At 37.6% G+C, this 288,358-nt stretch overlaps 7 protein-coding genes across 27 annotated transcripts; 3 read left to right on the top strand and 4 right to left on the bottom strand.

Moving 5' to 3' along the window:
• Positions 1 to 20,386: 20,386 nt before the first annotated feature.
• nrip2 (nuclear receptor interacting protein 2) lies at positions 20,387 to 75,394 on the bottom strand. Its single transcript, XM_088646881.1, has 6 exons — positions 75,056 to 75,394; positions 48,931 to 49,251; positions 27,786 to 27,868; positions 24,782 to 24,927; positions 24,000 to 24,052; positions 20,387 to 21,919 (listed from the first exon to the last, which is right to left on the bottom strand). The coding sequence occupies exons 1-6, from the start codon at positions 75,209 to 75,211 to the stop codon at positions 21,818 to 21,820; spliced, it is 861 nt and encodes a 286-aa protein (XP_088503007.1). The 5' UTR covers positions 75,212 to 75,394; the 3' UTR covers positions 20,387 to 21,817.
• Positions 75,395 to 86,816: 11,422 nt separating this feature from the next.
• Positions 86,817 to 93,193, top strand: LOC148654534 (uncharacterized). The gene is made up of 2 exons (XM_088646882.1): positions 86,817 to 86,954; positions 89,271 to 93,193. The coding sequence occupies exon 2, from the start codon at positions 89,360 to 89,362 to the stop codon at positions 91,433 to 91,435; it is 2,076 nt and encodes a 691-aa protein (XP_088503008.1). The 5' UTR covers positions 86,817 to 86,954; positions 89,271 to 89,359; the 3' UTR covers positions 91,436 to 93,193.
• Positions 93,194 to 93,573: 380 nt separating this feature from the next.
• On the bottom strand, positions 93,574 to 110,688 carry LOC148654535 (uncharacterized). 3 transcript variants are annotated; one of them, XM_088646888.1, is made up of 4 exons: positions 110,484 to 110,688; positions 104,178 to 104,235; positions 101,490 to 101,972; positions 93,574 to 93,869 (listed from the first exon to the last, which is right to left on the bottom strand). In XM_088646888.1, the coding sequence occupies exons 3-4, from the start codon at positions 101,969 to 101,971 to the stop codon at positions 93,707 to 93,709; spliced, it is 645 nt and encodes a 214-aa protein (XP_088503014.1). In that variant the 5' UTR covers position 101,972; positions 104,178 to 104,235; positions 110,484 to 110,688; the 3' UTR covers positions 93,574 to 93,706. The 3 variants fall into 3 exon arrangements, with proteins under 3 accessions (XP_088503014.1, XP_088503016.1, XP_088503017.1); XM_088646890.1 differs by lacking the exon at positions 110,484 to 110,688 and adding an exon at positions 104,348 to 104,440; XM_088646891.1 differs by lacking the exon at positions 104,178 to 104,235.
• Positions 110,689 to 115,257: 4,569 nt separating this feature from the next.
• Positions 115,258 to 129,456, bottom strand: foxm1 (forkhead box M1). 4 transcript variants are annotated; one of them, XM_088646885.1, is made up of 9 exons: positions 129,279 to 129,456; positions 126,837 to 127,361; positions 125,605 to 125,747; positions 124,578 to 124,772; positions 123,466 to 123,594; positions 121,958 to 122,017; positions 121,592 to 121,664; positions 116,985 to 117,163; positions 115,258 to 116,497 (listed from the first exon to the last, which is right to left on the bottom strand). In XM_088646885.1, the coding sequence occupies exons 2-9, from the start codon at positions 127,309 to 127,311 to the stop codon at positions 115,724 to 115,726; spliced, it is 2,028 nt and encodes a 675-aa protein (XP_088503011.1). In that variant the 5' UTR covers positions 127,312 to 127,361; positions 129,279 to 129,456; the 3' UTR covers positions 115,258 to 115,723. The 4 variants fall into 4 exon arrangements, with proteins under 4 accessions (XP_088503011.1, XP_088503009.1, XP_088503010.1 ...); XM_088646883.1 differs by having other exon boundaries at positions 115,258 to 116,539; positions 129,279 to 129,455; XM_088646884.1 differs by lacking the exon at positions 129,279 to 129,456 and adding an exon at positions 127,958 to 128,406 and having other exon boundaries at positions 115,258 to 116,539.
• Positions 129,457 to 129,523: 67 nt separating this feature from the next.
• rhno1 (RAD9-HUS1-RAD1 interacting nuclear orphan 1) lies at positions 129,524 to 136,922 on the top strand. The gene is made up of 3 exons (XM_088646887.1): positions 129,524 to 129,664; positions 130,267 to 130,461; positions 133,095 to 136,922. The coding sequence occupies exons 2-3, from the start codon at positions 130,288 to 130,290 to the stop codon at positions 133,797 to 133,799; spliced, it is 879 nt and encodes a 292-aa protein (XP_088503013.1). The 5' UTR covers positions 129,524 to 129,664; positions 130,267 to 130,287; the 3' UTR covers positions 133,800 to 136,922.
• A 7,628-nt stretch (positions 136,923 to 144,550) lies between these two features.
• On the top strand, positions 144,551 to 225,184 carry tulp3 (TUB like protein 3). Of its 14 annotated transcripts, XM_088646903.1 has the most exons (16): positions 172,294 to 172,335; positions 177,571 to 177,622; positions 182,606 to 182,739; positions 185,836 to 185,888; positions 198,784 to 198,946; positions 199,403 to 199,576; positions 200,460 to 200,600; positions 203,516 to 203,692; positions 207,538 to 207,726; positions 209,620 to 209,750; positions 210,287 to 210,478; positions 214,240 to 214,352; positions 215,480 to 215,594; positions 219,355 to 219,453; positions 219,776 to 219,947; positions 220,660 to 225,184. In XM_088646903.1, exons 5-16 carry the CDS (start codon positions 198,832 to 198,834, stop codon positions 220,791 to 220,793), a joined length of 1,752 nt encoding a protein of 583 aa, XP_088503029.1. In that variant the 5' UTR covers positions 172,294 to 172,335; positions 177,571 to 177,622; positions 182,606 to 182,739; positions 185,836 to 185,888; positions 198,784 to 198,831; the 3' UTR covers positions 220,794 to 225,184. The 14 variants fall into 14 exon arrangements, with proteins under 14 accessions (XP_088503023.1, XP_088503022.1, XP_088503019.1 ...); XM_088646897.1 differs by lacking the exons at positions 182,606 to 182,739; positions 185,836 to 185,888 and adding an exon at positions 144,551 to 144,689; XM_088646896.1 differs by lacking the exons at positions 182,606 to 182,739; positions 185,836 to 185,888 and adding an exon at positions 145,376 to 145,620.
• Positions 225,185 to 228,672: 3,488 nt separating this feature from the next.
• Positions 228,673 to 243,407, bottom strand: LOC148654539 (protein mono-ADP-ribosyltransferase TIPARP-like). Of its 3 annotated transcripts, none has more exons than XM_088646909.1 (7): positions 243,261 to 243,325; positions 242,716 to 242,870; positions 241,098 to 241,861; positions 240,147 to 240,315; positions 235,272 to 235,459; positions 234,493 to 234,762; positions 228,673 to 229,961 (listed from the first exon to the last, which is right to left on the bottom strand). In XM_088646909.1, exons 3-7 carry the CDS (start codon positions 241,715 to 241,717, stop codon positions 229,514 to 229,516), a joined length of 1,695 nt encoding a protein of 564 aa, XP_088503035.1. In that variant the 5' UTR covers positions 241,718 to 241,861; positions 242,716 to 242,870; positions 243,261 to 243,325; the 3' UTR covers positions 228,673 to 229,513. The 3 variants fall into 3 exon arrangements, with proteins under 3 accessions (XP_088503035.1, XP_088503034.1, XP_088503033.1); XM_088646908.1 differs by having other exon boundaries at positions 242,716 to 242,915; positions 243,261 to 243,324; XM_088646907.1 differs by lacking the exon at positions 242,716 to 242,870 and having other exon boundaries at positions 243,261 to 243,407.
• Positions 243,408 to 288,358: the final 44,951 nt, after the last annotated feature.

Raw genomic sequence — 288,358 nt, forward strand, 5'->3', positions numbered from 1 at the left:
GTGACATACTGTAACAACATTCCTGCAGGGCAATGCGTGTCCTCTTGTTTTTGGTGTAATGACAGCTTTCCTGAGAGATGAACTATGCTATGGATGCCTTATTCTCAGATTCAAGCCCTGGTGAATGGGGGATGAGCTAGGATGGTGCATGGAATCTAGGGTTCAGAGGCATGTGAACAGGTGCGAGCTTCTCTATTTCTGTGTTGAAAAATCTCCTTTTGAGATCATAAAAAACACTACTGCAAGTAATGTTCAAGAAAGACCAAAGGTGGTTTAGTAACTGAACTTTGGAGGAGACATGTCCATGTCAAACTAAAACTGTGACATCATCAAAGAGGTGCACTATGATTGGACAGAGGTAGAGGACCACAGGGAGTGCGTTGGCAAGTGATACAGTTCCATCACTAAGGGCACCTGTTTACTGTGTGGGCTATAAGGAATCGGACAACACATATATTGAATTCTGGCCCACAGCTCGGACAACAACTGCCACACAAGCTGAACAATGGTACTGATGAGATGGACCTGCAGGCCATATTCTTGACATCCCTGATCTTGTCGTGTGTGGGGATTTCCCATCTCCTGCCACATTGTATAGTGAATGGTCTCTTAAGTTGTTGTTTACAGACAATAATCATTTTTATGACTCTAAACTATGCATTTTGTTTGTAAAATGATTAAAATGTTTGGTGCATTCTGAAACTCACCTGAGAATAATTGTATGCAACAGCAAGAAAAACTGCTTAAGGACCTGTATGTGTCACTGTATACAGTACAGGTATGTGTGTATCTATAGCTGTATCTGTATTTGTACAGTACATATTGATACACAATATCTGTGCTTGTCCCAATCCCAGTATGTGTACCTACTGTATAGTTGTTTCACACTAATAACATCTTCCTATAATTTTCACAAAAGTCCTTGGATCTTTGTTTCATTCCTGAAAATGATGTCATCCATTGTGTCAGTACCATTGTCAAAACCTTTCAGGATTCTGTGTTATTGTCACCAACTGTACCAAAACCAAACTAATTAATCTCATTGTCTTGTTTAATATGTTTGTCTTTTTCTGTTAAAGTGTTACTTATATGTAAATCACCCATTAGCTTCACTGTTCGAGGCTGAAGAGATTGTGAATGACATTAGTCCTCAAATTATTTTGGTCCCTTACTAACAATACAATACTTTAGTGTCCCCATTGTATTTTGCCTAAGTTAAGTAATGCAGAAAGGTGTGTACAGGAAAACATAACTGATGGAATACATATAGTCACAGAATATCATGACATATCACATTCCATTTAAGAATTGATGTACAGTACAGAGTCATCATCCCACCATCTCCAGCAAGAGGAAACCACATTCTCCATTGCTCCTTTATCATCTTTTAGGAACATATTCCCAAGAGTTTCCTGAAGCCCTTATAAGGAAAAAAACATCTTTAATATTTTTTTTAGGTAGTCAATACTAAATTTCTTAATTTGGATTATTCCGTAGATATTATATTCTCCTTTTAACATAAAACAAAATAAAAGCAACCCCTATACAGGCAGGGTCTGAAACAAAAATAAAATAGGTCAGAAATCATATATGATGAAAGGGATGTCGGGGAGTTTTAGGGAGTTGTGTTTAAAATGGTGCTAATTAGCAATAGCAGGTGTTTAAGAAGTATTTCTTCCACCAGGGAATAAGAGATTATATATAAAGAAGTGTGAATCATGGCTCAGGTGCATCATCACCAGAAATAAGCAGCTTTTCACACTGACCTGCTCTGGAGCCTTCTGTACAGTTTCTGTCTGCATTTGGAACAAAGCCAAAGCCTGTATCCTTTTATCACATGAGTGAAAGCCCAAAACTACAACTCTGCTGAAGCGAGTTGATCGAGCTATATTAAAATCCTTTTGAGTGTTATACATTTTGTAGAAATATTTTAAAAATCTCCATGTTATATTATGCATTAACGATTTGGATATTTATTCGTGTCCATTAACTTTGGTTTTGTGGTGGATTGATTTTCCTGGGACCTTGCCCAGGTTGTACTATGTAAGTCTTTTGAGAGACGGCCTATTCATAACATAACTTAGGCAGTAATATCGCCAGACCTGTCACCAGTAGAAGAGTTTTAGGATATCTGTTGCAAACATCTCCAGCAGCCCTGACCATCCCTCACAGGGTTTGCAGCAACTGCATACATGTATAAATCTTCAAGAGTTGTTTTTTTTTACACCAAATTCCACAGATGTAGCTAGTTCACTTCATTCGGGGCATGAAGCAGAAATGCCCTGCCTACTTTGTTGCAAATTGTGGACCCACTTGTTAGTGGCAATGTCATGGTTTATTGTCTTATATTAATATTATAATATGAATGAGAACTTAAAGTGTGCATTGGGTTGTTTTTCAGAAATAAAGGTGCAGTACCTCATCATGATCTTTGAAGAAAGTGTCTCCATCTACTGCGCACATCATATACTCAGAAATGTTAACACACTGTGCCTTGCAAAAGTATTAACTCCTTTCTGATGATGTTCCATTTTGTTGAATTACAAATGTATTATTTTTTTAAAGTTAGTGTTTGTAGTTAAAACTAGAATGCTCAAATTGACCTCTTTTAAGGGAAAACAGGCATTATGTTTCAGGTTTTTATTGAAAATCCTCGCTTTGAAGAAATGTATACATCATTTGCATTTAAACAAAATGGGACATCTGGAGGGGAGAGTACTGGTCCTGTATGTCAAGGTCCTGTATCTGGATATTGTATGTACCATAAGGTCTGCACAGAACAAAAGTAACATTCCATTCTAACCAGCAATTAGAGTAATTAGGACTATATAAGTGTACAACAACATAATAACGTCAATAACTTCATAGTAATGCCATTCTTGACCTCTGCATCTCCTTAGCAGTTCACAGTCTCCCACAGCTATTTGTCAAAGCTGTGCTGGACTGTGGATAATCTGCACAAATCACCATCACTATCACATTTAATAAATGCTTATACAATTCAGGGTCATGGTGGCCCGGAGCCACTTCAGGGAAGCACTGGGTACAAGGTGGAATACACCCTGGATGAGACACCAGTCCTTCATAGGACACGCATGGGCACAAACACACATTCACTCACATCAGGGTGAATTTTTACAGCAGCCAATTAAGCTACCAGCATGTCTTTTGACTAGTGCACCCAGAGGAAACCCACTTGAACACTGAGAGAACATACAATCTTGGCACTGATAGCACCCCAGAAATTGAACCCTGGACCTGAGCCCTGCAAGGCAGTAGTGCTAACCACTACCCTGGAGCTGCATGAATCTGTGATGAAATACTGTAGCTGGATAATGTCACAGTCTTTCAATTTACATCTGTGCAATACTGCCTGTGACAGATTTTTGTTGCAAGAATGCACATGAACTGGACGCATGGTTAAGTGATTCTAGAATTACCATGGTGTTGCCACAATAACCCACTGAATTGGGTTCTATCAATCCCAACGAAGAGTAGCACATGGCATACTAATTAAGTTACTTAATCCTGCTATATAAAAGATTAGATTAAATGGCAATTTTAACATATGACAAGAAGACTGAGGACTGTATAGATAAAGTCTGTTTGTATAATCCTTTTCATGTCGTTGTACTTGATTCTGCCTGAACTGAAGCTTGACTAGGCATGCGATTCAGACAAATGAGAGCTCTTAGGTCACTCCGTGCTATTTAAGCCAGGATGAACTGTAGCTTTATAAGCTACTTAGATTCATGAAGGCCTTTGATTAATCTAGTTTATATATATGCATTTCAATATTAAAGTGGTTAAAAAAGTATTGAAATCCATCTGCACATGCACTGACCTTTGAAATCACATTTGAAATAACCTTTTAAGTTATAGCAGCATGTAATTATATTGGGCATATGCTGTTGTTTCAAAATGAAAAAGGACACAAAAAATGTTTTATTGGAATAGTACTGAAATTTAGCTATATTTATTGTTTAAAGTCTATTTTAATTATTTATGAGCTTACAGTGCATTCAAACAAATACAGGTATCTAGACAAATACTGTAGACTGTACATCGACAACTATTGTTCTTGAGTCTTCCTTATCTATAGCAGAACTGAGAAAGGATTCACAGCCAAAAGTTTGTCTTTGTGCTCCTTCTTCCTCCTTTCCAGTGTGAAATTAACCTTAACTTGTCCCTTTGCAGCTCCCCGCTGTGACCTCTACAGTATATTCAGTTAATCTTTCAGCATCTGTCTTAATAACATTGACAGCCCTTGTGAAAGTTTGTCATGGTTTATTTATTTGCCATCATTTGTCATTATTTTTTATTTGTATTATTTGAATTCACAGTGCTTTACTGATGGTCAATACTGCAATATACTCCACATAAGTAATGTTTATAAAGTTTTCTATACTACAGCATGAGTTACTATTGGTTCTGTGCAATATGTTACATGCTGCTCTGGGCTGAATAGTCAATGAGCTCAGCAAACAACAAACTAAGCAGACGTTTTAGCAAGTTACACAGAGAATATAACGCATCATTACTGTCTTTTGGTCCCATTTTGTTAGACATGAGAAGCTAATCAAAGCTGGGCCTGGTCATTTCTGGAATTGGAGACAGCTAAGGAAAATAAGACTACTGCTGATGGTGGACTAGTAGGTTATTAAAGATCCCATGGCACTGGTCTTATGAGTAGGGGATTTCTGTCTGTTTCATCGTCTTGAATCAGAACTACCTGAAGCCCCCCCCTTAATTCAGCTGATGGCATACAGTACTTTCTCATTTTTTTTATGGCATTTTACTGCATAATGGCTGCATCACCCAGGTTTGTGGGGCCATTGAGATGAAATGTCCTTTATAAATGCAGTTGAAAAGCCATAATACTGGCATGTGATTATAGTGTCATGATATAACAAACTGTGAAATTAATAGAAATGGAAACAGAATTTACCTCGCTAGCTTTAAAAAGTAAATTGATTATTTATCTGGATCTTGTAGAACAGTAGCCTTTATCAGTTTTTAATTTGACAGGCTGTTTCTATATTCTAAATATGCAATATTCAGGATTAATATCTTTAAAACTGAACTTTGCTGATAATGTGTTTCACTACTTATTGTCTTCTCTGTCTCTTGGGTATTCCAGTTCTCATACTGTTTTTATATACACAGAACCTTGCCTTATCAAAAGTGCTGTGTTCAGATCAGTAGAGATTAGTCAGAATAATAATTTTATTGTCAAGAGGACAAGTGCTTTATAAACAACATTTATGTCAAGAATCTCACTCCCCAGGCCAGAAGATAAAATAATAAAACAAACCCCACTTAATTTTTTCTCAGTTTTCTATAGAACCTGATCTGCTGTGACAGGGCTGAAGGGTGCCATGTCTGAAGGAGGGTTATGTCAATCAAGGAATAAAGAAGCAGAACCCAGACCGAGATTCAATTTCCTTTCAGATGTCATACTGTAGCTCACTGGAATCTCTGTGTCACCTGGACTGTAATATTTACATAATAATAGACTATAGTAACAATGGTGGGTAGCTGCGACAGCATGCGTAGGCTACAAAGGAACAAGTTGTATAGTAACAAGACCCATTCCTGATTTTGGAGTACTAACATATCGGCGAAGTCTCCATAGGTTAGCAATTCTCGCACTCTCAATGATCTCAAATAATTCTTAATTTTCTGCATTCAGGTCTTAGTCTGACAAATGCCTGCTTCGAACGTATTGTTTTCAAACACAACTCTGTTCCGTCTGTCCACAGCTTGCTTAATGGCTTATTCTTCCATTCTTGCTGCCCAAAGGCCTGTCTGTCCTGTAGATAGACTGAACATAGCATCCCCAGGGCTTCATTTTCACCCTGCACAGCCTTCCTCAGCCAGGAATGTCATTTGGGCAGTGCAATTAAAGACAAGCCTTATACACATTAGGCCCAAACATCTGAAGGCTTTCAGGGAGGAACAGCCAGTCAGAAGGTTAAACTGCATGATGTGGTACAAATTAAAGCTTTTATGAGAAAGTCAGAGAACTGAGGTCAAAGAAGCAAGGACATTACTGTGAATGTACCTCTTCCCCTTACCTACCCTGAGAAATGTAACTCTACTTGTATATAATCTGCAGAAAGCTTGTACTCTGTAGTGTCTCCATCAGTGGCTCCAACACGTAAAATAGTATTTGTGTATTTCAAAAATAAGAATTAGTCTGGGTAGTACTGTATTCTCTCCAAGCAAACCCTGGAGGGTGAAAGCAAGTTGCACTGTCTGTGAAACAGCTGCAGTAAATAAACTGTCCTATATCCTTGTAAAACAAATGTCGGGTTACACAGCATCACAGTGTTTCTTTAAGGAAATGTGCTTTATGCAGTACATTCAAGTCACGTAAAACGTTTAATAAAAATGATAAAAACCTGTCACTATATCGGTTAATGGTAAAACATCTCAGATACTCATAGAAAGCGACAGCAACCTGTCCTTAGAGTGAATCTGGTAGAAGGTGAATCCATATTAGGAGAAATAATCCTTTCACTGTGTGCATGGAGAAGAGTGTTCATTTAAAACTGAGAATGGTTTGTTTTATGTTTTGAACCAAGTGTCTAAAATAACTGTTAGCCTACTTAATATGCCATACAAAGTTGTATTCAGATAGTATTTCCCTGCATGTGTCACAGCTTGTATATAAAAAGATATTTAATTTTATCACTTGTGAAAAAGTATAGAGTGAGTGAGTATCTTGCTGCAAAGTTTGTTGTTTGCAAACATCAGGTTCCACAAGCATCAACACATTTCTCACCCTTCCATTTCCTTTGTGGCAGAAAACTAGGAGCCCACTGGCTATTGTGAAGGATATCCATTCTGAGGATATTGTGGAGTCCTTTTCTGTGCAAACCAGCACAGTCAATCAGAAAATCAGTGACTGCATTCCCCAGAGTCTCTGGCAATACAGAACCCCAGAGGAGACCAAAACAAACTACTGTATATAATCTCTATTCTGGAAAACGATCATGGAAGCCTGAACAGAAAGTCATGTTGCTGTTGCCTATAGTAAATCTTGGCAAAATGGCAGGGTCTGTACAGTGTGTTGAGGAGAATGGTCCCATTGATCCATTCTGATGGATATTGTTCTAATTAATACCTCTGTGAGAGGAACTAAGCTATGGACTGTGCAGAATTCTCCAAAAGGGGTACACTAATACAACACAGAAGCCCAGTTGGGTTCTATGCTCCAGACATACAGTAGTGATAAACCATCCAAATGTGCATGTGTAATCTGGTGACATACTGACTCAGAGCTATAAATGTAGTTCATGGGTTGGATTGTGCCACAAAGGGAGAAAAGGTATCAAGTGCCACACCATAGGAGGACAATGGTTAAAGCTGAATTGAACAACATATTCCCATTTGAAAGCCATTTGACAATACACAGTACAAGCCCTTACAACACAAGAAATCGATAGGATGCATAGACCTCTGTGTACTTTGGCTCAGATTTATACCTTGTATTGATGATTTTCTTTACAGGACAGGAAGACTAAATACAGTATCTTCCCACAATTGGTTTCAGCAAAGAATGTAGGCAGGTTCCACTTACCAACCATGCAACAGTGCCCACTCCCTTCAGAACCCCTTTCTAACTTCTTCAATTCAACGTCATGCCTATCTAGATAACATCATTCATTACTGCACTTTCTTGGCAAGCCCATTTTTATCATATGCAAAATACTTCCAAAGAATCATTATGTGGTGGGCTGAACAATCAACTGCACTAAATGTTATTTGGTTCACACTATGTTCCAATATCACAAATATATAGTGAGCAATGGCACAGACTGGCCTCAAGTAGACAAAGCCAAGGTTATGCTTGCATGGTCATCCCTACCACTCTCAAGGCATGAGGTCATTTCTTGGTCTAGTCAGCTTGTATCAACGTTTTGTTTCCCAGTTCACTGACATCACTGTCATAACCTCAGTGAGGACAAAATCTTATAAGAAATTTACTTGGACAAATGAATAATTATCTTCCACAAACTGAACAAAAACTATATCAATGCATCTGTCGTTAAAATCCCAGTTTTTACATCTCACTTCAGGAGAAAGATTGCAAGAGTACCTACATTGCAAATACCTTTGATGCCACCAACACAAGTGTGCCTAGCTGTCAAGTGGGCTCTGGTCAGTTACTCCACAATATTATTTGGACAATTACTCAAACTGTAAACATATTATAGTGCTCTCCAGTGGTTTAACACTATGAAGGACAACAGTAATTGATGCATGTGTTGGGTTTTGTCATTACACCTTTTTACTTCATTGTGCTCCAGTACATTACCCTGGGTTACAGAATAAGGTTGGAGATTTCTTCTCCTGAAATCTTACTTACTATACCTGACTAAGAACAATGCCACCCAAAAAACAAAACAAACCCCTGTGACATGAACACTTCTTACTATTGATTTAATTATGATTGAACTATGCCAACACCCTGAAGAACACAGCTGTCTCGAGTTTCCTTTTGCAGGGGGTGGGAGAGTAATATGAGTCATGGAAACATCACAGACAGGACACAAACACAAAAAAACATTTCGGAATGCCAGCCCACATTGTCATTACATGATTCATTCTCGACAGATGAGGTGTACTGATAAAATCAGGAGCAGATACATACAATCAAAACTGACATATAGTACATTATAAACTAACACTTGTAGATATCGTAATTAGAATTTCAATTTTTGATTGTTTCCCTATGATACGGTGATAAGGAATATTTGTGAATTTTGTTAGACTTTGTTGTTGACCTCATCTTTCTTTAGGTTTAAATAATAACAAGTGTGTAATTGGCTAGACCTGAACAAGTCTATGGAAACTTTTTGTTAAGACGTGAGATGTGTGCCATCCTTTTTTAATTTGGGGGGAATAGTTTGGTAGTCTTCTTTAGAAAGGGTTTAGAAGGAGCTTGACTATTTGGCGTTAACCACATTAGCAAACTGATCTTAAATGCTTCACCATGTTTTAAGAGTGATAATATTGTTTATTAACCAACAATTCAATCCTAAGCTTTTAAAAAGAGCCACAAGATTTATGTTGATGAAGTACTAAACCTTGGTTTGATATCTCATCTGAATAACACCTATAATACTGCAACACAGTGTACCTGGTTCTGGCTCTTTGATTTGCAAATTGTGGTCCAAAGGTAAGTATGCCATCTACTGGTCTGTAAGCACGGCTAGCAGCTAAAATCTGCTTCTGCTTTGAAGTACTTCCAGTACTGTTTGTGCCCAACCTTGTTCAGTCAACATAAATCCACACTAATGACAAGCCATACTACTGTTTTCCTTTGTATTAGCCTGTTTAGGAATGAATGTAGTGAGTTAAATTTATTATTTTTCATGATTGCTATGGCTTTGGTGCAATATTCACTGCACTTGAACATCATGTTTGCAAACCCAGGTGTATTTCTACTATTGTATCATTCCACACCCCCAGGAGTGGTCTGTTCCAGTAACCTCTGCCCTTTTCCCTCTAAGGCTTACCTTTCCTCTTTATAAAAACAACAACCCTTTTCTCCCTCTTTCACTTCTGTTTAGCCAAAGCCTCTTTCTCTCTCTCTTTTCCTCTCTCATGCCCTTAGCTACCTCCGTAGTGACTGGCATGCCTCTTCTGTAAATAAAAAGGGCAATAAACCTGATTGAGAGCCTGACCAGCCCTTTCCAGCCTGCTCCTTCCCCGCACCTCCTACACCAGCAGCCGGTTCACAACACTTTGGTTTTCCGATAATTTTGCTAAATTACAGTTTTCTCCACTACTGGAAATGTTAAAAACTACAGTATACTTAAAGTAGTATTAGCCTTCAGAATGATATTTTAGCATACAAGAAGAATATTGTTGGTCATTTTCTGTATGGAGCAGCTGACGACTGTTCTTCGTCTACTCAGACAGGGCAATGTCTCATTGTCCTGAGAACTGTGTGTCTCCACAGGCCTGTGAAATAAAAGTATTATAACTACTCATGCAGCTCAACTCATAGAAACAGGAAGGAACTATTAACAGGTTAACACTCTCACAATAAACACCGTTAGATCTGCATGTGCCAAGTTGCTAAAAGGCACAACATACCGAAATTAAAAAAAAATATTTTGTAGAATGTGATCCTATAAAATATATCCATCCATTTTTAAAATGCTTTATCAAGTGATGTTCCATACAAGCCAAATAGCAATGCATTTAGACATTTCTGACTTATAATCTATTGATATTTATTCACATACCACTAATTGAGAGCTAATTGGCTCTTAGGACAGGGGCTGTGCCGAAAATCGTTAATTCAATACCCATTTATTACAAAACCATGCAAGGCAATTACAGCTGCATAATTTACACTGATTACATGTAAAGCTGAAACATTTGATGAACATCTAATGGAAAACAAATTCTGGGACAAGGCATGAATTTAGAAAGGGCCTATTAGAGCTACAGTATCTCCAAAACATCGATCTCCAATACACTTCACCTGGTGAGGTCATTAATTTATTTATTGTTAATAAATAAATTAATATAGGTTGGCATGTACCTACAGTACAACAGTAAAAAATAAAAAAATAGGACAAAGTGTACAGCATTTTTATTTTTAAAAAGGCTTTGATTAAGTTCCACGTAACAGACTAATGCTCAAACTTAAAACAGCAGGAATCCAGGATAATGTACTGTATGCTCATGGATTAAGAACTGGCTAATCCACAGGTACGGAAGTGCATTGTTGCCACCAAGGAAAAAAAAATCCTTGCCCTTATCTTGTAATTAAGAGAGAGTAATTCTCGCTTACTTTGTGATCATGTGATAGCACAATTGTCATATAAAAGTACCTATATTGCTACGTGTGGACTTACAGTTTTAAGCAGTGGAACTGATTGCGTGTATAACTGTTCATAATCATTAAGCCGAAAGTGCCAGCCCAGTTCACGGTAGCTTCTAGATGCGTTCAGTGCACAACATAACAGGTCGTACATACACTGAAGTAATCATTGCTATCTTGTCATTACGAGATACTTTTCTTGTAATTACGAGATAATGGGGCAAATTTGTTTTCCCTTGGTGGCAGCAATGCACTTCTGTACATAGGAAACACAGGTTACTGATAAAGGGAGTTACTGTACAGTACTTCAGACTGCAGCCAATTCATTGAAGGTTATCATATGGATAACAATTAGGATGCTGCTCTTCCTGGTTTTCATCAATGATAAGTGCTCTTTCCATTTACGCACTAGATTGCTTTTTATAACATTAATAGAAATACAGTAAAATAGCTTATTAAATCCTTTTCAATATGCTTTCAATCATTTGATGGTTTAGGTATGTATTCATTTAAAAGATTGCTCTTAATTGGAGCACGAAACAGAAGATACAGGTATCCTTCAGGACCAAGATTGGTAGAGACCCTAATATACTGTAAGCAATAAAGCTGTCAAGTTTGTATATGTGACTGAAGTAAGAGGAGTTTCAAATAGTGTGTTGATAATGCAGACAGTGCATGAGGATGTAGACACTATTCAGAACAATAGCAAATACTGAGCAACTGAGCAAACACTTGGCAAGTTAATTTAATGTGGATAATATGGATTTTAATTTAAGTAGAAAGCATTACATGCATAGTTACATTACAAATATATATTTACCAAAAGGATTGTATGAATAAGGAAGAAACAAAGTATAAGTAAGATGCTGGAGCTTATGTAGTCTCATTGTCTCATTATGTAGTCTAAACACTGTGGAAAAGGAATGTATTGAAAATGGCCAACAGAATACTTGGGTATATTTTTAACAGTTTAGAATTATTCTCTATATCAGATATATTAAGTATTTCTAACATATTTTTCCACAGTTAATTACTAAAAAACACACCAGGAAAAGTACTAATATGGACAATTACTGTACTTGTACAGTCTGGTTAGAAAAATTAACAATTACACTGTTAATTACAATAAATAGTTAGACCAGCTATGGAGCAGACAGCTTGTGCAGAACACAAAAAATACTAGTCCCTCCAGGACCTGAGGCTGACATCCCTGTTCTATGCATTGTGGCAACCATAAAGAATCACTGGTGCTAAGCACAGATAGTAGCCTCACCAAAGTCTATATGTTAAATCCTTTTTTTCTTAAGGAAAATGTTCCTCATGTTACTGTAGTACTGCATTAGTAATAACATTTCTGATCCTATCTTAAAATATTATAATGTATTACTTCCTAACACATAATAAATATGTTTATTATAAAGCATAATAAATAACTGTTAGTCGTGTGCATATCACAGATGACCTCACTTCGATCATCAACACCACCTCTCTAGCTAAAAAAACATCTCCACTTCCTGCGGCGACTGAGAAGGGCAAACCTCCCCCCCCCCATACCATCCACATTCTATAGAGGTACCATCGAGAGTATCTTAACAAACTGCATCATTGTTTGGTTTGGGAATTGCAAGGTCTCAGTCCGCAAGTCCCTGCAATGAATTATCAATACGGCAGGAAACATCATTGGAGCCTCCCTTCCGTCCATTCAGGACATCTACAGTACCACAAACGCTGCACTCACAAAGTCTCCAGTATTGTGGACGATCCCTCCCACCCCTACTACCATCTGGTAAAAGGTATCGCAGTATATGGGCCAGCTCCACCAGACTCCATTACAGCTTTTTTCCACAGGCTGTCAGGCTCCTCAACAACCTGGTACCTACTGCGCCTACTCCAAATTTGGAAACTTAGTTCTTTTTTGCCTAATGTCAGGCAAACTGTCTGATGTATTCTTTGCACAATCCTGTAAATTAAATTGCACTATGCACATTGCACTTTATGTACCCTGTCTGAAATGTCTATGTTTTCATTGTCTATAGCATTGCCTTGTCAGTGTCTTGTCTGTATTCGCACCGTAGACTTGGAGAATGATATTATATATATATTGCTTAATACCCTCTTCAAAATTGAAAACAAAATTGGTAACAAAAAAGTATGTAAATACAGTAGCTGTATTCTTTATGACTTTTTATTGTGTGCTACTTTGGAAAGCTCTTTGTGAATAATATAAAGTTTATAACTATTATTATTACTGTCATTGTTGTTATTATGACTGCATATGGAAACAGAAATATGAAAAATCTTCCTGTTCACAAATGACAGATGAAAACAACATACAAAAATCATCTGAAACATGTACTGACAGGCCATCTGATTTTATTTTCACAGAGCCAGTGAGAAAGACAGGAATGATGCAGCTACCTCTGATAACACTACAAGATGAAAGATGCAGAGGGGTCACAATTGGATATCCTGCTATGAATCCACCCAGCTCTTAGACAAGTGTTTACAACACTGAGCTGGCCAATTACTGGTTGAATGGGACCACCATTCTGCTGCACAGGGCACAAACTGTAACAAAGCCATTCTTTCCAGACCTTATGCAGATGACACAATCCGGGGTAGAGTGAGGAAAACACAGGGGGGAAAAGCATGCGGGAGTCGGGAATGAAAACTGGGGGCGTGTCCAAGGTGCGCAGGTGTATTGGGTGGGTGAGTCTGGGGCAAACAATCCAAAACAGAGTCCAATGGGAAATCCAAGATGAGGCAAAAGTCCAAGGCCGGGCGGTCCATCAGAGACGAAGACAAACAGGATTAAAAACTGGAACGGGATCAGGTGGAGGGTCAGGGGGAACGGAACCAGACGCTACCGGTCCAGGACTCGCCTGGTACAGGAACCAATACAGAGCCCAGAACAGAGTCAGCATCTGGCTTTTAAGGGGGGCTGGATAGGAGGCTGAAACAGGGGGCAGGTGCACAAAATCAAGTCAGAAGTGAAAGAGCCAGAGCGCCCTTAAGGAGGAGGGACTACAATCGTGACACAAACTGTGATCCTAATGGACATCGTTCATGTTTGAGTCACTTGGGAGCAACAGTTTTTGTAATAGAACTAACAGATTAGACTGGAAAGCTACAGTATAGTGTGCAAATACTGTATTTATTGTCATTTTTAATTTTCTAGAATTCACTGTTCATTTCTCCTCAATGAGGATAAAATGTTTCACACAGCTACAGTATACTACTGTTTGTGTTGCAGTACATTTATATACTGTAATTATATCGTTATTAATTCCATATTATATTCCCTATTAATCAAATTCTAAAAGTATGCTTTTTTACTCCGGTATTGAGCGTATTCGCAGAAGAGCTTAAAACTACCACTTTTCTCACAGAGTACTGTATACTGTATAAACGTCCAGTAAGGTGATCAGAGGGAGCAACAAGCACATAAAAACTTTCTGAAATAACCACATGTCATTTCATATGTTAGTTAAAGACTTTGATGCTTAAAATGTTTAGGGAGAAATGGAATACTGGTGTGTATTTTTTCTTTAAAGTACTGAGACCAGTCATACAGTTAACATAATACATAATTCACATGCGTTATGCTCCTATTCTTTTTGCTACTAAAATTTCCCTTCAGTGGTAAAATTCCATATAAATATTCAATTCTAAAACGTGCACAGTAAAGACATTAAATATACATATACATATACATATACATATACATATACATATACAGTACAGTTTACATACAGTAATATGTTTATGTTCCTAAATCAATATCTTTTATGAGCATGTGAAAGGCATGGTGAATCGGAGATTCTCAAGAATTGCTTTGCATGATTGGAAACAAATGCGTGATTGGATCAACGAAATGCTGTGGTGCTACTTTTTGTTAATGAAAAAATAAAGTCTTTTAATTTACAAAGATAGTCAATGAAAAAATAAAATATTTCCATTTACAAAGACGGTTGCAAAGAATGTGGACCAGGGTAATACTTTGAGTTTACAGCTTGTCCAAGGTCATTCATTATTAATACCATTAGTAATATCTTCGGTAAAGACTTTGATGGCGACAGCTCAAACGCTGTATATGAGAGGTTGAGCTTTATTAGCTCCACCTGGCAGAAATTCCAGATTCTATTATTTTACTTGCGGTATCCTGCGGTATTATGGGAAATTGAGTTATACTGCGACAAGCGCACCGCGTTTTAACGCGGTATCGCCTGCTTGTTTTGAATGGCTGCATCTGTATAACACCTCAGGGGACTGGAACAGCATGTGTCATACCACCTTTCAGTGCTGCAAAAGCATTTCTATATGCTTTTATTCTTATTGACAGAAAAGGGAACTTTGGATATTGATAGCTGGACATTTTTAATTTGCACACATACTGTAGATACAGCCAGTAAAATAAATCAAGACTCTTCTCCGGCATTCCCACAGCCTACTCTCATAACATCTCCTCTTCAGGCCTTGAACAATAAAAAGACAGCAGAACCAAGAGTCAAGGCTTTCCTAAAATAAATACTAGATATTTTAAATTGATGGTGATGTGTCCAGAGGAAAGGGAAATATGTTCTTCTGCTGAAATCAAGGTGGTAAAAGGAGATCCCACTAACTGTCAAATTATCAGGTTCACAATTTTCATGGTGAAGACCTTTGGTTTAATCAAAAGGGAGGAAAAAATTGGTTTGTAAAGTACTGTGTAATAAAGGTTAATCTCTCAGACAGGAACCAGTTAATACAGGAAAAGGCTATAAAGTAATTTCTACCTCCTTTCATCATGTTCAAAGTGCAGAGACCAAAACAAAATGTGGTGCAGCTGAATAATTAAGATTTCCTTGTGCAAACTACAGGTACAGTAAGTTATAGCCTATAGTAAGAAGTTGTAATGCCACGTTTCAAGTGTGATTTTATTTATTCAAATGGAATATAAAATGACCTGTGACACAGCAGGAAGCATTTTCAATGTAATTTTCCATTATAATGACACCCAGGAGATGTCAAATGTTGAATACTGCATATTTTGAAGCAATTAATACAGATTCTTCCATTTAATTTAATCTGTTTTATCTTATACTGTATGTATCTATATCTTATCTGTATCCATATCTTATATTGATATATCTAGAGTGTACAAAAATAAACTTGCACTATATTTTCCTATGGCTTTAAATGTATTTAATTCACTGTGTCTTGTATTCCCAGTCTGTATAACACATTATAATATCCTTATGTTGTTTCTCCTTTCTTTTGCAATAGAACAGAACAAAACAACATTCTCAGAAAGGGGGCATTTCTTTTGCAAATCTGTGTGTTTGCGAGGCAAGTATGTGACTTGATGTGTGCCTGTGAGCTTGCAGTCTGTAACTCGGTGATCTATCCCTGCTGTAGGTTCAACAGGGCTTGCAGTGTGATAAATTACATTTGGCCCTGAAGGAGTATGAGAATATGTGTACTTGTAAAAAAATACAATTCATTAATTTTTAGAATGACAAAAAACCAAAGGCAGAATACAATTAATGAATATTTTTATCTTTGTAATGCTGAGGCTTTTGACTTCCTGTCCAGACAAAATAAAATTCATATCGTGAGATAAAGCTATAAAAAGGTCACAAATCTAATAATATTTCTAGTATGTTGGCACTGGGCCATAGCTAGTATATTTGGAGGCAGACCTAATGTGTTTAGATTCCTTCCTGAGGGTCCATAATTTGTGTAAACCATCTGTGTCTGAGATGCTCTTATTTCCATCTGGCAGCGTGAATGGGCACCAAAGGGGGCATGGGATATGAACCACGCAATGAGCTACAGGCCAGCTTAGGTCAGCCACTTCTTTGTGGGAACATCGGCATCCACATCTGCTAAAGAAATCTTGTGTTTTTTTACTTTTTCATAAGACATTTAGTCATCAACAAAAGATAGATAAAATATGTCCTGCTTCGAAAATGTTACATGATCACTGTCTTTGGGTGAATAGTGCATATGATTATTTTTCCAGTAGTGTCACAAGAATCAAACCTGGTAAAAACCTACAGTACTGTCGTGAAATATTTATTAAGAAGAAAATGTCAGACTTCAAAAATCCAAGATGACTTTCATTTTTTTATTATAACTATCAGTTTTTCCCCACCTATATCCATTTGTGACACAGATATTGATTGCAATTTTGATAATCTTAATGTCTAATATGATGTTTGGTCAGACTGAGACTACTCTTTTCATTATGGAAGGACAAAGCAATTTGTGTTGAATAATCCATGTCATTTGTAGTAGATTACTATTATGGCAAACCTCTGGATTTGTGGCTACAAATGACATTATCATTTTTTAACCTTGAATATGTTCACAGATTATTAAAACTGTGTCCTGACAGTATGTGAGTTCAATAGCAATGTGATTGTTTAAAAGTAATTTAAAAAAACAATGTACTGTATAGGCAGAAATGTAATTTAAAAAAATTGAAATACTCCTCATAACAGCATATACAGTATAAAAGCCAATGAGGAGGAGGTGTTTTTTAAGGGTGAGAGAGGACTTTAAGTCATACAAGAATGAATCTTTAAACATTCAGTATTCATTCAGTCTCATTATTCAAAATTTACCACAGTCTGCATCAACTTAACATTCGCACGGTTCTTACATGTGAGAAAAACTTAAAGACACATCTGTCAAACTGACATACCCAAAACTAGTTAAAAAGTGGAATGATTAAATTTGAAGTGGTGAAAAAGGTCACTATAATGATAAGATAACAAAAAATGTACAACAATCATTGACTTATTTTAAAGATTAATTAAACAACTTAACATGAATGTTAAATTGAAGGTACTGTATGGCAAAGCTTTACAGTACAGAATTACGTATTAAACAAACTTACCACGAGTCGACCTGACTTAGAGACAACTATTAATTAATTAAACAATTGATTGGCTGATCAGAGCCTTAATACTGCATTAATATTTTTGAAGTTTACAAGAAAATGAATTGTAACAAATATACTGTACAGCAGTATTAATTTTATAAATGCATGCTTCCCTCACTCAAATGCAGAAGTAAGCTACCCCACAAATTCATGCTCAGCTTCAGGAATGCACTGCAAGACCTCTGTTAAGGGGCACAGAGTGACAGGCCATTGCTTTCCCCAGGCAGGCCCAAGAAGTTAATACTCAAGTGCCAATATGTGTTGTTGTCTTTCGTAGACATTTTACAGTATGTAGTCCGAAATGTAAAATAATAATGTAGTGTAACTTAAATACATGTAAGAAATTTTACTTGTTTTGTTTTTGGAGAGTTTATTGAACTTTTTGTTTAACTTTTCTGTGGTGGGTACTTGGTCCTTTGGCTCATAATGACAGAGCTGCTGATTCTTACCTTGTGCTGTAAATGTTTTGATTATATTCAATTTAAACTTATTAACACTTTTATAATTAAAAGCCCCAAAATTGATGTACTGTAATACCTTAATTAGTAACCAGATTTAACTAGACAGGTAATATATTTACCACTTTTTAATCATAGGCTTTTGCCACTAGTCTTAATTAGTCTTCTCAGTGCTTACCTATGACACCAGTCATTTTTTCATTCGTGTTTCACTGGTACCCTAATTATAATGTAGCTGAATATTAATGTTTGCAATTCACTGCAAATTTGTTTTCTTTCATGTTTCATCACCAGTAATATGAAAGCAAAAACACATGTGGTAGCAGGAAAAGCAGACTGTAACCATACTAACATGCCCATTAACCATACTAACATGCTTCAGGTCTCAATAGAGAAAACTGTGTCAACCTGAAAATAACATGGCCATTCAAGTTAGTTACACGTTTAATCTTTTAATCAGTATTTTCGGAGTTTGCCTCCTTGTCTGACAGTATATAGACTCAAATGTCTTTTACACATTGAAAAAATGAATGAAGAAAAAAATTAGCATGAAACAAAAAAGGGTCAGACGGCAACAAAATAAAATCACATTTCCAGAGAAATACTTAGCTTAAGATGAAGGCAGAGAATGTGTATTAAGGTCTTTATCTCATCTGATGCTCAGTTGCTGTTCATCAAAGATATTTATATTCTACATTTATACTAGTTCAGGTGGGTAGGTGCATCAGCATGCATTGGCTGCAAAGGAACAAATAATAGGTTTATTCCATGCTGAAAAGAGAAGAAATAAAACACAACCTCAAGACCTTCAGACACCTAAAGAAGGCTCCATGGCCGAAACGTGTTTTCTTTCTTCTCTTTTCAGCATGGAATAAACCTATTACTTGTTCTTCTACATTTATATTCTTCACTCATATATGGATATTATTAATTTGGTCACTACATACTGTAATTGCATAACCCCCATTGTAGTGAGACCCTGTAGATGTTTGTGAAGTTATACATGTTACTGAGGAAATGGATTAATTCCAACTCCATCTCTGGTTCTCCTGAGACAATAATGTGTCACTGCTTGGAAAATGCTGGACAAAGTTAACTAATTTTTCTCAGCTAAGACACCAGACATGTAGCTTAGGCCAGTTTTTACCCTTGTTATAAGGAAATGTTTATTGGTTGCATTTTTCTAGAGATTGCTTGGTAAATCTGGTATGTTTTCATAGTGGTGGAAAGGGTGATAACACTTCAGTTTATGTACTGTATTTGTCTGTTAGAAACTGTCTACAAATAATAAATTAACATATACTAAAGCTGTTAACAATGGTTCTAAAATATTACACACCTCTAACCCTAGGGCAGTGCTGGACAGCTGCAGTCCTGGAGAGCCACAGTGTCTGCCGATGTTTACTCCACCTCTGTTCTCAATGACATAATTGAGCTGATCATTAGCTTAATTGTGCCAGTATAATAGGTTTTAAAGGTCTGTTATCTGTTAAAGAGACCTAGCAAACCTTTTGGATTCTGGCTCTTAGGGCTGGGGGACTTATGTCAGACTATGTCTGAAAGGTATGCTTCAGACTATAGTCAGAATAAGGGTTTTCTTAATTTACAGTTCACTAAGAATGACAACAGCCGGGAATTAGGCATATTTATTCAGGTTTATTCAATGTTTAAAGTTACAGTAGTTTGTCTTTACCCACTTGGCTGAGGGTTAACCACCTGGCCACTGGACGAGGAGGCTAGAGCTCCCAGCATGAAGAGAGACCAAGGGGAAGCTGCAGAGGTGGAGATGGGGTGGAGGAGAGATGTAAAAGACTAATGTGAAGGAGATAATAATAATTAATAATTAATAATTGCTTACACTTACTTAGCGCTTTTCTGGACACCCCACTCAAGAACTTGGCTGATATCATCCTTGCGTTTTCACACTTTCAAACTTGCGTTTTCACTATAAACTCCAAGATGGATAGTGTTTTGCAATACATAACGCATTTACTTTTACCTCTAGGGGTGTTAACCCTTTATTTGCCTTTTATAAAGATTGTTAATGCCCACACAAACGCCCAAACTAAACAAAATATCACTTTCTCTGCATGTAGTGTTTTCCTTTATGCATCAGTCAGCCATTCATTCTCTTATGTGCAATAAAATAAGACATTTATAGCCAGAATACATATTTTATTAGGCAGATAAAATACTGTTCCATAAACACAAAAAATAAATTTCTTTCAAGCACCAGTCTCTTCGTTCCAGACACTTATTTTACAGAACTTCAGAAAGAGTACATCAACTTTTTAATATGACAAAAGAGGAAGTATGCAAAGGCTAATTCAACTAACACTCTGTAGACTACCTACCATGAAAACAAACCAGGATGTGGAGCGCATACAGCTACAAAACTGCGATTGAACACAGACCAGATTATTTCCATGTCATCTCAAGGCAGAAAAAAAGACCGACATGGCTGATGGAGCTTGATAACATAAAACTGCCGAATAGAAACATACGGTATACATGCCAAAAATACCTATGGAGCGCACAGTCACAGACAGACATATTGACTCTTCACAGGTGCTCTGCAACAGTAGAAAGAATTTATAAATGAGTTGATTTAAGGATAGAATGGGCAAGGATCCTATCCAAGGCAAGGATAAAAAAATGAAGCTGGCCAAATACAAACAACAGTTTCCCAGAATGAAACCCTGCCAGTGCCTTGGTACAAAATGGAGCATCCGCTCAGCTTGATTAATATCCCCTGAAGGACAGCAAGGAAAACACATGAGGCCATTGCCTGGCAGCCAAGCTAGATTGATTCTGGAATGCACAGATGTGGAATAAACACAGCAACATTTTTTTTCCCGTGTGAAATGATTATAACAAAACGGGAGCATAAGTCACACACCCATAAGCACACCCACATGTAGACATACCCAGATTCAAAAGCAGGAAGCTTAAAATGATCCTCAGAAAGCATAGTTGTCTTTCAGGCCACCATTTAGTGGGACAGGGCATTATAAACAAACTATACATAACTTTCTTGGCTAAATAGGAAATCTGTCATTGGTCATTGCTTGCATTTTAGAAAACTTTTCCCTGGGAATATTACTATCATCCTTATTCGTAACCTGCAGCTCTAGCTGGCTGTCATACTCTCTTACAAGGCTGTATTGCAAGACTGTAAAACAGAGGTATTGTAGAAGTACAATTCAGAAAGACTGACAGCACATCCACTAACTGCCCAAGAGTGGATGAGATTATTTTCCACGGTCAGGTTGCTAGAGAGGAGATAACTTGAACAACTGTCACGCTGCTCTGTTTTTTCTTTTGTGTGTGCCTATGTGTGTGCACGGTACAGATGTATTTGAGTAATAGCTTCATCCACCCAGATCTTTATGGCCTTCCATAAAAAAGCTAAAACAAGAAAGTTGTATCCTGCCACATTCAACATTTAGAAGACAATTAGACAGATGTGGCCTGGTGGTCATGTCGTGGGATGGACTGCAACTCTGCTATGGAAAGTAAGGCCCTTTTTCATTGTTTTGATGCCACCGACTCAGAATGAAAGAGGAAGCTAACAGCTCTGCCGGGTCAGATGATGTCATTGTGATCTTCTCTGGGGCTCTCAAGGAAAGGTAACTCCACATCGGACTCACTCAGCTTCAGGACTCCCATGTGCAAGTCCAGACAGCACTGCAACATAAGGAAGAAAAGAAAAAACATACTCTTCTTAGCAAAATGACAGCTGTCTTCCTTCCTTCCAGTCAAGTACATTACAGTACATGAGTGTCAGTGTTTCTGAACCAAGCACAATGACATTGTTAATACCTGAATCCAATATACAGGTCTGTGCAAAAGTATTCAGATTTTCTGAATTTTTGCATATTTTGCCTCTGAATGGTATCAGAGCTTAAATGTGGGTCCTAGTGATATATAAAGGGATTCTAAGTGAACAAATAACACCAAAGTTTGGTGCTTGGTTCATTTATTTTAATCAAGCACATCCAACATCCCTGTGTGAAAAGGCTAGCACCCACCCTGTACTTTATTTATTTCTGTGCCTCATCAGTGAAAAATGGTACTGTATATGTAAACTATAAAATGAAACAAGTTGAATTCAAGACTCCTTCTGTCCTTCCTTACTGAGAAACTACTTTGGCTGAAATTAATTGAACCGAATAGTCTAAATAAATGAAAGTTTTGCTGCTGTAGTACTGGTAAGCCTGGTATTGTCTGTGTTCAGCTGCACTGGAATGTCCAGAAGTATTGTCACAGGCACTGTCCAACCTTGCATTCTATTACAGGGCTGGCAAACTGGAGCCTATTCCAGAGGCATTTGGTAAAATTTGGGAATGAGAACACATGATATTGGGCAGTGTCTTTTTGAATTATTTTATAAAATATCAACTGAAACCTCAGTATAAAGGTGAAATCCATGTAAGTAAAATATTTAATAAAAGTTTCAATATTCCAAAGAGATTCTCACAAAAAAAGTTATTTCCCTTTCCTGTTTCCTGCTTTTATGGTCTACCTACTTTGTGTCTTGGTAGAATAGAATGACTAATGCTTTGAGATCCCAAGCTTTCAGTAAACATGAATGTAACATTTTTGTGTGTAGAAAATGTTGTATTCATAATTAATGATAACTCTAACAAAAAGTGTATGATAAGCCTATATTTGTAAAGACTTTGTTATTTACAATACTAACAAGGTCTGGTAAACTTTCCAATACAGTAAATACAGTCATGTCTTTGCAGTAATTCTGATTTTGTTTTAGCAATAACAAATCTGCAACTTTACTATCCTCACTCATTGTGTTCTTGACTGCCCTTGTTAACAATTTAAATTCTTCTGCGGAAAGTTTGCTTAATGTCCATGAAAGAAGAAAAATATTTTACTATACCATTACACACTACAGTATGATTTGTCACTGCAGGCCTGGCATTGCCTTGATCTTGCTGGAATGCTGTAAAAAGCAGCAAAAAATCTAAAAAAACATTACCAGTCGAAGTCTGCAAACAACAATATGAAGTGCTTTTCAGCTTATTGGACCATAGGTAGTGAAAAAATATACTACTGAAAAAAGGGAGAAGCACACTGGGGAATATTTAGAGCCCAGATAATCAGATATTCAATTACTGTATTTCTATCAAGGTTTCTGGATACAAAATGGTTGATTAGAGCAATGAAGCACTTCAAATTATGGAAAGACTGCTTAGGCTTGCCCCAGTTACACTGGTTGAGAGAAGGTGTATCTCAGGGGAACTTCTACATATAAAGCAATATTTTCAGATTGCTCTCTATTTTTGAGGTTGTGAGGCTTACTGAAGAGATCTGGGATCTGAAGAGATTTTTTAAATTAAAATTAATGTTCTTTTTTGATTAAAATATTTTCAAAATATTTTTTCTTTAAAAATTAAAGGTTCTTGAATATGAAAAATATTTAAGGACTGCTGAGAACTTCAATGTTGGCCACTGTGAAATTCCTGTTCTTCAGCTGAAGAGCTTTTAGCATCCATAACTTTTCCTTATGTGACCCCACCCAGGAAGCCAAGTATAAATATTCAAGTACTGTACTCAAATACTTGGTCTTTTTTTAAGACAGACCTCCTCATTCAGTTCCTGTATGGACTGTACTCTTTTTAATCCAGTGAACATTTATCAGATCACGTTGCCAAGCTAATGAACTCAGAAGATTACAGAGTACTTTGAAGTGCTTTCATTAAAGGAAGAAGAAACAGGTTTTGAACAAAAAGAAGACCTCTTCATTTACTTTGAGGTTTAACAGAGTCTGCAATCCCAGGCACAGCTCAAACGTGTCGTCCTCTAAAAAAGAGAAAAAAAACCGAAGAATAAAGTTAATTCTTTAAAGAACAATAGCCATTAGAAACCCACTAAAATGTTTTCTAATGGCTTTTTAAACACTTGACAGATCAGGAGCCAATTTAGACCACAGCAGTTGGTTATTATTTTGTGACAGAGGGCTTAAATTAAATAATTCACTGTGGTTTGCTACATTATGTTTACAGAAAACTATTTTAAAAAGCAACATTTTTATCAGTTTTGTATTTTAGAAATCCAGTGGAGATTAACTTCATGTAACACCTTACTGGTTAGGGCTGATGTACTGAGGAAGCCCATAAAGTTTTAATGTTAAAGAATAAATTCTTTTGTATGCTGCTTTTATTGAATGTGACCTATTTTTGGTGCCATGGCAATCCTAGCTTTTACCTTAAATACCTTCACTTTATCGTTATTGCCTGGAGTGTCTCTAAAACTGATTTTAACAAAAGCATTTCCTTGTGACTTTGAATCTCCAGTCTATTATGGTTGTCTTGTTCTTCCTACAAACACACATCATACAGTATATAACAGGATATCATGCATAACAGTACTGTCTTTTTGCTGCTATAACTGAAAGGGGCTATAAAATAGTAGCAGTTAAATTGAATTTTAACACAGTAAAATTGATTAACATGGATTAAAGTGGCAACATTGGAGAAGCCACAGTACTGTCATTTGAATATGTGTTGCCATTTGCTTTCTCTTTCTTACCCACGACATGTGCTGAACACTCCACTTTCTCCTTGCCCAGCTGGAGCTCAAGATTCTCCACCACTCCAGCAAGTGTCATCCCAGAAGACAGGCCGAGACCTGAGTCTGATCGGTCATGGCTGCCACTCTCCTGGGTGCTCCTCAGCCTGTAAACAGAAAGAACTAGCCTTCAGTGCTAGACAAAAAGATGTTTTAGATGTTTTATTTGTTCTGGAGACGTTTTCCCTCCTGATGACTATATTTTATAGTGCTGGGTTTACATCTGCACCAATCAAAAATAACATACAGTACAGTATCAACATTTCTATCAGGAATTTCCAATATTTCCTCACTAATATCCAATTTTAAGCACACAAATAATTATTTGAAAATAAAATGAAGTTTATTACCTGACATTTGGGAGGAATAACAGTGTCAAATCAATTACACCCAGCTGTATCACCATCATTATGAAATCACCATCATTACTAAATTAGCTATATACCGTACAGTATATCGAACACAAACACTTCCCTTCTCATTCATGTGAGGCATCCCGTCATCACCCCATCTGCACCTTGCAGCTGCCCCTTGGTTCAGTCCTTCTAAATGGGGTTCGAGCCTCCTTAACCTATGGCTAGTAGGCTAACCATTAACCAAGCAGGTTAAACCCAACCTTACCAAGTATTCCAGACATTCTCAAAGCAATCTGATAAAGCCACAAATGTGCAGTAATCAAAACCATTAAGCAGGACACAGGTGGAACAGACAATTAGAGAGCTTTTTTGGTTCCATGTTCATGAGAGATTCTGTAGTTTGGTTTCATCCCCATAGTTTGGCTTTAGACTACATGACGTCCTCCTCCAATGTTCTCAGTGCTGTTTTATAATCTTCCTTTTTGTTAATGACAGTGTCATAAATATATGCAATTTTCTGACTGAATAAAAGGGTTTTTACTAGAAAAACCAAGGCCAGACAGTAACCAAGATACACTCCCCATAGTAATATGATAAACAATAAATTACCATTCTCCTCTTTGGGGAAACTAATTTATGTGAAAGTGAAGGAATGAACTGGCAGCTGAGGAAGATAAACATGATTTTGGGGTGACAATATGTGTGTGGACAATAGGCATCTGGAATCTTGTGAAAAATACAAGATAAGTTAACTTGTTCAATCTTTTAATTTTAACTATTCATGCTAGTTTCTCAGACATGATGGACAGAAAGGAATCAGCCCCTTGCTGCACTGAAGAACCAATTTCTTACATTCCTGATTAAGGAGTGCCCTTCACACAATATTCATTCATTTTCTTTCCCAGTTTTTACTTCATTTGTCATCAGAATCACTTAGACCATTAGGGTACTGTATTTCTTTCTCTCCTGTCCTTGTTCATAAGGACATCGAGGAGATAGTTTTTAGCTCTGAAACAAGTTATACAAATTCAGCTTGTACCAGATAAAAATGAAAAAAACAAACCTTTGCCTATTTAAAGTCCAATCTAAATATAATATATATCATAATGGTTACAGTACCTGTTTGAGTTCATATTAAACACCACATTTTCCCAAATGTGTTATTATCCCATCCCAAAAACTGCAAGACCAAGTTAAACTTAACAACTACAGGTCAATGGTTCTCACATTTATACCTATGCAGAGTCTGGAGAGAATAATGAAGCAATATGTTATTAAGGACACACAGGACCTTACTGATCCCCAGCAGTCTACACACAGGGAAAGGGAGGAGTAGACAATACAATACTCACTTTGTCAAACATACCTGTATATAAACACCTATTCAAATGATTCAAACACTCAAAAAATGTCATATTGAATGGCAACTTGAAGAGATGTATTTGAGATTTTTTAACAAACAGTTTAAAAGTGGTAAAATAATCTCATGTACAAGGACTATCCAATAGAAGTGAACATTCTGTACACTGTTTTCTACATTTTGTATACTTATGATTGTAAGGACAAACACACAGACAGATTTCTTATGTAAAATAATACATTTTTAAATTTTAAATTTTAATATTTAATTATTTTATTAAATGGTGCAATGAGTTCTCTTTGGAGTTAAATGTTTTGGATACCAAAAAAATTATATAATCGGTTTTAAGAGAAATGTAATTCCCGCTTCATTGTTCTAAATGATCAGACTGCAGAGATTGTCAATGATTACAAATTTTAGGTATAGGTCATAGATACAACAGATGCAAAACAGGATAGATCCTGAATGGTACACCAGTCAAACACACACACACACTCACTCTCTCATACAATTTTCCCAGAAGTCAATTAACCTACCAGTGAAACTGGAACACCCACAGCAAAGCCACGCAAACATGGGGAGAAAATACAATTTCTACACAGGTCCATTTCTGAACCCAGTGCTCCAGTGCTGTGATCACTGCTTCAATATGCAGCCTAATATGTTTATTTTAACATAGCTTTCATATGATATGTTCCTCATATCGCTTGTTGTAACCTCTCTGTTGGTGGTGGTTGTTATGTTGTGTTGTTGTTGTTTTGGACTGACATATCTCACACCAAATCATATTATACCCCCTATTAATCATCAATTAGTCATAAACACACACTTATATTAAATATATCATTACTATTAAAACAAAAAAAGAAAACTAAAAAAACACACCTTTCACTTTCCTGACCTGTTACAGTATTTCTGTGACTTCATGCTAGCCATTCTTTACACCACAGTAAACACCATGGTGTGAAGCTGTGTGGGTTGAATTGCTATCATTCAGAATTTGGTAGGAAGGTGGGGTTCAATGAAGCCCGAGATGAATACATCATGAATACATTTGAGAGAACTTTTTGTGGCAGAAGCCAAATTGAAACATGCATTTTTGTACATATTTTCAAACCCTAACTTTTAAACTCCCAGCTTAAGGTCAAGTGCTGCACATTGAGACCATGTGAACTGAAATTAGTTAATTCTGTTCCCAGGACACTACAGTGTTCAAGCACCTCATTGCTGAAGAGGAGCCCAAACTCACCCCAGCTGTCTGCAGCAGCTCTGGGATATAAAGTTGTGCTGGTGGCCTGTGTTGATTGTTGCCTTCAGCTCCTTGTCACAGCACTATAGGGAAACAGAGACAATGGTAGAGTGAGTAAAAGGCCTACATGTGGCCTGCTTTACTGACACAGACAGTAGTTGGGTTGAATTTAGTATGATGAGGAAGGTTGGGGTGTTAACAAAAAACATGTTTGTAAGGGGTCTCAAACTCCAGTCATCAAGGGTCAAACTGTCTCCTTTATTTCAGTCTGGAAATGAGGAATTATCTGATCACTCAGCACTGCTGTTCTTGATAAAAAATGTCATTTTAAATTGTATTAAGTTTATAATTAGCAAATGACAGATACTTAATGCTGAAGCTCAGTTTTTTTTTTCTCAACATGTATCTTGGCTTGCTGTCTTTTGGTAGGCTTTCACTTTCCAGTGATTTTCAGACAGGCATTTATTTTCATCTCCTCCATGCATCTCAGCTGCTTTGCTTTAGGCTTTGTTTATGTGTGCAGGGGGAGGGGTGGGGTCCTGGACTCACCGTGACAATCAGTTGTACAGCAGCTCAAGAAAATGCAGTAGCTGAGTGGTTTTTCTAAAGCAATGGAAAAGACCTTACAGGCACGCTGCACCGCAGCAGGGACTCCATCACGACATGATCAAGCTCTGATAAACAGTTCTTCTAAAGACTCAGCCTTCTTCCTGTCACACAACCCATTCTGCAGTGCGGATCAGTAGCACACAGAGCCATTTTTTAAACACTATTCTATTTTGTATACGAACAGTCATGTATATAGAAATGGGGCCATTACCAATGTTTAATAGTGGTTATAAAGGGAGTGAAGACCTCCGTTTTCAGTGTGTGTCAAGTTTGTACAAACAGCTTTTCCTGGAGAAGTACTTTTTCTCTAATCTAAAAAAATATGTGAAGCCATATGTAAAATCATTTTTATTATTTTTTTATAGACTGCAATGCCTAAAGTAAGAAAATGTGAATACATATTAAATATGGGTGTGGGGTACGCATAGGTAAGGAAACTACTTTGTGAATCGTGCAATATAAATATAAATCTGCATTGGAATGGTAAATAAATTATTGCTGAGCAAAACGCTTGTAATTTATCATTTGTGTTTCTTATACTGCCGAGTTGAAAAACAGTAAAGCGAAAGTTGCACAATGCTTCACTCCAGTTATAGACCCTGCCCTACCATAATAATAAGCCAAAGGTACAGGAATAGGGTGGAGCAGTGGCTCTGTGGCTAAGGATCTGTGCCTGTGGGTGGAAGGTTACTGGTTCAAATCCTATGGCTGGCAGAGGAGTACTCTGTTGAACCCCTGAGCAAGGCAATGTGAAAAGATGAGTTCTGAATACAAGAAATTGTATATGGCTAATAAAGTGATCTTATCTGATAGAAATGGCTCAGAATTTGATAACATGATTATAAGATGCAGGCAGACTAGGCCTCAAAAGAGCCATGATTAGGGGTGGCTCTCATGCATAGCTGATGCAACAACAAACCTGGCTAATTTAAAAACTTGCAAGGGTATACAGCCAAAGTTGACCATTTCTTGAGTGGTCCCATATATCTACTGTACATCTGTTTTACCATTAAATTGGAATTGAAACCTTTAAGTGGCATTTGCAATCATACAGTATACAGTATACAGTATATATCATAACGATATGAAGAGGGTTATTATGGAATATTTTTGCTGGGCAGTATATGGCACATATTTATAAAATACATTTATAAATAAATACTTAGATAAAGTTACTATGCTGCAAACACAAGTTAAAGTAATCCCAGAGGTTAGAGTAACTTGTCTGGGCCCTAACATTGGAAAAATTTCATTGACATGCTTAAAAATTCCTTCTATTTACTGAGAAGCACCAGAGGGCACGAGCAACTGCTAAGAAAAAGCAATACGCTGACATGATGTGAAAAATACTTTGCACTTTGAGAATAATAAAATGTGTGAAACGTGCAGCTGGTGGCAGTTGTATCATTTTAAACTCAATTTTGTTTCAGTAAAGAATGAGGCAGGTTTCTGCCTGGGGCTAGCAGAGCTTTACAATATAATTCACACTTTCACCTCTCAGCATGTTGTGTGCAGAGTATTTTATGAAAAGGGAAAGGTAAAGATTTTTGAGAGTTGGATGGGGTTGCCTTCTCAAATGGCTCAGTCAGTTAAGGATGGGGTTGAGAGTGCATATTCCAGAGGCCAGTCTGAACAGTTCTCATCTCTCTTGTGAAGGTTCAGTTGATGGACACTTTAAATTCCTGAATGGATAAAATGATTTTTTTTAATTCATGTATTTTTCTCATGATTGTCTTTTTTATACAGTACTTTTACTGAACCTTGCTAGAAATTTAGAGAAATTCTGCTGTGGAGCAAAAAACTCTGAACCCCTCCCCTTATACATTTCACACAATACATTGAACCCGGATGTACTGTAAATGTTACAGGGCTTTATAATCTCAAATAACTTTGCTCGTTATCCACCCTGAATTTGAACATTTCTCACTTTTCAATCTGATTCACTGCTGAATACTGACAATGTTCAATTCCAGTTGTTATTTTAAAAGTGCTTGAGGCTCAAGATTAGCCTGGGGATGGCCAAGTTGTAACAGACAAAAATATGTAAGAGGGGAATTGGTTTTGTTGAGATGCTCTAAATATCCGTAAATTAATGGCTGTGACTTCTCTGTTGTGTTGTAAAGCACTGGTGTCTTGGGTTTTAGGCAGCTGATCAATTTCAAATGCCCTCCAGAAATGATCCAACTGGAGAATCCAACTGTTCATCAAAGGTCAGTTTTAATTGTGGTTCCCTCCAGTTCAGTGCTGATATATCTCTTCCAGCTGCCAGTGTTGCTGTTGTCAGAATGCAGATGCAAACTGATGGGGCAGAAAATCCCTTGTAAACTTTCATAAGAAATATCCTCATGCATCATATAAAGAACCAATGAAAGAAATACATTCTAGGAACATTGTGACAAGATATATTAATCAGAGTTGCTCAACAATGCAGTTTTCCTGCATCTTTTTAAGTGTTGTGAAAAAACAGCATTCATTATCATTGTCTGTGAAATTATCAGGAGTTACTAGTGTATTAGAATAATCTGTAAAAAGATAGGTGCTTACATGTACCAATATGTGTATACATGCATCTGTATATTCTCTAGCCATCTCAAAAGCACACAAACATGGCCTAGCAGTACTCACACAGTAGATGAATGGTAAGGTACAGTGTACACCCTGTTATTCATTGAGGTCACTTGCAGTGGAATTATGCATTTAAGCAATTTTTCCCTTAAGCATTAATGTAAGATTTGATTGAAGGATTTTGCAATAAATATTACAGTATTTTATATATTAATGTACACTCTTGTGGTAAATTTATTCTTTTTTGATAAGGATATATTAAAATAAACAATAAATAAAATACAGCAAGCAATATACATAATTAGCCTAATGTTTGTGTTTTTTAATTTTACCTTTTATTTAGATTATGTTTTAGTAACTGGTTGTTTTTTTTATTATTTTCATATTTTCTGAGTTAAGAAGAGTGGTGTGGGACACAAGTTTTCAGTTTTGTAATAACGAGATGAGTTTTATTGAAATTTGAAAGTTATCATATTGTAAACAGGTAGGTGTTAACTGTACATTACAGTATCTGATAGTGCTTTATTAATTCTGTACAATTTGTAGCGTTCTGTTCCCTGGAGATGAACTGCCAGGACTATTTCTTCAAACTTAGATACACAAGTGCTATCTCTTATTCAGACCAAGCCAGTCTGTCAAAGGCACACACAAACACCACAGCCAATTTTCACAGAAGCCAATTAACCTATGAGTACAGTACATGTATGTATGCGGATTGTGAGACGAAACCAAACCACCTGAAGGAAACCTACGCAAACATAGGGAGGAAATAAAAACTTCACACAGATAGCACACCAGGTCAGGAATTGAACCCTGGGTCCCAGAACTGCAAGGCAGCTATACCAACCACTTCGCCACCCCCATGTAGGTGATATGCCAGTTCTAACAGTTTTTCTCCATAACCATATGTGACAAATGCCCTAGCTAAAAGATAATCCCAATCATTCACTCCAAACATGCACAGGGCAACTCCCTGTACTCCACCATGCCAAAGGCATAGATAGATGGCATCACTTCTGTAACTCACTCAGCACACTAAACCCTGTAACATTTGCATGTAACAGAAGTCAGACTTATTAGTCTATAATTATGTGTGTCAGCTTTGTCAGCATTCTTATGAATCGGCACTAGTTTAGCTGTTCTACAGTCCATGGGTACTACACCTATCTTCACAGGTGGAGCAGTGGCTCTGTGGCTAAGGATCTGCACCTGTGGCTAGAAGGTTGCAGTTCAAATCCTGTAGCTGGCAGAAGAATCCTACTCCATGGGGCTCCTGAGCAAGGCCCTTAACCCCAGCTGCTCCAGTGGTGCCATACAATGGCAGACCCTGTGCTCTGACCCCAGGCTCTGTCCCTGTCTGTGTGTCTCATGGAGAGCAAGCTGGGATATGTGAAAAGATAATTCCTAATGCAAGAAATTGTAAAGGGTTAATAAAGTGATGTTATTATTATTATTAAGCAACAGTTGGAAGGAAAACTTATTTTAATAAAAAAACTACCTTCTGCTGCTTGAGGCATACTGTTGACTTTTTCAAAGTCAGCTTCTGAGTGAAATAGTGGTTTAGTACATCCGTCATTTCCTTTTCATCATCTAGAACAGTGGTTCTCAAACGTTTTCGATGACGGAACCCTTTTTCTGTTGAAGCTAATGCCGCTGATCCCCAGCAACCTTTTTTCTTACTTTTCAGGATTAGCTATGACGGTGTTCTGCAAAAAGCATTCAAGGACTGCTATTCAGAGTCAATTTAGCCAATTATTACGGAAGAAACTATCGATTGCTTTTGTTTTAATTGTAAGCACTGTATGAGCCCATTGAGTATATTTTAGTCATTTATTAATCACGTTAGGCTAGCAGCCTTATCACCCCGCAACTCGCAACTGGCAACCCACTGAAGCTAAGCAGGGCTGAGTCTGGACAGTACCTAGTTGTGAGACCTCCTGGGACCAGTATTAGTGGGACCAGTGGGGGTTACCCACCATGTGGTCTGTGTGGGTCCTAATGCCCCAGTATAGTAGCGGGGACACTATACTGTAGTGGGTGCTGTCTTTCCGATGAGACATTAAACCGATGATCCTCAGACCTTTCTTGAGAACAGTAGGGAGTTATCCCAGCCCTTACTGTGGCCTCCAAATTGTCCCCATGTATAGTATGATTGTTTTGCAGTTGCCCTGCGATGGAGTGGTGCCCTGTCCAGGGTGTACCCTGCCTTGCGCTTGTTGCTTGCCGGTTATGCTCCGTCTTCACCGCGACCATCACCAGGAAAACCGGAAGTGAACATGGATGGATTAATCACATGATAACTTGTCTACGATTCAATAAAGCTCTACAGTTCAATAAAGCTTAATCACTGAAATACTCTTTAAGAATAAAAGAATCAAAGTTCTAACCACTGGTTTGACCAAGTTAGAAAAAAACCAGAAGGGTTTCCTTCTGGTTTGAAAACCGTTTAATTGTTTACATTGTTAACGAAGGAAAAAAAAACTAATAGATTTATAAAACCAGACGACATACGAAACGTTTGTAGCAAAATGACTAAGTAAAACACAGTGAGACAACAATACATGGTTTTTTTAAAAAAGAGTACTGATAATTTTTAAGCAACATTTACTTCGAACCAGCAGGACTAGAACAATCTCAGTGTGATGAGTGAGTTTGCCTCTTCTACGTTTTTTTTTAATAGCTGGAGTTGTGGATATAAGTTGCAGTCTCATGTTCGACTCTGCATCCGATCAGTTGCGATACTTTGTGTTTGTGGACACGTACTGTACGACGAAAATCCAGTTTCACACAGATCGGTAGTCACATACGGGAGAAGAACAGCTTTCTCTGATAGTACTGGATATTCGTTTTCGGTGCTGCACCAAAACTCTTCATTAAAAGCTGTTTGTAAGAAAGAATCTGCATTTAGGTCAATGAACTTCTCATATTCTTGTGACGTGAAGTCTCTTAAGTTTTTTGTCACATTTTTCTTTCGTGGTTGCAGCAATTTCTAAGCGATCCTTCTACCTAGTAACATGCTATTTTCTCTCATTGCGAGAGTTTTTGAGATTTGCCGGATGGCGAAATGGCAAACATTTGTACAGTATCTCCAAACAAGATCGAAGACGTGGAAATGGAAGAGGAAATTTCATCCGACACCTTTGAGGTACCCCCTGGCTCTAGGAGTGAAAGCACAGAAATTTATTCAGAGAGTGAATTTGAAGATGACGTTTCAGAAGATACTGTATGTCGAATTTTTCTGACTTCTTGGAGCCATGAAAAGCCATCGTAACTCAATTTTTTGTTTTCATTGATAGCAAATTTTTGTTTTTCTTATAGCCTATTTGAGAGCTTACGGAACCCCTGCGGTTTGAGAACCACTGATCTAGAACATTGCATCTGCAAACAGAATTCTAACTAAAAATATACTCTTCCTTTTACACAAATACCCCTGATTCTGACATAATTAAAGCACTTTCTCTTTAGATGACAGATTTTTCATCCTCCTGCTGATTTTAATTAGCAATTATAAGAATTATTTTTCTTTCTTTGACAATGATTATTATTTACAGATACAAGCAATGACAATGGGACCCCCATTAGCACCCAATTATGCAAATATATGCATGTTAATTTGAAGACGATTATCTTGATAACAGTAATCTTTATGAAGGTTGTAAAATACTGAACTTGTTAGAGCAAGATGATTTTGCCTGTCATTGACACTAATTTGGAAACTTTGTGAATTCCATTTATACAAAGGTTAACAATGAACAGGTTAACACTGTTGTGAAAAATGAATTATATTAATTTACTATATGTGAGTCTTTGTGATAATCATTTTAGTACCACTGTACTGTATGTTGCAAAACAGCAGATAAAATAACTTTATCAGTCGGTTATCATCCAATTATTAAAGAAATATCTCATTCAAATATATACTATAGATTGTGTAGAAACTTAGTAAGAGGAATACTTTGAAGACCAATAATACCAATTTATAATATGTTTATTATATGTTTATTTATAAAATATGTTATGTGATTTCACATAATCCTTAGGGTTATTCAACTAAGTCTATATTTGCCAATAATAATTCCTTACACTTGTACAGTATACAGTATAGTGCTTTTCTGGACACTCCAATCAAAGTGCTTTACAGATAACGGGGACTTCCCTCCACCACCACCAATGTGCAGCATCCACCTGGATGATGCGATGGCAGCCAAAGTGCACCAGTACTCTTTCCACACATCAGATAGTATTTTGCCTTCGGATAAATCAATTCACTTTTGACACATCTACTTGTCACTTAATTTTAGAGTACATAATTTTAATAGTGAGCACGCAAAGAACTTATTAAAATATACTAGTGAAAGCTTATTAACTCAAATCTTGCCAAGAAAAATAAAATGGGATGTTTTTTCAGTTGCACGTTTTGGAAAAATCCTATTAAAGCATTTTAAATTTTGTACTCTGGTCATACAAAGCTAAATTGAATTTTGTATATAACAATATAATTCTATTATTAATACTAAAACAATAATATTATAACACTAATATAATAACAATTAAATTGATTGACAACTTTAAAAATGATGGTACTTCTTGCTGAGTTCTGATTTGAAGTGTATTGGTGTCAAAAAGCTAATAAAAATAAGAGTCATGTGGTGAAGAGTCACTTTGGAGGTGTAAATTAAAGATGTCATCCCAAATCAGATGAAAAAAAGAATTAGATTTTATACTCTGGCTATGAAATGATTTAGATGAATGTCCTTCTCCATACAGATGCAGCCATTCAAAATGCTCGGGCGATACCGCATTATTTTGCAGTACGCTGTACGCAGTCTACCGCAAGCTACCGGTAAATATCGGAAAACATACATGAAACATGGTTTCATTATGACCAGAATCGGTCTTGAGATATTTTTAACTTGATTTACAGTATTTGAGAGGTATGTCTTAACACCGATACTACAGTGCTTAAGTACTGCTCACGTATATGTTTCTAGGTTTATATTATGCATTTCATACGGTCAAATTACTTTTGAGCAACTAATAAGAAGCGCGAAACGGTATGCGTTTTAGTTTCGTTTTGTGCTGGGACCCGTGGATTGATTAGAGATATCAAGTACATACAAGTCATTTTTTAAATGTTGTAGTTCGTCTTGAAAAAATGTTACGAGTACATCATCTATCAACAATTACACAGGTTATGTTTCCATATTGCGGATTTTGGTTAAGTAATATTATTTTCTAGATTTCACATTGTGAATATATGATTTGGGCAAACAGAGCCGCAAAGAAGTACATTATGGGTTGTTGTTTTGTTTTTTGCAGTTTTATCTAGAACAAGCGATGCTTAAACCTTTGATTCTTGTGAAACTATCCACACGACAGTTACAGTACCTAGGAGTTGACTTCAGTGATGTCACTGATGGGATGTTTCTAAAAATCCATCCTCTGTAAAACGTCTTCTCTAGTTGTCCTGCATATGTATTCGCTAATGAAGCTGTGTGTTCTGAGCCTGGATCTCTACATTTCTGTATGAACCAGCTTAGAGGGCTAAAGACAGCTTGTGTTTAAATTGAGTGTAAGGCAATTTATGCTTCTAAAGTCATGGTCAGCATTTATTATTGTACTGTGCTGTAAACTTGTTCTGTGCCTAGTCACATTATTTTATAGCGTTTTTATGGCGTTATCAAATCCGGTGGCGCTGTGTGTTAGTTTCCTGACTCCCATGTCACATGGTCTGTGATTGAAACCTGTGAAACCGGTTTAATTCGTCACAGCCAGCACTCCAGCAGAGAGTGGGTTGTACTCGTAAAGTAGAAGCAAGCGAGATTTCCAGCGAAAGACACCTCCCCCTTCTTCAGGTGTGAGGGTCTTCTGCTCAGAATGAAACGCTAAAATGTAATGTAGGCTCTGAATGGGTTCAATTATGATTTGGGCTTGATTAAGGTCGCTGCCTTTCATCTAAAACCCTACTTGAATCCTTCTAAACTAAAAATCAGTGTTAGTGAGTTCTAAATAAAGAGGTATCCAGGTAACAGTGAAACGGGCGGACAGTCTGGGGAGATCGCCCGTTTTCCATGTAAATAGTTCCCTGGTTCCGCACCCCTTGGTGTTTCTCTCGCTCTCTCTTGGGTCACCTGATCATTAGCTCGAAAGATTTGAGTGCTTTGTGTATATTCTAATGGTAGTGGGGGCAGGGTGTGTGGGAACAGGTTTGGTTGAAATTGCATTGAAGATCTATATTCTTCACACCTGAAACATTTTCTCTGAAAGCATTTTCTTCGCAGTTTAACCGATCTTGTTACAGCATGTTACAGTTTACTATTATTAACCATATTAATTTTAAGTGCTTAATGTAAAATCTTGTAAAAATATATTTTCATTGTTCAAATATACATTAAGTCTGACTATCATATAATGAGTTAAATACAAAACTAAAGAAAAAATAGGGTTAAATATAATTCAAAATATTTTGCTAACAATGTTAACTGTTTATGAATAATAAAATGTATTAACTAAGGAGTAGGATGGCACAGTTGTTAGTATGTTTTTTGTTTTGTTTCTTTTTCATAAATACAACAGTAGTACCTGATGTCTCAGTGGCTTTCAAAATTAAATTATGCATGCAAACCTGTGAACTAGAAAGATTAAGATATCCATCCATTTATAATGGTGGCGAAGTGGTTAGCATTGCTATCTTGCAGCACTGGGGTCCTAGGTTCAATTCCTGCCATCCTGTGTGTGTGGGGTTTACATGTTCTCTCTGGGTTACATGGTTTTTCTCCATATGTGTGATATGACTCCCTCTCGCACTCCAAAACATACTGGTCAGTTAATTGGTTTATGGGAAAACTGGCCCTGGTGTGTGTGTGTTTGTGTCTGTCTGTCCTGTGATGGACTGGCGCTATGTCCAGGGTGTATTCTGCCTTGTGTCCGTCGCTTACTGGGATAGGCTCCAAATCCTCTGTACTGGATAAAGAGATTAGAAATGGATGGAAGTAAAGGCACTGTGTGGATGGAACTATACACAGTGTTAGAAACCCACTATGAAATGGCAGCATCTCACTGAGAATAAAACATTTTATAGTGCTGGCTTAAGGAAACAGCCTTTCCACCTCTCTTGCACATCAGTATCCATACCTAGTTATTTAAACAAATTGCCTCTAATTATAAACATCTTAATATGCTGGCTCTGTGGATCCGCATCAGCTATGTTTGCCCATTCCTTCAATTCATGTGCATCCAACACACAGTTCAACGCTAGCAACTACACAAAATCTAAAATATGAGCTCTACTTGCCACTTACAATACCAAAGTACCAGCTAACTTTAGTAGTGACATTTTCATGGATCTTTTTAACAATAAAATTTACAACATCAGACTTCAGACACAATTAAACAGGCCTCAAAAAAGTCTGGTACAAACATTTTCAGCATGGAATAAACCGTTACTTTAATGGTATAAACCTTAAATGGATTCATATTCTCAATAAGATTTGGTGCTCAGTAACATGACTTAGAAAATGACAGAAGACATACGTATCATGCTTATCCTTCTATTTTTCATAATCGTAAACTCCTTAAGGCAGTTACATTTTCTCTGTTCTGACCTGGAGTTACAGAGAAATTTAAATTCTAATAAGAGATTTGTAATGAGGAAAGTCATACCAATCACTCATACAGTACCAGGATTTGCAATTACAATACAAATACTTTCTTTCTGTATGTGTTTATTTTGCAGTTTGAGTCTATGGCATTCCTTTGGGGGTCTATACTCCAAGGCATGACGTAATAAAGTATAGTTTGGATGTTTATACATTCATGTTAATCGTATTCTTGATTTATTTCAATAAGTGTTCATGTTTCATTTGCTAACTTAGAGCATATTGTGCAATGAAGAATAAAATAGCTGCATGACAAGTGACTTCCTTCTCTCAGTGGAAATTAAAAGGTAGCCTGATAAATTATAAGACAGTAAGAAAGGTTCCAATCAGGAGGAGACAATTCTTTCCATTTTTTTTGTTTGATTGCTGGTAGCAAACTGATCTGAGGATCTACTCCAGCTCTTTCTCTTTTTATCATACAGTAGATTTTATTTTCTTGCTTTCTGAAACACAATATAACAAAAATAACCTCACAAACTCAAAGAAAAAATCCTTGCTCCCTCCCCTCCCCTTGGCAGTACTTCCTCCCATGCTTTTAACTAAGGGCATCTAAAATACTGTCAAACAGCTACAATGGTATCTCTGTACAAGGCTTTGACTGTGTCAATCACAGCACCTACCGTTCCCTTACCAGCAACAACATGGATTCTAACACTCAGACATTAAAAAAAGTCAGGCCAAGAGAGAAAATACCGAGCGTTACAACATGCGGTACCAGTAACATTTTACCCACAGTAAATGTGGGTACCCACTGTGATAAGCGAAACAGCCCTACACAGCCCTGTCGCAGTACACAGATATAATCATACCGTTATTAAATTCTTTAGATACGCGATTCCATATTATATTCCCTTTTAATCAAATTCTAAAAGTATGCTTGTTGACTCCGGTATCGCGTTAGTTAAAGACTTCGATGCTTAAAATGTTTAGGGAGAAATGGAATACTGGTGTGTATGTTTTCTTTAAAGTACCGAGACCAGCCATATACTGTATGTTTAAGTTCCAAAATTAATATCGTTTATGGACTTCACACGCGTTGCAGTATGCTCCTCTTCTTTTTATGCTCAGGCACTAAGATCTCCCTTCTGCTTTGTGTAAGGATGGTATCAAAAGCAATCTTAAGTGGTGAGAAAGCTGTGCTCAATGTATTTAAGGGACTTAAAAGTAAAAGGAGATGCTTCATATTGCTTGACTAATTTTAAAAACTAAGTTATAAATGCAGACGCTCCCTCGGTGCGCTGCTCTGGTGCGCCGGCTCTTACACAGTGCCTGTCTGCCGTAAGCGTTACAATATACATACCCAACACTGCTTGTACCCATCTGTCATGCAAATAAAACACCTTGAATTGAATTGAATTGAGGGGAGAGGGGGGGAATACTAAAGCCAATACTGGCTCAATACCCTCAATGGGCTTTGACGTGCGAATGCATTGGTTTAACAGTCCGGGTGTGGCAGGCTTCCAATGTCAACTCGACTCGATTGGAAGACAATGAACGTATTTTGTGATATTTAGAAATATAAATTTGTTTGGTGCGAGTGAGGTTTTATTTAATCTCTGACCAAGGGAAACATTTCATTTTTTCAAAGAAATGTTTGTTAAAAAATAAAGTCATAGTTCCATGGGATTCAATCACAGACCATGTGACATGGGAGTCAGGAAACTAACACACAGCGCCACCGGATTTAAAAACGCAATAAAAACGCTATAAAATAATGTGACTAGGCACAGAAAAAGTTTACAGCACAGTACAATAATAAATGCTGACCATGACTTTAGAAGCATAAATTACCTTACACTCAATTTAAACACAAGCTGTCTTTCTGTATGAACCTCTAAGCTGGTTCATACAGAAAATGTAGAAATGCATTAGCCTGATTATGATTAAAAAACACATAATTGAACACGCGTTTGCGATTTAAATCAGAACATGATTTAAATCAATATAAATGTTTATATTGTAACGCATACTGTCCAGCCTCCATTTCTCTATAAAAATTTACTCTGTTGCACACACACACACAATAGAAGCAGGAACCGCTGTCAGAAGGGAAGATATGTTCAAAATATCGCAAATATCGATCATGTTGCGATATTTTGAAATATAAAAGTCAATTGATTGTCCATAATATCGCTATTCTATTTTTTCGAAGAAATGTTTGTTAAAAGAAAAGTCCAGCACCAGCTGGATTTAAACACACAACCTGCCAGTTGGTAGTCACGCACCTAGACCAGTAGGCTACAAGAAAGTTCGCATGAACAGGCAGGCGAAGCAGCCCTACACAGCCCTGTCGCAGTACACGGATATAATCATACCGTTATTAAATTCTTTAGATACGCTATTCCATATTATATTCCCTTTTAATCAAATTCTAAAAGTATGCTTGTTGACTCCGGTATCACGTTAGTTAAAGACTTCGAAGCTTAAAATGTTTAGGGAGAAATGGAATACTGGTGTGTATTTTTTTCTTTAAAGTACCAAGACCAGCTATATACTGTATGTTTATGTTCCAAAATTAATATCGTTTATGACCTTCAGATGCGTTATGCTCCTCTTCTTTTTATGCTCAGCTACTAAAATTTCCCTTTAGTGGTAAAATTCCATATAAATATTCAAAACTAAGCGGATTGAAATGTGCACAGTAAAGACATTAAATGATTAAATCTTTACACTACCAACCAATGCACCACGAGTGCCCCTGTCGGTCATTTTGGCCAGCCAATCACTTGCCCTGCGGTGCCCTACAGTGCCCTGCGGGTTGGTTACTGTACCGCGGGTTTTTACCTCTCATTTTGAATGGCTGCATCTGTATGTATAAAACTCACTTTCAGCTGCGTCTTGAAGGAAGGTGGAACATTAGCTTCAGTTGAACAGTTGAAATTAGAGACGTAATGTTGATTAATGATGGATATCAGTGTATTCTAAAAACTGTTGCAGTTTCATTCTTTGTATGACTGGCTATGCTGTTTAAATTAGTTGTATTTATTAGAGACTGCATTTTAAAATTATTTTTTTAATTGTCTAAAGTAAGTAATGGATATTATTGTAATTCTGAAAAATTGAGATACATTGTTTTTTAATGAGGTGTCTTGTATCTTTATAAAAAAATGTCAATATTTAAACTGCCACTGTTGACGTTTGTAAGGGTGAAATATGTTTGCTGTGATTTTTCATTGTAGTGACAAAAGAAAACCTTTGAGAAACATAAACATATGGAATATAATTCAATAAATATGGAATAAAAAAATGTTTTTTTCTCCCAGAAAAGCTCAATGAGATGTCTTGAATGAGTCTAGACCACTGGTGAGACCTCTGGACTCATTTACAATTTTTAAAGGTTGGTTAGTCTTCAAAAAAGAAAATTTTCCAGATAAGCTAACCACCACTTGTTCCAAACAGCACTGTGGTGTTTTGATTTTTTTTTCTTTGCCACTTCACACCCCAGCTTGGATGTCTGTCTGGGTGGAGTTTGCATGGTCTCCTTGTATTTATATAGCTTCTGGCCAGGTGCTGCAATTACCCCACCTCTCCGGTTTGATTGGCTACTCTAAATCACCCCTTTCCTTGGCTCTATGATAGATTGAAATCCCAACCAGGTGGGAGTCCCCACATTGTGTCCTGTGTCTCTTTATAAGGCTCAAGACTGCTGCACCCCTTACCAGTATAAGTGATGTTCTGATAATGGATGGACCATTTATTTACATCTTCAGCCATGGGTAACACATCACATGCTGGAGTCCAGAACAAACCTCCCTGGCTTCTTTAAAGAAATGGCTGGATGAAATCCTTAGCTACTAGCAATAAAATGGGCTAGATACGTTGAATGACATCCTGTCCTTTATATCATTTTTATGTTCTTACAGTATGTCTTATGCAGAAAACGAATGAGTATGATTATTGATTAAAACCTGAGCTATACTCATGTATTGATGTATACTGATGTATACTCGCACCCTGATACACCAGCTCCTCTAGATTCTTGAGGGAGAGACAGTTTTATTCTGCCATGGACAGTAATGGACACAAGCATTTAGAAAAATGGACTCAGATTTATGGTTTCTTTAACTTTTGCTCCAGGAATAGTTCTCCTAAAATAACAAAAACAATGATAGTCATATCAGAGAAAGTTGCTGTTTCTCCAGCCAGCTAGTTTATAAACATCAAAGCTTCAAAGCTTATTTTCATAAAGATGTCATCCATTGACTTTGTTGCATGAATATACGTATCTCCCTTGATTCTGTAGTTTTAATTTATTGTGTACTGTAGATCAAAATACTTGCTACCCTATTGTAATTATTTATGTTCTACATGCCCTAACATCCTATTCAATCCTATTCAGAATGGTGATGACTTCAGACACACTTCTAAAAATGGCAAGCAGTTCTTATTATTCTGTTTTCACAGGCATGTTTGAAACCCCTACCAACATTTCATTTACAAACCAATATCACTTGTATAATTAACAAATCAATATCACCAGGCTAAATAAATTATTAACGTATTCAGATTTTTACATAATCATGTATACAATTTAAATAATTATTAATGTTGTTATTAATCTCTAGGAGGCATCTGCATATACTGTATGCAAATCTTCAAATCGCAAGTGTCCCATTTTCTTGTTATAATGCATGGAATTTCCAAAAAAATTTCCTTCAGAAACATGCCGTTACTGTATTGTATGTCCTACTTTTTAAAGTTCCTTTTATGGACATGATTCTTGATAAATACTGAGACTGAGATATTGTGGAATACATTTGCCATACACAAGGGGATATTAGACACAGACATATTAAATTATTGTTCATGACCTTCCAGTGACTGGCATTCCCTTGGGTAAGTGCAGTATACAGTACTTGGATCCTGCATAAAAAAGGCTTATATGTAGTGACATGGAGTAAGTGATACAGTCACCTCCAAAGTTATTGGCACCCTTGAGAAAAGATGAGCAAAACAGGCTGTATAAAATAAACAAGTAATTAAACATATTGTAATTTTCCAACATGTTGATTATGCAGTATTTTACTTTATTCATGATTCAATTAAAATTACACATTTCTCAAATTATAAATTTATTTCTAAAAAGATAGATTAAGTGGTACAATTATTTGCACACAACTGTTTACAGTGCACTTTCCTCTCGCAAGGATAACAGCACGGAGCTTTTTTCTATGTTTTATGAGATTGGAGAACACATTAGGAGGGATCTTTCAACATTCCTCCCTACAGGATCTTTCCAGGTCCTTAATATTCTTCAGTCTTCACTTATGGACTGCCTTCTTCTATTCATACCATAGGTTTCAGTGAGGTTCAAGACCTGGAGGTCATTGCAAAATGTTGACTTTGTCGATTAACCGTTTCTTTTGGATTTAGATGTGTGCTAGGTGTCACTATTTTCGCCAAAAGATCCACCTGTGACCAAGCTTAAGCCTCCTGCCAGAGGCAACCAGGTTTTGGGCTATTTGGTAGCCGATGACCTTAACATATCCCCATAGCATAAAAAAATCCACCACCATACTATTTTACATTCAGTATGATGTTCATTTCTACATACCTGTACACATCCTTTTTTCGACACCACACTGACAACTGGAGTGCATGCCAAAGAGCTCTATTTTCATCTCATATGACCATAGAACCTGGTTCCAACGCAAGTGCCAGTGATATTTAGCAAACCCCAGATGCTCACTTTTGTGGGTTGCTAATAAAGGTCAATAAAGTTTTTTTTTTCTGTCAACAACAGACAATTGGCATGGAGGTGGTGTCCAATTGTAGATTTGGAAACTTGGTGACCCCAAGATGCAAATAGACCTTGCCTCCCAAGCCATCCTCCTCACTGTTTGAGGGGAACTTGCATCCTCTACCAGGCAAGTTTACCACCATTACAGTGACTTTAAAGTTCTTAATTATTGCCTTGGTATACAGTACTTAGTTTGCATTTATTCTTTGTACCCATTGCCAAATTTATAAAGGTTCGAGGTCTCTGTTCATTTTTTAGTTCTTTGCCTTTCCCCATGGTGGTGGCTGATGGATGAAAAGATGTTATTTGCATGTTACTTCATTTTTATAACCCAATGAAAAAGGAATCCATAGAACTCCATCATATACAGTAGTTCCTTAAGACTCAGATGAACATAAAAAGTAGAATATGAATGCGGATGTAATTTTATTTGATTTAATTTATAAGAATCTTTAGAGGTGCCAGTAATTTTGACATCTATTTGAGAGGTAAAATTATTACTTTTTAATAACAAAAAACTAGAATACAAGAATATAGCTTCCCTATATTTTCTATATGATCATACAGTTTTTATTTTTTGCTCATCTTTATCAAGGGTGCCAATAATCTTTGGAGGTGACTGTACTGTACATCATCAATGAAAATAAATATTGGTACAAAATGAAAAAGGTGACACAAAAAATGAAAAATACTGAATATTTTCAGGAAAAGTCTGAGGTATAATTATAATTATAATAATTGCTTACACTTATATAGCACTTTTCTGGACAGTCCACTCAAAGCGCTTTACAGGTAATGGGGACTCCCCTCCACCACCACCAATGTGCAGCATCCACCTGGATGATACAACGGCAGCCATAGTGCGCCAGAACGCTCACCACACATCAGCAATCAGTGGGGAGGAGAGCAGAGTAATGAAGCCAATTTATAGAGGGGGATTGTTAGGATGCCATGATTGATAAAGGCCAATGGGAAGTTTGGCCAGGACGCCGGGGTACACCCCTACTCTTTTCAAGAAACACCCTGGGATTTTTAATGACCACAGAGAGTCAGGACATTAGGACCCACATGAGCCACAGGGTGAGCGCCCCCTGCTGGCCCCACTAACACCTCTTCCAGCAGCAACCTTAGTTTTTCCCAGGAGGTCTCACACCTGCTTAGCTTCAGTGGGTTGCCAGTTGTGAGCTGCAGGGTGATATGGCTGCTGGCGTGTGAATATGAGGTAAGAAGTTCCTTGCACTGAACATGTTTTAAATATTTAAAAAATATTTAAAAAAGAAAATGTGAAAAGCTATGTTCCATATACAGAAAGTGGTGGAGCACAGGCTCATTTAGGGAAGTGGTGGGGTCCCCTTCACCAGGTTTTGAAGATGAGCAAAAGGGTCTGATCATAGTATCACAGTTTGTACTAACGTAACAAGGAGATCTCTCTCCTGAGACCCTTAATAGGCTGAATTGACATGAATCAATAAAGCTATAAATTCGAAATTATTAAACAAATTATTGTTTGCAAGAGACGGCTAGTTTCTGCCTGGTTCAAATCCACTACCGATTACCCAGGGCTGATTTTTTGCACCCATGTTGTTGAATTAGAATATCTAACAATATTAGAAATATCTTGGATGAAATTCTGAAATTGGTCTGCTACTAATCTGCTTTCATTTGAACCCTTTCCTGTGATTGGTTCATGTTTTTATATAACAAACATTTTATCATTATACAGTACTATTTTTTCAGGAATTAACTAATTAAGCTTCACTATTCCAAAACAACAAGATCTTCATGGACTTTTTCGAATAAATTGCCCGTTGATGTAATTTACTTGTTTATAAACAAATACAGTAGCTCATTCTGTACCTTAGCTAATATAATAAGCCTTCCCTAAATGTTTCTGCAAATGGGCCATTTGGAAAGGGGAACAGTTTTCATCTACACACCTCTATTCCTTATTAAAATTCACAAAACAGACACACAGAGGGTGGAACTGGGCCCAAATTTACAGTACACACAATCTGCCAGTCTAGACTAATACATAACAGGAATTATCTGATTTTCAATTTAGTATTGTTAAGTTGTTGATTTAGTTTTTAGGAAAGATGCAATCCTACTCAATAAATGTGATGTTTCATGTACTGTAGATGGATATATAGGTGGATGCTGCACATTGGTGGTGGTGGAGGGGAGTACCCATTACCTGTAAAGCGCTTTGAGTGGATTGTCCAGAAAAACGCTATATAAGTGTAAGCAATTATTATTAATTATTATTATTATTATATAGTTTAACACAGCCAATCTTTCTGAGGTTCTTTTTAATTATTAAGCTGTGTTCCTAAGAAAAGCTAACCAAAGGTTTGGCCACAGCTCAATGCCTCTTGCGAGATGGAAGTGAAAGCCAAAATAATATTTTATTTTTATTTGATTACATTTCTTTCCATTTGGTAGACGTTTTTATTCAAAGCCACTTACTGTCACATCTGGTCAAGATACAAAGGGTGCGTACTGTATAACAGTAGCTAAACGGAGCATTTCAGATATACTGTATATCAGATATATTCAGTGCACATCATAAAGATCAATGTTAGTATAAAAGAACCAGTACTCGCTGTACTGTATCACATGCTAAATGAGTCCCAAGTTAAAATTATGCCCCAAAGGCATAAAAGTCATAAGACAAAATAAGGAATATGCAAGGCTTTATAGGAAAGAAGAAAATATTTTTAACATAAGGAAGGTCTGTGGCAACTATTGAGCCTATTGAATAGAAGCATAAGGAAGAAGGCAGAACTGTACCCTGGATGGGACACTAGTCTATAGTCAGATACACAGGGACATGTCTTTGAAAGGTCAGAGGAAGCTCCACACACAGAAGGAACCCCTGTCCAGAATCTGAGGACACGTGAACTCCGAGGAAACAGTCCTGTCACATCACCAGGCCACCCAATTGCAGTTTATTTTGAAATGACAATTCTTCCACAATGTACAGCGATAAGAGCGATAAATGCACATGTAAATGCTGAATTCTCTTTGGATTTGTAAAGTCAATGAAAATTGCATAATCAAATAAACTAGTCAGTAATCTTCTAGGTCAGAATTAATGTGTGTGCAGCCCAACACACTTGGGGTATGGATTACCTAAACTGTATTTTCTGTAGAACAATTACCAAAGGCCTCATAAATAAGCAATATTTGTCTGTGAATTCAGCTTATGAAACAGAGCCTCATCGCACTGCAGGTCCATTTCAGCCCAGCAGAGACTATGGATTGAGTCTGTGCATATTTATCATCTCTGTGATAATGAGGTTGAGATGCATGTGAGTGGAATGGAAATGTCAGACCAATAGAACCACAGCCTCTGACTTTTTATTATCACAAGACCTTTAGAATCAATAAAATGAAATTATAGGACTATTTCAGAATCTTCTCCCCAAGCATGTTTTAAGGGGTATTTTTTTTAACAGCTCTCTCACTCCCACAGTACCTGCAGGCGAGAAGCCATTAAATTATCTGATGGCCTCCATTACTAAGAATGTGGGGATAGGAGGAAGCAATTGAAGAGCTGCCTAATACCTTGTCCTACAATATTTTCAGTGACTGACAAAGCTAACTGCTACTGTGACAGTAGCTAAATAGTGAAATAACATTGCATGAGTAAGTAAACATACAAAGTTAGCACAATATTATAATATCTTAGTGGTTCTCTTTTACTAACATTGATCTTTATGATCTTTATGATGTGCACTAAATCGTAATACAGTATATCTGAAATGTTCCGTTTAGCTCATGTTATATGCACCCTTTGTATCTTGACCACATGTGATTGTAAGTGGCTTTGGATAAAATGTCTGCCAAATGAATAAATGCGCTAATTAATATTAAACTCACCTTTGTTTATGTTTCAGTACTCCTATTGGCATAAAACTGTGAATGTCACTAAATAACATTATTTAAACCGACGTGATTTTATAGACATTGGCCTGTATCCAGTATCCAATAGACCCACAAGACTTTGGCGTCTTTGATCTTGGATAGTCACTTTAACGTATTCAGAAACGGAGAGATACAGTAAATAGAAAACATGGAGCAAAAGATCTACCTGGCAATAATAATCATCTGGCTTCAGAAGTAGCCCTTTCACTTGTTGAAATCAAGTGAAACTACTGTATCTAATCAAACCATCTAATTTAATTAATCAAATTAGAAAAAAATAGCTACAATAATTCTTATGAATTGTTTTCCTAAAATAAATTATTGTGTATAACTATAAATATAACAATATAATCTTGGAGAAAATCCACCGGAAAAGTGACAAAAGTACATTCCATTAAGAAATAATATAGAGAAAGTAACATTGTTTTTCAATAATTTTCAATGTATTGTCTATGAAATTCTGCTCCGTACAATCTATTGATTTAAATCTGCTCACTACAAGGGCAGTGACTCCGTACAATCTATTGATTTATTTCAATAGCAACACGCCTGATTGTAATAGTTTTAAAACATCATAGGTGAGTATTTATACTTCGTTATAAAAAGTTTTGCTGCCCCAAAACTTGAGAGCCTCCTAGTTTTGTACCTTGCAGCAGACAACCAGTGCCTCTAAGGATTTGGATTTATCTTCTGTCGTCTGTCCCTCCTCCTTCCTTGTGTTTTCCAACATTTCTCTCTCCCGTTTCTCCTCTTTTGTGCCTGTCTCCTCTGCTGCGTCTACCTCCTTTATCTCTCCCTCCTCTGGAGACTCTTTCTCCACTGTGGATGTTCTTGTTTCTGCTGCTTCCCTGTCCTCCTTCTCCTCTGCCAGTGGGGAGCGCACCCTGGTGGACAAGTCTCTGCTCTCCCCCCTCAGCCTCGTCACGTTTCCCTCTAAGAGGCGCCGCTGTACAATGCTGTGAGGTTGCTGTAGAAATGAAGGGAGAGGTGAACAGAAATTAAAGAGGTCATCGTGGACAGAGAAAATATATTTCCTTTTATTTTGTGCAGTCATACATACACATTGTTAAAACAGAATATTTGATTCAAAGCCTAAAAGCTTAAACTGAGGACTACTAAGGGTAAGATAAGTTACAAAAAATTATCAGCAAAAGCTAAAAGGAAGCAAATACTGCAATATGTTGATTGTACTGTATAAATATCCAGTCCCAATATTTGGTGAAAGCAGGTTTGTTGGTGTTTACAGCCACAAATCTTTCTGAATAAGTCTCTATCAACTTTTTCACACAGGCTTTGTGCAATTTTTGTCCTTTCTTCTTGTGAAATTTTATTAAGTTATCTCAATTTGCTAGAGGATTACTTATGGACAGCAGTATTGAAATGTTTACACAGATTTGCGATAAGATTTAAGTCAGTAATTTGACTGGGCCACTCAACGACATGCAGTTTTGTAATTTTAAGGCACTCCAGTTTAGCTTTGGCCTTGTGTTTTGTCTCATTCTCCAAATGAAAGATGAATTTATGTCCTAGGTTTAGCACTTTAGCAGACTGAACCAGGTCTCCTCTTAGATGTGCCTGTAATTTGCTCTATCCATTTCCAAATACATCTACACCTTTTTACACTTCTTAATATTTGATTTGACCATACTCAAAAGGTTATTCACTGTCCTTAAGTTTTAATACCCTTTTCTTGGTTTGGACAGCTCAAGGTTAGTTTTCGTAGTTAAATCCTTGCTTGAAATTCACTACTTGACTGAAGGACTTTACAGAGATATATGACTTTATTCTGAAATCATTTGATCCAATATTATTGCGCACAGGCAAAGACTGCTCAGCTAATTAAGAGCCTTGTTGCGTTAATTTTGTGCACCTAAATAAATGTAGGTTTTTGCACAAATCAAAGGATTTGAGTACTTTTGCAATCATGACCTCTCCAGTTTTCTTTTAGAATTTCAGTGGAGCAGGTTGATTATACAACAAATATTACTGTACTTGCTACATCAAAGTGTCATGACTGCTAGCTTTAGTGAAAACTGAACAAGGGTCTGAATACATTTCAAGGCACTATGTATGAATTCAATCATAAAAATATGCACTAATACAGTTACTTGAAACACATGCAAATTTGTCATACAGCAATTATTCTATATGACCATCAAATAATGTCTCCAGCAGGCCAGACATGCAGAGCTCCCTTTCAATGAACCAGTCCATCAGAGCTTCAGTGCAATGCTGTAGTTTTGATCTTAGCTCAGGTCAGACACTTTAAAACAGTTTAGCTGATTACAATCACCTAATGGATGGTTTAATACTGCAGCCTAGAAGATCAAAACTGTCAGTCAAATTGTCCTACTCATTCAGCTCTATCTCTCTTGCTTGATGCTAAGATCCTAAGAATGTAAATGACTAGTTCCACAATTACTGACCTTTTTAGACGTTTTTGTCTGTTGATATATGCAGACCATTTCTTTCCATAATATGCTAAAATGTTACTTGAGAAAGTAATACCATTCTGTGTCTTTTGGATGGAAGATTAGTCACCTGCTGTGAGATTTCTTTTTATTTGTGATGTGCAGGTCTTTTCCTCCTGAAGAAGTCAAAGGAGTGGGCTTAATGATTGAAAAAAAAGAGGTACAGTACAATTTCAGTAAATAACGAGCACCAGCTGAGGATTATTTTGGTTTTAAAAGATCGGGAAAAATACACCTCCATAAGTAGTGCTCAGCTTTTTCTCCTGCAAAAGCCAAACTCATTGTGTTCTGGGTAAGGTGGTATTTTTTTTTCCTTTTTCAATTTCTTAAAGAAATAAAAGAGCAACGACAACAGGAAAAAAAAAGTTCTGGCCACCCTGAAGGGAACAAACTGTTTTCAGTAATACTGTAAGTCATGTAGCATCCTACTGCATCAGAGGCAGTTAGCTTCAAATCTCTGCGCTCCTTTGAAACATATTCGCATTGCATTTTGAAATCCATTGAGCTGCCACTTAATGATGCTAAAGCAAAAGACCCTTGCTTTGCCCATCATTCACTTAAGCTTCAAGTGTTCTTTATTGCTCCATTAAAGCCTTAATCTCCAAACCAATGCTGATTATCTCTTTACTGGATCTTCTGTATGCTCCTCTTTATTATCTTTCATTAAGCCCCACTCCACTCAGGGGAAAAAAAACTGCCCATAAAAAAGAAAATATAATTGTTTTGGTATTTTACACTCTGTGGTAAGCAAGCAATTATTGTACATTTGTGGAATATGGGAGTGTTTAGAATTGTTTTGCAAAGAGAATTAAGGTTGGCTAGGGGTATGTTTTATTTAATATGTGTCATTAAATATGATCTCTGCATTTAGCAACTGTTAGATTGACAGTATGTTTGTAAAGAGCACTACCTCGGAATACCACAATGAACTCTTATTCTTACAAAAATACAATGAAGTATTTTTCCACTGTTCATGTTGAAAGATAAGCTGAATCAATACATTACAGTACTTTATAAAATATAAGTAAAACATAGTATGTAAGAAAAGTTACAAATGTGAGGTCATTAGCAGACTTATCTTGCTTGGTTGCTAGCAGCCAATCATTTCCACAAAGAAACAGGGTATGAGTTTTGACAATAAGGCTGAGTAGCTTGTACCATAATCCCACAACACTTTTTTTTGTAAAATAGTGCTACTGTAGATATTCTCCTTTTAAAAGAATGTTAGCCATTATTAACATTACATTAATAATAAATTAATGTTAGCACCTGTGTGCTTTGGCTCACACATTACTTTTGACCCTGAAGATGTAAACTGTGTTGACTTTTTCAATGCCTTTTATGATTTTGGAACTTGAATTAGGTGATTACCACATGCCAGCCCTTGAACACTTTTAATTATGACAGATACTACTTCAAAGTAATATTTGACAATGATGTGTTAAGTGCTTAACAAGATTGTTCTGCTTTTGTTTTATTTTCTGTATGGTGTCTGCTTTCAATACTTATCCAATGTCTGGTGAATAGTATGTGCTAAAGGTTTGTTAACTTTGTATTGATATTATAAATATAACAGCAATTTTATACAGGGCATGCACAGAGACAACAAAAGAACCAAATATGACACTGGACAACCTAAGCAGTTTTTGCCCTATAGACAACCTACCTTTTATTGCTAATATTTTAGAATGTGCTGTTGCAGTTTAATTAAATAACAATTTATTTGCAAATAACCTCTTTGAACCCTTCTTTAGCTGGTTTCAGTCACTTACAGAACACAGAAACTGGTTAAAGTCACTAACAATCTTCAAATGGCTTCTGATTCCAGTCCCCCATCTATCCTTATTCTCCTAGATCTCAGTGCTGTTTTTGACACTGTTAACCATGACATCTTACTTTCCAGTTTTGAAACTGTGTTTGGAGCTTCTTGTTGCTCTTGAGTGGTCCACCTTTTACCTTATCAACACTTACTTTACTAACCCCCATTTCTCTGTTGAAGATTTCAGTTCTGAAGTTAGGGACTGTAAGTCTTCCTCTAATATACACTATTAATAGGGCTTGACATGTGAACCTCTTACAATTCAGCATTTACATGTTCCTACTTGGTCTGCTATTGAGATCGCATGGTCTGATTTGTCATTTCTATGCTGATAATAATAATAATAATAATAATAATAATAATAATAATAATAATAATAATTGCTTACACTTATATAGCGCTTTTCTGGACACTCCACTCAAAGCGCTTTACAGGTAATGGGGACTCCCCTCTACCACCACCAATGTGCAGCATCAACCTGGATGATGCGACGGGAGTCATAGTGCGCCAGAACACTCACCACACATCAGCTATCAGTGGGGAGGAGAGCAGAGTAATGAAGCTAATTCATAGATGGGGATTATTAGGAGGTGATGATACTGATACTGATGATACTCGCGTGTCCAAATATTGTAAAAATATCACTCTTTCATCTCAGAAATCTAACACACTACATCCCATTTTGGGTCTGATTATAGCTGAAAAGGTGATCAATAAGATCATCTTCTCTAGAACTGATTGCTGCAATGCTCTATTTGCTGTGGTATCTACGTTGACTCTGAACCAAATTCAGAACTTTGACAAGGACACGTGCAAGTGATCCTGTACTGGAGTCCTTGAACTGGCTTTCTATTTGGTTTCATGTCTACTTCAAAACTCTCATCTACTGTACTGTATAAGACTATATGTCTTGGTAACTCATTCGTTGTCTGACATCTGACCTGTGATAATCTTCCTACTCCCCACCTTGCAACCTTCGTTCTGGTCTCCTATCTGGAATTCTATCCCTAAGGATATTAGAAAGTCAGATTTCCCTGTGTGCTTTCAAACACAGAATCAAAACCTTCTTCTTCAGGAAGGCTTTTATTTAATTGATGTCTGTGCCTGCCCCCTTGAACCTCTACCTCATTTTATTCCTTCTGTTTCTTTGAGTTAATTTTGTTACTGTTTTCATAATTTTAACTGTTTTTTTACTTTTCCTGTAGACTGTTATGAAATTATATTTTTAAAGGTGCTTTTAAACTTATTATTACATCAAGGCAATTTTGAAACAAGTGCCGGCTGCCTATTGAAAGAGGTGACAGTGAATAATGTTGTTAGAAAAGTGAGATGGATTTAAAACTGTGTTATAGGCAATTTGCTTGATCCAAATCACATTTCAGATAAGACATATCTATTATAAGCTTTTAAGTCACTTAAAATTCATTGAAAAGGTCTATATTTCAGATTTTAAAGAAATACATTTCCCATTTAACCGTCCTTAAATCTATCCACCTGTGCAGTGCAGTTTAGGAGAAGGTAGGAAATCTTGGTTTATAATTTAGATGTTGTTGACAACTCCCACCTCTTTTGTTAAATAGATTCTTGTGTGCCTCTTGCTGATGTTTTAATATTACACTACTGCATAATGAGGGAATGTGAATGCTGTTTCAAGCTAAATTTGAAAAGTTCCTTGACTTTAACCATGGCCTGGGTGACAATTCTTGCATTCTGTAGAACACAAAGGTTTCAATAAAGATAGCTTTCTGCCTTTGGAATTGCACTGGAATACTTGGTTGTATTGGAATTATTATATATTGGAAATAGAGGATACTCTATCATTTTGGAACTTTTTTAAATTGAAAAGCACTTTTCCAGAGCATGCTTAAAAACATTTTGTTTTCTGAGACTTGTCAGATGACTTTATCAAAAATAAATTAATTTACTTCAAAGTATTAAATCTTAAGCTATTAAATCTTATGGCCAGCAGTCATATCACCCTGCAACTCACAACTGACAGCCCCCTGAAGCTAAGCAGGTCAGTACCTGGATGAGAGACCTCCTGGGAAAAACTTGGTTGCTGCTGGAAGAGATGTTAGTGAGGCCAGCAGGGGGAACTCATCCTGTAGTTTATGTGGGTCCTAATGCCCCAGTACAGTGACGGGGACACTATACTGTAAAAAGGCACAGTCCGTCGGATGAGACATAAAACCGAGGTCCTGACTCTCTGTGGTCATTAAAAATCCCAGGGTGTTTCTCGCAAAGAGTAGGGGTGTAACCCTGGCGCCCTGGCCAAGTTTCCCATTGACCCTTACCAATCATGGCCTCCTAATAATCCTCATCTATGAACTGGCTTCATTACTCTGCTCTCCTCCCCACTGATAGCTGATGTGTGGTGAGCATTCTGGTGCACTGAGGCTGCCGTCGCATCATCCAGGTGGATGCTGCACATTGGTGGTGGTGGAGGGGAGTCCCTATTACCTGCAAAGTGCTTTGAGTGGAGTGTCCAGAAAAGTGCTATAAAAGTGTAAGCAATTATTATTATTATTAATTCTTATTATCTTCAGTACGTCATTCAAGAAAAAAATATTTTGAAGCCACCCACTTTGTTAGTTTGCAGACTCTGCAGTCTCATGCAGATAAATGCTACATTTTGCTTGTTTTATTCTAAATTGCAATATAAATTCAGTATTATCAGGCAAAGAGAATGAGGTTTCTCCAATGCCTTCATTTATATACAGTAGTCATTCTCCTTCAGAAGCTACTATATTGGGGGGGGTCTCTATTTGAGGGATGCTAACACTGCTCTATTATTGGAAAAAGTACTTTGCGGAAGTTGTTGTCCCATCTCACCGCTCAGAACTCTGGCATTTTCATGTCAGCTGGAGGTTATATGAACAAATTAGTTCAATGTGAGCAGACATGCTTCATTAAAAGGTGTCTGGCCTCTAATAGGCCCTGCTGCCCTCAGTTGGCTCCTCTCCTTCAAAGAGCCCACAGGGTAGTGGAATACACTAGGGAGTGGGCCTGCCCCTGCGAGGCTGTCTGGTTGCTCCACCAGGACCAGATGGCCTCCTACCAAGGAACTGTAGCATCTCCTGGCAACCACTCCTGCTCCACCATCCCGAGGCCCACTGAGAAGGAAGACACCCTGGAGCTCAAGGGCTCCACAGCCACAGAGAATCACGGCAATTTAATTAATCTATTATTGCCTTTGAAAGAGTCTTATTAATGATATTATGTATGTATCACTCTTGGAAGAATGCCAAAAGGCCTTGAACATTGATCTTTTATGATACTTTATGTGTATTGTTACAATCTAGGTTTGGGACATACAATCTTTATTAGCGATTTACATTTCTAAAGTTAGCATCTCTGAAAACCTAAGAATAATGAATTTCATTTGAGGTGTTTGCCTAGGTGTAGGTGGGTTGAAGTGTGTATAGGGCTTCATACAAAGACTAGCATTCTGGGTTTCTAGGTCTGTAGTACATGTACTGTAGTACATAGGCCTCTAAGAGGCATAGTTTTGTTTACAAGTGTTTTTGTTTAAGGTTTTCTGTTGAATATTTATGTGGTATTTGATGCTTAAAAAATATATGTCCAAGTTTGACTTTTATTTCTCTCTCATTACCGACTCTCATTACTCTTCTGCCAGAGCTGTGCAAGAGAATATAAAGAACCCATTTGCCAGGATTCATGTGTCTCAGTTAGTACCTACAGTAGTGCTCAGGTCCTTCTTATTTAACTGCTCTATTTTCCTGATCTGATATTTTCCTGATAATTTGTAACAATATAATAGCGCTGCATCCTGAAGCTCAATGATATAGCAGCCCACACTCTTCCAGCTATGGGTCCAAAGCCCTAACTATTACTACAGTATGTTTAAAATCAACTATTTCTGAAATTCTTTACAATGTTCTGTCTCTACACTATTTATTTTATTGGATTTGTTCTTTTTAATCTTTTTGTAAAGTGCTTTCTTTCTTCCTGAATTCCTGATTTCTGGTTTCTCAAAAACATATGTTTTTTAACACTCTTAAGTGTACCAAAATACTTTTTTTATTTGTCTAGTTAACTACTGTAGATGATATTGATGTAACTTAATGCATGAACTGTAGTATTCTATATATCATGTCATGTCAACTCACTTCACACTAGGTAAGCATTACATATACTTATAATATAATTATAAAAAGTATTTTTACCATTCCTGGGTGTTTAGGAGGTAACCTGCTTTAGATAAAAGCATCATCTAGAGTACAATGCATTAATTATTACTCTATGTATTCTGCTAACAGAACTGCCAGGTGACTCTGCTGATTGACGTATAACATTAGACATACTCTTATTAGGCAATATCAAATGATGTATTGTGAAACAGAAAGCATCCTTTTAAATTGCTGTGCATTTTTATTTGCGGAAGAATCCTGTATTTTTATGAAAAGTGGTTATGGATGCTGAAAACAGCAAAGTATGTTAAACTTAATCTGCACTTCTCTAGATAAATGACACGGTCAATCCTGATAATACCACTGGCATAAAGTTATGGGACACATTTAAAATTCATAGAAACTGACTGTTTTGTGTGTAATTATGCATTGGATATTTAATACCACACACAAATTTTTAAATGCAATAACTTAAAAAAGAAGAAAATAATGCTAAGAATTCCCACCAAGTCAAGGTTTTCATTTTTTTGGGTTCCTCATATGCCCTGCAGATTCAGCCCCTGACTATAAACATACTGTACAATTGTCTTACTGCTTAATTGCTTCCCCTCATGAGTCCTATAGGCAGCACATTGTAGAGCTTAACAAAGAAGCATGTCTCATTGAGGTCTTGCTGACAGATGCGCACAGCCACAGACTGATATCATCACTTCCCCATACAACCCCTCTGGTTGTCAAGCAATTTTTCTATCTTTCTTTTTCTCTCCCCCCCCCCCCCCCCCCCCCGTCTCAAACGTGCCCTCTTGTTATCATTAGGAGGGGTTTTATTAAATCTGTAAAATCGTTCACTTGAAGGCCCTGCCTTGGTGTTATCTATCAAAGTGGCACATGTGCCGTCTCCTTGCCTTCTATTGTTAGCCTTTCCCAGCTGACAGATATTTGTGTTTTCATGTGTTTGAATGTAATGTGTGGCTGGCACAACACAATGAGGACTGACAGCTGCAAAAGCAGAGAAGAGTCTCAGAGTCTGAATAAGCCATGATGGAACAAGCACCTGTGCTCAGCATGACATATCCAATTTACTGTTCCTCTCTACTGTATGATTAGGAGGTGTGTTGGAAATTCACCCATTTAGATCATTTCAGTTCAGCAATTCCTCACAAGCCTTACATTGTTACCAAAACAGCTACCACTGCTTACCTTTGCAAACAAGTCCTCAGCACCCTTACTGAATTCCAATGCGAGCTTATGTATAAGCAAGCTAACAAAAATAATGTAGTTTTTGCTGTCAGTGGCATCGCAGTGACATTTGTTGACACAAATCAATTAATGTGGTGAAGAAATGTGATGTTTTGTTATGAGTAATGAAATACAATCAATGTGACTTTAGATCTGCATCTATTAGTGCTGAATTAAATATTTATTTTCTTAATCAAGTGCATTTCAAAGGCATGTTGTACTTTAGTAATAGCCCATAGATCATTTGCATCATGTTTATTTATTCTGCGCCTTCTAATCGCTACTAATGAAACAAAAGAATGTGTGAACTGAACTTTAAGCCTTTGCTTACTGCTACTGTATTACAGTAAGGCATCATTTCAATTAAATAATAAAATTAATTAGTTCAAGTTTCCACCCAAAGAAGGCTCCACAGCCAAAATGTTGTGTTTCTTTTTGTCTCTTTTCAGCATGGAATAAACTTTTAATTGTACCTTTGCATAAAATTAATTAATTGACCTAATTTACCTGGACTTTTGCTGATTAATTAAAAACTATTTAACAAACCCACACATACTGTGATAGGTGGAGGGGAAATCTGATGCAGCACTTTGTTGTTCCTCAGAACTTACTTCAGACACAAAGTCTGTAGTACTCATATCATGCTTAGCAAAGTACTGTATTTCTATTTTAAAATTGTACATTTTGCCATGAAGTGTTTTTTGAAATACACCAAATCTATTTAATTATAAAATTCCAACCATTACTTTTAGTAAAAATGGAATGAAAAATTACCTTTCAGTGGGACAATGACTTAAAAGCTACAATGTTGTGACTTTACTAGAAGAAAGTGAATGTCTTCAAGTCGACTAATCAAAGTCCTGGCTTGAATCTGAAAATCTCTGGTACAGTTTAGTTTCTTTAGTTTGTCAGTTTAGAATATTGAATTAATCCCCCTGAATGTTTCCAGTTGCTTTTCTCTAGACATGATATTCCAAATGAGGCCTTACTACAGGTAGTGCATAATACAGTTCAAACATAGAAATAAATTCTACTTTTTTCTCTACAGTATATATCCTAGCATTTTGTTTTTAATTTCTTCCCCACATTGTCTGGAATATGTAAATAACATATCAAGATAAACACTTTTGTCAGTATAATATAACATTTAATTTGTTTTTTATATTGCTTCCATATAGTCTGCAAAATGTAAATTACACGTCAACATACTTTAAAAAAAGGCATTTGCATTCTTTAAGTAGTCACTTCTAGCTCATTGTTTCATTTTTTTTATTCATAATTTGCTTTTAATATTTGCATGCAATACCCAGCATTTGTCCACTTCATCAGCTATGTGTTAGCAGTCTTGATTTTTATGTAGTTCAGGTAGCTGCGTCAGGATCAAGTAAAAGTTTATTTTAAAAAGTTTATTTTCCCCTGAAGAAGGCCTCACAGCCGAAACATTGTGTCTCTTTTCTTCTCTTTTCAACATAGAATAAACCTTTACTTGGATTTTATGAATATCATTTTTAGTTTAATTTGCAGATTCTACAGTGTTTGTTCATCCTAAATTGGAATCATCTGCATGTATCTAGTTTACTAAATATTCTGGAATTCTAGATCATTGATATAAATTAAGAAGAGCATTGGGCCTAGTACAGATCCATCCAGAACTCCACTAATTACACCATCCCAATCTGAGTATTTATCCCTTATCCATATCCTCTGTTTTGAATGAAAGTCCACCAGAATCAGAAAGTCAAACAGAAAGTCAGAGTTATTCACAAAGAGCATTACAAGAAAAATATATTTCTATATGTATGCAGCGTATATAAACAACAACAAAATAGACATTAATTGAGAGGATGCATGCGATGAGGTGCTTCTAATGCGTCAAAAATCAAAACAGAAAAAAGGAACAATGTTCCTGGTTTTATCAAGAGATGATAAAGCACCTTTGTGTCTTTGGTACTGGAAGTTGGTGGGTTTACGTAGTCAGGACACTGTCATTCCATGCATGAAGCATTAAAAGTCACCTATTTCTAACCTGGCAAGACTTTATGTCCAAGTACAGTTCATGGTAATATGCCACGATCTGGGAGACCTCACCAAGATGGACACATTATTATAATCCATCTGCGTGATCATGTCTGCACTGCCTGTTCCACTGCATCAGGAACTCCAGATGGCAACAACCCACGCGTCAGCAGTAGCTTCAGAGACAAGTTAGTGAACAGTCACATGTTTGTCCAGCTTCTTTGAAAGGAAAGGAACAGAATCCCAAGAATTCGGGCTGTAGCGAATTTGTATTGTTTCTAGCGGTTGCCACACATTCTGCAAGTTGGTGATGGTTAAACCCCAGGGGAGGTCAGCCCTGTTTTCAAATGTCTATCAGCATAATGAACGAACCCATGTCATGTCTTTTCAATAGCATGTGAGTGCACATGTTGCAAGAAAGATTTAGGTTGGTTTCATGATACTAACTTTATGATCATATTTACATTTATCAAATTTACAAATATCACTTTGTGAATTGGAATAATAAAAAAAACTGTATATTGCAGCTCTGGAATCAATCCAGAGGGGAACAACCTGTAAAATACTTTGTTTTAAAACAATGTCCTTACAAACATTTTTAGTCAAGCCTTTTAACAGAGAACTAAGTGGGGATCTGATACAAGTATTTAAAACCCTCAAAGACACTGACATAGTCAACCAAGTAATCTTCTTCATTATCAACAGTGAAACCAGAGGACACAATTAGAAACAAATTCAAATTGAGAACAGGAATCAATTTGTTACACAAAGGATTGTGGGGGTATGGAACAAGCTACTAAGCCATGCTTCCACAGCTGATATCCCTACTTCTTTCAAGATCTACCTAGAAGACTTTACCATATGTTGTGTATTAGGTACAGACTGCCAAATGGGTTAGATGGGTTGAATGGCCTCATCTAATTTTTAATATTCCCAATGTTCTTAGGTTCTTGTTGCAGTTACAAGTGATTAAGTTCCTTTGATGCTAAGTATTTGATTATTATTTAAATCTGTTAAATCATTTCTTAACATTAACACTGTAGGGGTTTGGTTGTGTAAAGGATTTAATTAGGCATTAATACTAATGAGCACAGAATTTTTGTGTTATTACAATCATGTCTCAAACAAAGTAGGCTATAAGGTCATTGTGAAATACTGTATTTTGCTTCTTAAAATTTACCTTCCTCTGCATTTTAAATGCATGTTGTGTTACCAAACAGCCAGTAGCAATAAAACACGTAGGTTGATGTTGCCAGCTCTCAAAGGTTAAGCAGGGTCTACTATGGTCAGTATTGGGAGACCTTAGACTAATGTTGTGAGTCTCCATACAAATGTTTAATGATTATAAGCAAAGTTATAAGTGATTTGCTCCAGTTGTGTATTGTATGTACTCGAGTTTACATATTGACCATCCAACGAATATAAAAAGTTAATAATATTTTGTAACAGTTAAATCCAACACAATAAAAGTGCAAACGGCAAAATATTTGTAAGAAAAATATTATGCACATGAAACAATAGCCAGTCATGCTTTGCAGCTTGGGAGACAAGTGTAGCCCAATGTTTTTGCAATTTGTCATCTGTTTCCGATAACTCTACTTTTAGTAAATAGGCCTGTTATAATTTAGCCATTTTTTTCACATTCACAAAACAGGAGAGAAAGTAGATTAGGATTTAAATAATTGTGAATGATCTAAGACTGCAGTGATAGTTATAGTAAAAGCCCTAATACACTACACTGTGTTTTTTTAAATATACCAATGGGTTGAGGGGAATGTTATACCATACTTAATTGATTAATTAATTAATTAAATAAATAAATAATTAGACCTATTAGACAATACAGCACAGGGTTGGAACAAGAGCTAGGGGCCACAGCTCTTCTGAGAATTCAGTTCCTGCCACAGTTCAGTCCAAAGTCTTTAGTACAAAGAGTCTATTACGAATAATAAGTGCCATCGAATGGCATGATTATGAAAGGATATGATAGGATTTTCTTTGGATGTTTTCCTGTGATGTCTCTTGCTGTAAAATAAGCATTTTTCTGTCCCTTTTACATGTGCCTGGATTCAGCAAAATGTGCTTTCCTTCATGAGCTGCCACACTAATCCAAGACGACAGCATACAAGAGCATAAATGTATGCGCCACTGATTTGGTTACTCAGCTGCACTCAGCCTTCATAGAAAACCCTGACAGGGTGCAGTCACACATACATTTCCTCCCTGGAAAAATGTCCAGCTGTATTCAAATGTTAGCTGTATTCATGCACCTAAACAAGGAGTTCACTGCATCCATTGGAAAACAATTATTTATCGAGTTTGGAAAACTGAATTTAAGAAAAGCTTGTGGTATAAATCCAAAAGTGAGGAGCTCCAAGGGTGAGTGATTTTTGATCAACTTGTTAATTATAGGCACCCAAGATTGGTCACTGGAGACCACTAAACAAACAGTGTGACAAAATATTTGGTCAATGGTTTGACAACGTGATAGGTTCACAGCTACCAAGCAGAAGCAAATACTGCAGCTAGAGGCATCCAAATTTACCAGTGAGGATGAATATCTGATAGAAAAAGTCATTATAACAAAATTGTCAAACTAAAAATTTCTTCTGTGCAGGAAATGATGGGACAAATTTATTTGAATGCAGTGGGGATTCCAAAGAGGCACATTCATTGGGTACATCAACAATAACTGTATTAACTTTATATTCACAAAGTAACAAAGTACCTGCCACATTCTATACACTGTTCACAAAGAAACTGACATGCAAAGCACAGCAGAAAATATCAATAATAATATAAGATCATGGACTGATCCAATGTAGCTTGTTTATGCAGCCTTAGGTTATAGATTGCAAAATAATACAACAAGATTGATAACAACTTTGGCAGCTAGACCAAGAGAAAACAGGAAATGAAGAAATGCAGGGGGAAAACAAACTCTGAATCCATTCATTAAACTCTTACCCCAGCACAGGCCTTGGAGTGTTGAATTCTAAGGTTTCCAAGGTTACCAGAGATTGTACCAGAGATACAAAAAACTCTTAGAAACAAATGAAAAATTACAAATTAAACCATTTTACTGTGGTAAGAGCTTACTAAGAGACAGAATAAATTGCAAAGGTGACATGCTTTTGATGAGAAAAAGATATAGTGATTCATGAATGATTAATTTACAATTCCTTCAATAAATTTAGCTGTTGACAACTAAGTAGTGTGACTGCTGATACTTAAGAAAACAAATTAAGAAAGAAGGCATCCTGATGGTTATATCATAATTTATATATTCTATAGGCTGTAATAAAGTGTAAATGTTGCATGTGTCATATTGCAGTGATGTATAAAACAAACTTTTTTTTTAATGGAACTTATTTTTAGTGTGGTGAATATGAAAAGGAGACAATGTGTTTTTTGTTTCACATGCATATTCCTTGAGAACTTCACTACCTCCTGAGCTGCTTCTATCATGTAGAGTGGAATAATTACCAAAGAGGTTAATGCTTTGATCACAGATAGATCCAATTACAATTAATAACTATGTAACAAGCTAATGTATCGATTATTTTGAAAGCTGTTAGCATAAACCACCCATCCGTTTTCTAACCCTTTTATCCAATACTGGGTTGCTGGGGGCTGGAGGCTATCCCAGCAACCAGTAGGTACTAGGAAAGATAAACCCTGGATGGCATGCCAGTCCATCACACTGACAAGCACACAATTACACCAGGGCTAATTTTCCCAGAATCCAGTTAACCTACCTGAATGTTTTTGTACTGTAGGAGGAAATGAGAGTACCCAGACGAAACACACAAACATGGGGAGAGCATACAAACTCCACACAGGCCTAGAATTGAACCCAGGGCCCCAGTGCTGCTATGAAGCAATACTAACTCTGCTGACCTCTCAGAATCCACTGAGGTCTATATCTGAACTAATATCCTTGGGACTGAAGAAGCAAATCAACAGACTCATATGCTAATAATTTACCCTAATTCAACAAAGTTTTTCTCACAAAAAGCATCATCTGTGCACATTAAGATTTAATAAAATAAAAGCAAAATACACAAACATTATGCCTGGGTTTTTGGAAAATACTTTAATACAAGCCGAACAAATGCTGCATGCTGAAATAAATACATGACATGAAGCTAAAATCTTGCATAACCTGTACCTTTCAAGACTGAAGTACTCTATTTTATAAAAGGATCTGAATAGCCTACATATTTATAGACCATTTTTAACACCTATCCATGACAGGGGTGAATGTAGGTCACAGAATGTCCTGATCACAGGCTGTCTGTCAGACCTCACTCTGTGGTAATGGAGAACAGTACCTTGCAACCAAGCTTGCTAATGTGTTATGTATGTGACCTGAGGGAAATGTAGCATCTCAATTAAAGGTGCATTTCTGCTTTAAACTGGAAAGACAGCATTAAAAAAACAGACCAAAGGTTGCCTGATAGTGACATTTGGATAGACAAAATGAAGCTTTGGATCAGGTACCCTTTCATTGGGTGAGCAGCTGGTATTTGAATGTCTTAAATTCCACAATTCACCCACTCTTAGACAACAAAACTGAGTCCAGGAGACTGATTTAAATGAACTCTGGAAGAGACTGAGTATGAAGGATGAATAAATTGTTTAATGAAAGGCCTTTTTAAAAAGTTTAGATGGATGCAGGGGCACTGTGAATCATCTGTTCCAGTTGATTCTTACAATCTGTTCTGATTTGAGCCTACACTGAATCATCAGTCTGTTCCAGTTACTGAATTTCCAATTATTAGCATAGCTCAAATTGTTTCTTCTGCCACTCCAAGTAAGCATAGCATAACCCTTTTCATTTTGGCTTGGGATACTGAAGGATAAGTTAAAAATGACTGATGCTTGAGACATTCTAACTGTATTCTAATGGCTATGTACTGTACATGAAAAGAGTGTACATGCTTTAGTGCAGGACTGCCCCCACTTGATAATGGAGCACAACTCTTTAAAATGTGAGTGGGAAGAAAAACAAATGATTAACGAAATAAATGCTCATGTCCTGAACTGGTCATCAATGGCCTAGCTAAACACCATGAGAATGTGCTAACTGAACCCTTAATTATTTGGTCCTCAAGAGCCAGAAGTTTTGAGTTTTTGCCTCATTGTACTCTTGTAGGTCAATAATAATAATGTTTCTTTATTAGCCCTATACAATTCCTTGCATTAGGAATTCATCTTTTCACATACCCCAGCTTTTCTCCATGGAGACACAGACAGGGAGAGAAGCTTGGGGTCAGAGCACAGGGTCTGCCATTGTACAGCACCCCTGGAGCAGTTGGGGTTAAGGACCTTGCTCAGGGGCCTAACAGAGTAGGATTCCTCTGCCAGCCACAGGATTTGAACCAGCAACCTTCCAGTCACAGGGGTAGATCCTTAGCCACAGAGCCACCGCTCCACCCTAATGTGTTTTTGCCTCACACCAATTACTTGACCAACCTGCTATGTTCTTGCAAAGTATTTTAACAATTAAGGAATTTGTGACAACTACAAACAAGGGTGGAGCTCAGACCCAGTCCTTGAAATACTACAAATCTAAAACCCAATAACTATCTTTTACAAACGGAATAATTAAAGCACTAAAAGATTAGAAACCATACTTTTTTTGTAAAATATATTTACGTTAAAAATCTGTTACTTGATACTACCTGACTCAGTGTTTTTATCTTAAAATCATCAATATTGCACAAAGTACTTCTAGGGTAGATTCATGTTCATAAGCAATGGGTTCTAAAGAACACCAGAAGTGAAGACCCCAAGAATGAGGTAAGTCAACAGAAGACTGCCCTTCTTCCTCATTTCAGTCCAGTAAAACCCTATAATTCTTCAGCTAACATACATTTAGATTATCACTGGAAAAGGTTTGATTCAAAAGCTTTGAATGTCCAGAAGCTGCCCAGAAGTGTGTTAATACAGTGATATAAATGCACATATAAATTATATTTCTTGTTGCTACTGGACACAGAACAGTGAATTTTGAAACCCTCTCTGCAGACAACAAGTACTTTGTTGGTAATTTGCCATTTAGTAAACATTATGGCAAGAGCTGATAGAGGGTAATAAAAATTAAACAAGAGCATCAGTACAGTCTAATTGGCAATCTGTCCAGGGATCTCAGCAGGGATGTATCAGCCACATGGAGACTATGGAGCTGTTGCTTGAAAATAAAGCACCTCACAGAAGTGTGAATGCTGAAGAATTGTGAATTGCACTTGGGGGATGGCTGGTGTTCTTGAAAGTAGTTTTGCTCTGTTTTCAATTATCAAAAAGAATGGCACATTTGTCTGGGATAGCTGTGAGTCTTGTGGTCCTTAGCTCCTGGAGCATGTTTGTCATAACCATCATGTGAATTCGAAAAGACCACCTGACGTTTCTGCACGCTGCTCAGGTTTGTCTCAGGTTTGTGCTTTTGGCAAACACATTTCGCCATGCCCCTTGGACCACATCTATACCATCTACCTCATTATGATTTCTTATTTATTGCACATCTCCAGTCATTGTTTACATGTCTGCATAGTTTACATTCAAACTGTTTACTTGTTTACTTGTACATTGTCTACTGTTTGTTTGTATATTGTCTTGATGCACTGTCTGCACTTTGTGTTTTTACTTTCTGTAAGTAAGAATTCCATTGTACCAGTACATGTACCAGTTACATATGGCAATAAAGTTCAAGTTCAAGTTCAATTCTGAAAGGTGATTTGCCAATCTCCAGGCAAGCTGGTATAGGAGAAATGCCACTCTCCTTCGTTCTCTTCACTCTCCTTCAACTCATTTATTTGGTAGATCAATTTTTCCTGACACCTGTTTCTGCAAATAAATGCATAATTCACCTCAAAGAGCCTTTGCCCCTTGTTAACAGTTTGGAAGAAGAGATGTGGTGTAATATCCACACTCTCTTACTTGGAGCAAACGTTCAGAGCCAGGCTCACCTGTACAGTACAAAACATTCCTAGATCTTTCAAAGATTTTCCTGAGAAATACATGCTATTGTGCTTGGCCATCTCTTTATATCAAGGATGTGTGTACTGTGGACTGGCATTCATTTGGTTATTATCATATCTTTATTTTAATAAATTGAGGACCCACATATTCTGTAATACATTGTGAGATGAGAAAACCCAGTATTAATTTGTCCAGGGTGCAGTTCCAGCTGTCAGTGCTCACAAACTTGCAAATTAAAGTTCTCAAATCTGTTTGAACAGCTCAACTAAACCATCAATCTGAGGTCCCAAGGTCTTAGACATTTAATATCTGACAGAGTTCCTGCATCACTGAGGATATGAGTCCCTTGATCTGTGAGGATTTCATCAGGAACCACTACCCTAGAGAAAATGTTAAAGAACTCCTCCACAGTCCAATAGACATCTTTAAAAGAAGGATTGCTTAAGGATACTGTGTTGTGAAGTCCTCAACAAGCAACACAAAACAGTGTCCTGATTCACTATCTTCCAGTGGACCAATCAGGTCCATACATATATGCTGAAATAGAGTATCCATTAGAGATAATGGTATGAGTGGGGCTCTGACATGGTCCTGCTGCTGTTGTTATGATTGTAGTCCCTCCCCCTTAAGGACGCGCTGGCTCTTTCACTTCTGACTTGATTTTGTGCACCTGCCCCCTGTTCCAGCCTCCTATTCAGCCCACCTTAAAAGCCAGACCCTCACTCTGTTCTGGGCTCTGCATTGGTTCCTGTACCAGGCAAGTCCGGGACTGGTAGCGTCTGGTCCCGTTCCCCCCGACCCTCCACTGGATCCCACTCCGGTTTTTAATCCCGTTTGTCTTTGTCTCTGATGGCTCTACACAGAGTACATCAGCTCTGTACTAATCCTTGTGCCATGACCCCCACGCCTCTTAGGAACATGAACTAGGGTCTGACTGCAACCCGAGTCTAGGAGAGCATTGATTTTGTCTTCTCCAAATGAAGTCCTTTTCCAGAACGAGAGATATGCTAGCACATGTCCAAGCAGCCCTGTTCACTCTACATCCATTTGCAGACAGTGTGGTATTCTATGCCCTGGGACCCCACAGTGCAGACTTGCTACTTCTGCCTTTCCAGGGACACACATCCTGCCAAAAGTGAAAGTGGGTACCAGAAACATCACGCTGGTCTTGCACAGGAATTTAGGTGAGGCACAGGCTGTAGAATGCAACTTTCAGGCAACTGAAATGTGTCTGCAGCCCTGGACTGTCTTTGCTGTGGAATCTGTCCTCAGAGGACAGCTAGTGGTTGTGAGTTTTTATCTTCCCTGTAGTGCAGGTAATCTTCAGCAAGCTTCTCTATGTCTCTAAGGGTTCTGAGTCAGTGGGTCTTCACTCAATGACACAGCTCAGAATAGCATCTCAAAGCACAATTGCTCCAGGACAACTCTCTCCAGATTTTGTTTTTCTGGACCAACTGTCTTGGACACAACCAGGATTAGCTGGCATTTACCAGGTGCTAAGCAAAGGTACACACTCTAGGGATGCCATCAATGTCAAGTCCCCTTAACTTCCAGTGTGGTCCTGTGCAGTCCAATCCCTCCCAGAACTGGATTCTTTAGTTTGGTGAAATGTTTTATGTCTGGCACTGCCATAGCCAGGATCACTGGCCATCCACACATCATCTATAATAAATCCATCAGGCTTCACACTGGGTGCAGTCTACTTAGTATGTTCAAATTTTACCAGGATCAGTTAGCAATACTTTAACTACTTCTTTCTGCCAGTTTTAATTTCTACATGTCTTCAGAAAGACGAAAGCACCAGTATCAATTTCCATTTCCATTGGTTTGCCATTTACATCAGAGGGTTTACATTCCTGTGATCTTATAGCGTTCACTTCCAGAATTCCCTTCCAGAAAATGCTGTGCCTCATCCTGTGCCTGGTGCATTAAGCTCTGTGCCACCACTCTGGAGCAGAAATGTTGTAGCTTCTTTCTTGTGTTTTTCAGATTGAAATATTTTCCCCAAAGAATTACAAATCACAAACAAAACAGTGGCTCATTTTATCTTGCCTTAACTTATCTCTCTTTGCTTTGCAATCTTTTCACTTTCAAAGATTTACTATGCTGTGCTGCATGTTAAACTGATTTTACCAGGTACTGTATACCAGAGTAAACCTTTACAAGAATGGCTGCAGAGTGCTTGACCTATAATGTATTAGATATCTCCCATACAGTCTCCTGATGTCATCAATCAGTCATAATTAAGTCCTTCAAACACACAGAAAACAAAGCTGACAAAACACAGGGGAATCGCTTGTAGCATGAACATCTGCAGAATTACCCCTCTTTTACTTCTGCAATGAATCTACCTCTGGTCAATATGGCTCATATTATCCTTGGACATAATTCTTATTATTTTCAGGAGATTTAATTTAATAGAGAATCATATGCTTAATAAAAATTAAGTATTGCAATGCTTTATTTAAACTCAGACTCGCAATCAGTTATGTGAGGTATTCCCTCAAGGGATTGATCGGGGAGCTCTTTTTTAGAAATTGTGATCTTCAAAACAACATTGAGAGCACTGTTTTTGTATCCCTCTGCAATGATCTGTCAGCCTGCCAAAGTGCTTCTTATTTTAGAGCTGGCAGTAGGACTACTATATTCATAAACACAAAAGCACTCTCTGAAACCTATAGCATTGATCTTCTGAGAAAACAATTTAATGTGCAAGTTCACTGTCATTGAAAGATATTTAGGATTTAGAATGCAAATGCGATGTACTTAGGCTTCCCCTGTAGCTACAAGTAGTAATTAGATAATTACAGTATGTGCCACTAAGCTACATCAAGTCTTAAATGCCTGAAGTATATACATTTTATATGACTATATACTGAGATGTTGCACCTATGTAAACATGTCATATTATCTCATCAATGTCTAATATTGTCTTAATTTTATTACTCATAGACATGTAATAAAAACAGCAATATTATGAGCAATCAGGCTCATTTGCAATTATGCTCCCAGATCTGTAATTATGCAGTCACAGAGTGTGACTAAAAACTACAGTACATAGAATGGAGTGGGGAGCTGTGTCAGCATGCGAGCCACAAAGCAGCAAGAAAAGATTCATTCCTCACTGAAAAGTGAACAGAAAGATGTGAACTGTGTGCAGTAGAGAGGGTGAGAGAAAAAACATGAAGCAAAGATGGGTTGGTGTGGAAAAGAGTAATATACAAAATAATTAGTCCATTGTTAAATTGTGCACAAACTGCATTCTTTCAGTGTGCAACAAATGACTAATGCCTTTCTAATCTCTACACTTATTTGTAGAATCTTACCCTGCAGGTTAGATTCGGATTCAGTTTCCTTTGGGATTTCACAACCAGATTTCCATCTTACATTATCTTTTCAACTTCTACCTTTGTCTACTACTAAAACATTTATTTTTGCTTTTCGGCAATAAACTAGCCTCAACGTTTTTGTCACGCCCTCTGCAGCCAGGGGGCGCTCCTTCTCTGTCCTGTCCCTAGTTTCCGGTCTGCTGTCCTTCCTGTCCCTCTCTTTCCCTTGGGCTATATATTTCCGGGTCTTGCACTCTGTCCTCGCTCAGCATTGACGTTCGGATGTCCTGAGACCCGCCTAGCACCAGGGCGCCCCACGTCCGCTCCCTGAGGGCATAGGTTTCTATACGGCATTCCTGAACTCTTTGCACTATGAGCCCGGGCCTTTTTCCCGTCTCGCTGCTACGCATATGGGTCTTTTTCCGCTCTCCTGCTCCCCACGGTTTGTCCCTTTGGACGTCCGAGACAGACTGCTGAGCCACCTACTGACCCCGCGAGCGGCTTTTTTTTTTGTCTTGCCGCAGTTTTTTTTTTCTTGTTCTCTGGGCTGTTTTTTTTTCAGTTCCTCTATTCTAATCACTGGATATCACTCCGATCTTCCGTGCCTGTGAGCGGGTCCTGTACCTGGCTTTCCTCGGGTAGATCACTCCGATATCAGTGATTGAATGTTGAGCTGGCTTGCCTATTCTTATTACTGGATATCACTCCGAGCTTCTGTGTCTGGAGCGGGTTCTCGTGCCTGGCTCTTCCTGGTCTTGCTCTCTCCGATATCAGTGATAGAATGGTAAGCTTTCTGCCGTTCCTCCATGCTTTTCGCTGGATATCACTCCGGGCATCTGTGTCTGTGAGCGGGCTTCGGTCTGGCTTTCCTCAGGTTGTCCACTCCGATATCAGCGTTAGTATGCGAACGTGCCCATTTGCCGTTCCTCCATTCTTTTGCTGGATATCATTCCGGGCATCTGTGTCTGTGAGCGGACTTCGGTCTGGCTTTCCTCAGGTTGTCCACTCCGATATCAGCGTTAGAATGTGAACGTGCCATTTGCCCAGTCTGCGGTATTTTTCCCCGGGATTTTTGTGGGTTTTTTTTTCTTGTTTTTTGCCTTTTGTTTTGATTTTTTTTCTTCCTGGTTCCCCCTCCTTTTTGGTCCCCCCTGCTCTCTGTGTCTCGGAACTTTGGTTCCTACCTGTTTTTGGTTCCTATCTGTCTTGTGTGGTTTGTCTCCCTGGTCTTTCCCAGGTTTTTGTCTGTTGGGTTTGTGCTTGTGTACTTTTTTGTTTTTAGTCTCTGGAGCTCTTCTCTACCCCCCCTTCCTCCACCCAATAAAGGTTAATACCCCGGAGGAAGGGGTAGCTCTCAGCCGTGGATTCCCGGAGGTTTCCTTTCAGTTAAATGAGGTTTTTCCTCCCCCCAGTGCTGTGCAGCTTATTTTTTTGTATGGGCGTCAGGAGCCGCCCATGAAGGGGGGGGTACTGTCACGCCCTCTGCAGCCAGGGGGCGCTCCTTCTCTGTCCTGTCCCTAGTTTCCGGTCTGCTGTCCTTCCTGTCCCTCTCTTTCCCTTGGGCTATATATTTCCGGGTCTTGCACTCTGTCCTCGCTCAGCATTGACGTTCGGATGTCCTGAGACCCGCCTAGCACCAGGGCGCCCCACGTCCGCTCCCTGAGGGCATAGGTTTCTATACGGCATTCCTGAACTCTTTGCACTATGAGCCCGGGCCTTTTTCCCGTCTCGCCGCTACGCATATGGGTCTTTTTCCGCTCTCCTGCTCCCCACGGTTAGTCCCTTTGGACGTCCGTGACAGTTTTATTGGCTTATAATAAATGTCTGATATATGCACTTTTTCTTAGATAGCTACTGTGCAGCAACCTTGTATTTAATGAAAGTACATTTTTTTAGAAAAACAGACAAAAATCAGAATACAGCAGTCTAACATTATAACTATCTCCCATTCTCCCATTGTCAATGGCAATGTCTGTCAAAGGAAACGAACCTTTTTGAATCTTTTCACCAAACACCAAGTTGGAATGATGTCGCCACAGTTTATCTACAATATGTAACAGGAATAGATTTTTTTCAAGTGGATGCCAAGAATGTGAGAAGTGAACCAACAAAACAATTTTGGATTTTGAGAATGGAATCAAATCTTATTCATTAAAGGGGGAGAAAGAGGAAGCATGTTCATTTTTAGATATTATTTCAAAGATGCAAGCTTGAAAAGAATTGGTCAAATTAGCTCATCTGGTCAAGTGCACTTCAGCCTGATTAAGAATGTTATTAAGATTGTTACTGTGATAGTATATGAAGAGGAGTAAGAGGTAAGCTGACTTTCACCAGCTGCAAAATTCAAAGGGAATGATTCTTTAAATAAAGAATTCAGGACATCAACTTAACACCTCCTCTGGAAGGCCAGAACCTCCTATTGCACAGTGTTCTCTGTCACCATTTTGTAGCACTAGCTGGAAATTCTGGTTCTCTGTGGAAAGCTGGAACAAGCTCCCCAGCCAGAGGTGCCTTGAAGATCCTAGTGTCTTCCAAGAAAGAACATTAAATACTCAGATTAATTAGTTTGTATCAAACAAATGAGCATAATGGGCCAATGTCCTGTTAGTTTTTAGCCATTATTATGTTCTTATGAAGAAGCGCCATTTACTGGTCCACCATCACCAGTTACAGAAGTAACTTGACTTTTCTTTGAGGTACTGATTACTGAGTACTGACATAATGAGATCAAGCTACAAGGTGGTAATACTGCTACTGTATATAATCTAGAATCCAGATATTCTTATTCAAGTCTGTTGTGGGCTTTTTCAGTTTCCTAAAATGGGATCAGTGATGTTGTACTGATGGTATATTTGAAAACTCATATTTTTGTCAATGGCCTCTATAATGATTGAACCAGATTATTTGACCTCCTGACACAATCTCTGCAAGAACTTGTGGAATGTGATTATTACACAATGTTCTGTTTTTTGTTTTGTTTTTTGGTTTTAAACATGGTTTGGTCATAGACACATATGCATTCTATGGGACATAGCTATAGATGTTATTGAACATAGTGTTACTGTATTTGCCTTACAGCTGCATTAATCTCATTTTAGTAAAATTAGTGACTAGGTACCACATGGGTGTTTTAGAACATGCTTAAGAGCTCACTTTTTCAATTCTACTGCATTTGAAATTAGCCTTGTTAAAATAATTAAATTAGTTGTACAGATATTATTTAAATTTATTACACATACTGTATATCTAGGTAGAATTATTACTTCAATAGTAGTCAGTCAGGTTTACTAGCCTCAAGACTCCTCCTCAATGAATGCTTTGCAGATATCCTTGCAGTTGCACCAGACCAGGGGTTACTGCTGTGAGATTCCCCATTGACGTAAATGATTTCTGAAGTGAATTCTTATTGTTGATATTCAAACACAGAACTAAGGACTCTTCAATTGGGCAGCCTGACATTCTTTCAACAGCTGTTTTTGCTGAAGGAAAAAAAACAATGTCTTTAACAAAACAAAAGCTCTTCTTTGAAGAAAGCGTTGTGGGTGTCTGGTATGATCTACCAGACAGATTGACGAAATAGCTTCCTACAGTCTTTTAAGAAACAGGTCTTAGATCTGAGAAATTACTAAGAAGCATGGGCCAGCTGGGCCAAATGGCTTTCACTAGTTTGTAGCCTTTAATGTGTCCTACTATAGTAAAACTAAGGCCATTCTATTTGTCATTCTATTTTAACAGAAATTAGGCAATAATAAAAGTCTAATTAACTGAAATAAATGTGTAGGAAATTTCCACAGGAAATCTATTTTTATCAGTCTAGTAGTATTAGAGTCTAAGAAACTAAGGTTTTGGAATTGACCAGGCTGCTCATCTTTGGGCATCATTATTTTACAACAAACAGGCCTTCTTAGCTAATTTAGTTATTTAGGTAATTTAGTAAGAGTAAGTGCTTAAGTAAAACTGAATATTTAAAATATAAAGAATGCTTTATAACCAACTATGATGAAAAATATGATACTGAGTAAGTGATGTTTTTTTTCCTATATATTTTTGATCTTATAGCACAATTACTATTTCATAATGGTGGAGTTGAGAATATTTTTAGCTATTAGATTAGATAAATATTTTCATTTTACATTATTCCGAGTTTTCAGTCACAGTGAAAAGCTCTTTGATGCGCATAAACGATTGCTTTTCTAAAGATGCAAATAACAAAGAAAGGAATTTATAACACTCAGAAAAAAGCAGCGACCATTAAAGGAACTGTTCCTTGCACAGTAACATTATGACACAAACTCTTCTGCAAGACACACAGAGTATATACAGTAGATCAAGAGTTAAACACAGATAAATAGTTATATAGATACTTTAGCTACAATTTCCATTAAAGACTACCATGCATAGTCACTTAAATGAAACATGAAACACATTACCAAATTCCATATGATTATAATTTACTTTTCAGAGTGCCTCAAAGGTCTGAAAGATGCCTTTAGAAATTCATACCTGTAACTTACTCTATGTCAACTAATTCAAAACTGCAGCTGAACAATAGGAATTAGGAGTGACTTCAAATTAGGTTCTTTCATGCTGCTCTTCAGGATTCTTTTCTGTTTTTACATACGCACATCTCCTACAGCAGTTATGAGTGCAGGGCTCTCTGCTGGGGCAGAGGGAGAGAGCTGCAATACAGTGTCTCAATCCTGCAGCTCTCTCTCTCTCTCTGATACCCTCAGCTCAAGGGGGAGGGGGTGACGGTGCTCACCAGGTCTTTAGTAGTGCCCAGTCTCTTTAGTCCATCCAGGGGAAGGAGGTCAGCTGAATCCTTGTGCATGAACTGGGTTGCCTGCTTAAGTCGGCGTTGCTGGTGCAGAATAGCTTTATCCCGGATCTCCATCTCACTCTTCTTGGAGTCTGTCATGATATTTCTTGCCTGCACAGCCTGTTCCTCTAAAACAGGGCTTGATTTTATGTGTTATCTTCCTTGAGCTCTCTTTCAGGTTGGCAGTGCTGATCTCAGTCTCTCTGCCTCTCTGCCTCTCTCTCTTTGTAACTTGTCCTTGCTGTGCTGCAGATGCAAACAGTGCTCTCTCTCACTGCAGCTCTGAAGATGTGCTTTTTTGCAACCCCCTCCCCTACAAAACACACCTCCCCTCCCATCATTTTACGTCATGAACACATTTCCATATATTATCCAACACCGGGAGGGGAATAAAATTCACTGGTTTGGAAAGCAATGCCTAACCACTGTTCTTTAACACTTAGACTGCCACTGGAATACATTCAAGAGTGTTGAACCAGTGAACCATACTGCCATAAGGACAAATCAAACAAAAACAGATAAAATGAAAACCACATTAAGGTTGTCAATTAAGACATTTGTGTCAGTGATATGTCTCATAGATGTGATCACTTTCGACTCATAATTTTCACATTTATATAATAAATGGTAACAAATTACATGATTATGCTGAAAAGCCATTTATCAAAAAATATTAAATTCCCTTCCAAATTTAGAAGGTTTTCTAGAATGTAAAACACCTGTCCCTTCTACCAGTTTTTTTAAAACGAATTCAGAATTGCTCATTTTATTACCCTCCTGGTTTTAAATTGTCATCAGCAATATGCTGCCTCCCTGGAACTGAAATGGCTGACAAAGAGTAAAGGCTTCTAGCAAGTCTAGGAAAACACCCAGTGATTGTTGTTCTAGTCAGGATAAATTACATTGGCTTAAGGCAGCAGACCACCTTGTAAGATGATCCTAGTAGGTCCAAGTTGATATCGATGGACCAATAGGTAGCACTCTTTCTTCTAGACTAGAAATTCCAAACAAATGCTTTAGTATGGTGAACAGAGATACTGTGCTGTTCTTCAGATGACAAGTTAAAACAAGGTGTTAAATATTTGTAACTTTTTGAAAGTGTAGGTGATAACTGCATTATCCTGACTAAATCCAACCTGCTATTTTCCTCCTTAATTCAATTGGTAGAGAAATATCTTATGTCTGTTGTACTGTGTAGCAGGGCTACTGTTGTTATAATGACTATAATACTGTATGTCAACCCATGTGGGTACTGTACTTCAAAGGTGGATGAAATGAGTCCCATTTTAAATGTAAAGCACTGTGGATGCTTTGGGATTAATTGTTCTATATAAATGTAGATAATTATTAATCAAGCAATAATTCTATCTGTAAAATAAATTGAAAGATGTTGGAAATAAACAGAAGAGTAGGACCAAACCACTAGGGTCTTTGAGGATCTCGTCTGTATCTTGCAAAACAGAACAACTACATGCACTACTTTGCAAATACATTCAATGAAATGTCAGCAAAGACTTCTGCTTTTTAGTTCACTGAAAACCAGTCTGTAAAAAGTGTTATTTGAAACCAACATAATGGCAAGCTCTTTTGGAGAGCAAGCTACCAATTCTTGATCTAGCTTTCTCTTGGTACAGAGAAATTTGAGAAAAGTTGAAGTACAGTAGAATAGAATTCCAAGAAGCATTAGCAAGTAAAAGAGGGGAAAAAAGTTGACATATTAATATGTGACTATGGCGGAAAAGGAATCAAGGAAACATGGTGAACAGAAAAGGTGGTGACAAATACAGCATTAAAAAGAGTCAGGGAAGATGAAAGAGGTGGAACTTTAACACTATCAGTCAAAAATAGCATCTAGAGAATTACCATACATTAATCAAATGTTTCAAAATCTTGACAGTTCACGTTCATAAAAAAATCAAAAGCATAAGGTTAGGAGTATGCTGCAGAACACCAAATATTTAGATATTTTTTAATCAAGACTTTTATAATGAAATCAGATGTATTCGTAAAAGGAAGAAGTGGCTATCACAGAATATTTTAATTTTCCTCTTGAAGACTGGACAAAACCCTCAACGATGTGAGAACTGAAATGATACACCTATCTTATTCAGTTGCTTGGGATAACCTCTGAAAGGAATACTTTATTGATGCAGTATTTTTAAATAATCATGACAGTAAGGAAAAGAAGGGCAAGGGAATCATTAGGACACTGATCATGGCTTGAAGTACAATTCTAAATTATTCTGTCCAAAGGTTAAATCCAAAACAAAGGTTTACATTGTGAGGAAAGCAAATTGTGTGGATTAAAACTGTGCTTAAGAGAAGAGGAATGGGATAGAATATACAGTATGTGCAATTAGCAGATAATGTATGCAGGACACATTCATCCAAAAAGCAAGTACTGTAAATCAAAATTCAGAAAGCACTAACACAAGTGGTTTATTTTTGTTTTTAAAATAAGCAAAATGAAAGGTTAAAAAAGGAGTGCAATGATTTACATACACAGATTAAAATAAATATTAGAATGTTCAACAGAGAGAAAACAGTATTGCAAAGGAGGCTAAACTTATATTTTTACAGTACTGTAATAGCAAAAGAAAATAAATGAAATGAAGTAAAATGTATCAGAGGTACATTTAGAAGATTAAAAGGAAATGGTTATTCTGTTAAAATAATATTTCTTCAGGCTGATAAAAGAAAATGTTATATGTTTGTATTAGCATAGCGGAAGAAGTGTTACAGGCAATGGAAGGAATTAGCTAATTGTACTAAAGCAAACTTCTTTGAAGATACAAGAACCGTAATGCACACAAGCAAAGCATAGAATACAGAATATTTCGATACTCTCAATGCTTTTGAGAAAGTTGTACATGAAATAAATTCAAGGCTGTAAGCATCTCAGGTAACACAGCCAATGCTGGACAGCAGTGTGGAGACGTTGTTAGGATGGAGGAATGTGGATTCCTCTCCTCCGTTGTCTTCTGGCTTTTTCTCTTTCTTTATTGTAATGTCAAGTTTTGTCACACAGCTTTGTTAAGTGCCTTGGGGCAGCCTTGTTGTGAAAGGCGCTATATAAAAATAAATTGATTCAAATCCTAGGTGTGTCACTGCTGTTGTACCCTTCAGCAAGGTTCTTCAGTAAGAGTGTTTTACTAAAAATGCTGCATGGATGGGTGCAAATGTAAACAGAATTAAGATTCAAATATCTGCCAATTTAATCATATGTAATTATGAATGCATATGAATCATTGGATCTAGAATTGGTTAAACAAAAAAAGTATAAAAGATGACTGCTCACATTGAGGCAATGTAATTTGGTGTACTGCATGGGTCTGTATCAGAACTCACCGCTCCACCAGCTTTATATACTGTAACTGATCTAGACTCAGGTATATCTAGGACACCAGAGAAGATGATACTTAACAGGATTTGCAAATTGTTTGAAAGCATTACAGGAATTTCAAAAAGAAGTTGACCAAATTCAAGACTGGGCAAGCTCCTCTGTTTTACGCATGGAGTTTCAGGAATCAGAAAATGCAAGCACATGCTACAGTATATGAAGGTAGTTAAACATAACTTTTAAATATAAGGTGGGAAATGCTACTTTTGAAGTAGCTACCCTAGGAAAAAACATTGTAGGAAAATTGCTTTTGTAGAATCAATCAGTTTTGGAATGTTAGGATGTATCATTACAATTCTGGCCCTTCAATTAAGAGATGTTATATGTCTGTTGGAGTGGCACCCTATTCTTCCTGGAAAGGCTCCAGATTGTAGAGATCATTATCAGGAGTAAGTGTCTTTTTCTGATAACAGTTATACAGATGAATATTTTGTTGTAATTGTAATATTACAAAATATATATAGCTGTTCTGGAATCCACTCAGTGAAGATCCATCAGGTACATTCTCTCTTTCAAAGAAATGCCCTACCCTGGCAGGCTTAGATAATTACAATAAATCCTTTTAGTCTTAAGCACATACATTTACAGGGGTACCTGACTCTGAGTATTCAAAATCCTCAAGTCAGGACTAAGTTAACCCAATGGACGTCTTCTATTTCAGATTAATTAAAATACACAAATTGGTGCTATGGGGGTGTTCAATTAAAACTGAGAACAGGAGGAGTGTTTTAACACAGTGGGTTGTGAGAGTCTGCAGTAAGCAGGGTCAAGATGGTTATGTATATAATGTTGAAGCTGATTGCCTGGAACTTTCAATAAAGAGATGGAAGGGCTCATTAAGCAAATTAGTTACTAACAAACAGTCTATAAGGATGTTTTTTCCTCTTAGTTCTCAAATTACTTCTATAACTTTTTCAATCCAACTCACTGCTGTGATCTCTTTATGTATCAGTATTGGGGAGGTGAACTTTTTGGGACGAAAACACAATATGTTACACACAGGTAAGACCTGCGGAAATGTTCCCTTGAACACCGTAGCTGAAGCAGTCTGTTGCTAAAAGTGCTCCACTGCCCAGTAACAGCCCCATGAAGCGGATGAGAGGTGTTGTTCATGGTGGCTGTGAGCTTGGTCAGCATTCTCCTCTCAGCCACCACCTCCATGGAGTCAAGGCTCATCCCCAACACAGAGCCAGCCTTCTTGATAAGTTTATTGAGCCTATTTGCATCTCTTGTCATGATGCTGCTGCCCCAGCACACAACAGCATAGAAGATGGCCACTGCCACCACTGATTCATAAAAAATGTGTAGCTGTGTTCCACACACACCAAAGGACCTGAACCTCCTAAGAAAATAGAGTTGGCTCTGGCCTTTCTTGTACAGGGCGTCAGTGTTACCAGACCACTCCAGCTTATCATCCAGGTGTACCCCTAAGTACTTGTAGGAATGTATGCCCTCTATGTCCTCACCATGGATGGAAACAGGGTTCAGCGGAGACTTATTCCTTTGAAAGTCCAAGATCATTTCTTTGGTCTTTCTGGTGTTAAGATGGAGATGGTTAAGATGACACCACTCCACAAAGTTGGCAATCAATCTCCTATATTCCTCCTCCCTCCCCTCTCTAATACTCCCCACAATTGCAGAGTCATCTGAAAACTTCTGCAGATGACATGTCTCAGAGTTGTACCTGAAGTCAGAGGTGTAAAAGGTGTACAGGAATGGAGCAAGATCGGTCCCCTGTGGAGCCCCAGTACTGCTAACAACCTGTTCAGACACACAGCTCTGTAGCCGTACATACTAGTGCCTGCAGGTCAGATAGTCTATAATCCAGGACACCAGGGGAGTGTCCACCTGCGCTGCCCTTATCTTATCTCTCAGTAAAGGTGGATGGATGATGTTAAAGGCACTGGAGAAGTCAAAGAACATAACTCTCACAATGCTCCCGTCTTCTCCAGGCGAGAGTTATCTCTGTGTAGCAGATAGATGACTGCATCCTCCACTCCCAAGTGTGACCGGTAGGTGAACTGCAGGGGGTCCAGTGCTGTACTCACCAGGGTTCTGAGGAGGTCCAGTACAAGCCTTTCCAGAGTTTTCATTAGGTGTGATGTAAGTGCCACTGGTCTGTAGTCATTCAAGACTTTAGGGTGCCCCTTTTTGGGTACTGGCACCAGGCAAGATGTCTTCCAGAGCATCGAAACCTTTTCTAATCTCAGGCTGAGGTTGAAGATGTACTGCAGCACTGAACCCAGTTGGTCCGTGCAGATCTTTAGCACCCTGGAACTGACACCGTCAGGACCCGCTCTCCTCAACTACCTTCTGACCTGGTCAGCTGTGATGAATAGGCTGTGGAGGGGAGGGGAAGATGGAGTAGGAGTAGGAGGGATCTCATTATGGGGTGACTGAGGACATGAAGAGGGTGTCTGGGGTGAAGGCCTGTGAGATGAATGGACAGTGGACCCTGTATCGAATCTGTTAAAGAAAAGATTCAGCTCATTGGCCCTCTCCAGGCCTCCCTCACTCTGTTGGCCGCCGGACAACTTGTATCCGGAGATCTTCCTCATGCCATTCCACACTTCTCTCACATTACTCTCCCTCAGCCTGTCCTCCATTTTCCTCCCATAAGCCACCTTGCTCTCCCTAACTCTCACCTTTAATCTCCTTTATGATTAAGGGAGATTAATCTCCCTTACGAATAATCTCCCTTAAAAAAGTGTACATCTGTACTCCATGGTTGAATCAGAATAAAGAATACTGAAGTACAGTGAAATGATGATAAATCCATTGCTTCCCAGATTTCCCAATGATAATCCAAATGTGCAAAATGTCTGGCTCATAGGGTTCAGCCAGTGCTCCGTATAAACGCTATCGCTTTGGAGTCCCATCGAAACAGTTAAATTAATTCTCCTACCTGATGCAATTTGTACTGGTTAAACAAATTCAAACCCCCCAAAAAAGCAAAACGTTCATTGTAGAGCTGAATGTGTTTGGAGAATTAGGTTATTAAGTTCAATACTGTTTTCCAAACTTCATGTACTGCTTTGTAAATGTAAAAGCAGGGAAACACAATATGGTGACTGGCTCAATGATTCCCATTGATTTCTGGGGCCAAGCACAAGTGCTACTGGAGAGAGTAATCAATGGGCAGCATGAATTGACACCCTGTATGGCCTGAGTCACTTTTTCTGCCTGGCAGGCTCGGAGATTGATTCAGCAGCCCCTGCCCTTTTCAAACTCAAGCCCCTCTCATGAGACTGGTAGACCAGACACACAAGAGTAGAGGCCCTGCTATGAGATAAATAATCACTCTGTCATTGTCACCATGAGTCCCTTATTCCCAGAGCTGCCTTCTCTCTCTGTGTCTCCATGCTGAACAATCTCAGATTTTCTATGTTTGGCAAACCCACAGAGAACTATGTGATTTTCTCAAATAACAAGAATCAACCAGCAGCTTTTACATATTTTCCAAAACTTTGTTTAAGGTGCTGGAAACATATTTATGTGTATCCAAAATTTATGTGATTTTTAAAATAGCAGATCATATTTTATTTTAACCCTATTTCATTAAAATGCACCAGAAAACATACAGTAGTAATGGCCTACGTATGTAAAGGGCATTGTTGAAAGACTAGCTGAACTTTGGTCTGTAACAGTACAACAGTATTTAGTATGATCGTACAGCACAGGACTGTAGATCTGGAAATGTTTCCAGTATAATTGCTGAAAAGGAGGTGATGTACAGTATGCTAACTGAGGGAATGGAGAGAGTAGAGAAATACCTGCAGTTTAGCTAAAAAATACAGAAAGCTATCTGGGAATCAGTATATTAATAATTTAATATAGTTGGGGTTACTGAAACATGACATGTTTATTTTTTTTTGTTTTTAATGAGGAATACTGGAATATTATAACCTTTATGTTTCAGGATTGGCTTGAAAGAAAGGAAGGGAATGTGAGGTTTTGCTTGTATTTATTTTGGTTGGACATTGTAATCCAAGTAAAGAAAGCATCAGAAGCACTTTAAAATAAAGGTATAATTGTGAACTTTTTGTTAAAATGATCAAGAAAGCAACTTTTGACAAACTTGTGTTGGTTTCTTGAATTAAACCTTCTCATAAAGCCTTTGATGATTTTATTTCTTCATGTTGGTTACAAAATGCAAATGTTCCTAAATACATTCAATGTAATCAATGTAATCTTCAGTGTGAATAGCTAAACTTTAATGACTAGTAATCTATTCATCCATTTTCCAATCACTTTATCCTATAAAGGGTCTTTTCCAGGCAAACAACAAGTATAGTACAAGGCAGAATACAACCTGGGCAGACACCACTCACACCAGAGCCATTTTTGTCCTGGAAGCCAATTAACCTACCAGTATGTCTTTGGACCAGATCACCTGGAAGAAACCCACACAAACACAGGAAGAACATACAAACTCCACACAGATAGCATCCCAGGATCAAACTCAGGTGCCCCAGTATTGCAAGGCAGAGATGCTACCCACTGCGCCACCATGTCCCCCATAACTAGCAATTAAAATCATTATTATCAATGAACTCTTTTTTCCTTAATATCCAATGTACTTTTTTTTGGTACTGTATATTACAACCGTTTAAATTTCTAACACCATGAATAATAATTGCTTACATTATATAGTGCTTTTCTGAACACTCCACTCAAAGCACTTTACAGGTAATGGGGACTCCCCTCCACCAATGTGCAGCGCCACCTGGATAATGTGACGGCAGCCACAGTGCACCAGTACGCTCACCACACAATATCAGTGGGGAGGAGAACAGAGTGATGAAGCCAATATATAGATAGGGTTTATTAGGAGGCCGTGATTGGTAAGGGACAATGGGTAATTTGGCCAGGACGCCGGGGTTACACCCCTACTCTTTTCAAGAAACGCCCTGGGATTTTTGATGACCACAGAAAGTCAGGACATCGGTTTTACGTCTCATCCGAAGGACAGCACCTTTTTACAGTATTGTGTCCCTATCACTATACTGGGGCATTACGACCCACATGGACCACAGGGTGAGCAACACGTACTGGCCCCACTAACACCTCTTCCAGCAGCAACCTTAGTTTTTCCCAGGAGGTCTCTCATCCAGGTACTGCCCAGGCTCACACCTGCTTAGTGTCAGTGGGTTGCCAGTTGTGAGTTGGGGGTGATATGGCTGCTTGCCTCAACTAAAGTTAATTTATTATGCCATGGTTTTCCATTTTCTTTCTCTGTTTTAGTATTGGGTAATTGTAGTGTATTACTGTACACCTAACATATACCTCAGTAGAAATTTACAGTAAATAGGCTTTTGTAGCATTATGTTAAAATCTTTTACAAGCAGAGGGGCTTAGCCACAAATTATCAATCCACAGTACTTTCCTTACCCAAGGCTTTTAAATGCTTTTAAATTAACACAGTTTTTAATCCCTAACTCTTACATGCTTTCATATCTTGAAACCCATGTAACCCATTGTTTACAGCACTGGTTTTGCATTATGCTCTAAAGCTTAACTACAACTAATACTTGTGAACTGCAGGAGCAGAAATAGCTTGCCATCTACATGAAAATGATCTGTATGTTTGGAAACCATTCATACTGTAGATAATGTAGAAAGCTGGCTGACCCAGTCGTCTGTGGGCCAGAGAACATCTGGAGTGTTGCCAAGAGAGTGGTAGAGTGCTCTATTCACCAAATCATAGCTGGTACTGAATTTGTATTGTTGTGTTCTTGACAGTGTTACAGTACATTTCATACTGAAAACATATTATGATTATTTTATCTACATTTTTGCACATATTCAGGAGTTGGATGCATGTGACGAGAATCCACAACTCACTCCAAGCCTCCACTCTTCTTTTCTACTTTCACGACAAATTATTAATAGAAATTAGCTAAATGAAATTAGTTAGATGAAATAGATTAAATTAGAGTTGTCATTTAGTAATCTTTTAATTGACTTTGATCAGAATCTTCAAAAACTCAGTTGCAACAGTTCAAAGTAAACAACACATGAGCAGCATATATCATGTAGCTTATCTACCATGTTTTTCAACCAAATTTCTCTCAGGTGTTCCTCTTCATTAATAATGGGTGTTTCTCTCTACACATCCATAAACCTAAAAGACTTCTTTTGTAGCACATGACAGATATCTATTAGGATTTCTATTATATAACTGTTAATGACTAGAATTTTGGAGAGTAGAAGTTATTAAAGGAATTGTGTTTCTGCATAAAGAAGAAAAAAACACTGAGAGAAAAGAGCACAAAAATCATACAGTACATGTCTCAGATGTTTGCATAGTAACAAATTAGATTTAATTGAATCCGTTCCATCCATATTTATAACTGCTTCATCCAATGCAGGGTCACAGGGGAGCCAGTGTCTACTCCCAGCAAGCAACGGGTGCAAAGCAGGATATACTCTGGGTGGGACACCAGTCCATTGCAGGACTGGTGCAGTCCATACAGTCCATGCAGGCACAGACATGCACACACTCACACCAGGCCCAATTTTCCCAGAAGCCAGTTAACCTACCAGTATGTCTCTGGCCTGTGGGAGGAAACAGAAGCATCTGGAGCAAACCCATTTGCACACTGGGAGAACATACAAACTCCACACGCATAGCATCACAGGTCCTGAATTGAACTCTGGGCGGCATCACTGCAAAGCAGGAATGCTTACATCTGCACCACCATGCCACCCTTGATTTAAACCATTATTGTTGCATTTCATTTGTGCATTAGTATATGTTACAGACTACTTTGTGATGGAAAAGAACTGTTCAAGATTGGTGAATATGACTATGACATATTGAACAAAACAGTGCCAACCACGTAAATGAGTAAATACTTTTTACTTCTTTACATGTAATTTCTTATTAGTTAGTGACTAATGACACTGTTGTAGGAAGTGTTGTCCTTTGGGTGAAATAACTTGAAATTCTAATACTTCTCACTTCACTGTTTTGTGTTTCCTCTCCTTTACACAGTACAAAATGCTTGAAATGGATGAAGGACACTATAGTAATGCACTTATAGTGCTAGTATAGAGACTGATTCATAAGCATTAATCTCTGAGACTCCCTGTGCATGTAATAACGGTATGTATAAATAAAAACAAATCTAGAAAACCTATGAATATGGGTTTCCTTTCTGTATTGTATGATGCGCTTACAGAGAGTTAGCAAATTGTCTGCACTTTTTTCCCAAATATGGGAAATTTTATATAGTACATTTTATATTAATTATTTTTTAACAGTAATATCTTTAGCACTCACGTCTCAAGTTCTATTTTAGTGTTTATGCACATTAATTAATTGTTGATGTAGGAAGCCTTTGTTAAATATTTAATAGTGTTAAAGTTCTGCAGCTATTCACAAGTGTGTTGCAAACTACAGAAGACATCTTCTGTAAAGAAAAAAAAACGTGTGGTCTGGTTGCACTCCAAGCTACACTATAATCTAAACCAAAAGGTATTTTCTTCAGGTTCCGATGCTAGAATTGCAATTATTTTAGCACAGGGGTGTGGATTAAACAACCCAAAAGTATAGAAAAGAGTAACTGGGGGTGTCAATGTTATCAGCTAACACGGATAAGCAGTTTTATGCAGTTGCAGACGCAATGTGCTCATTTCGTCACGTTGGAGCAATAACGCCATCTCCTGGTAATTAACTTCTTTAATTTCCAAAATTAAGCATACAGTACAACAACACATTTTTTAACTTGTCCATTTCTAGCGACTTCGACCAACCCATTTTTTTACCGCTTCATTAAATTCGGGGTTGCAGGGGAGCCTAAGCCTATTCCGGCAAGCAACAGGCACAAGACGGGATACACAGCGAACTGGACTCCAGTCCATCGCAAGACGGACACAACCAGCACACGTTCTCACCAGGTCTAATCTCCCCAGAAGCCAATTTACTTACACTTTGATTTTAGACTGTGGGAGGAAAGTGGAGCACCTGGAGGACACCCATGCGAACGCAGAGAGAACATACATACTCCACACAGATAGCAACCCAGATGCGGAATTGAATCAAAGCCCCGTGCGCTCCGAGGCAGCAAAGCTAATTTGAATAATTTATTTTTGGTTTGGTTTTAGGACTGTGAAGTATTGTTTATTTTTTCTTTATTGTAAAGTCACGATACTTTATTTTCTGCTGTTCTTTTTGATCACTTTATTATGGGCTCTTTAATACCATTCGTAACGTTACCATTCTATCACTTAACTTAATTAACTTAAGTTCTAAAACTGGATTTATATCGCAATTTTAAATGCATGGATAGGTCACTAAACTAAAATCAACTAGCCCTTTAAAAACGTGAGGTTTAAGTCCTATTGTTTTGTATGGTTGCTAAGTGCAAGCATTAGACACCAAATGAACAGAGATGAGATTATAAAATTCGCACACGAATCTTGTGAACTCCATTTATTGTAAGTATTCATGTGTATTGGGGAAGGGCGTTAAAATAACAGAAGAAGAAACATTTTTGAACAATTTATGATTTTTGAAACCAAACAGTAGATTTAATAGCACAACCATGTCCAGTATGGAGTAGACCTCGAAAATAATTTGATTGGTTGAAAGGTACTATTCAATAGTGCTTTTCAACGCCGGCATTTCAGAATCTAGCTGAATGTTAAAACGTACAATTTATGAAGACTTTTTTTACAGTGCATTCATAATCTACATTTTTTAGGTAACAAATTGTGGATCTGCGCGCTGCAAGTGTCACGCGTTTTACTTTTACAGTACGGAAGGTGTTAACAAAACTGAATATACTGTAAAAAGTTGCAGACAACAAATACAGTAATGGATATTTGTGATACTCAGCATAATGAGAATGCCTAATCTAATTAATGATACCATAGAAATGTACCATACGTATATGTGTGTAAGGTCTGAACCTATACTTTGTTTGACATTTGAAGAATATTTTTTTTCTGAAAACAATGTAAAAACTGCCAGCTCAGGAACTCCTGTAGACTATCCTTTGTCTTACTATTATTGCTTAGTTCTTCTACGTCCACACTTTAGTGGACAGCTGTATTGCTGACCTCATATGGATTATCATTATTATCTTTCATTGACTAGATATGAACTTCTGCTAAATTAATTTCACCGCGAGTCAGACAAAATATAATTATGACGTAATAATGGGTAGTATTTACTGTATCACTACATAAATGTAACATAAAGAAGATGCTCTTGGTTGTGAATCTGAATTGTGCTTCTTCATCTTACCACCTTTTGTTCATTTGTCTTAATGTTTTACTTTAAAATGTAACATGTACTGTAGGATTAAAAGGCTTTGCAGACCACATTTCTGGACATGGGGTAGATTTAGTAGACTCTGTTCAGATGAAAGAAAAAAATAACTTTTACATTATATATTGGGTGTCCTTTACATGCATCTTTTTCCCCATGCAATTTTCAACAAAGCTCACAGTCTCTAAACTAAAACATTTGTTGGTTAAATGTTTTAAAAGAACAATAAACAACAGATACAGTAATTGACCATCATTAGCTATTGGTGAGATGCACAAACTTAATTAAAATTCTTCTTTTAGATATTCATATGCAGATAGGAAGAAGTTATTAGAACCCCCAAGTTGCTAGTCTGTTTCTTATTAAACTATATAATATTTTTTAAATGGAGTTCTTAACTGAAGTTTGAAGGGAAGAGAAGATCACTTTATTGGCCATATACAATTTCTTGTATTAGGAATTTGTCTTTTTGCATGCCCCAACTTGCTCTCCATGAGACACACAGACAGGGAGAGAAGCTTGGGGTCAGAGCGTAGGGTCAGCCATTTATACAGCACCCATGGAGCTTGGGGGCCCAAGGGAGTAGGATTCTTCTGCCGGCCACGGGATACTGTCACGGATGTCGGAAAGGACAAACCGTGGAGAGGCAGGAGAGCGAAAAAGACCCTATGCAAGGCGGCAGAACGGGGAGTTAGCCCAGGCTCGTCAGTGCAAAGAGTTCTGGAGTACCGAATAGAAACCTATGCCCTCAGGTAGCAGATATGGGGCGACCTGGTGCTAGGCGGGTCTCAGGACATCCAAACGTCAATGCCAAGCGAGGCAGAATAAGTGACCTGGAAATATATAGCCCAAGGAAAGAGGGAAACCGGAAGGACAGCAAAGCAGGAAACTAGGGACAGGACAGAGTAGGAGCGCCTTCTGGCTGCAGAGGGCATGACAGATACAAACCAGCAACCTTCCAGCCACAGGCGCAGATCATTGGCCACAGAACCACTGCACCGCATTGCACCACCCATTTGAGAGGGATGACTACACAACCAAACCATTTTTGTCTCAAAAGGGAAACAAAACATTTTTGCAAGTCAGCAAAAATGCCATAACTTAAATTTGTATAGCTGGCAAACTGCGAGTCTCGGGATATGAGTGACCGGTGAAAGGCTTGCTATGGTGCTTATGCTGTTGACAAGAGGGGACGTGGCTACACTGAGGCTATATATACTGTACACCTCATGTTAATCCTTTAGAATTTGTATTTTCCTGTTTAACCTATAGTCCTGCTAATATTTTCTGCTTTCTTAATCAGAGCATTTAAAATGTTCAATGCAAATAAACTTTATCCTGTTATCCTTCAATTCAATGTACTACATTTTTAAATGTTAGTGTGTTTTAATAATGACAGTATTATTAGTGAGACAGCAGTAAGTTAATCAATTTTCCACAAACATTTCAAAATATTTTTTCCATGATTTGTTTTTGAACAGATGAAATGTGGAGGACAGCACTTTACAGACTACATAAAAGAATCCAAGAAAGTTAAAACAGAGACTTCTTGGTGGTCTCTGGGAAAAGTATGAGATCATACCAAGAGACCAAGACAAGATCTTCTCAACAAGCTATAAAAGAGGTTTTTTCAGCAGCAGAGCAAAGGGGAGATCATGAGGAAGCCCAGAAGAAGAGGAATGTGAAGAAGAAGACAATAGTTGTCAATCTGCAGAACATGTATGAGAGAGAGAAAAATGAACAGTGTTTTTCTCATAATAAGACATCCAGGACCAGTGAAGACAAGCAAGGGTGTGACATTTTAAGGAAAAATGCCAGTAGCAGAATCAGGTGGTCTTCACATCCTAACTCCAAAATACCGTCTCTGGGAGAGATAGAAAAGGAAATCTCCAGCATTACAATAAACAATTCTGAAGGAACTGGAGTATCCAAAGACAGAAATCACCAAAGACTGGTCATTGCGGTTATGAAGCCTTTTGGAATACGGATTCTACGGTGTCATTCAGCACCTACAAAAAATGTGTCTGTGGAGTACCTGAAGAAAGCCAAACTGCAAATGAAAGCTAACAACGTTTTAACAGAGGAAAAGAAGGAAGCAGAAGTGGGAACCCTCCCTCTAAAGGCAGCTACAGTATGCAGGCTGGACACCTCTGAGAACAGGCAGCTCAAGGAGTGGCTTCATCAGAAGAACCTGCTGAGGAGAAAAAAAAGAGCAGCCAGGAGGAACCAAAAGAGGCAGGAAAGGGAGGAGAAGAAAAGGAGAGAGCAACAGAAGCAGGAGAGAGCAAAGAACTCAGAGCAGCAGGTGAGAGCCTGGATGGAAAGGAAGAGAAGGGAGGCTTCTGAGCAGCAGAGTGCTAATCATTTGAAAACTGACAGGAGGTTAAAAAATCATGGCTCTGGTGAAGTATCCCAACAATCAAAGAGCCATGATAGAGAGACACATCTACATTGTGGTACTCATGCTCGTCAAAGTCAATGTTCACAAGCAATGAAACAGCTAAACAGACCAAAAATGGATAAATTGGCGATCCACACTAGTGCAGACCTTTTGCCCCAAAAGACAAGTCTGATTGGTGAGGGACAAACAGATTCGAGGAAAGACGGGAACACAGCTTCAGAGAATCTTTCATTAGAATATGACATGCTTTCTAGTAAAGTAGAGCAAGAGGGCATTGCTGCTTCACAGCCAGTTGGTCAGATATCAAGCACAGTGACTGGTCTTACAGAGGAAACTTTGAGTAAGACAGCTACTCCCAAGCCTCTGGCATCCCAGAACAAAAGAAAGGGGAAGCCTACAGACACAAGTAAAGTTCAAGTGATGAGAACTCCTGAAGAAGTATCCAAAAATGAGACTCTTTCACTAAAATCTTCCAAAACCATCAGAAGAACTTTAACAGATATTAAAGTAGTACCACACGAAAAGTCCTTGCTTACAACCAGTGTTGACACTTTACAAGATGCCAAAGATGATAAAAAAGGAGAAAGCTGGAAGCCCAAAAAGAGCTTAGCCATCATACCAATGAAGGCCCTCAAACCACATAGATCAGAAAACAGGCCTCTGTGCTCTAAAGGCCCAGACAGTGGAAATAAACTACCAACAAGTCTTAGGCTATCTCATAGTGAGTGGCTTCAAAGGAAGACAGAAGAGAAGAAGAATGAGGAGAAACATAAGAAAAAGGTGGCCCAGTTGGACCCTGATCTCCAGGACATTATCCCAAAACTGGCCAGGAGGAGAATAGAAACAATCCGAGAGGGGAAGAAGAAGGTGGATACAGGGATCCATTTTAATAGGTCTTCTGACATGGAGTCAATTCTGAATCCAGTGACCAGACCAAAGTGGGTTAAAGATGCAAAGTTGAATTCGGCAGTGGAGCAGCAGTTCCTGCGAGTGCTGGCCCAGAATGCAGTGAAAACAGGATGTAGTGACATTTCAGAGCAGAACCTGAATGCCGATGAGTCTGAGCCTGTCTGCTTAAAATCTGTCAAACCTTCAGACAAATGTAAAGCCAGCTCCCTTAAAATTAAAATCAGAGGGAAAAGAGGAAATAGAACAGATGCAACTGGAAACCAGGTTAATGTGAACTTACCTGAGCGCCCTGAGCCTCAGGGAAGTGAAGGAGAGGCAGTTTTCAAAATTCAGTGAAGTTAAAGAATATCAAACTTGTTCTGAAAATTTTGTTTGCTCTCTATATCTGGATATATATTGGGTATATACAAATAAAATCTCCTTTTAATGATTTAAGTATGGAAAAATTAAAAACATTATGTAACGTAATATTTGCTGGCTAGACTTTTGTTTTTCAAAAGAAGTGCTGTATTAGGAAAATCATTTCATCTTAAATGGCAGTGGTTACTCTTTGTCACAAAAGGTAAAGAGTATATCTCAGTTTTTAACATATTTCACCTTATGTGACATGGAATAATACCTTCATTACTGTGTTGCTGGTCACTAAAGTCTACTGACAATGGAAGCAAACAAATGTATAATTACTGTATGCTGATATTTAATATTGTGTGACTGATGTGGTGCACTATTAAAAAATAACAATTTAAGCCAGTTTATTAAGAACATTATGTATTGGTTATTTAGTTTGGAAAAGGGGTTTAAATTAAAATTATATAATTTTATCACTTCAATTTCAACACAATACACTTTCACAAACACAAATACAAATACAAAATCACAGGTCCTGCGAAAAAAATTCGAACATTAAAAATGCATTACTGTACATCCATTATGGCTTTGCAATGATAAAATCATACACATGCCATTCTGTGAAAACATTTGTTTTATTTTTTTTTTAGAATTTAAGAGTGATTATTGTGCATTTGATTTTACTTCTGCCTTCTGCTACCTATAATTTACCTATAAATACCACCATTAGTTGTGGATTGCAGCTTTATAGCTTGAAGAGGATTCCACAGTTAAAAACAAACCTTTATAAAGCAAAGTCAAGTTTTTATTACAGACAGAGAAAAATTGTAGTTCTGATCCAATAAGTTCTGTTAATAATAATTTTATCACCATATGCAGATTACATTTCACCAAGCACTTTATTAAAACATAAACAAGTATTTCACGCAATTCCAGTTATATATTATCACAGCAAGAGTATAATTGTATCACGGTGAGAGTATAATTTCTTGAAATACCTTTTTAAATTTTCCATTAACAATTTTCCATTAACAATTTTCCATTTAAATATTCCATTTACATTTCCATACATTTTTCATATTAGATCTCTCAGATTTCCCCCGCTTCATAATTTCCATTTAATGGAATTTTGTCGTTTGTAATTGCCCATGGCCACACCCAGCTTTACTGCCTGCAGTGAATGAAAATATGAAAAATATCCTGAATTTGTATTTTAAATAGTGTACTGGAATTTGAAAAATGGAATGGAAATCATTTCTATTTTTAGTGCAATTTAAATGATTTTCTTTTGTTTTTTTAGTATTGAAACATATACAGAGAATAAGAAACAATTCATAATAAAAATGTATATCCAAAGACTCAGACACAAGAGCATAGATTTTAAAATCTATTTTACTATGTTTTCAAAACCTTTTCTATGTATTTTCAAAGATTTTTCGATATTATATACAGTACATACTCTTAGAAAGGCATGGTGGTGCAGTTGTTAGCATTCATGTCTCATATAAAGACCTAGGTGCTATCTGTGTGGAGTTTGTATGTTCTCCCAATGTCCATGATAGTTTCCTCCATGTACTCCAGTTTCCACACAGTCTAAAGACATACTGGTACTATATTCAGATCATTTGGTAAAATAGAGCATTTCAGTCTTGACAGATACTGTACAGGTTATGCAAGATTTTAGCTGCTTGTCCTGTATTTATTTCAGCATGCAGTATTTATTCTGCTTGTATTAAAGTGTTTTCCTAAAACATAGGCATAATTCTTGTGTATTTTGCTTGTGTCCTATGAAATTTTATGTGTACAGAATGTCCTTTTTGGAAGAAAAGCTTTGTTGAAGTAGAGTAAATTATTAGCAAATGATTCTATTGATTTTCTTCTCCAATACCAAGGATGCCAGTTCAGGTATAGACCTCAGTGGATTCTCAGACAGCAGCACAGTTAGCATTGCTAACTTGAAAACTGGCCCTGGTGTAATTGTGTGCTTATTTGTGTCTGTGTGTGCCCTATGGTATACTGCTGTCCCTTGCTTGCATCTGGTGCTTGCAGAGATAGGCCCCGGCTTCCACTACAATGCTATATTGGATGAAACGGTTAGAAAATTGGATGAATATACTTGCACGATGTAATTAACAGACTTTTTATACTGTAGATACAGCAGGATATCTCAATGTAAGTCTGAATGTTTTACGTTTATGAGAGACTGTAAAAATGACAAGTATGAGCTAGCAATTGGAGATCTCAGCTTTGTGCTATTGGTCAGTCTTTTTTCATCAGCTTCTCAAAGACAGGGCAGTTCTTTTGGAAAGACAGCTTTCCCAGTCGGGGTCTGAACCCATCTGCAGAGGGGGAAGGGGGGTCTGGGACAGATGGCACTGTCCTGTCCTTCTTGACAGCCGGAGTCAACCTGTAGCCAGTGTGTCTGGAGGACCGCAGAGAGAAACTTATCAAAGGTTTGTGATTTTCAATAAACAGAGGAAAAATTACAGTTACAATTTGGTAATGTTTTCTTTTTTTAATAGTGTACCTCTTCCTATTTTAAATATATTTAATTATTTTATATTAGACAAGGATCTAATCAGTTCAAGGATCCACTAAACTGTTTATGAGATTTTTTACAGGAAATGTAATGTAATGTATTGCAGTAACATGGTGTTAACAGAGTGTAAATAATATGGTAAAAATAATTGCCACTATTAGATAATTGCCTGATTGTCTACCAGTCAGACATACGTCATATTTCATGTATCAGTGGTGCTCAGAAGTGAACACTGTACTGGATCCATATCAGTTTGCATATAAACACCGGCGGCACACCGATGATGCACTCAACAACATAATGCATCTTGTTCTAAAACACCTAGAGGACCCCAATGCCTATGCTCGGATGCTGTTTGTGGACTTTAGCTCTGCATTTAATATGCTGCAGCTCCATCTATTGATAAGTAAGTTGAAGCAAATGTCCGTTAACCATAACTTTATAAGATGGTACCATTCATTTTTAACACATCACAGTATGTCAGGGTCAACAAGCTGTTCTTGGCTTAATGCATAGTATATATAGATAGTAGCAGCTCATCTGTATACATGTCAGAAATCCACAGATTTGTGCAATGGTGTGACAACAATAGCCTAATTTTGAACGCTAAAAAAACAAAAGAAATAGTTTTCGATCCCAGAACAGTTGGTGATCACTCACAGGTAGTATAATATATATAATATCGTATAATATGCAATGTTTTTCTTTGTGTGTGTGCCAGGAGTGCTGGCCGCCATAAGAAATTTCCTCAGGGGATAATAAAATCTTATCTTATTATATGCTTGAGTGTTCAGTTTGTTTTGCATTTATAAATTGTCATTCACATCCCTTAAACTGTTGTGTTATTAATGAAAGTAAAAACTCATATCACTGAGTTTAGATATTCTCTCTGATATCCCTGCAGATATTGACCAATTTAACATGATGTTAAAAGTGATATTGTGATTTTTGTTTTGGGTGTTTTTGTAAGGTCTTTAACCTTGTATTTTAAAGCAGATAGTTGTTATACAGAATGTTGAAATATTTGGATAGTAATACAATTTATTTTGATAATGAGATTTATTTTTCTCTTTATGGAGTTTTTTTTTCTTTACTTCCATATCTAATGGTTACACTACTACTCTATGATCCACTGAAGTACTTTGCATCCACACGCCCTAATTCTGTTTTGATTTATTGTATTGTATAACCTTGTCTGTAAAGTACAGTATGTGTAAATAACTGTGTAAGCTCTCTATGGCAACATGTTGTAAAGGGTGCTATACAAAAAATCTAATTTATTTGAATGTTATTATATTTGTTTTACTACTAGCCTATTGTCCTTGTTTGAGACAATTATTGAAAAATGAGATATCTGGTGATGAGGATTTTTCTTAGTAAATTTATTTAAAGTTTCCATTGCTTTGGAAAGCTCTTCTATTCCTTACATATGGAGATAGGAAAACCTGAGAATAAGGGGATAGTCTGGTCCATAAAAAGGATCGCCATTTTGCATATTGTAACCTTGCTACGAAGAAATTGTAGTTCTTGCAGTCGCAACATTGGTATCTGGAACTACACTTCCCACAAGGGGGTGGAAGTGGCAGTGTTTTAAGACGGCTGAATATGATGGCCCTGAATTTAACAAGCACCTGTAAGGTGACCTTGAGGAGTAGTGGATGTACTGTAGAGCTGTGGCTGCCACAAATCTAAAATGACTGAGAGGAAAGCATTTTTCTTTTAATTTGGTAAAGAACCCGATTTAAAGGTAAACCCTTTTGATTCAAGGAACCAAGTAAAGAAAGAAAACATTTAAACATTTAAAGAACAGATTAAATTAATCATAGATTTAAGTCCTTAATGGCTTGAGACCCTCCTCTTAAAAACACCTTGTATAAATAGGGCACACTAACTTAAAATATGCTAAATAAAACTAATCAATTATGCTAGTGATATGTGACCCAATAAAAATAAAAGCATTTTCAATGTATGTTATCAGTTAAATCAATATTTTTTCAGTTGTGTGTGAACAAACTAGTATTTTAAGGCATTTTGTAAAATGCAAATAATTATTCTGACAGTGTGTTTATACAGTATGTATTTTTACATATGGTTGGGATGGGTTAGTAAAGGTTAATTTTCATCCATGATTTAATCCATGGTAATGAAAATCCACTGCATTTTCATAATTCAAGTTGCACGATGATAAACCACAGCAAATTATCATTAGTGTTATGAGAATAAACAACACAACATATTTTTAAAAGTATTTAAAACTTTAACTGTTTGTGAAAGAGTAACTCTACTGTTACTAAAAGTTATTTACAGTAGTATAGTGAACTGAAAAATTAGTTAAACCAGGTTGTAGTAATAGTTAAAAATATAAGTTTATACAGAAAAACCTAACACACGGCAAACTAACCCTTTACTAAGAAAGGCATACAGACATGAGGACAGTAACATGAATTATTCAGGCAAATTTTACTCGTTTTTAAGGATCACAGTTACTGTATACTCAAAACTATTCTAAAAATAGAATAATAACAGATGGCTTGTAAGGAAATGAAGAAACAGGTACCAAGGATGAAATATCTGAAAACTAGTGGAAGAGATGCTTCAACAAGTCTGTCCCCAGGGGCTTGGGATAAATGTTCCCCTTTTTTTGGAGATCAGCTTCCTTCTAATGAAAGCACAGCTAAAGGAGTAAAGATACCCTGTGTGGATTCATCTAGAAATAGCAAAACCTTGATTACTGTAATTTGCTCTGAGACATTCAAGGCAAGGAAGGATGACTGCGAAACACAAGAAGCTGCTGAAAATTCAACTCATTATAATTCAAAGCCTACATCTCCTTCTCAGATGAAAGAATCAACGAAATTTGAACATTCAGGAAGCATTAAGGAAGCAAACTGGGATTTTCGGCTGTGAAAAATGAAATCCTGGGATTTGCAGAATGCAGGCGATTCAGATCTTAAAGGAGCAAATGTGTTTTCTCAGAATATGTGCATGTTATGAAGACTGCAGAGATTTCAGTTCTCACTTTAAAATTGAAACTGCAAATGTATCACTCATTTCTGAGCTTTGCAATCAAAATAAACACAATTTTAGATGGGTTTAAGAATAAAAGGAGCTCCTCCAGACCAGATATTTAAAAGTCCACTATGTATACTTTTGTTATTCAAGGTCTCATGGACAACAACATGAAACACAATAGTAAAAACCAAAGGTCATATATTATATGCTATATAATGCTTGTTCTCTTTTCTATATTCTGGGACCTTACTTGGAAATATTAGGAATTTTATTATGATAAATGTGCAAAGGAACAACTCTTAATCACAATAAAATGATCAGTTTATTTAAGATCAGTACTGATAAGCAGAAATTTTATAGTGAAACAGTTGAGACTGATAGATGCTTTTGTATATTTTGAAATGTTGTGTTCTAAAATCTTGCAAATGCTGTATTGTTATACATGACTATAGGAGTTAAGAAAAAACATATTGCATCAGCCAATTTCAAGCTTTCAATCAAACCTGTACTTAAATTACTTTTAATTTCCTAGTCCTTCCTCTTGCTGAAGATGTCTTGAATATAAAAAAAAAAATAGATTGAGGATTGAGGTTGACATTTTCTAATATTTAATGTTTAACATTTTCTTTTCAAGAGGTGAAGTAAGTTCCCCATTGCTAGTCCTCAGAACCTGTATATTCCTAACGTCAATATATTGTACTAAATTACTCAAGTGTACTGAACCCTTTAGGAGAGCTTTATTTTCTTTGTTTGATTAGATGCCTTTAACTGTATTTAGGTGTTAAACAGCACAGAGCATTGGAATTCACATTTGCCCTAGTACTGGGTTTCAGTTTGATCGTCTAGAAAAACTTTGTATATTTCTTCTAAACAGGAACTAATTAAACAATCAGACCCACAGGCTAGTTCAGTAGATCCTCAGTGTCAAGTAGGTTACAACAACGAGGTCTTTCTGTATCACAGGGTGTATTACTGATATTATCTACTGCAAAAACGACTACATGAAATATTTAGAATGTTTTCTATTTATTTTTATGTTTTATTATAAATCATCTGTTATCCCATGAATGATTCATTCAACATTTTACAGTTCTTTCATTGTTGTGTTATTGAAAACATACCTTGTATATGTTATTTTATGACTCCACTTCTCACTTGACAATTCTATTTTTTTTCACTTGTGCATGCAGTTCTGTGTACTCTTTTATTGTGGAATATTAGGCCCTTTTGTACAGTATGTGTAACATTCTCTCCAGATGTTTTCTCTTCAGTTCTCTGTTAAAGTATTTTAAACTGTATTTTCCTAGACTAATTGTTTTATGGATTGAATTGTTTTCAGTATTTGTATTTAACATTCAGTATTTTCTTTAACATTCTTTGGGACACCACAAAATAATTTCCTGCCTCGAGCTCTGGGAGTCCAGGAGTTGGATACATGCTATTGCTGAGACTACCTATAGTATCTCTTTAATTGCTGTAAATTAGATATCACACTCGAGAGTCTATTGCAAAGGTTCTAGCCTCTCATTCCTGTGAACAGTGTTGCGAAAATATCAGTTACAGCAAATTACAATGAATCCAAAGAAACAGTGAATACAAGTAGAAATAAAGTTGCCGAGTGATAATTGATCAATAATGTCCTGGTAACAAGCAGTCAATGCTTGGGTTGTTATGTCTCACCTATCTGGCTGAATCGAGACCTGTTGATAACTATGATCTCACTGTAAACAATGTGGGCTCACAGGATATCAGCAAATCAGAGGGCTCAATAAGGACACCCTGGAAGAAATAAGTGCGTTTAACATCATCACCTGAGAACTGTCACTAGTCACAAAAAGTTAATGGCACAGCCCAGACTTGATTTGATGATTTCTGAGCTTTAGGATTCATTCTGCCCCTGAAAAAGCACTGGGTGAGCCTCACACTGAGACCACAGAGTGTGTTCTAATTTACCAAAGAGCATGAACATACTGGAATATAACACATTTATCATACTGCTTGGAGTAGAGAAAAAATGCTGAGAAAAGCCCAACAACCTTGACCACAGTCCATTCATATTGTTAATTATATTATACAACTGCTATACAGCTCTGGTTAATAAATCACAATCAGAACAATTGAGAAACCTAGAGGTACAGTAAGTGAAACTGTCTATACTACACACAGACTCCATACATAAAACACATCTCAGATAAAGCTGTATGTCTATACTCATTCCTTTGACCAGGCTTTAGTCTTTTTCTCAACTAGTGTTCTCTAACGCTCATCCAAAACAATGACTGCAGTATTCTTAGATGCTTTAACCATACTGAAATGTGTAATTCAGTCTTACTTAATTCTTCCTCCTATATCCCTTCTGCTAGCTGTTTCATGCCTCACTACTGTAATTAATTCAAAGCTGCTCACATTATCTGAGACTCAATTATCTCAACATGCAGTTTGTGCGGTTTTGTTTCTCTCAGGCTATAAATAACTTGTAACATCCTGAACCAAAAATGAGAAGAATGACATAAGGAGCATTGTTTATGGAAAAATCCCACTGCCTCTACAGTGGAGTAGTGAAGAATACAGCCTATTTTTCAATTGGATTTCAAAGAGTATCAGGATCAAGTACTACAATTACATTGAATAGGAGGACCTCTGTTTTTAAAATATTCAAGTTTGTTTTGTTTTACCACATAAAACTTTGTTATGTGAACTAGACTAGTAAAATACTACTGCTATTAAATGCACTACTGTAAATTTAAACTGTAAAAATAGCAAAAACAGATACAGTATGCTTAATGACTGTGCTGGTTTCCCCTTGATTTCCAGATTTTTACTGGCTTGGATTGTGTATCAAATTACATCTTTTACTCATAAGCATTTGAAAACATGCTTATCCAAGCAGGTGGCATGTTGATTTTAGTCAGACACTTTTCAGAATTAACATGTCACTATTGGACACAAGTTCTAGGTAGAATAATCCTGTGTTTAGCCTCTTAATTTTGTTTTCCTTTAACCTTTCTTGCTTCTTTTCTTTCATCTCATATAAGCAATGTGTCTCAAAATGAGACCTCATACTTCATTTATATACTCATACAGTGCAAAAGAGAATGTTCCAACTAAGTGTTTTTCTGATGGAACACTTCCAAATGTCATTCCATAAAACCTAGACGCAGGGCAGAATGCATGGTGCGCTGAACGCCTTGTTATAGTGTAGTGATTCATAGCCGTTCAGGGACGCCAAATATGTAAGAAAACTGGCTCTCTGAAGGCACCAGTTCTGTAGGGTTTGGGCATTTACTGAGACAATTATTAATTGTAGCAGTAAATCACAAAGTTGATTCTTTTGATGGCTTTAGAATCCAACCATGCGACATAACTCAAACAACGCACACACACAGGTACTAATACACGAGGATACATTTATTAATACATAGAATATGCCTTAAACTAACAGATCTTATCGAGAGGGTTATCAGAATATCTGAAGGAAATTAACCTGCTACAAGTATTCAAAATCCTCAGGTACTAAGTCAACACAGTGGATTTCCTTCGAGAAACAGCTGGATGAGATCCTTGAATCAATTAACTATTAACTACCAAATGGGCTTTATGGACTGACCGACCTGTAGTTTGTAACAATTCTTTTGTAAGGTTCCAACCATATGTTCTTATTTTTGATATATTAAGTATACTAGTCAGTTTCATCGATGATATCAAATAGGAAGATAAGAAAACACTGAAAAACCATCAAGGAAAATTATAAAAAGACTAGACAAAAGTAAAGGAAACTATACTCCTATTAGAGTAAGATTTGCTAATTTAACTAGCATATGATGTATTCCAAAATCTAGATCAGTGATATGAATTTGTAAGAATTTGTAGTAATTGATAATCAAATCATCATATTCAACATTAAGCATAGTTACCCTTGCAGTACTTGAATGGGAGACCTATTATCATGTTAATAGATCTAACATCATGTTTAGTAGTGCTGGTGGACCACAAATATTTATCACTCTTCTTCCTTGGATACGAAATTCCAAACTAATGCTCCTAATATAATAACAATGACTATTGATTTATAGGAGTACTGCTGTTTTAAACTACTTGTGGTCATTAAAACTCAGTTTAGATAAAATCAGCAATAAAAAGGCATCAGAGTAAGAATGCTAAGCTGTGATATCCTGAATTTAATTGTTCAGTTCAGGTTATCTAACTTTCACCTTCAGTTTTAAAAAAAGGCTTAACTAAGTAGCTCTCCAAATAGTAAGGGAAAGGCTATAATTACAACACCCAGAAGGAACCCATGCATTGAGGAACACATAATTTAAAGGGATGTGTTGATTTATGGATGTTAGCAAGCAGCATCTTTCCTAACTCCCAAGTAACCAAATGTAATCGAAGGTACTTTAATTAGGGATGTATTATTCACCCCGTTTTTCGAAAGCATGCGAATGATGAAGTTATGCAAGTCTGCATGGTGCAAGCCTGTTTTTTGGATACCTTTTGAAGTTTTCAGGAGGAAGTATGTTTCCATGACTCTCCAGAGTAGGTGTTCTGATCTGGCTGAGAAAACTGATCCTATCTTGCTCTCTCCTTGCTAGGTTTGATTGTACCGATGCCTTTTTCCTGGACCAGGAAGATGTTTGTCCCTTTTGTGACAAGAAATGCGTGTAGGTATTGGGGCCCATTCTGGAAGGTTTGGGTAGGGAGAGGGGATACAGAGAGGCTATCATGTCCGTGATGTTCTGGGCCCGGCTGTGATAAGCAGTGTCTCTCCACCCTTGTTCCTGCCAATTAGGGTCCTCCCCAGCCTTCAACCACTGAATGTACTCCAAGCATGGCTTGTCAAGAGGGAGCTGCTCCGTGGATCGGCTAAGCCAATGCTGGAGTCTCATCTTGGTGTCAGAGCTTCTTGATGGGCTTGTGAGGATAAGCCTCTGCGTGGATCGTGGACAGAAGCTTGTAAATTTGACCATGTCCATTCTGCAGAAGTCAGATAAAAGCAGTGTTAAACTCTTGCCAGAAACACACATTGTTGTGCCCTCCAAAGTTTAGTTGGCAATCAACTAGACAAATCCCGCGCCAAGTCTCTGTACAATGAAAATAAACAGTGTGCTAAGTGACAGTGTTGAGGAGCATTTCAAGAAAAAATACAATTGAACATGGTATAAATCACAAAGACAATTAATCCCAGTGTTATGCTCAGGTCCCTGACATACAGGGACTGTGACGATCGGCAAGCCAAGCTCTACGGGTGTTCAGAGAGACTCTGAGGAGTTCTGGGGGGACCAAAGGTCTGCCCGAGTTTCAGAGGCGGACTAGTTGGTGTGGAGAAAAAAATTAGCTACTGTAAATCTAAGGCGGTGTGGAAAAAACATTCCCTTACTTGTCAGTGCCATTAGCGGCAATCATTGTGATAAAATGAGAAAAGCACTAGAGTTCTGGTAAGTGGAACTGAGCGTCAGATCAACGTTGGAGCACAGAGCAAGCAGGGAATCAACCTTAAATAAAGAGCTCAACTGATGATTGGGGTGTGCCTGATTAATAAATTAATGGGGGCTGGGAGATGTGGACTGAGTGAGTCTGCACAGGGTTAGACAAGTCCCAGTGCGAATGTGCTGGTTGTTAGGGGCAACACTGGGATAAGAGCCACTCTCAGCCTGTGTGTAAAACCCAGGACCAATTAACCTGTTAAAAACACCATATATTTATAATAATAATAATAATTGCTTACACTTATATAGCGCTTTTCTGGACATTCCACTCAAAGCGCTTTACAGGTAATGGGGACTCCCCTCCACCACCACCAATGTGCAGCATCCACCTGGATGATGTGACGGCAGCCATAGCGCGCCAGAACGCTCACCACACATCAGCTATCAGTGGGGAGGAGAGCAAAGTAATGTAGCCAATTCATAGATGGGGATTATTAGGAGGCCATGATTGGTGAGGGCCAATGGGAAATTTGGCCAGGACGCCGGGGTTACACCCCTACTCTTTTCAAGAAACAGCCTGGGATTTTTAATGACCACGGAGAGTCAGGACCTCGGTTTTACGTCTCATCCGAAGGACGGCGCCTGTTTACAGTATAGTGTCCCCATCACTATACTGGGGCATTAGGACCCACATGGACCGCAGGGTGAGCGCCCCCTGCTGGCCCCACTAACACCTCTTCCAGCAGCAACCTTAGTTTTTCCCAGGAGGTCTCCCATCCAGGTACTGACCAGGCTCACACCTGCTTAGCTTCAGTGGGTTACCAGTTGTGAGTTTTATATTTAAAAACTCCCCAGGGCACTGATCCTCTGGATCAATTGATTGTAGGTTCTACATGCCTGAACAATGAAATTCACTCTTTTTGCTCCAGTCATTTGCTCTGCGGTATAAGTAGGAACTCTCTGAGGGTGTGGTTGCAAACACTAATTAGTTATAGTCTAGTTTACTACAGGATTAAATTAAAAATCTAAATATTAAAAAATATCAATCTAAATATAAAACAGAGTCATTCTTTCTTTCTCTGAGTTGTTTTCAATCAAAAACACTTTCTTCAACTAACTTTAAATAACTAACTTTATCCTCAAAAGCTAAAAAGTACATACAGTATATGCACACTGCTAATTTATATTTATGGAATAATGTATAAATATGTTTGCCACATTTTAACAGATAATTGTGTAAAGCTTATTTAAGAAGATACCTGACAATTAGTGTTAGAGCCTTACTCTACTCTTATAAGAAAATAATTGAATAACAACATTGTAATCTTATATGGGCTGACATACTGTATAATTCTTTAAATTTTTATCATTTTCATTCATCAACGTTTAAATAGTAAAATACAACTTGTAGATTTTTTTCCTGTCAAAGAAAACTTGTAAGCAAAAAACGCTTAGGCAGGTCTAATAATTAAACTCAACATCTTGTCCACGTCTATTTTTCTTTTCCCAAAATGGTTAAACTAAATTTACAATTATGTATTGACATTCTCCACCAGGACAGTGCATACTGTTGTAAATACACATTTTGATGAGGAACAGTAAACATGCCATAATTTTCACATACTATACGCTGTTGTAGGTTGTAGTTAGTTTAAATCTGCTTTTTAAGAACTGTTGAATAGATAATCTTTAGTCCTAACAAAATAAAACATGACATATTTTCAACTATTAAGACATTTTCAAAATGCTGTACCTTTTCTGTACTTCAGAGTCATTGAAATGTTGTCCTTTATGCTGATGCTGATATCATCCTGAATAAAAAATCAAAGTATCAGGAACAGAGTACCTATATAGATAGATTATTATGTGATTATAGATTATTATGATACATTATGCATACAATTTAAAATCACAGACTCTTACATTTACAACCCCTCTATTGGCAGTGGAAGCACTCTCTATGAAAAGCCACGGCAGTTTCAGAGACAGCAACTTTTTTTGCAGACTACCTTGACCTCATATAAAAAGCCGTGATGTCAGAGAAGTGGCTGAGTGCCAGGTGATACTGTTATTGTGACCTCATTGTGGGTAATGTGGTGGTTACGTCTGCTGGCTCACAGCACTCGGGTCCTGGCTTTGATTTTGTATTGTATCTTCTGGAGTTTTCTCCAGCTGTTCTAAATCCTTTTGGCCTCCCCAAAGACATGTCTAAGTTAACCGGTGTCTCTGAATTATCCCTTTGTATGTGTGCCTTGCAATGAACTGGTGACTCATTCATTCAGGACTCACTTCATTGTACCCTGTGATTCTGGAACAAGTTGTGAACTGTCACAGAATAAGCAATTTTCAGATAGATTCATTACTTTATTGCCATAACAACTAGTTATACTGTGTGTTGGTTTGGTAACCCCATACAATTAAAGAAATACCATAGAAATATACAACATAAAGACAATGTCAGAATGCATTCACTCAACACATTCACAAATGCATTAACAAACCTTCCTAATATGACCAATACTTATTATGTAAATATGCGTAGTTGAAGCATAAGAGGTACTGTAATTGAAGACATTGGTCCATGCATAACCTAAGTTGAATGAAAAACGACAGTCTTCCAGTAGCAGTTTCACTTAGAAAATAACTCACTTAAACTTATTACTATTTAGCATCCATTAATAAAGTATATATTATAAAAATTTGATCAAGAGGTGTCATTTTCTACAAGATTATTAACACTGCTTAAGTTCTGTTATAGGTTATAAAGAATTTTAAAAATGGAATCTTTGGGAAAAAAAGTTACAATTCTTCATTAAACAGGCCAAACATGATAAGTTGTGCTTGTTTATGATTAAATTATGGGGAATAAGGGAAATCATCATCAGTTTCTGATAATACTGTTAAGAATGGTTGCATATACCTAGTGCATTCTGTTTAAATGGCCAAAAAATGAATAGACTACACCGCTTCCCAATTCAACATATTAATTAACAAATTCACCTTCTAAGACCCTACATTGGCATTTGATCACTATCCCAATATATCGAACTTTTCCATGGTTTCCATGTTAATTTACATCATCAGCTTCAACCACAGTCCAGTCGACAACCTGCACATTTAGTTAAAGACAGATTAATCAGCGATTAGGTGAACATCTGTTTAAATCATCAGAATTATCAGATGCTCCCTGTTGTCTTGAAGCACTCAGTTTCTCCAGCCATTCTCAGAGCTGGATGTTGGGCTGGGAGTGGGAGGAATGCCACCGCACATTGAATTAGACTCTGCTGATTCTTGTTCACACATGTGTACGTGGTCATTATAGTCAGACAATATTTTGAATCTGCTTTTGATCGCTCTTTCTTGCCACCTGGAACCTGCTTTACTTTATACAGTACATCAATATAGTAGCAGTAAACCTCTCAGGACAAACACATTCTTTCTGGTTTGAACTACCATTGCCACAGTGGCTATGCCGGTGATGAATGGCTGCGCAGTTACATAAATATACATCAGTAAATAATGATCGCAATGAGTATGTGGTTGCTCAGAAAGTGTTTCATTTGTCGTTTTACTTCCTCTCTTCAAATGTCTTAATTAAAGCACAGACATTAGCTTAGATACAGAAGATCGAGGGCAGATGCTTTAAATCAGGTATACTGTATATTTTTTAGGGTTAGGGTTCTTTTTCCTATTGTAACCTACAATATTCCAGATATAGACTACTTTCAGAATCATGTTTCTTACACATAATGCACAGTTGCTCAGTCAGAGCAGTCAGAGACACCTACCGTACTAGTTGTCACTTTCAAATGAACTCCAAATGCTGGTGGTTTCACACCACATTTTTACAAATAACAATACCAGACTGAGTTCAATTAACTTATCAGCTTCAATAGTGGTGTAGCAGACAATCCATAAATTATATAGGATTTAAGAAATGTATTAAAAATAAATTTACTATTTGCCTCATAGTGAAAAAAAATATCAACTCAAAATTACTGAATTAGAAACTCTTTTCAGGAGTGTGCTCAGCAAAGCACTCCTTTGGAAGTTATACAAGATGAACTGAATATCATTAGCTCAGAAATTAATCTTCTATTTAAGAAGCATGAAGACTCACTGATCCACTGAGCCAGAAAAAAATATTTAAACAGCAGAAGACCCAGTTATTTGCTGGTTCTTTGACTTCATAATAATGAAAACTATGTAGACATTGTATAAGTTAAATCTTTCCATTAGGATATTTTAGCCAGCAGCCATATCACCATGCAACCCACTGAAGCTAAGCAGGTGTGAGCCTGGCCAGTACCTGGATGTAGACCTCATGGGAAAAACTGCTTGGTTGCTACTGGAAGAGGTGCTAGTGGGGCCAGCGGGGGCACTCACCCCGTGGTTCGTGTGGGTCCTAATGGCCCAGTATAGTGACAGGGACACTATACTGTAAAAAGGCGCCGTCCTTAGAATGAGACGTAAAACCGAGGTCCTGAGTCTCTGTGATCATTAAAAATCCCAGGGCGTTTCTCAAAAAGAATAGAGGTGTTACCCTGGCATCCTGGCCAAATTTCCCATTATGGCCTCATAATAATCCCCATCTATGGATTGTCTTTATCACTTTACTCCACTGATAGCAAGTGTGTGATGAGTGTACTGGCACACTATGGCTACCATCGCATCATCCAGGTGGATGTTGCACATTGGTGGTGGTGGTGGAAGGGAGTCCTTATTACCTGTAAAGCGCTTTGAGTGGAGTGTCCAGAAAAGCGCTGTATAAGTGTAAGGAATTATTACTATTTTAATGTATCTAACCCGGATAAATAATGCATTCTGTTTCTATTGGACTTCACTATATACAGTAGCTCTGATACCCATCTTGCTAAGGAAATCTGCACGTTTCCTTCAAAGCTTTGTTAAACCATTGATATTCGCAGAGCTAAAGGATGTACTGCAGGGCATAAAAGATCTCCCATTTTACCAGAATTGATGGTATCCCATCTGAATTCTGTCTAGCTTTGTGGATTTAGTTGGCCTTCCTTTTGTTACTGTAGATATTAGTCAAACTGCTATTAAGCAAGTCTCATCTCCTAGAGATGTAAAAAACAGCTACTATTGTATGTCCTTACTACTAGAAAAGAACATTATCACCGTCTTTCATTAAAAGATCAAATAGATGCCAGGCTCTGTCTTATATTATCACATCAGCATGAAGCTTTTATAACTAAAATAGTCCATATTGATTGAGCAAGGCTTCTCAGAAGATGTTCTCCAACTGATGAAAAACACCATCTTCTACACATCACATACATAATGCAGGAATTGACAACGGTCCTTGTGCTGTTCAATCAATAGGTGCCAAAGAGCGTTTTACCAAATAAGAATGGCATCATCTCTGGTTGGCGTTGGATCTGATGGGGCCGGGCCCACAGTTTATTAATATAGTATTACTGCATATGTTAAGCCTTCAGTGGCTCTGCCCACATGCAATACCCAGTTTATTATTTCGAGAGGCGCTCATCAAGGCTCTCCACTTTTCCACTATTTTTGCCTTGTCATTGGAACTCCTCATTCTTGCTGTTTGGCAACCTTTCTGCTCCTATCACTGTCAACTCAGCTCAGCATCAGCTCCCTTTACACAGATGATGTGCACTTCTTAATGTCTCTAAATCAAAGCCGTGTCTGTTCAGTGACAGGATGTATGATTAACTGATTAAAGACAGTGTTGATGTCCTTGAACACTGAGATGGAAGGTGCTGCCCTGCCATTGAAAATACTGCTGATTATGCATGTAAACTACTGTATTTAGGTGTAGATATTCAGCTCTTATTACATTCTATCATAACTGACATTTTTAATGATTTTATGACAGCTGAAGGCAAACATGAATAGATGGGTGTGTTTACAAGCTTCATTACAAACTGGCTGTGTTATGATAAAAATTAATAGTCTTTCTGCATTAAGATTTTCAGTCCTTTGCCTCCAAAATGAGATGGCCCAGGGGATTACCGAGAAAAATCACGTGCTATGAATTCTGAATTTTTAAGGAGGGAGAAGTGGCTTTGGATTAAATTTTACAATTTAAATGTAAGAGATATTTAGGAGGCTTTGCTGTACAACATTAATATCTTTATTTGGGGCATTTATTACATGCGTACATAGTATTCCCTAATACAGTGGATATAAAAAGTCTATACACCCTTATTGAAATTGCAGACATTTTGTACATCTTTTGTATTTTTTACAATTACAGTGCCTTTAGAAAGTATTCCTCCCTCCTGCACAAATCCAAATATTATTTTATTACAACATTTTCAATTAATTTTTTACCTTGATTCACACAACAGACGTAACAATTTAAAGAGTCAAAAATATTTTTGAGACATTTTGAGAAGAACCATATCATCTTTCCACATCTGGATTAAGGGATTTTTTCCCATTCTTCCTTAAACATTTGCTCAAACTCTGTCAAACTGGATGGGGTAAATTAGTGAACAAAAACTTTAAGTCCTTCTACAGATTCTCAGTGCGATTGACTAATGCTGGCATCGTAGACTCTACTTTCTCTTTGCTGTGGAACATGCTGATCTGTGGTGACTACCTTACTTAAAAAACTTGGCTTTGTTATGTGAATTAGCTGTTGTGAGTGTTTTTACTGGCTTTCACACATAACAAAGGTAGGTGAAAGCTTAACAATACAAGTCATTTCAGGGTTTTACTTTAAATTACACATAAAAAATGCCAGTACTTTTGTTACACTGTAACATTATATAGCACTTTGTTTGTATCAGTGACAAAAATCTGTTATAAATGAGTGAAATTAATGATACATTATTTTTTATTTGAGTATAACTCAATTTAACAAATTGTGGAAAAAATCTAAGGCAGTGAACACTTCCTGTCTTAGGATTTAAAATCATAGTGAATCTTATTAGCCATTCCTTTATTTTTCTACATCTGCTTTTATGTCCCCAAACATTCGATTTAATTAAATATATAATACCTCAAATAATTATTGAAATAAGTAAAGCATACCAGTTAATTTTTATCTACAAATGAAAAGCAAGATTTATGTCTAAAACAGAAGTCCAATTTTAACACGCACTATGGCTGCCATCGCATCATCCAGGTGGATGCTGCACATTGGTGGTGGTGGAGGGGAGTCCCCATTACCTGTAAAGCGCTTTGAGTGGAGTGTCCAGAAAAGCGCTATATAAGTGTAAGCAATTATTATTATTATTATTATTATTATTATTATTAATTAATTCAAATGTGTATGTAATGTTGTCCTATCATTTGCGTAAGGGCTTAAATATTCTATATGAAAGCTTTGCATAGGCAACTTAAATTAAATTATGATTAACTCCAATAAAATTGATAAAGGAAAGGAAAAAGGTTTTTTTATTTGTTAAATGCTACATCAGGAACAAGGGATGTCACAGAAAGCAAATGTATTAAGGGGCATCACAAATTCAAATTCAATTCAAAACTTCAGTCCTTGAGGTGTTAAGCCTGAAAAAAAGTCCTTATGGTTTTTAAGTGCTAATTTATTAACATACATTAGGAAACAAAGCATGTGGCTGAAAGGATGCTATCCTTGGCTCCAGGCAAAACTACTACATACTTTAATTTTATTAAAGGATTATGTAAATCCATTTTTAGACAAACATATCTCTCCAAGAACACTGTGCATAATAATACAAATATTCCACCCAATAGATACGTGTACATTAGAAGGGTGTTGATTAAACAGATTTCTATAATGCCACTTTAGATGTCAAGCAGACCCATGATTTTATAGAAACCAGTACAGTATTCTGAGTTTTACACCTTGGGAGTCCTGACACCTATGTCTTACAATAATAATCCTTAAAAAATAAATTTGCACATTTCTGCTTATCACATACAGTACAAGCACAGCTCAAAAAAGTTATTTACTTCTACTATTTGTGTAATTCCTGCTTATCCTGGTGCACGTCTAAAAAATACATGCAATTTTCATCAGCAAATCTTTTTAAGGCCTGAAAAGATTCAAATGGCAGTGAAGGGAAATCTAAACATACTGTACCTTATCAGTTTATGTTAGTTCTCCAAGTTTTGTTTGTAGGCATTTTGTGAACATGGTGAACGCCAGACATGCAATTTAATTTTTCTTGAATGCTATTTAAAGAAATTCTTGTTTAATAAAGAAATTAATTTGTTCAGTCCTTATGTATTAACAAACTACGCTGGGTGCAGCCTGTTTGCAAACTAGACTGGTTCCTATAGCAACCAAGGTAGTCTTTAGTGTATGCTGATTCCATATCACCAAGAAAGTGCAGCAGTGTAATATTGCTTTGAAAATCTTGTCTATTTCATAGAACTGGAATGCTGAAAAATTGCAGATTTTTTATTTAGTAAACAAGACTAGGTAAAAGGATGAAATGTAAAATTGAAAATTAAAAATGTGAAATTGAGAATTAAAGTATGTAAAAACGTATTTACTGGAACAGTAAAGTGCTGTACAAAGTTTTTCTGAAATCAGTATTATCCTCTGCTCCAAACTAGTTATGAAAATCATTTCCACTTCTAGAGTTTGTACATTTCCAGTGTCAGAAAGTAGATATGGTTATTGTAAATGAGGTCAAGCAATTACTGGCATCAGATGCAGTACATATCATATAACATGAAAATTGTACCTAAATCCATCACAATTTGAAGTTAATGCTGTAAATTTAATGAGTTTTTGTTAGATCCAGCTTGGTGTAAGGAATTACAGTCTTACTCATCATCAGAAACATCCATTTACAAATTATTATTAAAAATACCATGCTTTGGAACTACACAAATGTAAATCAGGCCTGTTTTGTTGTGAAGCATCACTCACTATACAGAGAGAGGTGTTGAGATTTGATTGTTGATGTTGATAATGTACATAATACTGTAAACTTTAAATTGCTCATCTTTTTTGTTTATTGTATCATTGGAATGTACACAAAAATGTGTTTCTGCAATATGCTTTAATAAAACACAAGCTAACTAGAGCCCACAGTAATGCTTCTCATAATCAAGACTGGCATTTGGGATTAGAGACAATGCTTTAGGACCATGTTGTCTTCGAAGTAGATAAATGAAAATATAAACCTAAGATTAATTGAAATGGATAGACAGACTTGTAGAGCTGATATCCAGGTTTTATAGGTCCTCCTCGAATTATCGATTTCTGCAAGAGCTTGGAACAACTTTAAAGTTAAGTACATAACCACTCAGTGTTTTGCAGTCTCTGGAGATCTGGTCGTGATACATTGAATGCAGACCTTTTAAAATTAAGATCAAACATCTGTTCCATTAAAAAAAAAACAATAATTGTGGCTGGCCATCCCTACTTCAAGACAGACATACATACAGTACACATGCATTTGAAAAAACAATGATGTGGACAGAAGTGAACATTAGAGAAAAAAAATTCTACATAAATGATTCTTTGGGATAAATGAAAAAGTGCTGAAGGTTTCACGGTTGTCTTCAGGTTGTAATAAACAAAACTGCTTCTGAAGCTAAGTTATGGTTTACTGCCATCTTGTGCAGCTTCAGTACAAATGCAGTGCCTTACAGCAGTGATTCTTTAAAGGGTTCCTCTTAAGTCATGATGGTGAACATATTAATCATATATCTATGCAGCTGGGATCACTGGACTGATTTAGGCAGTGATCAGAGACCATGCCAATGTTTTTTTTCTGCTTCGCAGGACATAAGAGGGTACCAACCTGTTAATACAGTCAAATATCTTTCTCCGTTTTCAAAAATATTATTCACAAGTGAATTCAGTTTAGTAAATATTGTTAAACTATAATTGTTAAAGATATTTAAAAAAGGCATTCATGCTTGAAGTTTTAAATTAGATGAGATGTTCTATGTGCAAAACATTCACACCTGGTAATGCATGATGTTCAAGTCAAGGCCAATATAAAAGACAACAGAATACCACACAGGGATGAGACGCAATATGAATCAGATGAATCATGCTTCATCATGTCCATCAACATACAGGTACAAGCAAGTGCACATGTGGTGCTAACCTAAAGAACTATACAGCCCTGAATGCTTGGTTCAAACAGCACATATTTCTAGTAATTCTATAATTTTGTATTGTATGGACTGTGTGCATTCATTCTCTTAGAAGACAAGATCAATGCTAATTGCTACTTAATGGTACTAAGTGATTATTGTCACATCACGTTCCAGCATTTCTTTCTGGCCAGGACTGGCTAGGGGTAACACATGTGGTCGCCCAATGGTTTGATGAGCACAACATTGATGTTTCCCATAGGTCATAGCCTTCTCAGTCACCAGATCTGAACAAAATCAAGCATTTATAGGACATTCTAGAGCAACGTTTGAAACAGCAGAATTCCAGATGCTGGTGACCTCTATGCCACATTGCATACAGCCTGTACAAGCTGTGTGGTAACCCAACTCCCTATTAAAAAGGAACAGCAGCCCTACTTTTATATTTTGGATTTAAAAATAGTTGTCATTGATGAATCCATTTCAAACCATAACAGCCATAAAATGTACACAGTATTGTGCAAAACCTCTTATTTACATAATAAAATAGACAAAATGTCCAGGTATACAGAGCCATGTTCTGCAATTTAGAATGAGGCAACTGAACATCTGGTGAGACGAAGCAGCCCTATTATATTATAAAAAAACAGGCTTCTTAATATATATCTCTTAGATGAAAAGAAATATTAAGCTTGACTTTGAGACAGTTTTGATGGCAAATACAACTTACTTGTTAGCTCTACATGCAGATCACGTTGAAATTTCCGCGGTGAAATGTCTGCTGTACAACCTGTTCTTACTCGCCTATATATCACATTACATTAGTCATTACAGCGACTCTCATGCGTTGCAAACCCTTGTTCTCGCCACAAGGTGTATACTGTACATTACTTTCACAAAATTCATGATTTTGTGCTGAATTCTGAATTTGTAAAATTTCGATACCTTGTCAATTTATTTTGTTGCCGTTTTAATAACCAGTCTGAGAAATTGGGACTGAATTTCCCTTTAAGTGACTTTACATTGGTGTTTTCATTGGTGTGTCAACTTGATATAGCTCTAATGTTCAAAGAAATGTATAATTTGACAAACTTCTTTAATTCTCAGATTATATCTTTGGCGATCCTGAAGGGTGCCAATGAATATGTCTGTGACTGTACTAGTGTAAAACAAACCTCACAGAATCCTGCAGGGATTCTTCTAGAGCAGATATTTTCCCAATAATCTTTACCACACACTCCATTTCTGTTTTTTTTAAAAAACAACAAAATGAAGTAAAAAAAAAGCTTTGCAAAACATTTTTAGCAATTGTAGTCCCCATTTGACAGCTTTAATCTGCTGCTAGACAAAGCATCAGTCTTTCCTTCAGATTTTCATTTTTATAAACCTCTGAAATTGCATTTTTTTAATTTAGCAGAAAACAGAAGTGAAATTTACATTATATGTATTTGCTTTTTGCTTATAAATTATATATCAACAATAACACAAATGTGACAAAAGACTCTAAAACCCATTGCTCTATATTTGGCAATTCGGATGAGACGTAAAACCGAGGTCCTGACTCTCTGTGGTCATTAAAAATCCCAGGGCATTTCTTGAAAAGAGTAGGGGTGTAACCCCGGTGTCCTGGCCAAATTTCCCATTGGCCCTTACCAATCATGGCCTCGTAATAATCCCCATCTATGAATTGACTACATTACTCTGCTCTCCTCCCTACTGATAGCTGATGTGTGGTGAGTGTTCTGGCGCACTATGGCTGCCGTCGCATCATCCAGGTGGATGCTGCACATTGGTGGTGGTGGAGGGGAGTCCCCATTACCTGTAAAGCGCTTTGAGTGGAGTGTCCAGAACAGCGCTATATAAGTGTAAGCAATTATTATTATTAATTAATTCAAATGTGTATGTAATGTTGTCCTATCATTTGCGTAAGGGCTTAAATATTCTATATGAAAGCTTTGCATAGGCAACTTAAATTAAATTATGATTAACTCCAAAAAAATAGATAAAGGAAAGGAAAAAGGTTTTCCTTTGTTAAATGCTACATCAGGAACAAGGGATGTCACAGAAAGCAAATGTATTAAGGGGCATCACAAATTCAATTCAATTCAAAACTTCAGTCCTTGAGGTGTTAAAAACCATAAGGACTTTTTTTCAGGCTTAAGTGCTAATTTATTAACATACATTAGGAAAACGAGCATGTGGCTGAAAGGATGCTATCCTTGGCTCCAGGCAAAGCTACTACATTTAGGATGTGAATATTAAACAGGATTAAGACAAATACAGCTAGTGAATTAAAAAGAATTAATTGGAATCTGTTGCCAGGTTTAATGTTTTCTTCAGGCTGCAATGATGATGATGAAAAAATACTATTACAATACTTTGGAAAGCAAATTATCAAACTGTTATACGCTTAAAAAAATATCACCCCGTTTTTTCTTTTGTGCACTTAGTCAGAAAGGTTTCTTTGCATGCAGAAAATGATCAGCATCCAATAAACCTTTACAGACCCCTGAATGTATGAAGACAGACTTCAAGTACCTGTCTGGATGCATTAAAGGGGGCAGCCATGGAAGCCACACAAATGCATCTTCTTACCTTGTTTCAAGGTAAGAACTTAAAAAAACTCCTCTAGTTTTTTCCCTGCTGTTGTTAATTAATATTACTCAGAATACAGGCTATATGAAAATAAAACCTAAAAAACCCTCTGGTTTTATGCTGCTAAAAGTAAAGTGAATACTTCCATGAACGGACACTTAATCTTGACACACAGAAACAGCAGGCTTAAGCAGCAGTAATATTTTGCATGGTAGTGTATTACTGGAAGATAAGGTAATATTTTAATTTACAATTTAATATCTAAATAAAAATGTACAGTGTGCAAATCAAAGCTAAAAGATTCTATTTACATTCATTAATCACAAATGATAAATACAGAAAGTGGCTTGTTTTACTGACTTGTCATATCCATCATGGAGAACATGAAGAAATCCACATAAAATTGTGAGCTGATATTTGAAGACAATGGCATAGCAGTAAGTTCCCAGTGAACTGGAAAGCAGCCTTGCAAAGCTCATCAGACAAAATATCAGTCATACAGAAAGGGCAAAAGGATCAAATGAAGGCAAAATTCCATAAGAGAGGAAGATTTTGAGCAACGCCTTAACAATAAAATGCAATCTACAGGCACAGTTCCTTGTTTTCACAATCTTAAATCAAATTATTGGAAAGCTTTCCATTGACGATGTTTATTTAAAGTGGAAGTTACTTCAGCTCAGGGATCAGCTGAGACCAGCTAATGTTCCCCATGCCAAAATCTTCTTCCTCCAGCCCAGTAAAGCTGATGTCCACTAGAATCTTACTGAGACTGTCGTTCATGGTGTCCAGAACCAAACCCTCTGTGAGGGAGCGGTTGGTACCTAGGGTCTCCACTTGCAGCTCCCGGGAACACCGCCTCAGTTTGCCACTCTCAGGGACAGGGGAGCTGGAGTGAGGCTGGGCCAGAGACACAGGCGAGAGAGTGTTCAGTAACTCTCGTGGGGAGTTGAAGAGAGGCAGCTCCTTGAATGGAGTACTGTTGAAGCTGAAGTGGGTCTGGTCCTCCTGCTGGGGGGTGAGGGTGACTCCACGAGGGGTGTGGATGGGGCTGAAGTCCAGCACGCCATGGCTTCCTTTATTGAGTGGCGTTGTTCTCCAAGGTTCCTGAGTGGTCAGTGGCTCTCCAACGACGGTCTTGCTGGGAGTGGAAGAGGCAGGCAGACCACCTTTGATTGGTGTTTTGAAGGTGTACTTCTTCACAGGGCTGTCCAGGTCAGGCTCTTGGGATTCATGGAAGGTGGAAAGGTCTGAGGCCAGCCCAGAGTCAAAGAAGCTGGTCTCTGGAAAGAGGATGACAGGTTCCTCTGAACCAGGCAATACTAGACGCTGCTTTCTCCTGGAGCTACTGGTCTCCTTTCTCTCTCTGGGTGGGCAGTCCAACTGGGCCTCTGGGGTCTGAGTTTCACTAATGCAGAGCTCTTTGTCCTTTCTTGGCTCTACCTGGGGAAGTGTGAAAACAGGGACACTGGAAAGATCAGGGGCCTGCAAAAGAGAGATTCTTTGAAAACAACATAATAGAAACAAATACAGACCAATGTTTAATTTCTATGGATCAAGAACGAATGGGCCAGAGAAAAAAAAAATAACCCACTAAATTCTTTCAAATTGAGGTATCATGTTAGATATCAGAACTTGAACAGTCAGTACTGCTTATGTGATCTTCCACTTTATTCTTTCCAGTAAAAATGGAAAAAAAAGGTAGAAGATTTAACAGTTTCAGAAAACAAAAAAAGCAAAAAAAAAACATTTTCATCCTATGAAATCAAAGTACTTGACACTTTAAGACTGATAACACTTTCTTTGGCAAATACCACTTTTGAAAGTATCATACAACTAGACTGTTTACTATTGGATAACACAAAGAGATTCTTTTGGCACGCTTTCATCTTTCTTACTGGATAAGGGAGCAGCATCAGCTGATATTTACCTTGGGAGCAATGCGAACCTTCTTGCCACTTCTGTTGACAGATGTGGAGCTGCTATTCTCCATGGGAAGTGAAAGGGGAAGCTGTGGAGTTGCAGGCAGGATGAGTGGCGAGGTGAGTGGAAGTTGAATTGGTACTAGGTAGGAGTCTGTGCGAGGTAAAAGAGGCTTCATCTTTCTCTCTGTTTGGAGAAAAAGACATTTGTTTAAATCGGTTCATATGTTCATAACACAGACGTGTTCCACAACTATTCAGGTGTAACAGAATGGGGGAAAATCGGATGAAAACAGATGGGAAAAAGTATGATAAAAGAAAAAAACATTTAAATAAGTATACACTTCAAAGCTTGTATCTCCGTGATAAATAGAGGTGAATTCACAAGAAGGTCTTAAAAGGAGCTACTGAAAATCGACTAAATTGATAGTAGTGGCATAGAACTGTATATCAAAAATCTATCGTGATCTATAGGCATACTTAAAGGGAACGTTTACTCCCACATCAGAATTAAAGAAGATCGTCACATTGTTATTTTATTATATTTATTTACAACATTCCAGGTTAAGAAATAATAATAGTGAGAGCACAGTTGAGTCTGGACTACATTCCCCAGATTCTCTGGGGGAATGAGCTCCTGCTCTCAGTCACCTGACCATCTACTGGAAGACAACTGGTCACTTGACTGTTTAAAAACCAGGAAGCAGAGGCTTCTTGTATCAATTAGCTGGAATGATGTCAGGACAGAAGACAGTTCTCTTGCGTACTCCACTTACCAGAGAGAGGACTAACTGAAGACTGAAAGATTTAGTGAGATTTTGTGAAATTGAACCACGTGTTTTGGGGTTTTTGGAAAATTTGTGAAAAGTCTCAGTGGACACAAAAGTTTTGTTGAGTTTTTGTTTTAAAGGTGCTCACCAGTTTTCTTAGCCGCCTGGTATGATAGTTCCGAACTTTATGGAGAGGTTTAGCCAGGAGCTCAAAAAAGGAGCTTTGTCTTTTTTGTTTGTGGTATATTTGGATTCCCCTCAATATAGATAAAGGAGCACGGATGTGTACATGAGTCAGTTGTCCTGAACCCACCTATTTTAAAGATCCTTGAGTATATTGTAACAGGGATTGTCACATAATTTACCCCACGATGGCCTTCCACTCACTGTCTGCTAGGGGCTGACATATTGCACACGTTTTGGAATAAGTAGCTTTTCAAAATACATGTATACATTTAATAGAAGAGGAAAATCCCCACCAGGAAAGAGATGAAAAAATAAACTAGAACTCTAAGAGAAGTCGGAACAATCCAGTGGGATGACTGACCACACATTATGGTTGAATTGTCTATGCAGATTAACTGCTCCCACAGTTTTTACCCGCTGCCATTTTTTTTTTATCTAACTTGCATATTGCAGGCTTCAATCAAATATTAACTGAACTGAACAAACGCCATGCAATTTTCAGATGTGTTATGCTGCATGCAAAGCTAAGTACATAGTTATGATGTTGCTGTTTAGGGGTAACTAGTGTTACAGAGAATCATGTATTTAGTTTGTTGTTTAATTTGATTGTGGCTGCTAGGAGACAAAGTTCTACATGTAGAAAAGAGCCAGAAATAAACCTGTACTATAAGTTATGAAAAAATAGATTTAAAATCAGATCATTGTTTTATGTCAAAAAGCATATTATTTTGTTCTGTTTTAATATAAAAAGGTGAGAAAATACAAGATCACATTCTTCTGGATAGTCCCCGTTTTTGCATTTGTTTTGAACAAGGGTCTGAGGATAGTTATGATTATGGATAAATGTACTGTATAACCTATCACAAATTATCAATTAAATACTGATATTAATTAATTGCACCATTCTTAAGTACAAAATTCTTTGTAATTCTGGAAATCAAATCAATGCACCCTTTAACCTACCCTTAGATCCCTTACAGACTAAATGGGTTAGATTAAAAAAAACCTTAAAGGACACATTCAGTAAAACAAATACAGTGAGGATCTCGAAGTTCAAATTTAACATTCGCAAATTAATTTATTCACGATCTGATCTTGCCTACAGGGTCTTGGATGGAAACAGAGCAAAGCTGGATGAAACCATAAATCAAGGTTAAGTGATTATTACACTATTCAAGTTATTGAGTGAGCCTCTTCATTCAGCCTGTCCAAATACCAGCTAGCCAGAATTAGCATTTCAATTAAATTTCAATTGCTACAGTACATCCCTAACACCACCCATCACTTTCACGTTGTACACATACACATCTTCAATACTCAAAAGTCACAGGATCTTGCCCTTAGATTTTTTAATAATAGACATTCCAGCGCTAAGAGCACCGTTCGAACACCTCCATAAATGTTTTTGCTTATTGGGAACAGACGTGAGATTTCAGCATAATCCCAATTGAAACTATTGTTTGCTAACCTAGACAATGTTTTCTGCCTTTGACAGCCTCACTACCCCCATCCCCTGAATGAGTCCTTTCTAGTTTGTCTAGTTTCTAGTATAAAAGAATAGTCTGGGTGTGGATATTGGTGTTTTTAACTGGTTTCTTAGCATTTGTTTACATTTCCAGAGACAGTCAGTTCCAGCATGGTAAGAAAAATATTAACCTGATTTGTGAATCTAAACTACAAGAAGGGTTTTATATGGACTATCCAAGACAATGTTTAATCATTTCACTTCTGTAGAAGGTTTGTTCTCTTTTACCTTTAGGTTATGGATCTATCTTCTGAAATCTTGTCTATCTTTGGGATTTCTTGCTCCCAAGGCACCAGGTCAGTTCTCAAACAAAAGTTTGTCTCATCTTTTTATACAACACGGTTCGACAGAAGACAGCTGTACCCAATCAACCTGGAGCGAACAAAAAATTGGCTCCCGATAGTCCTATATCTCCCTGGGACTTGATTGTTGCAGCCAAAAACTACAAAGTGTTGCTATGGCAAGGTTGCTTTCCACACCCTTGCCTCATATTGCATCCCACATGCCGTTTCTTAGCTTCAGTATTGTGTGTATATGCAATAAATGTAGTCTGTAGAATGTAATTTATCATATGGTTGGCTTTCAACCCTTCTGTCCCCCATTGAATAAATGTTTTCAAATTGATGTACAAATACCTATACTTATAACCAGAACTTTTAAAGCCAGACCAAAGGCTGAGGGTTGGACATAAGACTATAAGAAAGACATATTTCACAAAGATGCAACTCTCATTTAATGTTTCAGGTATACCGACACTTATTTTCCCTTCCTGCATATAGATCGTGCCTTGCAAAACTATCTATAGTCTTGCACTTTTGTTGCTTTAAAGTTTGCAGTCATGATTTTATAGAAGCAAAAAGGTAAACTACCTATTCCAAGTGTTCAAAGCAAAAAATTAAAAATGTTAACACGCATATATGCAAGACAAAATAAAATAAAAAGGTCATGACTGCATTCAAAACCTCTGCTGTGGTAAATTTTGTGCCCTTAAATTAAGGGCACAAAATTTCTATAACAAACCATTCAATAGATAGGTCGAGGTAAAAAGGGGTGATTAAACCTGTTGAAGGTCAAACTTTGTAAAAATCTTGTGAGAAAAACACAAAAGAATCAATATGCTCTACTTGTCAATAGAACATCTATGTGGCTTTGTCTTTGATATGTCAGAACAACAGCTTGTGGATTTGCCAGCACGAAGCCAAGATCTCTTTAATTATGAATCAAGGTTTTTTGAAGATCACCATTACAAACCTCAATGAGTGTGGCGTAGATGTGCAGGATAAAATAATTGTTGTATACAACAGATCAATCAATAGGGAGTTCCAGATGTGATTATCTGGCAGGAGTGTCTAATCACCTGAGAACTCCACTTGTACTGATTGATGGCAATCTGACTGTACAGCACTGAACTGATCGTGTCCTGGGACATAATCACAAACAGATTTCCAAAATATGTTCCTGCTATCAATTTAAAAAGGTGCTTTGAGATATAAAAATTCTGAAAATACTCTAAACACTTTCTGCTGCCTGAGTAGTGAGATCTACATGCACACTGCAGGGATTAAAAGGATAAATAAACAAATCAGTAAATCCCAAAACTATACATTATAAGATTAAATCCCATGTGAGATAAAAGTACCTCAGTGGTTAAACTGTGTGCAAACCTTATCACTCTTTAGCAGTGAAAACTAAGTAAAAGACATATCAAGTTTTAATTTCAATCTTTCATTTAAATATGAGTGATTTCTAGCAATAACAAATGTTTAAAGAAATGATAATAACATATTTAGAGTATAACATTCTGATAGCCTTTTTTAAACCGTTCTGTTTAACTGTCAGCAACAGAGTACATATTGACAAAGCAGCAATGATCACAGGAGCCTGCTCACTCTGTTTCCCCATGGAATACAGGGAAACCCACGGAATAGCAACAGGCAATAATGATTAGACTACTGCACTCATAATCACAGGGACATGTGGGGTTCACAACTCAAAGCATACATGCGCAAGAGTATTTATCCCAATATATATGTTTCCAGTTAACCTCCATGAACGTGGATCCCAATCACACATATACTCTCAGTCCACTGAAAGCAAAAGATCTAGATACTTTGAGCCACTGAAGCATACTTACCTGAACCACTAGGGGCTTTGGAAGGTTTGGGGGCTTGGACCTTTTTAGGCTCAGCTACAACAGGCCTCTGATTCTAGGATAGGAAAAAGATTTGTCAAACATTGAATTAAATTGACAAACCCTGCTCCTTGCTTGCACTTCCTGTCTTTTCCCTGCAGCTGCTTTCATGTTAACTCCTTTTAAAGAAAAACAGGTTTCTTAGTCTCAGTGATCAGACTAATCTTGGACCACAGTATTTTAGATGCTCGGGAACTGGTATAAAGACAGAGATGCCTCCTTTACCTGATTGCACTGGAGCTATCATAAAACCATACAAAAAAACAAAACAAATGAAAGTTTTTTTTTTTAAATATTAAACAGTCTTACTTGTTCCTCACAGACTTGCACAGTCTGTACTGGGGAGGGTGCAGCTGGCTCCACCACTGGCTGAAGGGGTTTATGATAAAAATAAAAAAAACACATGAAGTAGTTGAAACACAAATGGAATTTGGAAAGAAAGTTTATATTTCTGAAAGAATAGATTTCAGAGATATAAAAGTGTATACGCATAAGAAGAAGTAAACCTCACATCTTGAAGAACCAACTCAGAGATTCTTCTAGAATAAGCACAGGGCAGGAACTACTGGATGAGCAAGATGAACCAAATATTTCATTTGTAACCTCTTATGTTTTTACATGTCAATGAATCAGTATCACTTTCATAAGAGATGAGATGTACCTAGATATGTACAATGTAATAGTGCAGGGGGGAAAGCAGACAGTTTTTATTTCTTCTTGAAGAAACATGCTTTTTCTTTCGGTTGAGCATTTAATATAAATGTAATTTGTGTGGTGCCCTCTAACACAAAGCATTTACACAAATTCAAGATGAGGTAAATGTATAGCAGAACTATATAAAGTGTACATTAGTATAAATATAAAAAATAACACATTTTTTGTCTGTGCCATGAGGAAACACAAAGCAATGCAAAGCAATACACTAGTATTATACTTGTAAAATGCAACTGGGAATATCTAATCCTGTCCTTAATACAGGATGCAGCAGCAATTAGAAGGTGGAGGAAAAACTAATGGTTACAATAAAAAAGGGAAATTAGAATAAAATGTACAATGTTATAACAGCAACACAAACTTGTAAACATTTTTAAACTATTTGGTTCAGACCATGGATGTCTTGCACAGAAACATCCATTATCGCCCTCCTGGTGAATGCGCTCTGGGAGAAAGCAGCCCTACTGTATCAGCAGGTATGACTATCCTCCAGAGACAGGCTCCAACCCCAGGATGTACACTGATGAAACGTGGTCTCCAAAGCGGTGCTAAGAAAAAGTAGCTATCAAGTGCAAGGGGGCACAGGTTTAAAGTCCACACTGATACCCAGGAGATGTACCCAAAAGGCATAAAGGCTCACATGATACACAGAAGATTATGGAAGGCAGGTATAGGTGTAAGGAGTGCACAGAAAGCATGTACACCAGGCAAAAGCACAGTACAGTATGTCTAGCAATTGCATTGGTATAGCCACTGTGGGAAGAGGTACATGTATAATATGTTCTGCATACAGTACATACCCTCGAGAGCAGAAAGACAGTAGAAACTTTAAGACAGTAGAAATGTCCCATCTGCAAGGCATATGGAACTGAAATTTGTGGAAAATAGCATGGCTATATCATCAGAGAGACAATGGGGCATTTTATGCACTGCATACTCAGTGTACACTGCAGAATTGATATACAAGCTCAGCATACCTGAGCCCTCTGTGCTAAATCCCATTTTAAAATGGCAACTTTACAATTTTTTTAAATTTTGTTAGTAGCTACCAATGGGGTGGATGAACTGAACCATAATGCAGAGAGAACCCTAAGAATACCAACCTTATACACCTGTTCCAAGGTTAGGCAGCGATTTGCCTCTGGTCGGATGGTCCAGTAGGAGATTCTGCCATCTGGAGAAGTCTCTCGTGTGAACATGTCATGAAGAGAAAGATTGTGGCGGATAGAATTCTATCAGAATATAAAAGAAGACAAAGTCAAATACCATGAAAATAACAATGTACATTTTTTTAAACAATATGTATAGTATATCTGCATGACTATAGTATATCTTCATATCTGTAGTATATCTTTTTCCAACAACCAGAAAAGGATTTATATGACAGTAGGTTTTTTGGTCATGTTCCATTTTAAGCTATTAGTCTCTACTGGATTTAAAAAAAAACTCCAATTTGTTTCTTCCAAAAATCATTTGGGGTTAGTAAAAGCAATGTAAATACTGTACCTTTAGCCTTTGATAATTTCAACAATACTATTATTTAGAGCTCAAAAATCTTATTATAATAGTCTTAAAATATAGATATTACATTAAATTATATCATGCATCAGCATCAAACCATAAATTTCAAATAAAAAATGACTATAGCACGTCTTCATGACTTTGCCAGGGGAAAGGGAAACATGCTCTCTTTTACTGTGAATGGAGGCATTCATTTCATTTACAATAATTTGGAATAACCAGCTTTTTGTATTATATATAACTCAACCAGTTTGGAACTACCAATTGATTTCAGATAATACTTTCTTAATAAAGGTACACTGCCAGGTTCCTCTAACACTGTTATGATTTCTCATGTTTCCATACATCGTAGAATTTGACAGCACTGCTAGTGGTGAATCTGTTACTGATGCCACTGCAAACCTACAGCTGCCACATGAGCAAATGCTGACTAACTAATCACACCCTGCACTGGCATCACCCTGCCAAATCTGCCATGCCAGTTTGAAATGGTTAGTGCCTGAACTGTGTTGTGAAAATTGTTCCAACAATTACTTGTTCAACTTTTCCCCCACATTTCAGTCAAATTACAAGTTATTTTGAGGGCGCAATTACGAACATCAAACTTTGTACTCAGCACAACGCTTCATTAGAAAGCAGAACTGCTGAATCTGCAAACCAGTTCTGTTGCTCATGCAACAGAATTTGTATTTACCTTCCAGCCTGGCTTGGCGACATATCTGAAATAAGGAAAATGGACCTCAATCCATGTGTAGATTTCTTTCAGGGTCATCTGCTTGCTTTTTGTGCTGTTAATCGCAAACTGGATCATAGCCATGTAAGAGTAAGGAGGTCGCTCAAAGAAGGGGTCCTTAACAGGAGAATGTTCCTCCTTACTCTCTTTCACTGCCTACATGAGAGAAGCAAAAACTTAATGAATGAAGTTTCTATAAAAAACCTGACATCATTACCTTACTAAACAGTACATTGCATGCTTTCACAGAGAACTTCTCTATTTGAAAAAGGCTAGGGAATTCTGTGAAAGATGGTTTAGCACTACAAATGTGAACAGCAGTGTGGGAAAATAGAATGCTTGAATACATTTTCTTCATTATTATGCAATAGTGTGGATATTTGAGCATGAATAGAATAACATTTGAGTATCATATGTAACTACTTAGCATATTCACGTAACTGCCCATGTCCCGTAAACTGCCCAATCAAAAATAAGCAAAATTACCTACTAGTTAATTCGCTTCCAGAGCTAATTACAATTGAAACATTGATCCACAGCATCTGTTCCACTAGACATTCTAAAATGTCTATTTACATAAGATGATACTAAACGATTTTCTCTTAAGATGCAAAATTCTGTCCCTTAGGTTCACTCTTTTTAATACAAAGTTAACCTTCTTATCCAGCAAACATTGTCTAAAGACTATATCTAAACATCTTTGCGAAGAAGACTTAAGCCAGTTTGCGATTATCTTCAGTGATACCTCAGTGAGACAAGCAGCAGTAGTGATGTCTCTTGTGATGTCAATTCCAACAGCATTGTGGACAGGAACTGCCCGCTGAGTCACACACTTAGAAGTATTGACATCCACTGGCCTTGGCAGAATGTTTGAACCAAGTGTCAACCAATACCTTCTAGTTATTCAAATTTATTGAACACTGTTCAGTAAATAAAACTGAACCATAGCACAGTGGATGAAAGGTGTTAGTAATAGTAGAACAATCACCTGGTTAATTTGTGAATCTTGATTCTCCTTGCTTGACTGTTCATTTACATCACAAGGTGTTAAGCCATCACTACTCATTCCACCCAGCCAATGGATATTAGTGAGGCTTTCATCTAGCGGGGAGCAGTCTGATTCCTTATTCACTGGAAAAAAGAGAAACAATACATTTGAAGCAATTCCAATTTTTAGAAACCCTTTGAAGAGAATTTTCTCTTTAAGTAGCTCAAGTAGGTAGCTGCGACAGCATGCATAGGCTGCAAAGGACCAAGTAAGGGGAATAACCATGCTGAAAAGAAAAGAGACATTTTGGCTGTGAAGCCTTCTGCAGGTGTGGAGTTGAGGGATCTGATGAGGTTAGTTATAAAAGGAAGATAATGCGGAGCTGTTAGCCATACAAATTCCTTTGTTTCTTTGATTCAGAAAGAGCTATCTGTTGTTTGAGGGAGAAAATGGCTGAAAGCATTAGTTTTTTTGAAAATTGTTGAAGAAGTCTCTGAATGTTACTCTGGGTGGTGTCCAAGTCAAAGGAAAAGGTGTAAAATTTCAGACTAAATCCTTCAGGAATGATATTATAAAAACAAAATCTCTAGAGGAAAAGGAGATAGTTTGAAAGCCTTCTTGGAAGAGATCTCTGTGAAGAGACAGAATGCCAGTTTAGTGAAAGAAGGGCACAAGTAGCCCAGGGAGGAAGAGAAGGAATTATAAAAAAGATCTAGAAAACAGTGTAGCGGAAGGCATAGTGGGTAGCAGCGGAAATGGGTTGAAGAAGTTCATGCAGTTAGCTGCATCAGCAGGTGTAGGCTGCAAAGGAAAAGATTTATTCCTTAATTCCGTCACCAGAAGAAGGCTCCACAGCCAAAACCTTTTTCTTTTCAGCATGGAATAAACCTTTATCTGTTCTCTTTAAGTTTCCCTAGTTTGAGAGCATGGTGAAAGCAATATATTTAAAGTGATGCGGTTTAATATGGCAATATATGAAGTTTCCCAGACCAATAAATCCATTAGAAAAAAAAAAACAGTTTTGATTTAATACTGAATTTCAACATTACATGTATATAATGACTAACTCAATTCCACAAAATTACCTTCAAACGGTAACCGGCACTTATTTTATTTAACCCTACAGCTTGGCAATTTTTTCTCCTGGCCGAGAAAGAAATCCCAATCACAGAACAGCTGCTGCTGTAGAAAAGAAACATGCTGACTGACAGCTTGCACCAAGAAATACTTACTAGGTTTTATTTCTGTTAGAGGCATGATTGATGTGGACTGATTTTTCTCATCCCCCTGATGCTCTTTAATCACCTCTAGCTGCCCACACAGACCTAGGGGGACTGGGGAAATCCCATCTCCCTCAGGAGCAACAATACGGCTTTGTTTGGAGGATACAGGCCCATCCTCTATTCCACCTCCACTGCTCAGCAGGATGAATTTATTAGGCCCTTGTGCACCACATTCCTTCCCTTTGGCAGTGAGGGCCCCTATGACACTCTGAAGATTGGCTGTTTTTGGAATCACTACCACTTGTGTGTTGGGCAAGGAGGGGTGATCCATGATCCGGATTCCGGCAGGGAACTGCTGTCCACTGCAGGCGTCTGACTTCTGCTTTGCTCCATCAGGCTCATCCTTGCCAACCTCTTCCTCCTTCTTAGAGAGGGCAAGCTTCCTCCTTTTAAGGATTAAGGGCCTCCTTGGGCTCTCTTTCATCCTGATCAGGCAGTATTGATGTTGAAAATCTCTCTGCAAAATTTATTTTTCTGAAAAAATAAAAAAGGCATTTAGCACAGCCAATTAAATAGGCTTCCAATCAGACTAAATCTTTAGATATGAAGATTTTTTTCACTTCTAAAATCCTAATCCTGAGAAAGAATAAAGATGTCAAAATCAAGATCATATTCAACTTTATTAGATCTGGAATACAATTATATGCAATTAGTGCGATAAATGTACATTGCAAAAATACAAACACACAATGAGGAGCTCCATGAAGCTGTCCCTTCTAAGAACAGCACAATGACTTTAATTTGTGCACGGAACTTCATGGAAGTGTCAAATAATTCGCAATCCCATAATCCCACAGCGATTTACCTACTCGTAAAACACGGCGCAGGATAAATTAAATTAACGACTTAATAATCAATAATCATAATCAGATATTAATCAAATAATCATTCTCACCAAATAAAAGGGAGTGCATATCAAAAGTAAGAAAATGCAATATTTAAAAATTAATCCTAACACTTTACGATCACAGTGTTAAACAATGCATCTGGTATTTAAATTCAATTTGGGGAGAACAACAAAAAGACTTGAATAAGTAACTTTCAAAAAGAACAATTTAAGACTAGGCTACCTGTCTCCACCGTCAGTACTATATCTGAAAAGCTGCTGCGCTCTGGGTATATTTCCTGTTCTATTGGTCTGAGACGTTGCTTATCTTTGTCTTTCGGTGCGCTTTAGCAAAAGGCATCATTACTTGGACAAGAACTTCCAGGAGAGCAGAGATCAGTCCAACCGAACGATGCTAATTAAACGAAAACAACCTCGATTGATTTAGTCACAGGACACGTTCAAATTGAAATCAACAAGCGACTTTTAGTAACGATTGAAATTCTGTTTCAAATGTCACCTCTCTTGTGACGTGCAGTCTTCTGGAACAGAAAAGCCGTTAAACTGATTTTGGGACTGCGTTTCCTTATTATGTACAAAAATATCGGGTGCCGATTAAATATCTGGACGTATTAATTCTTAAAATAGTAGATATTTTTGTTTAGATTACAACCCGATTCTGTTTATGGACTTCACAAATTGTCCTAAGAAGTTACAATTTAAAATGCCTTCGGACTCCCCTACTGCAAGTCCTCGATAAAAACGGCAGTAATGTTGCAGGGTATGACGCGCACAGGAAACGTGAACGAAATTCTCATGTTTTGCTTTAAAAATATTGTATATTACATCGCAATAATACTTATACAGAGGTGTGGCTACCCATCATTCAGTGGTTGAGAGGTTTACAACCGTCATGTCTCCGCTTTACCCAGTTTGCTGTACTTTCTAGAACAACGAACCACCTTAACAAACCCTGAGTTGAGAGCAGGATACTTTAAAAAAACTTAAGACTTGTGACAAGCTAGAGAAAGCCTTCTGCTTGAGATACTTCTATAATTAGTTCGTTTTATTGCTTGAATTGGAGTTAATTGATCCCGGGATCTCGTGAAGCGGTTTCTTGAACAAAGCTAGTGTATCACCTTCAACATAATGGCTTGTTACAGATCCACACAACACGTTTGTGTAAAAAGTGCTTCCTGTTCTACTTCCCCTTAGCTTCACTTGTGTCCTCTAGTTTGTGTTTCTCAATTGATTCAGTAATTGTTTACTACTTGTTTGTGCAACGGAAAAAAGTTAAAATGCCCTACTTTACACTATTTGTGGCTTTCATTTGTAACCTTTATTTGTTCTTAAGACGCGTACGCGCTTCTCACATTGTAGTAGACAGTTTCTTTTTTCAGAAAACACAGAAGAATGTGATGTTAACTTTCAGGTTCTTTTTCAGTGTGATTTTTTTTTCCCAAAACATAATTTCTATATGTATATTATGTTACGCTGAGCAATATGTGACCTCCATATCATTTTATAACAAAGCGTTACGAGTTACACAATGACAAAAAGCTTACCTTCATATTAGAAGACTGTTCTTTTTGAAGTTATGATTCCAGCGCCGAAACGCAACGATTCCTTTGTAGACTGATTAAATAGTTATTATTTCCAACACGTTTCTACGCAACCATTTTAAAAAATATCGAGCCTGAATTTTTTCTAATTCAGACAGTAGGATTTTGAATTTTGGCGCTGGTACGTTCGTTCCGGTCATGTGATCTGATACTATCCAATGAGAGACAGGGAAAGCCGATTCGCGATTCCTTAGCGGACCAATCAGCGCGACTGGCAGGTTTCACTTTGGACTGTGCCACACAAGACAGGGACATCAAACAAGAAAAATTAGAAACGGAAATGTGGATATCGTTTGATACATGCGAATACTTTTTTGGACAATAGAGCCGTGAGTATTCAGCCTTTAGTTCTATGTGTGTCAGACTAAGGTTATCAAATATTGTATTTTAGTTTAATTCGGTATCAAGCTTTCACGAACACTAAAATGATGCGAGTTTAGTAGTTTTTATATTCCGAAACTGGAAGTGGAGTGACTGTCAATTATGTTCACTATATTACATAGTCATCTGGCATCAATACCTACTGTCTCCTTATTTCCAGTATAATATTACTGAAATTAAGTGACTTTGAAAATCGAGATCTGCACACACATCATTAGTGATTAGTACTTTATTGTCCAGAGTGCTCGGGCGTTTCTCTATTTACTTTAATCTTATTGCCATGTTTTACTAAAATCAAATTACCTGCCTACTGAAGAATGCCCACAAATCTAAACATTTTTGTGTTTATAGCCTAACTATTGTATATTTTGAAAGTCATAAGTCCTTTTGTCATTTAAAGGGAGTACATTTTGCGCTTTCTTTTACAAAATATTTTTTAAATTTTATAATAATCCCTTAATCAGCCTATTTTACTTCAAGTTGTATTAATTGGTATTTACACCATTTTTTAATAAATAATGAATATAATCATCCATTCTTTAATGCAAAGGGCGATCATGGCTGGCTTCTGATGCCCCGTAAAGGGAAGAACAGCTTCACCCAATTGAAGAAGCCTCCGCTGCTGTTCCAGGAACGTCCAATAGATGGAGCCAAACACCAATACGGGACTCCTATGAAATCGGCTGTGAACCCATTACGAGTTGTAGCTCAGCCATGCGAACAGAACACAACCAGCGAGCAATGGGTAATGAAACCATACGTGAATGATGTATTGACTGATTTGTTTTATTACAAATTGTTAAGAATGTTGATCTGTATATTGTTAACAATTCTTTATTATAACATCCCAAAGGTACTTTGTGAACAAAAGACCTAAGACCCTTTAGCATGTTTGTTTGGTAGCGGCTAATTCATCTGAACTTTAATTCCGATTAAACTATTACAATGCTTGTTCTTAAAACATTATTTTAATAAATGGATTTTATATACAGTGTCCCCAAAAGTATTGGCAAAGTAAAGTCAAATTTGTTACTTGTTTTTTACAGTCAATCGTAAATTGCAACTATGGCAGCAGTAGAATGAATTCTGAAGTGTGCAGAAGCATTTTTTACAGCATATGTAGAACAAATACTGTACTGCGCAAGGCTTCACTGTGCAGGATGATAATGACCCAAAATATATCGATAGTGTAACTAAGGAGTTCATCGGGAGAGAAGACAAGGAATGAGATTTAAATTCAACTGAGCATGATTTAACATACTGCACAAAACATGTACAAGTGAACACTCCAAAAACGGCTAACAATTCAAAATATTTGCTGTGAAAGCTATGTAAAAGATCTCAGATGATTAAAGAGGTTGGTGAGCTCAGTGGCTCACAAGCTTCATGCAGTTGTGGGCTCAGGTGGATATGCAGCCAAATACGGACTTTTATACTGAAATTTACCTAAGCGAATGTGTTCCAGTATTTAGGGTCAATTGAAATCCCTAGGTTGAACATGGAGTATGTTTTCATCTAATATAATAAATAAGTATGCATGTAATTACCCAAAACTAAAACACACTTAAATATTATATTGCACCTATAATTCATATTCATTTCATGATTACAAATGCTAATTGTTTTACTGTAAAGCAAAAATAGTTTTTATATTCCTGTCCCAATACATTTGGAGAGCACTGTATCGTACTCTTCCGTAACAGCACAAAATTCAAATGCAGTTTTCACAGCTATTAATGAAACCATTACCAATTGGATGATGTTGTTAGTAAAATACTTTTGGCCTTAAGAAGGGCTATTCATCCTGGTCCTTTGACACAGGAGTGTCTTGTGTTTAAACTGATTTCCCAAGGACTTAATTGAATTCTTTGTTGGTTTGATAACTTACTGATTTAAGCTGATTTATTGTTCTCTTAAATGTTTACAGATCTCAAGATCAGAATTGTCACAAACAGTTGAAAGAGGTCTAATTGAGCAAATTATTAATTTAATTAAGAACTCGGTTAGGTGAAGTGTTTGAGGTGCGACTGGAATAAGAATCAGAGTACACTAATGGCAGGGGTTCACAATCCTTGTCTTTTCTATAAAGTGTTCATAAGATTGGTATGAAGTCTGAAATCTGAATTTACCAGTGCAGCTGGTCAGAAGGATCCCAGTATACACAACTCTCTTGTCAGTGACACCAGGCTGACATCCCACAGAGGTGAAAATTAGTTTAGTGAGAAAAACAGCAGATTCATTTGCCTTCACATCTGCTAGTCTATAGCAGTAATTGGTGCTATAGTACACTGGGCATGAATGGTCTTACTCAGAAACTGTCAAGATAGCACAGAGAGTCGATTAGCCCATAGCTGTTTATCTGAATCTATTGGAAGTGTTTTTAATTGAACCAAAGCTTGTGATCCAAAGTAATGACATTGCAGGAGGACCATTATTTTCTGTGTGGGGTAATTTGAGAAAGGTGAGACAAAGTTCTTGATTATTCACTGTATTAGGTGCAGTACAGTGGAATATTAAACCAGTGTTGCTGGTAGGAGAGTCATGCACAACAGCTTTGTGAAATTCAAATTCACAGTATTGGCACTTCTGGCTGATTTATTTCATGGTATCTTGTACACTTGTATGCTAAAAAACACTGACTTAATCAGGCAGAGGTGCAAATACAGGAAGTCAGTTTCTGCTTGATTGATAATAGTTTGAAATTCAGAGCAATTTGACAACATCCAGGAACCAAAGTATTATCTGGTATGCTTAATTAATGGTTCACAATTCACAAAGACTTTTGCTAAATTATTAAATATTGGGAGTGGACTACCCTAGAATAGTTATGGTCAAACATCAAATTCCATAAAAGATATTTGTAGAAGAACAAATATTTCATTATCTTGAAGATCAAAACTGAAATGAATTGTTTAGAGAACATCTTAAGCTTTATTCTTCCTTTTTTCTGAGTTGTCTTTAAGATGGGGGGGGGGATTTTCTTTCATGGTTAGACATCATGATTTTAATGCCATCAATGTGGTACTTTCTGTATATTCCTGAATAGGAATGTTTGTGTGCACAGATTCTTAATCTTACTCTTTGAAATGTCAGAACTGGTGATCCAGTCTAGCTGCACATCCAATTTTAAATCGTGATCTTTTCCAATATTAACATAAACACCATAGATAGCTTTTTTTTTTTTTAATCTGAGTTAAAAGTGATTTGTCATGGAATGACCCCGGAGAAGGGGGGAATAATTGCTCTACCACCATGAATGCTAAATAAAAAGTGTATTCGAAGCATAAAGTTGTTTTCCACTTTCAGCGTCAGCATTCTTTACACGAGCGAGATGCCGCTGATGTTACACATCTGTTGTCTTTTCGTCTGCACTGGCAGGTGACTTCTCAGTTTGACACCAACATGCAGTTGCACTTCCCGGCGCGGCGGAGGAAAAGACAGCAGTCGGGCAGCTTCACGCACCAGAGGACTGTGCTGGGGAGGAGCTCACTGGTGCGGGCCAAGAAAACCAGCGTCTGCAAGTTCCCCTCATTAACTTTTGAGTGCAGTTTTGAGGCACCCTGCCAACCCCAGCAGCCTTTGCTTGCAGTCTCCGCAGGAAAGGGCTCTTGCCAGACTGGCCTTCCTGAGAAAAACGAGGCTTTAGAAGTAAATAGAGGGTTTGAATCTCTGAATGGGGTTCAAAAGAACCCACGCAAACTCGGCAGTGATGTTTGTGAGGTTCGGAGGACCCCAGTGCCTGAGATGGAAAGAGAAAACCATGACCTTGAGGGGACACCTCGAGCTTGTAGAGACTCTGACATGGAGAGTGCCTCCACCCCACCTTCCCTTCATACCCCGGGAGCAGACAGTGGGGGCAGGAGGAGCTGTGAATCTCAAAACTTTGCCATTGACCTTGCAGGGCGGCTCATCTTTTTTGCCCCAACCCCAACAGACACAGAGTCCCAAGCAGAAACTCTGGTGAAGGACACCCCAGAGCAAGATTATGGGGTGAAGGTGACCTGGAGGAAGAGGAAAGGGATTATGAGATTCCTGCAAGACCAGGGCAAGCTGACCAGCAAGGAGGCGTTAGTGAGCAGTTAGTTGGGAGGGAGAGGTAGAAGGGGCCGTGCTTCAGTTGATTAACGAGTTTTCTAATTCAGGTCAGGTCCTGATACCCAGGATTTTTAAAGTCCTTCTCAGACAGGAAAAAAAATGAAATATGACTAATCAAGGCTAAAGTGGAACATTGCAACTAATCTGCAAATTTGGTTCTTAAGGAGATTCCAAATAACCTGTCGGATGGTGCCCCTTGAAGTCAGGAGTTGAAAATATCTAGGTTAAAATAATGAATGATGTGAAAACAATGTTTTCTCTTTTTTTGCCTGTAATAAATGTTTCACAAGCATGACAATGGAAAGACCCTTGCAAACCTTTGTGAGTGTCTCTTTGTCTGTGGAATTACCACGTTACATCTGCAAGGTGTGTCTGAAACTCTGCCTCTATAATGGAAGAGAAGTAATGGTGCCCATGTCTAAGACTAAAGAATGCTTCATGAAGTGGTTGAATGTTGCATAGTGGACTGAGGAGCACAATGGACATCAAAATATTTAGAATGTTGTTACTAACTTTGTTGTACCTATTGAAATGATTTATAGAAAAATTTCCCAGATGACTACATTAAAATGTAAGAATTAGGTTTCTTGTTTTAGATTAAAAAAAAACTGGGAACAGTATTGATTCATCCTTCCTGAAAAATTAGTTGTCTGTACATGATTCTCAAGCAAAATGAAAAACATAATGCTGGCATATTCCCCTACGCTGGAACTGTGTAGCTATGTAAATACCAAACTACAGAGCCAGTGCAGTCAATAGCTAATTACAGTAATTTTGTTGAATGCTCAGTCAAATAGCCTCTCCTAAAGGCTTGCAGTTTTTCTATAATAAACTGATATTATATTGTATTACTTATAATTAATTTTTAATCCCATCCTTAGTTGTCTTGTTATAGTCACTGGCCAAATCCAGCATCAAAAGAAAGTTATCACAACTACAGCAAAAAGTTTCACACAGGAAAATTCAAATTGTTGTAACAGGTGCACTGACATTTTATCCCACAGAAATGACATGGGTGAATTTAATTATGCTGGTTAACATTTGCCATCAAGAGGGGTCTGCTGTGAAAGTCACAGTCTAGGGGTATGCCTGGCCACTGCTGGAAGTAATTTATTGCTGTTTTGTATCCGCAACTGCTTTGCACCGGGTTGCAAATTCTGTCTTTTGGAATTTTTTCTTACATCTCTTGTAAATCCTGGGCAAGCATGCCTGTATATTAGGCTCCGGGTTCTGTATGCCACCCATTGTCCCAGCTCCTCCCACACATGTTCGATGGTGCTTAAGTCTGGCGCAAAGGGTATCCATGGCATAACTATCACATTCCAGTCTTGCATCAGACCTGCGCTTACATGAGGACATACTGTACGTCATCCTGCTGGAATGTCATCACATTAGGTTGAGCCTCTGGGAAGGGCAGCAAGTGCTATGAACACAATCAAGAATTTGTAAAGGGGAGAAAATAGATTTCTGGAGGTTAAAGCTATAACTACTGCATGAGTAGCGAATGGGACTGGGATGTGATTATTTCAAAGCATTGCCAAATGCATGCTGTGTCCTGGTCTTGCTTCTCACAAGTACCCAGCACTATTTGGTGGGGGTCCAAGATATTTTCCAAAATGGTGCAAAGGTCTCCAGAAAATCTTGGATGCGCTTAAAGCCAGAGACATAGAGCTTGATTCTCTCTAGATATCTATGAAAATTTCATCATTTTGTCATGATATCCTTCTTGAATCAAAACCAGTCTTTAAATATCCAAGGGTTTATAGTAACCAGTTGTCTCTTGAAACAAAATGATTTATGAGTTAAATAAGTGCAGGGGATGTGGAAAGGTGAACTCCTAGTTTCATTAGCTCAGTTAAGGGAAAAAGTAGGGGCTGAGATCTTTCATTAGGACTTACTGTAGATTAAACTAATAACATGTCAGGTTGCAAATGTGTAAAACATATGACAATCCTAATGGGTACAATAATTTCTCTATGTAAATTGGAGGAAACTTTGAGTGCTGAACAATGGAACAATTTCTTATATATATGATCACTCTGCACCACATTGCAGCTTTCTAGTCAAATCCAGTATATTTATGAAAGTGCATACAGTATTTGATTACAAATTCTACAAAAGACACAGTTGCTTAAATGCATAGCGTAGCTGTCATCTTTTATTACCCACCCAAAATCAGTTATGAGCATGCCCACTGAGCAGTACATAAGTTTTTGAGCCCAATAAAAAAATATTTTCAGTACTAGCTAAACTTTGAAGAGAATACCATCAACGCTGATCAATACTGATGCCTCAGTATTTGCTCTTATACATCAACAGCACATTGATTAAGTTAAAAATGAGCTGCCCTGATGTAATGTCCTGGTGTAATACTACACTGTGAAGAGTAGTATCACAGTTATTCCATAATCAATTTCAACTGAACCCTAAAATAACATAATTTCTCTTTCTTTATGAATATTAATTTGTCACTGATTTAAATGTAAATCCCCATGTTATTTCTATTCTATTAATGTTACTACCAGTTTATACATTTGTAAAATCAATGCTAATTTTAAAAAATAAAAATATTGTAGGCTGTACAATCCTTCAGTGTTGTAGTATGATCTATAATAGGAACTGCATTTTGTTTACTGTAATCTAATAATGATTGTTTCTTGAAAATATTGATCATGCTTTTTAAGGTTTTTGTTCAGTAAGTATGTTTTATCACCTTAGCAATTTAATGATGCCTAAATTTTATGTCATTGTAAATCATTTTTTGTACAATGTTGAAAGTCAAATGGGTGGGAGGGGAATGACTGTTGAAAGCAATGTCTTATGTAGTGGTCTGCCAGTCAGGAGATGTGCTCATTTCATTTTCATATTTGTGTAATTTAGCTTTATGTCTTTTATAATGATCACAAGAAGCACACGATCATTTGTATGTAGAAAGAAACTATTTTTTCAATTGCATTTTCTAAATTATTATGCTTTTTCTTATATTTTTAAAATTGTTTGTCTTATGAATGTATCATTTAGATAATTACAGGCTGTTATGATAACTTGGAAAAGTAACACTTGGCTGAGCAAGAAAACATGTACAATAAATTGAATCATAGAGGAGGCCAAGTGCTGAATTGCTTGACGGTATCATCTTTGTTTTCCTGCTCTTTCACTTTGTATTTCTTTTTGTATTTGTTGTGTCCCCAATCTCCTGTGCGATACAGTTTAAGAGAGTGGGAAAGGAACTGAAGAACAAGGACCAACAGCTCAATGGAATGAAGGAAACGAGAGTTGACAAACAACAGACCATGAAAGCACTGAATGGTTTTAGGGGAGATTCTGTTTTAGAGACATTTAAACACAATCCCACAGATGCTTGTACATACACCAAATGAGTGAACTACAAGAAAAAAAGCAACTAAAACGAATCAGTCTCGTGATGGTCTAGCTCATGTCCCCTTCTAGATAGTGAACAATCCAGCACTCAGTGATGTTTCTGATTTATAAAGATAAGAAGAGCCAACAATGAAGGATTATGAAGTAATGTTGCTTGTATGTTTGCATGCCACTAGCCATTTACCCCTTTAGTCATTTTTCTGACACCTGCAGCTTAAAATCTTAAAAGCCAGAAGGATCACAAAGCTCTGTTTTTCATGGTGTGTACTCAAACTAAAAATCAGGATGAAATTAACTTTTGCCCTTTTGCTCAACTGAAGGTTCCATGAATTTAAAAAATGGTCTGAACCAGTGTCCACGGTGAATTGAAATTATTTCAGTGATTTTTGTTGTGCTGATAAACAGGTTGTTTTGTGAGTATTTGCTGTACAGTTAGAAAAACAAAATACACACCACTTCTAGCTAGAGGGAGCCAGTTTGCTAAAAACGGAATTTACAGTCACCATGTTTCTCCCACCTTTTTTCTATTTATTTGCATAGCAGGTGTATTTCTCCAGGGTGATGTACAAGACACTAAATTATGGAATAAATACAAACAAAATCAAAATCAAATACATACAAAAATAGGAAAAATAATAATAACACTGCAACAAACATGTTAGAAATGCAATGTCTGTGCAGATCAAATGAAAACAGTGTTCATTGAGTGGTAAAAAAACATGTAGATACAGAATCATAGATTACAGTGAAACAGTTCTCAATCCTGACCCTTGGGGACCACTGTGTCTGATGGATGTTGTTTAAACTGAGTCATTAGTCACAGTGCAACTTGATACAATTGATCTGTTTGTTTACACTTTTTTCTGGCCTCAGTCTTTGGTTTAAACATATCCTAGGTAAATAGTAATAATTTCTTACACTTACATGGCACTTTTCTTGACACTCCACTCAAAGCACTTTACAGGTAATGGGGACTCCCCTCCACCACCTGCCCCCACCTGGATGATGCGATGGCAGCCATAGTGCGCCAGTACTCTCACCACACACCAGCTATCAGTGTGGAGAAGTGATGAAACCAATTCATAGATGGGGATTATTAGGAGGTCACAATTAAGTAAGGTACAATGGGTAATTTGGCCAGGACACCAGGGAACACCCCTACTCTTATTCAGAAACACCCTGGGGTTTTTGATGACCACTGACAGTCAGGGCCTCCATTTTTACGTCTCATCCAAAGGTCAGTGCCTTTTTGCAGTATAGTGTCCCCGTCACTATAATTGGGCATGAGGACCCACATGGACTGCAGGATGAGCACCCCCTCCTGGCCCCACTAACACGTCTTCTAGCAACAACCTTAGTTTTTCCCAGGAATCAATTCCCATCCAGGTACTGGCCAGGCTCACACCTGCTGAGCTTCGGTGGGTTGTCATTCGTCAGTTTCAGGGTGATATTGCTGCTAGTGTGCATATGATGCAATGGCAGTCCTAGTGCGCCAGTATGCTCACCACACACCAGCTATCAATGCGGATGAGAACAGAGTGATGAAACCAATTCATACATGGGGATTATTAGGATTGGTAAAGACCAATGGGAAATGGTGGTCATTAGCATGCAGTCAGTTTTTCAAGTAGCCCCCACTTGTTCATGTATTCTCATCACAGCCCCTCGTTCCCCAACACCCCCGCCAAGGATCAGCCAGACATTCCTACCCCTCATAAGTCCAAGAGTTATGGGCTCAAAGCCATAGTCAGTGCATGCTGAGGAGCTGGAGGTGTGGGTGCAGTATTTTTCTCCCTGGTATAAGGATACCAGACAGAACTGATTCAGAAGAGTAATGCTGTTGGATTTTTTGGGGTGCTTTTGTCTGGGCATTCATTTTTTTTGTGTGTGTCCATTGTGGATACTTTTTTTCTTGTGTTCTTTTGTATTGAGGAGTTTTACTTTATTCTAATTGCTTAAGGAATAAAAATGGCTATTACTTGATTTAGTGTCTTGGGCTAGTCTTTGGGTATGCTGGTGGTTCTGGGGAATCCAAGAAAGTGTGTGGGGAGAAGGGTCCTAGCATCTTTTAAATTGCTAGGTTTAGGTAGGTAAGCAGGCTGCTATTGTATAGTGTATTGTGACTCATGACAATCCCTCTTCAACTTGTTGAAGAAATTACTACTACTAGTACAATACTACATACTACTGACTGAATAGTTATTAATACGCAATCAATTTATGATGAATAGATACAACTTGGAATGACAATATATCAGACACTCTCACAATAAGTGTTAATTTTTTTTAACTGGTTACATTTCTGTCAACACACCTCAATAAGGAGAATTTTGAAAAATGGCCAAAAACCGATTGTACGCCTCATCAAACTTTTTAAAAGCTGAAAGAAATGTTAGTGATGCACCTAAAATTTTTGAGTAAAATAGAAATTAATCTGCAATTAACAACTAGGATAGAGCAAAAACCAATAGACACAGCCATTCCCCAGGACAGATCTGAGATCCTCTGCAATAACGAAGGAGCAGAGTTGAGTGAAGTCCAGTATCATATGGTAATAAAAACTCATGACAATGTGAGAAACGTCACAATTAGATGATTTTGGAAGAGATGCTAAAAGCTGTCCGGGAATGAGCAGTTCTGATTTAAATGTTCATTCCATCGCTGTGGAGCCTGGAATGAATGGGACCTGGAGGTGGGGAGATGGAGAGCAGGAACACACCGTCTGAAGGAGGAAGAGAGATGTTGGGCGAGGGGGCTGTGTAGAGAGAGATGAGAAGTGACAGTCTGGTGAAGACAATGGTTATCAAGGAGTGTTTTGATAAAGAATTGTGCAGGTACAGGGAGATACTGGAGTAGTGGCATGACATGAGAGGAAATAGGTGAGGCACAAGCATGTGAGAAGCACAGTTCTGAATGGGTCGGAAAAGGCAGATAGTGCTGGCCAGCTGGTTATCTAAAAGAGAGTTGCAGTACGCCAGGCAGGAGAGTACTGAGGCCTGAATCAGAAGTTGTATAGAAAAAGTTGTGAGAAAGGATTTTTTTCCTTCAGGAATAACTTGAGAAATAAGTAGCAGCAGTAGGCCAAGCCAGAAATTTAATGGGAATAGGAAAGAGTAACAGAAAGGGTCTCATGAGAGGAGTAGTGGGAGAGTGGAATCAAAAGAAACAGATGGAGAGATAAACAGAAACGAAAGACGAAAGGGTAAGAATTCACGTAGAAAGGTTCAGTTTGAGATGATTTGAGAGTTCACCCAGAACAAGATGGCTGAAAGAAAGGCATTAATATAAGAAGAGACAAGGTGATCAGAGGGAGGAAAAGAAAGAAGATTGAAGCATCCTCTCCATAAAGGGTGCTTAAAAAGCCATGGAAGGAGATCAGAGGTCTTAGGGAGCAGATGTAAAGAGAGAATACCAGAAAATCCAACACAGGGCCTTGGGGGACACCAGTGGAAAGTGAATAAGACACACAGAGTGAACCGTGGCTGGATCTTACCATGATGGTAAATAGGATTAGCAAGGCGTCAGAGGTGACAGAGATTGTCAGGTCAGCAAGTGTTGAAAGGGTAATGTGATTCACAATCTCAAAGACAGAAGAAAGGAGACCAAAGGTGATGAGAATAGATAAGAGGGAGGCAGTATAATGTAGTCAAAGACTTTGGGAAAGGAGAGAAAAGCAATTTCAGTAGAGAGCAAAAGTCAGACTGGTGGGAGTTTAAGCAGCAAATACTGAGTGAGGTACGTAAAGAATTTTAGAAAGGTGGAAAGGGGGAAAGGAGATGGGATGATAATTCTGAGAAGGATGTTTTCTGAGGCGGTGATACATGCATATATTCCCTAAAAAAAGTTTAACAACCTTAGAGAAGGGAAATGCTGAGGTGGGAGGAGATCAGCAGCAGCAGCCTGGTAGAGATAGGGTCTTGGATGCATGTGGCATGCTTATGGCCTAAGTGTAAGGAGATGTCAATAGACATCAGAGAAGGGTTGGAAGGAGAAGGATGGAGCAGTGGATGACTGAGAGGATATGCAATGAGTAGCTTGAGGGTGGGAAGGGAGTGTTGAGGATGGAGGTAGGCATTATTATGTTGATGAAAATATATGCTTTAATTTTTTGCATTGGAATGTGAATGGAATGGATTAGATTAAGGTTAAATAGGGTTAAGTGTAAGTGTTAAGAATTCAGGAATAATTACAAATATAGCAGGGGCAAGCATGCCACATGCATCCAACACCCTATCTCTACCAGGCTGCTGCTGCTGATCTAGGAGCCAGCAGCCATATCACCCTGCAACTCACAACTGGCAGCTGAAGCTAAGCAGGTGTGAGCCTGGTCAGTACCTGGATAGGAGACCTCCTGGGAAAAACTAAGGTTGCTGCTGTAAGAGGTGTTAGTGGGGCCAGCAGGGGGCGCTCACCCTGTGGTCCATGTGGGTCCTAATGCCCCAGTATAGTGACGGGGACACTATACTGTAAACAGGCGCTGTCCTTCTGATGAGACGTAAAACCGAGGTCCTGACTCTCTGTGGTCATTAAAAATCCCAGGGTGCTTCTCGAAAAGAGTAGGGGTGTAACCCCGGTGTCCTGGCCAAATTTCCAATTGGCCCTTACCAATCATGGCCTCCTAATAATCCCCATCTATGAATTGGCTTCATTACTCTGCTCTCCTCCCCACTGATAGCTGATGTGTGGTGAGCGTTCTGGCGCACTATGGCTGCGGTTGCATCATCCAGGCGGATGCTGCACATTGGTGGTGGTGGAGGGGAGTCCCCATTACCTGTAAAGTGCTTTGAGTGGAGTGTCCAGAAAAGTGCTATATAAGTGTAAGCAATTATTATTATTATTATTATTATTATTATTATTATTATTATAGCACAAATTGTATGATTGTGTTTCCCAATGCGGTAATTAAAATATAGTTAATGCCGTGATTTATTTATTATAATAATATATTGCAAAATGTATTGAATATTTTATCTTACATCTACATTTATTTATTATAATTTAATGATTGATCTTTACTTGTATTCTGTTTGTCATGCCCGACATCCCTCCCTACTCCTGTTATTGTTCCTGTGATTAAGCTCCCCAGGTGCACCTTTTTAGGTTAATTATTTAAAGACTAGCTCCTCCAGTCCTCGGGGCTCATCATTAGGGTAAGGATGTCGCGAGGCGCGCCTCGTGAGCCCGGGGTCTGGAGGATCTCGTACCGTCACCCTTGGACCTCCATGTTTTGTCTCTCCGTGTGTTCGCCCCTCCCGGGGATTTTAACCTTGTCACGTCCCAGGATGGATTTCTCGCTGATGGACTCTCAGACTGTGCCCTGACCTGCCTTTGGACCCATTTGGATTTGGATGCCGTTCTTTGTCTTCCCCGTTCACTATCTCACGGATTGTCACTATTTTGTGCACTATTAAACCCCTGTGTGTTCCCTTTTACCACGCCTCCTGTTTTCTCCAGCTCTTACCGCATCGCATAGGGTCTACTACAAGATCTGACACGGATTTCAGTCTGTGTTTGTGACACTGTTTTACAGAGTAAATTTCTGTAGCTGTTGTCTCAAGGAGGGTGAGGTGATATACTGTATCAGGAATAGAGGAGAACCTCACAGTAGGTAAAAGGCTGAGAGTAAGCTGGAAATGAGAAGAGCTGGTAAGAGCCGAGCTTGTCCAGGAACATGAGCACTAGGGAGATCCTGCTAAAGCTTGCTTGTAGCATCCTGTCACCTTCCCAGTGGACTCCTGCAGCCAGACTGCCTGGTCCATGCAACACTGGGCTTCAACACTGGGGGCTGTGCTATATCACTGGCACTTTCTGCTCGTGCTGCATCATGCACCCATGGAATTTATCTAGATTTATTATCACCAATATGATATTCTAAAGATATGAAATCTAACACACTTGTGAGTGTTTCATAAACAATACAGTTGCAGTTACTGTTTGATGCCTATCTCAGACCTTCTGACCTCAGACCTCATGACCTCAGACATGCTGGCTGAGTTAACTGGTGTCTTTAAACAATCTGTGTTTTTATTTATGTCACGGTATGGGCATGTTTCCAGGACAGTCTCTGGGTCGCTGACACTTTTACCACGCTTTTTGTGGATGTTTTGCCAACAATTGATGTACATAGAACTTGCTAAATTGTTGTGACAAAAACGTTACAACTGGATCTTGAATATAGCAATATATGTATGGTTCATCATGTCCGCTGCTTAAGGTGGAACTAAGCAGCAGCTTTGAACTAAGCAGACTTTCTCCGATACTTGCAAGGTATTGAACCTGGGAAGACACTGTAGCAAATCACAGAGGGAATCCAAGCTAAGATCTAAAAGATAAGATCACTTTATTGGCCATATACATTTTCTTGTATGAGGAATTTGCCTTTTCACATACCCCAACTTGCTCTCCATGAGACACACAATCAGGGAGAGAAGCTTGGGGTCAGAGCACAGGGTCAGCCATTGTACAGCTCCCTCGGAGCAGTTGGGGTTAAGGGCCTTGCTCAGGGGCCCAACGGAGTAGGATTCCTTTGCTAGCCACTGGATTCAAAGCAGCAACCTTCCAGCCACAGGCACAGATCTTTAGCTACAGAGCTACCGCATCGCCGCAAGTCTGTAAACAAGCTGAGTCCGTAACTAAGAAGCACTACATTGGGAAAATTCCAAAGCAGGGTGAAAGCCAGAGAGATATCTGAGTGTTTTAATAGATTATATTTTAAGGAATAACAGTACATTTATAAATGCTTTCAAAACCCTCAAAGTCCTACGAAATACCATGCACACAGAACATGTAGCAAAAGTTAAAAAACCATGCAGTTCATTTATCAAATACATCCAAAAGTTTTATACATTTAAAACTATTGTAAATATATATATATTTAAATTATTTTTTTTAAGTGCACAGTTATAAAAAGTATCTATTCAATCTAAGCAATGCAGCACAAGAGAAGGCTCTATAGCCCATAATTTGAACATGGTTTTATGTGAAGACCTTAATTAGCAGAATACGTGTTGGACTTGATAGTCATGCTTTGCAATAAATGCTGAAGGTAAGGTAATTGTGTACCTTTATACTGTATGTAAGCAATATAAACTTAAACTCAGATTACAGATTTCTAGACACAAGAAAGGAGTGGCATATTATATAATAAAGTAAATATAATTGTGAAATAATTCATGTCTATCGGGATAGAGAGGTTTCTTCTTGTTAAAAGGGATCAGGATGGAAAATAGTTGTTTGGTCTTCTTAAAAGTGTTTGCCACCTCACACGCGTCACCGCGCTGTTTTGCCTCCAAATAAAGCCACGCGGTGGCCGTAGCCAATCCCAACTGCGCTACAACCAACACGCGGCCAATAAGGAGGAATTTTACAGGCCTGTGCGGTTGCTAAGGCTGGAGGAGTCTTTTTCCTTTGGTGTTAAAGGAACTCACAGACACAGGGAGGCCAACAGCTGGGGCATCCATAGCAACGGAGGATAAACATGAGTTATTACAGCATCAGGTAAGCAAACAAACTCGAAACGTTATTTTAAAGCCTTTTAAATTCCCTGCTTTCTTTCTGAGGGAGATTGAGAGACGTTTGACTTAATTTCCCTGTGATTTTATACGATGCTGTTTATCTTTACTCTGTAAGTTAGACTTTGCTACAGACGAAAGTGACATCGATACATATACCTAAGTAATACAACATCTGGAATATTTGATTTGTATTAAATATTGAGAAATTGTAACCAGTACAAGGACTTGTAGGACGTACTAAAACAGCACTAGGTGTACTTTACTCGTTTCTTGTTATTGCAGTGCGATTTATTATCTATATATAATTTTACGGACTTAGCAGCTACAGTTTAAACGATATCCAGAAAATTTCGTTTTCCATAATTTGGAAATTAAATAGTCAATACAAATAAAACTGTTCTGTAAATCATAATTTTGTTTAATGAGAAAGTACTATTTAATTTTCTTTCTCTGGCTCCCATCGTTACTCTTAAATTCAGTTCTGATTATTTTACTTTCTTTTACTTCATGTTGTCGATATTGAATGGATAGCTGTATATTATTTACTTTTACAAGAGTTGGAAGTGTTGTCGTAGCGCATTGCTGCCACAGAGAACATGGAGCGGAAGCTGTTCAAGTCTCCTCACTGAAATTCAGGATATCGTGTATGCTAGTTAACATTGTGACGTCAGGATGGACAGATACAGGCTGAAGCTCCTCGGTTACAGGTCACTATGGCGCTGTAGGGCAGATTCAGTTACACCACAGAGTTAACAAGGGCTGTGCTCCTCATGAGACTTTTCAAGTCAGAAATGTGAGAGCTTTGTGATCAAGCAGAAGTCGCTGTGGTGTTACATTCTCTCTCCATTTGGAAAAGAAGCTTTTTTTAGCCTCAAATACACAGGAGAAACCAGGATGAGTTACAACATAAACAGGTAAAAAAAATACTTCATTTGATTAGTAGCTTGAATTGCTGTGTCAGATTTGAAGTTTGTGGTGGACTAAACTACACTAAAGAGATATAATTTTGAAGATTATGTTTTTTCATATATTTTTAAAATCTGGTCCTAGGAAGCGAGTTGCTTTCAGTGTTTAATTGTAATATCAATTTTCCTCTCAGAAAACAGAATCCTTGCGATTGCACATGACCATAAGTAGTAAAGTAGCTCACATTTGTTATGAGTTTGAGATTGCACATTTTCTGCTGGGAGTAAAAGCTTTAACATATGGGCGGAGCAGTGGCTCTGTGGCTAAGGATCTGCGCCTGTGGCTGGAAAGTTGCTGGTTCAAATCCTGCGGCCGGCAGAGGAATCCTACTCCGTTGGGCCCCTGAGCAAGGCCCTTAAAGCTAACTGCTCCAGGGGTGCTGTACAATGGCTGACCCTGCGCTCTGACCCCAAGGTTCTCTCTCCCTGTCTGTGTGCCTGTGTGTCTCATGGAGAGCGAGCTGGGGTATGTGAAAAGACCATTTGTAATGCAAGAAATTGTATAGGGCTAATAAAGTGATGTTACAGTACGTTATGTTATATTAATAGGTTTCCTTTACTTTTCGATGTTAATGTGTGGAAAAGCATCAATTCTTGCTGCCTCATTTGAGCTTCTAAATCCCTAACTGTAGTCATAAACCTCACCCCTCCCCGAAACCTTGCGATACAGTCACTGGAATTGCTTTCTTTATCAAGAAAAACTGCAAAGCTTCAGTTCGGAAGCTAAAATACGAATACGTTTGCTCTTAGGAAAGGAGCCTCTCCTAATCTGAAAAAAAATAATAAAAGTGACCACTGCTTTATCACTTCAGTGCAGTTATTCTTTGCAATAAACATTTTTTGTGACTTTCAAAAGCAAAGGTAAGGAGGTCTCATATTATAGGGTCTTTTAAGAACAGGATTTTGTAATGGTAGGAGGGGACTGCTGCAATAGCTATTGTAATGTGTATAGACTCTTAATGGGCTTTCTGTTTGTTTGAATCAATGATATTTGGTGTTCAAGGCTGAAATGGTAGAAGGGCATACTGTCAAAGAGAGTAAAGGGATCACTTGTTCATAAGCTGTGGTTTTTCTTGTGCTCCCTAATGTTAGCTAATGAGCAGTCCACCATGCATGGCTACACGCTTTGCCATCATGCTTCTTTTAAATTGTTGTCAAGACAGAGGTTTGACTGCCTTAGAAATACGATCTCATCTCGGGTCTTCTTTTCCGGGTTTCACATAAAATTAAATACAGTTTGAGTGCACTGTAATGTATAGTTATCAGCAGCCTTAATCTCCACTGTATTGTCAGAATGATTGTCATGGCTGCTGTAAACTGTATTGAACATGTGTAAATGTTTTTGTCCACCCCTCTCTGTGCTGATTTTTCTTTGACATCTGGTATATTGTGTTCCAGTATGTATGGAAAAACAACAAATGGCAAAAGCATAGTACTTAATGCTGTCTGATTAGATGAAATGCAGTGATCAAATAAACCAGACTGCAGACTATAAAATAAATGCAGACTGAAAATTAAGTTAGCATGTAGTTAACACATATACAGAGTGTGGACAAAATAATGGAATTACCCACTGAAAAAGGATTTATATTTTCAAACAACTAAATCACAGTTAAAAGGATTCTACATGTATTTCACTTTAATCTAAGTACTAATTGGCAATATGTTTCTGCTTTAAAAGATGTATTCAAATCAACAATTTAATATGTGAGTTTGTAAAGCAAAAAGAGAGATCTAACAGAATTTTTAAGAGGTCAAGTAGCTTGTGCCTGAATTGCAAGTGTGTCAAAGAAATGGTAAAATTATTTAATGTGTTGAAACTCAGAACAGTGGTTGTATGTCGAAGTCTCACTGATGAGGAGAATAGCTGCTTAAGACCACATAATAATGGCCTCAAATATTATCACAGAACTGAATCTACGCCTGCGTAACCCAGTACTGTACGACTTGATCTTCATAAAGTTGATATACGTATATGGTAGGGATGCTATTCAGAAACAGCTTGTAACCAAGGCTGTCTGATGGATTGAGCACAAAACCTGGGCTTCCAAGCAATGGAACAAAGTATTACAGTATGTCCTGATGAGTTGTCTTTTATTCTTTTTTCTAAATCTGGATGGGTTTCTGTTTGGAGAAAACAGAAGAAAGCCTTCAACCTATACCACCTGTTTTCCAACTGTTAAACATGGTGGTGGATCTGTTATGGTAGGGCCAACAATCTTGTGAAAGGAATTGGGTCACAGTTATTACTCTACAAAGCCATTTTGTCCTCGAGATATTCCCATAATCCAATATGATAATGCCCATAGTCGAACTGCTCAATGGATTCAAGAGTGCTTTCATGAGCACCAGGATGAAAGCAAATGCCTTCCGTGGCATTCCCAATCACCAGATCTAAACATTGTTGATCCTTTATGAGAAGTTATAGAACGTATAGTGTGGAGTGGGTTTCCACCTCCTTCATTGTTCTAAGAACTGGAGGCTTTCCATCTTGAAGAATAGTCCAATATCTGTAGAAACAGCTAAAAAAAGAAACAGATCAAAGCTTGTATAATAGTATTTCAAGGATGATTGAATATGTTCTGAAAGCAAAGGGTGGCTCAACTATTGCTTGATGTTTCCATTATTTTGTCCACTCCCTGTAATATACCTTTACCAGCACTTCGGCATATTATTATTTTTAAAGCTAGAGGTGATTGCTCTAGGTTTTGTAGATGTAACAGTGTAATGAATTTTTTTAAATGAATCATCTTTGAGCTCAGTGCAGTCCTCCATGCTCTCATTTTCAGTCTACTTATGTATGAAAAATTAAGTGGCTTGAGAATTCTAGCTGAAAAACTTGCTTAAGTCATTCTTAAACTTGCAAGTCTGTATTGCATTTTAGCCTGCACTTTTCTTTGACACCTTGATTAGTTGAGCCACTTGGTAATCCCAAAAAGCTCATCAAAGAACCTTTCAAGATTATTTTTAAAAGAAAGCTGTTTTTGTCAGGGGAGTGTTTTAAATTTGATTTTATAGTGCCATATACTAATGTCCTAAGATGGCACAGGGGAACAGTGGTTAGTATTACTGCCTCTCAGTGCTAGGACCCTGGGTTCAGTTCCTGGGGTGCTATCTGTGTGGAGTTTGTATGTTCTCCCTGCATTCATGTGGGTTTCCTCCTGGTGCTCTGGTTTCCTCCCACAGTCCAAATATTTACTGTTTGGTATTTAGGGAAAATTGTCCCTGGTGTGAGCCTGTTCATGTTTGTGTCTCCGATGGACCAATCTAGCCTCTCACCCACATCCGGAGTCATTCAGTAAATGTATGGCAAACATAAACGCTTACAAATGAGAGGAGGCTATGTGACTCCTCTACAGTTGCTCATTGCGATTTTTTTAAATAAGTAATTGATCAATAAGAATATAACTTGTGCAAGCACTACAAAAATTGTGTTGACTGTAAAAACTTTATATAAAAGGGGCATTTCAGTGGAGCTCTACTTATAAAGGCATTTAGTTGTAAATTAGAATATAGAGTTTACCCAGGTCATTCCACCCATCTACTCTTACATTATATTTTTGTATAACTGGCAGGTTTTAGTTTACAGTTTTTGGTCAGTTTGTTCTGGCTTCTGATATGCTGAGATTCTATTTTGGGTATTTTCAGGTTCAAGCTTTCAGTGTGTTTTGATTGATAAAAATAGAATGATGTAGAATAAAAAACCCTATCAATAAATGTTTTCTGTCATGATGCCTTTTGGATTCAACCATCCAGTATGCATAGTGTCCTTCACAGCAATCAGTGATGGTAGCAGATATTTAAATCAAAGGAAATACATGTACACTCAGGTGGGTAGCTGCGTCAGCGTGCGTAGGCTGCAAAGGAACAAGTAATAGGTTTATTCCATGCTGAAAAGAGAAGAAAGAAAACACAATGTTTTGGCTGTGGAGTGATGGTAGCAGATATATAATTTAAAGGTACATGAACCAATTCATGATTTAAATGGGAATTGTTTGCTTGAATTTTAATGAATGTATATTGATTCTGGCAGTAACTTTTGTCTTAATGCATGAAACATGGAAACATTACCCACTCTTTACCACCTCTAATGTATTTATTCTGATGTGTTCGCAGAGCGAGTCTTTTTCCTCTTAGTTGTGGTTGAACAATACTGGCATGCTTGTATTGGTTACTACAAGTGTCCTTTGATAAAGGCATCAACCAGTTGAATAAATAATGGTAATTCTATACATGCTACTGGTAGTGTTTTATTTATATTGCAACAATGACTTTGGCAAAGCCTCAAATGCTTGACCCCGGATTGGGAACAATGAGTGGAGGTGAATATGGTACCATTATACTCCTTAAAGGCAAGGAAGCAGAACAATAATAAGGAGAGAATGTGCGATGTTGAATGCATTCAAGGGATTGCCACTCAGGATAGCTTTGGCTGAAGAAATGGTAGGGGTCTCATATTCAGCACCAGAAATAAAAACAAGCAGAACTTAGTGATTACGGAGGCATATTGTTGAATAATGCCCATACATTTCATTTTAAGCTGTTTTAGTTTTTAAACTATTTTTTGTAGGAAGGCACCTGAGACTTCTCAGTAAGAATAGACATCCTGAGTCTTCAGGTGACCATTCCGTGAAAAGAGAATTAGATTAGATTTTTGGAAGGTGATATGGCTAGATCATGGGATCAGGAAAGAAACCGTTGAGACATCTCCAATGAACTGCATATTCAATTCTTAACATTTCAGCTAGTGACTGTTCTGTTTAATAGAAACCAAAAAAAGTAATTTAATAAAGGGCTAAAACCAAGCAAACATACACTTACTGCTGTAAAATAGAGCATGGAAACTGAACACTGATGTGTAAATATGCAGCACCCAATCCATCAAACACCATCCCCACAGAGCAAAGGAACAGTGGAAGAGAAGCTTAATGGAGAGTTTATAATTTGGTGTGGAGATCATCATCATCATCATCTTCATCATCATCATCATCATCATCAAAAATGACTAATGTCTTTTAAAAACTGCTTTTTTTCCTAGTCCATCTAGGAAGTAGTAGTTAATGAAAAAAAATATTGCAGTCTTTCTTTCATGGTATGGGATGCAATTTTGTCATTCAGCAAAACACTGTAAGTGCAACTTCTGTCTAGTCAACAGAAAGGATGTTTACCTGTCTGTGCCTGTGATCACCTGTTAAAAGATGATCAGATGATGCCCAAGGTGACAACACTCATGCAGCTATAGCATGGCAAGTGGGTCAGGGCATCATAATCTGCTGTGGCCTGTCCAGGCAGAGTTCACTTGGTGTCTGGACTGTCTTTGTCTTATCAATAAGATGATTTCTTCGGGCGGGCTTCTTAATAGAGATTCTATGGCAGCAAAGCGTAGGGCTGGACGATATGTCCAGAATCATTATCACGATAAAAATGTTCATATCAGTCGATATCGATAATTATCACGATAAATGTCAAATCATTATTTCTTTTAGTATATTAAAGTTTAAAGGCAGATTTTTTCTCCTGAGTGAAAGTTGAAGAAACCAGACAGTTAATTGGTAAATTAAACAACTCTTTATTTTAAGAACACAACAAACACTTGCCAAACAGCAGAAACATTAAACAAATCTGAGGTAGAGAGTACTCAAGTATTTTTTGTCAAAATATGCATGAGTAAAATTTACAAAAGAAATGTCTTAATAGAAAAATTAAATACTGCAGTGTGATAAAACACACATAGAAGATGGCTCAGACAGACTGCAATGTTTAAAGTGCTCTGTTTTATGTCTGATCGGTAATTTGAAGATATTTTGGCTTTTTATGACCTTTTCTGTCGACGATGTCATCGTCCTTCGAGCTGGTCGTTGGCAGCACTACATTTGCTTCAGTGTCGCTCATTTCTCCACTCTTAACTACAACCCTGTCAGCCACCACGTTAGCTGCCCGGTCTGCGTTTTATGTCTGATCGGTAATTTGAAGATATTTTGGCTTTTTATGACCTTTGCTGTCGACGATGTCATCGTCCTTCGAGCTGGTCGTTGGCAGCACTACATTTGCTTCAGTGTCGCTCATTTCTCCACTCTTAACTACAACCCTGTCAGCCACCACGTTAGCTGCCCGGTCTGCAACACGCACGCGCGCACGCGCACTCGCGCACTCGCGCAATGCATAAACATCGAACATTTATCGAACTTTTGTTAAAAATATATAGTGGAAAATTATATCGCGATACTTATCGTTATCGAATTATCGCCCAGCACTAGCAAAGGGTCACAGTTTCACAAATCAGTATGAATAATCTCAGCTGGAAAATCATAATGCTCCTTTTATAAGAACGTAATGTAACGCAACGGGGGCTCAGGCGGGCGCCCTTGCCGCATTAGGTCGGCCCCCCACCGTCGGGGGCTCGAACCCGGGACTCCCGCGTCACTCAGCAGCGACCCAGCCTGGTGAGCTAAAGAGAGATCTCTCTACAGCCCAGTAGCTGTAGTCCTGCTATCACAGGGAAGGGCGGTGACATCACCTGCTCTGGTAAGCCAGCTCTTACACAGTAGCTGTCGGCCATAAGCGTTACACTCTCCCCTGCTTAACTTGCCGTCCCCGGCGAAGGGCTATCCTATCCCACTTCTAACACCAATGTAACGCAACAGGGGCTCAGGCGGGCACCCTTGCCACATTAGGTCAGCCCCCCCACCGCCAGGGTCTCGAACCCAGGACTCCCGTGTCACTCAACAGGGACCCAACCCGGTGAGCCACAGAGAGATCTCTTCACAGCCCAGTAGCTGTAGTCCTGCTATCACAGGGAAGGGCGGTGACGTCACCTGCTCTGGTAAGCCGGCTCTTACACAGTACCTGTCGGCCATAAGCGTTACAGTAAGTAAGGTTGCCATTTGGTTGTTGAGTATCCAAGTAAATCAAATTTTGTTTTCCAACTGTTTATTGGACACACATCTTTATGTAAAGACGTTTATCCTATTGTCTGTCCTAAATGAACTCTCTTTTAAGTTTTCGTTTGTGTCGCATCTATATACGCCTTAGAATTTTAGACATTTGTTCTCGATGTAAAACGGTTAAGTTCCTGTATATACAGTAGTGTTACAAATTGGCAGTTACAGAAATGGCAAATGTCTAATATTGACTGAGCGGTTTAGTCAATGAGTAAAATAAATATTCATAACCCCCGACTTGTAAGTGATTTCTCCAGAATATACCTGAGAGGCTGGTATAATTAGAGGCACATGAATGCTTTTTTCTCTGCCACAGCTTTGGTGAAAAGAGTAATAATCCAGATACACTTGGTTAAACAAATGTTTATTAACTATGACAAAACAAACACTATGCTACACAAAAAAAAACATACAGCACACAACTTTTACTATATTTACAGTATGTACAAACAAGGGATTTCAGAGACCTAACATCCTAATCTCTTAAATAATGCTCACAGAGGCCACAATAAGAGATGAAAAGAGATTTATTAAGAGCATTCTTAAAAAAATACAATACAACCTGCAGGTAAATCTCTCTCTCTGCAAACCCGGGTGGCACAAATTAAATGGAAGCTTATTCTAAAAATGCACCCATAAGCAGGAAAAATGTCTAACCAAGGTATCTTTTGCCAAGGAAGGCCCAAGTTCCCTAAAAACACAGAATAGCAAGCTCTCTCTAAGCAAAGTTCAAATACTTAGCTCCAATCAGGTTTTGTTTAGATGATCGTGAAGTAGGGGCTCTCGCCTGGTGTAAGCTTCAAGTTCCAATTCCTCCTGACTCCTCTCATCTTCTCCTTCGTCTCTCTTTCCTGTCCTTTCTTCTCCTTCCCTTTCTGCAATCTCAGAAGTTTCAGCAACCAGTGTAGAAGAAACCTGACTCGCACAGGTAATGTGTAGCAAAGGGAACAATGGCTGTTAAAACTCTTCTGTGGATAAGCATGAACCAAAGCACAACAGAATTTGGCCAGGCTTTTCAGCAGCCTTTCTTTTCAATAATTCCTTTCCTCTTAAATTGATTATGTCATCTTTTGCTAAGTCATCATCTTCAGTAATGTCATGGTTAGCAAGAAAAGGATTGCAAATCAAGGTGTTGATTTCTTTTTTGTACTCTTCTCTCCAAAAGGACAATTTTACCAGAATGTTTTTCGGACATCAGTAGAGTTTTTCAGTAGCCTCCATGATGGTAACCTAAAATGTATTTTGGATGTATTTGTGTTGTTAAAATAAGATAATGTATCTGCAAAATATCCCAAGGAAAGAATAAAATCATTACATTGAAATCACTCAGACAGGGGATTTTCTTTCTCCCTCAAGAAAAAAGTGAGATTTCAACTTTAAGTTACATCAGATGTTTCAAAACATGACTTCTGCAAGACAGTGACCTTCTGTGTAGTAAAGAAAACTTAATGTTCTCCCTTTTCTTGGCAAAGCTTCTTGAACAGACGAAGGTTCAGAGTTCTCGCACAAATAAAGGTTACTACTAGTGCAACTGTTGACAGGACATTTTTATAAAATGTCTGTAAGGGATTTAGAAGCCAAAGCATGACAGATATAGGAAGCAGTGAGTTACAATGATGTGTGGAGCTTCTTTTCACGAGGGAGGAACACCTAGATTTCTTTCTCGCATTAGAAGCTACTCCATCCGTCCATCTTGTGCCAGTGTGTTCCTTCTTATCAAACACTTGCTTGGGAAAGAATTTTTTAGTTTTTCAGGAACATCTGAAGTGTTAGTCCTTGTTGGAAGAGGCTCACAAAAGAGAAATTCTTCTTGTATGGTATTCGCGTACACACACTGAATAAAAAGGAGCAGCTGACTACACGACGACCTGTCAGTAGTCTTGTCCAATTGCATGCTGAAGTGATATAGGCTAGCTTCCAATTCTTCCATAACCGGTTTCAGAATATCCTAACACATGTCAGCAATTTGAGAACGAATTATATCATTTGAGAAAGGATCTTCCTCAATCTTCTTTTGTTGTTCTTTACCACATATCGGCTCAAGGCCCAAGGCTTGACCTCTCTCCAATAGTATATGTTTTCTCTTTTTGTAATAAAAAAATGTGACTTTGTAAGATGCTTTTTGCCTTGGAGCAAATCCATGTTTCTGTAAGTTCCTGATGACTCAAATTGAGCCTTTTTCTTTTGAAATACCTCAAGACTGTCTGATGCACTTCCAGCATGAACAAAAGAAAGGCACACTTTTAGCTTTGATGGTTTTGTGTTGGCATTGCAAAAACATTTCCCACATACAGTAAGAAGCATTAAAGGCCATGACATGACGTTCTGTGATGAATGTGAAGTTAAAAGATGTGTATGATTCATCAGAATTCCTCTTCTACAACATCACCAAAATGTCTAAACTTTGGAGTGCGATGGATTTAATTATCATTTCAATTTTGACAAAAAAGTTAGTGTTAGTTTGATAATTACAAGAGAATTATTTGTAGTCGCTTTTCCTTGTATTTTTAGATAATTTTAAACAATTCACATAAAAGACGCTGAAGGCTGGTTAAATACATACAATTTCTGCTGTGAATGAAAGTTATTTTTCTAGGGAGTACATTATTTAGCAATGGAATTAAAAATTGAATTATGCCACTTTAATTATTTAGAAGTTTGTGGTTTTGTTACAAGTAAATAAACTGCTTACAATTTATTCTCATTGAAAGAACTATAATAACAGCACCAGCTGTACATCAGAAAGAACACAAAAATCAGTAGAAATTTTAGCCCTATGTAAGGTGTGATGGGTAATAGTCAGGTGTTTGCAACTTTTTTATAATTTCAGTTTTGGTTAATGATAATGATAATGTTGCTTTAGTAGCCCTATACAATTTCTTGTATTAGGAATTTGTCTTTTCACATACCACAGCTTGCTCTCTATGAGACACAGACACACAGACAGGGAGAGAAGCTGGGGGTCAGAGCGCAGGGTCAGCCATTGTACAGAACCCCTGGAGCAGTTGGGGTTAAGGGCCTTGCAGGATATGTTATTGTGATATTTAGTGGTTACAATAGTCTGCTAGATCCACCTACTTCTCTCACATCATTAAAACTAACCACCACAACCCCAGTCAAAGCCAAACTGTCCCACCACATTACCTGCCTCATCGCAGCTTTGCTTTTCTTAGATTTCTTTGGCTCCAAGATCGACAACATCCGGCATCCCATTCTCTCCACTACGCATATAATTTCCATACCTTCTCCCCCCTTATTCAACTTTTCTGGTTCCCTTCTCTCCAACTTCTCTCTTCTTGACTTCCTTAATAAACCACACACATGAAACCCACCACATCTATTTTAGATCCCATTATCACAGCTTTATTTCATTCCTGTTTCACTTCCCTCTGTCCCATTGTCCTCGATATTATAAATGAATCCTTGAGAACTGGCATTGTACCAACAGTCCTCAAAACTGCTGCTATTACCCCACTGACAAAAAAGCCTAACAATTCTCTGGAGAATCTAAACAATTTTCGCCCCATCTCCAATTTACCCTTTCTTGCAAAAATTCTAGAACGCACTGTCACATTTCAGTTACATAACCACCTCATGGCAAATATATGTTTTTTTGTTGCATCGTTTCTGAGAATTTTCTTTAGTTTCTGAGGACACTGAAAAAATCTTGCTCACACTGTAAGTGCTAATGATTATTTGGAGTTGTCAAAGAATTGTTGGGCAAAGAATGCTTTTGGCAGCAGTAATGTTAATGAGTTTGCTCACAGCTGAAAAATGTTCTCCTTTTCAGTATATTCACCCAGTTCTCACTTCTTGGGGATAGAAACATGTTTTATAGAACTAGCTATTTTAGATTGATAACTAGAATATTGTAATGTTAAACATGACAGTAGACCAGACTTTACAAAGCTCATGTAAATTTATTTTGTAAATAGTATGACCTTGCTTTGAAAATTTCTTAGGCTTGCAAATCCGACATGCATTTTCTGCAAAGAGAGCTGTTTTCTCTAAATCCTTGTTCAAAAGACTATTTTTACATAGTTGTTTGAAAATCCCCTGCTGTGCATTTGCAGTATTTTCTCTTTTGTAATATGTGAATGCAATGTATGGTTCCAGCTGTCAATAAAATAAAAAACGATTAATTGAAATCATACTCCGTTTAATCGATTTCTGATAATATACAGTGGATACATTTCTAAAATCTTACCAAGTCTATAGAATAGGTAAACTAAATATCGAAATGCAATGTACTGTAATTGGTACAGTATTTCTAAGAGCCACTTTCTTAGAATTGTAGTACTTAGAAAGTACCACTCATTTTTGCTTATCCTTTTTTTCTCAACAGTGACACATGAAGTTATTAATCATTCTGTGAGAAATATAATTTCCCTGTCTATGGTCAACAGTGACTCACTGGGAGAGGATATGAGGGTGCTGTTTTCTCTTTCCTGTTGTACAGAGCTGATGTCACGACAGAGGGCTTCTTAGGGTGTTTTATGGGAGCCAGTTTGCGCAGTCTGTACGCCAGCAGTTTTAACAATAGTCATTTGTTTTTATTGCATGAGTAATGCTCGTTATTTTTTAACACTATGATCTGTGTATGTTCAAATTTTCTAATAATTCCTCACCTGTATCTAAAAATAACTGTTCTCTCTTAGGCCCAGAAAACTGATCAGTGTATTTTTCTGTGCTTGTTGCATAGCTGCATTGAAATAAAAAATGCTATTCTTTCTTTCAAAATATTAAAGATGCTGTTTATAAAAAAATGTTCCCAAAACTATATTTTAAAGCAAATGTATGTGAAAATCTCTAGAAGACCCACAACTCCAACCCTTGCCAAGGTAGACAGACGATAGCCATTGTTCTCAACCTTTTTAACCTCATGACCCACTTGAAAAAATGTGCCACACTCAAACGTTGGCTTAATTTCACCAGAGAACTAATACAAGGATAATTGTCAGTGGTATGACTGTGCCTATTTCTTTTTCCACAATTTGCTGAGTAAAGCAAAGATTGCCACGCGTTACATTAAGCCTTCCTCTTTGTTCCTTCTTGACAAGTAGTTTTGTTGAAAGATGTGTATTAAACTGATGTGTGGTTATAAAAGGTACAGTATAAGCACATGCTGAGCCTCCTGTTCTATTTTGTGGTACTTGGAGTGAAACCATATTGTAGAGATATGACCTCTCTCTATATATAGATATGTTATTGCAGTTACAATAGATACGATAATCGTATCTGTAGAGTGTAGAGTGTGTATGTAGTCTGCATACTCGGAAACACAAAGGACAACATTTTATAACCATTTATATCCATATTCATGACATTCTGTAAGTCTTACATCTTACATCAATTTCCCTTCGGGATCAATAAAGTCTTATCTTATCTTATCTTACACTCATAAATTCTTGTTCTCTGTTTATTTCCTATGATAAAAAAGGAAAACTAAACTCTTAGTATTACAATGTTATAAAATCTGTCTATATGACTCTGGAAGACTCAGCCCGATGACATTTATAACATTTTATTCTGAATTGAAAACAATGCACAATACTGTAGAGGGATAGAGCACAAGGAAGTACATGAACAAAAGAGTCAGTTTCAAGACTTACATAATTTAATACCATTCATATGTCATTCATATGTCAAAATTTAGGTATTTTAAACTATTATCAGTTAATCTTAAAAATGCTATGCATGTATGGTTCCAGAGAAACAAAGCACATAGATTTTAGATATTGATTAATTGTTTGTGTCATTTTAATTAATCTTTCAAGTCTGACTGGGATACTCTTGCAGTAAATCACCTTATTAGTGAGATAGGGTGGAGGTGAAGAGATTATATAACCTGCTGATTGACAAGATTGGTGTCAAACAATACACAGGAACCAATATGTCCTTCTTATCAAAAGAACAATGGCATTTGTGCCATTGGTATTTTTAAGTTTGGGGTGTTCACAAACAGAAATTTCTAATTTGGTAAGTATAGCAGTTCTTCTGGTCATGTGGTGTATTTTGTGAGACATACGTTTATTTACTGTATTTATCCCTGTATGTGGGAAGACAATAGAGAATATCGGTGTGTATTGACCCCCCCCCCATTATGATACACTACCTTGGACTGAGGTCTAGACTTTAGTATTTTAGACCCTTGAACACGGATACCATCGGGATGGCATAATTTCCCTGGTATATCTAGTATAGATCCTGTTTGTCCCAAGGTTGGGACTGAACGTGAATTCTTCCAGCTCACATATGTTGGATAAAGCACCCATTGGAGTATTTGTGTTCTGTAGTTCGTAAAGCCACAAGCTTGCACTTTCTTACAAAAGTCTCTTTTTTGTGTCTCACACAAGACATTAACATTCTAGCTCTGTCGGAGCAGACACTTACTGTTTCACTTGATTTCTGTAACTATCATATGCAGAATGCACACTGACATTTGTTTGAGCCTTCAACTTTCTGAGCTGATTTCATCACTACAAATATCTCTTATTGCATCACATAAGACATTACAGGCTTTCCAATGATAAACCAAGATCTAGAAGACCATGAGTCATGACACCTCACCAAGACATGGAGGGGAAGTCCAAATGTGATGGTTTGGGCAAGAGTGTCTTGTTGCTCATGGAGTAATGATGGAAAACTGACTGAATGGTGATACATTGATAGTTCTAGTGGCTTAAATGCTGCCCTTCCTAGGAGCTCATTCTGGTGTGATTACATTCTAGGAGCAAAAATCGTCCTTGTATTGCGTGTGCATCAAATACTTTCTTGTGGTAAGAGAATGTGACAGTTGTGCCATGGATGTCCAGTTCCCAGACTTGACTTCTGTTAAACATTTATAGGATAAGCTTGGGATAGGATAAGTGTGGCATCACGCGCTCAGAGGCAAGTGAAGTGCTCTTCTGTGGGAAGAATGGGACAGTATCCCACTGGATAAAATCACGATCATCTCTGCTGATAAAGTTAATGAACATAATTTATCTCTGCTATGCCTGTTCAGTACAATGTCAGTGCACCTGCTAGAAAGTGTAATTCGTAATTTTCCTTATAACTGTGTGAATATGTTGCAGTTATATGTTATACATCTCTTTTGATGCTCAATATATTTAGGAATTATTCTGGTTCTGAAAGATCTGGTTCTACAGTTATTACTTCTCACAATATGACATCATATTTGAATACTTGTGATGCAGAGCATGGTAATTAGGTTACACAGGATACACAGGTAGCACCGTGGCACTTCATGCGAAATTATGGATTTAATTGAAGACTACTCAACACGTACTCAAGTGGAATTGGCCACAGCTGCATTGTGACTTGGGACGTATATAAAAGAGTGATCAGAGAAGATAGGATCAGTCTGCTGCAAGCACAGAAAAGACCTCATAGGTGCTGTTTTAGATGGGATGAATAAGTGCTGAATGGGGGAAGATGTTACCGAAAAAGGAGGATTGGTCAGGAAGGCAGGTTTGAAAGAGAGATTACATATAATTCACCATAGAAAATGATAGCTGGGTAAAAGGAGGTAGAACCTAATATGTACTCCAGAGTACAGGAGCAGAATAACTATGTAGGAAGCATAACAAAGAAATTCTCAGGATAAACCTGAGAATCCCCTGCGAAGGGATGATAAATCTTGCTGTAGAAGGGGTTGACAGAGCATTGGCTACTCATGGGTAAAGATGAGAGAAGTAGGTCTGACAAAAGAAGGAAAAACAATATGCCTAGAAAGAAGTTAGTTTCAGCAGGGAACTCCAGAGCTCCACAGAGGAGTGAGAGGTGGACAGCTCTAGAGTAAGGGAACACCCAGAAAGCAAGCCCCATTCTAAATACAAAACTGAAAGTTCCTTGAAAGTATATGAATAAAGGTTTATAATTCTGGAAAGCATTAAAGAGAGAGCTAGTCTTGTACAGGGTGTCTCAGAGGGTTATATGTTAGAATCTTGAGAAACTACTCTAGTGCTATAGAAAGCACAGTCTCTATCATCGTATAAAAATCAGAACAGATTTTCTGAACAGAGATCTAGTACAGGATCGTGAATAAAACATGAGTCTAACCTGGTAAGCAAAGGGGAGGATACACCCTGGATGAGATGCCAGTCCATTATAGGGGACACACAGACACACAGACTTCCCCCAGAAGCCAAATAACCTACATTGTGTCTTTGGATGGTAGGAAGAAACCAGAGAACCTAGAGGAAACCCACACAAACAGGGGGAGAACAAACAAACTCCATGCATCCATGTTTTGTATATTCATTGATATTTGAACAAGATAATTCTGTGTAGTGTGCATGGCATTCCAACTACTTAAATATTGCACTTTGAACCCAGTACTGTTGTGTTGCAAGACACATTATACATCATCCTAACTAAGCATTTGATTTCCTTGTGCCTTGCTCACTTCATTTGATAGAAGTGAGCTTAAGCTTTGCTGTGCTTCACACTGTTGATAAATGGGCTGAGACTTAACAATTGCAGAGAAGGTTTATAATTATGTAACAGATAATAATAGCTGAGTCTGGTAAAGAGAACACATTTTTGTTTAGTAGTGCAATAAACAGGCATGCCAGATTATTATAGTTTCAACCACTACAGCCTGAATCTGAAACTAAGAAAAAGATTTGAGGTCTGGGTATCTTATAAATAATAGATTTTGTTATCTGTATCCCAGGGTAGGTCGTCTTAATTCCTAGTGCAGCTCCATTTCCTTACTATGCTATCAATGGTAATGGAAAGAATAATGGAATCAATCTTACAGCCTCTTAGTTTTGTGTGCCAGAAAAGATTTTATGATCTGAGTAATGTAATTCAATTCTAGAAGGAAAAAAATAGTTAGATGTTATGGGAATGCTCAAATTATAAGACACTATTAAAACACTTTTGAACTGCGAGATTTTAGCATCCATTATGTAAATGTATTTTTTATTTTATTTTACTAAATTCATAAAAAATATTGCCAGTGTAACTAACCTGTATTTTAATACAAATTGTCTATCACCTCTAAAAGGTACAGCTTGAGGAGCTGTGTTGATTTTCAGGTAGGAGATACAGACACACTGTTGATGAATGCATTTGTTTGTTTACTCCTTTTTTATCAGTTGGTAATTATTCCCACATGATCTATTCCTAGAAGATACCGGTCTGACCACAAAAAAAGTGCTTGCTTTCTTTCCTTGTAACTGCACACAAGAGTGTTTGAAATCCTTGTAGCGTGGCAACAGATAACAGTCTCCTTGGCAGCATATAGTACTTATCTGTTTCTTATAGATGAACGGGTGTTTACATTTCATATAACTGGTTTAATTAGAGCTGGGACTGAAAACCACTAGCATTTGCAGACCTCCCATTGAGAAAGAGAGGAAAGTGTTTTATACTCTAGACTGTGCTTTGTACTCCTCTGTCAGCTAAGGAAAGCATGCCTGTGCAGCTGTTCATCGAAATCATTACAAAATAGATTGCCATTCAAAAAACAAATAGAAAAAACCCTGTTACTGAGAGCAGAACCCTGTCAACTATAGGGAATGTTTATTTTTAAAGGGGGTGGGAGGGTTGAAACGAAGAAGCCGGCCCTGTTTGAAGTAAGCTTGATGTATCTTGGTTACAGACTGACATTTCTTTTGCATATTATTTCATTTTGATTCACATTTGCAGCACTGTGGTATGTCAGTACTATTATGGTACTGATGGGGGACTTGTAGGAAAGGGGTTTCTTGCTTTTAAATTAGACAAATGGTTCTGCTTTCATGTTGAAGGTCGAAATCCGTTTTTGTAAGTAAGAATTTAACGCATTTGACAAAATAAAGATTTAATTCCTGTAAGCTTATGCTGTATGGCTTTTAGAATACAGAAGTGAATTCATGACTGGTTTATCTACTCACAGATTTTAATACCTTTCTTGCCACACAAAATAATTATATACTGTAGGGCCTTGATTGATATGATTATTCAAAACAATAATACATTTTTGATTCGATAATTTATTTTATGTTTTGATTTTAGATTAGCATGTTCTGCACATAGCAGGTCTCAGTCTGATTATGTTGATTGTGAAAGTCAATTTCTGCCGTAAAAGTAAGTATAATTATTAATAAATTATTCACTTTGAATAATAATAATAATAATAATAATAATAATAATTGCTGACACTTATATAGAGCTTTTCTGGACACTCCACTCAAAGCGCTTTACAGGTAATGGGGACTCCCCTCCACCACCACCAATGTGCAGAATCCAACTGGATGATGTGACGGCAGTCATAGTGCACCAAAATGCTCATTCGCACCACACACACACCACTTTGAAACTTTACCAGGCAACCTTATGTCAAAATTAAACCAGTCTTATTCCTTTAAATGGATAAAAGGATGTCTGTGTTTTGATCTATGTAGAATTTGATGTATCAAGATATTGTTGGGTATTATTAATTATAAAGGAAGATTAAAGTTAAAAGAAGGTTGTGTTTTTCATGCTTGGCAGATGCAAAGCACTGTAGTAATGACCACACAGTTGGAAAAAGAAGCCTAATCCTATTTTTTTGTCTCTATACAAATAATAACTTAATACCATAGAGCATGTTTTTGCTTCAGATGAGTCATTCATAATAGGCTAATAAACTTCTATTATAGTATATAATCATATAGTATACTTCTCTTTTCTTATTGAGGGCTATTTAAAAATGTCCTTTTAACTTCGGAGAGAAATTTCAAATCGGAGAGAAATTTGTAATTGGACAGACTGCCTTCATTTATTTGGACTATTGTCATACCCTCTTCCATACCAATATGTGGAGTGAGCAATTATATTTACTAGATGTTACCACTTTAACCTTCATACCAGCAGTTTATGGATGGGGATTGTGTATACTTTCCCCTGAAATTCACACTCAAAACCATCTGCTTCTTTTTCACCAGACTGGTCACACAGTACTTATAACAGTAAGCTTCAAGTGGAGAACTGAGGGAGCTCTCACCGAGTACACTGGGCTCATGTGTGTACCTTGGCAAGACGGCAAACACTCAGTCATGGAGACTAAGGAGCTTTCAAATCCTATCACAGATAAAGTAGTTGAAAAATACTGATCAGAATTAATGTATTAAAAAAAATTGGAATGCAAAACACTGAATATCCCTTTGTGTACTGCAAGGTTGATCATTAAGAAGTGGAAAGTGTATCATACATCCTAAACACTGCCTGGATTTGGCTTTCCCCCCTAATGAACAGTCGGGCAAGGAGGAAAAGAATTCAACTATGAAGCCAACGATGACTTTAAAAGTGCTACAGAATTTCTCTCATCTCAGTCATTGAAATGTGCACGAGGCAACAATATCCCTCTCTACAAAGCTGGCCTGTTTGTCAGAATGGAAAACCCATCGCAAATCCCACATGGGGTTTGCAACAATCATTTAAGTGATACTGTAAACCTATGGCAAAAATGGTTTGTGCTTAGGCAAGACAAAATTGGAACATTTTGGTCTGACAGGAAAGCATTAGATCTGATGCAATCCTAACGTGGTGTACCGCTCAGTCAACACCATCCCTGCTGTCAAGAATGGTGGTGTCAGCATTATGTTATAATTCTTCTTCTCCCCAGCAGAGACAGGGAGGCTTGTTAAGACTGATGAAAACAGATGGAGCAAACTATTGGCAAATCTTAAAGAAAAACCTGCTCCAGACTGGGAAGACTTAAAAGACTAAAACTGACAAATCCAAAGCTATGAAGTGGCTTATGAGTAAGAAAATTAATAACCTAGTCAAAGTCCTGAATTGAAGCCACTTGAGAATATACAGTATACAGACACTTCAATATTGCTGTTCATAAGCAGTCCCCAAACAACCTGAGAGAGCTTGATCAATTCAGCCAAGAAAAATGGGCAAAAATTGTACCAAGCTGATTTTGCTGAGAGAAAAACCCTGACGCGGTAATTACTGCCAAAGGGGCTTCCAACAAATGTGGCGTTCACAGGTTCGAATACAGTCAGCATATTTCAGTTTTTTCTCTTTAGTTTGTGCCTCTTTGTTTTCTTAAGAAGTCTTTCAGTTGGGCATTTAGGTATTGAATCAAATATAAATTTAGAAAAATTTGTATGCATTATTTTGTAAAGTCACAAAATGGTACAGCTTAGGAACCCTTAGGAATACTTTTTCAAGGCACTGTATGAAGTAAATGTTGTCTACACAATGCCATCATACACTCCAAATATAGGTAAAACTACTGTTTGTGCCACTCTGGAGTCCTATTTATTTGTTTTATAGCAAAGTATTAATTACATTGTGCTATGGTCTGTCATTTACACCTGTATGCTTCCGCTATATTAGTCTTTACTTGGAGGAGTTACAGCTGATGTTAAATCTTGCCATTAATACAGTATGTCAATTCCTTTGCTGTGTGGACAGGAGCATGATAGAGCTTGATTCGGTTATAATTTATTTTTTGTCCCTTAATTGTAGGACCTATTCCTACGATTGTTGCCGTTTTTAGATTTTCTTGTCCTTCACAGAGATGTCAAAACCCATTTAGCAAACGATTAGGACAGGTTTGAAATCCTGGGAAATGTATTGGGCTCTTCATTTGGAGGGCTGTCAGTTATCTGTGACATTATAACAGGATTCAGTCTTACAACTGTGCAGGCTGCCTGTGTTACTAACCTTTCTGCTAATGTCTTATCAAATTTCAAATTTCAAAGTCTGGAAATTTAAAACTGTAAATAGGAAAATATTGAGAAGAGACAGTTCAAGTACTTTTGTCTCTGCTTCTTTACTTAGAGTGACTTAGTAGCCAGTCCCCTGTTCCACTGAAAATATCCAGTCTCTTGCAACACTTATGCAAGAACTGGCAACAGGTATTGAAACAGTTTTTCTTTGCTGCATTACGCTTTTATTACTTCCATATGAAGATACACAAATAAGGGTGATATTAATTATTTTGTTTATCTTTGATGAAGGGCTGATGCACACCTGCATTGCATGACCTCTGATGAGGTCTCTCATAATCTCTCACATTTATTATTCACTTACCTATTTCATCATGGTTTTCATCCTGGAAAATATGTAAAGGAAGGGCATTATATCTTTGTGTTTATATGTTACTTGTTGTTATTGTAAATTTCAGTTGTAGATTGGCTGCAATTGTTATTTTTCTTGGAGTCTTACCTGTTGTAAATCCATGGTGTTGTCTTTGTGTCCTCCCTGTTCTACCATTTTGTGTCAAATTACAGACCCTGTCTCACCTCTGATTTAAATGTAGGCTTACTGTGCATCAGGAGGAGCTGGGGATGGAGCTTAGGGTCCACTGTTTTTTGCACTTCAATTTTTTTGCATTATTTTTATGATGTCTGTTACCACCCCTGCTTCCAGGCAGTGTGGTCATAAACTGTGTTTGTGTGTTTACTCCTAAAACTCACTCAATGATTAACACTGCAATTTGCAATCCACTGGACACCGAGCTGTTTCTGCTAGGAATTGCAGGTACCTGTTGCAGAACCATAAAAAGAAAGTTATAATAACAGTGATGGCACCAACCTTACCAATAAGGTAATATGGTCATGTTCTTCTCTGTATCCCAGATTACCTTGTTTTTAACACTGGAAATATGGTAATTCTGAAGGTGCAGGACTTCAGGACAAAATTTAAATCCTAAAGTTCTGACAAATTAAAACAGATGGTTTTAATGGGAGGATATAAAGATTTCTGTACCAAATACCCTTAGTGCTTTTGATTAAATAAACGTTGCATCCTGTATACATCTCTGTTGCTTGCAGATGTTCACAAAGTAATAGAGTTACTAGTTTTATTTGAAAATACAAATTAAGAATTTAAACAACATAATGTTAGGATAATCACCATACATTAAAATTAATGTTCTGTAACAAAGAATAATCACTAGAAAAAGGCTTAAACAATAAAGAACACAATAAAATTAACTATTGCGTAGAAGGTTAGCTGTCTGAGGAATATCATTTACAGTTTTACTAATTATACAGTAGCTTGTGGTGTTCTGATTGGAAGCTGGGGATGCTCTGATATAATTGAGCTACAGAGTCATGACAGTACAAGTCTTCTTCAAATTAAAGGCCCATCTATTATAGGGTCTATATTGAGAGACTGCAAAAAGTGGAAGGCCTCCTGCAAGCCCTTATCTCTGAGTGACTGTGCTGTGTGGAGTGCTCTGTGCTCATGGCAACGCTGCAGGTCAACTCGCCTACCTGCCTCCCTTGAGTCTCTCACTTGCTTTCTCCAAGCTCATAATGAGCCTGGGTGCAGTTCTTGAGCTCTCAGATATACAGGAGCCAGTCAAGCAAGGCTTACTTCAAACACTGCTGGAATGGATAGTTTAAAAAATGGTTCCCAGCCTGTCTACAGTCGGTGGAGTTACAACAGGTACTACCAGGATCTGAACATCATGTACAGTAATTAACTTTCTTTAAAAAAGTGCCACTTTAATTTGATTTTTGAATTGTGGCTGTAGCATTCAACCAAAATGCAGGATGATGAAATGACTTTAAAGGGTATGTTATTCTTTATGTCTTGAAAAGGGTATGTGACGTAGTTTTGTACACTTAAAGTATAGCGTATCTTTGATTCAGGAGGGAAGCTACAATTGCTTATGTAGTCGTGTTTTAGATTGTCTTGGACAGTGTGCTTTTCTAATGATGGAATTTTTCAAACTATGTTTTTTTCAACAGTGCACAGCTTTGTACTGTAAGCACATTGGCTCCTTCAGAAAAAGCTTGCACACTGAAGTGTTGCCTCTGAATGCCAGTTCAAACCAGAATGTCTGCTGAGTAGTTGTAGTAGTGTTTTTCTGTAATGCAGGGGCTTTCTCTGGCTCTCCCCTGCTGCTAGGGTATGCTTTTTATCTTTGCTTGTGTGCACCTGCTGACTGTCGTCATAAAGAAATTAGCTTGTATATTTTCCTTTTACATCGTTTTACCTTTATTGTTCAGTCAGAAGACTCTCTGTGACTCAGAAAGTGTTTGAACACTTGAAGTGTGTGAAGATGTGCCATATTTATTAGGAGTTAGAGTTTATATAGAGTAAAAACCTTTTTTCATATTGGAGTCCACTATATTAACTGCGCATTAACTTAACCTCTTTCCATTTAAAGCAAAGCGCCTCTGCACTAGGTATACAAGAGATGCACAAGAAGGAAGAAGGCATGCTTGCGATAGCTCTCTATCATGTCACACAGAACCCACAGTATAACATCGTTAATCACCAGTGGCCTAAATGTTAAGATGACCAACAGGCATGGGCCACTGGCAGTCTGGTTTGGCAGCAGGCCTTGGTGTATGCTGTAGAATCGGGTTGGCAAACTTTCAGAAGGGGAGTGCCAAAAATTAGCTCAAGCAATTGTTGCTAGTGTTTTGCATGCTATTGATACTTTATCAATATATCAATAACTTACATTTTGAATATGAAAAAAAAACAAATATAATAGTATCTAAAATGAATAAATATGCTCATCTTACCATTTAGTGTGATCCTTGCTCTTGCTTTCCCTTGCTGAGTTCTCCAGTTCAGACACATATAGTATGAATGGATGCTGCATGTGAGCAGCTGTAAGCTTCATGATAGAGGGGAGTTTCCTAGACACTGAGGAACACAGCAGGGGTTCCTCTCCAGAGAACATGGTCCCACCACCCATGACCACCTCATGGCCTTGAACAAAAGGGGTTTGGTCAAAGCACATCTTACGAAACCCTGAAAGAGACTGGGCAGTCTGCTCTGCCATTACTTTAAGGATTTCCAGGTTCTCTTTTGCTGTAGGGTGAACAGTGAAGATATGAGGGGCAAATGCAGTAGTAAGTACTCTGGACACATGCAGGAAGGAGTACCTAGTGGTGAGAGGTAGTACCTGTGTCACTTACCAGGCACTCTAGGGGACACATGCTGCTGGAGTGCAGGAGATGAGTCATGTAGGATGGGTGAGCCAGCAAGTATAGGAGAATGTTCTATTCTCAGTTCTGCCTGTTCATACAGTATATTGCCTCGTGGTACACTAACCCTCACCCCACTGGGTGGAGCCTGAGCTAAGAAGAGTGGGGTGTCTGCCAAAAGGGCTGTGGTCGGGGGAAGTTTAGGTTAATCAAAAACAGTGTTAAAAGACTAGATTTTGTAAATACGTGTAAATAGTTTCCCCTCCATTTATTTACTTGTTTGATTAATCTAATGCTTTTTACCTGAGGTTACATAGTGTCCATAGTGCATTTTAGGGTGTGGTGTCACTGGAGAGGAGGAAGGAAAAGAAGTATACTATAGCCATTGAAGCTGTATGTTTAGTGTTATTTATTTTTTAAGTCTTCTGTTTAATTTTATTTACAAAACCATGTTAAGAAACCTGTTAAGAAAACCAAGCCATGAAACCACATTAACTTTTATTTCATTCAGTATGTCAGTACTTCATGCGTGAAGATCATCTGATCCATGCTACTGAAGGCAAGAATAGTTCACATTATTTTTTTAAATGATTTTAAGTGTGGTTTGTACTATATAAACAGTCATCTTTACTGTGTAATCTTATTGACAATATGGTACAAAGGATGTACTGTATGTAAACTGTGTTTTAAGAGCTGTTGCTTCTGTTTACAAAATGTTGGTCAATTAACTAATCAAACGTGGAGACAAAACAATTACTGCTTGCTGTACAAGCCCAGATCAGTAGCCACCTGACTGCCAAGGTGCTTTTGTGACCGGCTCCCGTAAAGCGTAGTTCACGACCGTATGCAGATGGTATAATCAGGAAATAAGTGTAGAAGGACATCAGGGAGGAGACCACGAGGATCAGGAGGGGTTGACAAACAGGGGGGCGTGGCGACGGTGATCTGGTGCTCGGGGGGCGTTGCCAAGGCAAATGAGTCGAAAGAGTCTAGGGGGGAGATCTGGGGTGAAGTCCAAAGTCCAAAACCGGGTGATACATCCAAGACAAGACAAAACGTGGTTAAAAACTGGAACAGGATCCGGTACAGAGACAGGGAATATCAAGAGGTTAACGAGGCCAGGCGCTCCAACCCCCGGACCCAGATGGTCTGGACGCCGTGATGAAGCCTATGCCGTCGGGTCACTCCTAGACGTTTGTGCTGTTATATTCTAAACATTTAAACTGATTGTGGTTAAACTGTGCACTTCAAAACTGGTAGGTATTGTCTTGTGAGTTTATACATCAATAATATACACACCTGACTGCTACATTTTTTCCATATTTTTATATATTTCTTTGCTGCAGACATTTATTTAATAAAATCCTTATTGCAGATGTGGTTTGCATTTCAATTACAACCTATTCCAACTTCAACTACATTTCAATTCCAAGCAGTTTCTACTGCATCATAACAATTGAACCTGATTGGAAGATTTTAAAATTACTTACAGTTTTCTAGTTTGTTATTTTAACTCCTTGCCTAATGCTTAGTAACATTTGAGTTCTGGCAGCTTCAGATTAATGTGCCTATGTTTGAAAAGCCTAGAAGATGGTATTCTTGGAACAAAATACTATAGACTATACAGTAGAAGTTCTGAAGCATTATGAGTACACTACTGAGAAAAAGAATCTCTTTTTCTAATCTGTGACTCTGAAGACAGTGTTGACTGTGAGCTCCATGGAAACCTGGGTAGTGCTCCTCCAGACTTCATACTTTCTGCACTGTCACTGCGAAAGGTAATGAAACATTTAAACAGGGCTTCCTGAGCTGGTTGGGCTTTGAAACGTCACTGGTGTCCTAAATAACAGGATTGCTCTATTTAATTTGCTCTTATAATTGTTCATAAAGGTTGTATAGCAGTGATTCTTGAGTCTGGTTCTGGGGGACCGCTGGTTTTCATTCCAATAAATCACCTGTGCTGACTGGTGCCTTTGATTGGCGTGATTGCTTGTTTAGATATTTTTCTGTACTTCAGTCCTTTGTTTTAAAAATATTCGACTTGTGACAACTTGTGAGCTCTTCAACTTCCTCTTAGGCGTTTGCACCCGTAATTAAAGAAATGTGAATAGTCATTTTTTACTTTTTTTACTTTTTACAAATTTATCTTTTAAAATCAATTCATGATAAACAGACAATGATGGGAATAATAATGCATCACACACTCCCTCAGTGTGGTTTGTCCCTCTGCAGAGGTCCAATTGGTTATTTGTTTACAGATCTGAATCATTTCAGTTCTGGACCATACTCATGTAAAAGATTGATAGGAATTATAAATTCTAAGAAACATTCAAAGCAATGTTAGAAATATGCCTCAAAATGCAAACAGATATACAGTGGTGCTAGGAAGTTTGTGAACCCTTTAGAATTTTCTGAATTTCTGCATAAATTTGCCCTAAAATGTGATCAGATCTTCATGTAATTCATAAAAATAGATAAAGAGATCCCAATAAAATAAATAACACACAAAAATCCAACAAAAATCACTCCAAGAGCAAGGTAATATTATACCGGGAGATCACAAATAACCCCAGTGTAAAGTCTAAGGATCTGCAGGCCTCTCTTGCACTAGCTAATGTCAGTGTTCATTAGTCCGCCTTCTGGAAAACACTGAACAAGAATAGTGTGCATGGGAGGATAGGAAGGAGGGAAGCCACTACTCTCCAAGCAGAACATTGCTGCCCGTTTAAAGTTTGCTAAAGATCACCTGGATGAGCCAGAAGACTACTGGAAGAATGTTCTGTGGACTGATGAGTCGAAAATAGAACTTTTTGGCTTAAATGAAAGCTTTTTGCTAAACATAACTGCATTCCTACATGAGAACCACATCCCAGCTGTGAAACACGGTGGTGGCAGTATCATGGTTTGGGGCTGTTTTGCTGCCATGGGACCAGGATGGCTTGCCATCATTGATGGAACTATGAATTCTGGATTGTTCCAGCAAATTCTACAGGAGTATATCAGGGTATCCTTCCGTGAACTAAAGCTCAACAGAAGGTGGGTCTTGCAGCAAGACAATGACCCTAAACACACAAGTCAGTCTATCAAAGAATGGTTGAAGCAGAAGAAAGTTCTTGTTTTGGAATAGATGAGTCAAAGTCCAGACCTTAATCCAATAGAAATGTTGTGGCAGGACCTGAAGCGGGGAGTTCATGCAAGAAAGCCCACCAACATCACTGAGCTGAAGCAGTTCTGCAAGGAGGAATGGGCCAAGATTCCTTCAAGCCGATGTGTGGGACTGATCAACAGTTACCGTAAACGTTTGGATGAAGTCATTCCTGCTAAAGGGGGTTACACCAGTTACTGAAAGCCTAGGTTCACATACTTTTTCCAAACAAAGACATTTAATGGTCAAATTTATGCAGAAATTCAGAAAATTCTAAAGGGTTCACAAACTTTCTAGCACCACTATAAATTAAAACCACCAGAAAACACAATCGTTGCCCAGACCTATTGTTGAAAACAGCTGTTCTGTTAGTGATGAAAGTGAGATAAAATATATAAAAGTGAAAGCATGGTAAAACATGGGGGTGCATATGTACTGTACATCCATTGAGAAAAAGCAAATTTACTGTGGTAAAATATCATATGATTAAGGAGACTCAGTATGACTCAATGCCCTTTATATTTGTTTTTAAATAAAAAACTTGTAATGCTTAACTCTGGTCCCTTTAACTCACATGTTTTTTTTTCCCCCTCTCTGCTTGGAATTGTCTGTTTGTGCTGTTTTGTCTGTGTATTTGGCTGGATGAACGAAGACCATCTAGCTCAGCCAGTTTTTCATCTACCTCATCTACAAGGTAAGCTAATATTTCACCTTTGAGATGCTTCATATATTTTAAGTATTTCTCAAGAACACTGCTGCATAAAGATTTACTAGTCGCCTAATGCTAGGCAGTTGTGTAAAATATGGAACTATTACAGGAGAACATAAAATTGCCACCACAAAATAATCTCTGTGTAATAATATTCCTTTTATAGTGCCTGTTATTATGTTTTCATAAGACTACTGATGATGTCATAATTCTAAGCTTTTAATAGACCTGTCAGACTCTACTGGTGTCAGTTCTACTCCATCAAATACCAACTTGGTATTGCTTTATTTAAAAGTGTAAATTATTCTATAAATTAAATTGGTGTGATGAAATGAAATGAGGGGACGACGTGCAGCATGTTGTCTAGTTGCATGTGTTTTGTGTATTAATTTGCAGGCCATGTGCTTTTAGCTAAAGTAGATATTTTGCAAAAAATCACTTTTTTTTAAACATCCGTAAGAATGGCCAGCATGGTGGTACAGTGGTTAGTATTGCGGATTCTCAGTGCTGGGGTTCTGGGTTTAATTCCTGGCAGCTGTATGTTTGGCATTCCACCAAATATTGAGTTCATGGGTTTGAGTACTGAGTTTGTACAGTTTCTACATGTTCTCCCCGTGTTCACGTGGGTTTTCTCTGGTTGCTCCAGTTTCCTTCCACAGTCCAAAAACATACAGGTAGGTTGATTAATGTGAACGTGTGCATGTTTTGTGTCTGTGTGCCCTCCAGTGGACTGGTATCCCATCCAAGGTGTAACCTGCCTCTCACCTGTTCATTGCAGGGATAGGTTTTGCCTCCCTCGCAACCCTGTATTGCATAAAGCTGTTAGAAAATTGATAGGTGGACAGTCCTCAGAATAAAATGAGCTCCAGATTACTGCACAGATTTTCTGTTTCTACTCAAGACTATGTTCTGTTTTTTAATTATATTCACTACTTTATAGTACATAAAAAAAATAAATATTGAAACTGAGAACAGGAAGCACTGCTTTACACAAAGGGAGGTGAGAGTATGGAACAAGCTACTAACTACCAAATGGTCTCAATGGTAAAGTGTATACATCATTTGTAATTCCACCAAATGGAACATCATTATAGGAGGTGAATACTTTTGTATTGCACTGTATGAAGCCAGTCAAAGTCCATTACATTAAGACAAAGTAATAAAGTAATATAGTATTTTAGTAATATAGTATACATTTAATATAAATATTGAAATTTTAAATGTTTAATTATTTAAAATAATCTTTCATAGTAAGTCAAAGAATCTAATACAGTTACACACTGCTGTGTAACTTAATGGAAATAACAAGGTGCATTTTTGCTTTACTCACACAATTTTAATTTGTGTTTGATTTAAGTTTTCATCTATATTTGTTAACAACACTATCACATGCCTAATATACAAATTGTGTTTTGGTTTTAGTTTGTCTGGTGTACTGATTGGCTTAGTTTTTTTAATTTATTTTTTTAACACTATCAGAGAGAGATCCTGCTGGGGTCTTTGATAAGTCTTTAGGCTCAAAGAGCTCAAGGTCCCCATTGAGTACCTCCTATCCTTACTCTCCCTGAATCCCATTAAAGACAGACTTCAAAACCCACCCACTGGGGCAGGTCAGCTTCCTCGTGCTTTACCTTCTTTCCAGAAATGGCTGTAACCTTCACACAGCTGAGACTCTTGTTGTCACAGCTGGCTTAATTAGCACCTCTGCAGTCTCAGATTTACGTGGCAGCCAGTCTGTCACAGAGTCTCGCTTCACTTGCTGTTAATTAGCTTTTCTGTCATTTATGTGTTTCTGGCTTCAAAAAAATATACCTGGTTTAGTGTCAGTCTCCCAGATCTGTCAGAAATCTGAACATTTTTCATTTGAAAGGAGCATCCATTGCTAATATGCTATTATGGAACTAACTCATTATACTGTAGGTTGGCACAAGTTTTATTTAGTTATATTCGAAGTAAAGCATTCTGATAGTTTCAATGATTATATTAAGAAACAATCAAATGTTTGTTGTAGTGTATCTGCTAACAGCAACAGTCCAGTGCTATCTGAGCAAGAGACAACACATAGATTTTATTAAATCATTTGGTACAGTAATTTTATGCATTTATTCCAGTTAATTTAAATTCAGTGGATTTTGTGTTTTTAAATTCCTCATTTAATTTCATTACATGTGTCTGCTATAATTAATTTAGATTTAGTTTTTGCAGTTATGATGTTCAGAATCCTTCAATAAATAATTAATTTGATCAAATTTAATGGTATCAAGATAATGTATATAGTTTTCGTAATTTTAGAGTAATCTATTTGTAGTTATTCAATTAAATCAGCAACCTCCAAACTGTGACAGATTTTATGCTCCATAAATTTAAAATAAATAAACAAGGTGAGCTTGTTTGATAAAGCACAGCTGTCAGATGTTTGGTGAAATCTTTGTTAATTTGAGCTGGAGGTCTGATTTTAGGTTTAATTTCATCCTATTCATCCCTTCAATTTCTGTCCACTTTATCCAATACAGGGTCGTGGAGGAGCCAGATGCTTTTCCTCCTAGCAAAGGGACATTTCTCCCTAGCCAGTTACAAAAAGAAGCCACACAAGGCAGGATACACCCTGGACAGGATGCCAGTCCATCTCAGGACACACACAGACACATGCTAACTAGGGCCAGAAACCAATTAACCTATTCAGACATGGGAAGGAGATACAAACTCAACACAGATAGAACATACTGTACAAACTTCACACAGATAGCACCCTAGGAATTAAAGCCATGACCGCAGTGCTGCAAGGCAGCAATACAAACAGTTGCACCACTGTGCTCCCCTGTATTTCATCCTGTATTTATTTTTAATGGCAAAACGACAATTTGTTTGAAGTGAACAAACTGATTTTGGAAATAGTTCAGGTGGGTAGCTGTGTCAGCATGCATAGGCTGCAAAGGAACAAGTAATAGGTTAATTCCATGCTGAAAAGAGAAGAAAGAAAACACATTTCTGCCGCGAAGCCTTCTTCAGGTGCTCCACGGCCTGAACGTTGTGTTTTCTTTCTTCTCTTTTCAGCACAGAATTAACCTATTACCTGCTGGCTCCACTAACACCTCTCCCAGCAGCAACCTTAGTTTTTCCCAGGAGGTCTCCCTTCCAGGTACTGACCAGGCTCACACCTGCTTAGCTTCAGTGGGTTGCTAGTTGTGAGTTGCAGGGTGATATGGCTGCTGGCATAACTCTAACAGACTCATACCAAAATATCTATTTGTTAATTATCAATTTTATTGTGAGTAATTACTCTCATGCCTCGATTATGCAGTAGCTTTGTTATTTATGCACTACAATGATTTAGTAGACGTAGGCTTGATAGTGGCACTTCAGTCTTACTGGGAACTTGTGACAAAGTAAAGCAAGTGTGTGCCACCTGGTGGTAGAAACAAAGAAATAGTTTCATGTTTAGTGGGCATGCAATGTAGAAATTAGCTGATGAAAATGTTATAGTACTAGATATTTCTATTTAATTTTGGATCAGAGATTCAAGGGGCAAAAGATGGGTGTAAATATTATAATTTTAACTTATTGTTGTAGACTTTACAGTCCTTTCATACAAAGAGCTATGTTTTTTTAAATGATATTTTTATAGAATTTTTTCACTTTTTAATTCCAAAAGCAAAAATACTAATTTTTAACACGGGAAATGTAGGAATCAATTTTTAGAGTAAACTATTCATAGTAGTTGAATAATGTTTACAAGATGTTACATTAAATGTGTCAGGATAAGAGGCAAGCAGTCAGGACAGACCCAAGGATGAATCATCCTAGAGACAGTAGAGAGATGAATCTTCTACCTTTACTCTTGGTATGCACATGAGAAGCTTCATGGGAGCTCCATAAACCACAGGAATCTTAAAGAATAAGAGCAAGCACCATGCATTAAATACACATTCAGGTAGGGGTGGCTGGCTAATTATTGCCTATCTCTTCTGTAAGTGTCCAACCCTAATTGGTTAATAAATTGTGGAGTACTTGATCATTTAGTCATCCCATCTAAATATTCTCAAACAAATGGATAAAATAAAGAGAATAGTATAAAAGAAGTACAGACTATTTAAGACTAAGTATTGCAGGATGTAAAAGTGTTACAATAATAGCAAAAATAATCCTCAGGAATTAATCAACAAATCAATATTAGTATTGATCAATACTACAGTTTCAGTCAATTTTGATATAATACATGAATACTCAAATTAAACATTTGTTCTATATTTTTCAGTTTGGCTTTTCTTATTGAATAGTTGAAAAGTAGAATGTATATTGTTAGTTGTGATAAGGCTGATAAGGCTTTACTTCTAGGTATTTGTTACTGTAATAATTACCAATACAGAAACTACTGGCCACCATCCAGTGGAAACTAAATTAAATCAAAGGCACACAGGAGATGAAAAGACCCCAATTGCATATAATATATTTAATAAATGCTTATGTAATATATATATATTGTATTATTATATAGTAATAACAGATATTTAATATATAATGTCTTAAGGTCTTGAGCAAACAGTACAGAGGTTTTAAAAAAGCATTAACAAACATTTGTTTGTCAATATAAAAAACAAAACCTAAAACCACAGCCTTTCACAAAAGTAAGATTTGAAACATTGCTAGTAATGATTAATGATGAGGTAGCTGTCATAGTTCTCTCATCAATAGTTATTTTAAATCCAATATCAAATGCAGAAGCAAAAGTAACACATTGTGGGACAAGACTGAGAAATCTCTCTAGAAATACAAGGCATTTTTAGATACTTGCACTCAACAACACTTCTAAGGATATCCCCATTAATGCATGTTGTTTTGTTGGCAACTCTTATTTACAGAAAGCAGCTATATAGCACATTGGTGATTGTAACAAGCTATTGGATTTCGCAAGCACACAAGTGATAAAATATCTTGGCAAGTAGCTATAATATAACTGATGAGTTGCTCAACTGTTTTATATGTTGTTGTAGGAAGGTCCACAAGTTACCAATTCAGTAACATGCAGTGTTCTGCTAGTGATCTCTCAGCTGTGGACTCATTTTTAATCGCTGGCAGTAATTAATATGATTTAAGTGTACATATTAAGGCGGTTGTAAATATGACACTTACCAAAACCCTTCTGTCAGATTTTCAGACTTCTCAGAAGACATCCAGAGTTCCTTTGATTGTTAAATTGAAAGCTTATCTTCTTCCTTTCAGTGTCCTGGATGATGAAAACACCAGCCTCCGACAGCAGAAGCTCGAGAAGCAGGTAAGATAACACAGTGATGCAAGTAGAGAACCTGTTACTTCTCTGTAAATGTTCACGTGGAATGAAATCTAATCTTTTCCACTTTCACAAAGAAACCAACTTAATTGACTGTGTTAGTGCATTAGGAGATATACAGTACTTACATAATTTATGAAATGCTTATAATTTATAATTATATAACTTATCATTTATAACTCACTATCAAACTCACTATCATTTTATTGTGGAATTGCTGTGGTATTGATGGACTGCTGTAAAACATGCACATAAAGGGCTGTACAGTACTGCATAATGCATTAGCTACAGATCCCGATGCAGCTATGCAACAAAACAAAATACTAGGGGGTTATTTCAGTGAAAACCTTCCTGATATTAAAATGCTCTCAACTGTAAGAAGTATTTGTTACTATTGTTACTATTCTTTCAGTAATAATGTCTTCAGATCAAAACAGTATCTTCCAAAGGAAAACTTATGAATTTAGATACTAATGAGGCAGGGCTGGCAGAATTTAATGTATTGCAGTGCATGAATGCATTACCTGTACAGGTTCAACAGGTTGAACCATTTTGTTGCAACAAGGTCAACACAAAAAAACATTGTGAAGAAACACATGGGCCGAGGTGTTAAATACAGTATATAAGTGACTTTCATAGTGTTCTTATTTGCTTTAACTAGCAATAACTCTTGTTCTTGGGGATGAGCCACACTATAAAAATATTTATCTTTGGATGAAAACAAATCTTGTTAAAAAAGTTTTAAAAAGTGAGAAGCAAGGCATTCCAAAAAGGCATTGCTTTGAAATGGATTTCCAGAGGCATAATTGTTAATTATTCATCAGAATAAATCTGTTTCTGTGAAGTATTAACACCTTCTTATGTGTTGGTGTTTGTGATATAGCTGAAATATACATTTGTCTTTGTGATGAAGTATTAGGTCTATGTACAGTATGCGTTCTTCACATTGTGAGTGTTGGTTCTCACTAAATAGTGTTGATTCTGTGGAAAGCACTGTGGCTATAAAGCAATTTTATACAAAAATATAGAATGCACTGTTTTTAATAGACACAGAAACAGCATCATCATAGCTCTTGAGGGTCTTGGGGCGTAAATCCAGTAAAAGTTAAGATGAAGGCTTTCACTAGGTGTTTCTGTGTGCTGCATCTGCTTACAGTACAGTAAGCAGTCTGTCTTAGAATCCAAAGTACTGTTAAATAAAATTCAGATGCTATGTACATTTTTAGTGCAGCTCTTAAAGTATATCAATTGCAAAGCACACATATGGGTTGCACGGTGGTGCAGTGGTTAGCATTGATGCATCACATCCATCTATCTCCTAACTGCTTTGTGACAGGCAGCCAGAGCTTGTTTCAGAAAACAGCGGGTCCAAGGCAGGCAACACCGTGGATGGTACACCAGACACACACTCACACTAGGGCCAGTTTTCCCAGAAGCCGATTAATCCAGTTAACCAGTATGTCTTTGGACTTGAGGTGGAAACGAAAGAACCCGGAAACCCATGAAACCCATGATGCAGAAACTCTGCAGAGTCCAGAATTGAACCAAGGGCCATAGTGCTGCGAGACAGCAATGCTATCCACTGCACCACCATGCCACTTAAAGAGGAGACACCTTTTGTCTTAAACAAAAGCAACACTCATAATTCTAATAATTCATCATCAATATTTTCAAACTGATAGCATTCACTAGTCAATTTTGTGATTTTGCATGTCAAATATACACCTAGTCATACACCTGCATCTACACAGAAAGTCTGCAAAAAGTAATCATTTCATGATATTAGGTAAATCACATCCACTTAACTTTGTATTGTATGGGGTCTGAGCTTTACCTGCTGCTCTTTCTGTCTGTGGGGACTCCCTGAATTAAAGGTTGAAATTCAGGTTGAATAAAGTAATAAAGCTACCTGTCAGATGGAGCAGCAGCTGGATGAGAAAGGAAGGTTTTTTCAAGGTGCTTTAGCAGGGACAGGAAGGGCACACTTATTCAATTACTCCAGGCTATGGGTCCTGGCTGTGATGTGATAAACCACAAAGTAGACACCAGGCTGAATTGAGGGCTCTAGCTGTCTGGGGCTTCTCAAATGACAGCTTGAATGTGGCTGTTCTAGTTTTTAAACCCCTTTTTAAAATGTACCCCTGTCTTGTTAACGACCGTATCATCAGAATACATGGTTTAGCTAAATTTATCATTGAAACCCCAAACATTTTGAGATTGTTTTCTGTCAACATCAGAAATCTATATTTCAGTAAAAAACTTTTATAATGTTACACATAGTAAAAAGAGCAAAAAAATTGTGCTGGTGCAAAATGTTCTGGATATTTATTTATCCAGAACAGGCAGTTTATTATTGTGTACTGCCTTTTATTTCTGCTGTGTGGTTTCTGAATAGTGGTAGAGTAAAAGCATATTTCTACAAGGTTTTGCGTCACTAGCAAGTCAGTCCTAATGGTCTGTGATGTTGGTAGGTTAGTTCTATAGGGACAAACTGAGTATTTGCAGTACTACACTTTAGAATACCATATATTATGAAGCAGTTTGAAATATTTCATGTTTCTCATTTACTGTCATATTATGGTATTCAGTATTTTACTTCTATAATATTCTAAACATGGCCTGCAATAGACTCGTGTCCCATCAACAGTGTATCCTGTCTTACGCCTGTTGCTTGCCAGGATAGGCTCTGGCTCCCCCACATTCCTGAATTGGATGAAGTTTTCATTCAGATATAAATATTATTTGAAAATGATATGGAGAACTATTCATTTTAAAAAAAATACAGACTACAATACACAATTCATGAATGCAGCGTACAGTATCTTTAGAGACGATAAGTGGTCTTAATTCTGATAAATTAATTGTTACAATATGATCAAATTTTGAAACAAATTTAATCCTGTTATTTAAACTGTTATGAAAATTGATATAAACTGTATTGTCATTTCTTCACAAATAATTTAATTTCATAAATTTTTTAAACAATTTTTCCTGAACACTTTTATCTAGGTCAATATTTGGTTCCGCAGGTACTAAATGCCTTCTCGTCAGGACAGAAGAATTTAATTTCATGCTACTGACTCAGCCGTTATTTAAATCAAGAAATGTGCGAAGACAGCTGTATGGTGATGGTTGCAATGCATAGCATGAATAAAGAATTAAAATAAATCCAGAAACAGATGTTAACTTCCACTCTTCACTCCTGTGACCTTTATGCTAGAGGATTAAACATGTTCACATCTTTGGATGAGCTGAAATTTACACAGGTCATGTTCCTAATACTCTTTATTTAGTACTCTTGTACTAAAATCGGAACTATCATCTACCTACAGTACCATCATGACACCAACTTCACTTATGGCACATTTCTACTTAATGAGAGTAAAATTTAATTAGTTAGTTATTAGATAACTTGTTTTTCTGCAAGTATCTAAAATGAACAAGTTCAAGTAGGTAACTGTGTCAGCATGCATAGGCTGCAAAGGAACAGGTAAAGGTTTATTCCATGGTGAAAAAAAATAGTTTCATTTTCACACCTGAAGAAGGCTTCACAGCTGAAACATCTCTTTTCAGCATGGAATAAACCTTTAACTGTTCCTTTGCAGTATCTAAAATGATTCAGAGCCTTGAATAAGCCTTTAACTTGTTCATTCCTGTATCAAGCAACCTTTTAACATACTGATGAAGTTCTTACTTTTGTAAGTTTCGCAACAGTTTTTAAAAAAGCCTTACAGCTCATCTTTTTTAAAGAAGTTAAGGAGCACTGTGTGGTAAAGCTATAATTGTCTCCTTAAACGAATTGTGCTGTCAGCTTTACATGCTATGTGTTCTTTGCTCCATAAATGTGCCAGACACTTCACCCTGTCTCTGCAATTTGAACTCAATCTGTTCTCACTGACTCTCATTATGGAAATGTCCTAATTGTACTTTAATAAATGTTATATTTTTAGCATCCTTGTAACATTACACCTCTAGAATAAAATCTTGCAATATAAAAGGCCCTTATGAAACAAGTGGCCAGTAAGCTATACCCCATACTGTATGTGTTCATTATTGTTATCTAATTGTTTACATTTCCAAAGTGCATTTTATCCCTAAGCATCCCAAAGTTCTTCATACATACAGTAGTACAGGACTCACTTCACCACTAAACTACGGCACTTACCTGCATAGTGCTTGGCAGTGGGCCTCCTACACAGCAGGTCAGAAATTGCTTCACCACTTGTATTAAAAGGAAAAATGTAGTAAATCACATTGAGCAAATCCACAGTGGAATTTAGCTAAGACCGTCATTAACAGTTCTATCCATAATTAAATGAAAGTTTATGTATGTTCCTTTAGCTTTATGTATGCATGCTTTAGTTTGTGCTTTACAAACACTGCTGTTTCTGAAAAACTCAGCACACACCATATGCATAAAGCCTGGCAAACAGAAGATGTCAATGGTCTCCTTTAACCACTTGTGAAACACAGTGGGAGTCTGTTGCAGACTGCCTTCATTAGGAATCTTTTCAGGAAAACTTCCAGATGATGAGTTTAGTACACCAGGGCAGTGTTTTGTGTCATTACATAATTAAAACAATAAAAATATAGTAGTTTCCTCTGGATATGTACACATAAACTATGGCAAATGGGGGAGGAAAATGGTTTGAAACTATTATTTTTAGTAAGCTATGAAAATAAGGGTTGATGTTTAAGAAAAACTTCACTGTTTGGCATTCTGAATTGAAAAAGGCTGTGTTTGGGGAGCTGGTGTTCTTGCACTGTGAGATCATCCCCCCTCCACTGAATGCTAGCAGTGGTACTGTCTGTTTCCAGCACTATCACACTCTGTAGCTCCAGCGCTGAAGTGCTGCTGATTAGCACAGTTGTGGAGCGGGTGGATGTGCAGCCTAGGAAGCCCCTGTGCATGGTTTCTCTCTCAAACACACCCAGAATCCTAAAATACTTTAGTTTCTTGTTATCAAGCCACACGCTTGGGGATAAGGAACCCGCATGGGGGAATTGACGACAACAGGCTGAGTTTACTGGGCTATAGCGCTCTGCCCTGCCTTGTCTTTCAGAGAACTCCTAATCCTCAAGTCAGGATGTCTATTGAAAAGGTGGGTTTGCTTTTTCTTTGTGTATACTTTTGTGGTTTTGTTCTTGCATATAGGATTAATAGTATTCATAAGCTATGCTGTATTTTTATTATAATGCAACTTATTCATCGATGGGTTTAATCTCGCTTCCTTGAACTCACTTCCTTTTTTCTGGAATTAGGTTTTCTGAGGAGTGGGTAATGCATTGTATTTTTTTAGTATTATTTCTATCTTTGCCACTGATGACTATGGGTTCCATACTTTACAGATTTTGTTACTTTTGTAAAATGAGAAGCTCACCGCTCATATAGTAGCATTTATGTTTTGTTTTCAGCAGATATCAATTGCTTTTTAAATGGTGTAGTTTTTCAGAATGATATTTCACAACATGTTTGCCCTGTATTATAAAAGGTTTACTAACTTTCGATTCAAAGATTTGTCTTAATCCTGTGATGATACTTTGTGCTCTTTAAGACATTGTATATTTCACTTAAACACCGGTAAACTGTCCCAGATCCTAGATATTTATGAGTGTTTCATTTCAACAAGGTGTTGCAGATTTTTGTGGAATTCTATTACTTATGAGGTATTTTATATCTGTTATGCTTTTTTTTAGCATACTGTATACAGTAGCTGCAATGACATGAATACAATAATACACAAAATATTTATAATAATTTTTCTTGTATATTACTGCCTTTATGTTATTGAAGTGATCTGCATTTACATTACATTTTTATAATAAACTGACTAATTTTTAATGCTTTTTTATTTTTAGTTCAAAATATGTAACTATTTTTCAATTTTTCAATGATTTGGAATTTCAGACTATAAGGAGCTTAACTTACATAATTAAATCCCATACAGACTGTTGCAAAATGACAGTCTTTGTCTTGTCCACAGATGAGTCTTGTGTCCAAAACACTGAAATGCCAGATTACAGACAGCTGAGCTGTTGTGTCAGATAGAGTACCGATGAAGCTCTCCCTAATAACACCATACATGCATTGGCACCAGACAAGTCGCAAAGGTCATTGAGGTGTAATGAGGTTAAGGCTGCCCAGCTTGTTTTAAGCCATCCAGCTACCTGTGCAAGCACCTGATCAGTGATAGTTAGGGGGAGTGCCTGTATTTAAGGTCCAAGCTATATGGCATTTTATAATGAGTGAAGGTTGTTTAATTCCATGAGCCGCATGGGAGCCTAAAACAGAAATTCTTTTTAAGATTATTTGCTCGACAGAAACATTTTAAACTGATAATTTTTTTTAAGTTGTGTAGGTGAAAACCACATCGACATTTTTAAGATAAGGGTAATAGTTTAATAAGAATTATAGCACAATCAAAATACTTTTGAAGTTTTATAGTATAAGTACAAAACTGGCTAAAAATATTTTGTGATTGGCAGCCTTTAGACAAACGTTTGTGTAGTATATTAGAATAAATCTGCTGTGTATTTTCCTGGAAAACTAAACTCCAACAGTGGCCACTTCTTGTGTTTGACAGGATTTTTCTGTCCCAGAGAATCCCCACATCCTTTGTATGTAATAAATTACCCACTACATCCGACACTGAAGTGTGGCAATTATGTGTCCTCCCACTTTACAGAAGATCAGGTAGAGAAGTGAGAAATTGCTCCACAAATTGAATTAAGGAGGAGCATTAGGTGGGTCTGGTTGTGCAAGTCTCAGTTGGAATTGTCCATTGGGATCTTAGATGACCAACAAGCCAGGACCGCAGTTTAATGCCTCATAAGAAGGATGGCTCTTCCTAAAACACTGTGTCCTCCGTTACCATGGTTGGACGTTAGTTTGAGAATTTAGTTACAAAGTAAAGAGTTCTATCTATTGATTCACCAACACCACATACAGCAGCTGCCCGGTTTTCTTCCATCCCAGTACTGACCAAGTCCAACCTTGTGAAGCTTCCAAGATCAGACACAATCAGATTTGAAAGTGTTAATTCTGGTAAAATCTGGTGTAGCTCTTAGTTGATCTTCCATAACTTCAGATCAAACTATGAATTCACCATGAAGTTAGTGCTTTGTTATCCTGCTACTATTGCTGTGTTTAGAAGGGTGTCATTTACTCAAAAATTCTGTAAAATGCCATCCAATTTCTGTTTAACACTTCCTCCTAATCATAAAAGTTTATATATTTCATGTTTTAGGCACACACATTAAATCAGTGTTAAAAAACTTGTTTCACTAATGGTCTTTTTCCACTGCAAACACCTTATCTTCTATTTTAGTTCCATTTAATCAAAAATATTTTTGGAAAAAAGCTCCACTCCCTTTACCAAAGTTTGGTGAATTATATTTTAAGACATTGTTACAGTGCAATTTGTTTTGGACTTCATGTCAGTGCTCCAAAAATAAAAGGAGCAGTCACAATGTTGCTGGGTGTTGAAATGTTACTTGCCAAAGTTTGCAACCCCAATATAACAGACACAGTGTCAAGGGCAGTCTTAGTTTAATTGTATTAAACGTATAGTTCTTCAGATTTTGTTTACCTGAATCAGATAGGCCTGTATTGTAAATTGTGGGTAACATTTTTCACCTGCACTTCTGAAACTTTCTACTTGAGTTGCCACCTTCTGTGTGACTCAGACACATTTGAATGCTAAAATGATAGGAAGTAATACTCAAATGACAAGGCACAGAGGATAGAAATATTTTTGAAGCACCATAATTAAAATGATTTGATCTAGAAATAATATTTAAGTGTTATTTACTGCAAAATGTAAAAGCAACAACGCCATTACCTGCTTCCTTAAACTTAACTGAAACTCATAAAGTTGGCAAAACAAAATACGATTAGTAATGTGATGAGAGACCTCCAAGGAAAATAAGGTAGCTGCTGTAAATTGTGTTAATGGACCAATAGGTGGCACATTTCCCTGTGGACTATAATTTACAAATTAATGTCCCAGTATAGTGACATAGATCATTTGATGACATCATTTGGATGAGACATTAAACTGATATTCTAATTACGTGGTCATTATAGATCCCATGACAATGTTTGGAAAAGTAGATGACATTGGTCTTGCCTGTTCTGGCTCTGGGTTTACATAATCATTTACTTCAATTACTGAAACAATTTTTCACTTTTCCATCAGATGTACTGTATAGTGGGAGTGCTGGTGCATGAGGTCTGCTACATGTCATCCAGGTGGGTGCTGCACATCAGTAGTTCCTTGGATCTTTTGGGTTGGATAGTGCTATATTAATACATTAAATTGTTGTTATTATTGTACTAAATTTTACCTGTTTCTGTATTGGTAGATGCTGTTTAAAAATATTGGTGTAGCCCAACGTTTGCAAAAAATGTCATTGTGCAGATCTCAAAAAAAATATTTTAAACAAACATTTATAACCACAGTTTTAATAGTTAAAGTGACAAAAAAAGGCAAATTAAGACCACCTCTACCCAGAAAATGGATTATCTAGGAATAAGGAATTAGTTTTTTGTCTTTGCTCGTAACCTAATGTTTTCTGCGAAGGACATGTTATTTTTGTTTACTGCACAGTAAAATAAAAATATAAAGACAAGTGTATACCTTCTTACTCCGTTACATCTCAAGCACATTCCTCACATGGACACGCATTTCAGAATTTCTAACATAGTTCTGAATACAGGTGTGGTATTATATTACACGTAGCTGTACAATTCAAGATTGAGCCCATAATATCAGCATAATATCTCTTTGACCAGAATTTTTTTTAGCACCCATTAACTAAAAACATTGGCAGCAGCAAACTTAAAAGATCATTCAGTCTTTTTAACATTAATTCCAAATTTCAGATTACTGTAGCACTAGGCTGTCTTCAGTTATCACACTCATCGATGTTGCAGTGGAACAAGTAATAGGTTTATTCGATGCTGAAAAAAAGAAGAAAGAGAACACAACGTTTCGGCCGTGGAGCCTTCTTCAGATGTTGCAGGTACATGTAACTGTTAGAATACATAATATGAAACAGATGACAGGTGAGTTTCAGTACAAACCTAAAAGAAAACTTTTAGGTTTGTACTGAACTCAAAGAGCTCTTTAGCTTTCTAGATTTTTTTTCAAAAAGCTTTTGACAGTCTCACTTGAAGGATTAGTAATCAAAAGTCATAGAAGTCCAAAGTGATGTATGAAAATGGATTGAGAAATGGTTAACGAACAGGAAACAAAGTACAGCATTTGAAAAGCATAAACCACCATGCTACAGATTTAACTCATATATATATAAAATCCTACAGGAAGCAAGAGGAGGAATAATGTGTAAATAATGACACAAACAGTTACTAATTGGAATCTGAAAGTGAAATTTAGGACTAAGAATACAAAGCACTTTATTACACAAAGTGTTTTAGGTGTATTGATGTGAAGATTGTTAATTTACTGAAACACACACATTCCAATTTATAAATGCATAGCAAAGCAACAACAACATATACGGTACAGTATGTGAATTGATCTGCCCTGATAAAAACGGTTGATTAATGTCAGTTAAAATATATTGACTATAACATTTGTTTTTGACTATGTCTTAAGTTCTGTCTATCTCATATAGTTAATCACATTCATATTCTTAAAGACAGTTAAATATTCCGTGGCTGTCAAGAACTTGTTTTCTCCTGGCTATAGCACTATTATTGAATATGCTCTGATATTCAATTCAATTCAACTTTATTGTCATTAAACTTACACAGGTGCATAGTATAATGAAAAGTGTTTCTCATTAGTCACTCAGGTGCAGTATATAAATAGGACAGAAGATAAGACAATAGACAGTTACACAATAGCAATAACAATAACATGTAATCAAGTAATCAAAACTGTGCAAAATTCCGCAAACAGAGAAAATATAACAGGACAAAAACAGTGCAAGGTAATTCTTGGAACAGTGCAAAAATAGTATGGTTAAAAATAGTATGGTTAATTAATAAATATTAAATATTATTATGCCTGTTACAGTTTTACTGGGCTATCAAGGGGACAGTACAATTTCGGCTTACATGTGTGTGTGGTGGTGTAGAAGCACAGTCGTTGTGGGTACAGGAAGACGTTAGGAGAGATCATAATATGGTGGGAGGGAGTGGGGGCGTCACCAACTTGACAGCTCTGGGGAAGAATCTATTTTGGAATCTAGTTGTGTGCGACTGGAGTGACCGGAACCTTCTGCCAGATGGTAGGGGAACAAACAAGTTATGACTGGGTTGAGTGGGGTCAGACAATTTTGGTGGCTTTTTTCAGACTCCTGGTGTTGTATATTTCCTGGATGGATGGTAAGGCACTGCCGATGATGTGTTGGGCAGTTTTGACCACCCGCTGTAGTGCCTTACGGTCGGATGCGGTGCAGTTGCCGTACCAGACTGTGATGCAGCTAGTCAGTATGCTCTCCACCGTACATCTGTAGAAGTTGGTGAGGATCAGTGGATGTAGGTATATTTTCTTCAGCCTTCTCAGGAAGTACAGCCGCTGTTGTGCCTTCTTGATGAGACTGGAGGTGTTCAGTGTCCATGTAAGGTCCTTAGAGATGTGAACACCTAGGAATTTGAAGTTATTCACCATCTCCACCGCAGACCCTTCTATGTAGATGGGGGAGTGAAATTTTCCTTGTCTTCTGAAGTCAACAATCAGCTCTTTGGTTTTGCTGATGTTGAGACATAGGTTTTTGGTTCGGCACCAGTCTGCGAGTTGTTTTATCTCCTCCCTGTAGGCAGTCTCATCATTGTCAGTGATCAGGCCCACGACTGTGGTATCGTCAGCATACTTGATGATGGTGTTTGTCCTGAACTTAGCAGTACAGTCGTGGGTGAACAGGGAGTAAAGCAGTGGGCTGAGCACACAGCCTTGAGGGGCACCGGTGTTAAGGGTGAGTGTGTTGGAGGTGAGGTTGCCAATCCTGACAGTCTGGGGTCTGCTGGTGAGGAAGTCTAGGATCCAGCTGCAGAGGGTTGTATCTAAACCTAGAGCCCTGAGTTTGGTAGAAAGTTTTATGGGTATGATGGTGTTAAATGCTGAGCTAAAGTCAATGAACAGCATTCTTGTATAGGTGTTCCTTTTATCCAGGTGGGTTAGTGTGGTGTGTAAAGCTATAGAGATTGCATCCTCTGTGGAGCGGTTTGTGCGATAGGCAAACTGGAGAGGATCCAGTGTTTTTGGAATGCTGGCTTTAATGTGCGGAATAAGTAGTTTTTCAAAGCACTTCATTATGATGGGGGTGAGTGCAATAGGGGGGTAGTCGTTTAGGCATGTGGGGGCTGATTTTTTCGGTACTGGCACGATGGTGGTCGTCTTGAAGCAGCTAGGTACAGTGGCCTGGGCCAAGGACATGTTGAAGATGTCGGCACAGACATCAGCTATCTGCCAGGCCAGGGATACCATCAGGTCCAGCAGCTTTATGTGTGTTCACTCTATTTAGTGATTTCCACACATCTAGCTTGGATAGTGTGGGGGTTGGGGTGGCAGGGGAGTCAGTGGTCCAGGTGGTTGGTGAAGGGTTTTAAGCTTCGAAGCCTGCGTAGAAGGTGTTAAGCTTGTTTGGAAGAGAGGGGTCAGTAGCGCTTACAGGGCTTGTTTTGCTCTTGTAGCTTGTGACTGTATTTATGTCTTGCCACATGCGTCGTGGGTTAGTGTAGGTGTTGATATTCAGGATGTTGACAAAAAAGTCCATCTTAACCAGTACTTTTTAAACCAGAAAGTAACAGTTAGTGATTGGTTATGACATTATTACAGCAGGTATGATCTTTCTGTCCACTCTGCAGGCTCCTCATTGGTTGGTTAACCTTTTGAGTGATTGAAAGTGATCCCTGATCCCTGGTCTTAGTCAAGAGTCTTGAGGTTTAAAATGGTCCCAGTTTATGATGTTATGGTTAGTGTTACATGCTTCAAATATCTTACTTTCCAAAGATACTCTTTCTGCTGCATTCCAAGTGCTTTACACGATGCCCTAAGTTGCTGGGTTATACCTGGTCAAAGCAACAGAAATATTATTGGAAATCTTTAATAGAACTTAGTTCTTTGTGTAACTGTAGCGGAGCTAGTGTGGTGACGTCAGCGCCCTCACTGCGCTGCGCTTATCAGGGTCCTCAGCTGCCTGGGCTGAGGGAGGTCTCCTTTAGCTCACGCGGTTGGAGCCCAGTTGCGTTACGCCGGAGACCCGGGTTCATGCCCCAGGTGTGCGGGACCGAACGGGCGGTGGGGGGCACAACCCCACGCAGAACCGTGACTATCACATTGGTGCCTAACCCGGGCAGGAGTGTGGAGTGTCCTTCGCCGAGCCAAAGTTCAGCTGGGGAGGGTGTAGCGGAGGTAGTGTGGTGACGTCAGCGCCCTCACTGCGCGTAGCAGGGTCCTCAGCTGCCTGGGCTGAGGGAGGTCTCCTTTAGCTCACGCAGTTGGAGCCCTGTTGCGTTACACCAGAGACCCAGGTTCGCGGCCCAGGTGTGGGGGACGGAACGGGTGGTGGGGGGCACGACCCTGCGCGAAACCGTGACTATCACATAAGAATATGCTTGTTTGCTACATGGGTATGTGAAACAGGTGCTCCTTCTTGGTCATCGAAGCCAAATGTCTGGGGTGGGAATGCATTTGGCCAAAATTTTAGATTCAGTTCACTACTAAACTACCAAATGAGCAGGAAGGGCTAAGGCCTGCTCTTGTTTGCAGTCTTTTTATGCTTATGTGTTCTTTCACCTGCAGCGAATTTGCTTGTTTCTTACTAACAAAATACTGTGAGATTGTGTGGTCTAAGCAGATCAAAACAAAAATCTCTAAAGGATGACTTTGTGTTCTGTCACACTAGAGTCTGGTCTTTCTACAGTGTAGACTTATGCTGCAGCTTTTATCTTTAGCAACATACTATGGGAAATTAGTCTTCTTGTTTTTGTGTTTACAACTGATAATGATGAGTGGTTGTGTGAATGACACTGCAGACTGTAGTTATTGTGATTATCCATTTTTAAGTAGCATAAATCCTGGAGATGAAGATTCCATATACTGTGCTCTTCAGATTTGTTCATACCCCCAATGAAATAAGAGCAAAAATATATCACAGAAAGATTAATGGATTGATATTTTTATTTCTTAAAAATCTAAAATTATTATGCTTTTGTAATATCATTTCACAGAACAGTCTTATTAGTTACAAATTATTAATTCAGTTTAAAAAACATGAGAGTAACATTTATTCATACATCTAAGTATTCCTTAAAAACCCCCTTCAGAAGTGGCAGAACATCATTACACACTTAAGTAGGCATCTTACTATTCACATAGCGTAGTACTAATACTAGCCACTAAGGTGTAAATAATTGTGACTAATTTGTTTTCATGGATTAAAGTAAATTATTTTATGTCAAATATGGCTTTCTTCTTTTCCTCTGTAAACTGCTGCTAAGATTACAGTATAATATATGTGGTGTGCACTGTATGCATATACATGCATATGTTTCATGGAATAATTAACATACAACAAAGTGACAGTTACACTTGAACTTACAGGTACATGTATTTTGAGTGATGACTGAAAGTAAAATTTGAGGTTTCTTGCAGTCAGATAGGAGTTTTAAAACATTGACCTCTACTCATTTTGAACATGTGGGCCAAAGTAATTTAAACACTCTGTTCAAGAGTTTTTCTCTATGGGAGCACCTCTATTCCCACAAAAGAACAAAGTACTTATTTCCACTCTTTGTTGAGTGTTAAACAGAGTATTAACAGCTTCTGGTGGTAATAGCAAGATATGCAGATTTTCAAAACCTTCTAGATACATAGTCAAGAATCTTTAGAAGTCATTACTGACATAATAGATATGTCAGTAGATTTAAGAATGTGTTTTATTTAGTTATTGTATACTGTGATGTTCATTTTTAGACAATCTTTATGAAGTTTTTGAATATTTTAAGAAAATACACAGCCATATCAGACACTATCACAAAGCTACTTTCAGAATGAGTCAACACAATCACAAGTCTGCTTATGGCAGCTTTTTGGTTTCTTCCTTCTACCCATACGAACCTCCTGTAAAAAACAGTGCGTTACTTCACTTGGTAGTTAGTGCAAAGAGGATGGAAATGTCTCTTTCTAGTAAAGCTGAAATGCAAGATACTGTATACTACAGTAAAGTAAAAATCCCGAGAATGTATCCAATATGAGACAATTTGAATGCTCAAATTTGGGATGCAGATGTTACAAAGAAAGTGTACTACAGTGATAATTTGAGCTATATGAATATAATTATATCGTTAGATACCCGATTCCAAAGTATGCGTTTCTTTTACTGCAATAACGATTGCAAGTATTCATAGAAAAAGTTAAAACATTATAACTTATTATTAAGTATATAAACTTAATCTAGTCAGAAAGAGCACATAAAAACTTTTTCAAAATAACCACACTATGTAACCGAATGAAAGACTTTGAAGCTTAAAAAGTTTAAGAATAAAGTTGAATACTGGTGTGTATTTTTTTATTTAAGCTACCAATACCAGCCATACACAGTTTACATACAGTAATATGTTTATGTTCCTAAATTAATATTATTTATATTATTCAGACGCGTTATGCTCCTCTTCTTTTTATGCTCAGCTACTAAAATTTCCCCTTAGTTGTAAAATTCCATATTAATATTCAATATTAAGCAGAATAAAACATGCACAGTAATGAGATTAAATGAAGCAATCGCTTCACTAACAACCAATTTACCATGAGTGCCACCTGTCGGTCATTTTGGCCAGCCAATCACGTACTGCAGTACAACGCGGTGAACTTTAGACAATTTCACGCGGTATGGGGTTGTACCATGCATTTTGAAAGGCTGCACCTGTAATAGGGATCTGTACTAGGGCCTCTGCACTTCATAATTTATACCAAAGATTTATATTCTGGAACACTAGTGACGGTTATATCAAAACAGAGGGGTTAGCAAGCAGCAAATGAAATTCAAAAAGGAAAGTGATAAAATCTAAGAGTGGACAAACAACTATCATTTAATGTAGTAGTTCAGGTGGGTAGCTGCGTCAGCATGCGTAGGCTGCAAAGGAACAAGTAATAGGTTTATTCCATGCTGAAAAAAAGAAGAAAGAGAACACAACTTTTCGGCCGTGGAGCCTTCTTCAGGTGTGAGAGAGACAGGGGAGTAGGCAAAGGTAAAGTAGCAGGAGAACAAAGGTTGGGAGGGAGGAGGAGTGAGAGGCGGGAGCAGGGGACAGAAAGAGAGGCCAATCAAGAGGTGTGAAGTCAGAATGGGTGCAGAGAGGTGTGAAATGAAACTTCCAATGAATGGAGAAAATGTAAAAGAACAGTAGTCTGTCGTTAAGAGAAGGGAGAATGTGTGATCCTAGCTGCAGAATAATTTTAGTTTCGGTGGTCTTTTTGATGTATGAGTTCATAAAACTGTCTTTGAGAACACAGACGGAGAGATAAGAGTGGTCGTGGCCGTCAGAGGTAAAATGAGAAACAATGGGCTTGGAGAGATCTTTAATCTTGACAGCCCTGTCGTGTTCTCTGAAGCGGTCTCCGAGTCTCCTTCCTGTTTCTCCAATGTAGATGGCTGGGCATTTACTGCAAGAGATACAGTAAATAAGGTTGCTGGAGGTACAAGATGCTGTTTGGGTGATCCGGAATTGTCCTGAGGAGCCTTGAATGAGTGTGGTGGTGGATGTGTACTTGCAGGTGATACAGTGAGCTCTGTTGCAAGGGAAAGTGCCTGGTGTGGATGGATGTTGAGGGTGGTCAAGGGAGCTGTGAACAAGGAGGTTACGCAGATAAGGTGGTCGGCGATATGAGATGATAGGGCGATCAGAAAAGACGGCCCATATGGAGGAATCATCCTGTAGGATGGAAAAGTTGTGGTTAATGGTCCTGGGGATAGGAAGTGTGTTAGGGTGGTAAGGAAGCACCAAAGGAATGCGGTTGTTACGGCGGGAGTTCCTGATCGGGTTGATGGTCCGGGGGTGTTTTTGGCTCGGGCAAGGGCCCTGTCAATCACACTGCTGGGGTATCCTCTGTAGATGAAAAAGGAGTACATTTCGAGGGCTTGGTTCTCGAAGTCGATGTCGTCACTGCATAATCGTCGTAGCCTAAGGAACTGTGAAAAAGGAAGAGAGTTTTTAGTGTGGTTGGGGTGAAATGAGCTGTACAGGAGGTAGCTGTGTGAATCCGTGGGTTTGTAATAAGCTGAAGTGGACAGTCGGGGGGTAGTTGATAGAGAAGTTGATGTCTAGAAACGGAAGAGTAGTGGAAGATATGTTAAATGTATATTTGAGGGACGGGTGGAAGTTGGTGAAATGGTGCAGGAAGAACTCAAGCTGATTGTTGGAGCATGTGGCGGCACCGACGCAGTCATCGATATATCGTTTGTAGAGGTCAGGGACAAAGCCAGTGTAGGAAGCGAAGAAGCGTTCTTCTACCCAGCCGACAAAAAATATTGGCATAGCTGGGTCCCATTCTGGTGGCCATGGCAACTCCACTGACCTGTTGGTAAAAAAAGATTATTAAAAGAGAATGCGTTTAGTGTGAGGACCAATTCTGCAAGGCGTACCAGGGTGTGGGTGGGTGGATCAAGCACTATGCGTTTGTCCAGCATGTGCTTGAGGGCTGTAAGGCCGTCATTATGGGGAATGACGGTGTACAGAGATGTGATGTCCATGGTAAAAATGTAGCATTCGGTACCCTGAAATTGGAAATCATTAAAAAGTTGGAGCGCGTGGTTGGTGTCTTTGATGTATGAGGGAAGATCTTCAACCAGCGGTCTCATGAGGCTGTCGAGAAAGGCTGAGATGTAAGTAGTTGGACAGTTACATGCTGATACGATGGGGCGTCCAGGGGTGTCCAGTTTGTGGATTTTGGGGAGGAGGTAAAATTGAGATACCTGCGAATGTTCCATGATGAACATTATGGGGGAGCTCATTACTGCTGATAAGAAGAGAAATGGTGGATACCACTTCCTTTTGGTAGTCAGTAGTAGGGTCCTGTTGGAGAGGGAGATCATTTAATGTAGACATGCATAATATTCCAGACATGCATAATATTCCAAACAGGTATCGAAAATGAAAACTTTAGTTACAAAATAAAAAACACTGAGCTTGATGGTTTTTTAAAATAAAAAGACCAGAGGAATCACACCCCTCAGCCTCTCCGGGAAAGCCTATGCCAGAGTTCAGGAAAGGAGTAGTGTCCACGTTATCGGCGTTAAGACTCTGCAAGGGGTACTTCTTGTCTCCTCTCCTGTTTGTGATCTTCATGGGCAGAATATCAAGACACAGCTGAGGTTTGGAATCCAGTTTGAGGATTGGAGGGTTGCATCTTTGTTTGTATATGATCCATCCACCATCTGTCTGATCTCCGATGGGCACTGGAGAGGTTTGCAGCTTGAGAGTAACATGGTCAAGATGAGGGTCAGCACCTCCAAATCTGAGGTCGTGGTTCTCTCCCTGGAAAAGCGTGGAACAGCTGCCCCACATAGAGGAGTTTAAGTACCTGGATGTCTTGTTGATGTTTGAGAGTAGAGAAGATCATGAGATTGACCTGTGGTTTGGTGCAGCAGCTGTAGTAATGTGAATGCTGTCCTGAACCGTGGAGGTGCAGTGGGAGATCACAATTACAAGCAACAGAAATTAGGTTTCTCCCTTGGTTGGCTGGGCTTACTCTCCGTGACAGAGTGAGGAGTTTGGCAGTCAAGGAGGTGTACCGGGCACAGCTCATTGGGAAGAGACCCTGGAGCAAACCCAGGACATTCGGCAGAAACTGCTGATGGGGAAAGACTCTGCTCAGCCTCTTACCACCACAACTCTCCCTAGAAGTAGGCTGTTAGAATATGATGATGATGATGATGATGAGCTTGAAGGTGCTACTAATGAAAATCCTGCTTATGCAGCTTAGGAGTTTGTTGACATATCATTTACTTCTTCTAGAAAAATGTCCTCTTCTTCCTGTTCATCAGTAATTCCCATCTGTGAAGCATTTCCAAGCAGCAGCTTCATGGCATGACCACAAAACCTTTGTAGTACATCCACTGCCATTCAAGAAGAATCATGCTCTCTAACCCATTAGTGTGTATCAAGTAAAATTCAACCCAGCACAAGTTGACCTGACTGGCTTTCGTCCCAAAGTATAATTTTGTAAATGCAATATTTAGACTACCATGCTAATTATAACTGGTTGTGTAATTCATCTGTGGTCATGGCTGTTTGTGGTTACGTAGGTGTTTTGAAATGCATGCATCATACTCTTTTAATCATTTTTCTGTATGGAATTATTAGGATTTCTAATAGGTATTTCTGTTCAGAATTCTAGATCTTTTTCTATAGATGTAATATCCCTTTGTTAAAAATAACTCAGTACATCTTATCGTAAGGTACAGTAGTCTTGTCATTTGTGCTTTTTTTCCCCTTCAGCTCATATGTAAATACAACTGGTTAGTTGCCAAGAAGTAAGAAACCTGTAACAATTTAATAGTGATTTAAAGGGAACTTCAGAGACACAACTGTCACATTATATTCTATTTTCTGTTTCTTAAAATAAGCAATTTTGAAGCTTATAGACTTGAAGTCATGTTCTTCCTTACCTAATCTAAATCTTTCTTAAAATACAGACACCTCTGAAGCTCTTAATTAGTGGCTTAGAAAAATCTTCTGGTCCCCGCCTGGTGTCAGTCTGATTAGAATTGTTTTAGTGAGTAATCTGTAAGATGCAGTATGGTGATCAAAGCAGCTCCTTTTTGTAAGAGAACAGAAAAGTGTTTCAAGGACATGAGCTACTTTTGTCTTTCCTTCTTACATCGTCGCTAGCGTGCTGTTACCATGGAAACATTTTTTTTTCTCTTTTTAGACCCAAGGATTCTGGCAGCCACACACAAACATTTGTTTGAAAGAAGGAGCCATTTCACTTTGGTTGAAAAACATCGCATTTTCCCCCTACTTCAAGTAATTCTGTTGGGAATATACCATACTCATCTACTGTGAAACAGAGTATTTTGGAATTGAGTATTCTCATAAAATGTTCCGTTGAATATTTTATTCAGTAAAATAAGTAGGACATTCAGTACTTTCTTTTTATAAATAATTGCTTTTCATGATTATTATGTAATGGAGTAGGTATGTCTTTAGCAGGGGATGTGTCACCTGTGTTTATGAATGATATTGTAAATGCTTATATACATCCAGTGTTGATGAGCAGATGAGCATAATAAAAGCTGGTAATTCAGGATCTTGTTTGAAGCAAGTATGGCCCTGTGCCACAAGGGTGGGGACAGTGAATGGCTGTTTGGAGAAGGGTCTCTTTGGTTGTTAGTTTGCTGAGTTGTACAGTACTTACTCATGAAGAAGAAGAGTCATTATGTGGGATCAATTTAACACTACATTTAATTCTGGGTGTATGACTGATACAGTCAGATCAGTGCAACAATCTATGGTGAAATCATTTTGAAACTATCATTCAGAGTATAGAGCAGTACATGCATGGTATCAAACCGTGACAAACAGAAAAACAGCATAATAGTAGTAAACCATACAAAATCTGAAATGAAAAACAAAGAATTATCATTTAAATTTGTATTAAACTAGTTCCTCAGGAGTTGTTTATTGTGTTCTGTTGTGTTCAGTATAATGATGCAAATTTAATTCTCTTGAAAGGTACAAAATAATGTTATGAGCCAAAAGTCACCCTGGCAATGTCCTGTGCAATGTACTGTAGTCATCTTTTTCTCCAACGTCAACTTCTTAGGTTAAAAAAACAAACAAGCAATCCTAGACCATTTTAAAAACTTATTTATTTATGCTATCTATTACTACAGCTCTAGCTTAGAAGCACTGCTTACCTACAGTGTGTCTGTTTCAGTTAATAAAGTAATACATGATAAAGGGATGCTCACTGAGGATGATAGGTTGACAGTAGGTTTATGGAAGTGTGTAGCTGAGCTCTGTGTCTTCAGGCAACAGCGAGAGAGCACTGAAGTTCTACATTATATACTATTTGAACAGCTAATGTATAAGTGGTTTGTAAACCTGCAATGCAGGCAAGTAGGATGCACATCCATTAGCTAGGCTCTTAACTTATGGCCGTAATGATGAGTTATGTACTCTCTTACTTTTTTCATAATAAACATTTTTTTAAAATACTCTACACACTACAAGGATTAAAAATAATTATTTTTTCATTAATTTTCAAGGGACAAATGTTATTCAGCTGTGTCACTGTTTCTTGCCAGCAACTGCTAATACAAATTTTAGATAGGAAGGGAATAAGTCTCTCTGATGGGAGGCAAACCTTTACAGCAGTATTCCTCCTGAATTATTTTTTGCTGTGATTGGGCCATATATGTCAAGGAGCTAATGAAGTTCCTCAGAAGTGTACCACTGTTGTGTTGCTGTAATAGCACTGTCACTGAAATCTTTACCCATGGCGCTGTAATTTAGAATGGTCAACCCTGAAAGACCCACGCTTCTTCTGGTTTTCATTCCAGCTGGACTATGTGTTTTTGAGGTTGCATTCTTTACTGAAATAATGTGCCTACACAGATCTTGATTTGTTTTCTGCACGGTGCATTCCTCCTGCAGGCTTTCCGTCTCACCTTTCTCTCTTCAACGACACACTGTAAATACCTCCATGGTATCTGGAGTATCTCCATGGTCAACAACTCTCAGCTATTCAAGAGCTGCTTCTCTGGTGATCACAAACACACCACACACATTTTTATCAGCCACGACTTCTGCAGCCTACTGTGGGTCTGCTGTCCAGCCCCATCTCTTCACCAGCAGTTACACCCAGCTGTATTATGATTCTTACCACTGGGCTGTCCCCCAGGACCCCATTGGACAGATTGGACTCTTTTTCACCGAATTTCTACTCCTTCATGGCATCTCCAGCTGACAGAGGTTCCCTGATGCTCTGTTACACTGCCTCACCGGCGATCTCACTCTCTTAAAGACGTCTTGTTAATGTCTTCCATGACAATATATATCATTCTGGATATCGCATATATATATTTGTCTTTTTTTAGTAGTAATGGAGGACTAAAGCACAAAAGCTGTGAAACCCATTAAGCTCAAGCTCCTTCTTGTCCTTTGTTGTCAGCGGGCCCTCCTGGAGCAGAAGCAAAGGAGGAAACGGCAGGAGCCTCTGATGGTGCAGCCCAATCCAGAAGCCAAGCCCAGGCGGTCCAAACCCCGCAGGAGCGAGGAACAGGCCCCACTTGTAGAGTCCCGCCTCAGCATCACCAGCGATGTCATCCTGGATGGTAAGAGGGAGAATGAGAGTTGTGTAAGATGACGAGATGCTTGGGGAATCCATAGCATAAGTTGAGTCTGACAACCTGCACATAAAAACAATTATAGCCTGCAGAGGGCAGGTATGCCCTGGAGTCCATGGTGATGGTGATGGGCTAAGCTAGAAAAAAAATATCACTTTGGCTTTCATCAGCTTGTTAAGGAAGACTTGCAAAATTGCAAGAAGAAAGTACTCCTCTAAAAAGAGATCTTTAACCTCCCTGAGATGGCTTTAGATGCTTTCATTAACTTCTGGTGAATGGCTTTTACCCTTCTTAACATTATGACACAATTGCTGTCAGTGGTGACCTTGCAACCTTCTATTTATGTTTTGGACTATTATAATTTGAAGCAGACCTGTATTGAGCTACCAGCCAATGTATTGCATTTTTGTACACGGAGTGGCATCATTCCATGCTGTGTCCCAGTTTTAGCACACAGAGACATCAGGCAGAGAAGTATTCTGAGAACAGGCTCTGCGCAGGAGAAAGAAGACCTGACAGCTCAGACAGGCTATAGGGTAAAGTCAGGGAGCAAGAACAATCTGAAACAACATAACTTAGACTCGGTCAAAGAGGAACCCAGAGGGCTGAGAGACAAAGGTAGTGCAGAACAGGCCAACGGTTTTATAAACAACAATTTTATAATTGAGAATGGAATGTCTTGATGTCCTTATTTTTTATTACAGTGTATTAGAGATGTTGAGCCATTTCTGTGATTCCATTTCTATGACAAGTCTAAAGAAAGCATGATTAACCTTAAAGGGTTACAGAGCACTGTTTTATCATAAATGCGCAACACTCTACTTGCCATGGCTCCCTTCTGTGTTGTATTTATAACTGTTGAAGTGTTTAAAGTCAACAAAAAACCTGTTTCAGTGGCTGAAAAAGGAAACTTTTTGAGGGCCCACATTATCCGTTTGTCAACATTGTCAATTTAGAGTGCAAGTGATTTATTTTCAAAGTAATTCTTTAGCTGATGTATTTCCCAAGATACATTGATCAAAATATCCAAAATTACAATTATGTTCATTGTTATATGGTCACAGTGGTATTGGATGGACAGCACAGAAAACATGATTGGTGAATACTGTTCTTGTGATTCATATAAGATGTCTTTTAATGCTCTTCCACTATTACACTTTGTAAGTACTCTTCCAGTAATGATTAATTGTCAGTCTTCATCTGACATGACTAACTTTGTTTACTTTTCATGTTGCTAATAAATTGATATCATAGTCCAATGAATCAGAAGGTTTAGTGTTATATGCTGTATGCTGTCTTGTGTACTGTCACGAGTACTTAATGAGTACATAAATGAAACCCTTTTTAAACATTAAGATAAGAAGAATGGGAAAATGTGTTATTGTGAGGAAATCCACATTAATTCCACTGCAAGTGGGTGGCTATGTTCTTGAGATTTAGCAGAACTGCCTGTGAGTGCAGGTCTATGACTCCAAATACTGTATGTATCATGTTTCCACAGTGCAGGAGCTGAATGAGAAGCCGAAGTTTAAAGTCATAGAGGAAACACCCAGGCCAGAGCTATGGATAAAACCCAGAAAAGCATTTCAGGGAAGAGGCAAAATCAGGAAACAGAGAGGAAAGTTAGCTACCATAAACCAAGGCATGAATTAATGGGTTATTAACCATTTTATGACTGTCAGGTGGTGCATCATGTTCTGTAGACCACAACCAATGATGTCTTAATTCCCTTGTACAATATCTCTGGGAGATTCCAGTATGTATTACTTAAAGGCCTGTTGAAGCATGTCTGCAAATACAGTAGGCACATTATTAATGCATCCTTTTAACAAGAGATTGTGAAAGTCACATACACATTTATTTCTGTCAAAAAAGGAATGTGTGTAAGTTTCAACCTGTGCAGACAGAAAATCACTTAGCTGTTTGATTTATCATTTACAAAGACAGATGTACTATAAATACTATTATAGTGGTTCAGCAGATTAAAGCAGTGTATTTATTGAATCACATTACAAAAGTGAAAAATATATGAGAAAATAGATGGTTATTCAATCAGCTCTATCACTCTCACTAAAGGTAATTGGATTTTCTGATTATTGCTACATCAAACACAAATAGCTGAAATTGGCATGTCAAATTGTTATATGGATATATGTAATGTTAATTATTACAATAAGTTTCAATAATAACTGTCTAGAGATCAGTTACATATGCTGCAGTATTGTTGATCTGTATGTGAAATGGTTGATTACTAAAACAATTATATTTTAGAAAAAAGTTTGATCTTGGGGGAAAATCTTATTTTAGTGGATGTTTGTAATTCCTAAAAGCACAAATAATGTCACTCTCTGTTTTTTGGATTGACTTTTATTCCCAGAAGCAATGCGTCAGCTCATCTAAATCTGAAATGACCTGAGTTGTAAAGACACTTACTTAGAGAAGGCTTCAGCAAGTAGGCCACTTGTCTACAACAATAGACCTGGTTCAGAAAATTGTGGCTGCTGAGATGCATACAAAAATATATGTATAAAATCATCTTCAGTGGGGTGTCTGTGAAAACCAAATTTTTATCAGTATTCTCATATATTTTAGATCAACATCATTAGATCTTATTGAAAGTCTTTATAAAAGATAAAGATTGACTTGATTAAACAAAAAACACATAATATAAATGCAAAATAATATTTTTATTATTTTACTAAATGGTTATTTAACCTTGTGTGATTAAGTATGTGAACCCTTGGATAACTGTTGACACATCCTCGATCAGCAATAACTTCGACTAGCAACTGTTAAGTCTCTTGCATTAACGTTTTTTTCAGCTTATTTCAAGTCCTGCTATAACATTACAAATGGTTACTGCCAGACTTCAACTTTAGTAATCCAAACTACGAAATGTGTTCTTATTCATCCATTCTGTTGTAGATCTGCTTGTATCTTAATAATCATTTTCTTGCTCCATTCTGCACTTTCGGTTTGGCTTCAGCAGATGAATGGATGGCCGGGCATTCTCCTCCAAAATTTGCTAATACAACACAATTAATTCCTTTAACAAAGCAAGCAAGCCATTCTGGTGCCGAGGTAGCACAGAAGCCCAGATCATGATACTCGTACCACCATGCTCAACAGTCAGGATTTCTGCTAGAAAGAACTGTTTGGTTTTTGCCACTCAAAACATGTATTCAAATTTCAAATTATAGTCTTTTCTGTACAGAGAGCAGTCTTCAGGTAGTTTTGTGGGCTGTCCAGTCCAAGGAAGGATTTTTCCTTGGCACCGTATAGCATCTACGCATAGATAGGTTTCACCAAATCTGTTTGTCTAAACACCTGTGAAAAATTACTTGGATTGGTCTAATTGATTAATTTCAGAAAGGTACATGTGCATTAACCCTTCCTATTTTGCAGCTGTGCCCCAATCTGTAGGAAACCCATCTTTGTCATTACAGTAATACATTTGATTTCCTACAGCATCCTTAATTAGCAGCTGCAATTGGCAATTTATAATTCAAAGAGCTAATTAAGTAATTTTTAAGCATGATGCATATCACTTCACTTAAAAGTACACTTGATCTTTTCATTGCAAAACAAAGCTGTTACTTTCCAGGTACCTCTTTGGCATTGTCAAGATTAAAGGACTCTTAGTTAATTCAACTAAGAGGGATGCTGTACAACCTTTAGTGCTTTGCCAGGCTCTTGTGTTACTGGCTGCATCTGTGATGGAAATAGTTTTTTTTCCATTACACATTATGAGTGTATTAGAGCTGTTTAGTAGTATTAGACTACTAAGCACTAAAAGAGCTATACATTTCTCATTCCTCTTTTTTTCATGGTGTTTCTCTTAATAGAAATTGTAAAACACTAGTAGAAATGCCAGGTATTTTTATCTTCTGAGTCAGTTAGCTAAATTTATATTTGAAACTATTTATCATAAAAATAGTTGGTACATTTTTGAGAGAATATTCCCCCATGCCTTTTCCTTTATGCTTAATTTTTCACTTCAAACACATTTATTAAATTAAAGCTACTTAGTTTAAATTAAACTTTTTCCTCTAAGTTCAAGGTCAATAATTTAAAATCAATATGAATAGACCAGCAATAAAATATTACTGTATTATTATGTATTTGGCAGATTATTATAGACACATTTTAATATATTTGAATAGAATTTACAAAATTACTCTGGTGTCCACAGGATAATATGAATCAAAAATAAAAAGCAAATATTACAAATGTTTAAAAAAACAATAACTCTGTTGAATTATTAAAATATTAATATAAAAGTCTGTGATTTAATCTAAGAATTGCACTAAGTATAAAACCATAAAAAACTGTCATGCTTGAGAACTGGATACTGACTCCCTTACATTATTTTATGGTTGTCAATTTATTTACAAATTTTATAATTTAAAATAACAGGAGAATGTATGAGTTTGATAATGAAGCAAAATCTATAATATATTAGAGTTAACATCCCTTCTAGAAAGATTTCTTTATAAAAATTAGAATGACATTCTTGTTTGTGCACAGCATAATGAATAAAACTCCCTCTCCATGCAGGTATTGATGGACCAGCTGCATTTATGAACTCTGAGGTTCCTGACCTAAGCACTAAGGTTCAAATCTTATCAGTGAGCCAGTCCCCCCCAACAGAGGAGGTGGACAGAGATGGAGACACAGAGACTCTGCTGGAGCCCTCAGCCAAAAGTGACATCCAGGACATCCTGCAGAAACGAGGTGAGCAGCCCACACTGTCTCTCCCTTCATTGACAGCGGGAACTTAGGGTGAGTGCAGTGATTCCAAGACAGGAACTAGAATCCAAACGCAGGCTAGCACACAGCAAAATGAGGTAAAAGGTGGATATAAATAAACACTAAGCAAGAAGAGGGACAACACAGGGCAGGATCTGAAGGAGTATCCAAAAAGTCAGACAGGTGAGGTACATAGCCAGGTTTCATGATGTGAACAAGCCAGGGAAGATCCAGGAACTCGGTTGGAAGACGAGGCAAGCAAGACAAGGCACAAGTAAAGCAAGGTGAAAGCAAAGAGAAGCAGAATGCAGCAAAGCAAGTGAGGACTCTCAGAGGAAAACCCCAAAACAGAGCACTGAGAAGGGGTTCAGGCAGGACTTAAAAACCACAGTAGTTAACTAGCCCATTACTTAGTGGCAAGGTGTACTGATAAATGCCCATATTATGTTTTGACAGCCCCAGTGGATATATCAGTCCATGTGGATATATGGCAGGCCCCTTTCACTCTGCCTTGCTTTTATAATGATGGCCTCAACTATCGCACTTTTTCCTAATTTTTACTAATATAATAGAATTCCAAGATATATATATATAATATTCTATATTATAGAATATTATAGTTAAAAGATATGTAGTAGGCTTTTGTAAAACAACCATAAGTATGAAAGACGTTTTTAGAGTACAAAAAGTCACACTATAAACTGTAATATTCAAAAAGCTGTTGTTTTCATCTAGCTGCTGTTGGTATATGGTGGTAAAACATTAGGACATGTGTACATTGTGTATAACCAATAAACTATTCAGTTATACCAATGACTGTTACAAATATTAGTTCTGCTGTTGTATAATTTTCATTATATACTGAATATCAAAATAAATTACTTTGTTTTTTAAAAAAATATAGTATATACATTTTTACTCATAAAAGTGTTCAATTTCAGCAGTATAATAAGTGCATCATTGCGATTCAACAAAATGGGCCATTATTGCAAAAGGAATATACATACACCAAGGCACTGTATGTTGGAGGATATACTAAGTCAGTGAACTGCCACAGGCCACCTTCATTGTTTATAGCCTGCAATTTCTAAACTGGAATTCTGTTGCACCCAGTCATCAATGATAGTCCATGGGAGACCATGAGTCACAACACTTGGTGAAGACCAATAGACAGGTTCAACTGTGATGATCTGGATAGTAGTGATAACTACAGTACAGAGCTCTTTTAGTGATTGATGGCACAACACTACATTGTTTCAGTTCTGGGACTTCACTTGCTGCCCTTGGTACAGGCATCCTGATGTAACAGCATTCCAATAGGACAACACACTATCTTATGTTTACTTGATTAAAATATGTTTCCTTGCAAGCTGGAAACTTGACTGTAATGTCATGTATATCACAAAACCTGACTCCCATTGAACATTTATAGGATAAGAAAACAGAACCACAAAGCCACAGTGCCACCTGTTCAAGCTGTTCTTGCTGTTCAAAGAGCCTCCACTTAGTTCATAATCTTTAACCTAGTGACTGTATATTATAAACCAAGCTACAGAGGCTTAACATGGGTATTTTTTTAGCAAGTATGTGTGACAGAGCGAAAAGGTTTTTATTGCAGGGTGTCACTATCTTCTTGTGGGAAGGTAAAACTTATCAGTCTGTTGAAAAGAGAAGGCAGAAAAAAGGCTTGTCATTTTTTTTTGTCAGTCCCTCATTTCAAGTTCAGCACTTCAGTCAATACCTACCACCTAGCCTAATCAATCTACCATTGCATTTAGAATACTGTGTGATAAGAACTGATGTGTGTCACAGAGTGCAAGGTGACTTGTCTCAGGTGACAGTGAAACAAAGGAGAGAGAAATGTTTCCAGTAAGATTCTGCCCTGAAGCTCTCTGACTAGTTTTTCTCTTTGCAGTTCAAAGTATTGTATGAAATCAATTTGTCATGGTACAGAATTGATTTTTTTCCTGGAATTTTTTTATCTAATGATCTAATACAACAGTGTCATTTTGCATGTAAACCATGCCTTTATTTTCACACTAGGCTGTTTTATAACTTGCCGAATCAGTCCTCACTTCTTTAACTACCTTTAACCTCATTAGGTAGAAAACATTCAAAGTTATATTGCTGATTCGGAAGATCTATAGAAAGCCATGACTGCAAATTCATACTGTACAAAATAACTAAAAGAATAAAACTGCCATTCATAATCTCCAATTTAAAAATTCACCCGAACTCACTTTTGTGAGACATTGGTTGATATCTCCTTTGTTCTTAATGTATTATTTATCTTATATTATATATATTATATTATATATTAAAATGTAATTTTGATGTAGCAAAAGATTAGCTCAATTTTCTTCTTGATATCATTAAACTTACACAGGTAAGTACAAGTATACAGGTGGTAAGCATATTGCAATGCAATATGTCTCATTGCTGGTTGTCATCTGAGCATAACACCAAGAGACAGATGTAACCTAGAAAGGCCAGTCATGGCACAAACATAAAGAAATCTGCAGTTGTGTTCAGAAAAGTACACACTATGTTTTACAGTATGTATTGAAAGATGATATATTAATGAGAAGAACTTAAATATCTGTTGTAATACTTTTGGAACGTTGTAGGGGTTTTGCTACAGATTTCAGAATATTGCAGTATGCAGTATAAATACAGCTATTCCTAAGAATTAAAAATTGACCTTTCCATTACAACATTAGTAATTGTTAAGTTTGAATTACAACTCACTTGCACATATAATAGAATAGGTATGATTCCACCTTTTATACACATGCATAGAATGAACTGAAGGTTTAAGTGGTAGAGACTTGAAGGTCAATCCTGCTTTTAGGGGAAAATAGTAATTTGTGTGTTCATCTCAATGAAGCATGAAGCATAAATCACACCACATGAGAAAGCGCAGAATGCCAACATCTATACCCACAGTTCCCTGAAAGGAGCTAGAGGCTTGAACATAATGTACAGTACGTGTAATCATTTTACCATTGTGGGTATAGCATGTGTGAGAATCTCTATTGTGGGTATAGCATGTGTGAGAATCTCTAGGTCATCTTTTAGATCATTCAATACACAATATATTTTTTATTCCTGAGATAAACTCTTATTCCTGCTTTTTGTTATGTCTGCTTTATTTAGCAGTCACGAAGGCCATGTTTAAAGAACAGTCTTTTTCCCATATTGCTTTTTAAGAGATTGCTGATTGCACTGACAATCCTTCCAACGGTCTTCTCTCATCAAATGAATTTTTAAGAGTCAGAATTGCTGGGAGATGTAATACATCTTAATTTAATATTTGAGAAACCTCCGTTTTTGCTCAAAACTCACCTTGTATTTGCAGATTTACAGAAACACCCAGGAATAATCCCATAGACACATCTTCTTCAAAATGTTTCTTAAAACATCGTGTCCCTGTAGTATGTCACCTAGTCACATACTATGAATCATTCGTATGAATCATCACAGGTCTACTACTAATCGGGGTGGAGCGGTGGCACTGTGGCTAAGGCTCTGCTCCTGTGGCTGGAAGGTTGCCAGTTCAAATCCCGCGGCCGGCTAAGGGATCCTACGCCGTTGGGCCCCTGAGCAAGGCCTTTAAACCCAACTGCTCCAGGGGCGCTGTACAATGGCTGACCCTGTGCTCTGACCCCAAGCTTCTCTCCCTGTCTGTGTGCCTGTGTCTCATGGAGAGCAAGCTGGGGTATGCGAAAAAAGACTAATTCCTAATGCAAGAAATTGTATATGGCTAATGAAGTGATCTTATCTTATCTTATACTAATCCTGCACATTGAACTGTGCAATTCTGTTCACAGCAGCATGGGTCCCTGAGCATGCTCCTGGTGAGCAGGCCCCCTCACCTTGTCTTGCAGAGAACCCTCGTGCGAGGGTGGTGGTTTTAGGAAGCCAGGCTAACGATGAAGAGGATGAGAAATGTCCCCAGGAAGGGGCATCTGTGGGGCCATTGCGTCCTCTGTCTGCCCGAGAGAAATTGATTCAATCAGGTAGTACGATGGATTACCAGCCAGAGATTTTTCAATGGGAGAGGCTTGGAGGCACAGAGCTGTCCCCTTTTCACAGGATCAGAGCCAACTTCTGTTAATTTACAACAGGGCATTTCAAAACAAAGAGATGAAACACATTAGGATAAGACATCCTAATGTGTACTTAAGGAGTGATGAGAAAACCAGCTGCAGCAGATGACTTCTGTGATGTGAGACTGCATAGTTGAAACAAATCCCACCAAATAAAAACTTAAAACCTCCTTAAAAAGTGGGCAATTATAGCATTGTGAATAGACTGTTTATGTCTTTCTTATTTTTCTGTGCAGTGGGAAAATAAATATTGAAATTTATTTGCACTCTTGGATTTCCTGAGTTTTAAGCACATGCTTGTTTCCTAATTAGAGGATCAGACTTATGCTGTAGTTAAGCAGGTAAGCATCAGTATTTCTCATTTTTTATTTGTTTTGCAAAAAAAACAATTGCCCAGCCCAGGTATAATTAAAAGATTTTAGAGACTCTTAGAGATATTTTAAAAGGACAACAATTTGCTGGTTTCTGATTAGACTATTTAATTTTTATTAAAATGTAATATAGTATAATCAAATGTATGCAATTATCTGTTTGTGTCTCAGATTAATGTACTGTAGTTTAAATTAGCGTGTGTCCCCTATATCAGGTTTCAGTTAGAAGGCTTACCATGACATGGTAGTGTCACAAACATAACATGGTAGCCCCATATTGTTGTCTAGTGTAGTTACTCACTTGGCAAAAGCATACAAAAGAACCATGTATGCTACAGTACACTGTGGAGTACAATCATGGTAATAGTATGAATTTACCATACAGATTTATATAGAATTATCATGCATATCCTGTAAAAAACAGTGGTAAGTGCTGAGAGTGATTTATTATCCTTTGTGGAAGTTCTATTCAATATGCTCTATGCTGGTTGTCTCAGGGTCTGCCTTTGGCTAAACCTTGATGTGTTTTCCAAAGCTGTTTTCAATGAACTTCAGTTCACTTTTAAAGGCCCCACTAGTGACTTTAATTTATATTTAGCTTTCTAATTGGTATAAATTATTACATTTACTTAATTCAATTTGTGCTTAGAGACTGCCTGTGAAAGGGGATACTCTAGCCTTCAGCCTTGGGTGACTAGATTGATGAAATGGTGAAAGGCTAACTCTCTTAGGATCTTGGGTTTAAAGGGTAACTTTAATCTGCACTGCTTTCCTTCTCTGCTGTTTTATCTGACAGATAGTTATTCCCAGCTTGATGTTATTTTTCTAAGATCTTCATTTTCTTTTGCCTACAGCAGAATGATCTATCGTCGTGTTAATGAAGTGAATTTTCTCACAGGGTTTTCACTTTGGGGACATAAAAGGAGCAGTTCAGAAAAAGAACCTTACTTTTTTACTTTCCTGACATTTCTACTTAATCTAAAACACTTTTTTCTTCATAATGCCATTACATTTTTATTCTTATGATATTCCTATTTTTGTACAGATGGAAAATAAAATCTGCATTATGAGAAATAAGAGGAATGTTATAGATAAATGCTGTTATAAGTTTGCTTGTACAATATATATCCTGGGTTGCTGTCATTGATGTAAGGTCCTGCTTTCATAATCAGTATTGTAAAATACACATTTTTACAATGTAAATGATCTGTGCTGATTAATCAATTTCTGTCAGCTTCCACAACCCAATTAAAGCAGAAATGATGCACTGCAGTGTTGTTGCTTGTGTTGATTTGGTGTTTTTAACAGAAGGAATGTATTGCAGTTACATTTAATTTACTTGGCCTCAATCAGGTGTTCTGGGTATAGATGCCTTTGTGTCGAGGGAACTGCATTAGGAGGAAATTCTTGTTACACTTCTGTGTACTGGCAGGGATCTCTGGAAGCCTCAACTTTGATGAGGATAGTGATGAAGAAGCAGAGGAGGAAGAGAATGCCCGGTCCCATTCCCCACATGCTGAAATCCCCCGGCCTGCTTCTGCATCCAGCAGCAAGTCTAACACGGTAAAACCTTTTCTTGCCCTAGCTCTTAGTCATTTACTGTCTGCAGGTCGATATCAGGGAGTTTATTGCTGTAGAACAGTGCAGTCTTGTGATTTACAGAAGATTGAAGGATCTTGAATTCAAGGATTTTGACAAGCACAGATTGATTGGGTGAAGGGAACTGTCTTCCTAGTTAATAAGAGGTCACAGAAGAATACATGTGTACCAGGGTTTTACCACTCTATTAAAATTCTTAAGAGCACCCTGGGCATAGAGTCAGAATTGAATACAAAAACTGTACAGGCATATTCCGTCTTAGTGCTGCAGTTGAAATCTTCCTTTTGTATTCATTGGTGTTTAGGGGGCAAATCAGTTCCAGGATGTCATAGAGAAATTATATTGGTGTTCTTGGACACAGATACAGACAAGTTTTGATAATCAGACTTGCATACTAATGGAAAGAAAACCTGTCTAAAATCTTGATGAAGAGCAGGTAGTGGGGGAACCATTGAAGCATTTTGTGAAGAAATATTAAAACAAATGTCCCATGTTTGCAGGAGAGGGCCAACCAAGGCTCCCCTGAGACTAACGGATCTTCCATTGAGGTGGACAACCTGGAAGAGTTTGCACTGCAGCCTGCACCTCGTGGGATTACTGTAAAGTGTCGTATCACAAGGGACAAGAAGGGCATGGACCGGGGTCTGTATCCCACCTACTTCATGCACCTGGAGAAGGATGACAACAAAAAGGTTAGAGAGACCAGGCTGTGGGGAAATGATAAAGAGCCTAGAGGCCTTATCAGGTCAAATTAAAAAAAGGCTGGTTTTGGTCAGCACTGGGGAGGAGAAATCAGGTTGCAGTTGGAACTAGTAGTGTTACTGAAATTCTAAACTAATGTTTTAGTGTGCTGTGAATGGAGACTGTACTCTTCTTTGTACGAGACATTTTTAAGCCCTGACTATGTAATGCCATTTAAAAATCAATTCAGTTGTCAAGTAAATAAGGTGCTGACTGGAGCCAAAATTCCAATTTATGCTCCCATTCCCAGGCCACCAGAAATAGAATAAATGTTCAGTAATTCCTCACTTCACATAATTTGTTGATAATTGATCTGCTAGTGAAAAATGGGCCGCCATTGTAAGCATTATGAGTGTGCTTGCCAAAAGGAGTTCATTCCATCCTGTAAAGACTGTCATCGTTCAGAATAATAGTGACTATACAAATGCCAGACATTAAATTCTAAATATTATAAAATTATATTCTCTCATTGACACTTTATATAAGCATTTCTTTCTCCCAAGGTTTCTAGTTATGAATTGATTAAGATAATTAAGATCTGCCTATACTGTATATCTCACGTTCAATAGGCCCTCAATAGTACCGCTGTACAGCTACAATAAAGCAAAATTGCTTTCCATTTTCTCTCATGTTTTAGTATTACCATGAATCTACTCTTAGAAATGTCTCTGTACTATCACCATTCTGTTGAGTGTAGAACTCTGCTGCCTACACTCAATTCACCTTGGTACAGTACTTCCATTCATCCATCCATTTTAAAACTGCCATTGTCATTGTCAGGGTTGCAGGGGAGCCAAAGCCTATCCTTGTAAGCGACGGGGTCAAGGTGGGGTAAATCCTAGATGGGACACCAGTCCAGTGCAGGGCACAGTGATGGAACACCAGTCCATCGCAGGGCAGTCACAGAAACAAAAATTTGAATCCTGAATGATTTTGATATGCTCACATCATTCCAGTCTGGACGTGGAATTTCTATCACTTCTGGGTTGTTTTTGGCCTTACACAGTTGTCCATGATCCAACTCATGACAAAGGTCATTTCTTGCTTTTAGGAATTTCTAATAGCTTTTGTCTCCAACCTGTTGTGGATTTTATCTAATCTTGATTTGGGTCTTTCTGATCACGTGACTATTGTTTTTGATATGGAGTTTCTTAGCTCTCTTTTCTGTCTGTATATTTGCAATTTTTATTCAATTGACCAAATCATATTTGCTTCATTCGTCACCATTTGGTTTACTTGTTGCCAGTACTAATGAAAAATGAGTTATTCAACAGTTGTTCAATAGGTATCTTACATAAACACTTGATACCTTTGCCCTTGTTAAAATGGTATATCAACAAGTTGCACTCTGACGGTTATACTGTAGGTAGCCAATCCATCATTTAAGCAGTATGACACTGAGCATGATGCCATACAGAGAACTAGATAGATTGATTTTCTCACAATATTGAGAATAATCAAAATAATCATATTTTTTTTTCAATAATTTGCTTAACTGCCCCATTACATCCTGTATTATCTCATTTATGCACTATTTTCTAAATGTCTTCACAACTAAGATAACATCTCACACAACATTCTCAACTTGCATACCTTTACAGCACTTCCTCCTTGTGTGAACAACTGTTGGTTGGGCACTTTTTTATTTTACACATTTTATTTTTGCATTTCCTACTGAATTGGTATCGTGTATGAAATCCACTTCCTGTTTGTTGGACCCCATATTCCCTTTTTTATTTTGCTTCGATTTCTCTGTGTTTTGCACCTTGGTTCTTAACATAATAACATAACACTTAACACTTTTTGACCTCTAGTGTGGTACCAGCAGTTTTAAAACTGCTGTAGCCATGCCAGTGAGTGAAACTCCTAACATGGCTATTCATAATCTGAATCATTTTCACTACATATCTAATTGGTCTTTTTTTGCAAAGATCTTAGAATGTGAACTATTGCAGTTCAACTAAAAAGCTGTAAAAAGAAATTTTAAGCCTTCAATGTGGCTTTAAACAGTGTTACAGCAACAAAAAATCAGGTTATATGACAGCAGATTTGGGTGCAAATTCTCTTAGATTTCTTAGATGTGATCGAGAGGATAACCCATGACATCCTACTTGCTCAGTAGGAGAATTTAACTGTCCTTAAATAGTGTAAACTTTCCCTTATTGAGCATCAACATTTTATTTCTCTGAGTAGTTTCAGTTTCAAGATTGGGTGGGTTACATCTGGTATCACACAAGGTTCAATACTGGGCCCTCTTGTAGTATTTACAGTTTGCTCAAATGCTAAAAGTATACGGCCTGAATAAAAGCTATTTGTAAATGATACAGGCATGTGTATCTGTACCTTATGTGCTGTGTGATGGCATTCTCTGATATAAATCATTGTCTAGCTCTGTGGAGATTAAGGTCATCATATTAGGTTCCTCTTATCTGATATGTAAAACAATTGCTGTAACCTTGTTAATAGATGGCAGTGTACTTGAGTTTCATCCCAGAATTAATAATATGGGGATGATGTTCAATCTTGGATTTAATTTTTTATGCATAATATTGGCAGACTAACAAATATCCAAATTGTTTAAAGGCTGATTCATGCTCAGGTTCCTCCAAATTCTAGAAAGCTATTACAAATGACAGGATCTCATTCACATTGGTTGCTTTTCCAGTCCAGCCAATTTGCTTTTTCAAAAAGGCTTTTTTTATAGTTTTATCTTCCATATCTATTTTTTTTCTTTTGCATTGTAGTTTTAATTTCATGTTGTGATGTGCCTTTTATGTATTGTCAGCTGCTTTGAGTAATTGCTTTAAAAAAAACTTTAAACAAAGCCTATTATTATTTCTTGTATGAAGTATTGTATTTACCCAAGTATAAGCTACCCATAAGTATATGGACTGTGGAAATTACTTTAAAAGCAAAATTTACCTTTCTGAATAGATGGACTCTTGGTTTTATATAAATAAAGGAAAATGGAGAGGAGTTTAAAATACAAAATGCAAATAATACAGAAAACTCTCTGATATCCAGAATAAATGTGTGTGTGGGGGGAGGGGTGGTATGAGGATTTTTTGGGTGAATGAGATCAAAGCAAACTGAGAAGCAAGGTTACCTAGTCTTTAGGACAACACCACAATGATAAAACCCATTCCTCCTGATGAAATGTGTTATTCAAAAATGAGTCGCTCTGAATTTGTGAATTGGATTGTTTAATTGTGTATAGTAGATCCCTCAAGGGTTTTTAAACTTGATCATATCTGTTGTGACGGTGAATCCACTAAAAACAGCCTTCAAGCCTGGTGATTCCCATACTGTTCAGCACACAGGATAACCTCCTTCTTGGTTGCAAAAGTGCACTGTGACCTCTTGCTCATTTTGGATATCTAAAAATGAATATTCAAGTTTTATATAATTCGATTGCAACAACATGCCAAAACCTTTCTGTATGTGCAGACTGTTCAATACTCTGGTGGTAAATATATCAACAAACAGATCAACTTCAGAATTGTTTTTGCGTGTATTGCAATATACTGTAATCTTCAGGCCAATTGTACCCCCCTGAAATTTGGGGAAAAAAGTGTTGGCTTATAGTCAGGTAAATATAATACTTATTTTCAGTTTGCTTATCTGGTTAGATAAGAGTGACAAAAAAGTGTGGTACCCTCCATGTTCATCATTAACAGAGTCTGTTCCTGTTGTCTTTTCTTTATGCTCCCAGGTTTTTTTGCTTGCTGGCAGGAAAAGGAAGAAGAGCAAAACCTCTAACTACCTGATTTCAGTGGATCCCACTGACCTCTCCAGGGAAGGAGAGAGTTTTGTGGGAAAGTTGAGGTACTCTCCCCCCACCACCCATGTGGTTTTGAGATATTTTTCTCCTTTAAGATTAAACACTGTTATACTACTGTGCATTGGGCATTTTATAATAAGCTTTATTTTTAGACAAATATAGTTGTTCTCTGTGATTTAACAGTAAATGATACATATATGCATCTTGTATCTTCTTGCTTTTTTATTATTATTATTATTTGTATCTAGTAAAAAATATTATATGCCACGGTTGGATGTTTTTTCTTTAATTTACAGCCATTTGTCAAAGAACACAGGTTTCTGCCATCTCCTTTCGTTATGCCATCCCTTAAATTGGTGGGTGTAGTAATGTAAATGGCAAAAGGAGTCGAGCTAAAATGAAATGTTATCCATTTTTAAATGTCAAGGCAGTCCTGAAACTGTTCAGTCAAGATGTGAAATATGCTCAGGGACATTAAAAACATCACAAAAGCTATTGGTTATCGTTGCTCATTTATTGCATTTGAATGCCTCTCAGTGTAAATACAAAACAAATTGATGTCTATGGTCACAGCTGGGTATTTTCTAACTTGTGTTTTAATGAGGTATGAGTAGCCCAGTATTTTCCAGGTTTAAATCTTAGAGAACCCCTTGATCTTTTGGTTTTTCATTCCAGCTGTGCTCTTTCTTAAATAAATTTTATTGGACAGCTCTTATATTGTAGGCCATTGTTTGAAAATTACATTAATCCTGTGCCAGATGCTTGGATTCAGAATCTCCTGTTATTTAGGATTATTTTTTAAATGTTCAGGTAGAGTTTATACACAGCAAAGAATGTAAAGTATGAGAGTGTTTCATGTAGTATCATTCCCACTTTTTTTAGTACAACCTTAATTGATAGTCAATTTGCAAAGAAAGGTACGGCAGAGCAACATTTCACTGCATTGCATTTCAATACACAAAATATTTTTATTTTAGACTTCTGTCTAAATAATAGTTTATTAAGTACTAATAAAATGATCTTATGGTACAAAAACCTGATAGCACAGGGGTACTTCAGGAACGGGGATGGGGGCAAAATGCAGGGATACTGTTTTTTTACTAAAGCCTCCCTATGACTATGGCTACTATGACTGTAGTAACTCAGTGCTGTATGATGACTCTTTTATTAGGTCAAACCTCATGGGGACCAAGTTTACTGTCTATGATAATGGAACAAACCCAAGCAAGGCCCAGGGCCTTCTTGAGGAAAGCAACACCCGCCAAGAGCTGGCTGCCATCTGCTATGTGAGTACTACACCTCCTGTCTCTGGAAAGAACCTTACGCTTAACTCCTCAGAGCATGTGTTCTGGGATTGACGCTTAATAACTGTTGAGAAAACTCACAGGTTTGTATTCACTTTGCTCTTTAGAAACCTAGCTTGTACAGTATGATAAACTAGCATACAGAAAGGAAAAGAAAAAGTTATGAAGAATTGAAATTACCCTGAAACATATTTCTCATTTTAATTAGAGCTGATAATTGAGACATTCTACTGCCTGCTTTCAAATACTATTAACCTGTGTGCAGCATTTTAAAATTGAATTTTCATTTTATTAAGTACCACACAGATGTCCACACTGCATAATATAACCAGTGTACTTTATAGACTTAAAACTGATTAAAGCAATTAAATAAGAATGTTTATTTTGAAAGTAAAAACAAAACATCTTTAAGACATGGAATTGTAGTATCTAATCATCTGAAGCTGGTAATACTTTAAAGAAATGCTATATGAAAAAATACTTTACAAAATTTGCTGCCTGTTACCATTTATTGGCTATATGTGGCACACACCTTCATAAATAAAATGGTGATATTAGGTATTAAAAAGCAGTGGTGTCCCAATATTTGTCATTTCAGTATAATTCCTTGTCGTGTACTGTCATTTAATAGAGATCATTAAAAAAGTATTTTTAGGATCATTCAGTTGTTACAAGGCAGTTTTTTGACAATCTAAACTAGATAAACATACTGTATGCAGACTTTCTGTAACTGTCTTGTGTCTTTGCAGATGGTCAAAGTTTCTCATGAGTCTTAAAACTTGTATAAAATGTTTTGAAACAGTGTGATGCTAGTAAATTTATACTTATATGAATAGAGTAATACAATAATAGTGTTGATTGGAATCTCCATAATAGTTTTAAAGGTAATTTTTGAACTGAAGAGCCACAGATGAACACCCTGGTGTGAACATAGAGGGATGGTGTGTGTCACTAAGCATATTTTTTACATTTACCAGATGACAATCTGAAATAGAGCACCTACCGTCTATAAATCTTGAATCTATGAATCTTGAATTTCCCATAAAAATGAACCTTAGCACTATCCCTACTGGTCCTCTGTACTTCTATGAAATTTCTGAGCATTACAGGTGACTTGATGAAACTTGGTCAATCTACAGTACCATCACATATCAGTGTGCATGAAGTTACAACTGAATTGATAGAAAGGGTTCACCATTGTATCAGAATCCCACTTAAGCAGTAGTAGCAACAGAGCATTATAAGCTGTTGCTATAATGTACGTTACATGTACTGTATTAAGCACATTATATCTCTACTATGGCAATCATTAACTTTTATTTCTCCACATTACTGTTTCATAATAAATTTAAGCTTTGCATCTTGCTTATAAAAGAAGTGTTTGTAAATTCTGCATTTTGTAACATATACTTAGCGATTTATGGTGCAAAACTATCCAAATACATTGTAAAGGTAACTAAATCAATTGGTTTATATCCCCTTGTGAGCACTTGGAACGAAATAAAGACTTTTCACATATTTCAATTTTAATTTAGTAAACTAAATTAAACTAAAACTTAATTACAAGTTTTGATGCATGAGCAAAATTTTTGGAAACAATTGTGCTCGTATAGTGATGGATGAGGGGATTTCTTTGTGCCTAAGTGAGATATTTTTTGTCCTCATCATGTCTCCAACTTTCTCAGCCTGCTGAAGTTGGCTTCTTGCTGGCACCATACGCATTCTAAAAATTAAAATAGATGCCAGGGCATCAGGGTGTTGGATGCAATAGAAAACTAACTCATGTATGTGTTGTTGGCACTATTGGCGATTGAATACTGCAGAAAAAAAGCCTACAAAAAAGCAACTAGTTTACCTCCCACTCACTTTCCTTGGTGTGACACTAGAATCCAAGTCAACATGAGGAACATTGTTGGACGACTGGGCTCAATCCACTCAGGATCTACTTACTCCTGTTTTCAAATTTGGGCCATCACTGACTATCAGGACCTGTTTGAATTAAGTTTTGTTCTTGTGACTTCTGATGTATCGGGTACACAAACATATTTTTGGTGATAACATTTTGCAATTGAATGGTTAGATAACTGCCATAACCATGAGTGGTAATCTGGAAAAGGTACAAATAAGATTAGGCCCATCTAGACCAAAGAAAGACCACAGCCTGGCTCATTCTGCCAGATGTACAGTAGCTCAGACCACCATCTGACTCCACCAGCTGCCAAGTTGCAGGACAAAGGCATACAGTGTTTAATCTGTGTAAAGATCCAGCTGGATGTTTGGTATGTTGTGAAATTTTATGAACTGTATTTCTTCTGCTGCTATATTTAAAAATAATCTGTTTGAATAATAAGGATTATTTTGTTATATGCTGTGGTACCGCCATTACTGATAGCTCAATGAATTCTTTATAAAGCACTCATACAGTATGTAAGAAATGGCTCTTCTTTGAATGCATCCCCTTTGAAACCATGCTATAATTGCCTCTATTAGGGCCATTTTACACCGCACTCCTTTCTATTAAATGCATGCTCAGCACTAAGCAAGGTATTGCTGCATTGCTGTATTTAAGTATACTCAAACTGATATTGCTGCTAACACAATCCACACAAGTGTTACCGTCTTATAAGAAAATAGTAGAATGCCAAATGTACCACCCAGTCATTATTGTTGTACTACTTTGTTTCCAGTTTAAGATTTGTAATTCAAAGGAGAACTTTGGGTCTTTCCTGCATGATTTGATCTCTCTGGAGGAAAGAAGAACACTGTGACAATAAGCAACTAGCAAATGTTAAACAGATGATATTCTGCTGAAATGTCAACCAGTCTTTTCTAGTCTGTGAATAACATTCTTTGGTCAAGTAAACCCTGTACCAAACCCTGTTGTGATTCTTATAAAAATGATGGAGAGAATAACTGTAAGTTAGCCAACCAATCCCCACTAGCAGGTGGTACCAAGATATGAACAACAATTGAGGATCAGACCATTGGGTTTCATGTTTGCTGTATACAGATCAGGACCTGAATGATTAAACAAATTAAAAGTCGAGGGAGGCACTTTTACTATGTATATGTACTCCATATCTTTCTAAGTCTCTAACAAGAACTTTAAACTAACTCAGAACATACTTTAAGATCGTACTCTTGGCTCATGTCACATACTCCCTTGAATGTACCCAGAATCGACTCTGAAGACAAGCTGACAACAGCAGCCTTAAAAGTCTAGAAACTGTACAACGAATTCTTACAAGTTATTTAAAGGAATTGCAGAACCTTTTTAACTGTATAGCATTCTTCCAACTGTTAGTCTCTCGTGATGAAACTGATATTTCAGTTTATACTTTTCCCAGGCTGATAAAATGAGAATATTGAATGATTAACCAATAACAACAAAAGTAGGAGGATATTAGACTAACAATATTAATCATTTAACAACAATATTAAATGAGTAACCTTAATTTTAGTCGATTATATGGAAGTCCTTTATGATCTAATATAAGGCTGTTGTCAGATCTTTGCTATTAAGATTCTTGTTTGTCTTCTTCCCTTGATGCTATTAGCTTTTGTGTGTTCTCTAACTTGGGTGAGTCCAGTATATTGGGCTCTTCTCATTAAAAGGATTTTTTAGGAATGTTTGTTGTGCTCTAAATTTAACAGAATGATTTACACCTATCCGTATACTACACACATGTAAGATGTTCCGAATACCTCTTAACAGTTTGTTAACAATTTGTATTCTCTTCAGGAAACCAATGTTCTGGGATTCAAAGGTCCACGGAAGATGACTGTTATAATTCCTGGGATGAATATGAATTTTGAGAGGGTGCCTGTTCGACCACAAAATGTGAGTTACAGTATATAAAAAATAAGTGGTATGATTAATCTTAAATCAACCTCAGCTCTTTTAACACCTGATTTTGAAAATTCAATTTTAGGTGAGTCTGTTTACATCTTAAATGTCTGTCAAGTAAGATGTACCAGAGTACAAGAAGATGAAATGATTGTAAATACACCTTTACTTACTAACAGACTGAATTCTGTCATATTACCTCATTTTCAAAGTATGTATTTTAAACCTCTATTTAACAAATGATCTTAATGGGGTGCAGGGTTTTAAGGAACCGAAGCTGAAACTAGAATGCATGTCTGTAATGGTTGATTTTCAGGATCATGAGACCTTGTTGTCAAAGTGGCAGAACCATTCTTTAGATAACCTCATTGAGCTGCACAACAAGACACCCGTGTGGAATGATGACACGCAGTCCTACGTGCTCAATTTCCACGGCAGGGTCACCCAGGCCTCTGTGAAGAATTTTCAGATCGTCCATGATAACGACCGTGAGTATTTCACAGGAAAAAACCTGTGGCACATGCAAGAATATACACTAGAAAATAAGAATCAGTACAGGGTATGTACAGGATAGATTAGTACAGGATAAAAGCCCAATGTAATAACATCAGGCTTTTGTCCTGTACCAAATAAGGTCAAATTACCATAGGGTCATTCACTTTTAGGAAGGCCTTTCTCTATTGTTTATTTCCTTTGAAATAACATTGGATATCATTGGAATAGTGAGGAGACAAAAAAGAGGATGGCTCAAACCAGAAGCCTGAAGAGTGAAAAACAGATTAATTATGGAATTACTGAACTGAAATCCAAGATACAAAAACAAAAAAGAAGACATCTTCATGTGAAGATGAAGTCATTCAGTTTGCAGGAGCAAGCTGGATGGGTATAGCTTCCAGATGTTAGTGGGTAATGCATAGGGAAGCTCTTTTCCCAACAGATCATTGTTAAGAGCTGAAGAAAATAATGATGAAATATATTAATCATTCACAGTTTGAGATCCCATATGTCCATATGTTCACTGTTTAAGATCTCATGTTTTTGTGTTTCTTTATACTGTACTTTCAAATATTTCAAATATTTTTTGGATAGAGGCAGTTAAAATGCAGACACATGTCTACACTGTTGTGTAAAGATCTTGCTAGGAAGCTCAAGTCTCTTTGATAAACACTAAACTTGATGTCTCTGCCTGTCTCTCCACAGCCGACTACATAGTGATGCAGTTTGGCCGAGTAGCAGAGGATGTCTTTACTCTGGACTACAACTACCCTATGTGCGCTTTGCAGGCCTTTGCCATTGGACTCTCTAGCTTTGATGGCAAACTGGCATGCGAGTGAGATAATGGAATGTCAGGCTCCTCAGACTAACATTATGCAGTTTCCAGATGGGCCTCTAAAATGGGTTGTGTTTATTATGCTGCATTGTGCTTTGTCGCAATCATGATGTGACCTTGTGGTATATAATGAAATCATGCTGAGTTCAGTGAAAAGGATTCTGTTAACTAAAAAACAAACAACACTTGAGACACATATTAATGTTAATGCTTTGATTTCATGAGTCAAAGTTTTGTGTCTGTTCTTTATTTTTTAAATGTTATTGGGTTGAATCATTACTCTTTTTAACAGCAGAAATTTCTCAAATCTTGCACAGAAAGGGAAAGGCCATCTAGTGTTGGCAGTCTTCTTCCTCGGTGCCTTTAAACTAAGGAAATCAGATGTATAAACATCTTCTTACTAGACAGGTTTAAAGTTTTCATTTTTCTTTTTTGTGTTTCAAAATTTATTTCATGGATTATTTATGTAAAACAGGATATTTGGAATAGAGGAGCCAGGACTCCAGTGAAAGGATCAGTGAGTACTTTTATGTGTGATGAAATACTTTTGTCAAGTTAATGTATCTGGAATTCTCCTGTTTTTGTATGAAAAGATTTGTCAGTTTGCTTTTGCTAACCTGCAGTGCATTATGAACTAACCATGAAAACTTTTTCTTGTGTGTACCAAAAGACCTTGCACTTTAAGCTTCTTTTCTGTTTAAAAGTGCAATAATACATTGAATGGGGGTATAGCTACAATCTGAATGTAAAATAGAAATAGCAATTTCTCTCTTTGTGACGTAAGACCCAATTGTATAGTTCAGGGTCTTGAAATGATTTTCTTTAAGGATTTTCTTTGTCATGTGGGAGGTAATTTTGAGTCATTTACAAAATTGTATTGTTTTTTCTAATTTTCTACATAATTCACTGACCTGCAGATCCCATCTGACACTTTGACACACTTTTGTTGAGATATTAATATAGTTATTGAAAAGCCCGTTTGCTTCCTTCTGCCTTAAATCTATTCCCTGGAAGGGCAAGCTAAACTTAAAGAGCTGACTAAGATTTTGCTTTATGGCAAAGATCATACATTAAATACATACAGTAAATCATTGCATTTACATTTTTCATTCTGAAATATGTCACTTAACAATAGGTGTGAAGAAATCTTAAATGACATTTTTATAGCAGCTTATTGGCATATTCCTATACTGTACAGGAGAGGCACCACATTGATAGCTGTACCGTTATCACAGCACCAAAAACTACAATTGGAACTCTCCCTAGAAATTTTGCATGCTTTGTAGCTTAATGTCACATAATAGACTTAAAGAGGAAGACCACTGGTTCTGTGTTCTTGAGGGTTTCCCAAAATGCTGCATCATACACTCGCTTACAATCTATGTCACTGGAGGGCAGTGTCTTTGTGTTGATTAATTTCCCTTTTATTATTACTAGTCACTGGTAACTAAAAAGGTTTAAATGCTTATCAGTTTTGAAGTTTAAAATTAGTGTGAGATGGAATATGTTCTAAAATCAGGTTATCTGTGACACTCAGAGACTCGATCAGCTTAGTCAGTGGTTTTCCACCTTCTAGTTTAACTGTATATTTCAAGGTAGAAGGTGGTACTGACCTTTCTCACACTGGTTGCTGCTTTTCAAGTTGATATATACAATGTTTTAGGTTACTCAGTGAAGCAGTAAAAACATGATCAAGGTACAGTATATACTGTAGTTAAGTCCTTCAGCCACCTGGGAGTGTCATGCATAGTGAAGAGGTCCATGTCTAATAGTAAAATATATGGTTCTTGACTCCAAAACTGAAATTATGGACTTAAGTCCAATTTGGTGCACCTCTCCAAATGAAATCAGGAGAATTCCAAAGATAAACTGGTCAGGTTTCACTGGGATTCTGTTGGATAGTGTAATCTGGGGTTTCTCAGATGTTTTTGTAGAAGTAGTCATTTGATTTGTGTTTATATACTGAATCATATTCTGCCAGGTCAATACCCTTCTTGAGCGATCACCCCTCCTAGCTTTGAGCTGAAAGTCACCATTTTGATACCATGTGATACTGTGCATGAAATATTGGGTTACCATGTCAGCATTCAGCTTTGAACTGTGGCTCACATTTTGTCCATTCTCTGAATTTAATAATGTGTACAAAACAATCCCTAGGGGAGAATGCTAAAGTTCTGCATTGATGGAATTTACACTACAACATATAGTATCTTTTGTTTTGTTTCACACTGAATAGTGCACTTCATCCACTGTTAGGATTAGAACTGGCTACATGTTTTAAAGAGCAGAAAAACTTACACTGTGAGCTCACATAATTGCTAAGGAAAATCAAGTTATTTTTACCAAAATGACTCGATAGAAATCAATATACAGTAAATTAGCTCTTATGGACACCTGAAAGCCAGCTCTTGTTTTGTCTTGTTCTGCTTATTTTGGAATTGCAGGCATGAAAATAGTGCCTGCTAAGAAATATTGTACAAAAAATAGACTAAGCATAAGCATGCTATTCAACAGCTGTTTTACAGCATTTCTTGTTAACAATGTCATATAATGCATTGATTTATGTTTTTAGATAATATTCTTTCCTGTTAACTTTGTTAAGCCATTTTAGTATACATTACATATTGGAATGTATACTAAAATGGAATAAATTGAAATAGGAATAAACCAATTACTTGTTCCATTACATATTGTATGCTTTTATTAAGCAGCTTGGCAGGATCACTTTGTAAATTCTGGATAGTAGTTTTTTTGGGCATGAGAAATTTTGACCATGAGTTCTAGCTACATCACCATTTCTTTGTATAATTGAAATCTACTTGCTTGTCTTTCTTTTCCTTATTTTTTCCCTTTTCACTGTCTTTTAAGCACATGAAATTACATTTGTTCTTTGAAGTACAGAGTCTTTGATCCAGTCTCTGAATGGCCATTTTTGTGACCTACAGTATCACCAAATCATTGTTCTTTGTCCCCTGGGTGTTGCTTTGGCAGAATTTTATAATTTTAATCTGTGCACAAAATGATAGCAAAGACCATTGTCCATTATGTTATAAAAACTAATATCAAAATGTACCATGTGTCTGAATTTTACTGTAGCATATAGCATACAGTATATTGTATAAATATTGTGTTTTCATAGTACACTGTAATTCTTATTTGTACAGAATTGTTTTCCCCCACAACATTTGCTCTTAAGCAATGAAGCGTAAGTGCTATGTTTTAGTACATTAACGTTAAACTAACCACACCTGTAGGTTTCTTAGTGACTGTATTTCTCTGCTTTGATTTTAAGTTAGAAGCATTTCATATGGTAAATTGTAATCCATGTACATCCTTTTAAGATACACTACTACTGTCTGCAGGTAATGTATCTATCCCTTGACATGTCTTTAGCAATTCTATATGTTCAGAAACCTCCTTCCATGTTGTTAATCGAATGGAACTGATATGCAAGCTGCAGTGTGCAATTGATGGATTGCCTTTGAGACCGGAGTGTGGCTTGTTACAAGGCAGTAACCTTTAGCTTGACAAACTCCTATGAGTAGTGTAAGCAAGAGCTGCATCAGTTCTTTGGATGTCATCTCTGGTGTATTTACTATTTGGTATGCCCTATGAAAAGAGACAAATGGCTTCATAGTAGACACTCCAGAGGATAAATTGTAGTGGTCTTCATCCTGATTTGATAAATTTGTGACTCCAAATGAAGAGGCTGCAAAACAACATTAACTGGCAACAACAAAATCTTCAGCTTGAGAAAGATGCAACAGGAGAAGATTTTCTCTTATGAGAATAAACAAAGAAAATCATTTTCCTGAATCATAAAGGCATCCTGATATATGCTGGTATTTAAAATCCTATGCAGTAACTTGACTGATATATAAAATCCAAAACCATCCAAGTCACTTCATTTGCCCTTGTTTTTTTCCCCAAAGTTGTCCATTAAGTCTTGAGGTCTTTTATTATGTTGTCATTTTTATTATATTGTGTAATGTGCACACTGATATATTTAAAGGCACACAGTTTTGTTTAATTACGGGTGTTCTGTCATGATCTTAAAACTGCCTGCATCAAATAAAAAAGTGGCAGAATATGAGTACATCTTAAGCCAGCACTGTGATGTTGTGTATTCAATGGGAAAGATGCATACCTGGCAACTACTGCACAATGAGTTGGAAAGAGCACACACAACAGAGAAATATTAACTTCACTTACATTAAGTTTTTGGTTATTGCTGTTACAGTATTGAAAGAAATCTGAGATAAAATACCCCTAATGATTACTTGTATTTGGAATAATGTATTTTGATACACATTCATTTTATTTTGATGCATTCTGTTTGATTTTTATTTTGTTAATTTGTCTGCAAATACATTAAATTACAATGTTGTCTGTGAACATTCATATGTCAGTATGTGTTTGGTTTCAGTTATTCCTTCAGATATCAACTGTGCAATTCTAGGTACCATCACACAGATTCAGGTTTTTTTACCTGGCCGGTACAAAAATTAGTTCAGGTGTGTAGCAGCTTCAGCATGTGTAGGCTGCAAAGCAACAAGTAATAGGTTTATTCCATGCTGAATAGAGAAAAAAGAAAACACAACGTTTCGAGGCTCCACAGGTAAAAAAATGATCAGCTTTCACATGACAAGCCACACCGTATCCTCTGCTGAAATAGCATCAAGGGAAAGTCTGATGATGAAAAAAATCTGAGCATTGTTGAATATTATTATATTAAAGAATTGAGTCAGCTATATTTAAACTGTAGAGCTCAAGCACTAAATAGGTCTTTCTATTAAAGCCTCTTGGGAGACCATTATGAAGCATCCTATTATATAAAATGTCAGTTCCTCTGTTGCCAGAATGTCATTTTTTACTATTTCATCATGCACAATCTTTGTTGTAAAGCCTAACAGCAATATCACTGCCACTTGTCCTGTACAAGGTTTTCAATTATTTGCCCAGACAATTCAAAATATTGTTTTTACAAGCACAGCAACATTCCTGTTGGGGTATTGGTTTTCCCCCTAGTACAATTATGATGATGCACAAGTAAAAAAAAACTATGCTAATGTGAATTTTGTACTTTATGCAGGATTTGCTCAGATTTTATACTTTTTCAAGCCATTATATATAACTTGATATTTTTTTAGGAAACAGTGTTTATAATTATAAATTATAAATTTAGAAAATTTAAGATGCAGAGAATTTTGAACAGTACTACAGTACATCTTTCTTTACTGCTGTATTTTTCTTTTTAGTAAACCAGAGATCTGTAGTCTTGGTCTTGGAGTACCGGACTACCGGAGTCCTGAAGATTTTATAAGGAACTTCAGAATGTTAAAAAATTGAGTCACAGAAAACAGTAACTGCTACTAATTAATTAAATAATTTGTCCAACATATTCACAGCTCACTAAGGACAAAACTAAGTTTATAATATGTACTGTATCTTCAGTACCAGTGATGCAGACATCTAGTCTAAATGTTTTTTTTTTATAAAGAAAACTTAACTTAAGATGTGGGCTCTTAAAACCTGGAGTGATTGGCGTGTAGTGCATGGCTCTGTTGTAAGGTGAATATATTAAACATGCCCACCTATTACCAATAGCATTAAACCTTTCAAAGCCTTATATTCTTGTGAGATGGAAAGAGACTTTTAGGTGCTACAAACCTTTCATAGCTATGAAGGTAGTTAGACTAATTGCTTGATGTAGGTGGTCAGACTAATTGCTGTTTCAGAACAACACATTTTTACCTTATCTTGACATTAAGGGGACATGGTGTCACTGCAATTTAATCTTTGGTCAATCTGGGGCTTGATTAACATTGTACCCAATGAACCTTGTAGTAATATCCTTTGTATTCCATATGCAAACATTCTTATTTTATATTATTTTACTGCATTAGTGAAAAAAACAGAATAAATGAATTTATATAAACACATTGCTTAATAATGATGAAGAAAAAATATTAACTGTAATACACAATTATTTTCAGTCATCCGTAAGTGCCATCTAGAATAGCGTTCAATGGGATATCATTTCGTTTGGTTTCTTCAATCTCTTCAATCCACCTAAAGATAAGCTTTATCTCACATGGCATGATAGAACTTTCCATTTACTGAAAACATTTAATTCTCGAATACTTAAAATAATTAAATATTATCCATAACAATTAAAATCCCCCAAATATAGAGCTCAAAATGACAGCCAAAACGATTGTGTATCAAGCTTTTTATATCTGTCTGCATACTACTATTATGGTGAATTTAGTTGGAATGTGTCATTCTTTTTGTAAAAGATTAGAAGTAATTTCATTAAATGTGTTTGTTAAAGTTCTGAGAAGGGCTAAGTTAGACTCTGAGAACAATTGTATCTTTAAGGTTCCTTTTCATTCTAGAGACGAGATTAAATCAAATCTTTAACCATCTACAAACAGCAAACTACAAACACAGCACTTATTCATTGTTGTCTATCAGCAGGTTGTAGACTTGCATTTATGTATTACAGACTATGTGTTTAGTTAACTGAATGCTGACTTAATATCAATTTATTACTGACTTTAATGAAGACAATTCGAAAGACTGGAAAGTCTGTAAAATGTTTGCTTTTAGTTAAAACATACAGTAAGTTGCTTGCACCACTTGATGAAGTCGTTAAATCCTTACTTCATGCATTAAACACATTTATTTTCATTTTAACTATATTTAAAATATGAGCAGTATAATGGTGCAGTGGTAAGCATTGCTGCCTTGCAGCGGTTGGACCGTGGGTTCAATTCCAGGTGTGTTTTCTGCATGGAGTTTATGTTCTCCCTGTGTTCATGTGGGCATTCGCCCACTGTCCAAAGACATATGGGTAGGTTAATTCTGGGAAAATTGGCCCTGGTGTGAGTTTGTGCTTGTCTTTTCTGTGTGTAACCTGTGATGAACTGGTATCCCATCCAGGGTGTATCATTCCTTATGCCTGCGGCTTGCCAGGATAGGCTTTGGCGCTCCTCCCATGACCCGATATTGGATAAAGCAGATGGATGGATAATTCCAATATTTTGTGACCACAAGTCTTCTGTGTAATGCATAATCTCAATTTGCATTTTACAATACTAAGAAAATTGAAGAATAATTGGAAATACACTGTTGCAGATGTCTTAAGTCAATTTGGCTTTGTAGCAGACTGGGCTGTGGAGTCTTTAATATCAGCTGACCAGCCACTGGAAGCCATCAAGGGGCAGGGCTTTTAGCACCTGTAAATAGGATCACTGGTTCGTAGGTAGGTAATGAATTAGATTTTTGGTGATGTTTTACATAATCTTGCATAGGGTGGTGTGTGTAGTATAAAAAAAATGTAATAGAGTTAAACATACAATGTCGCATGCTTCAGTGGTATTTACTCTTCTTGTTGATTGTTCAAGAATTCTAGCAAGTTATTAAAAACAAGACCTTCCCTTTCTAGACTGAAGTTAGCTGTTTCTTAAAATACCATTGTTTTCTAAGAATTCATTAAATTTATCTGTAATTATCGTTTTCAAAAGTTGATCTGTAACAGAAGTAAGGTTTTCTATAGTGTCTTGGTTGAATTCTGTCTGCCTCCTTATAAATTGGTGTTACATCTACAGTTCTCCAATCTGTGAGCACTGCTCCCAATCAAAGTGAGAACTGAAATATCCTCCTTAGGGTTCTATGAATAATAATCTTCATTTCATTAGGTATGCCTTGGAACATGCACTCAGTCCCCATTGATTTTGGTGTTTTTCATCGTCCTGGGTGTCAGCTACTGTATGTCAAGATTACCCAATACTGATGGAGCGTGATTTTAAACATGGGTTATGATATCGATGTCTTCTGTTGCAAACAATTGTGTGGAATATTAAGTAACATATTCAGTCTTAGAATTAATCTTTATCACTTTATTAGCCATATACAATTTCTTGCATTAGGAATTTGTCTTTTTCACATACCCCAACTTGTTCTCCATGAGACACAGACAGAGCGACAGAGAGAAGCTTGGGGTCAGAGCGCAGGGTCAGCCATTGTACAGCGCCCCTGGAGCAGTTGGGGTTAAGGGCCTTGCTCAGGGGCCCAACAGAGTAGGATTCCTCTGCCAGCTGCAGGATTTGAACCGGCAAATAGGCGCAGATCTTTAGCCACAGAGCCACCGCTCCATCCAATAGTTGTCCATCAATAGGCAGCAATGATGCCACTGCAATCTTCATTATTTCATTGACAACATATGACCTTTCAATTTATTATTCAGTTAATTATACCTTATTTTCTGTGAAGAAATAAGGTTGAGAAGTACTTCACTTCACTTCTGAAAGGAGAAACCCAAGTTAGAATACTTGGCACCATACAATGTCTTACTGCTACATACCTAACTGATGTGTAATACAGTGTCCTTAGACACCACTTTTTTCATTCAAGCTTTACCATATGTCTCCATCTCTGTGCTTTACTATGCTTTTACTGTAATTTCACTTGGCTTTATTTTAATTTCATACTACTTTACAAATATGTAAATTCAATTGGATTTAATGTTTTTGGTTATTTAATGATTAATGTATTTAATTTGTATTGTTGGAAACCCAAGTTTCTTTTTAAAGTGCTTTAAGATATTTTATGTGACAGGCACAATAAGTAAACTCATTTAGTACCCAAGAGTTGAATGAAAAAAAAAAACAAATCAGCAAATTTCCACAAACCCTCCACAGGTCTCTTTACAGTATTCCGTTATTCAAATGCGTTCACATCATCCGAGAGAGTTCGGTACTTGATAAGGTAATAAGGGTAACACTGACAGCTATCAAAGGCAACAAAAATTGATGGGTCTTTCTCACGATTCACACAGGTGTCGTATATGTCACTTCCTGCTGCTGAGGGACAAAGAGGCGGAGGCCGGTAGTAGCTTTGGTTTCCAATGATGGTTTTCCCCACAAGGACTTTGGCCAGGAACATGTATTGGAATCCCTCTGAAGTGGCTGGTGCATACTTGTCAGAGTAGCTGGCATCCTTTGCAAAGTAGCTCCCTCTGCCATAAGCAATGCCATTCTTCCCTGCCACACGGGGGTCAAAGTTCATCTTGCAAATGATGTCCACTGATTCTTCTGTGGTCCCATGGAATAAATGGCGCTCAATTGTTATACCATGGGAGTGCTTTGCAGACATAAACTCCTTTTGTCTAAAATGTAAAAGAAATAGTTATGTTTCTCTAATTTTTATAATTCTCTATGTTTCATCACCTATTTCCAAGCATAAAATGTCCAAAAGATAAGATGGGAATTAATAGACTATCGATGAATCTGTTGTAACACTGGTTCTATTAGTGATGGTATGGATACTTGAATTTCATGCTTTGAGACAAATCTCATGAATTTGTCTGCTGTTGTCTTGTAAACTCCATATGCCCATGTGTAGTCTCTTGACAAGTTCTACATAATGAACTAATAGAAGGGCAGTATGCAGGATAGTGAAGCTCCATATTATCAGTAAGGCATTTATTTTTTATAAATACTATAACTCTGTTGTACTCTAGATCTCCATAAATAACCTCTGTTGTATTCTGATATTTAATCTTTAAAGTGTGAAATTCAGAGGTTTCCAAAATGTAACATAGTGGAAACATTTTATTTGGTTGAAAAACTTTAGTTAAGGCTTTAGTTAAATATAAAGGGGAGACTCAGAGACTATTGCTTCTGCAGTTGTACAGTATATAGACCATCTGAGTACACTCCTATTGTTTCCTTATTTCATGTACAGACATGTGGATAAAATTCAAATATGCTGCCTTCATCATTGACATCAAGACGTGATTTCATCATGTATTAGACATTTCCATCTGTGTTGCTTATATTTGACGAGTGCTTTTTCTCTTTTATATATAGAAGTTAGTTTTGGAATAGATAGGACAGATAGTGCAGGAACCCTTATCTGTGGCTCAATCACTTTTATAAATACTGTTATCCAGTCATAGCAATGATAAATGTATGTATGAAATACACAAACTAGTACATTACAGTATGAAACTTCATAAATATGTTTGAACACCACCTTTTGTTTTGAAATAATTAAATACTCTGCCCTTAAAGGAGCTTGTATGTTTTATACTGTATATCTTATCCTGAAGAACATTGTAAAGTTAGTCCTTGGTTTTCTATGCTTTCCTCAGTGATTCCATGTAATTCCAGGCTTTCTGACTATATTGAAATATGGACTGTGTGGAAGGTATTGAACTAATGTTGAATCTCCAGTTTGTTCTTCATTAGCCAAGATTTCTTTGTGGTTTAGAATCAGATCTAGAATCTACCTGGTTTTTCCTGTTGAGGGTACTGTACATTTTACTATTTAAATAAAGTTGAACACCATTAGCACATCTCAACCTCTACGTTTTTATAGGAACTTCACTGGCTTTAAACATTGGGTCTACACAAATGTTTTTTTATTATTTCTCTTTTTTTGTGAAATATATTTTCTTCTGTTATAGCCAATAATCTTAAATTTGATCTCACCTGTTTTTTTCACCAGTGATATACTGGAAGTTCCAGTATATAGTTAATGAAGACTTCACTTAAGGACTTCATTGCTAATTTCTTTACATACAGAGCATTCACTTTTGGTAAATAAAACAATTAGCTTTGAAGTTCAAATACTTCTTCCCAGAATTGGACACAAGTTTCTTACGGAAGTCTTCTTAGACATGAATCATAATGGTTGGAAATCTTCAAAACATCATGTTATATATTTTAGCATTTTATCTTACAATTACCTTTCATAAATGTGTAATTATTGTTATCACAAACAATATGTAAACATGACCAGGAGTCAAATAACAAAATAAAACAACAGTAAGGTAAACAAATATAAACATTGTAAATAAGGAGTTAACTATTTCTATCAGGCGAGTTGTCTAAGGTGACGTTTGTGCAATTGAGTCATCAATTCTGGGAAGATCCTGCCTTGGAACATTGGAAAGTAGTATTTTTTTCAGATATTTATTGGTAAAGCCAGTAAATGAAATCCTGCAATAGAATTAGAAACACTTTTCAGTGTTACTCGTGAGTTTTTTTAGTTATCTGAATGTACACTTTTGTTGCCAGTTGTATGGAAATCCATTGCTGCCAAGTTTTACTACTGTACAGTATTAGCATACTGGAGTTCGATGACGGAAGTCTTGGTAATTCTAATTCTGAACTGGAGTAGTCGAGGATTAATTAAATTACTCAATTCACTACGCAGCTGCACTCCAACTTGGTTTGAGTTCAATGAAATACAGCGTGGTGCTTAGAAATAACAAAAATAGAATTGAGGTGATGACACAAAATTGTTTGACTCCTGTCCAGAACACAAAGCACTGTGTAATGGACCCATTTTTCATGTTCACCATGTTTTTCATATCTATGTATAATATGATGAAGCAGGCAAGAATTGCTTAAGTTGTAGAATTGTGGAGAATAGCTTTACTTCAGGAGGATTTTACAGCATTCCGTGCAATTCTCAGAGTATTTTGACAAGTCGAAAAAAGGCAGAGCATTGCTCGCAATGTTTTTTTTTTCTGTAATTTGAAGTGCTAATTCAGCTGTGCCACTTGAGGTCTGAACCCCACACTTGGATTCTGTAAGAAGCTCTCCAGCAAAAGGAATGAGACAGTTTCCGAGATTTTTGTTATGGTCTGGACTGCAATGGGCCCTCTCTGATTTACACAGTTAGATTTCTCCCTTTCTTTGTCACATTCATGGCATTTTAAAAAATCATTCTGGGTTATCTCTTTAGTCCAGATCTGAAGTGTTCAGAGAGTGTAAAAATTATTTCCTCTCCATTGTGCTTACAAAGTTTAGCAGTAATTCTATTATCTTTTGCTATTTTGTTGTTTTCCATTACATATCCATAGAATAAGGTTGTCTCTGATTGCGTGTTGTGGGGTGGAATTGAATATTCTGCTCTTAACTGACTGGAACCATCTCCTTCAAATAGGCATTGACTGCCGCCATTTCCTAGATCAGCTCGCCCCTTTCCTTAAGTCTTAAAAGGTCATGTACATGGATCTTTAAGTCATAAACAGTGGCAGTGAAGAAACGATTGATATTATTCATGTCTGCAAGATGTTAAATTGCCTTGTTTGTCTGACACCCGTTCTTCATTTCAAGTGAAATGCCATGTCATAACAGTTCACCTTTGTACTTCTGACTTGTCAGTATGCCAGCTTCTTTAGCTTGGAATTTGGTCAATCTGTCATGCACAGAAACCCTTGTGATTGTGATCAATACAGTCATTTGATATCTAGTCATTTTGTAAAAACAGTCCTGTTGTTCACGGGCATAGGTGATATTTGTCTTGAGATCTCCCAAAAGAGCTTTTATCTAGTGTATTCTTGGAAGTGTTCTCTTTTGGTTGGATCCGTTAATGCTTCAATGTTGCTTTTTTGTGGAAATACTGTAGCTTCTTCTGCTATGATGATGTTTGGAAGCCAGTTTGATAGATTGATGGCATGACCAACATCCCAATAAAAACCACAAATTATTTTCTGTAGAGGTATTATAAACACGGTGAATGTAAGCAATAATGACAATTTTGTTACGAAATTACGCAGTTTAGTTTATGAGCTGTTATCTGATTTCGTTAATTTACATAAGAATACTACATGTGGTCCATTACTTAGTTCTCATAATAAATGCAATTTGTCAATGGCAGAGAATATGTAAATACAGAATAATAGTAAATACAGTACTTAAATTAACGTTTAAGGGTAGATGCCATGACCTAAAAAAGAGTAGCATGTCTTGTTAGTATCTTTTCATACATTCATACATACATGTTTGCAACGTGTTGAATTCCTTGCACTGTGGGAGAAAGATGGCAGAGAAGTTCGATCAGCAAGGTGTGTGAAGGTATAGTTATACATAAGGAAATTGGCTATCTAACCATTATATGGCTGTGGACCCAAACCACCCAATAAATAAATTGACTGCCCGAAAAAATATAGACACTACAAGTCTCCAAATAGGCTTTATAATGCACAGCTTGTAGTTTGCATTTTAAAGTGAGCAAACTAAACTTTGAGAACCTGGTCCACTCCTTTTCTGCCTGTATGCAAATGGTCAAAAGGGTCAGCATTAATAAAATCACCAGACTGAAATGGGTTTCCTCTTTGGTTCTGTTTTTTCAAAAATAAAAAAAATAAATGAAGGTTATTGCCCTTATCTTTACATTGCTTGAACAGCAATAACAAACAGGAGAGACAATCAAACTCTTAAGGGCAACAGTTTGCAAATAGAATACCCATTTTTTTATTTCATTTTTATATTTACTACTGCATTCTTATAATTGTCTAAATGCCTTCAAAATGTTAATATGAGTGTATGTAAGTTTTTTTCTAGGATAGGTTTCTAGGTTTTAACTAGATGTAAACTAGACCAAATCTACATCCTATGGGGAAAAAGTTCTGTCTCTCTAATATTCTGTTCTATAGCAATATGGTGTGTTGATGCCTTGCAACAGCAATTTACTTTTAATACTGTAACTTGATGCTTTCCATAGAACGTTCACAGCATTTTTACTGCATTTTCCTAAATATTTAACCAGGGACTGAATGTTTTCTTTGAAATCCCTGGTTTTTCATTTGTACTGTAGCACACAAGATTGAATGAGCAACTCTTGCAGCAATCTTCATACCTTCATTGCCCTAATTTTGGACATTAGGGGTCTTCTGTTCTTACCTTCTGTATTTGTCCCACTGGAAGATATTCTGGATTTGCTGGATGCTCACAATCTCCACCTCCATCTCAGACATAGTGGTGTGGAAAAGCTCATAAATGGTATAAAACGCTTGTTCCCAGGGGGGCACATCCACTTTCTTGAACTCGTTCTGGGCCAGTGGCATTGTCCACACAGGGGGATACCAACTTCTAAATTCTGACAGTGGATCAAAGTCGTACTTCTGGGGAACCATATCATTTTGAATTTGCAATTCATTTAAGATAACAGTCCTAGAGAGAATGAAAGAAGACCATCAAATATTCATTTGGAACTAAAAACATTTTAAAGCTCTTCAGAGTGGTGCATGTTATAAACCACCCTAATTTTGGCACTAGACATGATATGATCACATGCAGAAATCAGATATAATTTGTTTATCCCAGAAGGTGAATTTCAAGACTGAGGACTTTCTTGATATGTCACAATCTCATGAATTACATTAATCATATATCACAATGGGTGCAGTACAAGATCCCAAAAAGCTGTTAAAAATTAAGAAAAATATTTTTTCTTAAAAAATGTAATGCTATTGGTCAATTACGTGCTTACCTTTTGTGTTTTGCAATACATTAGAACTAACTCTAGAGCTTAAGTAACATCTTTGTAAAAATATCTTTAGCTGTTTTTAAATATGCACACAACATGAGTGAGCTGAAAGTATACTGTATGCAGATCATCTGAAAAAAAGAATGAAAAAAATAACTGGTAAGACAAAAAGCACAGAGAACTGAAACCTTACTTCAAGTGAGGCTTCAGGGAATGAGGAGAACGGAAGGTGGGTCGTCGTCGTATTTTCCGCACAAATCCCGTTTTGAGGTTTGTCTGCATTAAACTATTGAAGTCCACCTCATACTTCTGTTTCCTGATTGTGACTGTGCATTTGTTTTCTCCAGCCTCCATTTTGGCTAGCAAAATCTTTAAAACACACTGCAAAAAACACAACCCCAGGGAAATTGCTCTTAACAACAAAATAGAGCTTCTTGTTGTCATATATGCATATTCTTACCATTTTTGTTGTTGTTCAGGACCAGGAATGGGGGGAGAAGTAACATGTTAAAGAGTGTGGTTTTGGGAAATCACTGTTATTTAAAATCAAATAATGCACAGATGAGCATTTAAAGAGACAATCAAGATGGATTAAGAAAATTAAGGCTTGTTTAACTGACTTGTTAGAATTCTTCAAACAAACAAAAGAGAGTGTAGATAAAACCATTCAATATAATATATCTAGACTTCCAAAAAGCTTCAGAGACAGTAGGTCTCAAAAGGTTGATTAATTAAAAGCCAAACAGGAAACAGCACATCATCTTAAAGAGCACAGCATCTAATTGGGCAGATATGAACAGTGGTTTACCACAGAGATCCATTTTGAACCTGTTACTCTTTCTGAGTAAGGGAAAGTCCTCAACCCAATGACGTGGGAAAGTAATAGAAAACAAAACAGAATGCTTGGGGAAAATTTGAAATTTAATTAGAGGTACGTTACGCTTTAATAATAATAATAATAATAATAATAATAATAACTTACACTTATATAGTGCTTTTTTGGATACTCCACTCAAAGCACTTTACAGGTGTTACAACCACAAGTGTTTAGGGGAAAAGGGGTGTAACATTTAGAATGGTTTTTGGATGCAGGTGGGTTCTGGTGAGGGACTTAGGAAGCCTTACAACAAGGGTTGGTGCAAAAGTGATTATTTTAAGTGAATGCAATGCAATGCAGTGCAATGAATTAAAGTTGCCCACTTTACTGGCTACACACCATTTATCAAAGAGAATTCTCTTGAATTCAACAAACGTTTGGCCTGATACTTTACGATGATTTCGGAATCGTTGTCTATAAGCTTCAGGAACCATTCATATGCACATAGGATTGCAGCCTTCACAGTATCGTAGTGCAAACTTTCTTCTAAAGAGAGTGTAGAACAAACTTCCTGAGCTTTGCCAACTAATCTACACTGCAACAGCAGTGACCAGACCTCCTTAGGCCGCCGAAGTGATGTGGCAATGCGCTCGAATGCACCAAAGTACGAATCAACTTCCGCAATTTGCTTACATCAAAGGTGGTCGAGAGTGGATCTTGCACAGGAGACACGCTAGAGGCCTCAGAGTGGGTCGACTACACAGCAAGAGCATTCCTTTTTGTCTCTAATTCAAGCTGTCGGAGCTTAACCTATTTCTCCACCTCGATCTCCATTTTAGGAATTACAAGGCACAACTCAAATTCTGCCTGGCATACCTGGGCTTTTTCCTGCGCCTCCATTTCCAAGTAGGCCAGACAAACTTTCAGGCGAGTCTCGTCTTTCAACCCAGTGGAGACAGGAGAGAAAGGTACAAAGGGAGGTAATGTGGCCTTGACCTCAGCCTCCACTAACTATTCAGCCATAGCAGGTTTAGCACCAGCCCCAGGAGAACCGTTGTCCTTGCTCGCTAGTGCAAAGACCGCTAACTCCACCAACCTATCAATCACAGCTCTGTTGGTATCTCTTTTAAGACCTTGATTTGATACCTGAACCTGGAAGTGATCTGCAATTTGGAGCAATTCATCCTTCCTACACCTGTCCAGCTGCTCAGAGGAAGGTTCCTCCACAAACTTTCATAAATCAAACATAGTCATAATTACCTTGCCAAAAACACAATCCACAAATCAGAATCCTATACCAGTCCTTATCCTAAACAAAAACCCCCAAATAATGCTATCCAGTCCCAAAATGCACAAAAGTACAAAAACCAAAATTCTGCAACCAAAAATCCTTAACACGGGAATTTAAGATCCTGGACGAGCCCCCAATAATGTTACGACCCAAGGTGTCTAGGGGAAAAGGGCTGTAACATTTAGAATGGGTTTTGGATGCAGGTGGGTTCTGGTGAGGGACTTAGGAAGCGTTACAACAAGGGTTGGTGCAAAAGTGATTATTTTAACGTGAATAAGTGACTGGTACGAAATAAGAAACAATAAGAAACAGGGGCAGGGAACTAGAGCGATGCCAAAGGAAAGAAAATAACAAACAAAATGGAGCTGGCTAAGAAAGTGAGAGAAAGCTGACCTAACTACGAAACAAAACTCGAAACACACGGTCTTCAGCGTCTTCAAACGCCCTAGCTAACCTTCACTGACTACCCATAACCATACAAGACAAATGGCACTCATCCGTACTAACTAATGTTACTAATACAAAAATCAACTAAGTGTGTAGAATGTACCCAACAACCTAAACTAACCCTTAACACAAAAGTTCACACAAATACACAAGCAAACTATGAATATAAATAAGGGAAAACGAGAGTAGACATAAGTAACAGGGTACAAAAGAACACAGAGGTTGAACACATAACATACAACAAGTTTGGGCAAGGCAATGGCGAAACAAGAATAAACACAAACAAACGAAACAAAAAGCCGAAGCTATACGAAAAGACATACACACGAAGGGAAACGAAACCAAAGCAAAAACCAAATGCGAAATGAAGCCTAAGCTGAACCGAGTGGGACTGAAGTCAAATGAAAGGCCCCTTCCTTCTGAAAACCTCCAACCGAATAATCTGCACTCTGACTGTCTGAGAGTTAACTGAAGACAATGTCAAACAGAAACAATGTTGCAATAATTGACCAATGGGGGAGGGAGAACAATCAAGGTCAGGTAGTGCGGAACAGCAATAAAACACACATGGACCACACGCTGGGACGTAACAACAGGTAATGGGGGCTCCCCTCCACCACCACCAACGTGCGGCATCAACCTGAATGATGCAACGACAGCCATAGTGCTCCAGTACACTCACCACACATCAGCTATCAGTGGGGAGGAGAGCAGAGTGAAGAAGCCAGTTCATAGATAGGGATTATGAGGAGGCCATGATTGGTAAAGGCCAATAGAAATTTGGTCAGGACACTGGGTAACACCCCTACTCTTTTCAAGAAACACCCCAGGATTTTTAATGGCCACAGAGAGTCAGGACCTCAGTTTTACATCTCATCCAAAGGTCAGCGCCTTTTTACAGTATAGTGTCCCTATCACTATACTGGGGCATAAGGACCCACATAGACCTCAGGGTGAGCACCCCCTGCTGGCCTCACTAACACCTCTTCCAGCAGCAACCTTAGTTTTTCCCAGGAGGTCTCCCATCCAGGCTCACACAGTACCTGCTTAGCTTCAGTGGGTTGCCAGTTGTGAGTTGCAGGGTGATATGGCTGCTGGCTACAAAAAATATCTCACATAGAATTTTGATCACTATACCATAAAACTCGAAAAAAAAAGGAGATCGAAAGGGGATTCGATTCAAGTACAGAACATACAACACTAAGGGGTATTGATGGGTTGAACCAGGAAACTAAAGAACAAACTGTTTTTACTTCTGTTACAGGTAACATCTTGGGAATAAGTTACAGTTATAAGCCTGTTCTATAAGCTGTTCCCACATACAGTAGCATTGCTAATGCTGTTCATTCTGTTTGAAAATTAGAAGTTTTAAAACTGTGGGAATTGACAGTGTGACAGTTTAGCTTCACTATTGAACAGAGTTGCATGTTCAGACTGGGAGACTTTGGGGAAATGTTCAGGACAATGCTAAGAATTACACAACTGCTTATACTGTCAACAACTATAATGATAAGTCAGTGATAATTATAGTGATGTTTTCATCTATAGCAGCAATTTTACATAAGACTTCCACTGTTCCCACAGGTCTAGGTTTTGACAGATTAACCACTGAGGAAGACAGCAAAAGATGTATGATAGGTCAACAACATTTGTAACGGAAACCTTCAACTTCAGGAATCCAGAGCACTTGTTAGTACTTGTACAAGTTGTCTTTGTAATTTGTTAAAGTAATATTATAGTATTGTAACGCTACAGGGTTCACGTAGGCGCCCTCGCCTGCTGCTGCATCAGGTCGGTCCCCCACCATCGGGGGCTCGAATGCGGGCCTCCGGCGTCACTCCACAGGGACCCAGCCTGTTGAGCTAAAGAGAGATCTCCCCTCAGCCCAGCGGCTGCAGCCCCTGCTATCACAGGGAAGGGCGGTGACGTCACCGCTCTGGTAAGCCAACTCTTACACACTCACTGGTGGCCATAAGCGTTACACTCTCCCCCGCTTAACTCGCCATCCTCAGAGAAGGGCTATCTCACCCCGCTTCTGACACCAATGTAACGCTACGGGGTTCACGTGGGCACCCTCACCTGGTGCCACATCAGGTCTGCCCCCCACCGTCAGGGACTTGAACCCATCACTCAACAAGGACCCAGCCTGTTGCACTAAAGGGAGATTTCTATTTAGCTCAACAGGCTGGGTCCCTGTTGAGTGACGCTGGAAGCCTGGGTTCGAGTCCCCGACGGTGGGGGGCCGACCTGATGCGGCAGCGGCAAGGGCGTCCACCTGAGCCCCGAAGCGTTACAGTTTTTATTTTTCTCCTGATAGAATGCAGGTGGCAGACATTTATTTATGTTTGAAATTGAAAATATTTCTTCAATTCCTGTTCTTTTTTATTTTTTAGGCAGTACTGTTTTCAGTAAGGCTATGAAGGTTTGTGATTTTATTTCTCCTATAGTATAATGCATTTACACTTACAGATGTTACCGATTACGTGTTAACAAAATAAAGGTTATACACTTACCTTTGTGTACTTTTCCCACTTAAAATCATTCCACCAGTAAATCTGCCAGTTTGTGGGGAAATGGGTGTTCCATTCTGGATTGGTTGTGTTCGAGAGTCTTCTCACTTTACCATAAACTTCTGAATTTTCTATCATCATCTTCTCAAAATCCAGGGTGAATGTGTGGCTCCTGAAGAATCAGAGCAAACAGTCAAGAAATGAAGCAACAGATACTATGTTTAACATTTTCTTTGCAACACAAAGTCCATGGATTATACATTTCTTATTAGTATTAAATCCTATATATTTCTTCAGTACATGAAGCTTTCCCAGGTTTTATAATGAACAATGTTTTATTTATAAGGTAGCACATAATTAGTCTATTGTCTTAAGCGTTAACCACTGATAAATTTAATTCACAAATAAAAAAAATAAAGCTGATTTACACACTCATACTATGCTAAACTCTGATCTTTTTCATGTTTGAGCTTTAGCACAAGGTTGTGAAGACAGACGCACTTCTGTTACCGTCAGTGTTCAGTCCAGTCAAAAAACTGGTAGGCAGGTGGAAATCTGTGGATTCCCAAGCCTCCTCCATCCTGCCAACTCTCATAAATAGCACTCTTGACAAGTGAAAATAGTGGAAAATACAATTTATTCTTAATCGTTGTATTCTCACCAAATGTCTAATGTGTGACTAGAGTTGTTGAAACATTGATACCTGTATAAGTGCCACCCAGTTGAACAACAGGTGGTTCTGTTGCATAACAGAATTGATACAAATATTTTCCAAATTTTGACCTAAAACATGTAAAATGTACAAGTACTGATTACTATAGAAAATGCACAAAACATGATCTCCCTAGCACAGTAGAGAAAAAAGCAAAATCTAGATTTGAACTGCAGCCATAAGGCCATAAAAAAACTTTTTTAAGCCTTAATAAAAACCTTGAGAAACCTCACTGAACCTACATTTGTATCAGTGATGCCTGATCTTTGTCCTTGATGCAGTAGAGCTTCTCAAGCTTGATCTGTGCAGAATGGGACACGCTCACCCACTGATATGTGTCTTCTCGACGCAGCTGCCAGTGGTAGGGATAGGGTGTGTGGTGCTGGTTGCACTGAAAGCCAAGCCTACAGGTTCCAAGAAGAAACTTGTCACATATCTTTATGTTGTCATAAGGCTTGGTGTGAAAGGAAGCCTGTTGAATCCACTCAGCATTGCGAACAGGCTGGTAAAGGCCTGAAGCTAGATCTGTGTCCAGATCGTCTCCTGTGTGTGAATGGTTGCATTCTTGCTCGTCTTTGAGTTTTCCCTGAGATTGGAGGAGAGCCACTGTGCTGGAGTTCAAAGGAACAATGCAAATGTCAATTTTGTATGGTGTGATGTTCCACTGTATTTCCACCTGGCAAGTGCGAACTGAGGCCCAGACAGGCAGGTCAGTGTTGATGTTCTGAGGTATCTGGAGAGACAGCTGAGTGGAAGTGAGAAAACTCCCAATGAACTGCCCAGGTGAGTCTGAGACCCCTTGAAAGTCATATTTCCTCTTCTTTGGGGGGACTTCACATTTGCTGGTCAGAAGTTCAGCCATCTTAGTCAAGGGGAGGTAGTCCAAAGGTTGCGTGGACTTGCAGCATGTTGTCCTCAAAGCAGAGGCAAGATTTCTTGTAGAAGTGTCAGACCTGGGGAATTCTTTGACTCAGGCCTTCCTTGTTGAATATGGAATTCCCCTTAGCTAAGTAAAAGAAAACAAGATAAAAGTCTGAATCATTTTCATAATCCTTTATGTTATCCTTTACACTGAATGATCACGGTAATTTTAATTAAGAGGAACATAATATTTTAATTAATAAGTATACATAAATGATAGTGTCAGATAGGTACAGAAGTAGGATTAGATCAGCAGCTTTGGAACAATGTTTATTTCCGTAATAACGGTTGTTGGGTATGGTGTTATTTTCTCTTTTGTGTTCACTTTCCTCTCCTTTCTAAATGTTTTTTGATGCCCTACTGCAAACTGTACAATGTGAAGCAATCTTCACTGAACTGAGTGTTTGACACACTGTTTGACGAGATGCCTGTCAATTACCACACAGAAATGGGAGGTGTGTGGAGGTGCTAAACCATGCAAACTGGACTTCAAACAGAGGGACAGAAAGGACTGTCAGTCCGCATGTAGACATGGTCCACAATATCCCCAGCCTTGTAATATTTGCTTCCCCTGTGATCAACCGGACACTTCTGGACAGTCCTAGTAAACCCCAAACGGACGCTATGTGTGACATACTGTACTGTAACAGTTCTGTCCAGGAAGGGAAAATCCACTCGAGGTAGAGGGTTTGGAATCTGCCTCTATTTCTCTGGAGGTCGATAATAAAAATATTGTTCTGGAACCGTCATGACGGTCTAGTATATTCTAGTAAAACAACCGAAGTACTTTTTTTTTATTCGGTATTGGCCTAAGGAAGCATGACTGGGCTGCCGGAGGATTGAAATTATGTTGTTTTTTATGCGTCTCTCATAGATACCTCTTTTTTTAAATTGAGAGCCATGGATACTTATTGTATTTGACAGTAATATGTAATCTACCTGTTTGTGCACGTCTGTGAGCCGTGGTGGCTGGGGGATCCGACAGCCTGTGCAGAGAACAGTCCTCGTACAATTGCATTATCGGCTAGTTTTGCAGATACAGTAGTTTTTGTTTTATTCAGATGGTGTCTGTTCGTTTTGAGGTGCTTCACAATCTATTATAAATGTTGTATCCAAATGAACAATCCATGCTTGTAGTACTAAGCAGAAAATTAACATCTTTTAAATGTAAAACCAGAAGCGGAATACCAGAGGTAACGTTCTTCAAACGTCTAAACCGACAATCCTGCTCAGATGTTATTATAAAAAAATAAAATGAAACACGAAAGCCTGGAATGTAGAAGTCAGAACAACGGAGAAAGTGATATTTCCAAGCAATGTTTTGTATTCAATTTCATATCTTGAATTTATTCATTTCCGGTATAATGTTTAAAAATTCCTATTAGGAGTTCTAGCAATTGACTGTTATTTAAAAATAAAATGCATCTAATCAAATTAAGCTAAACTAATTTAATTCGTCCGTATTTCTGTTGTAAAATTCTTACCTGGATTCTTGAGTTCCGATAGCCTGTATTTAAACATCCTTGGTTACATCTGAGAATGTTCAATTTGACGTTAAAATTTGTTTCACTTTCAGTTTTGTTATTATTCTGTGGCGCGTTTTTGTTTTCACTTACTGTATATAGATAGATTCGACCCCCCAGTTTTGGAAAACGGATGTGGGCAAGGGTGAATAGTGTTTTTTTAGTCTCACTTACTCTTGCCATGTATTTACGTGGTAATAAAACGTGTTCAGGTGAAACTACTTAAAAATCACGTTTCATTTTGGGTAAAAGAAAGCACTCTAAGTACGGTAAGTGTCTGGATTTATACAGTATTTGGGCTCAACATATAACGCTATAAATAAATAAGAAACTGTGTAATTATATGAATGATTATGTTAATAACATTTAGGCACCATGTGTGGGAGTTACTGTACGATTTGACAGTGACTGTGAGGAATGGTGCTCCGTTGCACGTGTTCCTATAACGAGACGGTCCACTGTCTTGTGATCATTCTGAGTCACACTGTTTTGTTCTGAGTGACCATTCAGTGCCATTTCTTCTTCTGGCGAACCCAGCCGTGTAAGCGCTATAGTATTCATGTAAAAGTCATGAAATTTCCTTAAAAAACAAGGAAATTGAAACACCTGCAAATACAGTACAGCAGGACACAATCATCACAGAAACACACTGTTTGCCTAGACACCTGTCAGTTACTACAGTTGTAATTGACCACACACAGTCTCAACAACACGGCTGGTAGCTTGTTCCAGACTCCCACAGCTCTTTGGGTAAAGATATATCTCCTGCTCTCAGTTTTAAATACACTTCCACTCCGTTTCCACTGGTGTCTTCTGCTTTGTGTCTCTTCTGTTCATTTGGAGGAGATCTACTGGATTGACTTTGTTAAGGCCTTTGAGGATTTTGAATACTTGCATCAGGTCCCTTCATAGTCTTCTCTTCTCATGACTAAAAATGTTCAATTGGTTCAGCCTGACTTTGGAGGACCATCTTCAAGCTACGGAATAGATCTAATTGCTATATGTGTGATCGGTTCCTGCTCAGCAATATATTTTCTATAACATGGTCAACAGAATTGTACACAATACAATTTGTAAGACAAAAGACATGATAATTGACTTCTTGAAGGCCCACACTGATCACTCCCCACTGCACATCAATGGCTCCCCAGTGGAAACAGCTAGAAGTACTAAGTTTCTTGGTGTGTATATCACAGATTACCTCACTTGGACCATCAACACCACCTCCCAAGCTAAAAAAGCACAACAACGTCTCTACTTCCTGCGGTGACTGAGAAGGGCAAACCTCCCCCCCCCCCCATACTATCCACATTCTGTAGAGTTACCATCGAGAGCATCTTAACAAACTGCAAACTGTTTGGTTTGGGAATTGCAAGGTCTCAGACCACAAGTCCCTGCAACGAATTATCAGCACGGCAGGAAACATCATTGGAGCCTCCCTTCCGTCCATTCAGGACATCTACCACGAACACTGCACACACAAAGTCTCCAGTATTGTGGACAATCCCTCCCACTCCTACTACCATCTGGTAAAAGTTATCGCAGTATACGGGCCAGCTCCACTAGGCTCCATTACAACTTTTTTCCACAGGCTGTCAGGCTCCTCAACAACCTTGGACCTACTGCACCTACTCCAAATTTGGAAACGTAGTTATTTTTTGCTTAATGTCAGGCATACTGTCTGATGTATTCTTTGCACAATTCTGTGCACAGTCCTGTAAAGTGAATTATACTATGCACATTGCACTTTATGTACCCTGTACCCAGTCTATCTCTACATTGTCTATGGCATTGTCTTGTCAGTGTCTTGTCTGTATTTGCACCGTAGACCTGGATAATGATATCTCGCTCCTCTGTATACTTGTATATGGCTGGAATGACAAATAAACTTGACCTTGACCTTGAATATTCCAGATGATGCCTTACTAGTGAGTTACACAGTTTAATCATAACATCCCTTGTTTTAACTTCTACACTTTTTACCATATATCCTCTCATCTTATTTGTCTTTTTAATTGCTTCCCCACATTGTCTAGATTAGATAAATAATGTGTTAACATAAGTTTTTTTTCATAGGTGGCCTCTCCTAGCTCAGTATTTCCCACATTATACTTATAATTTGTTTTTACCACCTGTATGCAATACTATGTGCTTGTCTACTTTAATCATTTGCAATGTGTTTATCTAATATAATTTAATTTGCAGCTTCCACAGAATATGCTAATCCTCTAAATTTGGTGTCATCTGCAAATTTGACTAATTTATTAACCATTCTGTAATCTAGATCATTGATATAAATTAAGAAGAGTATTGGTCCTTGTACAGATCCCATGTTACTCAACTAATTAGCCCCATTACCCCTTTTTGAGTATTCATTCTCTGCATTTTCTGTTGAATAAACAATTCTGAATCCAAACACTAATGTTTCCATACTATTGCCTGCAATTTGAGAATTAATCTTTTACTGGGAACTTTATTGTTGTGGGAAATTCTTCATCAGAGGAGCAGGATACAGTCTTGTGCAGATTCAGTTTTTATTGAGTTCAATAAGTAAAGCAATGCGTGTTGGGTCTGCCCTGCAGAACAGACAAACTGCAACAGTTTCCCAGCTCTTATACAGTACATGGTACAGGCTCAGAAAGATGTTTATTTCACGCTTTGAATGTTCGTCCTGTTATATTATGTTTGTCAGTTATTGTCCTGTCCTTCCATATATGACAAAAGTTGGTTTCACACTTTGAGTATTAGTCATGTCATTAGATATTAGATGTCATTAGATGAGATCTCACACCGGAAGAAGGCTCCACGGCCGAAACATTGTGTTTTCTTTCTTCTCTTTTCAGCATGGAATAAACCTATTACTTGTTCCATGTCATTAGATGTGATTACTTTTATTATTAACACCTAATAGAAGGAAATTAGTTGCTGCAAATACTCTAATACCTCCCACAATGTGGTTCAGTGGAAATATGGTAGTGCTGGATATGTGCAATATATATACTGTTTGTCCCACTTAATTTATAAAAAACCTTTTGAAAATCTATGTCATATGATATACTGTATGTGTATCTATTACTGTTGTTGCTTGCTTAAAAATCTCTTAACAAGTTGGTACTACCCCAGTCTTAAGGGACTGTTGGAAGACCTCTGTCAATGAATAGCTTCTGAATAAAGTCACTCATTTCTTTGAGAATTTATCTTTTGTAGTGGTAAGATACTATTGGGCCCTGGGGGGTTTATTAATAGATGTTAATTAGATGTGTGTGTTAATGAAATGTGTGAATGTCCAAAAGGGTGGAGGGACAGTGGCAATGTGTTACCTGGTCATCTGCATACAATCGGTAGGAATATATTTTAACATCTCTTTGTGGTCACCCAACATTCCCACAGTATTTCAGGTGGGTAGCTGCGACAGCATGCGTAGGAACAAGTAATAGGTTTATTCCATGCTGAAAAGAGAAAAAAGAAAACACAAGGTTTCGGCCGTGGAGCCTTCTCTCCGTGGAGCTTCTCCTAGCTTCAGAGCTTTCAAAGAATAATATATAATTTATTAATTTACTGTACATTGTATACAGTATATAACAGAAGGTATTTTTTTAGTTCTTGATGCTCTCTAGTGGCAAAATGTTGGAGTGCATGCAGAGGCCTTTGAAACATTTTACAGTAGTTGTTAAATTGGTGTTTTTGTTGAAAGTCAGTTAAAATTAAAATCATCAGTGAACACCATAACATTAAAAATACATAAACTAGTCTTGTATAAAAAACAATTAGTGAAATAACTGAAAGAATGCAAGGTTCAGAATTCAATGCAAGGCTCTAAAAGTACAGCTTAGGTCTGGGGTATACAACCCTTGTATTGGAGAACATGTGCTGGAGATTAGTTCCAAATGACCACTAAATAACTTAGTTAAGTTAGTTAAGTTTGCCGATGACACCACTGTAATAGGACTGATCAGTGATGATGACGAGTCCACTTACAGGGATGAAGTTGTACAGCTGCTTAGGTGGTGTCATAGCAATAACCTGGACTTGAACATAAAGAAAACGAAAGAGCTAATAGTGGACTTTCGGAGACACAGGCCACACACTCACAGCCCACTCAATATTGATGGAACGGAAGTGGAAACAGTCACCAGCTTTAGGTTTTTGGGAATTCACATCTCTAAAGATCTAACCTGGACTGTGAACACTGACTCTATCATGAAGAAGGCTCAGCAGCGCCTTTATTTCTTGAGGTGCCTCAAGCGATGGGGGATGCCAATACATGTGTTGGTGAACTTCTACCGCTGCACTATCGAGAGCGTCCTCACCAACGGGATCACCGTGTGGTATGGCAACACCTCTTCGCGAGAAAGAAAGGCACTGCAGAGAATGGTCAATATGGCCCAGAAGATCATCGGCTGCGGTCTCACCGAGATTAAACAGCTCTATGAGGACCGCTGCCGTGGTAGAATTCTGGCCATCACAGAGGACAGTCACCACCCCGGGCATGAGCTCTTCACCCCACTGCCCTCAGGCAAGAGATATAAGAGCATACGGACACTTACCACTAGATTCTTCAATAGCTTCTATCCACAAGCAGTGAGACTGGTGAACACATTTAGCCATCCCCCTCGGACCACACCTACACCATCACCATCTACCTCATTGTAATTTATTTATTGTACGTCTCCAGTCATTGTTTACACGTCTGTATTGTTTACATTCAAACTGTCTGCATGTTTACTTGCACATTGTCTATTGTTTGTTTGTACATTGTCTTGATGCACTGTTTGCACTTTGTTTTTTGTTTTTTTTACACTTGTTTTACAATTGAGAGACTTTCTGTAAGTAAGAATTCCATTGTACCAGCACCGGTTACATATGGCAATAAAGTTCAAGTCAAGTCAAGTCAAGTTGAACACACCAGCTGTTTATTTGATTATAGTAAAATGGTTCTTTAGAAATTGGTTGGTTTAACAGCTGCATACAGTATAAAACCTGCTCTCTGAGGCTCTCTAGGACCAGAGTTAGAGACAAGGGTTGCAATACAAAGTCCAGAGATTGTACAAAGCTCAGCAATACAGGATGAACTTCAGACACTCAATGTACAGTCTGATCTGGAGGGTCTTGAGTCAGCACCAGATATGGCACAGTCCTGATGCTTCTTGTATGATCACAAGTGAACAATGGGGAAGAATGAGGGAGAACAAGGCTCAGGAATATGAAAAGAACAAACAACTTAGTTAACAGCAAGTGAGGATCAGAAAGGGGGAAAGGAAACATAAGAACAAAATATGTTAAAATATTTTATGGATATCAGTTTTTGGTCCATTGGAATGTTCCATATATTTCTAATTACAAACTTCATACTGTAGATCCATGAAGGTTCACTTAATTTAAAAATAAGGACTTTCAAATATGTCAAATTCAATATATTTTATTTTACATTGCAATGAATATGCCAGGAGCCAAGTGAATTTCTCCTTGGCTGTGCTTGAATTATTTAGGTTACAGTTACAAAAAAAGTGGGTAGGTGTCACTCTAGACTAATGTATTGCAGACTTTTTGCTGTGAGAACCTGATTCTTAAACAACATTTCAGAGAATGACTTCTAGCCCAATTGACAGTACATCCACACCCCAAGGGCTATCTCACAGGTTGAGGTCAGTGCCAAAGCAAAATATACAACTTTCCAATTGCCCTCTGATTCCATGTAGACAAATATAAAACTGAATATATCTCCAATACAAAACTGAAGCAAAAACATAGCTTCTGCTCTACAATATTTAACATAATTTATTTTAAATCTGAAAGCAAAATGTATAATATACTAAGTTTTAGCATGTACAGAGAGACATTAAGAGGAAATGATATTGTTCATTCTTTTTTGCAGTCAAGACTATTGTCATGCCCGACATCCCTCCCTAGAGGGCGCTCCACTGCTCCCATTATTGTCCTTGTGATTGTTAAGCTCCCCAGGTGTACCCTCTTAGCTTTATTATTTAAAGACTAGCTCCTCCAGTCCTCTGTGCTCATCATTAGGGCAAGGATGTCGCAAGGCCCGCCTAGCACCAGGAAACCCTACGTCTGTCTCCTGAGGGCATAGGCCTCATTCCTGACACCTTCCACTTCCTGAGCCCGGGGTCTGGAGGATCTCGCCCCGTCACCCTTGGACCTCCATGTTTTGTCTGTCCGTGTGTTCCCCCCTCCCGGGAATTTTAACCTTGTCGCATCCCAGGATGCGTCCCTCACGTCCTTCGCTGATAGACTCTCAGACTGGGCCCTGACCTTCCCTTGGACCCGTTTGGATTTGGATGCCGTTCTGTCTTCCCCGTCCACTGTCTCACGGATTATCACTATTATTTTGTGCACTATTAAACCCCTGTGTGTTCCCTTTTACCACTCCTCCTGTTTTCTCCAGCTCTTACCGCATCGCATAGGGTCTACTACAAGACCTGACACGGATTTCAGTCTGTGTTCGTGACAACTACAGTATATTCAGTAATACCCCTGAACAAATAACTGCTTACTTATTTATCTAATTCACTGTAGTCTAAATTACTGTACCACAACCCACACCATGAGAATGCATGATCATCAAGTCTGGTGGCAGCCACAACTTGTGTCCTTACAGTATGTAATGTAAAAACCCTAGAACTGACAATGTTCTGAGCTTTGATTAAGGAAAATCAGCTTATGATTGGTCTATGGCCAGACGATACTCCTTCCTAACATATACTGTACATGGCAAATTGCAGCTCTCTGTTGTACAGCTGTGTAGCGCTATATGCTGTAGCTAGACAGTAAATTCCATTAGGATATGAAATATACTTGAATCCTTAGGATTTAAAAGCAACTGCTCTGACTTCCATATTTGCTGGGTATGTCAAGTTTGTGCAGGGACCATATCAGTCCAAATATTGGGAAGAATAAACCTAGGGTAAAGACCAGGCTTCCGACAAGAGAGTGACTAAAGGGGAAAGAGAGAGAGAAATTGAGGAGAAATGGAAGAAATCTGAGCTCTGTTATAAGGTTATCAGTAGTCCATCTCCTATAAAAACGACTTCACAAACCTTACACATCTTTCTATGTGGACCTAAATAAACTCTGTTTTCTGATAGACAGGACCGGTCATTTACAAGCTAATGAAGAATGAAGAACATTAGGAAACCTATAGTACTGTGCAGTGCATAGTACAGGACAGGTCCTCCATCTATTCCATTCTTGAGAGTGGTTACAGTAGTCCTATACTCCTTTTCTCTAACATCAATAAAAAGTTTAAAACAGCCAATAAGTCTGCTTTTCCTCCATCTTTGAAAAATGTAACACATTCATGAAATTCTTTTACAACAAAATACATAATATTAATAGACAATAGACTTACCTCTCCTCCTGTAGTTCAGACAACTGTGCCCTCTTCTGCTTTCATAGTTTGTATTTTTCTCATTACTGCTGTTGATGCTGCCTACTTAACAGCTGGTAGCCATTCAGCTGGTGGCTAAAATAAGACTTGCTAACCATGTCTTGAACAATATTCCTACACCCCAGCTCTTTGTCCATTTCTTAGTAACCTCGCCATAAGTCCTTGACATCTGATCTTATGCCTTTAAAGTCTGCTGTTATACAGTACTTGTGTGAAACCAGTTTTGGCTTCTCAAGAGGTCTAAGTACTTGAGAGCTACTGTACAGCTACCCTATTTCCAATGTGTATTTTCTTGCAAATGTTATGGAAATGTGTTTTTAATGTGAAATTTATTCTTATGCTATCTTTCACTCGGTACTTTTTTACTTTCTATTTTCTTTTTGTTTCTGTTTCTGTTGTGTATTGTGTATGCTATTGTACAGGGCTTCAGGTTTCCTAAAAAGTGAAAAAAAAATGTATTATAATGTATTATTGTCGAACAGACAGTATGGGAGGGGTAGCATGATGGTGCAGTGGCTAGTACTGCTGCCTCTCAGCTCTAAAGCCCTGGGATCAATTCTTGGCCTAGAGTGCTTGCTGACTGGGCCTTGTATGTTCTTTCTGTGTTCTTTTGGGTTTTCCCATAGATGCTTTGGTTTCCTCCTACAATCAAAAGATATACTGGTAGGTTAATTGGCTTCTGGGAAAACTGGCCCTGCCTTGTGTGTCTGTGTTTGTGTGTGCGCCCGGTAATGGACTAGCATCCCATTCAGGGTCTCTCCTGCCTTGTGCCCATTGCTAAAAACTATGTATTGCATTTGTTAGGGATGCACATGCACAATTGGTTAGAAAATGGATGGATGGATGGAATACATGTGTGTGTGAGCCACTGTGAAGAGGAAGGAAAATGTTTAGGCTGGAAAGGGATTTAGCCTAATTCCTATTTAGGAATGAGTTGAGCCAGGACTTTGGAAAGGACCATCCTTTTGTTTGTTTGTTTTTTTATTGTGAAATGTCCTAATAAATAACTGTATAAAAAGTATGTATAACTGTTCAGCACTGCAAGTATAAACACTTGTTTATAAGCATCTTCAGTTTTAATTATTAAATTAGAGGCCAAGCTAAAGAGAGCCTGACCAGCCATCTGTGATGGTGCTGACAAACTAAATCTGTTGGTTTCTTTGAACACATCCTTCGGATGAGATGTAAAACCAAGGTCCTGACTCTGTGGTCATTAAAAATCCCAGGGCGTTTCTCGAAAAGAGTAGGGGTGTAACCCCGGCGTCCTGGCCAAATTTCCCATTGGCACTTATGAATCATGGCCTTCTAATAATCCCCCTCTATGAATTGGCTTCATTACTCTGCTCTCCTCTCCACTGATAGCTGATGTGTGGTGAGCGTTCTGGCGCACTATGGCTGCCGTCGCATCATCAAGGTGGATGCTGCACATTGTTTGTGGTGGAGGGGAGTCCCCATTACCTGTGAAGCGCTTTGAGTGGAGTGTCCAGAAAAGCGCTATATAAGTGTAAGCAATTATTATTATTATTATAACACAGTTACAAACAACAAGTTCTGAGAAACTGAGGTCAGCAACACAGATTAAACACACTTGTATCCTCAGGATGTAAAAGAAACTGCTTCTGTACTGGAAGAATAAGTCACAAATGGAGAACAATGGCACTAATGACTGCTATTGCCCTGGATGCATCACCAACCCATTGCAGGTCCATGGAGAAAAGAACAATTCAGAATAGCTCAGTGTGTCTTTAGAAGACATGAGGGAACCAGTGTGTTGGAAAATAATGAGAGAATATACGTGTATGGAGAACATTCGAAACCAGGCTTCTCCAAACCTGGTCCTGGGGAGCCCCTAGTCCAGCAGGTGTTATAGGGTGACCTTTAAATAATCAATTTCTAAAGGCCAGGAACAATTTATCTATGATCATTTAAACAGGCAATCTATTCAATTAAGTAATTTAGGGGTTATTTGGAAGAAAAATCAGAGTATCCATCAGGTACTCGAGGACCTGTGTTCCCTTCTTTGAATTATAACTTGCTTAATCCATTGCTAGAAAAGTTTTACTAATCTTTAAATTACAGTTTATTCAGTTGGACCTATAAGAATAATTGGATTGGAAATGTCCAGGATCCAAACCCCTCTTTCAGACATAAGGTAGCACAGGTTGGAATTGAACCCAGGAACTTAATATCTGTGAGACAGCAGTGCTAACCACTTCCTTTTCAAAAGTTATTTGTAGACATTGAAATCATTATCATGATTTTAGTGAAGCTTGTTTTATTTAGACTAAGAGAGCTTTAAAAGTAAAGGGCATGTGGGGTCAATATTGGTCTTATAAATGACTATAATTCTTTATTAAAAGAGGACACAGTTTGTGGATGCAAACACTGATGATAGTAAAGAAAAACAAAACAAAAAACATTTTTCTGACTTGATGGCTTTCTAGCTCTAATTTCAAGAAATTTTGAATGGCACTTTTTTACTGTATGTCTCTTAAGAAATACTGGTATTTATTAATAAACATACTGTAGCTGGTAAGAATATGAAGAGCCTGAAGTCAATAAAATCCAATTTATGTGTTTTAAAATGTATATTTTATTTCTTTTTAAACATTAGGTTTAAAAAAATAAGGTTTAATATAAAAATAACCACTACCTGTGGTTATTCACGACTTGACAACACTATTATGATTACAGTGAAAAAAAATTTATTTACAGATTTTGTGGGCTTTCTATAAAGGAGAATAATTGTTCTGTACCCTCTTCACTTCCCCTTGGGAGTCTTGCACCAGTCCTGTTCCACAATGTCCCTTATCTCTGTGGAGAAACATTCAGATAAACTCAGACAAAAGTTTTTGTTGATATCCATGCATAATTCTCACATTTTAAAATATGTATTGCACAAAAAAAAGAAAATGCTCAAGGGCAGTAGTAAAGCTATCTTTTAAAATAGCAGTTAAGACAGATGATAAGATACTGACCAAAAAAAAATATCAAAAGCGAGAGAAGTCTGCCTCAGCTGGTCCTGCAGCTGCGAGCAGGGCCGCTGGAATGTTTATCTGGATAGCAGCTCATTTATTAAACTGTCATATCAGCCACGGCTGGAGGAACACTATACAAACTTTCCATTCCCGTTAACAGCATTTATTATCATGTGGCATGGGTCTCCAACTGCGCCTCCCCTAGAGATTTATTGTGGCGGATTTTTCATTGCCGCAGTTGGTCTGTGTTTATTCTTGTGACTTTGAGGTGTGATTTCTGTCTTGCTGGGGTTGTCTCCTTTGTGCTGGAGAGGCGAGGTGTGGATAATTAATGCACCATGTAACATTTTTGATAAGATTAGGAACAAACAAGAGAAAATAGGAAAATGTTTGTAACACCAGTGATTGCATTGTGGAGGACTTTCAGGACGATACTAGCTCCCTTGGCAGCCTTATCTTGACAGACATTATAAAGAGTCTTATAGTGAACTCCAAGCTCCTCTGTAGAGTTGGACTAAGTATTTTTAACCATTTATGGCTTGAATACAGCTTTTGTGTTAAAATGTAAAAAGTGCTCAGGTCACTATTCATAACTGGTTGCATTCACCTTGATTCGGCTAACTCCCTTCCCACCAATAAAAGATGGTTTAAATTTAAATTTAAATGCTTTAAATATAACATGCAAAAAGAATCAGGGTTCATTTTGTTTGCAGTTATTGTTATAAATAGCAGATTTACAAGAGAATAAAACAATTCTTGTATTGACTTAACTGTACTGGCTTTCATTTTGTATCGTGTTGATTTCTAAAATTCTTTCACTAACATTAAAGACACTAAATGGATTGGGATTAAGCAAAACTTTATGCAGCACATTATTATATCTCCCTCAGCTATTCTTTTTATTTTTTATTAAAGATTCTGTTGTGGTACTCCCATTAAGGGGCATGGTGTAGTAGTGTACATACCAATAAAATGATGAGCTTTAGAAGAATTACAAGTTGTGACAGAAATCTACAGAACCTTCGCTGATAGCAGCCATATCACCCTGCAACTCACAACTGGCAACCCACTGAAGCTAAGCAGGTGTGAGCCTGGTCAGTACCTGGATGGGAGACCTCCTGGGAAAAACTAGGTTGCTGCTGGAAGAGGTGTTAGTGGGGCCAGCAGGGGGCGCTCACCCTGTGGTCCATGTGGGTCCTAATGCCCCAGTATAGTGATGGGGACACTATACTGTAAACAGGCGCCGTCCTTCGGATGAGACGTAAAACCGAGGTCCTGACTCTCTGTGGTCATTAAAAATCCCAGGGCGCTTCTCGAAAAGAGTAGGGGTGTAACCCCGGTGTCCTGGCCAAATTTCCAATTGGCCCTTACCAATCATGGCCTCCTAATACTCCCCCTCTATGAATTGGCTACATTACTCTGCTCTCCTCCCCACTGATAGCTGATGTGTGGTGAGCGTTCTGGCGCACTATGGCTGCCGTCGCATCATCCAGGTGGATGCTACACATTGGTGGTGGTGGAGGAGAGTCCCCATTACATGTAAAGCGCTTTGAGTGGAGTGTCCAGAAAAGCGCTATATAAGTGTAAGCAATTATTATTATTATTATTCTACAGAAGTCTAAGTCTTGCAATGACAGATGAACCCCTCACAGAGCTGCAGAATGTCCAAAGGCAAAACGTTATTGAAAAAAAGTTGATTGTATCACAGGAAAAATGTTTCCATAGCCAGTACTGTGTCTGAAAACAATTCTTAATGGTAGTTACTTTTTAAAGAAAGTTAACTGTTACTCTTACATGTTAGTCAAACAAAAATGCAATTAGTTATTTATTTCTTTCAAAAATATAACTAATTCATTGTAATTTCAATAAAATGACTAAATTTTCTTTCTGTACTACTATTTTCTAACCACTTTATCCAATTTAGGGTGGCAGGAGAGAATGAAGTAATCTGGCAAGCAGTAGGCATAATGGAAGGGACACCATTCACTGCAGGTCACATACAGAAATAAACACGCACATACTCACACCAGGGTAAAATTTCCCAGTAGCTACCAAACTACCAGTATGCCCTTGGACTATGGGAAGAAACTAGCACACGGAGAAAACCCATACAAAAACAGGGAAAACCTATAAACTTTACACAGACCCAGTCTCCAGTGCTGCAAAGCAGCAATTCTAACCTCCATGCCTTCATGCTGCTTCTATTATATAAATTTGTGCTATAATTAACTTTAATGTTCTTGCATGAGCAAAACACTATTATCATACTAAAGTTAGATGACTGTACTGTTGCACTGTGATTAAAGCTAAAATAGGCTTCATTAATTTTATTTTTCTTGTCTACAGTCCAGTTAGAATATAAGAACCAGGTCTGAATTTAGATCAACATGGAAATTTAAGTTCATATTCTGTTAGCTTAAATGAATAGTTTAAAATAATTGAACAGTAAACATATTTAAAATTAAAGCTCTCAAAGGAAAACTATATAATTTTATCTGATGTCATTCACATTATCACAGTTTAAGTGTACAGTAGCTAAATAATAAAGGTTCTTTGTTTTTATCTACAGTATATACAGTACAGTATCTGCCTTTCCACAGATTCTGAGAGCATACAGTTTCTTAATTAAAACATAAGAGATAACTAGTAAGGGAAGAAGTGTTCAATATTTTTGCCAGTTCTAATTTAAATAAACATTTCTGAGGGAGTACAGGATCCATGAAAAAAGTCAACAGTGTCCTTAATATCTATGTTCATATCTATTTATCTATGTTCTTTATTGACACCTGTATGATTGCTAAAATATGTATAGGTTATCTGTTTAATTTTGTTTTTGTGTACTTAGTATTTAGTTTAAAACAAAAGCTGCTTTTAAAACTCCAGATTATTTTTTCATTGTCTCAAAGTGGTACAGCACATGGCTTTATTAATGAACAAGTTTAACAAACCTATTATAGCTGTATAGCAAACATACTTCATTTACTTTTAATATTGACAGAACTATGTTAGAAAATGAAAGCAGTTTGCTTAATAATGAACAAGTAAAGGTTTATTCCATGCTGAACATAGAAGAAAAGAAACACAACGTATCAGCTGTGGAGCCTTCTTCGGGGCAAGAACTTTGCAGCTTATGCATGCTGACAGCTACCTACTTGAATTATTTCTTTGCTAAATAATGCCTGATATCAAATTTAAAGGTACGATATGTACATCCAGAACCATCAAGGGAAAAGTCAGTGCTTGGTACAATTTAACAGCTGATGCCATTCATGCACTAGTGAGATACAGTAGCAAATCTTCATTGTATTAACCTACTTCCACAAAAAACACTACTGTAGCAGTTAGCTTTCTTTTCAAATTCTGCACAATTCACTGGGTTCCCACTATTCTAAATCACAAACTAGTTATACAGTGCCTTGCGAAAGTATTCGGCCCCCTTGAACTTTTCAACCTTTTGCCACATTTCAGGCTTCAAACATAAAGATATACATTTTTTATTTTATGTGAAGAATCACCAACAAGTGGGACACAATTGTGAAGTGGAACGAAATCTATTGGATTTTTGAAACTTTTTTAACTAATAAAAAAATGAAAAGTGGGGCGTGCAAAATTATTCGGCCCCCTTGCGTTAGTACTTTGTAGAGCCACCTTTTGCTGCGATTACAGCTGCAAGTCGCTTGGGGTATGTCTCTATCAGTTTTGCACATCGAGAGACTGAAATTCTTGCCCATTCTTCCTTGCAAAACAGCTCGAGCTCAGTGAGGTTGGATGGAGAGCGTTTGTGAACAGCAGTTTTCAGCTCTTTCCACAGATTCTCGATTGGATTCAGGTCTGGACTTTGACTTGGCCATTCAAACACCTGGATACGTTTATTTGTGAACCATTCCTTTGTAGATTTTGCTGTATGTTTGGGATCATTGTCTTGTTGGAAGATAAATCTCCGTCCCAGTTTCAGGTCTTTTGCAGACTCCAACAGGTTTTCATCCAGAATGGTCCTGTATTTGGCTGCATCCATCTTCCCCTCAATTTTAACCATCTTCCCTGTCCCTGCTGAAGAAAAGCAGGCCCAAACCATGATGCTGCCACCACCATGTTTGACAGTGGGGATGGTGTGTTGAGGGTGATGAGCTGTGTTGCTTTTACGCCAAACATATCGTTTTGCATTGTGACCAAAAAGTTCGATTTTGGTTTCATCTGACCAGAGCACCTTCTTCCACATGTTTGGGGTGTCTCCCAGGTGGCTTGTGGCAAACTTTAGACGAGACTTTTTATGGATATCTTTGAGAAATGGCTTTCTTCTTGCCACTCTTCCATAAAGGCCAGATTTGTGCAGTGTAAGACTGATTGTTGTCCTATGGACAGACTCTCCCACCTCAGCTGTAGTTCTCTGCAGTTCATCCAGAGTGATCATGGGCCTCTTGGCTGCATCTCTGATCAGTCTTCTCCTTGTCTGAGCTGAAAGTTTAGAGGGACGGCCAGGTCTTGGTAGATTTGCAGTGGTCTGATACTCCTTCCATTTCAAGATGATCGCTTGCACAGTGCTCCTTGGGATGTTTGAAGCTTGGGAAATCTTTTTGTATCCAAATCCGGCTTTAAACTTCTCCACAACAGTATTACGGACCTGCCTGGTGTGTTCCTTGGTCTTCATGATGCTCTCTGCGCTTTCAACAGAACCTTGAGACTATCACAGAGCAGGTGCATTTATACAGAGACTTGATTACACACAGGTGGATTCTATTTATCACCATCAGTCATTTAGGACAACATTGGATCATTCAGAGATCCTCGCTGAACTTCTGGAGTGAGTTTGCTGCACTGAAAGTAAAGGGGCCGAATAATTTTGCACGCCCCACTTTTCATTTTTTTATTAGTAAAAAAAGTTTCAAAAATCCAATAGATTTCGTTCCACTTCACAATTGTGTCCCACTTGTTGGTGATTCTTCACATAAAATAAAAAATTTATATCTTTATGTTTGAAGCCTGAAATGTGGCAAAAGGTTGAAAAAATCAAGGGGGCCGAATACTTTCGCAAGGCACTGTATATATGTATATTGGTCCACCTAATTATTTATTTCACAAAAAAGACATTTTCTGTGTAGTAATTCAGGTCTTCCTTTGTGAAGCATACTGTAGATGCATCTAAATGCTGTGTTGCTCCACCTTTTAAATCAATATGGAGTAAATATCAATGTAAAGAGGTAACCTGTTACTCGATTACCCTTAATAAGCATTCAGAATCATTCACCTCTTTATTAATGAAGTTCATAGTGCAGAATTTGTCAGAGCTGAAAAACTCAAGGGACTTTTTTTCCTCAGAAATGGGTATTCTAGAATCTAATGCAATCAACAACTGTAATTCAAGATGGTTCATAAGCTGTAAAATATAAAAGTGATATTTGTGATATACAAGCAACTTTCTGCATATAATGTTTGACATTATTTTCATAGAGGTTTTTCTGACTTGTTGTTTTGTTTTTTAGGGTATTCCCAAAGTAATCAAATATAGCCAGATGAAACCTTCAAAATTGGGCAAAATAATTTGATCCAGCTTGTTTCAGTGTGTATTGTGGAATTTGACTACATTAATCGTGGTATGATATTCTAGTTAATGTGATTATTGAAATTACTTAATCATAAGAAATGTGAGAATAATTAAAAGAATCATAATATAAATAAGAAAAGGCTATTTGGCCCATCTAACCTTCGTAGTTAATAACTAATTCATCCAAGGATCTCATCCATCCATTTATTTTTATAGAAGCAAGGGAATCTGCTTTAATAACATGATTATGTAGACTGTTCCATATGCCTATAACTCTTTGTATAAAAGACATTCCTTCTGTTTTAAATGCACTTCCACACAGTTTCCACCTGTGTCCTTTGGTTTGTGTTTTAGTTTTCATTTACTTGGTTCATGTTCCTTCGTAGTCTTTGCTCTTCAAGACTAAAAAGCTTTTTTAGTCTGTCAGTGTAGGATAATCTTTAAGCTTGGGAGTTTATGTGCATTCATCTTCATACCTTTTGGTGAAACTTAGCCGTGTTTCTGTGATTCCAATAAAGTCATAGCCACTTACTGTAATTACCTCATCCTCTATTCTGTTTTTCTCTTGGATTCTCCTTATGACTTTATTCTGCACATATCTTTCTTTTACAATTTCTTTTGGATGTCTAATTTTTCATTTTAGTTGAAATATTTCATATTTTTCTAGTTGAAAAAATGTCATTTTGCCATGGCAGCAGGTACCCATTTCAAATGTAATTTGTCATGTCTGTACAGATTACCTTTCCCATAGACATGTTTCCAGTGGTCAAAATAGTGGAAGCCTCATGCACAACAGCAGTGTGTTGTGCTGATTAACATTCAGTGTTGTTCTCCTTTGCCCTGTGCGAAAAGGAGTCCTGAGAAGACTACCGATTGTTTGGGATTTTTTGTAGTATTGCCTGTAATCATAGTAGAGATCACTGAATTTCAGGGTCAGTGATGATAGTGTACCGGCAGCTGCTGTTTTGTGTCCTATATCCTAACTGTCTGATTCCCTATCCTGGAATGGAGCAAATTTATCTAGTGATATGTTGCTGTGCAGTATGGTTAGGATGGGTTGTTTAATTTTATTTTCTTTCTCTACGTGGGACCAGCTTCTCTCAGTTTCTTCTTGTTATTTCTCTGACAGCTCAGGCTGCACACCTTCCTAAAGGTTTCCTCAGTTTTTCAATCTCTTGGATTTCTCTGAGTTCCTTTAGTTCCTGTTACGCTGGGCCAGATGGAAGGTTGCTTTCAGTGTTCAGAGGAATAAAGGGATCCATGTTTATGTTACAGGCTGCTTTATTGAGAGGGAGATGGTTGGACAAGGAGCAAAAGGGGCTATGTAGCTGACAGGATAATCAGGAAGCAACACCAGACTAGAAACAGGAATAGGACTGCATAGACTGCCAGGTAAGCAGAAACAGGACCAGGAAGAAGAAGTGGGATTGCACAGGGTCAAAGAAAGCAAGACACAGAAACACAGAACTCAGAGAGAGACCGAGAGCAGCTCAATAACCTAATTCTGAGCAGTGGTGCTGCTGGGTTTAAATACTGTGCTCATTAATGTTAACGAGTGGCCAGTGGTTTGGAGAGCATACTGAGTCTAGTGCTTGTTTGAGTTCCTCATTTGAATGTGACTGTTCTCCGAGGAGAGTGGGGGCTGAGAGTTTGGACCCGCCTGGGTGTCACACTTCCATAGTTTCTTCTCCAATGCATTGACTTTGAAACAGGATCTGTATTTTGTATAAGCTACCACAGTTGTATTTGGCTGTTGGAAGTTCTCCATGAAGGTCCACATATCACACAAGCTGTAGATCAGTTAAAAATTTCTATGAAGTATTAAATTTAACAATTGTAATTTTGATTTGTGGAAACAAAGCTAAATTACTAGTTTGGTAATTGTTTTGGCAGCTTAGTACGGTTCTGCTTGTACTGTAAGTAGATGGAAAAATATCGCCACCTGTGTACACCTTAAGGTGACACCTGGGTGATACACAGAACAACAATGGCAATGAAATAGATGTCAGGAGAGCTGCCAGCTGAAAACTGTTCAGTCTACTCAGTGTCAGCAGTTAGAGTGGACCGTAGTCAGTCTTTTACCCCTTTAGCCAACACTCAGAAAGCTTTCAGAAAGAGCCAGTTGAGGTGTACTGGGCACAACCCACTGGGAAGAAATCCTGGAGCACAACCAGGCCACTATACAGGGAATACATCTCTTGGGTAGCCTGGGAACACCTGGGAATCCCTCAGGAGGATATAGAAACTGGATCTGGAGAAAGGTAAATCTAATCTACTCTGCTCAAACTGTTATTACCATCACTGCCACAACTGTGTAAACAGTTAGAAAATGATGATAGTGAAATCAACACCAGAGGAAATCAACATCTGATGTCACATTGTGTCACTTAAAAAAATCCTATATACAGTAGTTAGCCTGAAACATGCCTGGACTGGTACATTTCATTGTCTAATCTTTCCTTTATAAAGACGAAAGGGAGCATAGGAAAGTCATAACTCATCCGCTTTCATCATTTGTGATGCAGCTGGTCATTTCTTTATGACTGTTCATTAGTTGAACTAATACAGCTTTAGAACAGAGATGCATTTCGATCATCAAATTCCTTTGGGACCTGGGGGAGATTCAAATGAGAAGTTGCACAGCAGAGTCTGCACACAACTGAAAGCTATTGGGCTGTAAGCACTGTCACATTTTCTTCTGAAACACAATCATATCTGCTTTGATGTGTTGTGTTTACATCTACTGAATCGCTCATTCAAACATGTTGTGTTGTTTGAAAACAAAACTCACTTCTAATCCTGTTTTGTTCTAGGGGATAGGCTTTGAAAACCCAGATCTCCTACTACAATAAACAAAGTGAAAAAGAGTGAAAGTAAGAAAGACAGGCAGTCACACAACTGTGCTCTTCCTTTGAATTTTAAACTTTAAATTCAGGAAAGTGTTGTAGAGATGGAGCAATGATAAGTTGCAGAAGGAAGCCCTTTTTAGTGTGGTATATCAATGCACAACTTGTGTGGGCTCATTCAGGAACCTAAACTTCTGTAGGTCACCACAAAGACGTTTTTGGGGAGATTTCAATGATGCCTTCACATTCCTGAGGTACTCTAGCAAGATAAGTCCCAGAATTTCCCTTTAGGCTGAAAATAAAATAGGAATACTTTCAGAATTAAAGCTAGGAATGGAATTTTAATCTAGTGCATTTGATAAACATGTTACTTATGTGAGAACACAGAGATTTTGAGGTCCTTACTTTAATAAAACTGCATATTTCTGACAAAAACTTGGTGGTTTATGTTTACACCTCACTTCCATCTTCAAGAAAACTTAGGGAAGCAATTAAAAAGAGAAATAAATGCTATAAACACTGTAGTTATAAATGTAGAATTTAAATCAAGGGATGTCATGTTAAAATTGTATGGAGCACTAGTCAGTTGTTTCAAATTATAGTACACAATAGAGTAAATGTAGTAAATCTTGAACACATTAGGCTATGAAGGGACCAGATAAAAGTATTCAAAGTTCTCAAAAATTATTGGAAAAGTCAAACCAACAGATTTCTACAAACTGAACGATGAAACACGAATCAGAGGCCACAAGTGGAAAGTACATGGATGTTCTGGGAGAGATCCTTTGATCACTTGACTACTGACTACCAAATGAACTACACAGGCCAAAATGGTCCCCTCTCATATGTAACCTTTCTTATGTTCTTATGTCGAAGAAAAAATAAAATTTATAGCTTCCTTTTATTTGCAACTTTGGTACAATGTAAGTTAAAATTTATTCATGGACTTAGCTGTTTATCAAGTAAAACAAGCACTTTCCCCTGCAACAGAACTTGTTGAATCACCTGTAAATATACTGATGGAAAAAAGAAACACAACACCTCCTCCTCCGCACTCTGGCCCTTCCGTCTGCGTGGAACAGGCTGAAGATTGACTCATCCATGAAGAGGACCTGATGCCGCTGCTGACGAGTCAATCTCAGCCTCTGTGTGGCCCAAACCAGTGTGATGTGTAGGAGCAGAAATCCTCTGACAGGTCACCCTGCTCTAAGGCCAGCAGCTTGGAGCCTCACTGTCCTGTCACTGATGCGGGCATTGTGACTGCCAGCAGTTTCAGCAGCAGTACGGGTAGCAGATCGAAACAATCTCTCAGATGGACCACTCTGATATGGAGGTCCTGCTCTGGTGTGGTCACTCGAGGGCAACTGGATCTTGGATGGTCATCTGTCCTGCCGGTCTGCTAAAACCTCCTCCGCAGTTGGGACACAGTGGAGCGGCTTACTCCATAGTGTCTGGCAATGCTACCACATGACATGCCTGCCTGCAGCATGCCAATGGCCCTCTCCCTTGCTTCTGGTGACATTCGAGGCATTATGTAATGCACAGAAAACTGACTAAGTGTGGCCTTTATCTTGCAGTGACCTAAGCTTTGAAGGCCTTTTTAAAAGGTGGCCTGATCAGGCATTTTTCCATCTGGACCATGTTGGGTAAAACTTCACCTAACGAGCTTTCGTGTGATTGGCAAGTTGCAATGCCTCACTGCACAAGCTGTATTGCTGGTCAGAGGGCTTAAAACAAATTGACAACTTTTTGTGAAAGTACATACAGTTCGCCTACCAGCCCAGTGTTGGTGTGGAGGATGCAATCATCTACATGCTGCAAAGGGCTTACTCAAACCTGGACAGGGCTGGCAACACCATAAGGATCATGTTTTTCGACTTCTCCAGTGCCTTCAATACTATCCAGCCCTTACTTCTAAGGAAGAAGCTGGAGGAGATGCAAGTTGGTGCCTCCATGATCTTGTGGATCACTGACTACCTGACAGGCAGACCACAGTCTGTGAGACTTCAGAACTGTGTGTCTGAACAGGTAGTGAGTAACACAGGGGCTCCTCAGGGGACGGTTCTTTCCCCGTTCCTCTATACTTCGGACTTTAAGTACAACTCAAAGTCATGCCACCTGCAGAAGTTCTCAGATGACTCTGCAATTGTGGGATGTATCAAGGGTGGGCAGGAGGAGGAGTACAGAGGACTGGTCAGCAGCTTTGTGGAGTGGTGTGGGGAGAACCACTTGCAATTGAATGTAACAAAGACAAAGGAACTGGTGGTAGATTTCAGGAGGAAAAAGGTCAAGCCTACTCCTGTCTACATCCATGGGAGTGATGTGGAGATGGTGGACAAATACCTGGGAGTGCACATCGACGATAGACTGGAATGGTCTAAAAACATCGAGGCCATCTACAAGAAGGGACAGAGCCGACTTTATTTCCTGAGGAGGCTCAGGTCCTTCAATGTGTGTAGTAAGATGCTACATATGTTCTATCAGTCGGTGGTAGCGAGAGTTATCTTCTACGCGGTGGTATGCTGGGGCCCTAGGATTAGAGCAGTGGATTCTAAAAGGCTGAACAAGCTCATCAGGAGAGCAAGCTCTGTCATTGGGTCTGGCCTGGACACCCTGGAGGTAGTGGCTGAGAGGAGAATGGTGTCCAAACTAGAGGCCATCATGGACAACGTCTCCCATCCCCTCTATGACAGGCTTGTAGTAATGAAGAGCATGTTCGGCAATAGAATGATTCAGCCACGGTGTGACAGGGAGCACTACAGGAGGTCATTCTTGCCTTCTGCCATAAGACTGTACAACGCATCCACCTTGCGTCTGGGCAGAGGCAACATTGACAGTGACCTGTTTCTGGACTGAACATTAAACTGACACATCTGTTCTTTTTTTTTCCCATTTACAACTGTTTTTTGTGCAATATATGCCAGGGACCCGTGCAATACATTTATATTTATATTTACATCTATATTTATATTCATATGTGCAATACGATTTTTCTGCGTACTGTTCTGTTCTAGTTTGTTCTTGTGTGTTCTGGACTGTGAGTAACTCTTTTAGTGCACTTCTCACTGTACTGATTGTATTGTATGTATTGCATTATTATTATTATTATTGTATCATTCGTTACACTGTGGCTGTGTTGTCTGTGTTAAGCTGCTGTTGCAATTTCCCTCACGGGATCAATAAAGTATCTATCTATCTCATAAGCTTTAACTATTGCATTTCTTTTTTTCATCAGTATATATATCCAATACCGCATACATTCAAGGCCCCTCTGGACAATTCTGGATCACTCAGATGACATCTTGTTTTTCCAGCAACTTTATTTACTGTTTATTTACTGAAAATGCCCAGCTATTTACATTTGTGAGACAGGAAGGAGACTGGGAGAACAGTTCAGGGAACATGTCAAGGCTGTGAGGATCAAAGATAACTCCAAACCCATAGTTTCCCATTTCACCACTAATGGCTATGATCATACTGATTACTCCATCTGTGTTGTCACAGAGGGGTTTCGGAACTCTTATTGCAGAAAGACGTCTGATACCACATTTTTCCTGAAAAGGAATCAGGATCACACCTTCCACCTTCTCTCAAGGACAGACTCAATTTCTTCTCATTTTATTCTCTCTATTCATTTGCAGGTTTTGACTTCACATCTCTTTTCATCTCTCTTGACTTCACACAACCTGAGTGTCGATTCTGCTTCTCTCCTGCCTCTTCTACACTCCCATCTTTTGTTCTCCCTTGCTTTATCAACTGTCTGTTTTCCTCTCTACCTCACACCTGTAGAAGGCTCCACACCTGAAATGTTGTGTCTCTTTATTTTCTTTTCAGCATGTACTAAACCTTTACTTGTTCCTTTGCAGCCTACACATACTACCTACGCAGCTACCTACTTGAACATCTTCAACTCTTAGTGTCTCTGTGCTCAGAGACAGAGTCACATACTGACTTAATCACATTCATTCCTGTTGTGTTCTCTCCATGTAGTAGTACAAAAAAGTACATTGGCTTTAAGGAAATGTCTGGCCAGGCAAAGGCAAAGCTTCTTCTGTTCAGTCCTGGTAATACCATCTGGTGTATCTCCTTTCACTCAATGTGAAGCTTTCATACACTCTACACAGCCTTTTACACCCACTGACTTTTGGAAGAACAAATAAAAAAACCTGTTTCTCACTCCACCTGTGCTATCTCTAGTTCCAAGAGTTGATGAAGATGGTGTGAGCAAGTAAGTTGTTTTTCTCTTTATCGGGACCTGTGTGGGGGAACAAAACTTTCTCTCTCAGCCCTCCATTAGCAAAATGACAGAGCCCTAGTCTAGGACATCTGATCCTGTTTGTCTAGGGGCACTTTGCATTGAAGATACAGTCTCAGGATGGGAAAGAGTGGTATACAAATGATTTGAAGATTTTAGTTTTAGTTTCTAAATTGAGTCTAAGTGCAGACTACTAGTTTTCTTTTTCTCAGAACTGCTCTATAAATGTCCTACATGAAGAATGAGTGTAATATGATTCCTATGTGGGGTACTTCTCTCTCACTGAGTTCTCGACTCAGACCTTATTACCTCATATAACTTAAGGCACAGGTACAAGCCTCTTCTTTGGTGCCTTGCCACTTCCGTTATATGTATATGAAGCCTATGTCTTTTCAGGGGGCAATCCCTTGCACCTTGATCTCTGCACGTGCTGGGTTAGGCTCCAGATCACTGTGATCATCTAAGTATAAAGTGATTGCTAAAAATGGATGGATGCATTATCAGTTTCAGACAGGCAAATTCAATAAATAAATGTTGATTTTCTTAAGCTTACAAAATATTTTTCAATATATTTAGCAGTTTTCTATGTAAAGTAATAGTACTCACTGCATGGATTCTAAGAGAAGGAAAGCACAGTTGATCTGAAATCTTGAGGTGCCATTCAGATTATTTGTGAGACCATAGCCTTGGCCTCAGGGAGTTGACCCACACACAACTTTATCCTATTCCCTGATAAGAATGCCTAAGAATTTAGGTAAGAATGAGGGCGGGAGACAACTGCACAGGAAAGTTAACGGATGCAGAGATACTGAAAAACCTTTGATGCCTCATTAGCTGAGCCATCAGCCTCAGAAATAGTTTTGTGTGTGTCACAGGTAGGGCCATTGTAACTGGAGCGCTTTATATCAGCGTCTCTGTGGGAGACAGAGTGAGAGAAGCCAGCTGTTATAAAGAGATGGCTCTGAAAAAAACTAAAGAATAAAGGAAGTTCCATGTGTGTCGAGCTGTTTCCTGCTATGCTTCTGCAGCATACTTAGAAATTACTATCTCTTGGGATTGGTTTGCGTGTTCCATTGTGACAGAGATCTCTCTCTATTGCTCCTTGTTATTGTCATTCTCCCTAGAACTCACTGTCACTTTTAATTTGTTATTGCCTTGTTATTTAGAAAATTACAAATAATTGTATTCATGAATAAAATAAATGCTTAAAAACTGATGCAACATTGAAACAAATAATCTTAATAAGGTCTTCAGAATCTTCAGTTGTTCACAAGGATTTGAGAGATGCTTTCAAAATGTTCCCCATATTTAAAAAAAATGACTGTCTTAGCTGTCCTGGTTCAATATAAAGCAGATTAGACTAAACTCTAATGCAAATTGACAAAATTAATGAATTGCAAGAAAAGTTAATACAAATGATTATTAACATAAGATACTAGTCTTTTTTATATCATCTTGAGGTTTCTATCTTTAGTCAGTTGCTCTGACCAGACATGATCTGTAATTATGATTACCATTTTGAATAAATTAAATAAATCCCAGATTATTATAAATTAAATAGTAATTATTCTTATAATTCTAAACAAGTTGCCATGCTATTCAAAGAGATTGTGTCAAAGTCATGTTTCAGTTTATTTACATATCAGTTAAATGTGGTTCTACAAGCATGCAAATTGATCTTATTTTATCTATCTCATTGGCTATGTCTTGTAAAGCAGGGAAAATGGTACTGATTTTTTTCACACATTTCTTTTTTAATTTAGTTAGAAGATGAGTTTATCCAAGGCGTCTTGCAATAGATATTCACAATTCAAGCAATAGACATCATAAATTCATTGTCAATTGTAACTAAATCACACAATGTCACAGTGCAATAAAGTAGAGTGATTTAATAAAGTTAATACTGCAACATAACCTACTGAACTTGATAAAGGACAATACAATATACAGAATAAGTTCCTATTAACAAGTAAAAAAAATCAAAAGATGAATAACACGTAACAGCAGATCAAGCTGAAAGAAAAACAAGTCATCTTGACTTCACAATATGTGAAGCAGTACAGTGCTGATAGGGATCAGGGTAGGAGACGTAGAATAATGTCATTCATTCATCATTCATTATCAGTTTTGATGTGCACAGGTAGCTTGTTTTACCATAGAGGGGGTAAGAAGAGAAAACAAAGTATGAGAGAAAGAAGGGCAAAAGAGGGAGCATTAACAATTAGTAATGGCTGAGTGAAATGAATATGAGAAGAGATATAAGGAAAGCGAGTGACTCAAGGTAAGATTGGGAAGAGTGTTAGTGAGCACAGTAGGTAAGAAAAAGTATTTTCACCTGGATGCATGCTAGCAGTCAGTGAGTAAACAGAAGCAGAGGAGCTGTAAAGGAGAAAGAGAACACAAGGAGAACAGCAGAGTTTTGGATGAGGATTAGAGACCAGAACACTAAAGGTAGGAGCCCAGCAAGTAGTTTCATTAATTTAAACCAAAAATGCTGCTAAATTCTGTTAAATTAAAAATAGTCAATGTGGACATACTTAACAAAAATTGCATTTAATAAAAATAAAACTTAAAGATTAAATGTGGTTTAACACTATTAGCATAGATAAGAACTAAGCACCTAAGCAACCATATCACCATACAACTCACACTTGGCAACCCACTGAAACTAAGCAGGTGTCAACCTGGACAGTACCTGGATGGGAGACGTCCTGGGAAAAACTAAGGTTGCTGCTGGTTGAAGTATTAGAGGGGTCAGTAAGTGGCGCTCACCCTGCGGTTTGTGTGGGTCATAATGCCCCAGTATAGTGACGGGGACACAGTGAAAAGGTGTTGTCCTTCGAATGAGATGTAAAACTGAGGTCCTGACTATCTGTGGTCATTAAATATTTCCTGGGCAAATTTCCCACTGGTCTTACCAGTCTTAGCCTCCTAATAATCCCTATCTATGAACTGGTTTCATCACTCTGTCCTCCTTCTCACTGGTACCTGGTGCGGGGTGAGTGTACTGGTGCACCTCTGGCTCCCATCCCATCATGCAGGTGGGGCTGCTCATTGGTGGTGGTGGAGGGGAGTCCCCATTTACCTGTAAAGCGCTTTGAGTGGAGTGTCCAGAAAAGTGCTACAGTATATAAGTGTAAGAAATTATTATTCTTATAAAAAAAGTTACAAACGAGAGGAGGCCATTCAGCCCATCTTGCTCATTTGGTCATTAGTGGCTCAAGGATCATATCCAGCCATTTCTTAAAGGAAACCAGTGTATCTGCTTCAACATCATAGCTGGGTAGCTTGTTCCATACCCCCACGGCATTTAAGGTAAGGATAGGCCTCCTGTACTCAGTTTTTAAATCCACTTACATGTAGTTTCTACTTTTGCAATCTGGTTTGTGTTTTCCTGTTCAATCTGAAGACATCTATTGGAATTTCAATGCCCTTGTGAATATGTTTGAGGATTTTCAATTGCCCCAAAATAAAAATAGCAATAGCTGCTGGAATACGTTTCAGTTTCCCATTCTGCACATTCAAGTAGAGAAGGTGTATAATTGTCTTTTTATTCTCCTTTTATGTTCAATTTGTTTATTGGTTTTTCAGGGAAAAAAATATTATATGGTACTATATATAATAATGAACAAATGTGAACAGTCATCACAGCACACTCCTTTTATTCTGTTATTTGTTATCCTCATTAAATCCTCTGTGGCCTCTGCAATTTTATGCATATATTCAGATTATGTTATTCGGCAAACTAACATTTCAGTATGGGATCATTGATGTCAATAGTGTCAGTAATTTATATATATATATTATTTGATTATAAAATTTGGGTTTTAAAACTTATGGCTACTAATAGGTTTCTGTCTCTTCCCAAATTTCTGCTATTTACCTTAAGCAGAAATCAGTCAAAACAAAAGGGAGCAAAGATATTGCTGAATATGCAGGCCTGGAGACAATTATTACTTTTGAACTGAGCAGTCTGCTACTTATTTTATGTTTATTTTGTAAGTGGGGGGATCTTCATGAAACAAGTCAGCATCTTCACAAAACTCTCAGATCAGCATGTTTCTTGTATGGCATTTTTTAGAGGTGTTAATGCCTATGGCATCTCTACTATAAAAACACCAGCCGGAGCTCATTGAGCTAAAACATTTAAAGTTGCCTATATATGAATTATTGCCTGTTAAAATATAAATATATATAAGTATCTTCATATAACTGACATTACAATGTAGTTTTAAAAAAGAAACTATCTTTAAAAATAACTAAATTGGTTAAAATATTTTTTAGATGGAGGAAGCCAACACCTTTGCCTGCTTTTCCTTAAATGCTGATGCTTCTGATTATTTTGAAAATCATTTACAGCTGACACAAGCACAAATTCTAAGACAGTTTGTTTGGCACAAGAAAAGTGAAAATAGGAACACATTCCTTAGAAGAAGGCAGAAAAACTGATTAACTTCACCAACACTGGCCAAATATGATTTGCCAGCAGGAAGGATCATAACAAAAATAACAAAGATCCCAAAACACCCAGATTCCTCCTTAATAGCACAATCCGATACCATATACTTTTTCTTAGAGACAGTAAATATCCTGACCTGAATGCACTGATGCAGCTCAGCAAGTGTACCAATGTCTCATGTCTCAGCTACAGAATGGCTCAACAGAGGAAGCTGTGTGTGTTGGCAGAGGAAGAGCCTTTAAGGAAAATTAGTATGTTTCTCCCCTTTTTTTCTTTCTCCTTTGTTTTTTGACTGAAACAGTGTAATTTAAATTGTGCATCCCCTGAGGAAGCATACTGTATGGGATCTGTCCTGAAATGACTAAATATCTAAAAATCAAAGTATTGTTAAAAATGTAAATGAATAAAAATGACTGTATTATAAATCTAGTTGAAATAATGGATGAACATCCAACCTGACAAAATAATTAACATGAAGATCGTCAGTAAGAAAGAGGACTCAAGCGTAGTTTTCTTTCCAGTACACAGCTGACTTGTTTATCATACTTATTAGTAAAACTTATATAAGTTCTAGCAGAAAACAAACTTTACTCCCATATTCTGTCAAACTGTGTCCAAAAAACGTGATCATCCTCACAGGATTCATCACTAGATGTGGTGTTGAAATCAAAGAAAAGGCCCTGTTTCATAATGTTAGTTACTATATTGAGCAAATACAGTAGCCTACTACCATGACTCACACGTTTTGCCCACTGAATTAGATGAGCTTTCCAAAACTCTAGGCAAGAAAGCATTTAGAAGCAGCAATGCTAGACCTAACTTCAAAGACATCTGGGAACTAAGCAGACCTGTGTTCTATGGATTATCAGGGTCAAGTCCAGATATTTAAATCTATACATATACAGAAGGGATTCCTCGGGTGAGCTTTGAAAAAGAACCAAAACTTATTTTCAGTGCTCAAGCAGGAGCCTGATGCTCAGCCACCTCCTTGAGGTGCTGGAAGCATGCCAAAAGCTGTTTGCCTGATCCCAGGGGTGTTCTAAAAGCTGAAAATTGAGGTCTGCAGTTTCCCTCCACCTTCCCCCTAATGGAGTTTAAAGAACTGACATCAATTTAATAACATTGTGCAGGCAGGAACGTGAGAACAAAGCTCTCCACGTACCTGCTACTTTTCATTCCATCTGAAACTGTGTACAAGTTGTTTCTGAAAGATTAATTTGTGCTTGAGTGTGACTCAGTTTTCTATTAAGTGTTTTTTTTGTTTTGTAATACCTCACACCATTTAAATGATACAAGCACAGAATAATACCACAGCTATGCATTGCAATGTTGAGACTAACACAGAATAATGGAGAAGACTAGATCCTATCAATGGACTACTTAAAAAAACGTTAACGTTGCAGCTGTTGTCTGTTGATGATTTCTGAAATTGCTTATAGAATACAAAGATGGACAAACACATTTAAAGGCAATACATCAGAAGTAAAGTTAAGAAGAGACATGTTTGTTTCAGTACTGTGATATTGAAAAATGTGTTTTGCCTGAATAAGAATAATGAAACACTTTTCCTTTTCAGAATTCAGACAATTTGGATTCACCGTGACCCAGCACAGGAGTAAGGAGGACCATGCCAGAGCCATGGTGTCATAGAGCTCATAGAGCAGTTGGGATCATCTGAGGGGTGGTGTGACTTTATTGACAACACTGCAAATTCACAGGCACCTGCCAAGTCAGAAGACTGTCAGCTGTGTGGCAAGCCAAAGACACCATAGGAGCCCACTCCTATTTGGCAGCACAAAACCAATGTTAGAAATTGGAAATGCTGAGATTGAAGGAGACATCTGTGAAAAACAAAATTATGTTTTGAGGTAACTCCTGCAAAAATTGGGGAAGCAATAAAAAGACAGAGTGTTAGCTCATACAGTATATTTTAAAAGAATTTAATTTGAGTGATGCTACATTAAATATGTACACTTGCCATATAGTACATATTGTATACATTTTGGTCACCATGTTACAAAAAAATGTAATGCTACACTGGAATTAGTTAGCATTCACCTGCAAATAGATATGTTTGAGGCTTGATACCTACAGGCTAAAAGAACTGAACTTCTTTAGTCTTCAGTAAAAAAGTCTGCAGAGAACACAGGTGAAAAATATGTGGAAGTATATTTAAAAATCAGAACAGGTGGCAGATTTTTACACAAATGATTGTATGGAACAAGAGAGACATCTGGATGAGATCCTGGGGTTATTTAGCTGCTAGAAAAAAAGAGGTACGGTAGATGGGCTGAATGCCCTCTTGTTTATAATTTGTTTATTTCTTATTTGTTTATTCTTATTTTTCTATAAGGCAGTGTTTTGGTAAGTTAATAATAATAATAATTACTTACACTTATATAGCGCTTTTCTGGACACTTCACTTAAAGCACTTTACAGGTAATGGGGACTACCCTCCATCACCACCAATGTGCAGCATCCACCTGGATGATGCGACGGCAGCCATACTGTGCCAGAACGCTCACCACACATCAGCTATCAGTGGGGAGGAGAGCAGAGTAATGAAGCCAATTCAAGATGGGGATTATTAGGAGGCCATGATTGGTAAGGGCTGATGGGTAACACCCTAATCTTTTCAAGAAACACCCTGGGATTTGTAATGACCACAGAGAGTCAGGACCTCAGTTTTACATCTCAGCCAAAGGATGGCACATATTTACAGTATAGTGTCCCCATCACTATACTAGGGCATTAGGACCCACATGGACCACCCCCTGCTGGCCCCACTAACACATCTTCCAGCAGCAACCTTAGTTTTTCCCAGGAAGTCTCCCATCCAGGTACTGACCAGGCTCACACTTGCTTAGCTTCAGTGGGTTGCCAGTTGTGAGTTGCAGAGTGATATGGCTGTTGGCTAGTTATTGTGCTTTGCCATTTGGAGGAACCAGTTCAAAATGAGAAAATGACATAAATTAAACACACATGAAAATAGGGATGTCCTTGCAGGGCTCTGATTACACCCTAAGCTTTATTTGGTTGTGTGGCTATTGAGCTACTGAACTGTCCATTCAGGAGGAATAATTAAATTAAGTCAGTTCAGTCAGTCATAAACTTCTCAGCCAGCAGACAAGAACTGGTTTACCAACCAAGACTTTCCTTTTGAGGGAAATTTCACAATGAAAGCATTGGAAGGTTAATCTTTTTTCAGCTAGCTGCAGATGTTTTCTGTATCAGCTGGAGGTAAAGAACCTGCTCCACTCTGACATTCTAAGAATAAGTATTCAAGTGAAATTGTACTATATAAAAAACATCAGTAGCACTTCATTTTTCATGCCAGAGAAGTACTGTGAGAACCTGTCTATGGCCACTAAAATGTAGTGAAGGCACTAATGAGTGTGCATTAAATTGCATGATATACAATTCCTCTAGACATATATGAATAAGCTATGATCATATTTTTATTTTGTTTATAGACCTGCAATAATACAAAACCTTTTCTGAAAAAAGGAGGTAGAATAGGTAGTGTAACAGGAAAATCTTAAGTGAAGCCAAATTGATCTGTTTCTCACAGCAAGGATAAGATTAAACTCATGGCTGCCATCTTCAGCTAACACACTCTAGCTGGCTACACATTGGTCCCAGGTGTCTGTTTTTGTGTTGGCTGCACTCTCAAACTGTACATTATCAAGAGGTCTAAAGTGTAACTGATGAATTGCTCTGCTGGGCAGTTAGGTGATGCTCAACCCAAACCAGCATAGGATAAATGAAAACCCCAAAAAATCCACATTAGCCTGTTGGCAAACGCTTAAGGCCATTTCATTTTTAGTGAAAACTGGTATTTTACCAAAAAACTTTGCTGCATTGTGATTTTTTTAATGTCACAATGCTTTAAAAAAAAGAAATATGTTTAGCTTTATTTAAGATCAGTTCCAGTTCTGGAATATATTTCTAGACATTAATCCTTCTCATACTGACTGAAGTAAGAAGCCCACAGCAGTCAGCTAAGAAATGTGAATGATGACTTTGCTGAAATCAGCATTTTAAACAGATGTTCTATTTTTTCTGACTAAATGAATATTCCCTGACAGTGGAAAGATATCACTGGCATGCTATGCTATAGAAGCATTCAAGATTGTCCAGATGGTAAAATTCAATTAGACATCAGGAAGGCTGATATTTATAACACCCGCGGGACACAATTCCTAAAAGTACAATAGCTTTTCTAATATACTTATTTTATATGTAAATTTATCTCTCAATGTTTAGTGTTTTTTAAAACAACATCCAAACTACTGCATGTCTTAATAGTTTATCTTTATTAATGATTGTTTTAATTTGAAAAATACACATACAAAAAAGGAGCTCACACACTATTTACAACATTTTAAGGAAAATACATGTAATTTTTCTGCTAAAGTTTATGCATTAACAAATGATGATGCTCCAACCCCTTAATATATATATCTATTTTAATTCAGAGACCTACTGTACCAGCAAAAGTCATTATCACTGAGGAGCAATAGGATTTATAAATATTTTATTTTTATATTAAGGTAGTGCAATAAAACTCAACAGAAAATTGATTTAGACAAACTAAATTCTAACTGATACAATGAAAAATTAGAAAAACCACTGTGTCATAATTGTAACACATATAAAAGTGAAATCTATCATGAAATCTCATGACAAAAGAAGTCTTAGTGACAAAATTTGGGAGAATAGTTTCCTTGTCAAAACATGTTACTAAAGTTCTTTATCTCTGTTCATCTACCCACCTACTATCCTTCATCAGAGTTATAGACATAAAAGTAATTGTTACTTGTTTCTTCAGAAAAAAGGTATACTGTAATTATGCACTATTACTACTGTCATACATTTAAAACGTATGGTATATAAATTGTTATTTATTGCTCATTGTATTCCTTTTCTTTGTCATGTGAAGCAATTATGCCTAGAATACCTAGTCATAATTGTGACTCTAGGTCTCTGGGCCAATGGCAAGTCTCCAACAACTTGATGAAGAGTGCTTCTGTAGGCCCCAACCTTTTTTACTGAGTCATGACTCACACATTGACTAAGATGGACAACACATAGTGTCTGGTACATATATAGACCACGCTTTGTAGTTGACTTTCAGGGATTCTCCTTGACACTTATACTCTGGTGTTTGACTTGGAATGAGGACGTGTTCTTTTGTCTCATCTTTATGGTGCACGAATCCCTGCATTCCTTGTCCGATGATGAAAAGACAAATTCTTTACTCACAGTCTGCTTAGCAGCCATTTCAGCCTGTCATTGCATGTCCGACAGTCAGACAGTTGCTGTATGTTACCATGACACTCAGTTATTGCAGGGAAGCTCCTGGGACCTACTTTTATTTGCGTCGGCTTTGATGCAGTCCTCTTTTGAACAGCTAATCCTACCATTCACATACCCCTTGATATTTAAAAAGACCTTTCTGTTGGCCATCATTGCTGCTATCAGAGTGCATGACCTTCAAGTGCTGTCAGTTAAAGACTCCTCCCTTTATATCACCTGACCTATCCTGGGCCTTGCTGGGGCACATCCTTGTCTTCTTACTGAATACTTTATCAGTCCTGTATCCTCTGGGATCACCCCTATCACCTAATTGTATTGTCAGTCTTCTGGCCTCCCTGGTCCTGTTTTCTATAAGTACTGAGTCTGCTTTTGAACTATTGGAAAATGTCACCATTCCTTGTCACTGGTCTCCTATCTCTGGAACCTACAGTATCCTCCACCAGGGCACATTGTGCTGGGCTCTCTATATCCCAATATTATACCATCCAGGTATATTCCTGGATGAGACCTGTGTGGTAGAGAACTGGAGTTTGCCCACTAAGTTTACAGGGTTATATATTATCAATGTGATGGATGAATCACACCCTGAGTTTGATTGTGCCATCAGCCTACAGCCTGCCATTGCTAGGGTGTGCCTAACCCCACTGGTGATGACCGCATTATGTTTTATTTTTCACAACCCAGGTGGCTCTTCTTTATGCAAAGAAACACCTGAATGAGATCTATGGGACAATTAGTTGCTATTCCAAATGGACGAGATGGGTTGAGTGTCTTACTTACCCTTGTAACCTTCCTTTTGTGCTGCTGACCCTACCTGTAGTGTGAAAAAAAAATGCTGTCATGATCCTTTCTAGGCTGATCTCAGTCATCCTCTGGTTCTGTCTGTAATTGGTATAGATGAAACCACGTTACCCTGGTAAGTGATATGGTGCTTCTCCTATTGATAATGGCTGCATTCATTTCAGAGAACCAGAAAGAAATCTAAGAAAAATATTAAGGAGCAAAAATACACAAATGATTCTCATTGGAGTGTTTTTCAGTGTTCGTAAAAGTTCTGAAATCACCCGCACAGATGTGGTTCTTTTATGGCATTGCTAATTTGGACATTTTTTACTTATTTTATTTTCGCAAATAATCATAGCTTAATTTTGTAAAAGATTTCTTCTATGCTGTCATAACATTTTAATGAAAAAGCACCACTCCTTTATCAGATTATACCTGCATGAACATGTTCTGTGTGTAATTGTGCAATACACAAATTCTGATACATTGCACGAGTGAAGATGTCTTGTTATTTGCTGTCAAATTTACAGCTGCTTTGTACAAATTTTGCAAAACTAATTTTTTTAGTTGTGAAAAGAACAGTTGTGAAAACAACAGTTCATATCCAAGATTTATCAGAAAACTGTTGACCACAATGTTAATATCATTACAGTTGCAAATTACATTAAGTAACACAATCTGCATATAGGTTTCTAGTGAGAAAAAAGTCAACCTTAAGAAAAACAGTCACATTTTGGTAATAGAAAAACTCTCTCTTCTCTCTCTGCTTATGATTTGTGATTCTTTGTTTGTTTAATGAACCTTAAAACATAGCCATTGATCTGTTGGTAAAGGTAAAAATACCCCAATATCAATGCTATCTTGAAACTCTTTTAAAAAAAAATATATAAATAAAAATAATAAGAATAATTAACTGAAGTAAAGAGTAATACATTTCATTCTTCCATATAATACACATTTCACTAGGAATGAACACCCAAGATTAAAGTGTTATGAACGCTTGAATGATATAAAAATGATATTAGAGCAGCCCAGAGAGAGAAAGAAAAGAATATTATCATAGAGGTTAAAATAAATCAAATTTAATTTTTATACAACAACAGGAAAAGAATTGTAAAGAATAAAATATAGTATTATGGAGATATTAAAATGGAATGTTTTAGAGGATGAAAGTGAGTATGAAAAAACTAATTTATTAAATTAACATTTCACTAAGGTGATTATCCAGGAACACACAGACTATATGCCTGAGGCTGAAGTTCAAGACAAAATTTTATATTGACAGTATTAGCAAAGCAGAGGTAGGAGAGTTTCAGGAATCAGAAGTAATCAGGATAAATATATCTTCCCAGCTTAATGGTTTGATACACAGTGAAGCACATTATTTACAGACCAATAAAAAAATGCTTCCAGTAATTTAAAAATACAGGTGTACCATGCAATCACAGAAAAATAATGATGCAATTATTCAAAAAAAGGCTAATAAGATTGATCCATGTAATTATAAAATAATAAGTACTGTATATTTACTACATATACTAGAAAGTTAAGGAACAAATAATTTAAACATTAGAATAATAAATAGGAATAATTACAAAATCATCTTTATGACAATAGGATTCTGTATGACAGTTAACAAAGTTTTAGAGATAGTAGATATTGCATCCCCAATATTAAACAAGTTATAGTTTTTTAACAAGCAAGATAGATAAAATACAGTAAATTAGGAAAAGCTGTGGTCTTAATACTTATCCCACTGGTACTAATTAAAACTTTATCAGAATACTTATGTTTTCTGTTAAACTAGATATAATTCCAAAATCTTTACTTTTTTGCCTGAAAATTGGCAATTAATCTAATATGAGTCTTCTAAAATTCAAAATATAGAATATCATCCAGTCTGCATCATCTACAGTACTTTAATGATATAGATTCTGGCATAATTAAAGTAGTCAATAAGAAGAAATACTTACACTTATATAGTACTTTTCTGGACACTCCACTCAAAGCGCTTTACAGATAATGGAGACTCCCCTCAACAACCACATATGTGCAGAATCTACGTGGATGATGTGTTGGCAGCCATATGTGTTGGGAGGGGATTATTAGGAGGCCATGAATGGTAAAGGCCAATGGGAAATTTGGCCAGGACGCTGGGGCAACACCCCTACTCTTTTTGAGAAACACCCTGGGATTTTTAATGACCACAAAGATTCAGGACCTCAGTTTTACATCTCATCCAAAGGAAAGCACCTTTTTTTTTACAGTATTGTGTCAGTTATAGTTCGCAATTTATATTATCATAATATGATTAGCAAATACTATAGAATCTGCAGATTAAAATATTTACACAAAATTCAAAACACCTAGAAGACATTTAATGTATATAAGTGAAGAGCGTAAAGTTACTTATGGGTAACAAAGACATAAATTATAAATATAAGATGGGAAATACTGATCTTGAAAAGCTACTTATTAAAAGACCGTGGTGTTTATGTTGACACATCATTTACATCTACAAGAGAATGTGGGGAAGCAATGAAAAAGATGTAGTGATGTGGGGTTTTTTAATTTACTGTAGCAATTAGAAATTGAGAAAGTAAATAGTAAGAGTACTTTGACAACTGTTAGGAAAACATGGTGGTAATGGTGGATGGAGAAAAAAGAGAAAACATATAGTAAAATACTAAATATCACCTGTGTGCCAATAAGTTTTGCATAACAAACCATCAACAGCAGTAGGCTAGAATTGTGAATTCATCTTGTCACGCCCTCTGTAGCCAGAGGGCACTCCTTCTCTGTCCTGTCTCTTGTTTCCGGTGCTTTGCTGTCCTTCCTGTGTTTCTCTCTCTCTGGGGCTATATATTTCTGGGTCTTTCATTTGCCTTCACTCAGCATTGACGTTCGGATGTCCTGAAACCCGCCTAGCACCAGGTCACCCCTAGTCCGCTACCTGAGGGCATAGGTTTCTATACGGCATTTCCTGAACAGCTGAGCCCGGGCTAATCCCCGTCTCGCCTCTACGTAGGGTCTTTTTCGTTCTCCTGCCATTCCACGGTTTGTCCTTTCCGACATCCATGACAGAATGTTGAGCCATTTTCGACCCCGCGAGCGGAGCCTTCTGTTTTTTCCACAGGTTTTTCTTTTTCTCTGGGCTTTTTTTCTTCAGTTCTTCTATTCGAATCACAGGATGCTATTCCTGACTTCCGTGTCTGTGAGCAGGTCATTCTGTGTCATGCTGTTCCAACATACACTCCTGAATACCTGGCTTTCCTCAGGTTGTCTCTCCCGGCATCTGTGATTAAATGTTGAGCTGGCTCTCCCATCCTTATTGCTGGATATCACTCTGGTCTTCCGTGTCTGTGAGCGGGTCCTGTACCTGGCTTTCCTGGGGTAGATCACTCCGATATCAGTGATAGGATGCTGAGCCTTTTTCCTCTCCCTTTCTAATTACTGGATATCACTCCGGTCATCTGTGTCTGTGAGCGGGTCCTGTGCCTGACTTTCCTCGGGTTGTCCACTCCGATATCAGCATTAGGTTGGTGACCTTTTTGCCGTTCCTCCATTCTTTTCACTGGAAATCTCTCTGGACATCTGTGCTTGTGAGTGGACTACGGTCTGGCTTTCCTCATGTTGTCTACTCCGATATCAGTGTAAGAATGTGAACGTGCCCAGTCTGCGGTATTTTTTTCCCCGGGTTTTTTGTTTTTATTCTTGTTTTGTGCTTGGTTTTTTTATTTTTTTCTCTTCCTGGTTTCCCCTTCTATCTGGTGCCCCTGTCCTGTCTGTCTTGGAACTTTTGGTTCCTATCTGTTTTTTTTTGTTTGTCACCCTGGTCTCCCAGGTTTATGTTTGTTGTGGTTTGTGCTTGTGTACTTGTCTTTTTTTTAAAGTCTCTGGAGCCCTACTCGACCCCCCCTTCCTCTACCCCATAAAGGTTTATACCCTGGAGGAGGGGGCAGCTCTCAGCCGTGGACTCCCAGAGGTGTCCTTTCAGTTAATTTAGGTTTTTCCTCCCCCAAGTGCTGTGCAGCTCATTTATTTATATAGGCATTAGGAGCCGCCTATTAAGGGGGGGGGGGTGGATACTGTCACGCCCTCTGGAGCCAGAGAGCGCTCCTTCTCTGTCCTGTCTCTTGTTTCTGGTGCTTTGCTGTCCTTCCGGTGTTTCTCTCTCTCTGGGGCTATATATTTCTGGGTCTTTCATTTGTCTTCGCTCAGCATTGACATTCGGATGTCCTGAAACCCGCCTAGCACCAGGTTGCCCCACTTCCGCTACCTGAGGGCATAGGTTTCTCTACGGCACTTCCTGAACAGCCAAGCCAGGGCTAACCCCCCTCTCGCCGCTACGCATAGGGTCTTTTACGCTCTCCTGCCATTCCACAGTTCATCCCTTCTGACATCCGTGACACATCTGCTGTGATATGAAAAGTTGATTATTCACCCAGGGAGTACAAAAATAAGAGATAATAACAGAAGTGTTAAAATATATTGACTATAATATGTAATGATCTACTTCATACTTCATAACCTCATATAGTTAAATCACATTTACTGTAGATTTTCATACACAAGTAAGTATGCATATATTATTGTGAACTTACTGTAACTATCAAATATGATTGGAATAATAGTTCAACCTCTAATGTTAATGTGAATCAGAATGTTTTATACTCAAATATCAACTGGTCAAATTTGTCTTGATGAGCTTCAATTTCCCTCTGAGATGCACTGTGCTGGGATGGACAGTGAGCTCACTTGTCAACTGCTTGCTCTGGAAGTGTCCCAGTTCAGAGAGAAGAGAAAGAATTTTCCCTATCGTTGCTGAGCACAACTGTACAAGGAATTTAGCATCATACTGAACTTCAGTCTTTAAAACAATCCGTGCACAGCTGTTTGCTTGGGTTCATGCTGGCTATAGGTTTTTACGGAATATGATTGGATATTCAAAATATCATCAGAAAGAGTCCAACTGTTTCAATTTTTTGATCAGGTGAAAATAACAAATGGTTTACAAAACACAAGATTTCATCTGTTGCAGAAAGATTATCTAGCACATACTGTAATTCTGTACTTTAGTCACATGTTTGGGAAAGTCAGAGCGCCAGGCTAGTTGGAGAAAGAAGAGGGTCCAGTGAGTTAACCAATTAAATTAATTGTATATTTCCTTTATAAAGGAGGAAAGCACAGCTGATGATTGGTTATATACAAATCAATACATTTCAGAGGCCAATGTCCTATAGACTCAGAAACAGAATTCTACCCCCTATAATTGGAAACACTATGCAATACCTTAACAGGCCACAAAGAGAAATAAAACCTGAGTCCTAATAAAATAATACAAACCAGAACGATATCTCCCTTCCTACAACATATTTGCTTGAAGGTAAAAGGGAATCGACATCCCTTTTCCAACTAAATGTATCACCATCTAAAAGCCAATGTTTTTAATCTGTTGATTTAACAACAGACTACTTTTAGATTTAGATTACTTAGCCTGAATCTGATCTCCAAGACTGATCAGAAGAAGGTCTTCTCCCATGGCACAAACCTTACAAGAACAAGAAAGTATCTTCTCTCTTTCCCTTTTTTCCTTACTTATGCTGTGTTCTATAGATGTTGAATGATTATTTTTATTATTCATTACCTGTCTTTTAGTACACCTACAGCTAAACAAAAACCTCAGATAACACCCTTTGTTTTAGGTTTTCTAAATAAGACGTGAACTGCAAATGACGCATCAGCAGCTCACAAAAATATTTTTAAAAGTATTTCATTCAGGTGAATTTATATTCAGTTTCTACAATGTAGAAGTAATTATTTTGAACACTGTGTACAATTTGGGTGTCCGTTACAAAAAAATTAAGAATCACTCCAGAAATGAGTGAGCAGACACATTTCTGGGCTTAAAGTAAAGAGATACTCTGACTTGTAGCACTGACATGTTTTCTACATGAACAGACAATAATTATGAGAGAATCTGATTCAGGAATTTTACAGATTAAAAAGCACTGGCAAAGTAAACCAATGGACTTTACAAGTAGAAAAGCATTTGAAACTGAGAACAGAAGGCTCTTCTTTACACAAACATTTATACAAAAACACAATAAGATCCTCTGATCAATTGAGTACTATCAACCTACAGTACAGTAGCAAACTAAATGTATGAGTGGCCAAACCCTGTTTGTAATACTTATGTACTTATTTTGAAAAACAGTTGCTTTCTCTTGGGCTATCAGAAAGAGATTACCCTGAATTGCCCAAATGGCCTCTGCTTTCTCCCAGAAACTCTAATATCCTTGTGTACCTTAAGCTTTTTTTTTAACTTTAAAGATACAGATGCATCTTTCACGGTCCTGCATATCATGTAAGTGAGAATGACAAGAAGAATCTGTAACACTCCAATACTTTGTAAATGTCCAGAGTCTATGAGACTGCAAAAAAGGATAATCGTTATTTAGGTTGAAGGATATAATACTGTGTTTTGTAAATTTTCTTTTGAATGATAAAAAAACTCCCCTAACTGGAGATCTATTCAGAGCTTAATCATCAGTAGATATGCTATATTGATGAAGTCTGAAACAACACTGATAGCAAAACACAGAATCATTAGAAATGTATCTACTGTTTTAATAATCCTCCACAGTCAGAGCAAAAACAATTCTATTGTATTGCAAGGAAACAATGTAATGGATTTTTGATTGATGAACACATAGTGGCAAAAATGTATCACTGCATTTCATAACAAAGACCTTTTACAAAAAGTATCATTTAGTAATCTATGACAGAGAATACACGGCAATATAAACTGTATCTAGATTTATATAGAAAGTAAACTTAAGTTTTTTTATGAGACAGTGAAGTTAATGGAAAGTATTTTTAACTGTACAAAAAAAATTGAAGATAGAGTTCTTATTCCAAATTCTTTTAAACTCTTTTAAATTCTTTTAAACAGAAACTCACAAACACAAGTATCTCCTGGTGAAAGTAATTAAGTTAACCTTAGCTTATCAAACCTACCACATACCTATTGATCACTGCCACAGTGATGTACTATAGAGCCTTGTAAGTTCATATTCATTTAAGTCCCTATAGCTGTGAGTATTGTGTGTAGATTAGAAGACAAAAATACATCTATACAATGCTACCTTATTAGAATGAGCAGCCTTGATTCTTGAAATAATTCTTCAATAATATGCATGCAGCACAATGCAATGATAATCTAAGGGGTTCTACTGGAGAATACAGAACTGAGCTGTAACTTAAAGGAATGTAATGCTCTTTTCACATTTCAGGCTTATAAAGAATCGGGTAGATGAGTGCATTCAAACCACAATGAAAGTACAAAGTACCGGTAATGTGTAAAACCTCCAATTTACAATAAAATAGATAAAATAGATTAAATGTCCAGGTATGCATAGCATCATATCGCCTTCATAGTCTACAATTCAGAACGAGGCAACAAAACTTCTATGGGAACCAGCCGTATTACATTGTAAATAACCATGTTTGTGAATACATCTCTTTTAATCTGATAGAAATATGTCTCTAAACCATATTTAATGCACATCTTAACTTAGGTTTCAACATAATTATGATATACATTTCTATCAAGCATTGATATCACCCTCTCACTGCATTCTCTTTTCATCTTTTGCTTTTATAGGCAAAAATAACAGGACTAGCACCTGATTTGAGCACAATTTTGATTCAGTATCTGAATGAAAAAAAATCATATTAAGAGCTGTCAGATTTTCATTGTAATATAAACTTCAAAGCAGAGAAAATTTCAAGACATATGTCCTAATAGACAATATTTGAAGGCCAATCTATTTCTGCTTCAATAATACAATAAAGCACATGCTTCAGACCAAGCAAATTTTGCTACTGTATTAATTTATATATAATACACATACAAAGCAGCATTTTTTACTTTATCTAGACTGCAGATTTGAATGAGTGCAATTGAATTGAATACAACATATCGACTTTCAGCCGGTGTTGCTGACAAACACTACTGCTCTGGATGCAGAACATTGGAACATTTTCTGCACTGAAGTGTCTGTTGCACAACATGTATTTGCCTGTGGCAAGACCAGCAGTTTGCAACAACATGGAAAGCATACAGCACCTTCGCAAACTTCACGATTCTGTGCTTAATTGGAAATTTGTAAAATTCTGCTATGCTGTCAATTAATTTATTTTGTTATAGAGATTTCATACCTGGTCTGGGAAATGGGGACTGCAGTTCCCCTTTAAATTCTTCTAGTGTCACAAGCTCATTCTTCCATTTTGAATTCCCTTTGACATGAGCTCATTCCTCCAAGGAATCTACCCTCTTCAGCAGTAAAGCTCCTTATTATCTCAATAGGAGCAACAGTAATGCACAAATTAAGGGATAATATGAATGCATTGTTAGTATATCATTTTTTATCGTTCCTTTAGTGCATGTTTGTTTACAAAATTGGACAGTTGCAGTTACAGTGCTTACTCATACTTGTTACACAAAGCATTGTCCTCTGTATTCTTTGATCTACAGTGTACAGTATACTTTTAAAAATAAATTGTAAGTGTTCAGTCTTCAAACATGTTCTTAAACATCTCAAACTATTAAACTTTCCTTTGTTTCAAACTTTTTCCTTAAATCCGATTATATCTATTGCTTGCTTGTAGACTTAGTTTCCACTTGTGCTAGAAGTGCTAGAACAGTTGCCTTTTTGCAACAGCTGCAATGTTTGAATCTAATATGCTGATGGATGAAATAGCCATGTGAAATATTAAGTATTAAAACACAATGTTTTCTGGTGTGAACTGGTGAGTCATAGATGATCATGTTACTGTATATCAGTGCAGCATTAAACCTTTTGATGGAATCTTTGACAATACATTAAACAGAAACACAAAAATGCACATGTACCATAAGGGTCCCTGAAACTACATAGTTCATTTCACAATCAATTAATTAAGTGCAGCTATAAAAATATATTTTTTATACATAATGAAATTCTTTAATACTCACAAAGATCTGTTGAATGTACTGCTAATGACTCATAGACTCAGTCATCACAAACATTTCTCACAGACAATAAAGGATTTCTATCTAACTTTCATGTCAAGTGTGAATTTAAACTTAAAAACAGATAATTGTTAAATTAATTTCTTAAATTATTTATTTATTTGGCTAATGCTTTTATCTAAGGTGAAAATAAGTTAATAATACAACAAATGTGTTATATGGAGTGGAAAATTAAAAATTCAAATTGAGAAAAATATTCATACTGGAATCACAGGAAAATCTTTTGGACCACTGTAGATAATACTTACAGGATTTAATATTGTTCCCTTGAGTGACATTGAAGTGTGATTATTGGGCAGAGTCATCTTTAAACATCTAATTAAACCATTTCCTTATTAAATTTATTGCAAAGCGTCATTACAGTACCTGATAAGAAAACTATCCTTCATTTTTTTAAATTTAAAGGACTACAGAAAAAGTAATGTCTCTTAACAAAACATAAAGGAATATTTTATTATATTTAGGTTTGGAAAGTACAATTGAAAAATAATTGAAGTTTTAAAGGTGAAAAAAATAAAGACGTATTTCCAATAGAAAATGAATAATGAAGAACCACAAACAATTTCTTTGAAAATCCAGGATCACTTAAAAACCCTACCATCATGCTTGCACACTAACCAGGTCGATAAATAATACAGGACCACACACATAATGATGGCATTTCTCACACTGCTACAGAACTCATTTACATATACTTTAAATACTGTCTAGAATTGTAACATTAACGATAGCCAAACAATGGAAGTGTGAAAACTAGGATCACAGAGCTATGTTTCATGGCTGACAAAGATGGATTGTGAAAGGAGAAGTTGAAAGTAACAGGGAAAAAAAGAACCAATTTCTTAGCTGATTCATTTCTTTATTATTTGTTGAGAGTAAAGAACAAAAATGTTCAGTGGGAGCTTTGCTTATAATAAACTGTCCAGAGCTCACTGTCCTGGTGGTCTCACTCTCATTTCAGCCTTAATCATTAAACCCAGAACCGTATAATAGAAAAGACCCCCTTTTAGGGGACCGCACTCAGTTTGCATGCTGATTTCTTCAGATCAGAAAAATGCTGTTTTGGGGAATAGTCACCCTGAGTGTGTGTAATGTCCCAGAAAAAAGAAATTCTATTTGGCCTAAATGAGAAAACACATTATTGCCCTTTCCTTTGTATTGGTTACTGTATATAAAAAAAGAGGGGATTCTAGTTTTAAAAAAGGGACGTTTTCCTTGCTCCAGCTGACAAATGAAGTACTAAGGAAAAAAACTTAATGGTTCTTGAACACTGGAGGAACTGTGTTGTTTGCTTTCAAGGCACATTTGCTCATTTTAGAGTGTCTTCCTTCTTTCTTGCTAGGGGATCTGAGTGACACTTTTGTACAGTACCCTGTTGTATCTTCACATGAAGCAAATAATGACAAAGAAGCGGGTGTGGAACAATGAACTATATATTCAAGTTTGGTTGTACAGAACATTACACTACCGATCCGACATCTCACTCTCACGCTAGCTCTCCTCAACTGTCCCCAAGCTCCCCAGCTCTTCCCGGTTTTCTCCTTTGCTTTCTGGCGCCAAAACTATAACAGCCGGGTGACTCCTACAGCTTAGGAAAATGGGGTAGACCCATCTGATGGACTATTAATTGTAATTCCAAATAATACTTATACATTTATTTATATATATATATCACTTTACTACATACAGCACTTTCTCCTTTTTCTAATCACAATCATACTGAATTGCATTATCAATATGCATTATGGGCAGTATGGAAGTGCAATGATTAAGATTGCTGCCTTGCACCTCTGGGGCCCAGGGTTTGGCTATCTGTGTGGAGTTTATATGTTCTCCCCATTTCTGTAAAGTTTCTTCCTGGAACTCTTGTTTCCTCACACAATCTGAAGACATAGCGGTAGGTTTATGTCTTCTGGGAAAACTGTGCCTGGTATGTGTGTGTTTATGTCTGTGTCTGCCCTATGATGGATTGCTATCAGATACTCCCATGCTTGCATGTGTTGCTTGCCAAGGCTCTGGCTTAAATGATGTGTTCAGCATTGACAAGAAAAACTGCAATTGTTTGTGTGTTATTAGTTTAAGCAGAATGTGTTTGTCTATTATAGTGACTTAGTTGAAGATCAGACCACATTTTTATGAGTAATTAATGCAGAAATCCAGGTAATTCCAAAGGGTTCACACACTTTTTCTTGCAACTGTATATTACTATGCAAAATTTTAAGCTGGGTTGCAATGTGCTGATAGAATCACCTTCATTAGCTAAACTTTAAATTCAAGGCATTGTTAGATATCCTTCCCCAGAGCCATTGTGTTCAACACATATTAAAAACTCTACATTCGCATCACTACCCATATTCACATAGGCCTTCAGGCAGTGTAGGTCCTTCTGATAGGCT

This window comes from Lepisosteus platostomus, chromosome 9 (assembly GCF_059453375.1).
Source record: "Lepisosteus platostomus isolate fLepPlt1 chromosome 9, fLepPlt1.hap1, whole genome shotgun sequence".
Lineage (NCBI taxonomy): Eukaryota > Metazoa > Chordata > Actinopteri > Semionotiformes > Lepisosteidae > Lepisosteus > Lepisosteus platostomus.

Coding starts and splice junctions, on each gene's coding strand:
- nrip2 (XM_088646881.1), bottom strand. CDS start 75,211: ATGACAGACTCCAAGAAGAGTGAGATGGAGATCCGGGATAAAGCTATT. Junction 49,252..75,055: donor TGGGCACTACTAAAGACCTG/GTGAGCACCGTC, acceptor TCATTTCTACAG/CAACCTCACAGCATTGTACA. Junction 24,053..24,781: donor GTGTTCAGCACATGTCGTGG/GTAAGAAAGAGA, acceptor TCTCTTTTTTAG/AGGACGACACGTTTGAGCTG.
- LOC148654534 (XM_088646882.1), top strand. CDS start 89,360: ATGAGATCATACCAAGAGACCAAGACAAGATCTTCTCAACAAGCTATA.
- LOC148654535 (XM_088646891.1), bottom strand. CDS start 101,971: ATGGACATGGTCAAATTTACAAGCTTCTGTCCACGATCCACGCAGAGG. Junction 93,870..101,489: donor CCTCCTGAAAACTTCAAAAG/GTATCCAAAAAA, acceptor GCGGTCCTCCAG/ACACACTGGCTACAGGTTGA.
- foxm1 (XM_088646883.1), bottom strand. CDS start 127,311: ATGAAAGAGAGCCCAAGGAGGCCCTTAATCCTTAAAAGGAGGAAGCTT. Junction 124,773..125,604: donor AAGATTCACAAATTAACCAG/GTGATTGTTCTA, acceptor TCTCTCATGTAG/GCAGTGAAAGAGAGTAAGGA. Junction 121,665..121,957: donor TGCAAGTCTGTGAGGAACAA/GTAAGACTGTTT, acceptor TTCCTATCCTAG/AATCAGAGGCCTGTTGTAGC.
- rhno1 (XM_088646887.1), top strand. CDS start 130,288: ATGCCCCGTAAAGGGAAGAACAGCTTCACCCAATTGAAGAAGCCTCCG. Junction 130,462..133,094: donor ACACAACCAGCGAGCAATGG/GTAATGAAACCA, acceptor CTGCACTGGCAG/GTGACTTCTCAGTTTGACAC.
- tulp3 (XM_088646892.1), top strand. CDS start 170,216: ATGGAAACCTGGGTAGTGCTCCTCCAGACTTCATACTTTCTGCACTGT. Junction 177,623..198,783: donor AGCAGAAGCTCGAGAAGCAG/GTAAGATAACAC, acceptor CTTTGTTGTCAG/CGGGCCCTCCTGGAGCAGAA. Junction 200,601..203,515: donor GTTAGCTACCATAAACCAAG/GCATGAATTAAT, acceptor CTCTCCATGCAG/GTATTGATGGACCAGCTGCA.
- LOC148654539 (XM_088646907.1), bottom strand. CDS start 241,717: ATGGCTGAACTTCTGACCAGCAAATGTGAAGTCCCCCCAAAGAAGAGG. Junction 240,316..241,097: donor CAGGCATCACTGATACAAAT/GTAGGTTCAGTG, acceptor CTGATTCTTCAG/GAGCCACACATTCACCCTGG. Junction 235,460..240,146: donor AGTGGGAAAAGTACACAAAG/GTAAGTGTATAA, acceptor TGTTTTTTGCAG/TGTGTTTTAAAGATTTTGCT.